The following is a 229,842-nucleotide window of genomic DNA, read 5'->3' on the forward strand; positions in this document are numbered from 1 at the left end:
AAGGATTACAAAACCAATAATAAATAAATCACAAAAGATTTGGTATAGTTGATGTTCTAGTGGAGTTGAAACATTGCCATTTTAAAAGCTGTTAGACTGATTATGTTGCATGTATTTTCACTCCTTTAAATGTGCACAGGTACGACTCAAAGTGCTCTTTGGAACTTTAAAGCTTCTCTGTTTCAAAGCCGACCTACTGGTGCTGACAGATCAATCAATAGATTGATTGATTGATTGATTTCCCCCCCCCCCTCCCCGACCTTACACACACAACACAGACATCACATGGGGATACAGGTCGGAGATTGGTAGCATTACAGAAAACAAACACTATACACTACAATGGGAAAGTACAAGAGGAAAAAGAGAGAGACCTCTACTCATGCTGGGGTCCTGGGAGGACAGCATGAGAACAGGAAACAAAAAAACTCCTCTGCATAAAAAAGCACATAAATGTCCACAGCACAACATTATGGAACACGTGACAAGCCACAGGGTTGGGTGGGGGGTGAGGAGTAATCCGGAGCAAACACAGCAGCCATCCTGCCCAGCGCTACTATTCCAGCGCCGGCTCAGACCCGCCGTGTTCCCAGGAGGGAACAAGCATCGAAGGCGTTTGGAAAGGGAGGGGGGATGAGTCTAAACGCAGTCGTTATCAGGGTGTTTTTGTTCGGCTCCAGCCTTGAGACTGCAGCTGGCGCCGAAAGGGTATCTGCATGAAGTGATGGTGCTAATATGAATTTCAAAGCTGTTCTAACAGTCCAACACTGGTCTCTCAATCTCCCATTGGAGAGCCATGAGCTTCTCCATGATGTTATCAAACTTGCGCTCTGTGATGTTGTCATTCTTGTGCTCAAAGAGCCGATTCTGAGAACTCACGACCACAATGAGCTTCTCCAAGATGTGATACAGTTTGCACTCAGAGATCTTACTCTGAGTATTCACGGCAGCCGTAAGCTTCTCCAAGATCTTATCCATGCTGCACTCAATGAGCCCATTTTGAGAAACTCACACCTCTTCCCATCGTTTCAATCCCAGCGGGCAGCCTTGTGGGGGTTTGAACAGCCGGTTCCACTTTCTTAATTCTTCGATAAGTCAGGGCCAAGCCAGCTCCGATCAGCAAGAACCCCGTTACCATGGTTCCGAATAGATATCTTCAGCACTCAGGCTCACCCAAGCCCAAACTTCTCATTGAGAAAAGGGTGTCAGTTGCATTTAGGGACCAGTTGATCAAATCCATAATTTCTCTTTTAGGTTTTAGAGAACAGACTGTGAGAGAGTGTTCCAGGGAAAAGTAATACAAAAAACACGAGACTAGACAAGGACATAAGAGGCTAAGCAGGGAAGCTAAGGGAGAGGAGAAAAGTGCGACTGACTTCGTCAAGAGCAAGAGATGTTTTCATCGATCAGCTTCAATGTGGTTTCATTTTCCTGGTAACAAAAATGTAATGAACAGTTTTAGTTATTATAGTTCTACAATTGCATGAATTCAGAACAAATATGATATTACTGGAATGAAAATGCAGCGCTGACATATGAAATCATAAATGGCACACTGTAGAAAAAATTAATAAAAGATCCATTAAAAAAGATACAGTGTATTGTTTTAAAATTTCTGTATCTATTTACAGAAACCTCTGTTGAAAAATGTACTGACATAAAATTACCAGGACATTTTCCTTTTTTTTTTCAGTGTAAAAAAATGAATGAAATAAATTACTAACACTCATTCAGGCTCATTTATATAAATATTAGGATAATATAGATTTTCTTTCCTGTATCCCAGAAAAGACTTTTTTTTTCTTACAGCTGATAAAAAACACAAGTTAAAGACAAAAAACAAGCAGACATTAAACAGCTTACATGCAGATTTGGGGGTTCTAGAAATCCTTTAAATCACTCTTTTTATAGTCAAGGTTGTAATGCTCAGAGTGCTCACACACATCATGCTGTCACGTCTCTTCACACAGGTTGTGGGACACTTTTGTGAAGTCTTACCTTGGAAAGGTGTATAACTCAGAAGAAAGTAAGTATGGTTCCCATAAAAGTTCCCAAATTGTTTTTAAAGCAACCTGCTGAAGATTTCTGCTGATTTTTTGTCAGTACGAGAACCACAAAAGTACTACCATTTTGTTCTATTATAATCAGGAGTAATCAGACGTTACTACAACTGATGTCTCCAAAACCGGACATACCAGAACAATCAGGGTAAATACCAAAAAACATGCCCGAGGTTTAAGCTCAGCCTCTTCTGTGCAATCTCTGAGGAGGAATAAGGAGGAATGTCACACTTGCAGCACTTGAAAACATCTGAAAGTAAGTTTAATTCACATAGGGTTCCTGTGGTGCAGTGATTGATGCCTTGTTAGTCACTACACCCTGTACTTTGATTACACCACTCACGCATCTACTGGCCTGGCCTGTGACACAGATATGTATGTCCCTGTTTTAGAAAGCTATTAGGTAAGCACTGACCTAAAGCAGGTCACCTCGTTTATTGGCTATCTGAAGCGTAGTACATCTGAAAATGTGATTTACTACACCGATGCATGCCACTTTCTGTCATTGTGTTATTGAATCTTGGGTATTGATTTAAGTCCACTGCTCTCCAAAATCTAGACTCATGTATAGATAGCATTTACACTTGCACTTAACAGGCTCCTATTAATCTCTGTAGGGAGAGTTCCTGCCTGAAGGTGGGAGGGGTGGGCGGTGCGATGAGAAACTGCACGATCCAAAATACTTTGTTGAAACTGCAATTTTCATTTCTTTGATCGCTGGGCATGTCCAAAATACAAGCCACTCTGAGCCTATTCAGTATTCCATGCAAGTCGAAGCACAAACAGACCACTCAAAACTCATCACAATTTACAAATATGAATTCTCAGAGGTACACCTCGTACTCTTAAATATCCAGCCACAGAATGAAATGATGGTGAGTGAGAGTGACAGTCTGAGTTTAAACCAATGAAGCAGTAGCTAATGAGCCAGCAATTGCCGGAGAAATACAGCAGGAGGTTAATAGAAGCCTTTCTCCTTGCTGTACCTGTGGAGCTGAGATGGTGATTATAGTTTTCAGAAAGGGTGTAATGATGAACTGCTCCTCATCCTGTGGGAAAGCAAAGTGCCTTCACGTCTCAGTGAGATTAATGAGAACAATGCAGGAACCACGGCTTACTTACAAAACACCTGCTGAGAGGCGTGGCTCAGAAAGCTGACTAAAAGAGGAGATAACTACTCTTTGAATTCAGAACTAACCAGTTCTTTATTCAGCAAAATTCTGTGTCCTGCATTAATATTTTTAATAAACTACATACAACACCCACTTATTGTCATTATGGTGGATACATTTTGGCATTGAAACACCTATTTGGTAAGCGCTTACTATTCCTGGAAGACCTTAAAACATCAAACAGAGACACTGTAGTAGATGGACCTTACCAAAAGGGTTGACGACTGTCCTGTTTTAGCCAGGACATCCCATGAAATTAGCAAAATTGGTTTGTCCTTTATTGTACCTTAAAGGTCCCGTATAGTCACCGTCACCTGCAATGCCACATTCTGACCAACAGATGGCCCTCTTACAAATACCAAATCTAATTTGACCACAATTGTATCAGATGAGTGCTCGTGTCCAGTTACAGACCTCAGTGACGTCCTGTCACTTTCGCCAGATGTGAGGAGTAATGGGTGAATAAAAATAATAAGGCTGCATAGCATAATAAACTGGATAATTGAAGGCCCTGTTTACAGTATTTTATTTGAACTTTTTTTATTTTTCGGTTATTTTCCCAAAGGAAATATCCATGTGATTTCTGTTATTATTTACTGTGTTTTTCTTTATTGTTTTTGATGGTGCATTTATTATACTGAATACTAACATTTTACTGCATTTTTATTATTAGAATATTAACCTACAGTGCATATTTCCACTGCTGGCTGCATTGTGCTCCTGGCATGCCAGAGTGTCCCTTATATCAGTGTTTCCCAACCACTATGTGAAGATTATCTGGTTCCACTGATTAGTACTCTAAGCGATCGGCGTGAGTAACGGGCAGAACAGTTACATTATCTTCCACTAGAAGTCAGTACAAATACCTGCTCTAATTAAATGGGTTGCCAACGGGCAGTAAAACAGAACAAAATAAAGAAGAAATTACGTAATAGTCAATCTGATCTGAGTCCTAGCTTTTTAGAGGCCTTGAACAATCTGACCCCTTGTTGAATAAAAACAAGACATAGGAGGGAAAAACTATTTCTTCACAAGGCTAAACCTTTTCTTGTCAGTATTTCAACAGAGAATATTAGTGTTCTGCATTAAGGGCCACCACTGGCACAAATGCCACATTTCTCTTGGTTTTTAAACCAAGTTTCCCAGTTTTTCCTAGCTGGAATAATTCATTGTTTTAGCACAGATGACTAAAGGGCAGCAGCAGAAATGTCTGAAAAGATTGAGCATATCAGTATCCATGAAGTTATACAGATTTTGACATGAGGCTGGTTATCGTCTCGTTCAAGGACACTTTGATTCAGCTAAGCACATTCACAGTTTCAGCGAATCAAACTGTGACCTTCCTTGGGAGTCCCTCTGCCACCTGCTCCCCGCGCTTTCCAAATGGTCCGAACTGTCCAAATCTATGAGACCTGAGACTTTTGGGTTAGTGAACTGTACATGGGGTTAGAGAACATAACGATCCGGGAACAACCCCAACTGTCATACACCATAAATGGTGTTGTCATTTAAGGCCAGTGTAAAGTTACGTCCTACACAGAGCAAAGACAGAAGTTTCTCAAAGGTAAAACAAAAGAGACATTGGAAAAGGAAAAAAGGGACCATTTCATTAAACCTGCAGTCAGTCAGTATTTTTTTGGTAATAGGGGAACTCACGGAGGAGCATTGGAGTGTTTTTTTTAGCTTTGAAACACATACAAATACAGATGTGCTGAAAATTCATGCCTAAAGATTTTTCAGCATCAGCAACCTGTGCATAGGTCTTGTATTTGCAGCCTTTCTTTCTCGTAGTTGTTGGAATGTGGGTTTATCAGCCTTGACTCTATTGTGTCATCATCTCCAAATTTAAAGTGCACATCCAATTAAGGTTTTCATTCATCTAGTGAACGTGACTTGTGCTATGGCTGAAAGCGCCATTTCAATTCTCAAAACAATATATGCTAAAAAATGAGCTCTTACAAAACACAATTAGGCCAATTTAGGTTAAGTGAAAACAAAGTGGATACTGTCAGAAGAGAAAAATGCTTTTTGAATTGTGACATATTGAAACTAATCATTTTATAATGAAATAGTTGATGGCATACTTTTTTTTTATTTTATTATCATCAATGTTCCTATTTGCATTGCATTAAAAACAAATTAAAAATAAACTTGGTTGGACAGACTTTCTTAGCTGGATAGAAAACTATAAAGCCACAATGGCGTCAGGCTAATTTGATTTAAATTCAGGCACAACTTGCAGATTAACTCAACCAAGATAGGTTGTATGGTGAACAATCTGACACAATTAAGGACATATTATTGTCCACACCTGCCAACAAACATATATGTACATGAAAATAAAATATATGTAAAAGCTCACTGGACATTGAAATACAAGAATGTTTAAAATGCTACTGATAAAATTCCCACAGGGACCAAAGAAGAAGATACAAATAATGTATTAGCAAGAGGTGCTTAGGCAAAAAAGGCATACTCTCTTCATTTGCTCGCATCTCTTCCTCTGGTCCCAACTTCTCTCAGCGAGGATGTGAGAGAGCGAGAGATCTGATACTCAGAAATTTAGAAGTTGAAACCTGCATATAGTAAAATCTTTTCTTCCATAACTCTAAGTGAACTTCTCGTTTAGGCCTATATGATGCAAGGAGTATGGAGTAATATGTAACATGAGCATATTTAGCTCAGTAAATTGATTAACATAGCCAATTATTAGTTGTAGTGTTACTGATATAGTTGTAATACAATATTTTTAAACCTTGATTAGGATTTTGCATATCTTGTATTTTATATGTTTATTTACACAATTTAAAAAATATCACACAGCTGCAAAAGAATATGTGTATGTTGACAGTAAAATGCATCATTCTATCCCCCGAGAACCCAGAAAATCCTCTATAATGAGAATGAATGATTTCTGAGTCATAGGAAAAGAGAGGAGGTCACGAAGCGTTTGTTAGCCTAATGAAAAGTACCCTTTGTTGAACTACAGAGGCTGGCTTAAAATAGCCCCCTAGATACTGCATGCGTGTGCTGTGAAACAAATTGTCAGTGGTTGAAAAAGTTGGTGATAATCTGGATGCTTTCATTTGCTTCTGAAATTTTTGCCATTGGTCCTTATGTATTCCTCCAGGGCTTCCTGTCAGCAGCCGGTGGGCACCGTGTGGTTTGCGTCGGCATCTGACTTTGTAGATTTGTTTTTTGGTGTGATTGCTTAGTTTGGGTGAGTGCTGAATTAAATATATTGCCACATGCTGTGCTGCAACCTGTGACTGTCTCCTCCTTCCAGTCCTCTGCTTTTGCAAGACCGGTGAATTATTTTACCCTACTGGTTCAAAAGCAGTTTTCAAATAGATAAAATTGCTTGTAATAGCATTTTGAATGCCGTGCTTACATAAATGACATACGGCAGAAAACCCTGTCTTAACATCTGAGGTATAATTTAAAGTCCACTGAGATTCTAAATACACGTAGACAGCTTTTGAGGCCTATTTTATCCCCTGTCGATGATTTCTTTTAATGTTTCTTGTACTACATGTCATGGCTTAGATTGGCTGTCCCAAATGTGCACTTCTTTGTAGTCCTTACTTTTAAATTGTCCTTCTTAAACTGAGTTATTGAGACATTTGAACCCTTTCACTGCTCTGAGCGTCAGTCACATCAATGTATTCTCGTTTGTGGGACTGTCAAAGATAGAATGAGGCTCTTTCAATCTGAGTATGAATAATGAGCTCATACTGCCTCTAAATGGTCAACTTAACCCTGACACGCTAAAATTATACAAATTAAAACTCATATATACACATTTATAATTAATTTGCTTGGTTTATTTTTGTCAGAAGGTTCAATATACACATGAATTTCAAAAATTAGAATTTCCTGGCAATTATTTCAATGTGCAGGCTTTACAAGGTTAATTACAATAATTGCACTCTCTCTCTCATACACTCACACTGAAAAGATGGAGACACTTAGCTGCTGCTAACTGAGGCGATAATAACCATGGAGGAGCCAGGAATGAAGAGAAGGTGGTCTGCTGTTGCGATGTGTTTCTTTTTCTTTCTTGTTTCTTTTTATTAGACGAACTTGCCATTTAAACTATGAGCTACATTTTTTAGTTTAGAACACAATCTGCTAAGTTAGCTGCTAATTCTAACAAGCTTTGTTAGCAAGCTGCATCCAAAACTGTAATGGTATGTACTTATAAAAGAGATAACTGATTATTATAGTAATGCACTAATAAAATTGGAGAACTTCACTCATTAAAACTGGAGCATGGGCTGTTTTCCAGAAACGTCCAGTCCCGTGACTGGAATTAGCTCACGCGAGGCGCAGCAGATAACTATCAGCTACAGCTGCCTAGTTACATTTTTAATCAAAACAGAAGTTAGAGCATGGTGCATATAAATATATGGCTTTGTCAGAAATTGTTAAGATTTTATTTCTCTTGACTCACCGTCATCTTAAGGCATTCAGCAATTTCTTGTTCCACCACTTCTACAGTGTCAGGATTGTGCTAGTAGAAGCGGTATGATTGGACCACATGCACCATCAAAGTGCATTATAAAATAAACCACAAGTAGTCAGCAATTCATTACTATTTACACAGTGATATGTTCTGTTGGAACTGTAGCCATTCTCTCGGCCGCTTTGCACAGTCACAGTTTTTTTCTGGTGGTATATACCGCTGAGCATATTTCAAGTCTTCATTATTATCATGGGTTTTTTTTTTAGTTAACTTGTAGTTCAGTGTTATGCATACAATTTGTAATTTTTAAACTGAGAACATGTAGTGTCTGCTTAAGTAACTCCAAAATAAGAAAAGTCTAATATTGCTCACTGATTGTCCATATCATCGATATTGGATATGAGATCCTTAACATTAGCAAGAAGTTTTCATTCCAATCAAAATATCTTCTTCCTGAGCTGATTCACATTTAACCCAAGATGCAAGATCGTAGGAAAGAACGTCAGCTGCTTAGGTAGGATGGACAAACACATCAGTTACTACAGTCACACTAGTGAAAACAGTCTTGATGCTTCTACAACAAGCCACATTACCACTCACACCACTTTAGAGCATTGAGATCAAATAATAAAGCGCAGTTAGCAATGTCAGCCGATCAACTTGAATGGGTCAGGATTTTTTCTTATTTTCACATGTTTTCTTATGGGTTATAGTATAACATTTACAGTATAACTGAATTTGTGACATAATGTGATCTCCAGAAAAAAACATTCTACCAGTTTTTATTAACTCAGTATTTGACACAAAACAAGACCTGTTATATGCTTGCACAGAAGCAGTAAATGTTTTTAAATGAACTATAAATTGGAAATTAGTTCTTTTCGCTGCCTTAAGACCTGGATTGGATAAAGATGACAGCTAAACCCAAGGGCTTCCCAACAAGGAGGACTGACATCTGTTAACAGTAGTATTGCTCATAAGAAGAGTCAGGGTCTTTAATTAAAATGTTAATGATATTTCAATGAACAGATGGCGCAAAGGGCAAACAGCCAGAGTGAACAAACACAAGGAGGCAAACGATTGGGTCACATTCCAACCAAGTGTGTTGTTCTACATGTTAATCATCAGAAGATTACAAATCATTATGCTGTTCATGGAGGATACAAAAACTGATTTAGCCAGGAAAACTGTCAGTGAGAGGATTTAAGACCCAGACTGCACGGGAAAAGCTGAATGTCAGTAATAAAATGCAGCCAAGGACTTGATATTTTTGTCCCAGGAATTGAGTGGTTTGGGATGAGGATCAAAACTTCCAAATCTGAGGCCAATGTGCTAATTCAGGTAATGGAGTGTGGGAGAAGTAGGTGGATATGCACTGCATCCAAAACAACTAATCCACAAAAACAGGAGCTTTTGCTTAACTCAGACTAAACATGTTTGAGTTCCTTAACTTTAAAGTTGTAAGACTGCAGTACTGGAACTTTGTTGGCAGACACTGAGACAGTAAGCAGCTTTGTTTTTTAGAAACAGCCAATGAGCCCCTAGTGGGTTTCAGTTTCCAGGCATCTAAACAACTTGTATTGTTTTCATGAAGATATCAATCAATATGTTCACACTGTAATCTTTTTTTTTTTCATAGGCTAATGAACATGATGCAGGTGGTTCTGTACATATCAGCAGAGCATCCCAGGCATGCAAGCTGTTGTCTTGATCTCATTATTTACTTGCTCCCTGTAATGTATTTTTTCATTACTCAATATTAAATATAAACAATAAATAATATAAAATCTTGATCTGTTGTCAGAAGTGACCATTTTCTTCACCTTTTCGATAAATAACCACACTGAGAAATGCCCTGGCTGCTTCACAGTTCTCCACTTAAACACTGATACCTCATTCCCACCGAGGATAGCTGTGCAATGTTCTGGCTGTGATGTGGCCTCCGAAATTTATCACGCCAACCCAAGTTAATGCTTGTAATTCCAACAGATGCAACACAGCATGTTTCACAAATGTCCCTCAAGCAGCTGTCTGTGTTGCTAAAATATGTGCCATTGATATTTTTGACAAATTTAAAATTAAAAGACTCCAGTATGATTGTAGGGTACTATCTGTAATATTATAGGGACTTTACCTTTCAATAGGAAACTGTTGTTGTGATTTGGCGCTAGATAAATAAAACTGAATTGAATTGAAACTGTATGAAACTGCATGTAGCAGATGAGATGGCCACACAGGAAAGACACAGTTTTCAAATTAAAAGGCCCTATGTGGATCAATTGCCCTCCTTGTTAAAAGCTTTAAAGCCATTTAAAACCACGTGAAAGGATAAACAATACCATGTTGGAGGTGCAACATCACAGGCAGGTGTGGTATATTCCCTGGGTTATTGTTTGCTGTTTCTCACCACTTTGAATTTTTCTCTTTGTTTTCTCCTCTCTCCTCCTTCAAGGCCACTGGTCATCCTCTCTGAGCATCGTTCTGCTAGAGCTTTTTTCCTGTTAGGGGGACTTTTTTTTTGTCCCACTGTTGCTAAGTGCTTTGTCAAAAGGACAATGCGCCCCAAGAGCTGTTGCAGGTACATAAATAAAACTGAACTGAAACTGAATTGAATTATAATGTGAATCAGCGGGTGACTTATTATAGCTTTCACACAGAACAAAAAGTAAACTTTCAGGCTATTATACTGACAACAAGGTGGCCTTACAATCGCTTACATGCTTATATTGACTGCTGTGAATTCCCACCACCTCAGAATTAAAATGAATGCTAAGTTTCAGGTAATATATTCATTGAACAGTGGTAGACGGGCAGTCATGCTAAAAAGAAAGTTTACGTCTTTCAATTCTGAAGTTTTACATAGCAAGATATTTAAACACAACATTAGGCTAACAACAACAACATTTGACATATTACACCACGTAATCATTTAACACAAGCTAAGCCAAAACACAGAAGCAGTGTGTGAAAAACTAAGTACAGCTTATGTTTCAGTAGCTTGTAGAAACACCTTCAGCAGCAATGACTTGAATCAACCATTTGTTTTCTGTGTGACTATTTCAGTCTCTCACATCAATATGAAGGGATTTTGGCCCATGCTTCTTTACAACATTACCTAATTTTATTAAGGTTTGTGTGAATTTGCACTACTCTGTTAAAGTCCCACTACATCATTTCGGTCAGATTGAGGTCTGGACTTTGACTGGGCCATTGCAATGCCTTGATTTTTTTCTTTTCTAGACATTATTATTTCTAGACTTCCAGACGGCCTTGCATTGAACAAGAGGTGACAAAAGTATTTGTCACTAAAGCAGAACTACAGTTACTTGTCTTAAAAAATGCATGCTAAAACCTGAAGTACAGGTTTTATAATTTCATTAGATTCAAGATTCAAGGTCTTTATTGTCAATACAACAATATACACAGTGTACAGCATGCCAAAATGCCGTTTCACCCCAAGCCCCCCATGGTGCATTTAAAGAACATAAAAAATATATCTCCAAGAGATATAAAACTAGAAATTACAAATAAATAATAACTAGCTAAATTTGGGTAAACTTAAGAGATAAAAGGTACTATTACTAACTATATCTATGTACAATAAACAAAGACGGGACAGAGAAGTGGATTGAGCAGTAGGTATTGAATACCAGTTATACAAATTATACATGTACAATGATAATAGCAGGCTATTCTATTCTAACATTGGTGGATGAAGGATGTTTTCTGCCAACTGACCTCATGTTGTATTAATATAATGGCAAAAATAATATTATTAGCCACTCCGCCATTCCCACCGCATTTTTTTTTTTTTTGCACCTTCGTCCATCTCTGAGAGTGAAATCGCACATTAACCTTTATTTTCTCTCCCTACGACTGTACCTTCACTTAGCAGACACAGTGTCAGATACACTGCACTGGAATAGTTTGTGTGTTTGATATTTGTTTGGTATTTGAGATATTGCATTTAAAATTACCTGCTAAAAGACTTTGTTTGCCCTCACTCCTCTTCAGTAGCTCTAGCTACATTCTGAAGTACTGAAATTCCAGTTGATGGACATCTGCTCCTTTAAGTCAATTCCAGACCATTCTGGCCCACTTTAACCCCAGACAGTATAAAAGATGGACGTAGGTACCATGATAAGGTTGGGTAGCTGGATGAATATATCAACTATCGACAGTAGGCTGAGTTTTAACAAGAACAATTTATTTATTTTCCGATTAGTAAGTTTGCTAATAATGTTGGTTGAAACTAAGAGAAGCAGTCAACAGAAAAAACAATTGGGCTGTTTTTCAGCACCCTCTTCCAGCTGCGAACAAATGTATGGGCTCAAATTGTGGTCATAAAAATTTTGTACTTGTAAATCAGTTTTGTACTTGTAAATCAGGATTTGTATGTGTAGAAAGAATTTGTGTGTGTAAAAAGAATTTGTGTGTGTAAAAAGAATTTGTATGTGTAAAAAGAATTTGTGTGTGCATAAAAAAGATTTGTATGTGTAAAAAGAATTTGTGTGTGTGTCCCCTCCGACAGTCAAACCCATCTATTCTCTGATTGGATAGTTAAATTTGTGATTGACATGACATTGACCAATCAGATGAAAGGAAGTCAAAATTCGTACTTGTAACTTGAAACTTGGGTGCAGAGTTTCATACGTATTTTTTGGCTAAGTCCACACACAAATCTTTTTTTACGTACACACAAATTCTTTTTACACATACAAATCTTTTTTTACACACACAACTGGCTTCTTTTTTCCACTATAACCATGTTTACAGGCCGTTCCAGTGTTTATTTACACACTCGAAGAGTAAGTTAAAAACAAAATGTCTCTTCCAGCGAACATTTAAAAAAAAAATCTCTGACCTAAAGTTAAGTTTTTTGTGCATTTTGGCCCATCTCAAATGAATAAATAAATGAATAATCCAAAAGGTAGGTATATTAATACTGAAACAAACAAGAAAAGAAAGTAAAATATTCCCTCCATACAAAACATATAAATTCTAAACACGCAAATCAGTCCGTGCATGACTACATTGTTCCGCCCATCAAAAAGTCACCTGCACAAATATATTGCCTATTGTCAGTTATTGGACTGACGAATGTCGGTTGGAAAAATTTTACATATCGCCCAACCTTATACCATGACATCACACTTTGGTTTCTAAAGTCCTGTTCACAAGCCTTGCGATTAGCTTTTCCACTTTTGCCACCTTAGTCGCAAAAAAAACGTAAGGAAGTTAAGATCTGTCTGTGAAACCTCACAGTCACTGGCTAACAACTGATGATTGCTAGCTCGTTGGTCAGCAAACATAAGGCTTCATCACACAGATAATTCTCTGTTTGAAAGATAGTATACAAAATACCCTTATTTTATGTTCAGTATGACCCAGTATGAATTCAGCAAGGAAATGTTGACAAAGGTCATCTAAGAAAGCTAGGTTTCCATAGATTTCTGTAGGACAAGATATCTTTTTGCAACACCTATCGCCATCTAGTGGCCTTCAGATAAAATGCAGGTTTTTAGACACTTATGCGCTGGCTTAATTTTTTCCGACCAAGAAGCTACGTCCATGGTTTATACAATGCAATATGAGACTTAAATTTCTTTGCCTCTTCAAAGGCAGAGTAACTAAATATGCGCATCATATTCATTAAACCTAAAGTAATAAGTCTGTCATGAAACAGTAGCGATATCAAGTACTGATACTTGAAAATTGTATCTAAGTATAGTAACAAAGTATTTGTACTTTTTTTATTCCTACCTCTGCATTTGGCTCTAAAATACTAATATATAGTGGGGAGAGAAGACTCATATGTTGCACTGGGTTTTCACCAAATGCCGTGCTCTGCATTACGGCCAAACATGGTCTCGTCTGTCCAAAGCACATTGGCCCAGGAGTCTTGTGGTTAGTTTAAATAACACTGAAAGATTGCACTGGTCACTTTTGGCTCCGTAACTTCCGCACGGACATCTAATTAACAAATTAAGTTTTGACATAAAGATCGCTGCCGTGCTCATCCAAAAAAAGCACAACAGTTTAAAAAAAGTCACTCGCTGAAGGTTCAGAAAGCACTAATTAAAATAAATGCTACAGTAAAGTATGTCGCAGAGCTTTAGAGACTGGCCTTTAACAGTGGTACTGCAGGGACGTGTTTCTCTCTGTAATGTGTCTTTTATCGATCTCCACTCTCAAACTGCCAGCGGGACAAGTCAAAAGCTTGCCCTACTCACAGCACAAGAGGCCACTCCTTGAGAAGCAGCTGTGGAGAAGATTAACAATCGGTTGTTTTTCTTTTTTTCTTTTTGCATTGAACAATCACTACACTGTGCTCCAAACCACAATCCTTGCAAAACAAACTTGTAAGTCAAAATCCTTGACAGCTGATGACTCACTAAAGCAAATTAAATCCCATATTTTTCTGTTTTCTGTTCCATTTGTGTGCTTCTCTTTGTCCAAACAAGAATAATTCTTGTGAGTCCTTACATAAGCAAGGACTAAAATTAAAGATACTTGACAAAAATGTCATTTTTTTTATACAGCTCGTTTATATGTGGAACTCATTGAGGAAAAAGGGTACAACTATTTACAAAGCTGTCTATAAACTACAGAGAAAGCTGCCAGAACATCAAGAGCAAACTTTTAATAACCCACCTTGGCACGACAACCATGCACCACACCCAAAACAAAAAGCTTATGAAACACTACTGTGGGTATTGATAGGTTGACAGGTGCAGTCACATTGAGTCCATGAAATCAAATACCACTAATTTTTCCCAAACAACCGGTGTTGCACACAAGATTTCCTTTGGCACTGATGCCTCCACACATCAGCAAGTGCAATCCTGGGTCCTGACGTGAAACTGTCAAGAGTAGTCTGTTTTTAAGAAGTGAAACTCTCCATATAGGATTTAGGAGAGGCTCCCAAATCTATAATCTAAAAGTAGAATGGGAGGCTGAGGCTGAGGCTTCAGTGATCACACTCCTCTCCTGAGGAAGCAGCTCCCAGTGTTGATTTCAGAGACAGACAACCTCTCTACTTTTAGGATTAGCTTTCCTTTTTGTGAAGCTTACAGTCAGGGCTGCACCAAGTGACCATTCCTTAGTTTTGCTGCTCTTCTCCACTCCCTTCAGTTCACTCAACATATTTATCTAACACTACTGCATGTCAATAAATTGTCTCCCTTTCATTCTCTTTTCTTTCCCTTCACCCCCAAGCTGGTCAAGGCAGGTGGCTGCACCTCCTGAAGTTTATTCTGCTGGATCAGGCTTCCTGTTAAAAGGTAGTTCATCCTTCCACCATTGCCAAGTGCTTCCTCATTGGGTTGTTGAGTTTTTTCCAATAATATTGTAGTCTTCACCTTGAGGTAAGTTATGCTGTGAACTGGCTCTATATAAATAAACATTTATATATATTTATATGTTAATATATAAAGAAAACCAAACAGATTATGTTTAGGAAAAGACTATATCTTAAATTAAAATACTCAATTAAACGTAGGGCTGCTCGATTATGGCAAAAATGATAATCACGATTATTTTCACTGAAATTGAGATCACGATTATTTGACGATATTTATTTAACCCTTTAAGACCTACTATAGAACCAAGTCCACCAGAGCTTTTTTTTTTTTTTTTACATGCTGTAGTGCCATTTGTGGGAGCATTTCAAGTTGCTATACAACTATTATAGCCCATATTTTAATAATATGTATGCATTAAGTCCATAGTAATTACATAAATTGCAAAAAAGTGCAATAAACTACAAAAAAAATTGAAAATCGCTTTTGTTTTGTTTACATATATTTCTACTTGGAGAAATTTAAGAGGTTTATCCCTCAAAACTTTAAATACAATAAAGTTGCAAAAAATAGTTTACAACAACAGGAAATTTATTTTGAGTGTCTTCATAGTTTTATTTTGGAGATACACCAATTTTTATATACTGCAGGAAAAACAAAAAACAATCCTATGATGCAAATTTGCAAAGAAAACAGCAGGTGCATCATTTCACTGTGGGAAGTGTTACGAACAGCTGATAGGAACGGCAAAGCGTGTTTCTGGAATATTATGTTTTTGTTCCTGCAAGCGCTTTTTATGCAATTTTTGCAAAGCTATATGTGGAACGAAACCGTGACCGAGGACAAGCTGATGGCATCAGATGTAAGTACAACTCCTCCGGTTTCATATGCAAAACAAATTATTGCGCTAGCTTACACGGTTCAGGTTCTACAGGGATTTAAAAATAGTTACGCAAAACGGAGCGTGCTGCTCTGACCGGCTTTAAAGGGTTAACAATGACTTTAAAAAAATAATATAAAATAGTGTGCAACACCACTGAAGTTTTTTTTTTAAACTCTCTTTTCAACCAACGGCAGTCACTCTCCAAATAACTTCTGCTTAGCTTTCCGAGCTTCCCTCGGGTCCTCTTAATCAGCGGTCTCCAACCTTTTTTGCGCCACGGACCGGTTTATGCCCGACAATATTTTCACGGACCGGCCTTTAAGGTGTCGCGGATAAATTAGGGAGGGGCTAATAATCGGCTCAGTCATTTTTAATGATCGTTGAAAGCCCAGATCGTAATCGTGATTAAAATTCGATTAATTGAGCAGCCCTAATTAATTAAACGTGTGTGTTCTAATATGACACTTACGGATGATTCCTGAAGCAACCTTCCCCATTTATCCAGGTTTGGGATCGACACTAGGATGATGAGGATTTGTGACAGAAGGATAGCAGCAAAGGTTTACAAGATGGTAGCGAGACATGTTGTGATGTATGCAAGCTGCAAGCTTCCTGAACTAGCCAAGAGGCTGAGGGTGTAGGGAGAAACTACCTACAGAGCTTATAAATCACCACTGCTGGGGGGGCAGCAAAAATCGGCCACTGAAGCGTGTTTGAAAAGAAATGTTTATTTTTGAAATGCTGGTAAGGTGTCCATTAATTTAGAGAAACAAAACAAACACACAGTAATTACTGAAGCAAATCTCTATGATTATCGGAGCCCTTTCATTTCCATCACAGAAATACACAGCTCATAGACTTATTCTTCTACTGACGAAGAAAAGAAAACTGACAGGTACAATTTCCTAAAGATACCTCGACACTTTGATTTAACTAGAGACGTATTTTACAAAATAACAACACAGATGGCATGTGCATTCCTTCAGAAAATTGTTCAGAAAAGTTTTATACACATTGGCCAGCACAAACATTGTTATATGACAGGTCGAAACTACACATACAGACACGTTTGTAACAAAGATACTTACAATAGTTTAAAAACTGAATGACAATATGCAAAATTAAACACAAATCTTCCCCTGGAGTAGGTTGAGTACTTGTGTTTTTGTGTTTATTTTAACCTGTTTGAACTACTACATGAGTGGGGAGTCACTACATGAGGAAAGTACAGAAGATGTTTTTGTTTCTGCAGTGGTGAGGATGGATAGCGAGAGGGCTTAACGCACAGTGCTATGGTGTAGAAATCCCAGAGAGTAGGTACTTGGACACAATCAACTCCTGACCAACAAAGTTGAGTTTGTGTCCAAACACAGGTATGCTACAATCAAAAAAGGTCATAAGCCTAAGGCATGCTAATTAAACCTTTAGCCACACTGGCTTCAAGACTGGTTACCAATCCTCTGGCAACTAGTGGTAGAGTGTTCCCAAACTGGTTGGCAAGTGGTTGCTGGAGTTCGCTGGCTTTCACTAGGTGAAACAGTTTCCTAAGGGGGTGCTGCACCAAAAACTTCCTCCAATCACCTCCTTGTGATTGCTTTGGTCACTCAGATTGCAGAAGTTGTCCGTAGTTTGCGTGAAAGGGACCAACTTGTCTGCAAACACTCTCCAACTACTCACCAGGCTAGAGTTAAACTCAAAGAAGTTTAACACAAAACAGAAAACGTTTGCCTTCAGCCTAAAAGTGTTGTTTTAAGCTGCATCAACACTGGAAGAATTGGAGGCACCGGTTACCTAGGTAATACTATACTGTATTTACTCTCAACTCATATCTCGAACAGCAGCATCCTTAATCTCGGCACCACCGGCTTCACATTTCCAGCACTTCTTTTCAGACATAGCATTTTGAAAAGACTTTCTATGATCTCTAATCGCTATGTTGCTTTGTGTGAAATACTTTTTGTCAGCATGTCTCCTGGGTGCATGATTTACTCCGAGGACAGTCTCCATCACTGGGTTGCAACAGACTTTTCACATTTTCACTAACGCTCAGCGAGTAGTTGGCAAGTGTTTGGAGGCATGTCAACGTCTCCCATGGCAACTATGTGTGATGATGGCCATCTCCTGCGATTACAGGTTTTTAATGCAGTGCTGCATTCCTCTTTACAATCATTCTAACCTAGTAACTGTCAGCAACCTCTCACCAGATTGATTTTTCCTAGTAGCCAGTGGTTGCCAGGGGGTCACCACCCAGTTTCAAGGCCTGTATGACTGAGGCGTAAGGTAACTGATAATATGTGATGCTTGACAGTAACAAACTGCAACACTCAACACACATATTCATACAAACCTTGAAGTTAGACAGTAAAATTGCGATTCAAAGCTGTATTCATTTATTTGTATATTAAAGTTACTTTGTGATGGCTTTTTTCTTTTACCTGCACTGATTAATTGCCTGACCTAAGACGTCCTTAAATACTTAGCTCAACTTAGTTTCTGTATGTTGCGCACATATATTATAGCACGCCTGTGTAACATTTGAATATTGAACTGGAAGTGATGCATATTTTTTAGCAAGAAAAAGCCATTTTCAGCATCATTACCACATTTGTGTCAGAGTGTGTTGTCAAACCCCCATGAAATATTCTTAACACCTTGTAGCTGTGAATTCCTGCCTTCTATACAGGCCACTGCTACTGTGTCAGGTTATCACAAAATAGTGTAACCTTAAATCGGAAGGTTGTGTAATGCAGGAATGCAGAAGGGCTCCCTCACAGTGACAAACATCTGGAGATTTCTGACTAGACTGTGGGTGTTTTAGCTCAGTAATTGGGTTTTTATAATCTGGACAGAGAGTCTGGAGATATGGCTGCAGGGTAACGCTACTTGCATTGTTCTCCATTTCAAACCTGACAGGACCAAATCAACCTGCCTGACAGATCCAGGAGACACATTGTTGAGATTTGCGCACATTGGGCCACCAGTATTGTACAACACAATATGGTATAAACAGTTTTATTAATCCCAATAGAAGCAATTTGTTTGGAGATGTTTCTGGTACAGTAATAAACAGATTAAATCAAATGTGGAATAAACTCTGCAAAAACCAAAAATAAACACCATGAATAGGCAAAATAAATGAATGAAGACAGTATTTTTAAATCACCATTAAGGACTAAAGAAATAAAAATAATAATCTACAGACCATTTAATTTCTGAGTTGCAAAGTGTGAATAAACAGTAAGTCTTTTTACAAACAGATAAAACGGCTCTAATCGCGTGTTCAGAACATGCCTAATGTTTTGCAGTTTGGGGGATTTATTGGCTGCAGACAGAATATACTCTGGTGATGCTGTTCAGGCTGTTTCTGGTCCCTCAACACCAGCTCCCTGCACAAGAAAGCCCAACAGCGTCTCTTCTTTCTGAGAAGACTGAGAAAGGCCCGGCTTCCACCACCGATCCTGACCACCTTCTATAGAGGAACTATTGAGAGCATCCTGAGCGGCTGCATCACTGTCTGGTTTGGGAGCTGTGCCATATCAGACCGCAAGACCCTACAGCGGATAGTGGGAACAGCAGAGAAGATCATCGGGGTCTCTCTACCCTCTATTGAGGACATCTACACCACACGCTGCATTCGCAAAGCCACCAGCATTGTGGCTGATCGGACACACCCCTCTCACACACTCTTTACACTCCTGCCATCTGGAAAAAGGTACCGAAGCATTCGGGCACGCACATCCAGACTGTGCAACAGCTTTTTTCCACAAGCCATCCGTCTCCTCAGCAAAAAGGGACTGACTGATAAACACGCACACACACACATACACTAACATTATCACTCAGCTTAACTCAAATACCTCAAAACATTGAGACTGGACTGACTAACCAACACAAGCGCAAACACACTGACCTACACCACCAAACCATCGCACACACCAACCTGTAAATGCTCTTTTGCACAATATTATTACTAGATATATATTATTATTTTTTTTGCACTAACTTGTCTTGTAGCACCTTGGTTCCTGGAGGAACGTTGTTTCGCCTCACTGTGTATTTTTAAACTGTATATGGTTGAAGTGACAATAAAGTTGAACTTGAACTTGAACTTGAACTTCTGCCTCTTTACCGTGAGGCTGTGAAGCCAGCAGATAAAAGCAAAACTCATGAGACTCTCAATAAAAGATTGATAAAAGCAACACAAGAGGATGACAAACTGACAGAAAAGGAATTTAGTTTTCAGTGAATTCTCTGATGTCCCCGATCCATGATAAACTTATCCTTCAGACTTAATTTAATAATGGAAATAAGGCATCACCTTATCATTCACACAACTGGACATGTTGTACTCATTAGCTGTAGCCGCTGTGTCTAAACCCAATCATCAGTTATTTAGTTTTAGATGCATTTAAGTGACAGAAGTTCCCATGGCATGATTCTTAAGGGACAAGGCAGCAAAGCATTGCTATCAGAATATTTGACCAAATATCTGCCCCATGATCCATCACTGATCTTGATTGCACAAAAGGACACATTCTTGTAAAGAATCACAAACTGAAGATATTAAATGGGTCTCTGTAAGTTACACCTTTATCTGCATAGTTTCCTGAAGACAATGACATAGTATTTTCAGATGAGAATAATTCCAGATTAAGGATTCAGTTCCACTTTACTGTTCTTATAAAACCCTTTGGAGCAAAACACTAAGTTAGGAAAGGTCATTTTGCATCAGCATTACAGTTCATGTCAGTTAATGAAAGAACTGAATTTATTAATCCACATTAATGTACACAAATCTTTAATTATTTTGTGTGTAAATGTGCAAAAAAGGCTGGCAGCAGTTTGTAAAATGAATCTGCAGGTAAATTATGAAGACTATGTAAATGAACAGGAACTGAATTATGTCCATTTTGAATGGGTGAAGAACTAGAGTTCTGGGTATATTTGTTATTATTTTTGAATTTAATTCACTGGCTGAAAAAGATCAACGTTTGGGATAAAATCATGGGTCGTAAATAGAAGATGGACGTGGCTGCTGTGACATCGGTGGACTACAATTTTGAAACCATGGGTTTGACATCTGGGGTGTTATAGCAATAGAGATTAGCTTATCAATAAGAAATTTTCTATGTGTTGCTTTAGTGATCAGTCTGATTACAGCATAGTCTGGGAAATTTAAGAGGTGCACAAATGAAACATACTTCCAATTAAGATCCACTGAAAATTTGTATCCATGTACACTGCAAAATAAATTGCATTATGTCGCATCATGGACTGCTGAGACCAGGCAGCTAAAATACAAACAGATGCAACATAGAGTGTGCGTAAAGATCTTTTTGCATTTTCTGTATGTTGCCTATAATATAAAAAGATAAGTGTTTGTTATCAACCTGTGAAAATCCAAAAGTCATTGGGATCGGAGAAACTAGGTTCATATTTTGAGATGTATGATGCGCTGTAGTGTGCTAATTTTGTTTTTATTTCACTTCCTTACATAATAAAGAACTTGGATCAGAGCCTTTCACCTTCTTTGACATTAAACCTAGACCAGAAAGGATTAAGTCTTCTACAGAAAAAACATATCAGAGCTGTAAGTGCATGGCAGGCTTTCCTAGTCTTTAACATGACATGATGCTTCATGAAGTAAAAAAATTATTATTTCCTGGGCCAACAGTTTGATGTGTAAAGGTTTTTTGAAGGCAGGGCCGGTGTTCTGGGAATCCATCCTACCTGACAAACCATCCTACCTGTTGTTTCTGTGCATGCGCACAACACGAAATTAAGTGCCAAACCATGCTACCTTTGTGAATGTGACCTACAAGCATACTTTAACGGGTAAAATGAAGTGGCAAACCGTCCTGGCTTTATGAATATGAGCTACAAGCATACTCTGATGGGCAAAGTTAAGTGGCAAACTGTCATACCTACTTACATTTGTGCTGGAATTACTCTGTGAGAGTAGAAATGTGCATAAACTACTTATGGACGTTTTGCCAAATTAGTATGGTTTGTCAGAACACCGTTATGCGTGTGCAATACAAACTGAATTTTAACATCTCGATCGTGTTCATATATTAGCAGGAGTCTCACAAAATACCCTTCACCTTGACAGAGTGACACAAAGAACATAAATCAGTCGATACAAAGTAACTGGGAGACACTGTAGCCCTCCTCATTCGTCTCAGTCCAAATTCAATCACATGGAGGATCGACACCAGGGAACGATCATTCATCTCTCCACTCTGGATCTATTACTCCTTGTGTATTTGTGACTTTCAGCAGCATTTTGCTCACTTTGTGCTCTCATTGCTGCCTTGTTTGGTTGGGGGCTTTAACAATTTACGTATATTACATAAAACCAAAGCAAATGTTTGGGAATAATGTAAAATACATCATTTATGGGCAGCTCAGTATTTTCTATTATAGACACCCAATGATTATGATGTGCTTGAAAACATAAATGATGATGTGTTGCAACAGCTTTTTAGTCATTCTGAACATAACCAAACATTTACTCACACACACACACACACACACACACACACACACACACACACACACACACACACACACACACAATCACACACACACACACTACACCTCCTGAGTCACCAGGCCTGTTAGAGAACCGTGCTGATGGTGTCAAAGTCCTTGCTGATCTGTGAGCTGCTTGGCAGTGACTTGAGGTACTCCAGGTGCCTCCTGGCATCCTCCTGATTGTGCCTCACGTAATAGATGACGTACGCGATCACCATCGTGAACCACCCGAACATGGTCACAAACATGGCTACATCAGTTGTCTTGTGGTGAAAGTTGCAGAAGTTGATCCCTGAGTCCAGCACCTGGATTAGTGGTTTGCCGGCATATTCCTCCTTCACGGCCGTGTGGCACATCACCTCGTTCACCGTCTCCGGGTCCAGCTGCAGCTCCCTCAGCACCTCCTGCAGCGTGCACTCACAGTGCCACGGGTTGTTCGAGAGGCTGATTTTTGCTCGTAGGCGGGCAAATGCCTCTTTGGGGACACTTTTGATGCGATTGTTTGATAAATCCAGTACAAGGAGGCTGTCAAAAACACCCTGAAATGCTCCAGCGTCCACAGTCTTTATTTCATTGTTAGACAGATCCAGCTCCTGAAGGTAGTGTAGTTCCTTGAAGGCATGATGGGGGATGTGGGTGATGTGGTTGGACGCCAAAAGCAGGATAACAGTATCTCTTGGAAGATCCGCAGGGATCTTCTCCAGGTTACGAGACATACACTGGACCACGGTTAAGCCATTCTTCTCCACGCAGTGACAGCTTGTGGGACAAGCTACCACTGGTACACTTGTGAAAAATATTCCAAACAGCAAGCCCCATAAGAGGGCAAAGCCGCTGAAGATCAGGGATTTCCTGTGCATATCAGGCCCTGCTAAGTCCTGCATATTCAGCAGTGACCTCCTGCAAGTTCTGTCAGGCAAAAGCAAACATAGTATCACCTGTTTCTCAGCATTTAATGAGGATAATCACAGCTTCATTAGCGCTTAAAAAATACCAAAATGATCAGTTTATTCACAGAAGCATCTGGGCTTATCTCCAGATAATCCTTTAAAATTGATTTGAAAGAGTTTTATATAACCTTTTGAAATATATTTCGAAGGTGCTCATCCAAAAATTGAGCTGTTTGCTGAACATATTCCAGCAGAGATCTGTATTTTCAGGTTTTATTGTGAGGATGTTAAAAGCTTCAGAGAGCTAGGAGCCAACCAAGCAACGCTGGAATCCTCTCACCATGTTGTGCACTGAAAAAAGCAAAGAAATAACAAGTTATTCTTCATAATAATAAAAAAGAATTACTACTATGTAAAAGGAGCAGTTACGTGTGCACAGAGTTTATACACAAAGAACTAACAGAGCCAGTAATTCCTGCTAAATAAGTTCTTTTCTGAGTGCACAGCCAGCTGCCTTTGTCTTGCCAAAATGAGCGGAGAAAATGATATGCCCACAATGTTTGCTATAGGTGTGATGCAATTATTAGCAGAAAAAAAAAATCCATTTCACTTCAGCAAATCTCATAAATCTGAGAGCACCGTGCAGATCGATCTTAATTACATTACATTTAATATCTAAGCAAAGAAAAGCAAACAATATTACCAAAAGACCCAGGAAAAGCATTTTTTCTGCAGAACTCTTGCATCTCAAGGACTGCTGCCACTCATTCACAGCCTCACGGTAGATATAGCTGTGCGCTCTAAAATTGCTCCCATCTGTCCTGCAGGACGATCATCACTTTAGGACTGCGCACCCTCTGGTGGGCTGAACTGAGCACACAATGAGCCCCCCTCGCTGTGTTCGAGGTCATCCGCCCCATGGAGCTGCGGTGTCTTCTTCTCATTTGTCATTTTTTGTGCACCCATCACTTTGGCAGGCGCCTCATAGCTTAAGGCCACACACACCATTTCTTAAAAAGACAAAAAAGGGCCCCTCATATCCTCATCAGCCTGCGCTCAGCAGGAGGTGTGGACAAGATGAGGCGTCTTGTCCACCTAAAGCATTCTGCAGCTGTGTTATGACACCCCTGCATTTGTAAGTAAAATAGTACACCATAGGATTTACACACTGTGCTGTGGTTTTCAATGTATTTTTGCAGGAATGTAATAAAATTATGTAAAAGTATTAAGGTTTATAACAAGGCGTTTCAGCCTGGCACAAGAATAAAGGAATTTAACATTTATGTATCTTTAATAGCTGAGGATATTATTAGGTGCCTACAGCGGCAAGAAAACACAGAAGAGAGATTTAAATTTATTATGGGAAGGCAGCACGAGAGCGTTTGGTAATATTGCGGATTTTAATCATGATGTGGTTCTGTGGGCAGCAGAAAAGCAAAGACATACAGGCTAATAAGTCCTTTTTTTATAGCAGGTTTACTACTTATAAAGGTACTTACCTGGAAATTGGTTTTTACCCACTTTTTTCCACCCAGCCTCGGCAGAAAGGCAACCCAACAAAACACTCGCGTACGGGTCTTTAGATAGAAAGAAGGTCTTTGAAAACAAACAGAAAAAGCCCATTATTTTTAAAAAGTACTACTTCAGTGTGTCCGTATATGAAGGGGCTGGAAACGCGAGAAAGTTCCTCAGCGGTGCGCGTGGAACCAAATCTCGAGCCGAATCCAGATGCGGCTGATGTTGGTTCTTCTAATTAAACTCAACGCGACGGCCGCACTTGTTGACTATCACTGCGAAGAAGGAGGAGGTGGTGTCCCAGCGAGGGTCTCGAGGAGCCACACCGCTCCGACTCGTCACGCGCCTCTCCCTCTCTCGCTCTGAATCTCAGTGATCAGCGCGCGCCTGGCGCCAGAAGGAGGATTGGACTGCTGTTCTGTTGGCAGCTCCCCTCGCTCGCTCCCCAGCTCCCCCACCTCCTCCTTGTCTCCCTGCCCGCCTGCACCTCCCCTCAGCTATGCCTCCCCCGTCTCCCCTTTAAGCAAATTAGCCAAAAAAGAAACAGGAACCAGTCCGTCTGAAAATGGCACCAATAGTAACCGTTCTTTGGCGATGCACTATCTGCGGTAACTTAAGCCATCACAATCACTTTAATCATGCTTGTCTTGTTGAAGTCCGTGATTTTTTTTCTTAAAGTCATAATTAGTCAAAGACATAAAATTGATCCCGTAACCCCCCGCCCCGCCACCACCTCGAGGCCGATTGCTCATGTCTGACTGAGAGGTGCTGTATTGATTATTTCCAACACCCCAAGGGATTTTAGGCTGCACAGCAGTGGATCAAGATGTCAGCTTTGAGGTCTGCACACTCCGCTGGTAAGTGCTTTATTCAAGCGGCGGAGGCTTATTCCTCATTCACAAACTGCATAGAAAGTACAGTGTGCAGGTTTTGTCTTCTTTTCATGCATTTAATGCAACCCCACTTTCTGTTTCACTCACGCACCATGCATCTCTGCATCAGCACAGTAAATATGAACACTTGCCTTATATTAGCTCATAACTATGCGTTTAGTAATGTTGGAAAGATGGAAAGTAAGTAATGGAATAAGAATTTTCCACCAGTGTATCTCTTTTACAGTATGTGGAATGTGTTTCTCTTTTTTCTTATGGTTCACATTTGTTTCATACAGTTATGCTGCATGAGAAAAATGTATAAAGGGGCAACTTCCTAACTATATTAAAGCATAATTTATACAAGACATTTAAACATTTGCTATCAGTTTTATCATGGCTGTTTTCCATATGTGTGACATTCAGCATTTGTTAGTAATTTTATGTGTATAACTAACAGGCATCAATATCAGTCATAAGATCAGCTCTCATGTGACCTTAACAGATCGATGAACACACGTGCAGACATAAAATGAAGGCTTGGGCGTTATACGTGTGTGTGTGTGTGTGTGTGTGTGTGTGTGTGTGTGTGTGTGTGTGTGTTTTCTCCATAGCACAGCAGTTTTAAATTGTCTTTGACAGCTGCTCGTGAAATGTGCGAATGTTACAATTTAGTGCAGGTTATAAAAAAAACAAAGTGCTATGTAAATCTTCCAGATAACCTTGGCAAGAAGGAGAATAATCTGCAAATATGTGCAGAGAGGCAGCCAAACGAAGCGCTTCAATTCCAATTGTACTCCCCATCATGTAATTCAAATGTAGGTCAGCCTGTCCCAATGTTCCAGGTGTCATTTGAACTACGAAGAAGTGCAAGTTTCTCATGGAGCCCAGTCCCGTCACAGTCTCAGACCTCATGCTGTGGCAGCTGGTATAATGAACTGTGCTATATGTGGTGCTTATGTACTGAACGAATCCAATCTCACGTGGGACCATATGGATGCTACAGAGAAGTCCAGGATTTCCTTGGAGAATTTCTAAGTTTTCAGTTTACAAGATAATTGCCTCTGTGGTTGTCGCATTAAGACCTCACAGTGAGTTACAAGAGATTCATGGCAATTAACAACACTAAATAGTAACATGTAGAAGCTGCACTAATCCATACTTCTGTATTAGCAATAGGTTATTATGTGCAATGTGAAAACGGTCAACTCAGTAAGAAGCTCACAGAGAATTATCAACAGTTTCTGAAGTTCCTCTCAGCATGTGTAGAGAGCTTTCTTTCTTTTCACTTTGTGAAGCTTTAGTGGATTATTTTTGCTAAAAAATGATCTTTTTTTATTGTGTCTCTGACAGCAGTGACAGCGGGTTCTCTCCGGGTACTCCAACTTTCTCTCACAGTCCAAAAACAAGCTTGTTAGGTTACTTGGTGGTTCTACATTGGCCCTATGTGTGAATGTGAATTTGCTCCAGGCCCAAAAAACTCTAAACTGGATAAGTTAATAAGTGGATGGATGATAAACAGTGATATCATTACGACATTATGCATATGTACTGAGATTTTGGAGAAATTAACTGGAAAAGTTGCATGTTAGAAGGAAAATCCCTGAATTAGTCAGACATTGGGTATAAAATCAGTGTTAACATAGAATCGGTGTAATTGAGCCTGGATGTGAGTACAGGTAGTATTGGTTCTAGAGTGTGCTGGTGTCCTAAGCAAAATTTCACAGGGGGCTTCTCCAAAAAGTATTCATCACCATATTTAAAATTATTTAGCATCATTATCTGCTCCACTTAACGATGCTTTGCTTTTTTTCACCTTCCCATTCTCTTTTTTCATTCACATAAGGATAACTCTTCTTCATTTTTACCAAGTGCTTTTCATTGGTGTCATCGGTTTGTTTAAACAGATTCATACGGTGGCATCAGGCGGTGGCCTTTTAGTGGGGTTTTGGTTTCTTCTAGTGTCACTGCTGATTTTGATACCTTGGGGAACCTCCACTGGCAGGACGTCCCAAGCAGTTGCCCGGCTTGCCTAGTGGAAAGCAGTGCCTCTGAATACAGCACATAATCTACCACAGAATTCACAGCTAGCAAGTGTCCATGCAGATCCAGCCTTGTCCCCTGAAATGGAATTCCTCTACACCTAAACTTTATTTGCAGTGTCTGGGGGGAGGAAATGTATTTTCTTGTGTGCGCTTAGCTCTGTTGCACAGAAAGAAGGTTTCAGAGTTCAATTCCACCATCAGGCCGGGGTCATTCTGTGGTTGAGTTTGCATGTTGACCCGTGTTTGTGTGGGTTCTCTCCAGGTACTCCGGCTTCCTCCCACAGTCCAAAGACGTGCAGTTAGTGGGGACAGGTTAACTTCCCATAGGTGTGAATGTGAATGGTTGTCTGTGTCTATGTGTTAGAGCGACAAACGACCTGTCCAGGGTGTACCCTGCCTCTCGAACTAAGACAGCTGCCACTAACCCTGCCTCTCGCAGGGTTATTTTTTTCTGTGAAATATATTTCTAATCAGTAAATCTTTGCTCAAGTAACCACGAAAAAGCAGGACATGCTTTAAGCACATTGATTTTCCATGCAATGGTTTATTTTACGCAAAATATGATCCTTTGCTAAATCTTATTTTTAAAAAAATCAAAAATAGTTTTAGTGTCTCAACATCACCGATTGTTGACTGAAAACAAAGAGTCTAAAATGAAAGAAAATTCAAGTCTCAAAATAATGGTCCCACACAGGAAGCAACCCACAAGACTCTTTTATGGAACTCCAGACTTTGACTTCAGTGTTTGTCTTGCCAGTTGGAAGGTTTGGTGTTGATGATGGAAATGTTGATGTGTTGGCTACAGAAAGAAGAAAAATAAAATAAACTGCTCTGCAGCCAACACAACCAATTTAGAATTTAGAAAGCTTTCCTTTAACTTTTGTACATACTTAAGTAAAAGAAGACTCCTGAACACTTTTTCCTTGAAACCTCCAGAAGCTCTCCCCAAGTAGCCAAACTTTAGATTGCACGAGCAACACAAAAGAAAAAGCGCCTCTTAACAGATGCTTTCCAACTCATTGCTAACATTTTATGGGGCCAATTCTGTAAGGTAGGCCAGTATTCAATGTCTCTATTTCAAATTGTTGCATTGCCCCCACGAGGTAGGAAAAGCAAATAAATAAATAAATAAATAATAATAATAGATTGAAAGTTGTGGGCTTATCATCACAAGGATCTGCCTGCCTTTACAGTAGTTCATTTGTACTGGCCTTCAAATGTTCCTAGCAATCACTATAAATTCATTCATCTGAGAGAAATCTCTTAATTAGAAAAATTAAACTTTTAATAACCAATTTGATTAATATCCTTGACCTCTGAGCAAGTAACAGAAAAACAGAACCACAAAAAAAATCAGGCACCATTAATACGATACACACAGGACAAAGAATAGTTATGTGCAATACTCCCTAAATCTATACCAACCTGGTACATGCAAATACTGAATATACATAAATGTGCATATATTTTTTTCTCAGCATGTTTGGTTTATGAATCCCTGTAAAGATACAAGATCTAATAAAAAAAAAAAAACTCCTCTTGTAGCCAGATTTGAGATTTCTGTTTTTTCCCCAATTATCAGACACGGATCATGTAAATGAACCAGCGGGCTATCGCGCAGATTGAGGCTATGGCTGTATCAGCTGACTGAGCTGGTGATAGTTGATAGAAGATGCTATCTCCTTCTCATTCTTTGTATTTTGTAGTGGTGCTCGTGTTGTTAGAATGAGAATGCAAGCATTTAGATAAGGAGGTGTGCATTTTTTAAATTTACCTATCTGCTCTACACAGCCGAGGTAAGTCCTGATTGTCATGCAGTGAGCAAAATGAATTTCTCTGCTTGTATAATGAAGTTTCTCCAGATTCATGTGATGTTCAAGCTATGTTAAATTGGCTCCCTTACAAACGGAAAAGGCAGAGGCTCTCTGGCAGCAGAGCAGGACTTTGAGCACACGTTATATTTTAACAAGTGATGCATCACAACCAAAGGTTCATGAGGTTAAAGGGGCTAAAACCCTTAAAAACTAGGCACTGCTTTAACACCCACACACTGGTGGAGAGCTAAATTTGGAGTCCTCATGCTGGGAGGCATGGTGGCTCCACTTACATTCAAAGTTTACTTCCACTGACTGTCACGGAGCATCATCGTTACCTGCCCCCTACTTTATGCACCACACACAACCGCTAACGATCATCACTGATTTAGTCCCAACAAAGGAACACTCCAGCAGCTTTAAATATGCTAAATTAGAAGAAAAAAGGCAGAACAATACTTAACGTGAATAGAAAAACATGGCTCGGAGACAACACAACCAGCTGGAGGGGGCATTTTTATCTCTGCAGATCTGCTGAGCTTGACAGTTCTCACACAGACACTTCCACACACAGATTTTATGCTTTGTCTGAGTATATAAAAGGTCATAAAAGGGATCACCGGTAGTTTCATTCTGCCAAAACACACACTGACTGAGTCAGAAAATAGAGGGACTGTGGCAGGCAGATTAAAAAGAAGCCAAGGTCAAGAATTCAGAGCACAGCTGGAGCAGGAGAAACACCACACATTTGCTGGCAGAGAGGAGCGGGGTTTCAATGTCAGCGACTTGTGCTAACCTTCCTCAATCAATTTAAGAGGCTTGGATGGAGAAACTGAGGGTTTGGAGGGGATGCAAGGAGGCAGCTATTCATTTTGAGGAACACCCCCACCATCCCCACCACCCACTCTGCATAGATATATCATCATTATTAAAGCAACAGAAGAAATCCCCCTAACGTCAGGATTGTTTTCCTGCCAAAACATGTTTTGTCCTAAATGCTCAAGTGTGTGAAGCTCGTCGGTAGGAATGCTGTAAATAGGTTGAAATAAGATGAGATAAATCCATATTTACCCTATGATTGTCAACCTGGTGTTGCTAATGATCATCATCCATTTAAATTATACCCTGCTTAGAACAAATTTGACTAGTCCTTGCCTGTAATTGCCCCTGGAACAACCAATAACAGGTCCAAACACAAAACACATTTATCCAACTCTGCCAGGAGCGATGGCCTGCTGATCTATGACCAGTTGGTTGTGACACTCACGATAAAGGGCTGAGGTCTATTTTGGTATCTGTGTGTGTTAGTACGGCAGCATTTACCTTGCAGGTGTAAACCATGGGTTCAGTTGTCACCAGCGGACCTTTCCCCTCATCTTCCTGTTCAGCTTTCCCTTAATGAATGCTCCAGCCCTTCGGGATGAACAAATTACCCACGTCACCTTCTTCCAGTCAATTCAGCCTCCTGCCACCTACTTGCCTACCCAAGTGTGTCACCCTGGATTTCTTTTGACAAAGTAAATTCATCTCTTTTGAGGAGGGTCGAGATACTGATGAGTGAAACCTTTAGTTTGAAGCAATTCATCACAATTACATTTATTTGCCGTTGAAGTGTCCAAGGGAGCAGAGCATTAGCAGCTAATAGCATCCACAGAGGAAGAGGTGGGGTGTGACTGTCTGATTAGCTGCTGTAATACATTTACAGCTGTTTGTGTGTGACATGATGACTTGTAATAGCACAGATGGAAGGGAAGAAGTAAATGACCGGGATGATTTATCACCACCCTTTTTACCACCTCATTTTTAAAAGATATATAGCTTAAAGGATTACATAACCATATGTGATCATCATAGCATGCATGCTACCCTGTGCAACCTCACTTCAATACATCAGATGGCATTTTATAATTTTATAAGAGTTTGCATGTTCTCCCCGTGTTTGCATGGGTTCCCTCCAGGTACTCCAGCTTCCACCGTCCAAAGACATGCAGTTAGTGGGGATAGGTTAATTGGTTAATCCAAATTGCCACTAGGTATGAATGCGGGAGTGAATGTGAGCGCGAATGGTTGTCTGTCCCTGTGTGTTAGCCCTGCGACAGACTGGCGACCTGTCCAGGATGTACCCCACCTCTCGCCCTATGACAGCTGGGATAGGCTCCAGCGCCCCCCGCGACCCTGAAAAGGATAAGCGGAAGCGAATGGATGGATGGCATTTTATTGACTTTTGTTGACTTATTTTCATAGTTTTGTCCGTGGTGCAACTTTTTTCAAGTCCAATGAAGGGCTGTTCTCAGATGTTATTGCTACCATGTATATGCCTATAACGTGTCCTCCCCCACATACTGGGAAGTTGTCATCACCTCTTTCAATGGAAGTCATCCAACCTGCTGAACAGATAGTCTTCAAGTTAAAAGAGCAACAAAAGTGAACAATTGAGGTTTAGAGGTGTGGCAGACTCTCAATGATAACATGAGTGTGAGACTTGTCTTTCTTCTGATTGGGTGCCCCTCGGGGGGGGGGGGGGGGGTATCTGTGCTCATGGTAAAAGTTGTGTGTCTTCGTTCACTCTCATAGATCTCGTAGAGAGTATGGAGAAAGCGCTCTCTGTGTGAGAGCTAGGCTTTTAAGTATAATAGGGTCACTTTCATTACTTAACTGTGTTTCTTTTATTTAGACTAGCTATTTGGTTCAGTTTACACATCTCAAGGAGGAAAGGCTCAAACATGGAATGGGTTTAAACTGACTCTTTCTGAATGTGAAATCACAATTTGCTCAGATTAAAATAACATTTGATTCAACAGATCAAAGACGTGTTCACATAAGTCTGTCATAAAGACCAACCTTACTGATTTTGATCTCTTTATAATCATTCTATTAAATATTTCTTCCTTTACACACCTAAGTTTTAATAGTCTGAGTCAAAAGTAAAATCTTTTCACTAGAAAATTCACTGCTCCATTTCTGCAGTGGTTCCCTTTGAAACTGCAGTCAATAAATATTAATTTAATTAAAAAGGCTGATTTTGAATCATACCCTCATACTTTGATTAACTCAAACAGTTGCAGTCATATATTGACTTCAGGAGAACACCAAAATAGATTTTCTTTCACAGAATAAGGACTATGGATTCTGTCCTATGAAGATTTCACTGAAGTTACATTTAAAAACGATTTTTCTTAATAGTCATACTGACCTCCAGCATGAGCAGGAGCTGTCACAGTGGCTGTGTATGTATAACCTTTTCACTCCTGGTCACTGTCCAGCCCAGTTACATTCCCAGGGCACAAGTATGTACAAGGTGTCCGGATTTCACTATAGAGATACAAGTCTAGCCCTGCAGTGAATTAGAGACCTGTCCAGGATATATCCGACTCTCTCCCTGTGACAGCCTGTATTTTAACCAAAACTGAATTCTTGAATAGTTTTTGGTTTCTGAACTTTAACAGTAAGACATTGACTGTGATGTCCTTACTGAGAAAATGAGCAATCTGGCATTTAATCCACTCACTAGCCTCCAACTAGTACAGTGCTTTGAAAAAAAGGAATTTGCCAGATCATTTGCATATCTGTCACTTAAATGTTTTAGATTAAAAAAAAAATAGAAAAACAAAATTCAATATTCTAAATATCAGCATTTGTGATAACTGTGTTTTTCACATTGCTGTGGAGGTATTTTGGTGCATTCTTTGAAGAATTATTTTAATTCAGCCACAAAGGAGGGTTTTTGACAATGAAAGGTCTATTTAAGATCCTTGGGTTATCTTATAAAAAGTTATAATATAATCTCAATATAAAGCCTTTTTAAATAGAAAGGTTTTCACCTGCTTTTGAACGGCGTCCACAGAGTCACCTAAACATAGCATGAGTTCTAGATTATTCCAAAGCCTCGGTGCCACTGACTGAAAAGCCTCTGTCCCTGTTAGTTTGGTTTTGTATTACTATTTAAAAGGTGATTGTTTGGCCAGAGGACTCTGTGTGTGTATATTTACAATGCTGACGGCGCCTGTCATATCAGCAGTATTTCCTTCGATGACACTCGCCTTCTGTTTAGAGACAGCTGACTCCCACTCTCACATCATCTGTTTCAAATTCCCCAACATCTCCAGTCTACACAAATGTCTTCAGCTACCCCTCATTTCTGCGTATTCTAAGAAAATAGGTGCAAAAGCAAGGTTTGTGCAATTCTAATGGACTTGAAGGTCAATATTTGGCATAACCACCTTCATTCTTCAACAAAGTGAACTCTTTCCCTGAAGTTTTTCTTGTAATTTCTTTAAGTAATAGTTCTCCGGGAATATTTCTCCAGGCTTCTTGAAGGACGTTCAAAGCTCTTCTTTGTAAGATGGCTATTTTCCCCCTTCCTTTCTCTGTCAAGGTGATCCCACACTGCCTTAATACTATTGAGACCCAGTTATGGACAGGTTAACCTATAACTGAATCCAGAAGCAGCTGTGCTTTTACACTAGTGGCAGTGTCTTTTTCGTAAATTGCTGTAAAATGAAGCCACAACCAATCAGATGCTTCCCAGATGGTTTTGTAAAGTGGATCACATCCTGAACCTACTTTTCTGATCTCATATTTCCATCAATTCTGACAAGGCCTCCAACACCACTGGCTGAAATGTAGCCCAAAATCATGACAGAGCCTCCAACATGTTTTACAGATGGCCATAGTCTCTTGTTGTTGTACTTCTCCCCCTTTATGTACAGTACTGTATACTGTATAGGTCCCATCCTTTCTTAGTATCATAGCCTTGGATTTCCCATCTATTATTTTAGTTTGTGTTTTTCTAGTCTTTGTCTTTTCTTGTCTTTGTCCCTGTGTCATCGATGTGTTCGTTTCTCAAGCTTCCCAGCCAGGTCAACTTTGACATAAGAGTGCCAAACTCAAAAAGAGTGCAAGAGGTGATGAAAGCAGCCAGAGCCAGCTCAGGCTTAACTAACTGGAGTACCTTACAGTCGTACCTTACAATCGGTGCTCATAACACCAACTCCTCCTGAAGTAATTACATACAATCTGGGGGATTGTTACCAATCAGTGGAGGAAATTTCAACAAGCACTGAGTAGTTTAGCACTATATCACTGCTCACTGTCAAAGGCAAGATTTTTTTTTTTACCATCTTGTCAAGTCAAGTGACAGACTTCTTGCTCAAGTGCAAGTAGAATGACATTGTAAAGTGGTGGGACTCCAGGATGCCTTAAACGTTCAGGCGTAGAGATCCAGCCCATCGGACAAAATAAAAAAGCAAATCTGGTTGAGCCTTCCTGCCCTCTCTGTCCTGGGATGGGCATGGTCAACAAGTTGCCCGAAGGCCCAAAGGGATAGTCACTATTGGTGTAGTGCCATGACCAGGTGCTAAAGGCGGTGGCTGAGAGCACCTCATTAATAACAAGCAGACATCAGCCCTACCACAAAGCATCTTTTGTTCACTGAGGCAGGAGAGCAGCTGAAACAACAGAATAGAGCAGAATAGAGGCCTGCTCTTCAGCTCACATGACTGGCAGCTAATGGTCGATCTCACCAAGCAACTCATCAATCAGATGTTGTCATTCTGCCAGAGGCCTTAAAACAATTTGCCCTGAATTGACTGTACCCTGGCAGGAGGAGGAGACCTTTAAACGGAAGGTGGCCAAGTACCAGGGACGCCTGGAGGATTGCCAGAAAACATTCAATTCAATTCAGTTTTATTTATATAAAGCCAAATGTGCTTTATATTGTAAGGTAAGCCCCCTGCGATAATGCAAAGAAAATCCCAACAATCAGACGACCCCCTGTGAGCAAGCACTTGGTGATGATGGGAAGAAAAAACTCCCTTTTAACAGGAAGAAACCTCCAAGAGAACAAGGCTCAGGGAGGGAGAGTCATCTGACATGAGGTGTTGGGACAAAGACAGGACAAAAGACATGCTGTGGAGTTTGATAATAACTAATGATTGAATGCAGAGTGGTGTACACACAGAGAGTGAAAAGAGATAAGAAGAAATGCTCAATGCGTAGTTGAGTTGCTCCCAGCAGCCTATTGAGGCAAGAGAGGGTTCAGGGTCACCTGATCCAGCCCTAACTATGAGCTTAGCAGGGTTGGTGAGCAGGATCAATCCTGTTGAGGTAGACTGCAGAAGCTCTGCTGGATACTACAGAGTCCCTATCCTGCTGGGCATGAGGGGCTTCTCAGAAGTACAGCCATCAAGACTGCAATAAAAGCAGCAGCAGAGAGCTTTCCGGTGCTGCTTTGGATCAAGAGAGATGATCTATCGCTAAAAGCTGTTGGGACGCAGATTGAGACTTGATCAACCCTCGCTAGGTTGCCTAGGCAAAGGTGTAAGATCCCACTGATTCCACTGAACCTAGGAAACATAGGTAATGATGTGTTTCCATGCATCTGTAGGATATATTTTTCACGTGTTTCCTAAATTCAGATGGGCTAAATAAATTTATATTTAATAAAGTTTAGCCAGCAATTCATCCTTTTCCATTTACGGGATTATGTATAGTCTGCCAAACTTTAGAGGTGATCCAATGGATCCAATCCAATGAACCTGCTAGTTTTCACACATCAGAAATGTTAGAATGGATCCCATTTAGCCTTGCTATGTTTTCTTTTTTTTTTCTTGCGTAGACTATTGTGAAACATTGTCATGAGCCAGGCAGTCTGTTTCCCCCCCTTTGCTCTCTTTCGCTCAAGTAGAGTTGATGGCTGGCCCTACCTTCCCAGCCCACTTGCTGGTGGATCCTCTGTTTTCCCAGGCTTCAGCAGCCACACCTGTCTCTCATCTCCTCATCTGTGAAGTAGTATTTAAAGACCAGCTTGTGCCTCCAGCCTCTAACAGATTGTTGTTGCTGCTGTGGTTGTAATTGACTCCATGCTGAGTACTAGTTCTTATTTCATGTCCCGTGTAACCTTGCTCTCTTATCTGTCTCCAATGAAAGGATGGCTGAAGTTATTCCCAAATTTCTCAATATCCTAACTTAGAAAGCAATTAATACCATTTCCTTAAAAAAATACAGTCAACTTTGGAATAAAAACCGCTATATTATCAGCTTTGCTTCTTGTTTTCACTCCTTGTGTTGTTAAATTCCCAGTTGCCGTATATAAATCTCTTAAAACTGCTGCAAGTCTCTGGCTCCAGCTCTTTGAGTATATTCATGTGGTAATTATGAAATTTATACAACTTTTCATTGAAGCAAACCCACATAAGCAAGGTGCTTTTAGAGATGATGGGCAATTTTAATGATGGTGAATTTCTTTTGTTTTGTTTTGGGGGGGGGTTGTTTTTTCACTAAATGTTTCTGCAGTTTTAACCAAACCATTTTGACCAGAGAAAATGACCTCAGTTTCAACTCTTGTTTTTCAGCAGTTTTCAGCTTGAGCAGAGATGAATGCTGTTGAAAATAAGCAGAGGGTCTAATGAAGGACAAACTGTTTACAGCTGTCTACAATTTAAGGAGAGGGCGAGCATTTGTGACGTCATTAAAATAAAAAAATAAGAAAGGGGCATAGTCTTGTTAGAATGCCAGTATGCTGAATTACTAATTTGCTGCTTTAATGCAGCACTTTAGCTTCAGTGTGACGCAGAACTGAACTAAGAGAAGGGGTTGGGATGTGATCTGTACCAGTTGGTTGGAAGCAACTGGAACTGGTGTTTAAGTAATTAAAAGCACTGATTCCCTTTACCTGTGCGTGTTTATCATCATTATTATATGAAGGAATATGATGCCATTTGCAAAATGGAGAGTACGAGAAAATCACTGACGAGTGTGTAATTTGATTGCAGTAATGGTAGCAGCACTGAAGGTAGCTGCAGGAGTTGAATCTGACAATGTTCCCCACAGCAGAGGGCAGTGGGTAAGTACAGAGTCAGGTAACAAGATTTTGCCTTGGCTATGTTCAGATTTGATCAATTGTCACTCAACCTAGTTAATAAAAATGTATTTCTAAAAACATGTTTCATATGAACTAAACACGTAGGCTTGCATATTCACCACTGCTGTAAAGAAACTATTGTAATTGCACTGTATCCTTAGTGTGATGAGGGAGAAATGTCCAGAGCTTCAAAACACATATATGTAAAAGAAAAACAGTGTTTATTCAGCATAAAAGAGAAAAAGCAAATGTAACACACCATCAAATTGGCATCATTGGCAGGACTATCTGTGATACTATTGGTATGTTTGTATTGATTGTGTGAATTTCTTTGCATACATAAAAAGTTTCCAGTGATGTGGCTTATTCAAGTAGCAGTGGGAAAAGGGACAAAGTGGCAAAAAATGCTCCTTCTCAAATTGATACTTTTGGGTTTGTTACAAGTGAAGGCATCCTTATAAACTCTGTTGCCAAAATTCGCAGTATTTAACCATTGCCCTTAAAAAAAAAAAAACTATCCTATGAACTGTTTGCATTGCCGTGAAGCTGATAGCTTGCTTCTGTATGACAAAGTATCTCAAAACTCCATGTCCAGACTCTTTACTGTACCTTTCAAATTAGACTTTTAAATTTTTGTAGTTCTCTGGGTTTGTCCTTCACTGGTGTTACAGCAGATTTTAACTTGAGTGTATTTTCTAAAGAAGCACCAGGATTATTTAACTTTGCAAAACTTAGAAAACAAACTGGAAACAACTCACATGTTATATAAATGGCAGATGCTTTACATGAGAGCAAATAGCATATTGGTGCAAACTCTGCATGAATCAGTTCCTTACAAGAACTCAGCTTGTTATACACCTGTAACATAACCGCTGGTTACTAGGGAAAAGTATATTTCCAGACTGGTTGGTGGTGATTCCTGGAGGTTGCTGGCTCTTACTGGTGAAATCTGTTGTAAAGAAGAGGCTGTACAAAAGTAATTGTTTTGTTTGTGCAACGCTCACAGAGTCTACAGAGCCGGTACAACAGACACGCAGTTCAGATTTTGCTTTGTGCACTTTTATTTACAGTGCAGCTTTCCAGTCAGTCCTGACCAGTCCTTGTCACACTTCCACATACATCCAGTACTGCGTAGTGCAGCTCCTGTCTCTGTCCATCCTCTCCCAGTCCCGGCATCCTACTGAAATAGGAGAAGTATGACTACCAGCAGTGCCAACTAACCCCCCCCAACACCACACCCTAAACCCACTGCTCCATCCCTCCCCCTGCAGCTGAGCCTATCCACATTCTGCCACAGTTTCCTGTAGTTTTTTGTCTTGCTAACTAATAGCTGAGCAGTAGCACAAACTGAAAGTGCGACACAAACCAGAAATGGAGAAGCATTGCCTCCAATGTAAGAGCCGTGCTCTTTGAAACACGTTGACCGCAGCACTGATTTACAACTTTTACTCTGAAAGCAAGCTATGACCTGCTGAAGCCATCTCCACTCTTACAGAGTGAGCAGCAGTTCTCTGCGTTAAAATGCTTTGATGTCAGAGGAGAATGGTCAGGGTACTCCAGTCTGGTAGATAGACAACAGTAACTCTGTAAAAATTCATAACAACCAAGGCATCCAGAAGAGCATCTCTTAATGCACAACACATTGAGCCTTGACACAGACTGTCTACAGCTGCAGAACACCACACTGGCTGTCACTTGTGCAAGAACAGGAAACTGAAGCTGCAGCTTACTAGAGAATTTTCTCTTGTTTCATTGGCAGATTTTTTTCAAATAAGTGAAAAAATCTGCCAATGAAACAAGAGAAAATTCTCTAGTTTTTCTCTAGTTTCAAGTTTCACTGTCTCGAAACAAGTTCTTATATCTTACTGGAATGTTGCTTTGTAGCTGATTTTGTATTATTTTAATTGTAACGAGATCATTTTGACTAGAAATAAGACAAATATACTTGGTAAGATTTTGACTTTTTGCATACAACCAAGCATCATTTAATTGCCACGGTCGCTGAGTATTTTCACTTCTTTGCGGCAGTTCTTTTAATGTCTGCTGTTTCTTTCTTGCCCTACTTTGCCCTGTTTTGGACATGAAGTCGTAACAGGTGTGTTTTCAAATTCTGATCAGAGGAATTTAAACAACTTTTTAAACACGGGAATGTAAGTACATTGTTAAGCATCTCCTGTTACTTTGTTGCAAGTGACAAAAATCTCTAGTTACCTTGGGGTTGTTTTTTTATTTTTGGTTTTTGTTTAAAAATATATATTTTTATGTATCTGTCCATGCTCCAATTCCAATGTGTTTCAAAATTGTCCAGAAAGACTACAAACTACTGTGGCAGAAGCTGCAGGAATCCAAGCAAATTTTTTTAAAAAATCCGCAAATAACTGTTTTTGTGCCAGTGAAAGAGTTTTCTTTTAAAGCCTTTAAAAAAATACCCATCAGAGTCAAATCTTTTGCTTTTGAAGGTACAAAGACTGCTCGTGATTATAGACATTTCTGTTTATTTCTTAGGAAAGTTACAGTTCCATACAGAGATGAAATGATGTCGTCAGATAGCAGTCTCGCTAAAAATATATTTAAAAAAATACATATATAATAAATAATAACTGAGTAACAGATGCTCGGACTGACGCAGGCACCAAGATGCCCGGTCTGTCAGTCGCTCCACTTGCGTGGGATGACAGTGTCGCCATTCAAAGTGGCTCCCACATGGATGTCAAGGTTATTTCAGTGTCTTTGAACATAGAATAGAAGCTTCATGACTGCAAATCACTTGTGCCAAATAAACTACCTCACTGAGACTGAACACCGTGGGTGAGCGTCACTTGTTACCTTTCTGCCACACAGATACGACATGAAAGTCTGGCCTCATTTAACCTTTTACTTTACAAGCCATTATTTGAATTTGTTCAGAATCCTATATCTAATAAATATTTGACATTTTTACTAATTACTTCACAGGATTTTAACACTGCTGTGAGAATATGGTTGTTGTGGTTAAAATAAAGATAATTAGTTTGAGGGCTCAGTGTCGTCACCTTTGCACTGCAGAAAATCTCTTTAAACAGATGTTTGTGACCCTACAGCTAATTTTAAGACCATGAATGATTCATGAGGTAAATTACCTAATTGCTTTCCATTCTCACAGTTCTATGAAACACAAATCCCAAAACTTCTGCAAAGAACTAATCTAAACCCAAGGGTGGATTCATTTCCTTCCCAGCATGCCTTGCAATTTGTTCTGAGACTGGGAGAGCCGAGTGTCTTTTAAGAGACAGAAGGAAAATGCCAGAGGAAAAAAAAAAAGAGGATAAAAGAAATTCTCTGTAGAGTCATGTCACAGTTTGACCCTGATATTTTCTTAATATCAGCTGCTAACTGCTTTCACTCTCTTAATGAACCATGATAGATTTACGGCACCAGAGCTTCCTTCCTTTGTAGTTTGCATTGCAAAAAATAATCTCTTCTTATCTCTGGCCTGTTGCTGCATCGGCACCTGGCACTAAGAACTGTGCCAGCAGAGTTGCCAGTTTAAGACCCTTAAATATAGCATGGAGGGACATTGATTATAGTGTGGTTTTTAATTCTAAACAGATAAAAAAGAAGCCCACACTTGAATGAAAATCAGCGCCATGTTCAAATAATCACAGGGAAGTCATATGACGAGTGCAGACGGTGTTTCTTGCTTTAAGAAACATTGAATAAGATGGGGAAAAAAATCTTAAAATTCTCCTGTTCTGGTTTTATGGCCCAAACTACAATCAAACTAAAATTCCTGAGTGCACACAAAAAAAAGCCGAGCAATGATGCCACCAATAACAACCAGACTTTCTGATATTTACAGTGGTTATTTATAACTGTCTAGAATATCTCTCAAAAGTCTGTCTGGAAATGCAGTCTGCACATTCTGATGCAAAAAACACAAATAAATGGTGCACTGTTTGCCCAAATCCTTCTCATGCAAACATGTCAGCAACAAGTGGAAGCCATTTAGCAACCTGGCCAGTGCACTGGGACCACTGCTTCCTTCACCCTCCACATCTTCTCAAGCTCTTTGCTCAGTCCTCGGTACTCCTTGAGCTTTTCTTTTTCCTGTGTACATCTAGTGAAATTTAATCACTTACAATGCTAGAAGTGAGTATTTTATCAATTTGTATCAATAGTAAGCTACAATAATGTAAATGGTAAATGGACTGGTTCTTATATAGCGCTTTTCTACTCTTCTGAGCACTCAAAGCGCTTACACAACTTGTGCATTCACCCAAGCACATTTTTCTAGGTGCTTTCTAAGTAACAGTCACACACACATACTCCGATGGATGCATCGGAGAGCAATTTGGGGTTAGTATCTTGCCCAAGGATACTTGACATGCAGACTAGGGGAAGCCAGGAATCGAACCACCAACCTTGCGATCAGTAGATGACCTGCTCTAGCGCCCGAGCTACAGCATGTAAGGAACAGACTCATTCTGACATCTTCAATTTAAAAATTCAACAGTGACCTTGTGGTTAGTACTGTTGCCTCAAGAAGCTCTTGTGTTCAGATCCTCCATCTGGCAGGGCCTTCCTGTGTGGAGTTTGCATGTTCTTCTCATGTTTGTGTGGGTTCTCTCCGGGTCCAAAGACATGCAGTTAGTGGGATTAGATTTTTTAACCCCACAGTTGGATTTTAAATTGACCGTATGTGCGAACGTGAGTAAGAATTGTCTGTCTCTCTGTTAACCCTGTGATAGACTGACACCCTGTCCAGGGTGTACCAGAAAATTGATGGATGTTAAAAATCCATATAAAGCATGGCAAGAAAAATATTTCAAATCTGTTTTTCACATGTTAATCTATCAGTGTTTTTTTTTTTTTTTTTTTTTATTCTAAGAAACATAAAAAGTAAAGAGTGAACATTTTGGCTTCAGACTAATTTTCCAGTGCTGTGTCGTCACATGTAGAGTTGTTAGTCCACAGGATGAACCATCAATATCAACTTTTTTTTAAAAAGTCAGACCCTGGATTGTTGGAAATGCAGGGTCTGAAATGTTAATGAATCTGAAATGTTATTCACCTTGAGATTCATTAACGTAACTGCAATAAGTCTGCACTGCGATTTAACTCGATTCCAAACAAACTTTTTCCTTGATGGACTCCTTACTGCTCACGGCTGAGACAGACATGACGCCAGACTTTGATGGTCTTGCAAAGAGAGGTGACCGTCTCTAATGTTCCCATTAGGCTAAATGACACCATTTCACGACATGTCATTAAAGGATCTAACAGTTATAGTTCATTCTAAACCTTATGTTTTCTTTGAAAATATTGCAAACAGCACTTGTGAAATGTTGCATCTAAAAAATGTTCTTTTTCTGAAATATGAGCTCATTTCAAAACTTTTTAGAAATGCGTTGCTGGCACTAAAGAGTTTTTTGTTGACTGGCGTATAAAACATTCTCTATCAAAGCAACATAAAAAAGAATATTTAAAAAATGAAGTTAGAAGTATTTATCTGTAGCCACTCATCAGTGATTAAATGAGTTGGCCTTAAATAATATGCGGCACAGAGCCAAGGGTTTCCATTCCAGCTAAACAGTGCACCATCTGATATTACTAAGCTGCAAAACTTCAACCAGAGACTGTTTTATCATACACCGAGTGCCAGATGGATGGGCCTGACCAAAGCAAGGAAGGTTTTGGTGCAAGCTGTTAATTATAGAATACATTAAAGTTTCAAGTAATTTTCCCTAAATACTTTCTAATACCCCCCCATGTTGTCCGTTATTTGGATTTTTAGAAGTGTCCAATAAATTTGGGGTTTTGCTGCAGCACACTTCTTTTACCATCACAGTGCCAAAAGAAGAAAATCAAAAATTGAAACAGCCAGCCTTATTTATTTTTAGTTCCTTTAGACATATTTTCCAGTTTTCTGATTTCTGTATGGGAATAAAATGCTGAATAGAACTGGGAAATGAGTCTGGTGCATGTCTCTTTAATGTCAATGAAGCATCTGACAGTTCCCTAAGCGCATAACAGGCCAATGTCCAGTCAGACATTAGCAACGGTAACTAGGCGAGAGACCTGTTAGCACATGGGAGAAGTTTGCCTCCAGGATTTTCTGCCAGGCAGGCTTTATAAGACGTGGCTGACATTGTTAAAAGAGCACAGTTAAACCCAAACTATGATCTGATTCAGTCATATTTGTATATATATGATTGTACAATCACTACAGCCACCTGTGCCAGAATCCACCTGTCAGAAAAAGCAACGGTGTCCTGAATCATCAAGTTATTAAAAAAAATACCACCCATGTAGTTGTCATGGAAGGGGTAATTAGCTCTATCTGAACCAGATTGCAAACATGTTTAGTTCTTCTAAGCATTTTAATATAGGAGTCTGAGAAGCAGGGGTGCCTCCAGAATTTTTCATAGGGGTGGCCATATGGGGGTTACTAAAAATATTCTGTTGGCACACCAAAAACAGAATTTCCAGTTTCATTATGCTGTGGTCAAATAAAGGTTGTTTGGTACATACAAAAATCAAATAGCATTTTGAAATCCATAATAATGTGTTTTGAATAACACATGAATGTAGATTCAGGGGAGGAAATATGAAGCCAATGCAGTAGTGTGTTAAACCTGTCTTCTAGCTTAAGACCACTAGATGGCGATATCTGTGGTTGCAGAAGGCATCAGAAGTGTTTTAGAAACGAGTTTTCCGACATGATGTCTGTAAACACTTTCCTCCTGATTTCTTTGGCTCAGCCTCTCATTTCAGGTGATACTGAATAAATATTTTGGCCAATTTTGTAAAGCTCGGTTTCAAAGTGGATTATTAGTCATTCTGCGCTTACTTTTGAAGGTCATGTAAGTGGGGTGGTAAAATCAGCTTTTTATCACCTCAGACGCCTGTCGAAGGTTAAGCCTTTCCTTTCCAAACCCAATTTGGAAACTCTTATTCATGCTTTTATCACCTCACGTCTGGACTATTGTAATTCCCTTTTAATAGGGGTCGGGTCGGGCACCTTGTCACGCCTGCAGTTAGTGCAAAACGCGGCAGCGCGATTTTTAACCGGTAGTAGGAAATTCGATCACATCACTCCGGTTCTGGCTTCCTTGCATTGGCTTCCCATTGGTTTTAGGGTTCGTTTTAAGGTCCTTTTATTGGTTTTTAAATCTTTAAATGGTCTGGCTCCTGTGTACTTAACTGACTTGCTGAAGTCACATGTTCCTCCTCGCTCGCTCCGTTCAGCTGAGCAGCTGCTGCTGTCGGTCCCTAAGTCGCGGCTGAAATGCAGAGGAGACCGTGCCTTTTCAATTGCGGCTCCGATGCTCTGGAATAACCTTCCCCTCCAAATTAGACAAGCGTCATCAGTGCAGGTCTTTAAGTCCAGATTGAAAACCTATTTTTATTCCCTGGCTTTTAACTCTGTAGGAAACTGACACCTTCTTATTTATTTTATTGTTTGTAATGATTTTATGGTATTTTTAATTTGGTTGTTGTTTTGATCTGTGTTGTTCAGCACTTTGGTCTGCCTGGTGTGTTCTTAAAGTGCTATACAAATAAACGATGATGATGATGATGATGATGATGATACAGATTGGCTATTTCTTTGATCCCGTAGTTGAACATTCCTGGTGATGCTCTTTACTTCAATGGAGTCAAGTGAAAATATTCATCTTGATGCTTCAGAACAGTTTGGAAACCAATGGTGATGATATTGCCTCAATCAAACCTTCAGGAAAATTCTCTGCATTACAGGACTGCATTTCTTTTAAGCTATATAAAATCACCTTGAAGTAGTAAAAAATGAATTTTTGTCAACTGCACTAAATAGACATGATGTCTCTCATGAAACCTGACCTCTACTGGCTGAGCATGTAGACAGTAAAAATAATGGATGATGCTACCAGAAACGAGTGTTTTTCATTATTGCCATCTTGGTGTTTTGGGTACCTCTGAAACTGCATGTTCATAAAAGCTGACCAGGGCTATTTTCTGAACCTTAGAATAACCAAAATTTATCAAAAATGACTTAATGTATTTATTTTTAAATATCACCTAAGCTTCACTGCTCTGCAAACTTAGTAGAGGAGTTTTATATCACACGTTAATGTAAAAAGATTATCTTTTATATAACAAACCACAAGGAAAATTCATCATTTATTCATCATCAAACACCATATTTGAGTACGTTGAAAACTTTATGGGGGGCTTTAAGTAAAAGAAGTGTTTTGTGGTTATGATGTCAATTTGGAATTTAACAATTTTACATACAACTTTTGAAAACCAAACTTCAACGTTGATTATTTTATCAATAATATTTCTTTAGGAACAAAATAAAAATTGTCCATTCATCTACTTGCCAACTGTGTGGAAAGACCATGCATGACTTTGTGTATTATAGACCTGGCATGTCATATCTTACCTGTCTTGAGAGACGTTTGCACAGAAGTTTGTGTCTTGGTTCTTTGAGTGGAAATGACAATGGTGTCATGATGAAGCTATTGAACCAGGCAAAATCACAATTTGTAGCTTGCTCTTTACTTGGCAAGGTTGTCAATTGTTTAGTGTGGGGATTATCTCTCCTTATTTAGACTTGGTGAATGTTCTACTAAATGCAATAAGGGACTTTGGGAGCGTAATCAAGAGCTGCTTGAAACCGGGCATATTTAACACCCATGAAAGATTGGTGACGACTGATGGTGGAGCTGTATACAAGGTGACCTCTTGTCGCCCCAGAAGAGGGACACTGTTAATTTGCAACATGCCTGTGGACAAAGGCGTCCCCTGTGGCTCAGTGTCTTGCACTCACACTCCAGCTGAATGTCAGACCTACATCCAATTAACAGCAGTGACTCTTTTAGAAGGAGCTAACACAGTGAGAGACGATAAGAGGGCTTTTTTCTTGCTCACATTTTGCTCTCGGGCTAAATTCTTACCATCTACGACAGCCCGGCTGGTCTTGTCACGTCACCTGATGAATCTGCATGTCTGTGTCAACAAGGCAAAATGGGCCATGCCAAAAAGGGAGTTTGAAGTAGTTTGGCGCATGTTCATACACCTGCCTGTGGACACAGGTTGTCAATGCTGTAATCATGTAAATTATAGTCGGGAACATTTATATGTGTGTAGATGGGATTATAATGGAGGTCATGTACACAGATGGGGGGGGGGGGGGCAGTGGCCCCATGGCTCCTTGCAATTTATGCACTTAAACATTATGTTTTTCCTTATGATCCGTCACATACACTCATGTGGAAAACTGAATATATATAATCCCTTCTAAATAAACACTGCTTTCAATAGAATGAAGAGGGTAAGTAGAAGCTAGGTGCTGCTAATCAGATGCACTTTATTAATTGGTCATCAGCAAGTGAGACCAACTACATGCAAGTAGAAGTTTTAGCAGTTTGATATTCCTCCACAATGGGAACTCGTACTTTAAGTCATGTGTACTTGTGTACTTTTCAAATGTTGCATGCTGATATTAAACACGATTAAAGTTTCTCAATTTACCCTCAGCATATATGCAATTAATGACTGTGAACCAAGAGCTCCGTTTTCTCCCATCTGTGTGATTTCTACGAGAGTGTATATCCCTAATATGGTCATCACAGGCACACAGATCTGGCTGGGAGAATTGAAGCCCCTCCCACCTGCTGTTCAAACCTTCTGTTTCTGATGGGCAAAGAAAGATGTTGGCTTAAAGGAAGGTTGGAAAGAGCTAAAACGGTTTGTTTCACACAGATTCAAGTGAGGGGCTGCACCAGCCCCAGCATAATATTAACCTACTTAAAAAGAGTTCAAGAACAAAAATATGGAGCTGGAAACGAATACAATAGGTGACCTATTTTTTTTATCATTATTTTTTAAGCCTCGATCATGGATGTGACCATAGAACTGGCACTGAGACTGGTCCCATCACAACATATTTTCTTATGGGTGCACTCTAGAACTATTAATAATTGTTTCGTTGATGGTGTTTTAAGATGGGAAAATAATTAACACTGCTACCTGTTACAGTCTGAAAAGGTCTGCATGTAAAAAGAACATGTTTTTATTTATTTTTTTAATGCACAGAGTTGAAGCAGCACTTCACTGACAGCTTGAAGAGAACATCATTAACTGCACATGTTTTTTTTTTCTTGGATATTTCTATTGCATCACATTGCAAGGCATTCCTGGTATTTTGTCCACCCTCTTTACATCCCTATCTGTTGTTATACATTCAGACATTATAAAAACAACAGATCTATATATGCTGTTAGCCAGAACACAGTGGCCGATTTACTTTGCACACAACAAAAATCTCGAAAGGCCTGACAGTACAGTGCCTTATGTGATAACAAGAAAACTACTTCTCCAGTTAGTTTGAAACCAGGGTTCATTGTGAGAATGGATGGAAATTTTTGACACAGTGGGAGACCGCTGCCCTTAGGTACACGAGTCAGTCACACGGATGTCTGGAACCGTCTTAATCATCAAACAGCTTGGCTGCAGTTTGCAGATTTCCTGTTGTGACTGGCTCCACTTTGAGGTCTTTAACTTGTACATTAGTATTAACTAACTGACCTCATGCAGGGTTATCTCCGCTTTATTGATTAAGTAGCTGTACAGAGTATTCAAATCTACTCAGTTTGGGATAATTACAGGTATTCTGCCCATGTTATGTCCTAAAAAGAGAGGATTCTGAATGGATCTCAAATCACTGTATTACATAAGTGTAGCTTGAATGGAAAAACTTTAATGATAACCAAAATGCCCTTTTCATCCACGCCCGTGTTGATCTCCTGTTTATTTCAGTTCTATTCATGTAGTGCCATTTACGACAAAATCATCAGCTCAAGGCAAAATTTCTGTTTCAAAATGGTTTAATGGTTTCTTTGGTGTAGTATGAAAGTCCATAGCTAACATGTTTGTCAGTGAAAAAGCTGTCAAACTGACATTTATCTCGACCTTTGGCTCAGGTATAATTAACAGTTGGGATGTGATCCATTCTTTCATTGTCCAGTGCAAAATCTATGCCCTCCTTGTATGCAGATTTTCATTTTGCAAAACCACCCAGTGGGCTTTGTTTGCTGGGTATGTTAGATATCCATGCCCTGTGGTATTATACTTACTACCGATGCCAATATTTTTTTTTCAGGGCAGGAAAAAGGTTGCATCATATTTTACTTGCACTGATGCTTTTGCATTAGCTTCCCATACACAGTCATCTTCCTGTCTTAGATGCTTTGCCTCCATACACATGACTTCATTTAACAACCTTCACCTCAGTCTCTCGAGGCTGCTTATTTAATCGTTCTGAAATCGCTCAAGTTATTTTAAGAGCTTTGAGTTCAGAGGGCCAACCATTGAACTGTATGAGATCAGTCTGTTTTTTTTCTGACTAATTTTACTGGCCGGGTTAATGATCACTCATGTTATTACTGATGTGTGAAAACATTTAACTGCAATGGAGCTCTGCCTGTGTGTATCCATATCTATGTGAGTGATGGATGTTTGACTGAAATGGACTTTCTGAAATACAAATTAGACAGACGTCAAGGGAAAAAAACACAAACTTTATTATCATCTTTTTACAAAACATTTCAGAATCAACCCCAACAAATAATAGATCCAATACTGACCTTCATGGTGCAAATGATCAACTTTAAACATGATCTGACACATTTCCTCAAACAGCACCAAACTACGTACATCATATATTACCTCAGTGCTAACCTTTAACTTTTTGCTGCTCTAGCACAGAAAAAAAGGTGTTGACTCGGTTTATCAACAAAAGCAACAAAACAATAGGTGGACGACATACAGAGCATTTTAGGGTGAAGAGAACATGAATGATGCCATGAGCATAAATGAGAAAAGTATGGCAATCAAAAAGGCAACTGAGTTGTTTGCAAAGTTGTAAGGGGCTGCATCTTGGTTGACCTCTGTGCACACAACCAGCAGATACCCTGAACCTACAAGCACAACCATTATTGTGCAACATGAAAAAATAAACACATTAATGGCTAGATTATAGAGAAGTGGAATAGGTGGTTAGCCTCCGTGTGCCACATAAACTGTTCACATTAGCTTCTTTTGTTTTGTTGAACATTTGAGGCAGATGGTTGCCATGTAATATTTTAGACATTGTGTGGTCTGTAACATCTGCTGCATTGGTCTTTTTAGTGCTAGTGCAAAATATTTCTGCAAGTCTTTTTTGACAACAGGCAGCTATATACCTGATATCAAAATCTCATAGTAATGTGAACAATTTTTACCCACTCTGCTCAAGTAATTACAGTTAGAACAGTTTTACATGAACACAATGTTTAAAACGCATCAGCCTTCAATCAGTGAGTGCTCCATTTGTTCATCTGAATGCAGCCAGATGAGTGATAATGTACAATGTAGAGAGATACATTCACAATGTAAGTGTGTAAAGATGTGAAATGTAACAAAACAATATCACTGACTCTATACTCAAAAGTAATAACCCATATATAATCCATTCTATCCAAATACTCAGGACCTGGGCCAAATTTGTAATGGCCCGACCAATAGTTCATATAAGATTTATGCATACATGTATGAACACTTTGTAAGTAAATTGTGTAATTATTGTAATATAGTCAGAATTTTTGAAAGAGTGGGATTGAGAAAAAAATATAATAGTTGCACGTCCTATCTTTTTCAGCATTTCTTGCCTATATCTACCTCAGCTATCAAAAAAGGTAAAAATATCCCCCCAAAACAATCTTCAGTCACATGACACATGAAGGTATCCCCTAGTTTTGATCTTATAGCCTACACAAGCTGAAACAAGCGCTGCACTTGCTAAATAAATTTTTTTCTTGCAGAAAATACAGGAACATTTAGGCTTACATTTTTTATTTACCATAATGAAAAATAATTTCAGCATGTAATATTGTATGTATCTAGTGTAATAATATGGTAATTATTTAATACATCATTTGAAACCGACTTCATTTGAGGGTGACCTTCTTAACCTTGTAACGTTCAAAAACGTTTGCTAAATAATTGTTTACATCATTTAGCTTTGATGCACCTGATTGAAAATATACCCGTGTAATTACTATAGCCCAGTGTGACATGTAAATATTAGTTAAAAACACATATTTGAAGTACATTCAGCTTCAGATTGAGCAACAGGGCCAAAAGTTGTGTGTCCATTTAGAGATAATGGTACATGTTCACAGGATCTTTCATTTCTGGTAGCATCAATATTCCCGTTGATGCTACCAGACCTTGGATTCTCAAACCTTTTGGGCCAGGTCCTCTTCATCATCCTAACAACAATTAAGCATATCTTTATTACCACCAGGGATCATGTATGGAGCTGAAAGTATTTCTATTCTGAAAAATATTTTAGCCTGATGTGCTGTGATGTGTCATACCAGTCAAAAGATATTGTAGGTGGGAGTAATGGAAACACTGTAGACATTTTGTTGGAGTAATTTGGACCCAATGTGTAGGGATGCACTTATACATATAACGCCACAGTGGCATGACTCATCAGCCCTGGAAACTCATGCCAGAATTCATAATCATTGTCAAATAATAATTGCTGATGACTGCCCCTCCATAAGTTTGGATCTGAGGTTTCCTCCTTTCAAAAAGGGAGTTTTTCCTCCCCACCAGCGCTAAGTGCTTGCTTATAGCAATTTTTCAGATTGTTGTGGCTATTTTCTACTATCCTGTGTTTACCTTTCAACAGAAAGAACTGGTGCGAAACTAAATATATGATATACTTGGCTTATTTCTTGGGTCCCACTGTTTCTATAATGTTGGTCAAATTAAGCAAGTTGGCATATGGGTCATAATTAAAATCCAGTAGGAGATTGTCAGATGTTCATATGGACACTGACACTACCTAGTGGCAAGTTCTGAGTGCAGCTGCTTACTTCCAGAAACGCCCCTGTGAACACATACCATAAAATCAGTACAGTCACCCACAGTACTCTCTGTATTAGATGGCAGCTGCAGAGAGTTATACATACATGTATGTAAGCACGGCTATCAACTGAATCATGTGTAAATACTTAAATTGAAAAATATGCTTTCAGTGTTTTCAATATCCCAACGTTTCATGCATGCTTACCAGTAATACTCTACACTTTCTGTTTCTAAAATGGCTTGCTTCCTACCACTTTGTAACAAGTGTCTTCAAGGACACTACCCATGAGCTTTTCAGCTCTTGTGATTTACAATGAAATCTTTACATGAGCTACATGTGAGCGCAAATATACACTAGAGAATTCTGAAATCGCTCCATATGGCCCATGCTGCTTGTACACAGTAGCTATGACATGACGACATGAATAATGTAAATATGGTGGTGGAGTATAGGTGAATAAAACGGGCTTTATTCATCGCATGCATTTGCATTTCACTTGTTGCTCCAGTCATTTTCTTGATATATTTTCATTTTTCTATCCCAGCTTTCTGTCAGGTCTCACGAGAAACTCAGAAAGGCTAATATTTATGCATTAGCACGGTTTCCTTTTTTTTTTTTTTTTTTTTTTGTTCTGGCTCACACCCTCGGTCATTTCAGACTGGAGTCAGAGTGATACACCCATCCCTTTCACTCTTCCATTTCCGTTTGGTTCCACCTGTTTGATTTGAAAATGAATGTGAAATGTAGTCTGGTTTGTGCGTCATGCAGATCATTCTATAGTGTACATACAATGCTAGGACGAACAGGCAAATGTCTACAGGCACAAAGTAGAGCACTAATTTCATCAATCATGAAATCAGTGTGAAATGATTTGGAATAAAGTAAATGATATAGCTGCTGAACTTTTATGTTGATTAATGTATTGTCCCAGCTAGCAGTCTAAAAAATGGGTCAGTGTAAAAGGATGTGGGGCTGGAGGAGGGACAACCTCATTGTAAATTGTTAAACCAATACTTAGGTTTACTTTGTGTTTACTTTCAGGTGCCTGCATTACAAAAGAACGAGTATGGTGATGTCTTATAAAACGCGAAATACAACACAGTGATGTAGTGCATGAGATGGCATGGAAGATGCTAGAGTGGAGTAAAACCTTTCAAAAACGTAAAACGAGGTGTGAGGAGTCCTAGCAACAGTGCAGATACACATGTTTACACTATATACTATAAATAATCAAAGTTAAAGTCACTTAAAAAATACCAAACACAGAGAAACCAATAAATTAGGTACAATGCCATTCATTCGCTCAAGGGTCATGTGATGCACTGAGGAAAGATGGGTTGAAACTAGAGTGTGCCCATTCCAGTGACTTCAGACGTCAGCCTAAAACAGTACAGGGAAGAAGGGGGAGGAGGGGGGAGGGGGGGCGGGGGTAGACAGAAAATAAAACAACTGTGAAAGAAGAACTTTCGCTTGGCAGTGAAAGTTATGCTGCAATGGTTGCCTTTGTGCTTGAATTTTCTTGCTTGGTGCATTTTCTTCACAGAGACTTGACACCATATTCTCATTGCACCCATTCACATAAAACAGATGTGGATACATAACCATGCAGTACTAAAGCCTCTCATGAAGCCATGCAGTGGACTAAAAAAACAAAAACACACAAAAAAACATAAAAACATTAAAAGAAAAACGGTGTTATGAAATAGTGAGTTGCATTACAGAGGCATCACATCACTCTTCTTACTAACAGCATTGCTCAGTAGCACTCACGTTTCCTGCCTTTTTTTTTACTTTATTTTTTTATTTTCCCTTTTTTTTTTAAATATTATTTTTACTCCTTGTAGACAATGACACAAGAGGACTTTATAGGCAAATTTATATAACGATACCAAAAAGAAACACGATATTCTTGAAATGAGGCATGCTAAATAAATAGTTGAAGAAGCTGTTTGCTTGTTTTTTGGGGACAATATGCTTATTCGCTGCATTGCAGGAAGTAAAAGGAGAAGATCAATGGTATTCTGATGTGGGTTCTTTAAATGTGAAGCTGGAGGAAGGGAGGACAGGTGAACACAAGTTACCTGGCTCTGCTGGAAGCTAACATAATCTACCTATTTAGACATGTAAAGTAAAGCTTCCCTCAGGTCATCTGGATCCGGTCTTTTATCAGTTCCCAGAGTCAGAACCAGACACGGAGAAGCTGCATTCAGCTTTTATGCTCCTTATATCTGGAACAAACTCCCAGAAAGCCTCAGATCAGCTGAAACACTCAGTTTATTTAAATCCAGGTTGAAGACTCACCTGTTCTCAGCTGCATTTGAATAAAGCACCAAATCCACACTTTAAGCTTAAATTTCAAAACTTACATTTAACTACTGATTTTATCTACTGTTCTGATTTTATCTGTTTTGATTTTATATACTGTTTTGTTTGTTTGTTTGTTTGTTTGTTTGTTTGTTTGTTTGTTTGTTTGTTAATTAGTTAGTTAGTTTATTTGCTTGTTTTAATCAATTTTAAATCATGCTTTTTATTTGTTCTTGTTTCTAATGTCTCTGTAAAGCACTTTGAATCACCTTGTTGTTGAATTGTGCTATACAAATAAACTTGCCTTGCCTTGCCTTGCCTTCTTTGTAATTATCAAACTGTGCATTACTCTTTTTTTCATCTTTGGTCTGAAGAGAAGTGGGGATTTGATTTCCCTGTAACCAATCACCAGAGACCAAAGTATCCATCTGAATCAAATGTTGCTTTAAGCTTGATACCAAGCGTCGACCTCCAGAGTTTCAATATGAAGTCTACTTTGAAGTGACAAAAAATGATGAAAAAAACAACCTCAGGCTCGCTCTAAAAGCTGGATTTCTAACTCCAAAACTCAGTTTCCATAGACTCAGATGTTGAAATGCTCAAATCTAGAGCATGTAAACATGTTTACAGCTTGACACAAAACAATTTTCTCCCTCCTGAACCCCTGTATAGGAGGGTTATATACTCAATTTAAACTGCATTTGGCCATAATTCATGCAGTGTAGTGGCACGACTGTTCTGACCAAGGTACAAAGTAACAGTGCTCAACTCCAAATTTTTAAAGAATAAAGTATCCAGTCTCAGCCTTTAAATAACTGTCCACTGTAGTGACCACTATGCGTGAAAGGGCTGTTTTCTTGTATTTGTGTCAGTGTTGATGGTATACTTGCACATAAACCACTACATTGGACACTGATGTGTGACTCCATACCCTGCCACCCACACCAAAGGTGATGTTGTCCACCTAAGTGGACATGTAAGAAAAATCTTTTAAAAGTACATGTTATTGTTACCACTGGTATTCCATATTATATATTCTGTATTTATATATGTGTATATATGTATATATGGTATATTTATGCTTTTATCCTTACTCTCATTCCCCTTTATTGTATCTGTAACATGCAACTTCTGTCGGTGCTGTGCTACTGGAAACTGAATTTCCCAGAAGAACCCACCCGAGGGATTAATAAAGTTTCATCTCATCTCATCTAATCTCAAAAAAAAGAAATTTAAAATTCTTTTTTCATGCCTAAAGATGAATAAAAATACTTGAGAAAAAAATCCTGATTAAGGTTGTCATAATTCATGCGTGAAAAGGTTAAAGAAATTAAAAAAGAGAAGAGAGAGAAAGTAAAAGTATTCTCTCATTAATATATATTTATTTCACAACATTGTCAGTGTAATTTAGGATAAAAAACTGTGACAATATATAAGCAAGGCGAGGTCCAAATGCCGATGGAACTGACTGATCTGATAAGATGGATGGAGGTGGTACAAGTGGTGGTTCAAGTCGCCGAAATGGACTTCTCACCCATGTTGGTTTTTGGTTCCTTTTGAAGGATTTTTAATGCAGATACCTCATGTGTGTTTAGACATGTTTGATTGTACTAATAGACCATCGAAAAAAGTTGACTCCAAATATTAGTTTTTGAAATTCAACAAAAGAAATCTTTGTTTGTTGCTTAGCACTAATTATCACTAGTATCTGTGTTTCTGGGTTTTACCTGTAAAGTCTAGGGAAAAATCCACGACAACAGCTTGCCATTAATAGCCTTGATTAGCTAATGAGTCACTCGCTTTTAGATGTGTTTCTGGGTGGATTTGTTTCCTTTACGTAACAGCTGCTTCCCATTTAAGACACAGAAATTGTAATTAATTTTCTTGTCGACATTTCTGCAAAAAACAGTGAATAAGCATATTTTCCAAAGTAAAAACTATTTTTTTAATCTATACACTGGCTACATCGATTGTTAAACAGACCCCGGTGTCAATACAGGCCTCTTACAGGCTAGAGCTGAAGTTATATGCACAACTAGCAAAGCAAAAGTCCCACAGGATAACACATAGAGGTTTATCGTGAAGTTGTGGTTTTGATGTTAGCTTCTGAAAACAGAACCAGATTTGTGGCGACTTCAGGATGTTGTCATGGATGAAGGGTCATTCCACATGGCGGCCACGTCCCTGAACCTGCCATTGGAATTGCGGGAAAGCAGTAGCCATTAGTTTCTTTGTGGGCTGTTCTCTAAAATCCCCTTTAGAAGTCAGAAACAAAAAATCGCTTTGTGTTGAGCATGTGGGTTCCCCTGCACTAATGCTGATAACATATGACTTTGAGGTGCAGGTAGCCTGTGGACATCAGTGCTGTTCTGTTTTCTCAGAGCTGCGGATTTTACATTTATTTTACCTGGTGATAATGAATTAGGTTTCGCTGGATAGAGGAGAAACAGGGGTAGTGGAGCATGCCAAGAAAACTTAAAAACTGTTTCACACTATCTACTGGTATGTATACTATCTTACTACACAGCCACTGCTCTTTAGTCCTGCATGGGATTTAGATGTAACTGTCTTGGAGTCATTTTCTTTTTATTTAATTACACTGACAGCTTATGTGCAAAAACACAGTCTTACAGCAGTTATATCTCTAAATTAAGCTCGCAGAGATTGTATACCTTCTTGTGTCGGCCAACTTTGTGAACTGAAGTAAGCATTGAACATTTGATGATTCATTTATTGATCATCCAATTTACTAATCTGCAGATTCTGTTCAAAGGCACAGCTTACTCGTTCCAGTAGTTGGCCTTGCTCCCATGAGACACTTACTTGCAAAGAGTGTTCTCCCAGAAACTTACTGCATTTTAATGTCTACACTTGGTTGGATGTAAAGAACAAAAGTCAAAAGGAACAAACAAAGGGAAATAGGGGGGGGGACCCAGCATGGCTCACATTATTCATGGGCTTATCTGTTGCTTGTGTAAATCTGACAGATTTTTTTTTTTTGCATTTTCTAGAGTCTCATCAAAGTCTCAGTGTCAAAAGTAAACTTGTCAGCGACCTCCTTTTATTCCAAAAAGCCCAATCAGAGAGAGAAGCTTTCTTGGATCTTCACTATGAGCATGCTCATTCAGATGTTACTTTTATCTTTAATGTTGTGCTTGAGCCCAGCAGAGTTGAAAGGTTACCTGGCATTGATGAGATACTGGGCCAGGCTGATGTTAGCGGGGGTCCCTGTGATGGTAATCTGACGCTCTGATGAGCCCTCCATGGCATTTGCAATTTTGATCTGCGCCCCAGACATCTGTCGAATCTCATTTATTTTGGTGCCCTGGCGTCCAATAATGCACCCTATTAACTGTGGGGAAAAAGCAAAAGTCTTTGAATCTGAACAAGGCTTCACGTCTGGTAATGACAATCATTTCTTCTTTATAACACTTACATTTTTAAAAAGATGGCATCTCAGTGCAATCATTATTTCTATATATTTACAAATAGACAGTAATCCTTTCTATTAAATTTACATAAAATAGTTAGATCAATTTATCTCTCCGGCTTATAAAAAATCCCCTACATAATATATTTAAACATATATATTATTATTTAAAAAAAGTTTCCATAGGTTTGAAAAGTTACATCTGAACAAACCACAAGACTTTTGGAACAGTTTCATTAGAACAGATGAGACCAAATTGGAGATTTTTGAAATTTCATCTGGCGGAAACAGCAATACATGACTGTATTCTTGAAATTGATGTCTCGTGAAACCTTTCCAGCATTACTTACATCATTAGGAATGGTGAGTTCATGGGTGCTGGCTGGTGGACTGGCATCCAAACCTGCACCGCGGACATTATAAGAAAAGACATTGCAATTTCAATACTTTAGCAGAGTTCATCTCTAAAAGGAACTTTTTCTTTTTTTTTTATCAAAGGTAGCACATCCACCTAGCAGCAGGTCAGCTGAGTTAAAATAAACTACCCTGTTTTTTCTGGCTTTATATTAATCAAGGCACTACGAGTAATGCCTAGTAAAGTGCAGCCACTAGAATTTTTTTTTAGCTGCAGTTGATTATTTAATTTATATTTATTAAGTGAAAGAAATTAAAAACATATTTCCCAAATTACACAGCAAAATCTTACAGTGGGGCAAAAAAGTATTTAGTCAGCCACCGATTGTGCAAGTTCCCCCACTTAAAATGATGACAGAGGTCAGTAATTTGCACCAGAGGTACACTTCAACTGTGAGAGACAGAATGTGAAAAAAAAATCCATGAATCCACATGGTAGGATTTGTAAAGAATTTATTCGTAAATCAGGGTGGAAAATAAGTATTTGGTCAATAACAAAAATACAACTCAATACTTTGTAACATAACCTTTGTTGGCAATAACAGAGGTCAAACGTTTACTATAGGTCTTTACCAGGTTTGCACACACAGTAGCTGGTATTTTGGTCCATTCCTCCATGCAGATCTTCTCGAGAGCAGTGATGCTTTGGGGCTGTCGCCGAGCAACACGGACTTTCAACTCCCGCCACAGATTTTCTATGGGGTTGAGGTCTGGAGACTGGCTAGGCCACTCCAGGACTTTCAAATGCTTCTTACGGAGCCACTCCTTTGTTGCCCGGGCGGTGTGTTTTGGATCATTGTCATGTTGGAAGACCCAGCCTCGTTTCATCTTCAAAGTTCTCACTGATGGAAGGAGGTTTTGGCTCAAAATCTCACGATACATGGCCCCATTGATTCTGTCCTTAACACGGATCAGTCGTCCTGTCCCCTTGGCAGAAAAACAGCCCCATAGCATGATGTTTCCACCCCCATGCTTCACAGTAGGTATGGTGTTCTTGGGATGCAACTCGGTATTCTTCTTCCTCCAAACACGACGAGTTGAGTTTATACCAAAAAGTTCTACTTTGGTTTCATCTGACCACATGACATTCTCCCAATCCTCTGCTGTATCATCCATGTGCTCTCTGGCAAACTTCAGACGGGCCTGGACATGCACTGGCTTCAGCAGCGGAACACGTCTGGCACTGCGGGATTTGATTCCCTGCCGTTGTAGTGTGTTACTGATGGTGACCTTTGTTACTTTGGTCCCAGCTCTCTGCAGGTCATTCACCAGGTCCCCCCGTGTGGTTCTGGGATCTTTGCTCACCGTTCTCATGATCATTTTGACCCCACGGGATGAGATCTTGCGTGGAGCCCCAGATCGTGAGAGATTATCAGTGGTCTTGTATGTCTTCCATTTTCTGATGATTGCTCCCACAGTTGATTTTTCCACACCAAGCTGCTTGCCTATTGTAGATTCACTCTTCCCAGTCTGGTGCAGGTCTACAATACTTTTCCTGGTGTCCTTCGAAAGCTCTTTGGTCTTGGCCATGGCGGAGTTTGGAGTCTGACTGTTTGAGGCTGTGGACAGGTGTCTTTTATACAGATGATGAGTTCAAACAGGTGCCATTCATACAGGTAACGAGTGGGGGACAGAAAAGCGTCTTACAGAAGACGTTACAGGTCTGTGAGAGCCAGAGATTTTCCATGTTTGAGGTGACCAAATACTTGTTTTCCACCCTGATTTACAAATAAATTCTTTACAAATCCTACCATGTGGATTCATGGATTTTTTTTTCACATTCTGTCTCTCACAGTTGAAGTGTACCTCTGGTGCAAATTACTGACCTCTGTCATCATTTTAAGTGGGGGAACTTGCACAATCGGTGGCTGACTAAATACTTTTTTGCCCCACTGTAAATTAAATTTCCTGCTTGGAGAGAAAAGGAAACACATTCAGAAGGGGGATCATGAACTTTGTTTAATCAGTTACTCATTCCATGTACAGCTATGCAGACAGGCACAGTAAGGGTTAAAAAAAGAAAAAGAGAGAGAACGCTGTGTGGCTGCTCAGGTAACAAAATTAAAAGATATACAGCTGCCATGAAATGAAATCTAACAACCACCATGGGATAGATGACCCTACGTAAAACACACGAGGAATCAGTAGAAGTGTGAATCGAATGCACCTATAAGTCAAACAGCATATAATGGAAATCAGGTTATAGCTGCTTATTTACTAATGCTGTTCCGGTATATCAGCCGTGTAATTGGTTTCTTACATCATTGTTTTGTTATTTACAGTCTGACTAGCTTGACTCCTTTGCTCTCTGTTTCACCCATTAGGTTTATTTCACTTTTTGAGGTTAGACGATGAGGGGAGACAACGTTATTTGAGTTGTCAAAAAATCCAGAACTTGATATGTGGATATAAATGGAATAAAAGTAGCATGGTGGCTTAAATGTGATTAATCATAACTCCAAACCTTTGTGAAACCCTTCACCGTAACTTGACATGCATCTCACAAGAAATGCAACGTTGACTCAACACAATGAATGTGATTAGCCCATTCAGTACTGTTGATTCACGGTACTGTCCACGTCTTCTTTCGCCGCTAGGTCAAAGAGAGAAACTCCACCACCAACTAGTGTTTTGGTGTTGAAACTGCAACAAACCAGCACATGGCCTTTTTGCGTGGCGCCTGCATGCTCTCCCTGTGCTTTGGGTCACCAGGCCTCATAAAATATCCTGATATTCTGTTTTATCTCAGCCCAGCATACTTGTCTCACAAGTTACACTCAATTTCAAGAGTTTTGCCGTCCTGTTTATTTATTTTCCCAACAAGTTAGAATTTGAAAAAATAAAATAAAATATGGAAGAAAGGAAAAGCCAAACCAATAACCTACAACCTTGCTAGACTGAAATATGCATTCCACAGAGGTGAACTACAGATGTTTCTTATCCACCCGGACTACTCCCGAAAGCCTTGAATCCACATAAATCTCATAGGTGACCTTTTTTGATCTCAAAATGCTAAGTTTGCATTTCTGCATTCATTATAGCTAAGGCTTTTGGATAAAAACGTACTCACGAGACCTTCATTTGATCAACTGCACAGATGCAGAGGTTGCGATGCACATAGGCTAATATAAACACCAAGAGCTATAAAAGAGCTAGAGGCACAATTATTATTGTAGAATCGGGCCTGTGGCATTAGAGTCTCCCTCCTTAATGGAAAGTCAACAGCATAAACAATTTGCCCTGTTTCCAAGAGATAATGCAGTTTGGAATACATCATTTTAAAGTGAAGCCCGAAGGCATTTTTTTACCTTTCAGTGGCAAAATATCAGACATATCCAAGAAAAAAAAACCCATATATGGACAAATCAAAGAAAGATAGAAACTACAGGGGCCAAGACATGCTGTGCCAAAATAGAGATAGGGTGCAAGGTAGGGAAAGAGAAAAATGTTTCTCTGGATGCAAAGAGAAGGAAGTATCTATCGGGCCTCGTGGGTACGTACCAGGGAAAGCAGGGGTGGTCTGTCCGAGAGGGGTAAAGGGGGTTTGCTGCATAGCCAACTGGTGGAGCTTGGTCAACTGCTGAAGGGTTAGGAGGGAAAGTAGAACTAAGAGGTTACTGTTACACAGGTCACACCAAGAAATGAAGCCAACCAAAACTAGAGTGAAGAAACGGTGAGGAAAAGGAGGCCATGGCACGGGGTGGTGGAGGATAAAAAGTAAGAGAAAAAGAGATACAGAGAGAGGATGATTGTCTGTCGTGGAGATGGACTCTATTAGATAATTTGATATTTTCCTTTCTGTTCTGCCTGTTTCTTTATCATTTTAGCATAGTGATTTTGAAAATGTGGACCCACTGGTGAGCACATTAACATTAACTGCAGGAAATAATTTTTATTGCCCTCTTAATTACCACGTCTTTCTAAATGGCAGTTTTGACTCACACTCAGAGAACCCATATGACTGCAAGAGCACCTGCTCTCCCAGCCAGTATGGTCACAGGATGTCCATCCGCTGCTGTATATCATTTCCATCAGGAATAAGGGAAGGCCGATACTTTAAAGGCTTCCTCTCCTTTTAAGAGGAGTTTTAATGAGGGAGGAAGAGGGTGTCAGGCCCGTACTTGAGTGATTGTACTGTCAACCACCACCTCCACTGGCATCAATCATTGCCCAACTTTGAATTAGTGGATCTGACACAAGGTAGCTCTTGAGATGCTCTTATGACAAGGACAGATGAAGGCAGATTATTAATGGAGACTATATGGTCCAAGGGAATTAAAGAGCTGTCTACATCAAAACTGCCATTACTGTCTTTGCCTTGATCGTTAACACCAGGAGCCACTGGCTTGTTATCGACCAGATCTTTCTGGTAGTTCAGCCACAATAAAACCTTAAACTATAGACAGCCAGTGGTTCTGAAAGTGGAAGGGCTTTATAGCTTATCTCATAAGAGCTGATGTGTGCATCTAATCAAATGTCTGCTCTTTATATACGAAACAACGCAGGTTTGTTTCAAAATTAAATTTTTAAAAAGAGACTAAGAACTTACATCTGGGTGTGGTATGGCGTACTGTCCCTGAATTGTGTAGGCCTGGAAAGGTAAAACATAGAAGAAAAATCAGACTTCAGTATCAGAGGGGGTAAAAATCAAATAAAGAACAAATCAGCTTGTACACTTTCAAACACTTTCAAAAAGCCTTTCAGTCACTTACAAACACTCATCTTGGGCATGAATCACTTTGGGCTTTAATCAATTCTTTGAAGTGTTCTTTTTTCCGGAGTGGAATGATTGTACCGCATACATCTTTAATTACTTTAAAAATACAAGTATTGCGTGCACAAGCTTGAATTTATTGTCGATTTTCCTTCGATCACACAGGGTCAAAAGTTTGTGTACAAGCTTTCATTTATACCTACACTCACTTAAATCTTTTAATAAGTGGTTCTACAATGCCTTTTAACTTGTTAATGAGTTGCTGCCTACAACTCATAGTTTCTTTTTGCCAGAATAAAAATGATTTGATTGACAGGTGAAGGTCTTTTAAAGCCAGTCCTTAAAGACCTACAGATTCCAAGATCAAGGATGTTCCAAGCTGACCAAGCAACAATCCCCTGCTCAAAAACCAACACATTTAAGCTCAATTGAACCCATATGGGTAAGTCAAATACCATCTGGAGAAAAGTTTTATGTTTGGAGGAGTAAAGGTGAGGCTTTCAAATCTATGATGGGATCATGCTCTGGAACAGTTTTTCTACTTTTGGTAGTGGTGCATTCCATAAAGTGGATGAAACAATAAAGGAGGACTACCTTCACCGTAAACGTTACCTCAGTTTAACATTATGTCAGAAACTTGCTCATGGCTTCCAAAAGTGTCTAGCTGATGTGCAACTTCCACTAATATTTAACCAAATATTAGTTAGTGGTGTAGTTATATATTTGACCCAGTGTAAATATTTTTGACCCTGTTTCAAACTTACATTCAATTAAAACGTCATTAAAGTTGTATACTGTGCAATCATTCCACAACGGATGAAAAACAGTTTAAAAAAAAAATCATGAAAAACACAAAATAACCTTGACCTTCATGCCCAGGATGAATATATGTAAACCTCTGACCACAACTGAATATTCCTTTTTCTTATTATGTGTCTATGTACTATATATAATGTATATATTACATATAATACTGATTATAAATTTTGGTATGTGTTTCTAGTGGGGCGAAGTGGGAGTTCGCCTTGGTTGCCGGTTGCCGGTTCAAGCCCCGGCTCGGACAGTCTCGGTCGTTGTGTCCTTGGGCAACACACTTCACCTACCGCCTACTGATGTTGGCCAGAAGGGCCAATGGCGCGATATGGCAGCCTCACTTCTGTCAGTCTGCCCCAGGGCAGCTGTGGCTACAACTGTAGCTTGCCTCCACCAGTGTGTGAATGTGTGTGTGAATGGGTGGATGACTGGGTGTGTAAAGCGCTTTGGGGTCCCTAGGCGGGACTAGTAAAAGCGCTATACAAATACAGGCCATTTACCATTTATTTACCATTTAGTGGTAATGACATTAAAGTGATGGTTCACTTAATCTTATGCATCATTAGCAATGACATTAACTAACATTAATTGATGATCCACTTAAGTGTTAGCATATTCAAAGCAGTATCAGAAAAGGCTTATTATATGTAGATGAAGTACAATGACATCCAAGTCTTGGAAGTCCAAAAATACAATAAAATATATCCGATGACTGGCAGAAAATGTTTCATAATGTCCATAAAGCGCATTTGCTGATGGCTGCCAATGCAACTTAGTGCTGCTTTATGACTCCTCATTTTTGGTTCTCCTGTTTCATCTTTAATTCATGGATTCAACTGTATAAACAAAATAGCTGCCTCGGTCTCAGGTGAGTAATCATTCAAATCCCAGTCTAGACTGTGTATGTATATGCTAACGTTAAACATAGCATATTAGTCAACTGAATTACCTTATTTTGGACAGATGTTTTTGCATTTCTGTCTGTGCATGTTTTTTTTGTTTTGTTTTTTCTAAATCAGACCCGTGTAAGTTGTTTTCTAAAGGCTTCAGATGTGGGTTTTTTTTTTCCATTTAACACCCAGTGATGATGATTATTCCCAGACAAAAGGAAAATTGGAGTCATTACAAGTTCTTATGTGCTCTGGTCCTCCAGCGCATCTCTTGTTTGCTAAGTTTTCAAATTCATTCAACAGCTTTTAGTCCAAATCTGCAATTAACTTATGGATATGGCTGGACAGACATTAGTATGCACCCAGCATTCTTGTTGACATTAATGCCATTGTTACTGATTCACACATTATGGTTCTGCTACCGTCCCTGCTTCCCTCTTTCACTATCCGGTGCACTCAAACAACAATGACTGTCCAGCCAAAATGCACTCACCAGCCACTTTTTTTAGGTACACCTGTTAGGTACACCAGCTGCTTGTTAATACATATATTAAATCGGAAAATTCACATGGCAACAACTCAATGCACTTAGGCATGTAAACATGGTCAAGACCAGTGAATCTGAATGTGGAATGGTTGTTGGTGCCAGGCAGGCTGGTCTGAGTATTTCAGAAACTGCTGATTGGCTAGGGCTTTCCCACAGAACTATCTCTAAGGGTTTCCAGAGTCCAAAAAAGAGAAAGTATCCAGAGAGCAGCAGTTAGATGAGTGAAAATGGATGAGAAAAGACTGGCCAGATTACTTTAAAGTTAACAGTAAAGTCACAGTAGCTTAAATAACTACTTGTAACAACCAAGGTATGGAGAGGATCATCTCTGAATACATAGCATGAACCTTAAAGCAGATGGGTTACAGCAGCAGACAGCGTGCCATTCCTGTCAACTAAAAAACAGGAAGCCGAGGCTACAATTCACATAGATTTATCAAAACTGAACAACATAAGATTGGGAAAACATTGCTGGGCTCAACAAGTCCAGATTTCTGCTTTGACTTTCAGTTGGTGGGGTCAGAATTTGAGATTAGCAAAATGGAAACATGGTTCCATCCTGCACTGTATCAACACTTCTTTTGCTGTTCGTGGTATAATGGTGCGGAGGACATTTCTGGCACACTTTAGGCCCCTTAGTAGCCAGTAAGGCTTGTTTTAATTCTTATTTTTATGTCTATTTAAGCGTTATATGACAGCATGTTTGCACTAAGTACCGCAGCAATTTCCTAATGTTGTAAACCTGCTCAACATTTGGCAATAAAACCCTTTCTGATTCCGATTCTAAACACCCCAGCCTGCTTTCAGCAGGATACCACACCATGTGATAAAACTCAAGCCAACTCAAAATGTTTTCTGAATATGTCAGTGAATTGGCTATGCAATTGACATCCACAGTCCCGATGCAATTGAGCACATGTGGGATGTGATGGAACAGGAGGTTCACATCATAGATGTGTTGGAGAAGAATCTGCAATAATTGATGCTATCGTGTCAATGTCGACCAGAATCTCTGAGGAATGTCTCCAGTAACCTTGTTGAATCCAAGACATTAAATAAGGCAGTTCTGACACCAACAAGTGGTCCAACTGGGTACCAGCTAGGTGCACCTAATCAAACTAATAAAATTGAGCATTTATCATTTGCACAAATGCAAGATCGTTTAAATATAAGTCAGTCAAATATAAGCCACATTCATTTCATGGTAACAGTGCTAGTTCTGACAGAGAGGTTCCTACTGCTACAAAAGCCAAGCAACCAGATAGAAATTACTACAGGTATAAAACTTCTATTTTTACTGAAGCCACTCCCCCAATATAAAACAACTAAAGCTGTAATTTTTGTGACAATCATCCTTGTCAGAACCAATTTCTCTCTTTTCTATGCAAAAGGAACAATGATTAGGTAGTTTCACACAGTAGTAGTTGATCAATATAAAAGTACTTCATTGTGTCTTATGACACAGTAGGTTTAATTACATTTAAGAAGTGCTCTCTCATCTACTGCTTTCCATTTATTCCAGCCTAAAACGTGAAAATTGAACGATTTGTACATCAGTCATTCACCCCAACCACATCCTTACAAGTTTCTAAATGTCATTTAAAAAATACGATACAACCAGCTAATATGCTGCACCTAAATCTGCTAAATAATATAGTTTAGTCTTATATAAAATTTATTTTTAGGCGACAGAGTTGCAGAAATTGCAAGTGTGCGAATAAAAGTTAACAGAAGCTTGCACTAAAGAGGCAGTGATGCTGATGCTGCAGCAAAAGCCTCAAGTTGGCTGTAGGCACAAACTAACAAGCTAAAGCTAGTTCAGCACTTACCTGGCCACCAGAAAAAATGACAGGGGTGGAGGTGGGCTTTGGGCGGTAAGGGATAGTGGCACCTTTTGGTGGGGACTAGGAAAAACAAAAGTCAGAGTTAGTCTAAAGCAAGATAATTGCAAATGTAAGTGCGTCAAACTCACATCTGCACAAGAATTGTTTTACTTTTTTTATACTCAACAATGAACGGAAACTAGTTTAAAGATGAGCAAATTATAAAGCTAAAGATGCCAATTAGCTGAGCAGGATGCTTGCCACAATTTGTTTGAAGGTAACAGAGCATGCTAAGTGAAAATATCAAAATCAGTTCATTATTGTACCAAGGAAATTTTCCCAAAGCCTAGTCCCACATATAGCAAGTAAACTCCATTATTTTAGCAAAAGTGGCTACAAGGTGATGCTAGTTTCTGTTTTGTTACCTCTTTTTAGCTTTTGTTCCCTGTCTTTAGAGTTGTTATGCTAAGACACACTAGCTAAATGGTTGTTATGCTAAGATACACTAGCTAAATATACACATAAAATAGCTTCTTATTTAATGTGTATATTTAATGGTACTGATGTGCTCTTTTTTTTTTTTGTTAATAAAACCTAGAAAAGAAAAAACAGAGAGTGAACAGTTCTTTAAAATACTGTAATATTTTTTGACTTGGTGTATCACTGTGTGCAGTGTAATGCATATGAAGCGGGATAGCATCCACCCACTTATCAATTCACATATATAATCATATTTTCCAAAGTGCTTTACTGCAGAAAAGCAGAGGAATTATTCTGAGGCAATAAAGTGTCTTGCTGAGAGAAACGTTATAGTTTTCACAAAGAAAATGTCTTTAGTCTTCATGCGCTGCTGTGTAAATGCATCACCTTATTTTTTCTGAGCCATGACGAATGAGAAGGAAGGGGATTTCCAGTTTGCGAACTTACTATAATGACACCAAGTTATTGATTCATGCCGTGCATCAGCAACAAGACTATTCAAGACGGGGGGAAAGGCTTAATCAAATTTCCACTGTAGCTGCTGTGCTGCAGCAGCAGGAGTATCCACTTCAGATACAATATCCAGACAAAGTAATGGTGTTACTCTTTCCGTGACAGTTCAGTTGGATACTAATGCACAAAAATGATCGATAATTACAGATTTCTCCCTCTAAATTGCATCAGAATGATTTAAATTGCAGTCTGTTTTGCTATGCTGCAAACAATTTCTCACTTTCAGCATAATAGAAAATGTACGCATGTAGACCCTTCTTGGCACGAGCCGGTTGCCTGTCAAGTTGACATTTATGGACAACAATTGCCAGGTGGTTCTGACCATTCAAAAATCAATTTCTTAGAAAATGTGCTTTACGACCACAAGCACTAAATATAAATTCTTAAAGAGGCACGCTATAGGTCTAGCCAGAAGTGCAATGCGACACACACTCTGTCTGTTCAATACATTTCTCTGAGACTGTATAGTAAGTCATATTGGCACTTAAACTAGAGTCGTTTTGCTAAATCTGTACATACTTTACCTCCAGCATAACCACACAGATCTGTCTGACACACTGGATGATGGCTTCTGGGGTCCCAGAGATTGTCACTGCACGTTCTGTGGAGTTGGGCAGCATGTCGCCTGCTACCTGGACCTGGGCCCCTGTGGACTGGAGCAGAGGAAGGGACTCTGAGGGGCTTGATGATGTTGAAAGAAATTCATTTGTAACACATTCAGGCTGTGCTTTGCATTTCTCTCAAGAGTACAGGCACTTACTTTGGCAGGGAAATTAAAATTGAAAGGTACTTCAAGTACTCAAGGTGCAGGCTATATGATAGACTCCGTTTCAGCCTCTATAAGAGCACCATGGCAATTTGGATGTTTAGTTTGTCCTTTACTATTTCCTTCAATTGCCACATATCCACCTGGGGTCAAAACATGTTGCCTTCATGGCTGTATTTTGTCTCCACGTCTTCTTTTTTTCAGCTTCCATCAAAAAGACAATAATGATGCATCCTCCCACACTTCACCCACTCACTCATTCAGCCACTGTGTAGTGTCTGCTACATCACTGGGAAACAAGCATAGACTACAGCTGATGCATTTCGGAGACTTTTTGGATGCACTGCTCCACCATTAGTGTCCACCAGCTATTCATAATTATCTCTAATTGCACCACTTTTAAAACCACTGCCAAAAAAGTTGCTATTTTTGGATAATTGGATGTTAAAATTTACATCTCTCTCCACAAATTATTTCTAACACAAATCTGTACAGAGATAACTTTATGTACAACAGCTGTAATCTACCCACCTATAAAATCATGACTGGGAATGTAGCTTTGATATGCTATTAAATGCTAGTGTTCATGATACTGACTGTGAATTAATGACACTTGCACTTCCAAAACTGTAAAATACATAAAATGGTTCAAACTTTTATAATAGCTTTTTTTGTCATATATAAACTAATCTGAGTATCAATCACTGGATCAAAGTAAGCTCAGGCTTCACAGTTTTTCAGTGTTTTCCATTCTTTGATATGTAAGACGTCTCAGCGAGCAGAAGTCCCTAAAATAGCCTGGCTGTGAGCACAGAAGCCCCGCCCACCTGATTTTTAAGGAAGCCAATCAGAAGAAATTTTGCTTAAAAGCAGGGAGAGGCGCTAAAACAGTGCTTTTTCAGACAGTGGATAAACTGAGGAGTGTCACTACGGCAGTTGACTGTAATTAAAATCCTGCTGCTCAGACAGAGCAGACGAGCCACAGCACAATTAAGACGTCTGAGTTTAAAATCACATTAGTTTTGTATCTAAAGACTCGTGACAGTTTTTGTAATGCAATAGAGAATCCATTAAACACAGTTAAAAGTTAGACCTGCACAAAACGTCTGGCTTGTACATAGGGAACTGTATAGCACACAGACAATTCAAATGAGTTAACAGCAAATGTCATATGCTTCCCTGTACTGTCACCTGGCATTTTTAAAGGGTTGTTGATATTTTATTTATTATTTACTTATTTTTTAGACACACTAGTAGTGTGGCTCTAGCGATAGCAGTGGTATTTGGTCGGTCCAACACTTTGATCCAGACTGAAGTAGCTCAACAATTATCGGACTGCTTCGCATCAAATTTTGAAATAAATGTTCCTGCCACCCAGAATACAAAATGCACTGACTTTGCCTCAAGCACCAGCAACAGGGGGTGGGCAATTTTCTGGTTTAGTGACATGTCTTAACAAATTTTTATAGCGATACTGTGCAGATGGTGCTATGATGGCCTTGTGAAGGTATATACCGCAAGATGGCATCATCCAAACTTTGAGTCCTGCTCAGCTGCCTGTCATACTGTATCTCCTCTTCTGAGGCCTTCTAGCATTAAGGCCTGAAATGTTGTCCTGATTTAAAAAAAAAAAAAAAAAAACTGCACTCGCTAAATGTCCTGTGGCTGCAGGGTCATAACTGCTGCTGAACGTTCCAGATATTTCATTAATAATTTATTAAGTAACACATAATCAAGTAAAAACAAGCCTACAGTTAATTATTTAGGAAAAATGACACAGTTTAGTTAAACTATTCATTAATTTTCAAATATCTAATATTTATTTACTCATGAAGAATGTAAGCTCGTAAAATAAAACTATTTGTCTGTAAATGTTCTGTTTGTCTTTAAAAAAACAGGATAAACATTATTAACATAATTAGGTCGTTCAGAAAAATGTTTCACACACCTCTCTCATTTCTTTGATTTTGGAGCCTCCTTTCCCTATGAGGGAGCCACACTGGCTGGCTGGCACAACAAGCCTTAAGGTGACAGGAGGCTTGCTAGTTGCTGGACTGTTGCTCATGGAATTGATTATGTCCTGGAAAACAACAACAAAAGTAGCAAGTATTTTATCTTGTAAGGGTAATGTTTTCTTGATGTGACATCGAGACATTCGTGATGTTAACTGTCTCAGTAATGAATGTCCAAATAAATTTCCAGACTTCAAAGGTGGTGCAAAATGACCTGCAAAAACACACTTGTTTTAAATTTTCCTTGAGTATTTTCATCTCCTCCGCTCGCTGAATGCACCCTCCTGTAAACACCCAGCCTATTGGCACGGCACATTTTACACAGATCACCGAGAACTCAGCAGTCAGTCTCCTCTTACAAGTTCCAGTCACAGTACTTACACAGCACTAGCAAGAGGAGACACATCAAAGACAACATCAGCAGAAAGATAGCTGAAAATTCACCTCATACTGTTCAGTGATACAGGTTCCCTTTGCAGGTGTACTGTATATATGTATGTATATGAGTCTGGCTTGGTTTTATCTAAATACAAACACTGAGATTGTGTTTGCAGACAGATCTTTATCTCAAAGCGAGAAACCCACGCTTGCAGGAAAACTGTGTGTACATAAAGAAAGCTGAATGTCTGGAACTACCACAGGAGCAAAAGGTGAATTGAAATACAAAATGAGTACATTTTGATTGTGTACAGACTGATCATACCTCTTCAAATTTGTAGGCAATCATAGCAAAAGCCTTGAAGATGGTGTCCGTTGGTCCGGTGATGGTAACAATCCTCTCTGGACAGTTGCCCTCAGAAATATTGATTCGCGCTCCACTCTGGAAGACCAGCAACTACTTTTCATTTTCAGTGGCGGTGATAAGAAACCTTAATTATTCAAACAGATCCTGAGCAAATTTGAATCATGCATTACAAAGTTAACTTCGCCTGGTATTTCATTGTGATCTTTAGTGACTTGCTGGGGGGGGTGCAATGGGCGGGAGGGTAATAAATATTTTTGCTAATTTTTTCTATATTCAAACTCACCTCTTCTCGCATCTTTTTTACTGTTTCTCCTTTCTGAAAAAAAAGTACATTTGTACATCAAAGTGAATCAGAATCTTTCCATAATCATGAAAATGAGTATGAAAATACATACCTTTCCAATTATACTTCCAACCTCCTGTAACATGAAAACACAACAAGAAAAAGTGAAGAAAATAAACATATTTATTTGTTTAAATGTGTACTTTTTAATTGTTTGCTTCTCTTTTTACTGAACAGGGTGTAAAAACTGTGCCAAGACATGAAGACAGGCATGTTCAGGGTCAGACTTTCCATGCTTGTTGAATCACTCTTTATGGGTTTGGTGTGGCGCAGCTGGTAAAGGGCACAGAGGCAGCGCTGGCTGCAAGCGTCAACACTCCCCGACCTCTCCTCAGAAAGTGTGAGGGTTACGTCTACTGTGACGTTAAAGCTGCAGGTAGTTGCAGTTCACAGCGCCAGGTTCTACCCTATAAGAATCATTTATATTTATCAAGTGCTACATTAAATTACACTCCAAAACTAACTTTCTGACAATATACTCATAAACATAACAAGTTTCAGTTGTAATGGTCAGTGCCAGCTCTAAACCAAATGAACCAATGAGCTGCTGTCTGTGCTTGTAGGGCCGTTGCATTGACTCATTGTCCCAGAAGTGCAGTAGATTACCCATCCAGCCCTGTTTCATTAACTATATTGTTTTTTCTTCTTAAAGTAAATCAAATTACAATTGCATTCATTCATGTGGTTGTAATGAAGTGGAACTTTTCCTACATTTAATACAAGTATAACCTGCAGGGGAAAAAGGTTTAAACCATATTTTCAGGCTAAGTCACCTGCTCATCATCAAAGCCTTTTTTTAATCATATTTGAGGGGTGATTCTTTATCTGTCTTCCTGTATTGTCCCACTAACAACTGAAATACATTTGATGTCTCTTCCAATTCTTTTAGATGTGTGTTTGGTCACGTTATCTCGTAATAACTGCCTGGAATTGCAAACATGGCTGAGGTGCAAGCTTCTTGAATGACTTATACTCATATAAACTTCTTCTCAGAGGGAGAAAGGAGAATGGCACCTGTGCCACTCCACTCCAGCTTCAGGGACACAGAGATGAGCCTACCAAAAACTCTTTTCTGGGCATCACAAAAGGGGAAAAAAGTCATTTGAAAGTGTAACAGGATGCTGGAGGGTTGCCTGCCCTCAATAGATAATGATGAAAATGCTCCAATACCCAATGTAACCCAATGGTTTCTCAATTTGAGGGCTTCACTGCTGTGGAGAAAGGACGTGGGTAATCCTGCCAAAATCCTCCCTTGTGGCTGCTGTGGTTATGTCCCTGCCAGGATGTGGGGTTATTCAAACAGTCACAGGGTCACTGGCTTTTAAAGCGATTACATGAGCAGTCATGCAGGCTGACCTGCACGGCCATTCACAGGCTGCTTGGCACACCAGGCAAGGAGAAGATGTGAGCTTCATTCTTTGTCCTGCAGAATCTACCAGCATTATCAGCTACGCATGTGTGCTGCGGGTTTTCTAGCTGCCTAGCTTGAAGCAAACTTGTAACTGAGCTGCTGTTATGTAACGTTCATACAGTTCTAGACAAGAAGAAATCTGCTTTTTTACAAACTCTACACTGACAAGAAAGTAATGGTCGTTGCATACAGATATTATTTACAAAGTAAAGCACAAGAGGTGGGGGATGGAAAGCAAGAGCCATGATAATACAGCATTCTTTATAAAACCAGGTGAACACAAACTAATTCTGATGGCCACTTAAAGAGTAGAAAGGAGTGAGGATGGTACACATGTGTCTAAAAAAAATAAGAACTGCTAAAAAGTTGGTGCCCATTAATACATTATACACCATGCCCTGGGAAATCTGAAAATACTAAGGGCGAACAAGAACACGCTGAGCTGAGTCAGCAGCAGAGAAACACACAGCAGGAGATTTTCAGTCTTAAAGGCCTGAAGTCTCCAAAGGCCTTTGAACCTCAGTGAAGCTTGCTTACATAACCCCACAGTAAAGAAAGGTAAAAGTAGAGCAAAGCTGGACTTTGGTGTGGGAAGGCAAAATACATCTGCTGCCATTAGCTTATTTTGTTGATCTTACATAATATGAGTTAATGCTGTGTACAGTAAGTGGAAACAGCATATGCTGCTGCTGTACTTTCATTCAAGCTGATCTAGACTGTTGTCAAAGCAAAGCTATTGTTGGCTCTAACGGTTTCCATAATGGGACAAATTGCAGATTTTATTGGCACTTCCTAAGCATCTTTCAAACTCAATGCCCACCAGTCATTTTTCAAGCACTTTGGGCCTTTATTAGACAAGTAGATGGATGGACGGAACTGAGGGAGGAAGGAGACTGGTAATTACAAACAACAAAGATGGCTATCTGGACTTGAATGTTGATGCTACTCAATACCTTCAACCCCTAGGCCTCCAGGATGCTAATATACAATAGTTCTCTACTTTTTAACATTTAAAGTACTTTTTTGTTTACCATTTAGTGGCTTTCGGTAGTTCACGTTAGCAGGATTCTTTTTAGCCCCTTTTGGTTAGTAGGCGGAGTTTAGTAGGAGTTAGTAGGAGCTTTTTAAACCCACGTCTACATGTTAGCAGTATCAATAGTATATGGAACCGCTTGTCTGTGGGCTACAATTGTTTATTTTTGTACTGTTGTTGGTACTTTATGGAGAATATTAGTCACAAAGAACTAATAGTAAATGTCAAGGCACTGGGTCTGGTGATCCAGTGTTTGTGTTTTTTGGGTTAAGTTATACTCTTTGAATGATGGTTTTCTGTTTTGTATTATATTTACAGTTCCTGGTTTCTAGGTTTCTGTTCTGTTTCTGTTCTCTGTGTGTTATATGCTTAGTCTTAGTTTTCTGTCTTTATGTCTTTCCTGTGTCCCACGTCTTGTTACTTTTGTCTCTGTGCTTCATGTTCCCGCTGTTCCAGAGTCTGTCATGTTTCTATGTCTCAGTGTCAAGTCTGTATCTCTGTGTCATGCTTCCTGTTTTACTTTGACAGTCTGTGTCCTTTGCCAATGTACTCTGCTTTGCTTCATTCGTCTCGTTATGTCTCATTTGTCCCAGATGTGTTCCCATCCGTTCCCCATCCTCTCGTTGTCTTGACTGTGCATTTAAGCCCTGTGTTCCATTTGTGCTTTGTTATGTCGTGCCCTCACAGTGTTGTGTTTCTGCCTTTGTGTTCCTGCAGAAGCTCTAGTTCTCAGTCCGTGGTTTGTTTCTTATTTTCTAGAGTCCAGTTTAGTTTTCTTATTTGAGGATTTGGTTTGTTTGTTGTGAAATTTATTTTTGTGGAAAGTTTTCTCATTCCATGTACAAGTCCTGCGTTTGGGTCCTACATCCTGCCTGCCACAGCACACACCTTGACAGTAAAGTGGAACTAAGTGTGGTAAACAATTAAAAATATTTTGTAATTTCTCTCTTTTTCATCACCTATCCTGAATATTGTGACATATAGATGTTTTGGTATACGTCTACAGATGTCTCCACAAACCAACTTACTTAATTTAATTATTTAAAATTTAAGGCACCACTATGATGCAAGTCCTATGAATTACAGCAGGTTGTGACATATAATTAAATTTTTTAATTTACAGATGTCCTGCTACTAGGACAGTCAAATCTAAGGTCAGAGTTGAGGTTAACAGGACAAATAGAGAAACAATTTGAAAGTTGATTTCATTGCACAATTTGTACAATTCCAATTTATCTGAATACAACTTCATTAAAATCAGATGAAAGGTTTAGGAAGAGAGGCCATGTAAAAACTGGCACCTGATTCATCACTGAAAGGATCTTGAAATGAAGAAATAAATCCCTCTGCATGTCTCTCACTTTTCAGGCTTCCTAACAGTCAATATAGCACTCAATCACTGTGCTCACTTACTTTTCCATGCATGAGGAGGCGGATGGTCAGGGTGACATTGAGGCCACCCTCTGACTGGACTTTTGTTGGCTCCATGCTGGGGGAGGAAAAACTGGTGGTCCAGCAGTAGGATGTCCTCAGAAGGAGAAGGAGTGCGGTGGTATTCCAGCCAGCCAGTCACCTACAAAACACAACATCACACATAAGCAAACACAGTCGGTGTGTTCACAACCAGCAGATGATATCAACGTCCAGTTGCATTAAATTATTATAAGAAGGCAGTTTGGTGCTTCTGCAGATGCGGTAACGGAATCATATTTCTGCTGTATGACACATAAAATAGTTTCTAAAGCCATTAATCTACAGACTGCTTTGACACAACATAAAGCTTTCAGCGATTTTAACTAATGTTCAGTGGTTCATTAGTTTGTGACACTGCACACTCCTCATATCTTCAGCACCAAATAACACACTTGTTTTCTGGGGTATACTAACCACAAATGCCTAAATTAAAAATAAGTGATGACTTTAGGCTTAAAATCCAAAGTGCAGAGCCCATTCGACTACAGCGTGGCTAAGCAACACATTTATGAGCTGCCTGCTCAATATTTGTTTCATGAATGACACGTAATTGTGTTGAGAAGATCGAGAGATAACCGAATGTAATCACATTCCGCTCCCCCCTAGGTATTTTTTTCCCCCGTCTATTTGCTCTGTTAAAAATTCAAACGCAAAAACAAAGCAATCACTTGTTTTGTTTTTAATTGCAGGCCAGATCAGAAGAGAGAGAGAAAATTCTTCTGAGCTCTTATTCACGAACTGTCTAGGAATATACTGGAAATACCAGACTGACCAATACAGGAATAAAATAATTTGCAACATTTGTGACGGAGGACCGTGCCATTGAGATGAAACTAGGTGAATAAATGAATACATGGACTACAGGAATGCCTTATCTGTATATATGTAATGTTGCTTTGAAGGTGCAGCACGATGACTTGCAGAATCCTCCGAGTCTTCACTGCTAAAAAGCTTTTTCCTCTGACTCAGACATTAAAGTCTTCCTCCTGTGCCCTTATTACAGTTAGTCAAATTACTTTGCTCTCCTCTGCCTTTGCTGTTAAGGCAAAGGCAAACAGACCAGTCTGTATGCTTGGATGGCTGTGCCAAAAAGTCATAGCTGCTTTTTGTGTTTTAAAAAGTTATAAGAAATGACTTGGTGTTCTGGTTAAGTCTATGTAAAGTCTATAACAAAGAAATCTTTAATGAGTAAAGGAAAAGTTTCTGTACTGTTGCCAAGTTTAGAATGACCTTTGTTACACGAATGTCAATATATCATGTGTGATGTGATGCAGAGCCTGAATCCAGTCTGTTTCACATTTCCTACTGTCCCGTGGTTAGTGTGGTGCTCTGTAACCCTTTGGCTATTGTCATTTCACTCAGACAATACCATCTAAATGTCAATATTAAGTTTTCTGTAGATACAGTTTGCAATCTGATGTAATCACCCATCCTGTTGAGTTACTGCTGTTATCATTACCTGCAAGTTTGAGGTTTAAATTTTTATCAAGCAGCCCCAGGGGATTCTTCTCCAATCTCTATTTTCTGCGTTTTTGTGGAGACTCATTTGGCTACAGCTTCTAATTTCCAGCCAGACACAACCTTAGGCTACTGTTTACTTTTTGTGCTCATATAAGAAAATGGAACAATATTATCCTATGAAAACAAAGACGAAGAGGAGATATATAAAAATTAGCACAGCAGCCCTCCCCACCCATTTTGGTTAGTGAGGTTGGTTTGAGTATTGTGAGAAAAGGAATATAAATCATGCTAACTGCACTGAAGTGAGGGCAAAACCCACAGATACTGATATCCACACTGGATATATGTAAGTTACATTTTAGAGGTCAACTTAAATATACCTGCAGGGGACAACTTTAAATGCAGATTCCTGTCTATCACTCTGCATCACCAGGAAGGCATAAGATTGGTTCTAAATTCATTCTGCAGCATGAAAGTAACCCCACACATACAGTCAGCCACAAAGAGCGGTTTGTCTGGTCACCAGGAAGCCCTGATGTCAGTGCAATGAACAGGCCCACAGCTGCGGGTCAGACAAGCCACCTGGGCTTAAATTGAGCTTTATGTGGTTCAAAGGTAAAAGTTTAGTTTATTACAAGAAGAAGCAGTAAGACTGTGGACCTTGAAGTGATCACATCCACGAACCAAAAATATGTCTAGCTTAGAACCCACTGAAACAATCAGATGTGTTGTGTTTCCCACGAGAAACACTCATCCCTAAACTTTACTGCTTTTAAACAAAGGGCTGAGGGATGATTGGTAGGCACAGACATGAGACAGGAATATAATTTGATTGATATAAACATGGTCCAGAGTTACCTCATCATTTTACACCTCATATGTAAGCAAAAACATTTTAAATGGAATTTAATTATTTAACAGGGATCCAATAAAGACAAGTCCCTAGCAGTCCAAAAACATGCTCATTAGAGTGTGTTAGCCCGATGACTGACTGGTGATGTGGGTGCACCCTGCCTTTCCTTGCACAGTGGCAGCTGGGATAAGCTTCAGGCCACCCCAGGTCAGATCATCAGTTAAGAATGGATATTTCATTATATCCAAAAAATAGCACTGATGACCATCTGGTACACTGAAAACAAAGTTCATATTTTAATAAACAAAAATACTCTTTATGGTTAATCAATTAAAATATTATTTTAATGCAAAATTTGTTTTTATGCAACACACTTACACCAGTCAGTTATTTTTGTTTTTTGTTATACATCTTTGGAAATAAAGATTGCTTTGTTGTAGCCTACCAATATTTGTGCCTACTTGTGCTACAGAAAAGTGGGATTTATCATTAATTTTTGCATAACTATGGAATGCAGGTGTAAGTGTGGCACATCTATAGATACTCCTGTGATATGCAATGAATTAAACTGCTGTGGCTAAAGGTGGTCTAATTTCAGATTAATATATATTCATAAAAAAACAGGAGTTCAGCACAGCACAAGATTAATGAGATGTAATAGAAGTGGAGGCACAAGAACCTGGGGGGGGAGGTGGCAGGTTCTGCAAGACAGGTGGAAGAAACTACCTGCCAAGCACCTTGGGAACCTCTGAGCACCAATTAACAAGTAATGATTTGCACTTTTAGAAAGGGAAAGGATAACTTCACCAAATTTAGAGATTATATATCAGATTCATAAGAAAAAAGTTGAAATAATGGGGTCTTTCTCTTAATGTTTATTAGCCAGCATGGCCCTCTGGGAAAAGAGTTGCCCACAGGTGTGCTGAGGTTGTGCTGGAGCTGTAGCAGCTTTGCAAAACCAAGGAAGGTGTTCAAAAAGGTTTGCGTGGAGACAGCCAGATTGTAAGATTCAGTCCTTTAATAATAAACTTCTAAATGTACGTGAAGCCATTGTGAAGCTGTAGTAAACCCCGACAAAGTGAACTAAAGGCAACAACTTCAACGTCACACTGACTCACACTACTATCAAGTGTGCTGCTAATGCTGTCAGCTAGCTAACCACGCTAACGGCACAGAGTGAAGGCCGAGACGAGCCCAGACAGATCCAACAGGAAAATGAACTAATATGGGCTTCAAGTAATTCTCCCGGACAAAGAGAATGACCTTCATCTGAATGCCGTGAGTAAAACAATCCACCTCTGCTGTTTTCAGTTTGGTAATTACATTCTCCGTGTTATATACAACCTCGTGTGTGTTGACTGGCTGTTTGCCGCTAAAGTTTTACTTGTAAACACAGCAAAGCACTTTTTAAATTGTGTTTTCTCTTATAGTTTACAATCATTCCTCTATAAAAGCAAACCCCCCTACCTGCCTTTATGTATACATTGTACATTTCTTGTCTTTGTGCGGGTTATTTCTTTCATTTTAAAGGTGTAAATGTCTTTCTTGCATAGGTAGAAAGGACTTTATATATTTACAAACATGGTTTGGTTTTGAGATGTTGTATAATGTATTATACAACCACAAATGTCTACAAAGTTATTTTACTAGGTATTTTGTATTCTTGTACAGCACTTTGGTCAACGTACTGTTGTAATTAAATGTGCTATATAAATAAATAAACTAGAACTATAAACTATAGATATATAGCGTTTTCGGGTTTTTTTGGTTGACAAATGTAAGTCCGTTTGTTGGCACTTCCTTGTAAACATAACTTTTAAGTGTTTCAGTAGTTGTAGTTTTAGTTGTGTGTTAAATTTTATTCTGAGTTTATCAGATATTTTTGATCACATTCAAGGTGTTTGTGGTACCCTTCCTCTCCTTGCATGGGAGATGTTATGATTTGCTTTGGGTTCTTTAAAACCTCCAGTCACACATCTTAAAATAAAAATCAAAGTAGATGAGATCACTTCTTGTACAGGACAGGTAACAGATGTTTCAGTTAAAATGTTCTGGTAAGTTCATAATTTTACAGCATTTTGAAACTAGAATTAGTTTATTATGAATATTTCACAAAGTTGTGAAATAAGTGGTAAGAGCCAGGCCCAGCCATTGCACTGGCATGGTTAGTTTTTCTGTCCTACAGCCTTGCCTCTTGTCCTAACAGGGACCTTGTCTGAGACAGGTTCCCCTGCATTTCCCCCCTGGGTTGTTACTGCTTGGTAGTGAGATGCCTCATCTATCCTAAGTGACGTCACAGAGTATTAGTCATTACTATTATACCTCTTTCAAGGCTTCTTGAGGCCCACCTAATGTAAAATGCAGGTGCAGTTTTTGATGCGTTATAAATGGGCAGTTATGTGAACACCTGCTCAGAACCTTGTAGGCTTGTCTGTTAGTTTTCCTGCAATACAGTCCCATTGCAGGATTTTGGGTTACCCTGCTTCCGTGCAGTCAGAGGAACCTTCAGCAAACATGTGTTTATCAGTAGGGTGTCCAGGTCTGTCTCCTCATACTGCATTTCTTGCTTTGCCCTTTCCTGACTCAAGTAACTACTAATGTGGGTCTTGCCTGGGGTTTCACAGCCAGAGAGCTGCACAAAGGGCTACCTGCTAGTAGCATGTGCCTCTATATGCATGTGGCTGGTACAGTAATTTGAAATGTGGTATTTCTCATTAAAAACGACTTAATGTTTTTGGATTTTCTTTTTAAAAACAGAAGTTGCAAATTCTTTTAAAGCTCTGTTTTGCTGTTTGCCAGAGTGATGTGTCCCTGCTGATGATAATAAAATGTAGCAACACAAATAAATTTGCTTAACAGGTGTGCTGACTACTGAGAGGATTCATATCCATGAGCACAAACACTTAGACGACGTTATCATGACTGTTTCACGTGTTGCTATGAGAAACAGGGTCAACTGCAGAGTGATATTTTGTGGTGTTAGAACAAATGAGTCAGACAAAACTGCCAACATGGTGCGTTGGGCTTTGTGCTTTTTGCACCTCGTAGTGATGCTGTTTTTTTGTTTTTTTTTTTTTTGTTTTTTTTTTCCCCCTAACCAGTTGGCAACACCTAGAGAGCTGTGAACAAAAAAACATACCGTGTTGACGTGTAAATAAAGGTACAAAAAGAAAAATGCTCACAAATGTGTTCATCTTGCTCCGGGTCTAATGATCACTGTGCCTTTGTCAAGAGGTGTCAGACAGCGTGTGGCAGCAAAGGTGTTAACAAGCATCATGTGTCACATAATTGTCCACATGTGAATCGGACCCCATAGTAAACTCGGAATCAGAATCAGAATCAGAAACTTTATTGTCATTGTCACGAGAACAACGAAATGAAGAATGGTCCCCGATCATTGCATCATCCCTAGCAATATCAAAATATAAATTAAACAATAAAATTCAATAAATAAAATAGATAGAATACTTAAAATACTAATAAGATGTAACAGTAAAACATTCACATACATTCCCACACACATGCTTCAGGCCGTGCATATGTTATTCGCTTGGCTGGTAGAACACAAAAACAAACATAAGGCGTACAAAATTATCTCAAACATAGCATCGATCGGTAGAACACTGAGCTGCTGCAACTACGTGCGCCGCCAACTGTTCACATATCAGTCTTGCTGTTTTTAAAACATCAGTTTCTCCTGCTTCCTCTGCGCCTGTTGTCTTCTTCTTTCTAAACTGCTATAGCACAGTTTGTTCGAGGGATGTTCTTGGGGATTGGCTTACCTGTCAATTTAAATTTTGACTAAACCAGCCTCTCAGTTAGGACTATAGAAACTTTTTCTTTTAACTTCTTTGAGCATCTCTACTAGGGCTGAACGATTATGGAAAATAATCTAATTGCGATTTTTTTTGCCCCAATATTGCGATTGCGATGCGATATGCGATTATTTTTTAAGGTCTTTGTCTTCTGTATTATTAAACAAAGACAAGCAATACATCATATAGTATGGCCAATACTATATTACATTAATTTTAAACTGTTCTTTCCTGGAAGACAGACCTCTGTTATGATGACATGAGGTGATGCATGAATTGATGACTGACATTTTTATTTAACTTCTTCAATCACAACAGTATATTTGAACATACACAATAGTTTATTTTTAGCTTACAAACATCTGAGCATAAAGTGCTGACAAGGAACCCTGGTGTAAACATTAAAATGAAAGTCAGTACAATGTGCAGATTGCAGAAATATATATAAAAAAAATCAGTGGCTTTACCACACCCAGTTTTTCGACATCTGTGAACTACTAGACAGTCATTCAATTGAAAAATAATATTAAATAAATAAAACTAATAAATAAAAAATACACACATCTTACTGATCTCTGCAGTCAGTAACATTACACATAAAGTGCAAACATAATAGCAATTGTATAAACACACACACAAACACGCCTTTAAAGTTTACAGGCGTGAAATTGGACGGTCTAGTTCTGATTAGCGTCACCGCTGTCTCGGTGGAGTTTAATAAACTCGGCCGTCTGCTTCTTGCTATCTAAAATATAACCAGACACTGGTGTAAATTCTCGACTGTCTCATACTTCTGTTTTAATAAGTTTTCTGTTTGACGTTTAGTCAGCTGTGTGAAAACCAAGGAGGAACCCACCCGGGGGATTAATAAAGTTTTATTTTATCTAATCTAATAACTTTAATCTCAGCCAAACCGATTTACTCACGAACAAACAAAACACTGAAAAAAGCCCAACAATAAAATTTTTAGGTTGTCTAAGTGACTTATATATTACGTTTAACCCGAGCAGCGAAACTCCGCGGTGATCTGAAAATGATGTGCCGGGAGTTGTGCCGTTCTCGGCCGCATCAGTAACCCTCGAGCTCCCGGCTAGCTGTCGAGCTGGTGGGTAGCAGACGCCTCTGAAAACGTCGAAGCACTTTTGCAAATATGGGATATCTTGATAAACCGAGCAGATATTTGATGTTTACACAGCTACTTTCTCGCCTGAAAATATGTTAAAAGTTTATTTTGTGACCCAGAAAGATTAGTATGAGTAATTTTAAAACTTAGTAGCGGCCGCCATTGCTGGAAACTGGAGTTTGGCTGGGCCGCGCTATGAATTCTGGGATATGGTAGTAATTTGGACAGCCTTCGGCGCGTCGCTGTGACGTAATCGGTCTACAAATGCGGCCTCAGGAGGATGCAGCCCATGAATTTGGACATGTCCAGAGTATAATCGCAGCCTTTGCGGTTAGAAAATTGCACTTGATCATGTCGCGATATTATCGCAGATGCGATATATCGTTCAGCCCTAATCTCTACTAAATGTAATTTCATTCTGTCGCCTGACTTCTATTCATGGCTGTCACTGTGTGCATATGTGTGAAGGGGAAAGTGGTGGAACAGAGCATGTGGCACAGTTGCAGAAGGGAAGGCAAAATTAACTGAGTTAATAACACCCCAGTTTCAAGTTTTCCAGCAAGGGTTAATTAGTCTAAAATCTAAAAGATGGACTGGTGGTGAACAACCTCAAACATCTGTACATCCGATGACAGGGAAGCTAGTCTTGGCTAGAGCAAAAACAGCTCTGCTGCTCATTTACAGCACAGCCACGCAGCAAACACAGATGAACACAGGCTTTAACCCTTGTGGCATTTCTGCTGCAGAGATGGAGTAACACTTGAGGAAAAAAACTAGCTGCTGTTGAAATGAAACTCTGCAAAAAATAAAGCAGTAACATCTCTCACCCAAAGCAGTAAGCTGTAGGGCAAGCACTGCATTATCAAAACAAAGAGTATTTGGCAGCTATGGGAAACTGTTCATTCAGCGCAGTCTCATAACAAAGAATGAAGTAATGTACAGGCTGACTGATTTACTGGCAGGGCAGTGTTATTGGCTGCTATTACCTATTTGGCAATCTATCAGTATCAGCATTTATAAACGATAATGATTAATGAAAATGAAGGAAAGAAAAGCAGAGATGAGAGAAACACCATACATATGTTGGGTTTTGACATTGCGTAGTTTGTCCACTAGGAGGCTGCACACATGTTAGGAACACTATAAACAGAAAACACGTGATCTGAACAGAGTCAAGCAGAATGTAAACTTAGGATGGGTGAAAATGGGGGGAAAGATCTTTTCATGCCAATTTTCTGTATTTATTTCTGTCAAACCTAAAGACTAGTTTTTACGGTTTATTATAAGGTTAATTCTAGTTTGAACCTAAACCATAAACTTTTCCCAAACTTAAGCCAGTAGTTTACCTGCTGCTCTGTGTATGGCTTTTTGACAGACTGTTTTTTGTGTAGCCATTTCCCTTATTGCCGAGTTTAAAAACTAGCGGTTTGGATTTTCATGAAGAAGACGCCATCATGGCTCACTGAGTGACCCACTGACTAGCCAATTGGTAGCATGCAATCTGTTGATGCCACATTTTCAGATTGCCTCAGATTCACTTGTAATCCTGGCCAAGTAGGTACTAAAAAAGTATCTGGCACCATGTACTACTACCTAGAAAACCCTATAAGCTGAGCAGTGCCAAACCCGAGTAGGTACCAGTGGAAGAGGGCAAAGAGAGACAATGACAGAACAGAAACTAGAGAGTGACGAGACCAAATTTAGTAACTTACTAAACAAATTTGAAGTGTAAAAATATGTGACTGGGGTCTGTAGTGCGAGACTCCGTTTCAAGAATCAGTACATAGGACGGATGAAGACTAATGTTCACGGAGTAAGCGTAGCTGCTGTATCTTAGCTAGCATTAAAAAAGAGTTAATAATTTTATGAGCCCAGTAGACTTCCTTCATAAAATAGTGACAAAAATCCACTGGAAACACCTTGAATGTTTTTGTATACATTATTCAACTCAATCCAGTGCATTAAGGCACCATTCTACTCCTGTTTGGTGTAATGACTCCTCCCTCCCAAACACTGCTCAGATGTCAGGAAGGAAAGGGTTCCTGACAATTTCCCTGACTTCCTGAAAATATGACATGCTATGACATTGGCATTACTGAATTCAAGTCATGATTCCCTAAGTGTACAGAAGAGACAGCTTGAACTCTTCTGTAAGCAAGTAATATACACTCTACAATGCTAGGAATATGTTTCTGCAGAGCGTCTGCAAATATGTGCATTTTTAAAACAATATCACTTCTCCCTAGGCTATGATGGCACATGTTTCACTTTTCAGTTGAGGGGGAAGGTGAAATCCTGCTCTTGTCCTTGCAGCTCAGAGGCAGCTAGTGTAGGAACAGTTGTAATCAAGATATCTGAGAGAAAACCAAAGTGATGTGCAGGTTCTAATAGATTTTTGTCATTGCATTCTGATGTTTCGTGTTATTATAGTATTAATATTGTTTTTGGATAAGTGGGCTCTTAGAATGAGTTTATAATACCTCATTCTTCTCTCAGGAGTATATATAATACAAATAAATTTGCTGTCATTGGAAAAAAATTAAATAGACCACACACCCAAAACGGCAAATTGTGTGGTCTTAATATTTACCATGGGCCTGTGGAACAGTGTTTAACATTGTTTTTTATGCTTTTTATTTAGACGTTGACATTATTTTCAAACAAAATCAACTTATGACTCATTTGATTAGTCACTATTAAGACTGGCCTGCACAGAGCTGCAAAAACACTTACAGTTTGACAGCTAGTTTTAGCTTTCGTGTCTGAAAAGAGAAGCCAGTATGAAAGTGCCTTGATTGATTGATTGGTAATTTATTTCAACATGTGAACAATATACAAGTACATTTAGAAAAGAAATGAGAGAAAAAAAATATACTATACAAATTACATACAAAAAAACATTCTGATTAATTTACATGTTGAAAGGGAGTGGGAAGAAGTATACACTTATTTAATCCCACCCCTGTCCCATAAATTATCAGTGAATATTTAGTCAGCTTCCTTACTGATATAATTTGTAATAAAAATAGTGAACAGATTTCTGATATACTATATACTATAATATCACATCATGAATTTTTTGTTTGTTTGTTTTTAAATAGAGACATTCACTTAATTTAAATATTTTCCTTTTCTTTATAGATCGAGAAGATCATATTTTTATAACTCTTTTTGAACAGTTTTATGTTTGGACATTGCTTTAATTCCATATTCAGTTTGTTCCATAGTTTCACTCCTTGAACAGAAACACAAAAGCCTTTTCTTGTAGTACGTACCTTCATTGTTTTGAAGTTACAAAAACCCCTTAAATGATAACTTCCTTCTTTCAAAAAAAACATACTCTGAATATTACCTGGCAGTTCTTTATTTTTTGCTTTGAATAGAATTTGTGCTGTTTGGAATTTCACTATATCGTCAATTTTCAATATTTCAGACTGCAAAAATAGTGAGTTTGTATGTTCCCTATAACCTGCATTGTGGATGATTCGAATTGCTTTCTTTTGAAGAGTAAAAAGTGAATGTAATGTGGTTTTATAGTTATTGCCCCAGACCTCTGCACAATAGCTTAAGTATGGTGAAACCAGTGAACAGTAGAGAATATGAAGTGATGTTCTGTCGAATACCTGTTTTGCCTTGTTTAGTACTGCAATGCTTCGTGATACTTTGGAATGAATATATCTTACGTGAGCTCTCCAGTTAAGTTTTTCATCTATTATTACCCCCAGAAATTTATTTTCACTGACTCTTTCAATATCAACACCATTTATTTGAATCTTTGCATTTGTATTTAAACTACTATTTCCAAATAACATAAGTTTAGATTTATTCAAATTTAATGATAATTTGTTTTTATCAAGCCAGAACTTCACTTTACTTATTTCATTAGTCATATCCTCCAATAAATTCTGCAGATCATCACCAGAGCAAAAAATGTTTGTATCGTCAGCAAAGAGAACCATTTTTAATACTTTGGACACTTTACAGATGTCGTTAATGTACAAGTTGAAGAATTTTGGACCCAAAACTGACCCTTGGGGTACACCACAAGCAATGTCCATACATAAGGAGCAACCACCATTTATTTTCACAAACTGCTTTCTGTCACTTAAATAACTCCGGACCCAATCTAAAACTACCCCTCTGACACCATAACGTTCCAGTTTTCTTATTAATATATCATGATCTATAGTGTCAAATGCCTTTTGTCAAGTCTATGAATAACCCAGCCACATATTGCTTTTTGTCTATGGAATTTGTGATGTATTCTATTGAATCTAATAGTGCCGATGATGTTGATCTGCTTGATCTGAATCCGTACTGACTCTCAGTGAGTAGTTTATGTTTATCTATAAATTTTTCCAGTCTGTTTTTAAACAGTTTTTCAAGAACTTTTGAGAATTGAGGTAGTAAAGAGACAGGCCTGTAGTTTGTGAAATGGTGTTTGTTTCCAGATTTGTATAGAGGTATAACTTTTGCTATTTTCATTCTGTCTGGAAATCGACCAGTTTGAAATGATAAATTACAGATGTATGTAAATGGTTTTATAATAGCCTCAATGACTCTTTTAACCACTATCATATCAATATCATTACAATCCAAAGATTTGTGATTTTTACATTTTTTGACAATTTCAAGAACTTCATTTTCATCAACGGCTGTGAGAAACATAGAATATGGATTTCTGTCAATCAGTGTATCGGGTTTTTCCTGTGCTTTCCCAGGATGAGTGATTGTTCTTGCTAAATTTGGTCCAGCAGTTACAAAGAATTCATTGAGACTATTTGCCACAACATCCATATTGTATTCTTCATGGTCATTACAAATGAAATACTTGGGATAGTTCTTTTGTCCAGTCCCACATTTTATAACACTGTTCAGGATTTCCCATAATCTTTTATTATTATTTCTATTTATATCTAATTGCTTCTTATAGTATTCCTTTTTACTAAATCTAAGTATATTAGTTAACCTATTTTTATATCTTTTGTATCTGATTTCAGCATCTTTAGTTCTCGTTCTTAAGAACTCTCTGTATAGAGCATTTTTCTTTATACATGCATTTTGCCAGGATTTATTTGATTGGCTATGATGGGGAAACGTCTGTGCTCCTATAGAGGCCTCTGGGAAAACAGACCTTTGCCCTAGCTCAGTAAATGGTTTCCTCATGGGTTTATGGCCTAGGTCTTTCATTTTTTTTTCATACTTTCATGCATGTAAAATCCCTCTACACAGCTCTCACTTGGTCACTTTATTTAGTTTATTCTGGTCCATCTCTGCTCTCTTTTCTTCAGCTTCTGTCTCTTGTTATTGTGAAAGGTAGTCACAGGTTGTGCACAGTTTTAACAGACTGTCATGCTATATGGATAGCTAGCTTTACTCAGCATAATGTCTGTTAAAGAAAGCCAGTTGAGGTTGTCTTTTACACGTTTTGCATAATATATTTAGAATTAAAAGTAAGAAGGCTATATGTTTTATAGTGTTTTTTGTTTATTTTGCTCCACAGTGTCCACAGTTTGTAACTTTGTGCATTTCTTTGTAAGTGAGCATTCTTTAGTTTTTATCCAAGATACATGGTTACATCTATACATTATACAGCCCCTAACATCCTCTCTGACAGTTGCACCAATCTCGCTCCAAGAGCTTGCAGACATTTATGCAGAAATTGATGCTATGATTGTTATTCATTATATTAAGGAAACGATTGCAAGTGCCTCGCTCATAAATTCAAAAACTCGGGTGAAAAAGTAGTAAAAAATGCACAGGAGGAATCAGGTGAAACAGGACAACCACAATAGCTGCGGGCTGCGTTCATTTCTCTGGAGGTGTACGTCAGTTTAGTCGTAGATTTCCCGATGAAACATACTCAGGCACGAGCATAACAAGTGCCTTTTTTTTTTTTTTAATACGTACCAAACATGCTTTCAGTACACACACCTATTAGACCGCTTGGGTCACCTGGTAATTCTACATGTTCTAGGGCAGGGTAGGCAACTACAGGCCTCAAGTGCCGGTGTCCTGCAGGTTTTAGACATCACCCTATGTCATCACATCTGAATCAAATCATTAGTTCATTCCCAGGCCTCGGGAGAACTTCAAGACACGTTGAGGAGGTAATTTAGCCATTTGAGTCGGCTGTGTTGGATCAAGGACACATCTAAAACCTGCAGGACACCGGCACTTGAGGCCTGGAGTTGCCTACCCCTGTTCTAGGGTTTTTCAAAGTGAAGTGAGATAGCATTTATCATCAGTGCACCAATCACAGTCTTTTTAAAAAGCAAAGTAAATAGACCTTGTGTTAATTTTTAAGGACTGCAAGAACACACCTTGAACCACCTCTTTATGAAATGATGCTTTACGAATAAATTTAGATTAGATTTAACACAAAGGAACAATCAACCCATCATCCAGTTAAAGCAAGTGCACCATTTTCAATGACGCTAACAGGCAGGCTTTTGGAGCTGCTTTCATAATATGAATCATAGTTCAGTTGAAAGACAAATGACGTCCAAATCAAAAATGATAACCTCTCAAATGAAAAACCACAAAGTAAATCATGAGTTGTGAGACCTTAAATAGGCATAAACCTTTAACATATTGTTTTGTTTTTGTGTTTTGTTCAGTTTATTGCTCTTTTTATAGTTTTAACTTCAAAGTAACTGCACAGCTAAAAGCCTCTTTTCAGATGACACTGAGTTATTAATCCACAACTACTGTAATTAACAAAATACAAGCTTGAATGCTGCAGATTTTTAAAGTGGAAGCTTTTTGAAAGTAAATGAAGGAATGTGTAGAGGACGTCATGGGGGGAAAAAAGAAATTACTCAAGATTTTATAAACAACATGTCGGATGGAAAAATGATAGCTTGACAGAAAAACTCTAAAGGCCTAATTTATTTATTTACATGTGCACACAGACACTTGCATGCAGAAATATATATGATACTGTAGAATTGTACTAATTAAAATGTTTCGTAATCTCAGATACTTTAAAGTTATATTAGTCATAATATAACTTTTTGTGGTGTTTAAATGGTGTTTCTTAGAATTTGCACTCTATAAGCTTGATTAAATCCGTATAGCAAATGGGTTTTGTATTCAGTGTATATTTATAATAAAGCCCTGATCGTTTCTGTCCTGTTTTAACAATCATGGAGCATGTTCAACCGAAAACAGAGACTGAACTGTAAGCTATATAAAAAGGTTAAAAAACTATTTTGGTAAAGGCTATTGATGGTATTATATAACCATAAATAGTCCTATAAATAAATATGCTGCTCAATTCCTTGATATTTCCAGTTACTTTAAATTAAATTTGTATCTTTATTTTCCAGCGTCGAACATCCAACACAAATGATAGTTGTCTTTGGTGATAAACGAGTGTGAGTTGAATGCCATCTGATCTTTGTTGATGTCTGTTTATTGTGTCTACAAGGACAGACGGAATTGGGAACAAAAATAACTCAGGACTATAACAGGAAAAGTTACAGTAAAATGTTTAACCAAATTGGTGAGATACACTTTTTTGTATTAAAATAAATGTGATGCCTGTTTTATAAGCATTTACTAAAACGAAAGCAGAAGTTTCTGATTATCCAGTTTCATGAAAATACTCTCTATAAATCACATGCAGTAATCTTATAATCACATTCACCCAAACAGTTTGGTCAGTAACTATACTAAAAGGCTCTTTGAAAAGCGACCCTTAGTATTTTAGAAATCACTTAGTGTTTTTGCCTCCTGTGGTTCAAACATACCCATATGGAAAAGAAATAGTAAAAACGTATATGACTTAACTCATGAAAGTGGCCACTTTCACATTACTTTCATATAGAGCTGGGCGATATGAGATTTTTTCATATCACGATATGTTTTTTTCATTTCAGGCGATAACGATATCTATCACGATATAAGCCAAATGACTATATTTGTAAGATTTAAATGTGCCGTTGCTCACAAGTAAAATGTGAAAGAATCAGCAGCTTGTTTTTATTTAAATATTTATTTCCCATAATAAGTTCAACAGGGTAGATGTACTTAAGGAACATGAGACTTTTTCAGATAAATAAAGGCAAATATTACTACACAAAAGGCAGCCGCTAAAGCGTTTAAGTTTCAAAATAGAACAAACAAAACAGACTAAATTGTCAATTCCACTTAGAAACAAAATATTAATTCTAAAAATAAATCTTAGTTTGTTTTACAGAAGAACAGACAAAACTGACTAACTTTTGTCAATATCAAATAAACTGAGAACTAAAAGGAAATTCTCAATCTCTCCTTGTTGTATAGCTTAGCTTTTCAAACAGTTTTAACAGTTACTTTAGTCTGACAAAAGCCGAATGACGAATTAGCGCTTCCAGTCAGAGACTGAGGCTACGTCCACACGTACACGGGTATTTTTGAAAACGGAGATTTTCCGTTTTCGTTTTAAAAAATAATCCCGTCCACACATAAAGGCAGAAATGAAGGAAAACGCTGCTATGAACATGCCAAAGCAGCAGGTGGCGCTAGATTCCTAACTGTGCAGAAATGTTGGCCAATCAGAAGTCTAAAAGCCTCGGTGGGAAAAAGTAAACAAAGCTGGGGCATAGAAGCAGAACCGAGTCGTATGTGTGGACGGACAGTAACTGTGTGTATATGTAAGCATTTAAACACTGCAGAGAGTAGAATTAACAGTAACAGTATTGTAGAAATTCATTTCACCGAAACAATAACGTGGCGCACAGTGTGACGCATGCACCAGTTCATTGTATTTCCAGACTTGCTTTCGGCACAATTTACAGTGCACGCTACTCTGTTTTTTGTCAGACTTGAAATAGCCGAAATACCTTCACACTACGGAACTTCTATGGCTCTTCCGTTCGACAATCTCTCCGGCATTGGAACCATCATCTGTTTTCTCTTCAGTCACGCTCGGTTGATTTTTCTAGTCGGCACACTCATTTCCTCCATTACGCGCTGGCTCCATTACCCGCTGGCTGCTTCCCAAACAAACACACGTGCGGCTTGGCACTTGTGCTGTACGTAACAAGTCACGCGATGTGACGCTGCGGCTGTGATTGGTTCGGCTCTGCGCTACTTAATTTGGATTGGCTGACCTTTTTTTCTTTTTTCTTTTTTTTTTTCTTTTTGAGGACAAGAGCGGCGAGGTCTATCGCGATAGCTTAATTTCTCTATCGAGTAAAAGTTATATCGCGATACATATCGTTATCGTTCTATCGCCCAGCTCTACTTTCATATATTGTTTTAGTAAGTATCCAAAACATACAAGTTTCATTATATAATTTTTCAAGGGATCAGATACAAACTTTATAAGATTTATATATATCTTTTCCATATGGGTAAAGAGTGTGATGTGTTTAAAAAAAAAAAAAAAAAAAAAAAAAAATATATATATATATATATATATATATATATATATATATATATATATATATATATATATATATATATATATATATATATCAGTGGAACAATTTTGTGCATTTTGCTTACCGGGGACATCTTTTGCAAGAATAACCTCAAAGAACAATTGTCATCATTTTGTTTGGATTAATTATCATCTGCTAGCTTCTGTGGCCTATTAGCACCTTCGCTCCACAGAAGAGCCCTTTCTAAAAAATCAAAATGGTCTCTCAGAAAACAACAGCCTTGATGCATTTAGGGTATTGAGTTATATTAGAGCAGAAAGAGAATAATATATTTGAATTTACATATGCCGAGGAGAATTTTGTTGCTGCACCTCTGTCTGTAAGCAACCATCCAGCCAGTCCCCCCCATTTGCCCCCAAAAGCTGGCTGTAGCCTGTCATCTCCAATCAGTCGGCCTGGTTAAGATCTCAGCTTAAATTAGACTCACAGGCCGGCGGCCGCTTGCATTGTTCCTCTGCCTCTTAGGATTAGCTTGGATGGCTAACATGTGTTGTCGTTGTGATTAGCTGTCAGTTTTCCCAAGAATATATAGAGAAATTATTTATTTTGTACATCGTGTCAGTAATCGTTAATGGAGAGCATGCCTCTCTTACAGGGTCGTTGGTTGATTAAGTAGACACTGCTACCAGTGAAACCATGTCTCCCCTGCTTATGTAAAAATTGTAGTATTCAGGTTTTCCGGTTCACCATGAACTGAAATTATATTTGTAACCAACAGTGCAAGATTGGCACAGTCACCTTGAAAGACATTCTGCACCAAGAAGTCACATTTAAGCATTCAACATGAAAAGCTGCCATCTAAGAGTTGAGTTTAGCCTTAATCATGACCCCAAATTTCTACTAACTATCGGATAAATTAACATGATAAAACATCTCAACTCATCAATTTAAAGCAATTCAGAGTCTGATCTTAATGTGTTTCTCCAGAAAAGCCATCCTAAATAAGACGTTTACTCTTAACCTTTGGCCAGAAAAATTTAATCAAAACGCATGGGACATCATCTTTAAATAGAATAATAAATTTACCTGATCGCAGTTCCAAAGAGATGACCCCCGCCTCAGCTGTTAACAAAAGATGAATCAATCGGAATCGAAATAATATATCTTCCTACCACCAAGACGAGACAAAAAGCCGCCAAGCCATTGGCCAAGACGTTGGGTCATGTGGGCGAATCAAAAATGGTGAGGTCACATTTGTAGTGTAACCCGAAAATAGTCCCCGATTCAGATGAGTTTCGCAGCAGACCTGTCCATTTCGTCATGGACAAGCGTCCTCTTTTATATGGACAGAAGACACGAGTGCCCCAGATTAGGGTCCCCCTCAGGGTCTGGGGGGAGGTTGGAGGTGGCAAACAACTGCAGTGGGCGCCAGGATATTCTCAGTGACATGTTGGTAAATCCATCGAACATGGATGCTAAATCTTTCTGTCAGCCTATTGCTAAAATCAACTTCTGTACCACATCTCGGATTTTGTGATTTTACCTTTTAATAATGACATAATTGGAAAAAAACAAAACAAATAAAAACATGCGATTGACCTTTAATCTGCATTTAACCAAGTATTTGGTTTGCCTGCATTGTGGGTTGACTTGCACATATTGTTGAACCACACACTAAAGCTGCATTTGCTGTTTGATAAAGTAATTCCTTGCTGCATACACTGTCACTGTATTGCTACAAGCAAAAGGAGCATTAAGAGTCTGAAATTGAATGGTTCCAGTTCACTACCCACTTTAGTAGGACTCTGTTGAACTCATAGAATATGTTTTGATTGACCGAGCATTTGCCAATTACTATTCGGGACAACAATGACACTTGCAAGCTTTCCTCTTATCTTATTGTTTTCCCATGTTTGTTTTTTTTATTAATTTCTCCCCATTCTGATAATGCTGCTGTCATTGTCTGTAAATCATAGATACGTCTGGTGCTGTAAGCATCCCGAGGGGGACCCTGCATGCAAAGTAGCCAGTGTTCTGTGTAATTTATCCACTATGGTAGAACCATGAACAAAAAAAGTACATTTGGTCTTTCTACTATCTTGTTCATTAACCAGCATCCTCCACGTCCACATTTTGCCTTTTGGTTTTTTTTTTACTACCTCTAAATGGGCCTTGCAATTGAAATAAAGCAACAAAGCAATTGAATACAGTCAAGACAATGAAGCTCTCCTGACCTTGTTTGATAGAATTTTATGCATTTTTTTTTCTTTCTCTTATTTTAAAAATTTTTCTGACATTTCTTTTAATAAAGTCTTTCAAGTCAAGTACAGCAAGGCTACATGTAAGGAGACACTCGCAGCTGGCGATATATGACTTCAGTGTAAACAAATGACCTCACTGGAACACTTGTTAGTTGCACTTCATATGACAGGAAGAGCAAAAGTTTTATAATAAGCAGTATTAAAAGAAAGCCTTGAGCACGTGGTTAACAGGCCAAACCCAAAATACAACATTTCTGGTAGAAAATATTTTTCAGTTTCAATTGTATTATGTTGTGCAGACTCCTGGGGAGTTACAAAGTTATGTTACTTTAGTTACTGCTAGAGTAAATGCATTTTTGTTTGAAAACGCATCTTTTTCTCTCCGTTTTGGCCTTCGTCCACACTGAGATGGCGTTTTTGGTCAAGGAAAACTGAGTTTTTTGAAAACGCTCTCCAAAGTGGATAAATTTGAAAATGCCGTTTTTGCGTCGCAGTGTGGACTGCAAAAATGGAGGCTTTCAAAAACTGTGATGCATTTTAGTCATGTGATGCAGTCATGTGACCAATTCAACTAAGATGGAGGACAGAATTGTACAGCAGTTCTTTTGCTTGCTCTCAATTTGGACAGCATTATTAAAGATTAATATCAGTTTGTACATGCTCCAGATAAAACTCGGCACTTTCCCTCAACATTTTGCCGCAACGTTTCAAGAGCCGGAAAGTAAATAAACGGCAGACGGAAATGACACAGGTCGAATCGTCTTACGTTTCACACATTCGTAGTACAGGGACGTGGCGTTTTCCGTGTGGATGAAAACGATAATGTGGACGCGGAGCGTTTTTAGAAGAAAATGCCATCTTTAAAGTTATCCGGATTAGTGTAGACGTAGCCTTATTTTACAAACCCACTTTTCTACCCTAGGCTACTTTTGTGCTTACATTTGACTATTGAATATTTGTTATATCACTGTGTCACTACTATTCCACTATAATGTTACCGCTGGGGGCAGTTGATTCGCATCTTGCATTAGGTAGTCTGTATATTGCTCATTAAAAAAGTTAGCACAGCAGGAATGAAAAGGGCATTATGGGTAGTTTATGGTGAAGCTTGCAGCTCTGCACACACACAGAACAGACTGTGAAGAGTCGGCAACACAGCAAAGACAGTGATCCCATGTGGAGAGAAAGGAAATGTTTTTAACCCTCAGCCATAAAAGCCAGATGGGGTATTGTTGTCACCCTGAAGGGTGGGCGGCATAGACACTAAAGTTTGTAACTCGAGAATGAGGTAACATAGGATTTAGAAAATTCGTATCACTGCATCTACTAAAATATCTTTAGTTTGAATCCCAGGGACCAGAGGGTCAGTGGTCACGTTTTCTGAAAATCTTGTGAACGTGGTAACTCTAGAAGGACTTAACCGGGTACTTCCAAATTAATCTGCTAGGAGTCTGAGAGGTACTTGTAGCACTGGTGGGTGCCAGTATTTTTTTTTTTTTTTTTTTTTTTTTTAGAGTTGACAAAACTCGTGATTGTTACTGTAACTGCTTTCAAAACCTGATACCTGCAGCATTCAGATGTGTGTCTAAAGCAGGGCATGAGGTGCAAGTCATTATTTTGCAGTTTTGCTCTGGGGGAGGGGCTATAGGACACTTTTGTCAGTCTTAAACCATTTCCCCCCTAATGATGCTTTAGGTAAAAAAAAAAAAAAAGTTATATTAACATATTTTGAACCAATACACCATCCCTCATAGCAACCTGCTTCTAACATGGTGTAAGTTGCATGGTCCCCACCCCAAGGACCTCCCAGGTTCAAGCTATTATCTTTCCTAATATGGTGACAGTATCAAACTGAACCTTGACCTTTTCTGAAGAGAATGAAAAGGTCAAATGAGGTAATAGTCACTGTGAGATATATATTGTTTTTCACATGTTCACACAAAACATCCATCTTCACTAGGAACTCTTGTGAAAGCCTGTCAGAAAGGTAGAGTAACAGAAGAGAAGCCACAGTGAGGTCATCTTAATCTTGAGTATATCATTTCCTCTTGCACATTAGATTATTCTTGCTTAACTGCAGGTTAAGCAAAGAACAAGTCCAAGCAAAAAATACTTTCTCCAAATGTTTATCCACCACAGTATCCATTACCAGAGAAAAAATAATTAAACTCTATTAAAAATTAAACAATTTCATTTATTAAATGTAAAATGGGTTTACAATTAAGTAAACTCAACAGGTGGGATATATATTTCAGTAGATAACAAATGACTTGGCATGGTCTGTAATTTCATTTCCAGTAAAACATTTTTCTTCATGACCGTGAGATGAATTGCAGAAATCAAGCGGTTTAGTTTACAAATTAAAACACGATGATGGATAACACCAGTTCCCGAGATCAAACTAAAATGACTTCCCACAGAGTTTTTCAGTAAAAATGCCCACAGCATTGTTTGAACACTCACATCCTGCCTACACAAACCAGATATCCATTAAATATTACATCAGGATGTATCGAATACTGTATAACAGTTGGGGATGAAAACCTGCTTGGTGGCACTTTTAAACAAGAATAAACAAGAATAAGATGAAACTTTTCGTAATTACCTTGTTTTTTTTTGCTGATTTTTATTTATTTTTTGTTCATTAAAGTACCACAGTCTGATCTTATCTTAATCTAAATCACAAGCACAAACAAGCATAATCTAAATTTATCAAGACATAAGCGAGCAAGCACATGTTGCCGGTGCTGGTGGGAGAGAACCTCTTGGATTTATTAACAGCAGCGACTTTGACTATTTCAGTAGCTGCAGATCAGACCTAAACAACATCCAGGATACATTTTGAACTGACTGTTCTTTCTCCCAGAACAGCTTCATCAGATTTATATTCTTAAGTTTAGGTCACTCATCACCCCTCACTTTTTAGCTAACAGTTTATCGCCAGTGGAGATTCCAGGCTCCATCATTGAGCGTAATCCTTTTCTCCCACTCGTAGCTGTTTCAGCCTCTTATCTCAGAGTCTCGTTGCTAATAATAATTTAGCCTGTCATTGCTACCAACTGGCAAATCCCACCGTCTGTGGTCACCACATCAGTGCTGGTCTCGTCCCATCTGTCTTGCCTCTTTACATACATTAGTGTTTCTCCAAAACAAAAAAGTTTGATCAGCCAAAAAAACCAAACCTCAAAAGCAGTGATTAAAAATTGTTTTACATAATTATTATTAGTGTTATAATTTATCTGTTGTTCTTTTTATTTTGAGAGAGGAGTGGCTTCCTTTGTGGTATTCTGCAACTGTCTGGCCAGTTTAACATATAACCATAATCATGTCTCCTGATGTTCCTTAGGTATGGGTGGATTTCTATTTGGCACTGGAGTCACCTTGCCTGGCCTCAGTGCTCCATTTCTAGACTCTTTAAGTTTTTAATGTGAAAACTTTAAAAAATCTAATGTGCAGCAGCACATTCAGCAGCTCTTTCAATAGTCACATGGTTTGATCCACAGATCTTAATGTAATATGTCTAAGTTTGTTGCTATGATCAGTGGAAGTAAGCTGACATAGACGTTCTTGTGCCACGGCGTTCTCGGATATATCACTTAAATAATATTTATCCCTCAAATCTCATACTGCAAGCTGCAGTGTGAGCTTTGCAGCTTGGGTTACTTTAGTATGAAATAAACAAGCGGTGACTCGATTCGTTTGGCTTCACTTCCGCTCAAATCAATCAATGAGAACAAATGACAAGTTCCCTAAAGCTATGGCTGAACTTCCTAAGCTCTCCATTCAGAAAGAAATTCTGTGTCCTTCATCCTTCAGCAATTCAAAGGTTACAGATGGCATCTGCTTTTTTGTGTGTGTGTGTTTGTTATTTTCTTCAGTGTACTAATGACACATTCCTTAACTGATGGCATGTTTGTTTATTGCTCATGGGAATACACTAATGAGCTTTAACTAGCGTTTATTGCTTCTCTCACTTTCACTGGTTCATAACGGCACATGTTTAGTTTTTTAGTGGGTTTGCATTTTTGCTGTTGCACTTATTAAAAGTCATGCAGTGTTTTTTAATAAGCACTGCATGACTGAAAGCTGCTGTCTAAATAGCTTTCACTTTTATACTGTCAGGCCATCAGAAGCAGAGACCTTCTTGTGATACAAAAAAATGTTGCTTTTGGTGTGTGTACAGAGCTTCCCCTGCCTCTTTTCAATATGCATTTTAAAGATATGTTGGCAGCTGCTGCTTGCAGGCAGTGAGTAAATGTTTGAAAATGACTAACTTTGAGAAACATGTCACATTTGGTTTCCCAGTCTGACTACTCTCTGCTGCCTTATATCAAAGGAACTGACCACAATGACGAAGAAAATGAGAAATATAGTTTTCTCTGGATGCAGTACAGGGTGGCAGTGATTGATGCATATTTAAATACTTGTTTTTATTTCATTAAGTTGCTAAGGCATATGTAACCCTGGCATCAGAATTTGATCTGGGGAACTGAGTGATAATGGGTGGGTCATCATGAGGATGGCATCCTTTCATTAAAACACATTTTGATGTTCACTCAGATGTGGCCATGGCATGCAGCTGTGAAGCTGTAAATAGTCAGGAAAAAGGTGAATGGAAACCGCCTGCCCGTGAGCTTTTTGTTTAATTAAAACAGGCCATGACGTAGAGTCTGCAGATATACTCTCTGATATGAAGTCCAAATGAGATGTTTCTGGCTTTAGAGACACAAGTGATTATAAATGCTTGATAAGAAATAGCTATACTGGTCAGACAGCACTCTAAAATCTCAGCCCCTATCCCGATGCTTCTGCTTGTTATTTAAATTGGCAAAGAATTAAGAGCAGCACACAAATACACAGTATGACTGATGTTCATCACAACACCCATATCCATTGTTTTCCACATAGGCCCACACTGGCAGCGTTTTGATGCACGTCAGCTGTCATGAAAAGGCTGCATTTTTTTTTTCCTACTCCCAAATTGTCATATCTTGCACCTTTAAATACTTTTGTGTTTGACACACCCAGTCTGAGCTGTGTGCGTCATTTACTGACGCACAAGCTTATTATGTGGGCTGAACTTTAGTCTAATTGGAATCAAAAGCAGTCTGTAAGCACAAGTAAACAAATCAGTTTATGAACATATTAAATTTAAAATGAAGAGATATTCATTAAAAAGGATGCTAAATTATAAAGTATCACAACCACATCAGTAATATTTGTTCTGTTAACAGATCCCTAGAGAACTACTTTTTCGAAATTTAAATAAATACCCTTTTAATCTGTGAACTAGGCTTATTTCTGACTGAAACTATCGCCCTGTGTTGATCTCTTCAGTGTAGAGCTGGGCGATAGAACGATAACGATATGTATCGCGATATAACTTTTACTCGATAGAGAAATTAAGCTATCGCGATAGACCTCGCCGCTCTTGTCCTCAAAAAAAAAAAAAAAAAAGGTCAGCCAATCCAAATTAAGTAGCGCAGAGCCGAACCAATCACAGCCGCAGCGTCACGTCGCGTGACTTGTTACGTACAGCACAAGTGCCAAGCCGCACGTGTGTTTGTTTGGGAAGCAGCCAGCGGGTAATGGAGCCAGCGCGTAATGGAGGAAATGAGTGTGCCGACTAGAAAAATCAACCGAGCCTGACCGAAGAGAAAACAGATGATGGTTCCAATGCCGGAGAGATTGTCAAACGGAAGAGCCATAGAAGTTCCGTAGTGTGAAGGTATTTCGGCTATTTCAAGTCTGACAAAAAACAGAGTAGCGCGCACTGTAAATTGTGCCGAAAGCAAGTCTGGAAATACAATAAACTGGTGCATGCGTCACACTGCGCCACGTTATTGTTTCGGTGAAATGAATTTCTACAATACTGTTACTGTTAATTCTACTCTCTGCAGTGTTTAAATGCTTACATATACACACAGTTACTGTCCGTCCACACATACGACTCGGTTCTGCTTCTATGCCCCAGCTTTGTTTACTTTTTCCCACCGAGGCTTCTAGACTTCTGATTGGCCAACATTTCTGCACAGTTAGGAATCTAGCGCCACCTGCTGCTTTGGCATGTTCATAGCAGCGTTTTCCTTCATTTCTGCCTTTATGTGTGGACGGGATTATTTTTTAAAACGAAAACGGAAAATCTCCGTTTTCAAAAATACCCGTGTACGTGTGGACGTAGCCTCAGTCTCTGACTGGAAGCGCTAATTCGTCATTCGGCTTTTGTCAGACTAAAGTAACTGTTAAAACTGTTTGAAAAGCTAAGCTATACAACAAGGAGAGATTGAGAATTTCCTTTTAGTTCTCAGTTTATTTGATATTGACAAAAGTTAGTCAGTTTTGTCTGTTCTTCTGTAAAACAAACTAAGATTTATTTTTAGAATTAATATTTTGTTTCTAAGTGGAATTGACAATTTAGTCTGTTTTGTTTGTTCTATTTTGAAACTTAAACGCTTTAGCGGCTGCCTTTTGTGTAGTAATATTTGCCTTTATTTATCTGAAAAAGTCTCATGTTCCTTAAGTACATCTACCCTGTTGAACTTATTATGGGAAATAAATATTTAAATAAAAACAAGCTGCTGATTCTTTCACATTTTACTTGTGAGCAACGGCACATTTAAATCTTACAAATATAGTTATTTGGCTTATATCGTGATAGATATCGTTATCGCCTGAAATGAAAAAAACATATCGTGATATGAAAAAATCTCATATCGCCCAGCTCTACTTCAGTGGGAATTTGACTGAATTAAAAGCCTTAAAAGTGGGTAGGGTTTATCAGCATGTTTCTCCTCTTTTGAACTGAAGACATGCAAAACCTTAGTAGTCCTGTGAAAAAATTTTTTCACACCTATAGTTCCTTTATTCTGGTCAAAATCAGTTGATGAGTTTACAAACTTGTAGGTTTGCCTTCACATAGAAAAACAAATCCAAGTGAACTCCAAGAAAACCAGAATGCATCATTACAAACTGTGTGAGAATGTTCAGTCTGCTCATTGGGCAGATGTGTGTGGGGCGGGAGCAACAAAAGTAAGTACAGAAGAAGGTGCTGCGTTCTGGATTATTTGTGAACACAGAGAATTTACATTCATTTCACAGCTAGTTCCTGGCCTGTACTCACTTGTGCAGATCTACAGTACATTCCTGCATTGAGAATATAAAGCATACGTGGCTACATAATGTTTTGGGGTTGTTTTTTTTTTTTTTTTAGCTCAAACTGATAACATACATCTGGTAGTTGGTTTGAATCACGCTCACACCATAAACAAAGCATTTTGGCTGCACCGAGGGGAGAAAAGAAACCACAGTTTAATTTAAATAGACTAAAGACAACTTTGAAAACCCCATCATTTAGTAGTTTGTAGAATCAACTTTGACCTGCTCTTGCTTTGCTTATTTGTTCGTTAATGCATGGCTCAGTTAAGGTCCAGCTACAGCATCTTTATCAGGCTGATGACTGACTGGGTCATTTTTGTTTTAGTCGTTCTGTGGTACACCAGACAACTCCACCTTGCTCTCGTTTGGCCAAAGCACATTGTTCCAGACATCTTGCAGTTTGTTCAGATGCAACCATGCAGCGATGGTGCCATGTTCTTTTTAGCAGGAAGAGGCTTCCTCTCCTTCACAAGCAGTTTAAAAATGAGAATTGTTTTAGAATACAAAAAATTAAGTCAGATTAAATAACACAGAAGAGGTCATTAAGTACAAAGCTAAATAGCATACAATAAAAAGTAAAAAGTTGAATGTAATGGAATAAGGATGCTTCATAAAGTAAAATATTATAGTAAATTAAAAAAAAAAAAAAAATATATATATATATATACTAAAGGTAATTAAAATCTCTGATATACTCTTTTCAGTTAAATGTAGTGTAACTGAGTAATTAATTCAGTTTTTGTTTACATTTTAAAGAACATCCCAGCATTTTTAGAAATGGTGTGTATAACTCGCTGCAAGCCTTAGTGTTTCAGTTTGATGTGCTGCACTTATTGGAATGAACTCTTTCTATCGCTGTTAGTCATGAGATAGCCTTTTGTCAGAATTACTCAGCATACCATCAGTTCCAACAGAGATCCTACTGTACTCAGTATAGTGCTCTTTTTTTGAGACAAGCCTCTAATTATCCTCATTATTGACAAAGTCAACACTGCAGCAATTATTGAAAGAACAGAACGTAACATGCACATAAAGTCAGTTTTAGTTAGTTTGTTAATGCTTGATCATTAGGGCCACAAAATAACACAAGGTACTGTCTGCATTAGGCAAAGTAGTTGCATTCACAAAAGCTAAACAGCATCTAATGTACTTTATGTTTTTCAATTTTTCCACACAGGATTTTTTAGTTATGATTTTTACATTGATTACTGTATGAATAGTTTAGCCTGTTCAGTTTAGTTTGTGAAAGAGAAATTGTCTGAACTATATGTATATGTATGAATACCCTAGCGTGTTTTTGTGTATTTATGAATTATGCTATGGTTAGAAATAGCAGTTTTCTTCCCCTACAGAGTTATGAAAAGAATGCCGGTATCTCCTGACTTAGTCCTATCAGTACAGAGCAGTTCTCTGTAGAGGGAGCCGGCTTAGATATTTTTTCTTGAAGCTTTGCTGCCAGTATTAAAGTGTCAAAACACACATACATGTGTATGCAGTGACATGTATAAAAAGCTCAAAGGACTTGAATACAGACAGGCAGACGGTCAGACAAATATAAAATATATCAGTGAAGGAAAAACCTGAAAGGAATTGCACACATTTATTCCTTTTCCTCCTTGTTGCTTTCAAAACAGCTGAAGGTGGCCATTATCAGTCACAGCAACTATAATATGTGGCCATTATGGTCTGCCGCATTTAGTTGGTGCCTCAGTATTGTTTACATTCGCCACACAATAGCTTTGTATTTTTATATTGACTGTATGTATTGGAAAAGCAGCTGAGAAGGAACAATGAGGGAAATGTTTCGATAACATAACATTCAATAACTCTACCACATGGGTGTTTGAACTGTAAATTTACTTCAGTTATATAGGATTACGTGTAGAAATGCATTGAATAGCTTTAGGAAATAAACAATCGCCGGAAGCGCATCAGGGTAGTTTGTAAGATGAAGTCAAATGCAGGAAGACCAATATCAGCTAATTGGGAATAAGGGGTATTCTGCATCTGTACCATCAAAGTAAATGAATTTGTAGTTATTGTTGTTGGGGCAGATTTAATTAACTCTACATTGGAGTCACGTGGATAAGTGGCTTTTATGTGTCTGCCTCTTTGAAAGTCCACATTTCAAGACTGAATGTCTCAAAACTAATTAGACTGTTTGGTTACTGACTTCACCAAATACTGCTGCAATACTCCGGTGCCTTAAGCCAAGACCTAGCAGGTGTATCCTTGACAGTTCATGGATTCACTGAACCATGAAGACTACATGACTCTATACAGTCTACGCAGCTGTGATGCCTACGCAGCTGTGATGCCTACTCAGCTACATGTAAATGGACTGATTCTTATATAGTGCTTTGAGTACTCCAGGAGAGTAGAAAAGCGCTTAAGACAACATGTCCCATTCACCAATTCACACAAGCACTTCTATAATTATTCTATGTGTGATAATCCATTGTTGACCAATGCATTATTGCCACTCTACTACAACTACATTTTTGTCACCAGTTAGCGGCAAATTCACCTCATAAACTAGACAATCAAGAATCTATTGTAGAGTTTGATTTAGGGCTAATGATTTCTGTAATTTAAACCATTTCTACACTGTTTGTCTATTAGGACATTATAGCTAATATTGCAAATTCCAAATGTATTACCATATTGATGCTGCTGGAGTGTATTTTGTCTTAATGTTGGGTCATTCGAATAAGGGAAGCTGTTTAAGTGAAAAAAAAAAAAACCTGTTAGCAAGTTTCAGTTTAACAAGTTGGCCAAAATAAAACAAATGTACTTCTAATTTTGCTTTCTGTGAGTGTAGACCATCTCATTTAGGTAAAATGTGAAAGCTGAGATAATCTGCCTTTAGGCCATTAACTACAAATCTTAATTAAATCAGTTAGATAAAAACATCTAAACTCTGAACTTTCCCTGTAAACTTTAAGCACTATGTTTTTCCTTATGGCTGTTCTTGTGGCTTTGTATTAGTGTCGACTTGTCGTTGTTGTGCCGTTTTCAAAAATGTCGGTCATTCCTTTCTTTGGCAGCCACTGACCACTTCTATGTTGGAAAGTGTTAAAGCATTAGAGGCTAAATTTCCCCTTCAGGAATTCTACCTCACACTAAACACTAAATAAAATCTAGACAAAGAACGTTTACTTGTAGTAGACATAAGTAAATAGATGTTACATTGACTGCTTGCTACACATGAGCTATTCGCTTCGCAACCCTACCTGTACTAATCACATTCTTCAATAATCAAGTAACATGTTGCTGAATTGCACTGTGCAGAAGGTTACGCAAAAACAAGGTCAGTTTAGGCTAATGTTAGCTGCAGAGACAGTACAAAAGATGCACAAAGTCACCTTGGCTTCACCCACTGGTTTATGAAGTTTTGTCTTTGAAGCCTTGATATGACTGTTTTAAACTGAATGTGATGAGCAAGGGGTGTAACTCCCAGTGCAACTGCAGGCTCAAGTCATTAGCCAGTAAGCATACCCCTGATGATCGTCCTTCCTGTTAGAATGACCAAATATCACAAAAATAGGCTTCATGTTTTATTCAGTGTGGCATGAAATGACTGAGTGAACCTATAACCTCATCAGGAAAGTGTCTGATGAGGTTATGACTGAGGTCCCGTTTGCAGTAGACTTTGATAGAAGTAGGAATCTTTTTTGCATCCACAGGTATCGCCCCTTGTGGCCAGTGAAAAGAACGCAGGTTTAAGGCAGTTTGATGTTGGCTTCACTTCTCAAACTGTGTCCATCTTTTATTCTGTCTGTGGATAGCAGTGGCACAACAACACCCTTCCTTCCTAGCAGGTTAGGATCTACACATTTGTGCATTGTTCTGGTTGAGAGCTAATTTACGTTTATACGGTCTATACACAAACAGATTGAAGTACTGCAGAGCTGCCCTGCGCCACACAGCTTTTTTTCTTCTCTTCCCATTATGTAGAGAGAGGGGAAACCAACAGTGAACTGGCAATTAAAATGTGTATATTATGAATTATTAGTTAAACTGGAGAGTATGTCTGGTTCTAGTTAGTTAGGGTTATGTTTTAATTGTTTAGTTGACCAGTGCTTTTGCTTATTGCTCTTGATTTCAAATAAACAAAATCATGTCATTGGAAGATGAGACTATTTAAAAATCATTGACACCATCGGCGTCCTCTTCATCATCAGCCTTCCTTCATCAACTGTTGTCCTTTCCAAAACTTCAAAGCAAGGACGCCTGCTTACTAAAATGTTTCAGTAATGAAATGGAGTAAATCCCATCAGTTTAACCTTGAATGATCAAATGAGTGGTGTTACTCACCAGAGTTGCCCTGCGTGGTGTGTTCGCAGTGCATATAGGACACCAGAGCAATGTGGTCTCACACAGACACGGATCAGTTCATCAGCCTTTGGATTTCCCTTCAGGTTGATAACCAGTCCATGCTAAAACACAATAAAATTAATTAAAAAAAAAGCTTTATCAGCTTTTCTTTGTAGCTGTGCTTTAAACAGTTTGAATACATTTTAATGCACGAGACATAGCAGCACTAATCTGCTCTTTTCACATATTTTTATAATTACGTACTTTAAATTGGTAGCTCGCTTCAAATCGCGTTTGTTATTGCATTGCAGTATAGATTATCAATAAATGAGCAGATTTTCTTGATAAAACCTGTGCTTCTGCACTGGATCAATTCCTTTTGAAGCAAACTAAGCCTCTCCCACCACAGATTTTCAATCAGAATAGACAAGCCCATCAGTCAAGTTACTCATAGTGTGTGCAAGAAATAACAATGAGAAGGTGTGTCTGACCAAAGAGGGATCCCAAAAGTCTCCAAGGCTTTTTCTTCCAGGTCATGTGACCTGTGGCTATCAGCCTTTCAGCAGAATGAGGTGACTGGACGTCTGGCTGATGGACCTAAACAGATCATATGAGAGCGTGGCCATGTTTAAATTATTGCATGTTGGCTGAATTATGAGGCTTTTACTAGTTTTAAGATTTTATAAACTTGTCGGAACATGCAAATTAGATATAGACACATAAATATAGATCCTTTATTTAACAGTTTTCCTGCAGCTACTGTTCACACTGATTTTGTAGGGTAATTTTTGTGGTGCTTAATTTTGATCATATAGTTGTTAGTAGTCTCTTTCTTTAAGAATAGAAGTCTGCTAATAATTGGCCTGTAAGGGGCAATTGATGAATATAGCCACAAGGTGGTGCCTTGTTCCTCTGCTGCACACTCACCCATCTGCAAATATCAGATGCAAATATCAGCAATCAATGGTTGTCTGATGGTCTTACTTACTAAGTTTATCATCTGTAATCTGCAAAAAAGATATTGTTTATTAGGTCTACAATAATCCAACGGGATAAGTTTCCCCTTCCTTCTTCCTGCTTTTAAAAAATCATTAGTTGTATTAACAACTGATGATTTTATGTCAATGCCTATCAATTTGTAATCAGCAGTGGGGATTTTCATTTGAAAATGTATATTTGCCCAGCTGTGCTACTATCATATTTTTTTATTGTGCTGTCACTGTCACAAATATAACTTCTGCTAACTCTGTGAGATCGATCCTCTTTCTAACACCAGTCAACACATCTAGGAGAGAATAGAAGCTCTCCAGCCTGGAAATAAAAGTTGTCAGACACTTTCAAATGCATACCTACACTTTTCTCGTACTGAGGCGTAATCATCTTTGACAATGTATTACTTATGGCTGCATGGCTGGATGTGTGAAAGACATTCTCATAGTAACCATTTGAACTGAAAAACCTTTAAATTAAAATGACTGACATGCTTCCCATGGCCTCTGTAAATCTGTGGCTAAGGCTAATATGACCTCCATAACCAAGGGTCCTTGTTCAGGAAGGTCCTTTCAGCCATGTAAGCATGATTGGTGGCCACATAATTAAAGACATTTCTATGTGTTACTTTACAGTTAGTTCAATAAGCAAACATTTATTTTATGCTCGAGTAAATTAAGTTTCAAAATTGAGCTTGTGGAGGAAGGCCGAAAACTCTTTGTGGATGTTTTTTTTCCCCCAAAGCAAAGGTTACTCCTTTGGTTTTCCAAAAATGCAAGTCAGGTGCAAAGAGGAGAAAAGTGATTCATTAGGAGGGGATTGTGATTGAGGCCGTGGAAAAGATGTGAATTTGCTCTGTGTGTTTAGATAAATCAAATTTGGTACAAGCACTTACTTTGCTGCGCCTGGTCAGCAGAAGCTTATTTAGATCAAATTAAGCGTGGCAGCTGGGTTAAGTGGATCTGTGGAAGAAAGAAAAATACTGCTGTAAGGGTGATGTGTAATATCTAAAAGCACATCGTTCACTCCATGATGATTTCTATGTTATCAAACTGCATGAACTGCAAGCTTTAAAGGGTTTCAACTTTAAAAATGAAAATGTGCTTAATGTTTCTTACATTGTGCGGTTGAGATGTTCACAGACAGCACTCCGAGAGAGGAGAGGACCCGAGTGGAATCCCTGGGGGGGAAAAAGGATTCATTTATTAATTGCAGTATCAGTGTGTCTTGGGTTTTGTACGATAACAGCTCCTTGTGTCACCATCTGCCCACATCCCACTTAGCAGAGTGGGCACATGGGCTCATTCAGGCGCAGCCACACCCAGCTGAACCACACACACACACACACACACACACACACACACACACACACACACACACACACACACACACACACACACACACACACACAGGGCAAAGGAGCTCCTGTATTGATGGCCAAGCCTCTTCTCTTTAGAAGGGAGTCACCGCCCTCTGCTGGCGCTCCATGTGCCATACACCACCCATTTTAAAGATATTTAGAACAATAGAAAAGGAGCCATAAAGAGGACAATTGGATAATTGTTTCCATAATTGATTGTTATATAATGCATATCTCTCACACACACACACACACACACACACACACACACACACACACACACACACACACACACACAAACATTGTACAGTCCAAAATGCACATTTGTAACCTGTGCTTAGATTAAAAAATTAGTTAATGTTAAATTAATTAAAATTGATAATTAATTAATTTTTATTAATCTAAAAGGTTCTAGCTAAAAAGAAGGCAAGGGCACGCACTCAGGTGGACAAGGTGAATGCACAGAACACCTGCCATGCTCGACACACACTTCCACACTGGCGAAGAAAACTCAGAAATCTTCTTGAGGAATGTTAAGACGACTAATCCCGTGTCAGGGAGCTATAGAAAGCGTGCTAACTGGAAAAATCACAAATTGGTATGGGAATATGCGCCGCCCAGTATGGGAAGGCTTTGCCTCAGGTGGTTAAAACCATCCAGTACATCACCAGCACCCATTTGCTTTTACATGATTTGATTCACATGAAATTCCAAACGTCCAGACTATGTTTGTTTAAGTTAAAAAAACATATTTCAAAGTAATCTGGTCAGTTTTAAATGTGACTCATGCACATTTCCATTTGAATATTTATATTCTTGGACTTTGGTCTGTGACTCATGCAAAGCTACTGTAGTATCTGGTGATTTGCGATCTTCATTTGCCTTATAATGATGCTAGAGATACACCAATCCAGCCATTACCATTTCTGAGCTGATACAGACACAGGGGTTAACGGATCTGCCGACGCAGAGTACTGATCCTGTACCAGTGCTAAATTAATCTGTAATGTACACTGCGAGGACGAGACTCGCATATACTATCACATCCAGTTTTTTGAATCAGGACCTGACAGAAATCTGATCCAAATATTGGACTGGTACATCTCTACTTGATGCAGCCCCTCATTTTATTGACTGTCTGAAATGTCCCCCTATAAGTCCACCCTAAGCTTTAAGTCGATGTTCCTCTTGTTGGTTGTCTCTCATTAAAAAAAAAATGAAAAATGAAAGATTGTAAATGCCAGTGAGTTAAACGTCAGTGCTGACACCCATAGCTGTATGGCTGACATGGCTATATTAGGGATATCACCTGAACATGACATCACACAGATCCAAGGCTGGAAAGAAGCTGTTTTGAAATAGAGCGTTTATAGCAGTCTCTGATATAAACCACAGAAGAACCTGAACTTTATTATAGATTATCCCACAAACGTGCAGGTGAAAATGCAAATATCTTAAACAGTCATTCAGATTGAACCCCTGAACAACAGAGCAGGTAACGTCAATTTGCTTAATACTGTAAGAATAACATGCCATAGGAGACAATGTTAGGCACCCAGATTAAGTATTATGGTAACATATGCAAGTCCATTAGAATTTTAATAGTTTTTAATGGCTATATTTAATGTATGCTACGCTTGCATGTATATGTGAGCAAAAGATAGAAAGGGTGCAAAAGAGAGTACGAAATCTTACAATATACAGCGAATACACACTCACACACACTCACGTACACACACCCACTAATCTCATCCTCAGAAGCGGGATGGCGATCTGATCTTCCATTAGCTTTAGCTCTGCACTTAGGGGTGGGTGAGGGGTGCTGAGGTCCCCAGAGGTGAAACTCTATTAGCACGCAGCATGAAAGTCAATGAAAAGGACCCCAGTGTGCTCCAGTCCCCCGAGAATATTAATGTTTAATGATATCTAAAAAGGCTAATTCCCCCACCTCTCGCTTCTGCTCTTATCCTCTCATTAAATATCCTCACAATATCATCACCTCCTCAGATTAGAGCACTGACCCTGTCTACTGAAGGACTCACCCTTCACTGATGGTAAATGCATCCTTCTCTCATACACACACATGACATGAATGAAATTAATGTGCCGTTTAAGATGTGTTTAAGGGGAGACCATATGAAATATGGAGGTGTTAAAAAGTGACTCATATGCAGGAAAAGCTGTGAGTGTTTAAATCAAAAGAGTAGGAAGGAAACTACATCTTGTGTCTCAGCGCTATCTGTGACATGTGTTATGTAAAACCAGCAAACTTAGACAGGCTTTTTGCTTAATTTGTTAATTGTTTAATAAAATCCCCATTAGCTGTGTCTTAAAGCAAAGTTGTTGTTCCCGTGATACATGTGTATAAATACTATTACTAAATACTGAATAGCTGAGCTCAGAGAGCTGTTAAACAAGGTGACCCAACGTAGTCAGCGAACGAGTGAATTGTTTCAGACTATTTTGGGTTACAAGTTTGAGATTAGGCCAGGTTATATGAAGTATTTGTAACAAGGAAGTTGTGAATAAAGAGTGTAAAATTCACAGTGGATCTCTGTTCAGTCCCCTGATGTTTCATCTGGTCTTCTAGGAATAAAAGAAACAAGAAAGAAAGTACTTACTAATTTTGTGATTCAATTAAAAGCTAATTTACTTTTAGACTAATCATTTAGTTTAAAAGTAAGGTCACTCAGAGCATGGCTACTGTTAACACTGAGGCAGCAGCATCTGTCTATGTTTGTAGGTTAGCAGCCACTTAGCTGTAGTGAATGAGTTTGTAGTGAATGGTCTTGTTGAATGCTTATATGTCAGTTCATTCGGACACAGCCTGAATGCTGATTTTCATTTCCTTGATCAAAACACTGCTGGAGCTAACTGGTTTTACTTTAAACTTTTCTCAGCTAATACATATATAGGGTAAGGTAAGGGGAGCTATTGATTGTGACGGATAGCTACTGAACCAGTGTGTAGTAGTAATAATAATAATACTTATTACTTGTATGATAAACCAGTAAGTATTTCTAATGCCATAACATTATATTTTAGCAGCATTATCCTTTGTAATCAATAACTAAACAATTACTTGAATGCTGGCAATCACATATTACCTGATAATGCTGTGCCAGGCCTATAATACAGCTGTTTACACTTCTGATAATCTGTCAGGCACTACGGCAGTCAGCCCAGTTGTCAGTAAGTGATGCTCAAAAGCTGCATTGAGATTAATAGAATAGAATAGAATTCAACTTTATTGTCATTGCACATGCACAGGTACAGGGCAACGAAATGCAGTTTGCATCCATCCAGAAGTGCTTTAGTGATATAGATATATTACAATATATATTAGCAATAATATAGATATTAGAGATGGACCGATCCGATATTACGTATCGGTATCGGTCCGATACTGACCTAAATGACTGGATCGGATATCGGAGAAAAATAAAAAATGTAATCCGATCCATTAAATATCACGAAAGCACCTCGCAAAACTTGCAACACGCCGTAACTCACCTCAGAACGTTAGCAGTCGGAGCAGTATGCATCACGTGATAGAGCAGCTGTGGCATGCCGGACCTGTCGGTGGTCTGGGTAGCATGTGGAGTTTCGCTAGCAACCTGGCATTTCATCTCCGACAAAGTTATCCCCGAGAGAAGTAAAGCAAGTGTGTAAGTCCATCTCTGAATGTTTGTAAAGCATTCCCACGTTAAGCTTAACAAGCGACTGCCTCTTCTTGCTGCTACTTCAATCGTGAAACTGCTTAAATGATCAGCTGATCGGCTTTTCTGTCGGGAGTCCGTCTCTCTTGTTTGTTTTTGGCCCACTTTGCACCAGAAAGAGGAAACCAGCGGCTGAACAACAGCAGAACGTTTAAGCTTGATAAGCTGTTGTTAGAATTTATTTAATATTTCTTTCTACACCAGGATCTTTTTCTATGTAGCTGACGCTGGTAACTGTGCAGGGGCGGATCTAGCAAAGTTTAGCCAGGGGGGCCGATAGGGCATGAACAGGGAAAAGGGGGCACAAAGACATACTTTTCTTTCTTATTCTCATTTAAAATGTCGAGCTTTTAATAAATAATTATCTGACACCCAAAGTTTTAATTTGATGTAAAATGAATAGAAGTCAATTACTGTATATAGTGACTATTAAGTCTAATATATACCCTAGTAAGCTATAGTACTTTTTACTTTGGGAAGGTACCATCTGTGCAGTCTGCAATTTTGTTGAAGAAAGATGTTGAATCTATTTAATATTTCTTGAAAAATAATTGATTTCTGTGCATTTTTTTTCACACTGCATCAAATTAAGGTTGATTACGTCGATTAAGCATCATGAGGTGGCACGTGAGGGGTGGTTCCCTATTTTTTATTTATTTATTTTTGTTGTTGCTGGGAGTTGGAACCCTATTAGTTAGGTTGCTTAATATTTACGCTAAGTACTCTTTAAAATACCAGAATAGGGAGGATGGTGTAGGTCTAAGTTTATTAGATTGATCAGTATTGCTGAACTATGAAATATTTTTTTTGTATACAGGTATAACAGAATAGCTTTAGTGTAGTTGTTGTTTTAAACTTGAGTATGAACTTGCAGACTTGCAAAATGCAGCAAGATATTTTAAAAAACAGTTTTGTTGATTAAAAAACACTATATCGGATTCATATCGGTATCGGCAGATATCCAAATTTATGATATCGGTATCGGTATCGGACATAAAAAAGTGGTATCGCGCCATCTCTAATAGATATGTGAGTATATTACAGAAATGGGTCTATTATGGTATGTTATAATGTACACGGTATGAAGTATGTTGTGAATATTCTATAACTATAAGTATGTACAGGCTGTAGTGAGTACAAGCTATGTACAGGATATGAACAGGATATAAATATGAAAAGGGTTGTGGTGGCTTTTGAAAACCTTGCCAGTACTTGGCCATAAACAATTCCTCACTTGGCTAGTTGCCTTGTCTGCTGCATTTTTTTTTTTTTAAATGGACCACGAGCATAAAACGTTCTTCTAAAGTCATGTGCTGTATAGTATGAATGTGAACAGTGTGCAGTAAGTAGAACTTAAAAAAACTAAAGTTCACATTAAAGCACCAGCATGTCAAACCAAAGCAAAGCCCACATTGGCCAAACATTAGCCCTGCCAGGGTACATTAACTGGCCTTGATCCAGACCACTGGTGTTGAGCCCCGCCACTTTAATGAGAATTTTAAGCTATGCCAAATAGCTTAACCCCCCAAAACTGACATCTATAATTTTCAGATGTCAATTTTGAGCTAGCTAGACTACAGCTATGTCTGATTTCGTTCAGCCTTATGATTCTCTCTTTGCTTGATTGTGACACTTTGAAGAACAGCCACACTGATCACTTGATTGTAGTTAAAAGACCATTTTAGCCCTGAAAGATGCCCTGGTTAGGTACTTTCTTTCAGGGAACTGAGTTAGCATTTGCACCTGGACATGTTGTCACACTTAACAAGTGGATAGATGCTTTTAACTTAAACATATATCATCCAGCTGAATGTCAACAAATGAAATGAAAACATTTCAAATTACATCAGTGTTGTAATGATTATATCACCTTTTAAGTAATGTTTGGGGGCATAAAAATTACGCTAAAGAAAAAAAAATAAATTTCAATGATGACAAATAATATTTTAACTGAGGAAAATTCCATGTGACTCTGTGAATGCTGAAAAATGAGCATATTACCATAAGCTTGTTTAAATTGTTACGGCACCACAACAAATAAAGGCATTTAAAAACACAGATGGCTCTCTTGCACACATGCGCACACAGCAGATCAACCCCAAATGCACCAGCGAGCAGGAACTCACACCAATACGTTCCCAAGGACACACACAAATGCACAGTGCAAGCAGGCAAAAAGTCAGAGGAAATGCTTATGCCTACAAACACACTCAGGAGAGGCTGCACAGCACTTAAGTGGTCACTTTTACACACAAAGGCCAATCACAGGAGCTTAGCTGGCCCCATCAAGCTTTTTAGTAAATGCTGCCGCACTGAAATTGCTTGTTTAGTTAACCCTATATGCTACGGAGAGAAATGAAGCTCCATCACTCCGGTCTGAATCGTGGCAAATGCCTAGCTTTGAAGTCATTGTGTGTGAGATGACTAGGCCTTGTCATTTGTGAGGAGGGATTAGTCATGCTATTTTTATTGGAGAGTGTGCATCAGCTTTCTTGAGTGCTGCGTTTTAAGGATTTTTGCTTCCGAGGTGTTTTCGCCCGTCACTGACACTCTGTGAGCAACACACACGGAAACATTTTTACATTGTCGTGAATTTCCATTATGACTTCACAGAGAATTAAAGTTTGCTGAACTTTGATGTGCACTTGCTGCGTCACTGGCCTACATAATATAACTTTTATAACTAAATCTTTAGTTATAAAAGTGATATTATCCATACCTCACATGTTGTATATTATTTATTAAAGCCAATGATATGCTGTGGATGAAATCTATCACTTTGCAGCTGCACTAAATTCTGATACAGCTGACTTATAAAAATAGCTTTGTTCACATTGCCAAGTCTAAAGTTCTTTGTAAACTAGAAGCTATAAATTATGAACTATATAAGCTATATATACCTTATAGTATTTAGCAGGATTTTAGAGCATAGAGGTGCTATGCTCTAACATTCAGACATACTCATATAATTTTTTCTTTTACTTGAACACTTAGACTTGCTCAAGTAGAATAGAAGGGAACCAGTCAATTTACAGATTAAGCCAGTGTTCTCTCTCTCTCTCTCTCTCGCTCTCTCTCTCTCTCTCACGTTAACTCGCAATCACTTTCAAGCTGCTGTTTTTCCACTGCTTAAATTTTGATGTCATAATTTAACTTATGACAGTGGCTTTGCTATGATTTTTGTTAAGCCCGGCTCATTCAGGACACAACAACGAAAGGAGATTCACACAGCAGCTACTAAGAAAAGGTATTAATAATAATATTAATACTACTACTACTACTACTACTACTACTACTACTACTACTAATAATAATAATAATAATAATAATAATAATAATAATAATAATAATAATAATAATAAAAAAAAGAACTATAAGCCAAATAGCTGCCAGCGCAAAACTGCAACAGTATCCAACTGATACAAATGACAGCCAGTTTGGGGCCTTTGTGAAAGAGAGGGAAAGCTTTCTTGGTAAGAAATCGGCTTATGTGCCCAAGCAGGAGAAATACTTTAGTTTCTCCTGAGGTTTGAGAAGCTGTAGATTAGGATGATGCAAAGGCAAGCCCAGCTGCCACTAATGACATAAGATATATGGTTCATTATTTCCATGTAAAATGAGCACTCAGATGTTAGAGGTTATGGTCTTAACTTCAGTTTCAAATGTGGACATAAAGTAAAATACCAGAGAACATATATCAATGTAAGTAGACCTGACTTGAGCTAGTAAAATAAATGGGTACAGTGAAGGAGCCGAGGCTAGATGGCCAGTTAATTGACCACTAATGGCTTCGTAATCACAAATGGATGGAAAATATGAATAAATAATGCTAATAGGGGTTTTCCGTTAGCATACCTAGATGCCCAATCAAAATAAGGCCTGTAAATGGGAAGCACTGGAGACATTGGACTAAAACATTTTATTTATTGGGACAATTTATAAATTTCAATTTTTGTCCAAAAGTAACATTTAAGCAAAGCACTTTTTAAAGTCCTCAGTCCGAGAGTATCGATCCTCGAATATTGCTAGTTATCATGAATAAGACTCTGTGTTCTTGGATTTCTACTTGACTGCGCAGAGCTTCCACATCCCATTGATGGATTTGTTAGTGTGACCTCCATTTAAACGCAGGCATCGTTTTCATTTTGTTTTAAATATCCATTCTCTCACACTGCCACGGTGTGATTATGAGCCTGTGCAGCACCTGCACGTGGGCAAGGCCGTGTTTTTGTCTTGTGGATTATACGCCTGCATGAGTTGTAGGGAAGGGGCAAAAAGCAATTGGTGAGACTTCGACTGGAGATGGAATTGCCAGTTGTATATCTTAAAGCTGGACATATTTATGTCCGGAGAGGCTCGCCTTTCTGCCTGCTCATCACACAAACTGTCTGGTAGTCAACCGTGTGGTGTGTGGGGTTTCTGCTCGTTTCATGTGCAGTCTTGATAAGACGAGACCCACTGCATGCGCATACTTTTTACTGTATGCGATTACACATTTATTTGTTTGTGTTTGATGTAAATAAATTACAAATCCCCTAAATTCTAATGTAAGGTGGGAGAAGTTATTTCCTATCATTTATTTGCTAAATATTAAGTTTACATGTGTTTTACTGTGATGATAGAAGTATTGCCAGAATTGGTGAACATGAACTATAACCTTTTATTTTGTGATTTAAAAATAGATGCATAGTTTATACAATCTAACTATAGATGGTGTAAAAGATGGAAGTAGCCACTGTGAAATCCTGTTTTGAGACCTTGAGGTGAGAAGTTTGATGATTTCTTGGTGTTTTAAATTAGATGTGACAAGACTCAGCAAGACTCATGTCTGAGAGTCAAACTGTTAGAAGTGATTAGCAAAGGAGCATTCTCTGATTAATCCTCCTTACTGACACTTAAAGTTTACAAAATTATGTTTTATTCATTGTGATGTAAAATGAGAGTGTGGCTATAAAATCATCAGGAATGTGATCACTGAAGCCAGGACAGAGGACTGTGTTCCATTAAACTTCAACAGGACTGGAAGTCTTTTAGCAACCGCAGGCATCGCCCCCTGGTGGCTTTTAAAAATAATAAGTAATAAAGGTTTAAACCCTAAAGCATTTGCTCTACTTTTCCAACTTTAGAAGCTATGTCCATCTTTTGTACTGTCTGTGATTCTAACAAACACATTTAACAATGGTTACTGAGCTCATTTAGGCCAATTCCATTTTTAGATTGGAGAGAAAACGGTGCACAAAACCAGTATAAACATTCTACTTACTATCTCAACTGGTTATTCAGTTAAATAGAGAATGGTCCCACTGAAATCTCGTTAATCAGTCTAAAATAAGTGCAAATTAGGAAAACAACAACCGCTGGACAACAAGAATCGGAGGCAAACTAAGAAAGACATACAAAATAAAGAATAGTGCACTTAGTCGAAACGGGCTATTATCAATATGAGGCAAAAATATTAACCTGGAGAAAGAGCAAACATGATAAATTCTGTCTTTGAAAAGATACAACACATGAAAACTTGCTACACAATTTTCAGAATTAGCATTTTTACATGTTAATACAGTTGCATCGTGCGTATGAAAATTTCAGTAAGGATGTTTTTTTTTGTTCTAAAGTATTTAAAAAAAGATTTAATTGTGTGAGAGCGTATCAGACCATGAGGCCAACACATGAAACTAACTGCACCTCACTTTTAAAAAAACCCTGTCTTTATTAACTTCTTTTCATCTTTCCACAAAACGACAGTATTCATACGACTTGAATTAAAATCATATTTTTAAAAAAAGGATACAAAAAGGGAAGTTTGTGACAAAACCATATCGATCCTAGAAAAGCACAGCTCCTTCTAACTATTCTATCACAATAGTGGCTTTGCTACAATAACCCAAATCCTTCAGTCACTCAGGTACGGTGTAACCCAGCAGTTCCACCTCTGTTGAAAAATGGCCAGTTTCAGTTGCAGATTTGTCGTCATTCGCTCCATTGTGTTGGACCTTTTTCAGTCTCTGTACCCACTGAGTTATGGATGGTGGTTCTGTTTTTTTCTAGTTTACAGTTATCATTTTCTTAGCAATCAGTATCAGTAGACTGTGCCTTTGGTCTGAGCTGTATGTCTCTGTTGGTGTAGCTCCCAAAAAAAGATCAGTGGCTCTAATGGAGAATTCACTGGTAAGATTTGATCAGTTTCTTCTTTGACCCGTAGCCAAAATCCTTGGATTACTGGGCAGTCCCAAAGATATGTGAGTGCTCCTGTTTTTCCACATTTTCTCCAACAGTTGGGTTCTTTCACATATGAAGAGATTGTGAGAGATTTTTTAGTTTCCAGTCAAATTCTTTCCATAGTTAGCTTTCAATTCCTTTATGGCAAACTGTACACGACTCCTCCCGCACTTTATCAGCAGTTATAATATTTACTTTCCTATTTTTTTCCTTAATATTTGCAGTGTTCTGCATGTTTTCATTTGTAAGCCTTTTATATGTAAATGAGAAATATTTTTTTAATTGGGTATTTTTCCACTATATTAATAAAGTAATCTTCTATACTGTTTATAATTTTATAAGCCTCACGTTTTAATATCTGTCTCGCATCCTGTCCTATTATATATTATATTTTCACCAAATTTGTTTTATTCCATAAATTTGCTGCAGTTCTTTCTGATGTGTGCAGCAAAACAGAATCTTGATATATATAAAAGGGGAAGCCTGACCCTGAGATGTGAAAATGTGACTTGAGCGTCCACTTAATGAAGTCAAACTGCATAAAGGACAAATGCAGAGAGCAAACTGAGGCCTGTCAGGTTAATTTTATGGGCTGTTACGTTACTGTCTGATGAATTACGTTTCACAGCGGTTATTAGAATCAGTTCATCCTGTGTGACATCTGCATGAATGAGCACTGAGACACGGAGCTGGGAATACTAATGGCACATTTCTAAAAATGTTTTTGTTTGTTTTCTTCTGACACTTCCCTTGTCACTTTTGAAGACTAAGTTAAAAGGCATTTACCCACATATTTGTGCAGTGTGAAAGGTTTTTATCATGTGAAACAAATCACTGATTGTTTCATTTCAGATTTAAGCTTAGGACTGATGTGATGGAAGTATCTCTCTACAAAATGAAGGGGTCTCTTATCTGCAACGCATTTGGCGTACAATGTCTGCCATAAGCTGCTTTATTGTCTGCATGCAGATTAGTTATACACAGCTCCACCCACCTCTACAGGTAAATTCACAACCTGTGTGAGTGAATTTTGAGCACACTGATAGTTGTATACACGTGTATATAACTGCCCATGTGAAAAATGCTGCCATTTTTGTGTCAAAGCAAGTAAACAATCTATGTTCTGAACAGCCATGTTTTAATCTGACAATATGCACAAATTGAAAAGTTAATGTTTTCAAACCTCAAGTCCTGTTTTAAAAGTGAGTGTAGTGCCTCCAGCCAGCAGTTGGTGGTCACCCACAGATTGTTTCTTTTTTTGCAAGCTGCATAGAGGAATTGGGTCTTATCTGCTGCGACATGCAACTTGTTCAATAAATAAGTCTTGCCATCAATTAGTTCCTTGATCAGCAGTGAGTCAGGACCTGCTAGGTCAGTTTTATGAGTATTCCTTTGATTTACAGCCACGTCTGTTTTCTGCCTGACGGGATAGGTACCCTGCAAGCATCAGATCAAGTACCCTTGATCAGATTCTGCCACTGGTGTTTATTAATCTCTTGCCGTCTGTTTCTGAATGCTGATATTAGAACAGATAATTGTTGCTCATCCATCCAAGAAACTTTCATTTGAAAGTATATGGCTCAAGCAAGATATCTTTACTCATTTCCACTGAAGACTTAAACCCAATTTAATGTAAATCTTTTAAAGACATTATCAATATTTTTCTTCCTTTTTATCACTCTAATTATAGTTTAGCTTATTCCTCTGTGCTTTAGGAGTAATGTATTTCCCTGAGTAGAGGATATGAGCCTTATTAATCCTGCACACATCTTCAGGAGGAACGAAGCTAACCACCTCTTTGCTCCACTTATGTCCAGCTCAAGTATTCATATATTTCTTTCAAATATTTCTAATGAAAGAGAAATTAAAGTCTATAATTAGCCCTTTTAAGCTGTACAATGTATTCCACTCGTCCTGGCGTTTGACGTATCCAAGAAAAAAAGTTAGGTCTTATGGCTCTATTATGTTGGGGGGTGTCTGAACAAGGTTTGGTCCAGTTGTTCCCCTTTAGGTCCAGCATAGTCGTGTCATGTTGGGGGTGTCTGTTGTGACCAGGGGGCAGTATCAGAATAAAATTGAGTAAATGAAAATATGCACTGTTCTTCTTTGCTTCTAAAAGCAAGTCTCTCCACTCTGTAACTATCTTGAAACACACCAATTTTTCTCTGTTTCTCCTTTAATTTACCCCCTGCTATGGAAAAGACAAAAAGGCAACTTATTTATTATTTATTTCTTCACCTAAGACTGATTGACATTGCAGCTCTTCACCATGAGTGTAGACAGAGATTTTGCCAAAACAAACCACAGAGACACCAGAAAAACTGAGACATTTAAAATACCTCCATCCAGGTAAACATGGATATATTTAAAGAAACTAACAAAGGCTAAGCTTAACCAGCTACAAGCCACCAGCCCCAGCATGAGCGCTGGTATGAACACGGGTTCAAAGCAGTTTCAAGTAGGGCTGAACGATATATCGCATTTGCGATAATATCGCGACATGATCAAGTGCAATTTTCTAACCGCAAAGGCTGCGATTATACTGCGATTATAAGGCTGTCCAAATTACTACCATATCCCAGAATTCATAGCGCGGCCCAGCCAAACTCCAGTTTCCAACAATGGCGGCCGCTACTAAGTTTTAAAATTACTCATACTAATCTTTCTGGGTCACAAAATAAACTTTTAACATATTTTCAGGCGAGAAAGTAGTTGTGTAAACATCAAATATCTGCTCGGTTTATCAAGATATCCCATATTTGCAAAAGTGCTTCGACGTTTTCAGAGGCGTCTGCTACCCACCAGCTCGACAGCTAGCCGGGAGCTCGAGGATTACTGATGCGGCCGAGAACGGCACAACTCCCGGCACATCATTTTCAGATCACCGCGGAGTTTCGCTGCTCGGGTTAAACGTAATATATAAGTCACTTAGACAACCTAAAAATGTTATTGTTGGGCTTTTTTCAGTGTTTTGTTTGTTCGTGAGTAAATCGGTTTGGCTGAGATTAAAGTTATTAGATTAGATAAAATAAAACTTTATTAATCCCCCGGGTGGGTTCCTCCTTGGTTTTCACACAGCTGACTAAACGTCAAACAGAAAACTTATTAAACAGACGTATGAGACAGTCGAGAATTTACGCCAGTGTCTGGTTATATTTTAGATAGCAAGAAGCAGACGGCCGAGTTTATTAAACTCCACCGAGACAGCGGTGACGCTAATCAGAACTAGCCTTCTGATTAGCTAATCAGAAGGCTAGACCGTCCAATTTCACGCCTTTAAACTTTAAAGGCGTGTTTGTGTGTGTGTTTATACAATTGCTATTATGTTTGCACTTTATGTGTAATGTTACTGACTGCAGAGATCAGTAAGATGTGTGTATTTTTTATTTATTAGTTTTATTTATTTAATATTATTTTTTAATTGAATGACTGACTAGTAGTTCACAGATGTCGAAAAACTGAGTGTGGTAAAGCCACTGATTTTGTTTATGTATATTTCTGCAATCTGCACATTGTACTGACTTTCATTTTAATGTTTACACCAGGGTTCCTTGTCAGCACTTTATGCTCAGATGTTTGTAAGCTAAAAATAAACTATTGTGTATGTTCAAATATACTGTTGTGATTGAAGAAGTTAAATAAAAATGTCAGTCATCAATTCATGCATCACCTCATGTCATCATAACAGAGGTCTGTCTTCCAGGAAAGAACAGTTTAAAATTAATGTAATATAGTATTGGCCATACTATATGATGTATTGCTTGTCTTTGTTTAATAATACAGAAGACAAAGACCTTAAAAAATAATCGCATATCGCATCGCAATCGCAATATTGGGGCAAAAAATCGCAATTAGATTATTTTCCATAATCGTTCAGCCCTAGTTTCAAGGAAAATTATGGAATTGATTAAAAAAGAGAAAAGAGTTGACATCCAGTTATCTTTAAAAATTATATGCACATTATTTTGAGTTGTTTAAGTGAGAGAAGCTGTTGCAACTTAGTGTAGTTTGTGGGATTTGTAATGTGTAATAGTTTGTTTTATTATGGATATAAAAAATAGAATTTAGTTGCCATCAATTATAGTTCACAGAAAGAACTGTTGTCTCTTATCGTCCTGTTCATGCCAACTTTATAACCAGTGAGCTTTCCCCTAGATTGTGCAGTCTCCCCTGGACAAAAAGCTGTTGCCTTTTTGGAGCACTGCCCACAAGTGCATCTCCATAGCCTTTAGACTCCCTAAAGTCTCACAGTACCTCCTACAGAAACAAATACAAATGAGGGGCCACGTCTCACATTAGTCATGGAGAGTCTGTAGTTTTTCAGAGTGACCTTTATCCTTTGATAAAATGGTCTCTTCCAGCATGAGCCACCATCCTTAGGGCACTGAAAATGTATCCAGAACTCAACTCAACCGAACACCTGCGAGAGATTTTGGACTCCTGCGGGAATAACTTTTGGAAGAACTGTGTCCATCCCTTCAGCATAGTTCCAAAGATGAGGCTTTTTGAAGCTGGTGTGGTGGCACTTGGTGTCACAACGCCTACTAAGATGTGTTATACAGATTTTCCTTTAATTTGTCACCTGTTTGTACACAAAGACGTAGTCAGCCAAATATGTTTCGTGCATCATGAGACACACCCCCTTTTGTGTGTGGAAATTGTGCAGCTGTTTTTTTCCCTTACTAGTACAATTTTTTTTTGAGCAGATGAAAACTGCCAGCGTTAATAAATCTGATAAATTACCAGTTGCAAACTGTTGACCAGTCACTTTCTCTGACAGGGTGTATTACCTGAGTTTCTCCTTTCCATAAAGATGGATTGCATATGGTGCTTGATTGCTCCCTACGGTGGTAAATTACAGATTTAATAATGCTGAACTAACTGAGCATTCTCATCTCAATTGAATTTTCTCAGTTAGGAGCCAGTTACTCAGTTTCTCAGCTGTTCAGTTTCTCCTTTGCTCAAACACAAGCAAAGATATAAGCAGATGTACACAAAGGAGCTATTATTTTTGGAATAAAATTACTATCATTACTATAATTGCTTCCTTGAATAATAAATAGAGCCTGACTGACATGTTGTTGTGCTGAATACAGTATGATGTTTACCCCTATGGGTAATGATCAAAGGAATGCCCTATTATGATCCCTCCTTTTTTTCAAAACCTCGAAATGTAGCCTGATAAGAAGTGAACTCTAGTTCTGAATTATTTCATTTAGTCCATCCAACGATTTACAGTCAACTGTGTTTTTGCCTTCGACGACAGTGTTTTGTTCTGAAATCCAGCAGGACTTTTGTTTCTGCTGCTTTTCTCCTGATCGAATGTACAACTCGTGCGATGTAACCATTGTTTCCACTCCAAACTAGCCTATAGAGAGTTTAGCGTGAAAACTGTCTCCACGATCGATTTGCATTTTCACGTATTTGAACTAGCACGTATTTATATAGATGGCTTTCTGACTGAGAGCACAATTGTTGTTTTCTAAGCTTCCTGCTTCCTTTATGTTAAAAAAATGTCTGTTTACAGGAGCATGAATTAGACTAAGATGTAAAACATTTCATGGAGCTTTGTTGCAGACTGAGATGGGCTGATTGAAATATTGATTTGTTTTTATGTTGTTGTTCAAAAGTAAATTAAACAACTTTCAAATCAAATCAGTGTGTGGCTTTTGCAAAGAAAAGATAAAAGGACAAATATTCAGACTTTCTCTGTGAAACTAAACCAGCGCTCTGTTCCAACCACACCGCCATTGTGTGTGTGTGTAACAAAAGTTGATTAAAACAAGACACTAAAGTGACACTGTACACACTATGCAGATATATTAAACGGCAATATTTCATTATATGCAATCACTCACTGCTGTGCACATCACGTCAGGCTACAAGATAAGTGAGACCAGTTGTGGTTGGAGTTGCCATGCAGTCGAAGTGAAAGAGAAATAAAAAGAGCAGGAAAGACAGATAGCTGAAGGGTTTTTTTTTGTTTTTTGTTTGTTTTTTTTACAGTGGAGCATGATTATTATGAGAGCATCAATCCACATTATGACACACTGCAGTTCCACTCATTTTCAACACTTTGCCTCAATGGAAAACTAAAGTACTGCATTTTATATTCACTGTTTGTTATTATTCCAACTACAGCTGGAAATTACTGTTTTTTTTTTTTTGTTTGTTTTTTTTTTTTATTATGATCCCTCTTCATGAGATGCATACAGTATCATCCTAGCATTGAAAAGAAAAATCTCTAACATGTTATTTTCGGCCTTATTTTACTTAGGTTTTTTTTTTTTTTTTTATTTCTACAAGGCCTGGTAGTCCATGTAGGCTCAAAGCCACAAGGACATTCAGTTTCTAACCTATATCAGACCTTTGATTTTTGAAAATGTAAAACATTCATACCAGCATTGATCACATATTTTACTAATTGCATATCAAATTGCACAAGGTGTGCAGGATTGTTGTGACCAACCATTGCCCTGACTCAAAAGGTTAGCATCATAAGTCATCATCGTACATTCCAACAATCCATATAACAAAAGATTCCATAGTTAAAAGGTAAAACAGTATATAAATTATATAGGCAGATAAAAATGTGTTTACATATTTTATCCAAAGTATATCAAAAAATGTCTTAATAAGCTGCACTACCTTATTTGAGGTGCCCCTGTATATTTAGCAATTATTATAGGGGATGAAAGTACTCCTGGTGACCCATAAATAAAGACTCAGTGAAGTAAAATTGACTTTTGACCCCCTGTGGTGTTCTGACCCTGCAGCTGAGAACCCTGTTGCTAAATGGTTGCTAGAATCAGATACAAGTCTGTTTGATCCAACCACATTAATGAGGTCACTGGCTAACAAGACCTTTTGATGGCACTTGGAACTCTGAGGAAAACACAAATTAATGGAGCCAGACATCAAATGTAAAAATCATCCAGTCTTATTTCTGTTTTTTGTACCAGTGAGCTGATGTTACAAGTTTGGATGTGCAGATTTGCAGTGATTAAAATACTGTAGTTGTCCTATTTGTGGTCTAGGGAGATTTCAATATGTGACTGCCCCTGTGCTTATACACATCTCAATATCCTTTGCAGCCTAGTGTAGACCAATTCTGTACTGCTGAAAGAGGCAGTCATGTGTGTGCTAATAATGTGTGTTTATATCTGGAATAAAAACAATTCTATTTATATTGTACCACTGAGAACTAAGTTTTAGAATCCTTTGATACCGGTGCAAATGCTAAATGCTAAGTTCAATCAAATGCACATTAGGGATAAAAAAACAAAACAGGACAAATCTAAAGTTGTGTAAGGCCATACGTTTTACAAAACCTAATACAAAAAAGCAACAATATTGTCAACTTAATAAATGACAAGCAATTAAAAAAAACAAAAAACAACAAACACACATACATAATTGCAATAATTTGAGAAAATGTTGCACAGGGATATAAAATTGTCTTAAAATTACAGTTAAAAAAAAAAAAAAATTGAGCCAGACAGGTCATTTGAAAACCGAGGGATCCTGATGTCAAACCATAGCTACCTTAGATTTGACACTTTGAAACAGACAGGAGTGCCTTGGAGGATTTAAAGCTTCAAATGTTTCACACAGGGTCCACATTTCTACCATGTTGTTTAGGACAAGCGCTAGAAGAGCTCTAAACTGATCAGTAAAACCAATAACACACCTCGATGCTGCATTTTGAACTACCATTTCATTTATTCCAGAAAGTTAGAAATGGCACATCAGTTCAATTCTGGTCATTAATCTTATTAAAACGAAGGACTGGACAACTTTTCTAAGGTCAGGTTCAAAGTTTAGTGCTAGATCTAATTCGGTCGGTGTGTATGAATAAAACAAGGCGATTTTGAATTTCAAGGTATTAGGTTAAAGAAAATTTTGTTATATCCAACTGTCAGCATCATTAAGACAAGCAGTAAAGCCTTTAGGGTTGTGTATATGTCCTCTTTATATTATGGGTGTGCTATCTGTGCAAGCAAGGCAGGCACTGCTTGCCCAGTAAAGTCTAAACATACACAACAATCACAACATATCAAACACATCAATCTCTCTCCTTGCATTTCCAAATGATGGTATCTCCATTAAAGGAACTCATATTGTTTGTTTGCATCAGTCTTGTAAATTAGTGACATGTGACTGTATTTGGCTATTGATTCTAGAAGGTTGAGCACCAGTCGCTGAATCTATAATTGATGCAATTTTCCTGTACATGGCCCCTCCTGTGTCCCACTCACAAGCATTTTTTTAGCTGTGCAACATGATTAAACCTGTGAAAAGCCTTCAGAAAGAGAGAGAAAATTTGGGTCATGAATGACAGCACGAAGGAGTATAGAAAGGTGCAAGATGCAGGAGACTGCACAAAAAAGACAAGCAGCACAAAATCATGAAATGGTGTGTTTGGCTCATTGGTGTGTTAAACAGGCACTGACTGTGCTTGTCTTTCCGTTTGTGTGTCAGGGGAATATCCTGTGTTGTTAAGCAGCATTTGACATCCTCACACCTTCATCACAGAGCCTTCCCTTAATATCGAGATGGCACCAAAGCTCTTTGATGTCCCAGTATGTAACCACTTAATCCCAAAGAGGGAGGGAGGAAATTTATGTTTCTGAACTTGTACACACAAAGACAAGTAGTTTTATAGTGGTAGCTTGGGATTTCACACTGATAATTTAAAAAAGTTTACAGAGAAATTACAGAGTGTGTGCTTGTCATTGCATGGGCTATCAATGACGTCACACAGCTCCGTTTTACAGGACGACAAAAGCAAATTAGCCAGTGGATCAAGTTTTGTTAAATCTGGGCGCACGGAGATCACACCCTGCTGTTTAAATAATCTGCTTCCGCTTTGGATTTCCCTGCAGGGAAGAAGACTGTAGCTCCACTCATATCAAGCTGTGCAAAATTTAAAAAGAACATCAAGAGGATGTTCTTATAGTTTTTGTGCCAGATTTGGCGTCACACTGTCAACCAACAGAGAGGTAAATGTAGTAGAAGAGCTGTGTCTGTTAGTTAAAGAAAAGCTGACTGAAGCGTTAAGACAGTGAACGACAAGTCTCCCTTATTGCCGCTGTTATTATGTGCCGTGCTAAAACAGATGCCGTGTGTCTCAAAGAGCATTGTGAAATGTCATGTCTCTTCTGTCATGAGGTGACATAGCAAACGGGAGATTAGAGTTAGTGAGCATAGAAGAAAGCAAAGAGAACAAGGCAGGAGAGGGAGTGCTGGTTCAGTGTATGAGTAGTTGCAGTTTCAGTATTCCATTGAATGAATAATAGAGGAAGAAGGGAGGGTTAAGAGCATTTCCTCTTAATGTGGAAAGAAGGGAAAGACAGAAGGGAAAGCATCTACACTAAGGCATGTATGTTTGTTAGGTTTTGCAGGAGTTACTGCACACTTAAAGCATTATTTCAGAGCAACAAAGCATTCAAATGTCAACCCTGATCGTACATGATCGAATTCTTAAATGTGTCTCCTGGAGGATGTCTGGAATTTTTACTGATTAATGAATTAGGTTGTACACGTAGAGAGGTGGAAAATCGCGGCCTTGGCTAATAAGATTTGAAGCTTTCCTCTTTCAGACCTACCCCTATTTCATCATTCCTCCTCTTCCCATCAAACCCACTAGCTAAGATGCTGAGTATACGCCAGTGGCAGCAACCCGGAGAACAGTTTTTCAAGCTCCTGAAGCGGTCTTGCTTCCTTTTTTTTTTTTTTTTTTTTTTCTTTTTCCCCCCTCTGCTTAAGCTCACTTGGCTGAGTTCTCGCTGACTTAGCAGCTTCTTCTGCGGATGCTTCTGGAGCTGCACACAGAAGTGTGTATGTGTGTTTTTATATATATATATATATACACCTATGTATTAAAAAAGAATAAATAAAGACAGCATTGGGAAAAAGTGTGTCAGGGAAACGGAAAACACTGCTATACCATTATTTTCCCCTTGCAGGTCAAGGATAAGAGACAAACATGAAACACCATGCTCAATCATCTTTATGTTAGTGTTGTTTCTGAGTCCTAGGTCTCTGAGTTATACTTGTATTACTTTTCTATGTGGTTTTAATTTTATCAGCAATACTCTTACTCTAGTTGATTTTACTCGATTTTGACAGTTGTCCTATATTTAATCTTATTTTAAATGTTGTTGATAGCACACCTACAATACACTTTGTAATGGCTGTTAAAAGTAGTATGCGAATAGGATGCCACACACACTCACACACCATTTTATTAACTATTAGTTCTATTGAAATGCTTGTTGATGCACTCAGGCTTCAGACTCCTAAACTCTAAATGGTCGGTGTCCAAGGATTTTCTTCTTTCTTTTTCTTGTATGTGTAAGACTTCAAACAGGGAGGATATTTAGTGTGATTTAAACTGTTGTTTATGATCCTGTGTATACTACATCATTACCTGAGAGTGACTTGTTAATAAGACCCCTGCTGTTTATAATTAAGTTTTAAGCAATTAGCTTTTTTTTTCTTATTAATTAATTTTTTTCAATGCTGTGCCACCTCAGGTTAATGATTCAATGTTAACAGTATGTCGAACATAACACTGTCGAATCCCCCCTTCAGCTCCCTGACCACTTACTCTGAGGGGTGGAGCTTCAGCTGGGTGCAGACAAAGTGCATGCTACAAGATTTCCGTCCACTGAAGCGAGAATTTGCAGAATCAGGGAGTCCAATATTTAGACAGTCTTACCAACTTCCAACAAGTTTGCTTGGAGAAATGCTTCCTTGCTTTAAAAAGCTTTAGATGAAGCATCTCTGGTAATTCCAGTCTACAGTGTAGCAGTCAAGTGCATTCTCAGCCTTCACAACAAATAAATAAGACGGGAAAAGTTGACTGTCTGAGCCATGGACGCCAATCCGAATGACAGTCTCTTCTGCAGCAGTCTCCCTTAAAGTGTTATGCTCAAACAAGTACCCAGTTGAGCCCATTTAGTTCATATTTGCCTCTTTAGAAACAGGCAAAAACATCTGCCCGCCACTGTGACTATGGGGGAAAATATGAATTGCTTATTTGCTGTGAGAGGGGCTTGAAATGAAAATAGCCACTCAGTCAATGTCTCTCTTATTTTTGTCCTTCAAACTCACACGGTGAGAAAATCTAGTGTAACCACTGAACAAATCATGCTGCAGTTTATTTTGTACTCCATCCTAGTTTTGGTTTTAGCTTCCAACAGTTATGAAAACAAGATATGCAAAGATTACATGTCTTGTCTTGTGCTATAAAACAAATGCATCCCATTTTTATACAGTGATGTGCCTTTGCCCCTTGCATAAAACCCAGAGTCACCTAGCACCTAGGCCAGCTGGAGCTGAGATGACTGAAAGACTGTATCTGTAGGGGAGCGTGTGGAAGAATCATTAATGGTTGCCTGCTGCTACTTTTGTCTCTGGATTGCAGAGGGTCACACTAGGAATATACCCAGCATGTGCCTTTGACGTTGCCTTTGCGTTACAATTAGTTTCATCTTTCAAGTCACACCAAGAGTGTGTTAGAAGTGGAGCGTTCATTCTCCACTTGGTCTTTTATTTTGAAATTGGTCTTGATTCTCTGTGCTGTTCTCGTGTCTGACTTCCTGCCTCTTCATCTGCTCTGGGCAGCTTCTGTAAAAAAAAACAAAAAACCAAAAAAACCCCACCCCAAACTATTTTGATCAGCTTGAGAGGATGTGTCAGATCCTCATTATTCCTGGGTGGTGGAGATTGAGCAGTTAAAGTTGATTTCTATTTCCCATCATTGCCCTTTACCACCTAAGTTTCTCTTTCACCCCCACCCCCCATCTGCCACCCTGAGGTGGGACAGGTGTCAAAAATACTCCATAATAAAGGCCATCCCTTTTTTCTCATTTATTTATTTTTCTTTCATTAGAATTTTATTTAAAGTTCAGGAAAATATCCTATAAGTTGAGAAGCAACAACATAATGAAATTTGTTTAATAATAATCAAGATTACTAATACAAAAAAAAAAAAATCAAAGATTATTAATCAGCAGCTCTGCTACCCAGGATTTATGCACAGCTCTTGAAGTTGTTTTTTTACACCTGTACAAGTCCACGACATCGGCTGAATCACTGGCCTCCACAGTGTCTGTTCAGGCCTCGGCCTCCAGCTGGGGCCAATCTGTTGGTCAGGTGTGGCTCAGCGGTAGCAGCCATGGCCTTGCCAGCAAGCTGAGAGTGCACACAGCACAAATACAGAAAGGAACACTGCTTACACTGCAGTGCAACACACAGGATAAAATCCACACTGTATTCTGGTGGCAATTCATTGTTCTTCAAATGTTTCTTTTTAATCTTGAAGGGCATCTAAATAGAAACAGGAACATTATTCTCTGAGTTGACAGAAATCAGAGTGTTTCCCATCACTGTAACTGAACTGGGGCAGTGATGTGGAAAGTACAATTCATCTACAAAAACAAAACAGAAATGATCAAAGACGTACATTGGACGACTGATCTTTTTTGTTTTTAACTGATGTCTTAACCTCACAATGTTGCCATAGACAAGCTCTGATAATGTGTTAAACCCCACAGGAGAAACACTCGAGCCTGGCTCCTGTTAGCCAGTTGCACATAAAAAGTAGTGAGCGGACCCAACATTGGCTGGATTATGTCTAAATAAAGCCTTGCACTGTATGAATCACTGTGTCACTGATCCCCTCTGCTTCCCAGACAACAGGTTTGCCTTCTGCAAGCTGTCACTGGCTTTCCACTCTTTCAACTGAAGAATAAAAGAGAGGAGAAACCGAGACTGTGTGAGGGAGAGAGGGGAGTTGACGTTCATCAGTCGAGTGCCGTGGCTTAGCCTAAGAGGCTTGAATAATCAGTATGTTAAGCTGTCAGGGTGTGCGCTCGCACCTACCACACGCTTACTAACTCCTGGGTGCTTTTTAATCAAGCAAAAATGCTGAGAGGCAGTGGCGAGTGCCAGGAGCCCAGGCTAAGAGATGAGCTTTAGAATATCTGTTACACTTTCTCCTGACATTACCAGACGTGCATTTTCACTGTAAGCTGCAGACACGTCTGTTTTTTTTTCTTTCCTTTTTTCTTTAAAGAGGACACAGTCATTTTCTCCAGTCCTTTACTCCATGTGAGTCATCATATTCAGTGTAGCTGCCTTGTAGCGCGATTCATGTGTGCGTTCTACAAATGGCTTTCACATTTACTGTGAATGAAGGCAATCTGTGTAGTTTCTAGTCTATTGTTCTCATTTTTTTCATGACCTACTGCACTACAGGAGACCCTGGTGCAGAGCGCAGTTACAGCATTGCTCAACTGTGACAGTCTAATTTAGATTATGAACCCAGACGTTATCTACTGCCTTGGATTGGACAAAATCAAAGGGCAACTGTGGAAAAACTAAAATACACCCTTACTGCCACAGGAAATAAGGGGGTGGGTAGAATGTAGGTGATGCTTGGGCTTGATTAATTGATCATCAACACGTGTGAGCACCTTCATAAAAGCTCAAGTTTTGGCAATTGTGTGTTAACACAATGGCAAGGTCTTAAAGGTAAAGGTCTTAAAGAAGCAATTGTTGCTTCCAGAACAGTTGTAAAGCCATTTCCAAACAATTTGAGGTCCGTCATTCTACAGTGAGAAAGGTTCTTCACAAGTTGAAAACATTAAAGATGGCAATTTCACCCCAAGATGTGAAATGCTCAGGGAAATTTAAAAAAAGGCTGAGGGCTACATCTCCGACTCTATGGGCCTCAGCTAGCATGTTAAATGTTAAACTTATTGACTGTACAATTAGAAACAGACTGAACAAGTATCCCTTGTTTGGACGGAAGCCTCTCGTCTCTACAAAAGAATATGGCAGCACTGTTTAGGTTTTAGCAGCTGCATCTAAACGATCACAGGACTTTTGGAGCATTATCCTTTGGACAGACAAGAACAAAGTAGAGATGTTTGGCCATAATGCACAGAGGTACATTTGGAGAAAGCCAAACATAGCATATCAGCTCACAGACCCATCAGGAACATATTCTGTTAAATCTGTTCCTCTTGGGCAGAAACGCATAACAAATCTAAGGTATGTATACGTTTTCTGCCCACAACATGCTACCTAAGCATTAAAGAAAATTCCTAACATGTCTACTTGGATTGGAAACCACCTTTCCTCTCAAATGGCCAATACAAACACAGACTTGTGTTGTGTAATTCAGGAAGTTCAGACACATAATTTCAGCTTTTAGTTGATGTTAGCTTCGATGTCTGAATGCTTTGTTTCTGCGGTTCACTGACAGTCCAGTGTGCAGCAACTAATTTAGACCTGAACGCTGTATAAGAGCTCTTGAGCTGTGTGACAAACTGTTATTGCATAGCACAAACCATGAAGAATAATAGTGCTGTTGTTGCAAGACCATTTATAAGATCGAGACTTTAGCTTTGCAGAGCAGTGACTAACATACAACTATGTTGGCCACTGTTTGATCAGTTTCGTGCCTTTTGGAAAAGTATCTTTAAAAAAGCTAAATTATATACAACATATTTTTATGTTGCAGGGATAAAAAAAAATGTGTGTGTATATATATATATATATATATATATATATATATATATATAAATAACGTGTGTGTGCATAATACTGATTGTTGTTTCTTATAGCAAACAACAGAATGTTTAGTGTCTTGCTTGCTTCTGACACATTTCAGACTTGGATGAAGCAAGAAATGGCAGACTGCAAGCCAGCTGCTCATTCAGAAGAACAGTGAGGGGTTGGGGTTACACAAACTTTTTAACCAACCATTGATTATTTATTTCCATCCATCCATATTCTTAACTGCCTATCTTACTTATTGGTGCCTGAAGGGCTGGATTCTATTCCAGCTGGCATAGTGTGACTCATAGGAAGAGTTTTGACAATTTTCTTTGTCAAAAGTGGATAAAATCTGACTGATTTGAAAAGCTGTAAGACTGTTAATTGTAGAGGAGTTTTGAAAAATTTAGGATCTTAGAGTCTTTACACTAATTTATTATAGAGTTGGGTAAAAAGACTGCAATTCATCATTTAGTCTGTGCTGTTTAGGTCATTAGAAGAACAATTATGATAATAATAATAATGATACTAGTAGATGAATAAATAGTAGCTTAATTAAATTCACACACAATGACCTAGGTGCATACCATATAGCAGTGAGGTGAATTTTGAGGTCAAACGCCAAAAATAAAATTAATAGCACCGGTTTTGGGCTGTTGTCATGAGGCTGATGATTCTCTGGAGGGTGGGGCAGGAGTGGTTGGAAATTCTGAGTCAGTGGGTGGGTGTGTGGATTTAAAAAAGTCCTCTGAATAATTGATTGTTACATGTGAGAGACACCAATAAGGTATGCACAGTGTTCCTCTGTCACAATCTGGGTCACAGTATGTGACTGCATCAGCAGGTGTAAACTGTCGATGTTGAAATGGTGAGAGCAGCTGATATTGGTATGACATGGATGGAATTACAGGAAAATTGGACACTCAATTTCTTCTTTAGCACTACTCAAACTCTATCAATCTTATATTCCATTGTGCTTGTTTCTTCCAGGTCATTTTTTTAAATTTCCCGTGAGAAATCTTAATATCAGTGTTCCCATGAGCAATTGGAATATTTAATTCATTTGAAGCTGTCACAGCTTTGCTGTTGTTTTAACTGAGAAAACAATAAATCTGCATAGAAGTGCTTGTTCTTTTAAATAGAAAAGTAATGAGTAACTGCACTCGTATTCAAAGCATAAAATGGACCTTTCAACACATGTCAGACACGGTAATAAATGAACACAGTGGAGCTCTAATCTAATTAAGAAAAAACCTAAAAACAGAGGAGCACAAGGCTAATTCTGACACAACCCTCCACTCTGGGTTTGTGCATAGCTCTTTAATCACTACAGTCCGCTTTACTCCAAGCCAACAATAATATTTTCTTGTCACTTCACCACTGCCCGTATTAGCGAGTATAAAAATAGTACACGGGGCAGAGGGGTTGCCTATTTATGACCATACTTCACCACCCATAGCGATGCAAGGAAAGCAGCGGGGAAGGCTAAAGCTCTGTTCCTGCCTCACCTTTTGCTTCTTAACCCTCAGCAGCCTCTTCCATTTCGCCCCCTCCCTACTCTCCATCCTCCCTGATTGATCTCAAAAACCTTCGCTATCTTAAATTACATCAGCCAGTGGCTTTTGCGCGGAGACAGAACAGCCCTCGGGTTTCATAGATCATAATTCTCTCCAATAGCTTCAACTTTTAAGAGATGCCATGTTCAATTTCAGCAGTGCCTCACACCCATCCATTGCTTTGAATTATGACACCTGATAGATTGTTTAAGTTTATGGCCCAGCTCAGTGACAGAGAAATGCTTACAAATCAACTGGTCTAAAGGCAGGAGTGAAATGTAAAAAAACAGACGGTGGCCTCAGGAGTGCCCACTGGTTTGTTTGCACAGTTCCTATGCAAGTGTTTTATCAACTACCCAGGGTATAATTTCTCTAAATGCCCATTGGTTGCTGTACCGCTTGATGCTCTCAACCACTCGAGCTAGAATGAAAAAATATATATACTTTCATGTTTTGGTATGGCTATACCTAATAGCATCTGACCAACTGCTAAATTGAATTAAGTGCAAGGGTCTTTTCAATGTGGTTGAAGTTGTTTTATTCATTTTTAGTTGTCTGATGTATGAAAGCACTGTAATGTATCTTAAAAAATATGGCATGCCTAAGCACAGCTGCCTCAAAGAGCCTGTTAAGTTCTGACTGCCTCAGTCGCTGTTTTTTGCTCCCAACATCATCAACAGTGATGAATGGTAGCTTAGAAATGTATTCCACTAATCACTGATATCAACAAAGAACTGATTTCAGTATTTTGCTAACGGTAACGTTGGCAAGGAAGCAAGCTAGCTAAAGTTAGCCATCTAGCAGCTTCACTAAGTATCACAGAGTTTTTGCAACACCCTATAATTATGGCGGGTACACCCCAAATTAAAGGTGTATTGGTTAATTATACAGTATGGAAAATGGTTTTAAATTTTCTGTCCTGCTCATGTGAGTGGCATTGATGCACAGTGGCTTTAAATGTTTGTGACACCAAGACCATTAGTTGTTCATTACAAAATGTCATTTTTTTTCCTGTAAACATGCAACACAGGTGACTAGATGATTGGTTTGGTTTGTCTAATAGTGTGACTGTAGTAGTGAAGCACATTTTAATTTCATTTTCATTACTGTTGCTCAAACCACATGAACCTCGTCTGCTGTACTTGGAGTCAGTTGGTTTGTATAATACATGGAAAATTAACCTTTTTTCAAATTAAATTTTGGGTTCCTCCAATTATGAAAACAAGATAATTGAAATAGCTGCCACAAATTGTTTCATGATAATTTCCTTGTGTGTTCTATAAAACCGACACCCCCATTCCTTTTACAACAGTACCCATTCCTAAAAGTCCAAAATCACTCCCACCAGCCTGCGTCAGGCTCAGTTCAGTCTGCACTGAATGATTGACTGTTGAGTCACAGTTGCAGGAAATCATGGTTCCAGGAAATCCATTGTTAAAAGAATATATACAGTAAATGCAACGTGTTCTTAAAGTTAATGAGCACCCCTGTTAAATATCATGATCATTTTTGCCGTAGATGAGCAGCTTTAGGCTTTTTTTTATTGTAGGTCATCTGATTTGGTATATGTACCAGTTTGACAGTTGATTTAGGAGAACTAAACCACTTTGGCTTCAGTCCATACGTACACACCAGGTTTGTGTTGGCAAGAGAAAAATTTAAAGACACACTTGTATTTATATGTATGCCAAATATCATGTGCAGAGTATGGACATGGCATTATACCTGCAGCTATTTTATATTTTTATTTTATTTCATTTTATTTTTCTGTGTCATCATTCCACAAACACCTAGGTTCCCTCCACTGCTAGAAGAAATTCTACGATTTTCTAGGAATTTTCTGGATTATTTGTTTGTTTTTTTACCCAGTTTTTTTAAATTTACCTACACATTGAATTTATTATTTACGGAACGCTTCATTAAAATACCAAACAAACAACCAAGAACCCTGATGATTTTTCTGGGGTTTTTTTTTTTTGGTTTTTAATAGTGTGGATTTATCCTGAAAGTGTAGTTTACAGAACAAGACCTTAATCTTATGCTATTAGATGATTGAATGTAAACAGCATGCCACATGTGTACACATTTTAATCCTTAAGGCTGTCATTTTATGGTGTTAAATCACATCCACAAAAAGGGAGGGTTCAGGGTTTGAGAGGTGGGGTTGAAATGCCACTTGAAAAGCAAAGATGAAGTAAAAATGACTTTCCATGTTATTCATATGCTGTAATCAATCTTTATTATGGAAATATATACACTAGTCCTCAGTTAGTTTATCATTTATTAGCTCAAAGGGAAGAACTCCACAGTGTAAAGACAGGAATTCTTTGTCAGGCCTTTTGTTCGTGTCCGTTTGCTCTCCTTTACTGCATGACAGCATCCAGTGAGTGTCACAGGTCTTTTTCACACTGAGCCAGTCCCCACACAGGCAGCTCCCACCACACTGTGCACTGGGCCAGGCCAGTGGGAGATCCGGAATGGCTCAAAAGGGCCAAGCCACAAAGGGCCAGCTGCTTGCATTGCATTGGCTTTACATAGGAGGAAGTACTGGATACATGTGATGCATCTTTTTCCAGTGCAGTTATTAGATTTGGAAAATTAGGGGAAATGAACAAGCTCTATTAACACATTTTGCACCCCTTTAATAGATCTCTGCTCAGCTTTAATCAGTCTTTATTTTGTAAAAACAATTCCTGCCTGTTCACATTTCATTTGCTGCTCTTTCAGCACTTCATTTGTGTGTTTTGCTCAAGTCAAACCTCCACAAACACCTAGTGCCCTAAACTGACAGCTGTGGCATTCTGTGAAGTGAAGGTATAAAACTGCCATGACACGGTGAGCAACACTCGTTGTCTGCATTAAATACACGCAGCTCAGCTTAAGCATAAAGTGGTGGCTTATAAAGCCACGCAAGTGCGCAAGCAGGCGTGTGCAAACACATCACAGGGGTTCATAAATATCTCATTCTTCTAGGGATGTTGCATATGCATTCTTATGAGAGCTTATGGTGCAAGAGCGCAGTAAGTGCATTAAATATAGCTGCACGGGAGCTCCTGGGCTCATGAGAGAGTTGTGTCCTTAAGAAGGAAAACAAGGCCACTTTTATTTCATGTACCTATAGTCCTTTTAGGTTTGCTTTGAGGTGTATGTTTTTTACTTACAGTAGAATTACTGTCTGAATTCATGAATATAAGTTGTGATTCACTAAATGCAGCTGACTATTTGATGAAAACGGTGCATTCACAATGATGGCGTTTACTGGTCAGACCTACATCTTTTATTCCAACTTTTGCCATTTTGTTTCATTTCCGTTTAGGCCGTCGTCTTTTTTTCAGATGCTCCTTTGAGCAGTCACCACAGCCTCCCTGTCACCCTGTCCCTTGCATCCTCTTGTGTCTTTCATTTAATTGTCTGTCAATGATTTGGAAAACAATAAATCACTTTTTTTTGCTGCTATACTCTTTTGCTGGTTTTGCACCCCTTTCCTTTACAGAGGTCTGTTTTTTAAGCCTCTCTAAATCTCCAAACTCACTAAGAATTGTCTTTATCTTTATATAGAAGAGAAGCTTTCGTCAATGGGATTCATCTAACCGACGTCAAGTAGCGTCTGTAGGTGACCCCGTGGAAGCATTAACGTCTGCACCTGCAAGGGTCTGCCATCAACTCCACTTTATGGTGCTCAACTGAGGTATTGGTTGATTGTCAGCGTGGCCTTTTGGTATGGTGCAGGTATCCTCAGGCGCATGAATCTGCTGCTACCTGAGCCCATAATTGCCTCTGTCATTGCCACCTGGAGATGTCCCACAGTAGAGGATGCGGGGCAGCAGTTTGCCCTAGCGATGTCAAAAGCACCCGCTAGCCTGGTCCCAACTCGGTACTGGATGACCATGTCCCCACCCCCACCATAGCGTTTTTTTGCCCCCATAATGTCTTTAGGAATGTCTCCATATAAAAGGCACATTTTAAGTTTAATAAATGGATGTTTATCAAGTTAAGGACTAATTGAGTTAATCAAGATTACACTTATTGATTAGAACTTTCACCATAGTAGCTCTACAACATTATTAAGCCTAAGATTTCGTTACTGAATAACAATTAATTGTTTGGATTAATGAAAGACAGAAGAGAGTCAGCATCTTGGCCACAGCCAGCTGAGCTTCTGCTGTGCACTGGTGCAAACACACACCAGCACGTTCCTTCATTCTTAATTTACACTTCCTAATAAACTAACAGCCTGACACTTGAAGAAATGAGTATGAGCATGCAGTCGGCAGCATCATAAATCCTCTCTACACTGACATATTTGTAGTCAAAAACACCGTAAAGATGCCAAATCAAAGTACTGCTCACAGTTACAGATTTCTGTGTTTTCTTTCTGTTCTTGTTTGTCACTAACGATGCTGCTCTCCCCTGAGGCGGCCCTATTGGGACGACTGACGCTCCCACAAGGCTTTGTCACAGATGCTCTTTTTGTCTAAATTAGAAAATGATTATCACAGAGAGAAAGGTCAAACTGTCTGCAAGACACAATGAGCTCTTTTTAAGTTAAAAGTCACAGGCAGGCTTAGTATGATTGCATTATGGAAATATAATGTGAATATACATGCAAATGATGGTGTTTTTAACTTCTCACATAGGAAAATGTGAACATGTAAATAAACTATGCAAAGTTGAAAGTGGTGTGTAAGAAACGGGCATTTTTAATTGCCGTGTTGCATTTAGCAGAGAGATTGATAATAAAAATCGTTTCAGCTCTTCACACCTGTAACTCTGCATATAAGAGGAGGTTTTTCGGTGGAGTGAAAACACAAGTTAAATTAGTATTATGCATTCTACCTGCGCCTCAAAAACCACCCTCAAAACCCCACATGGGAAGCAGCAGCTGATGTTGTTGTAAGGTCCAATTTTCAGAAATGATTGAGTGGCTTTAAAATCTCTTGGCTGGCAGTATTGATGTCTAAAGCACTTTAGCTGTATCTCTGTCTCAGTCACAAATACACACACACACAGACATATACACACTCCACTTCCCCTTCCTGGTGAAGTACAGGATGTGCGGCTCAAGAACTAAGCAGTTTTTTTCTCCTCCTCTGCTGTTGCCAGGAATGCTTTATGGGCCATGTTAATATTGGACTTCTCTGGGTAGAAAGATTACTTGATTCAATCAAGCAAGTCGCTGCCTTGTAAAGTCATTACACTTTGTGCAATGTCATGTGTTCTGGAGCCAGCGGACGGACCCGTGTTCTGCTAGGAAGTGGCCTAGCGAAAGCATGTGTGCCTTGCACGTCAGCAGCTATAAATAGCCATCACCAACTAACATAAACACTTTTCAGAAATCAATTAGAGATGCCTTTTCCGCTACCAAAATACAGCATGCTGTCCTTGTCAATTTGTGCTCCGGGGCAGACTTCAAAATAAAAGAAAAAAAGAAAAGACTTCTCAGTGAATTTGCACGTGGTTAAAGCTGGAGGGTATGAGATTGCAAAAGACAAAAGGGGAGGAGATGCAGTGATTGCAGGGTAGAGAAGGAGGAGGAAGTTGATATCAAAGCAGAATATCAGTGCAAGAACAAAAATATGGTGACCTCACTGATAGCATCTCCGTGTCACTTTTCTAAGGGGAAAGAAGTGCTGCAGGGAAAACTTGTAATATGCGTATAGATAAGGCAAAGAAGACAGAAAAAGGTGAGAAGAGAACAGAAAAGAGCGGCAGTTTTAGAGGTGCTTTAGGTGAGTGAAGAAGAAAAAGAAGAGGAGAGGGCAGCAAGTACTTTTTCCAGCTCAGTGCAGACTGAGAAAAGCAGACTCTTACCTGCTCAGAGGTTGTGGCTGGTGGGACGGAGAAGTGAGGAGAGTCAAAGGGTCCCGGGGTGGTCTGGGTGGTAGGGGGTCTCGGTCCGGCTCGAAGCGGGGCTGGAGGGTGGTCCAGGAGAGGGGAGGAAGGATGGAGTGACAGGGAGCAGGGAGACGGGGAGGCTAAAGGGGGGAGAATAAACGCCGCTTGCCTCTCCCTCCCTTTCTCTCTCTCTCTTTATCTCTTTTCTCCTTCCAACATACACACACACACAAACACACACGCGCTCGGAGGCAGACTCCAAAAGCCCGAGTCACTCAGATAATAGACAGAGAAAGAGTCTTTACATTTACAAGCTCTGCCACAGGGGGAGGATGGGGTGAGCTCCCCTCCCACTCTCCTCCAGGCAGCCAATGGCAGGTGGCAGAGAGGTGTCCAGCCAGCCAATGAAAGCAGAGGCAGACGGTGCCTTACCCCAGCCAATAAGTGCAGTAGCTCATATCCAGTTGGAATAATTACAATATGGAAGGAGTCATGAAAGGCTTCCCTTCTGAAGGACAGAACAGGCGTCACACTCCTGCCACAGAGTGTGATTTAGGGCTGCCACAGACATTAGAGTGATTAGATTCTGAGCCAATCATCCCAGCACCATACCACTGCTGCTTGACAGTAAAAACTAAAGAGGGTTCTAGTTCACTGGAGTTTGAGAATTAGTCATTCACACACACACAAAAAAGCATAAGCACTCATGTGTTTATATTCACAGGCTGTCACATGCAAACCTTATGAATTGTCATGTGTCACGCTCTGTACCTTTAACGCTGAACATCTACAGGCTCGTCAACTATGAGCGGAGAATAAGAACCGAGTGTGAAATTTCATCAGGCACCTTTGCTCTCACGCTCACTGAGGACCATACCTCACTTCCACAAGTCTTATTTTATTTCCTCCCTCTCAATCGATGGCTCCGGCAGGCAGCGGGCATAATAAATGATCAATGGTGAGCGGTCAGGTTGAGGAATGAGAGGCACATCACCAATTCAGGAAACAAAGGAAACACCAGTTATACTATTACATCAAAAAAACAGAAAAGTGGTTGTTCTTTTAGTCAGCACATTTTGATGACTTGCTGAAAAGTAGATTTTTTTTTTTAAGAATTCTCAAGGGCCGCCAGCTGTGGAGGATGCAGGGTTTGAAACGGCGCTATGAAACCCAGCACTTTCCTCACTTGGTTCACAATTAACAATACCCTGATATCCTTTTGAAAAAAGAACATTCCTCAAGGAAAATGATACTCCCATTTTCTTAACTGCTGTTCTGAGTTCTGCTACAGTCTATCCCAGCATCCATTGGATAAGAAGTGAGTATAGAGTGGAGAGACCGGCAGTTGATCAGACAGACGCCTTAAATCACACTCGCACCGTGTAAATGTTTCCAGTAACCAAACGTGTGCATGCCTGTCATGACGAACAGCCCACAACTTTCTAGCACAAAGGAAAACATAGGGATGATACGTGAAATAGAAACATGAATAGTGATAAATAAACCCATAAATACCATAAATGATCTGCATAGCTACTGGGTCTGAAAAGTGAACCTGCATTCTTTCTCCTAGCCAGCAGGAGGCAAATTCTTTGGTTGCCAAAATACTTACACTGTGTTCCTTTAGTAAATTTTAGATCCACAGGCTGATATTATATTAGATGTTTGAATATTTATCTGTATCAGCTTTTAGAAGAGTTGGTAAATGCAAAATGTAAAGGTAAAGAAGAGATGGGAGAAACACCCTTCAGCCATGAAGTGTTGACATTGTGTAGTAGCCACAAACGCAACAACTAGTTGGTCAGAGTGTAGTCAGGTGGAGCGTAAGCACATAAATAATTAACTGCACATAAAAAATGTTAGGAAAATGCTGAAATATCAGAAAATTAGATTTTTAAATCACCAAATATTGTTATAGGTCTAAAAGTCCTATATTGGTTGGGCTCGAGTAATTTCTGCTGAAAATTAGTCAGAAAATAAGAGTATCTATGATATTCTCATTGGCTGTCTTGTCTTTCATCATATTTGATTCCAAAACAACACGATGCGCACAAAAGCTTTAGGCTTATAAAGTGTCCTCACAAACCAGTGGCTGAGAGCATGGTGGATAAACCAGTTTTCATACATATATATGGAATTACTGATTATTTTCATCACACTAAACTGAAATTGCGGAACTCAACTCAGAGAACCTCTTTATGAGACTTGCACAACAATGAGATGGTAATTTGGACCATTCCTTCATTCTCTTCATCAGTATTTTTGGGATGTCTTGATTCAGTGGTTCTTTTTAGGTCATATGACAAGATCTCAGGCAAAATCCTTCTGGAAGAAAGTTGTGCTGGAGCTGTATGATTCAACTTTCCTTTAATATGGAGAAATTTGGTGAAACTGCTGAAGATTTGACTGCTTGTCCTGTAAAATTCCTTCAGCCGCATTTTAAGTAAGATTCCAGTCTGTCTCATAAACACCCTTATCTTCTTTTGGTGTTGTTCCTGGTGAAAACTATTTGCATACTGTTTAAAGATCCACATCAGAGTCGCCTTTAGTAGAAATTTTTGTTATTTATAGGTCAAAGCTGCCCAGTCCCCGAGGCAGTGAAGCAGCCGCAAACCAGAAGTTGATTTCCGTTTGTTCTCCTGAAAAGCTGGCTTTGGTTCACGCTTTATTTACAGTTACCAACCGGTGCTGTCTTTGTATCTCCTTTCCAAAGCACATTAATGCCTGGGGCACGGTTTACCCTAGGTTTCCATGCGTAGAATTAATCAGTGATCTTATATGTTGCAATGTGTATGTATTTTTAGATGGTACCCTGACCTTGTGCATGCATATTCCCCTCCGGGAGAAGGTAAATTACGAATACATTTACAAAACACACTCTCAGTCCAATTAGCATAATTGTTCAAAAACAGTGGCGACCAGATAAAGTTGATAAATTAGACGTGCTTTGGGCCAGTTTACCCACCATGTTCTCAGTATTAGAGCGGCTAAGTGTGTGATCAAAGTGCCATGAAAGAAAGTGCAGTCAGATATGGCAAAGAACAAGTTGCATTTTTCTATTGTGTAGTGTTCTTTTACATTATTGCTACTATTTTAAATAATTGTAATTTAAACACACATGACATTTTGATCAATTTCAGTTCAAGCTGATATTTTGTCAGGTGTGAAGTGAGTTTTGCATTTTCTTCTTTCTAACCGCGGGAAATGGGGACTTGGTGTTAATACCAATGTTTGCAATGTGTTTTGTGCCTTTTGCAATTTTGCAAAAAGATAATAATTACTTATGAGAAGAAAAGTTAAGAAACGTTGCACCTTTTTTCCATTGGAAAATTTCATCCTGTAAGCTGTCGTGCTTGGAAGATGGAAGCTCGCTGAAAGAACAATGAACAAAGCATGATTATTAAAGGCACACTGATTGTTAGAAATAATACCACCTGAGTTTGCCTTACTCCAGGATTAAGCAGCTGGTGAGTGCAGTTAGTGCAGTGATCTTTCACAAAAGTGCCAGCAACTTGTTCGTGTTTGGAAAAGGCCAACAAGATTCAGACAAGCCATCTCAGTGCACACAAATCTTTTCATGCTCTGGGTTTTTTGGTACCTTTTATTTAATTTTCTTCAGCTCTGTGAGCATGACTGAAGCTGTTCACCAATCACCAGATGCCAATCTGCTTCCTGTGCAACGATCCACCCCTGTGGAGAACCACCATGGTGCTCAGTTTCACCTTCAGGGATGGTTCCTGTGAGGAATAGCTCAATAATTACTCAAGCATTGTTTTTAATTGATTCTTACGTGGCTGAAATTTCTTTTCCTCCTCTGTTTTAGTCGTTCCTTTTTGTGTTCCATTTCTTATATAAAAGTTATGTTTTCATCCTTTTTTTAAAATGTCTGAAACGTAACTCACTTAAATGCCTGGGCTTTGTCTTTGTGGTTTTTCCAAATGTTAAAATGCGTCATGTAAAAAAAGAAAAATGTTATTTGGTTAATCATGACCTTCACCTCACTGTTCTTTCATTAATTTTTTTAAACACATGATTTGATAAATCAAGTATTTTTCTTTTTTAGTATTTTGAGATCAACACTTTTGCATTTGTAGCAAATGGCGTGCTCCAAGGCTGATTTTGTCTTTTTTTTCTCCTGAGGACGGGGGGTCATCATGGACCAATCTGAGTTTTACACCACTTGTAGATATATTTGGAAATCTATTTAAATCCCTTGGCAAGCTCTTGGATACTCTCAACCTTTTTTCTGAAGGCCTTACAGAGCTCTTTAGCTCTTAGCATGATGATGCCACACACTAAAGGAAAGAGAAGAGCAGACGCTAAATGCCAGACTTTTTAACTCATGAATACCTCTATAAAGAAGCATTATTCAAATGGCTCTCATTCAGTTATCTTTGGCCGCAACATGACATCCTGGAAAATGTGTTTGCATCCTATCCAGGTCTGCAAGAAAAGGTATGCAAACATATTGCTCCTAATCTTAGAGGAATACGTGTGCATCACTTTAAAAAGTTCTCATTGATGGTCTTAGACTGCAGGTTGTAGGTCATTTCTTTGCTCTGTAGGATCAATCTTTGGTTACACAAACCAGTTCTCCAGTTGCTGCAGGTTCTAGTTACACTTACCTATGCAGTGCATCTCCAGAGAAGGAGAAGTACTACTATTACCAACTTCAGTCACACCCAGTGGATTTAGAGTCTGTCTGTCTGACTGTGGTGTGAGTAACTAGTGAGACTGCTGCATTTTGGATCACTGCATTACCAACCTAGCCAGAGAGCCACAGATGGTTAGCGGAGAACCAGCTGCTTCTTATTTTTGCAGTCAGGCTGAACGTCTTAGGTACTAGTTACCTGGTCCTCTTTCAGCTCTGCAGCCTCAGTGAGACACTGGAGTTGGATTATGTCCACAGGACGGGAAGCACACTGGAGAGACAGCTGAATGGTTTAGAGGATCTCCACAGAATTAATCTAGTCAGATGGTAGGGAAACCTGGGGAGGGAAGGGTTGGAGCTGGTGGTCAGCAGTGACTGAACTTTCAAAAATAAGAGCATGACTCCACACCATTTCTGTGGGGTTAGGTTTGCAGCTGATTAAATTTCCCATAGGTGATAATATGAGTGTGAATTGTTGTATGTCTCTCTCTGGTATCCCTGGAATAGACTGGTGAAACCTGAATTGGATAAGCAGGAGAAGATGGATGGAGATGCCACTAGTTAATTGATTGATTGGGTCTGTGTTATTCTTTCATTTATTTAAAATAAATAAATAAATAAACTCTGTTTGGACAGACAATTTCCCAGTGGTTATGTTGTTAGCTTTTCACTTGGTTTTAGATTTTGTATATCCTTCAGAGGGTTTTGGAGGACATGTAAAGAAGAGCATCAAATCTGAATGACTCGGACACCTGAATAACCCTTTCAACTGTAATTAGTTGACAAATTTATCACTACACCTTTAATAGTGTTTCTGCAAAGCATTTAATTAGACTCGGAGAGGTCACCGAACTGTCATTGGGGTCAACCTGGTACGATTACTGTTTTGTAAGATTAATGGAACTATATTAGGATAACACGAGTCAGTGACTTACTTTATAAAAAATGATCCACAGCTCTTTGGAGAATTGGAGAAAAGGCATCACCAGGGTCAGACTCTGTGCATGTCTAGGGGCTGCAGGTTTCCAGTAGCACTGAAAATCAGTGGGGGCTGTCAATGCACTCACAAGTGCATTATAGTTTGTTTATATGTGCACAGCAAAAACATGACATCAAACACTCAGTTTAGTGGTGAATGAAACCCCAGAGTTTAACTTTCTCTGAAATGATTTCAAACAGGGATAGACTTTCTTAAAATAGTAATAATAATAATCATCTGTGTTGGCCTTTTGCTTGTGAAATGGCCGTTAGGCTTGGATATAAATGCATAAGTGTGTATCTGAAAAAAATAACCTCACGGTTATTTATCCCATCGACTGGGTTTTTTTCCACTCCTTTCATGACCACGACTATCCCTGTTAACAGCACATCCTGTAAAGGATCTCATGTATGCATGAATGTCTCTGAACATATACAATCAGTTTGGAACCATACTGAAATCTATAGCAGTGACAGAGCAGAAGGGTTATGGACAGAGGCAACATTGTCATTTACAGTGGCATAGTTCTTCAGAACAGGCCTGAAACGAAGCCTGTGTGTGTGTGTGTGTGTGTGTGTGTGTGTGTGTGTGTGTGTGTGTGTGTGTGTGTGTGTCTGTGAGAGAGCGTGAGAGGAAGAGACATAAAAAATTCATTAGAAGATGGAAAGAGATGTCACATCGAATATGTACCCAGCTGCACCGACGACCACGGGCAGTGAGCTGTGTAAGGTTGGCGTGGTAGCAGCGAACACGGCGCCGCAGACCTGACCTGAGTGAATTCTAAATTATGCCATCACGGAAGTACAAAATTGGAAGCTTGATAAACCGAGCAAAATGTTTATTTTTATCTATAGTAGCTACACCATCGTTTATTTAAAGGAGAAGTCTGAAAAGCTTTACGGCTCTTCGGAAATTAACAAAGAGTAATTATATTATCCGTGAGCTGCTACAGTTTGGCTGAGAGTTTTTGGCATGAGCTGAAGTCTTCTCTTCCCTCGCTGCTGCCAAGCGACATTTTCATTTAGAGGAAAGAAAAAGGAAAACATAAAAAATGCATTAAAGCAAGAGCACGGGCACAAATTGCATTAATTAAAATGCATCAACTCAATATAGGCAATCACTAATAAAAAGTCAGTACAAGGCAGTGTGACATATCAATCTGCTTTGCTTAAAAAACATCCAGGCTGTTGAGACTGATTGATTGATGGGCCCTACTTTGATGCTGAACTATACTTCCTAGTGACAAAAGTCATCAGAGCAACATACCTGGATCAGTGTAAAAGACAGCAAAGGTATGATGATGTGGTCAAAGCCTTCATCTCCACAATGCCAGGAATATCCACTGGAGATAACATCATCCTCATCAAATATTTAAAGACGAGATGTAAAAAAAAAAAAAAAGACTTAAATGCCAGAAGATTCACAAGGGGATTTAAAGACAGGAAGAGTGTTACTCATTATCTATCTAAATGTCAGTGAGATGTGAAAGCCTCATAGAACGCTTTAAGTACTGAGATGCAACACAAATGTAACGTCACATCTCCTTATTACCCTTTAAATATGTTGATCGAGAATGCATTAAAACTAATAAAAGTAAAGTCACACATTTACTGATAGTGTATAAGTACAATAGTCTTTTTATACATATTTATTTCCTGTGTGCTGCTGAGGTTGTTACACCACCAAACAAAGGCATCTCTTCTCTGAGAACACACTGGAAGAAACTAAGTGGCTATGGCACTGCGCTGTTTAGATATTGTTAGATTTGGGTTAAAGTGACAGTGAGTCACCGCCAATGGATAAACACCACCCAGAGATCTGACAACTGTGGCTTTTCGCTTCCTCCGCCAATGTAATTAAGTCCCCCAATATCTGGTTGTCACCTTGTTGTATCATTACTGTTGCTGGATCATTTCACTGTACTTACTTATTACTTAGTGCCCACTAAATATAGCTGTCCTCAGGCAGCTGGTGCGATAGCACATTGCAGCTGTGGGTTATTACATCCTAACCACCCCCTCCCACTCTAACCTTACTTAGACTTCAATAATATGCCACTCTGTGAGTTTTGTTGGGGGGGTTTTTTCCTCAAGATTTACTCTGTCAAGGACATTGTGGACAGGAGTTATGATGCTAGTTTATTTTTCTTTCATCTGGGGACACTGCTGTGACACTGAGCCCCCCAGTCAATTAATATAAGCCTTATAGCACTCTTAAAGCTTCAATGCTTAAGATTTGATGGAATTGAGTGGGAAGTTGCTGCATTTACTGATTATTTTTAGGATATCCCTAACATCTTATTATGGGGTGGGCGAATGGATAAGTTTGGGCCTTGATTCTTCAATGACACGCTGTGACAGATGATGCCTTCCAGCTCCTACTATTTAATCCTGACTTCTGTGAGAGTTTCTAAAAAATATAAAACTTGACAGAAACTGACCCCAAAGTTTGTGCAATGCACACTGGCTTGTCTGTCCAAAAAACTGTCTTGTTTTGTGTGAATCACCACAGGAAGTGATTCACTATAACACATTTATCAGTCTGAAAATGTAGCCGATACCAAAGTGTTGCTAAAGTACATAGTGATGAGCTCAGAGAACTGAGCCCAACGCCTGCAGTAGTTCAGTAAATGATGCATAGCTTCTTTCTTTAATTAAATGGAGGTCTTTCAGTTAACTGTTAGTTTAGTTGCTGGTAGTTGGTTTAAGGCAGGGGTGGGGGAATGCCAGGCCTCAAGGGTCGATGTCCTGCAGGTTTTAGATGTGTCCTTGATCCAATACAGATGATTTAAATGGCTAACTTAACATGTCTTGAAGTACTCCAGAGACCTGGTAATGAACTAATCATTTGATTCAGGTGTTGTTGACCCAGGATGAGATCTAAAACCTGCAGGACATCGGCCCTTGAGGCCTGGAGTCCTTGGAAGTTACATGGAACACTATTGTGTTCCATGTAACTTCAGGCTGTGTGTGTGTACGCGTGCATGTATGTATGTATTGGTTGCATTAGGAGATTTGACTGGGCAACACAGTGTCAATAATGATAATGAGCAAATGGCCTGTTGCCATCACTTGCACGGCTAGTGCGTGGTGGCTATTCAATCGACCCATCGGCTCAAAAGTGTATTGGGTACCTGTGTATAGAACTTTGAAGAGTTCGGATGTGTTATCTGAGTCTGTTAAGCTCATTAAACAAGTTGCTGTAGGGTTTCCAGGATCTCGTGCATAAATATGCACACCACATTAAATATGTTTGAGGCAAACCCACCATCTTCACTGCAGGTTTTTATCATGACATGTAAGGAAAGATTTTGACAAATAACTGTTTCTTGAAATTTGGTGCGTGACTTTGACAGCATCAAATGTAGTAGCTTACTTTTGGAAATCTTTGTGGTCCTAGGCAGGAGAGCTCTAGTTCTAAGCCAGTGCTTTTGTCAAGGGCACTTTGAAGGAGAATTAATCCCTAACCTATCGTTCCTAGAGATGACCTGTACACAGCAGTGAGAAGACATGCTGCCCATATGTTTTAGCCGAATCTTTTACTTTTGCCATGCCACGTGATCTAGGTTTGTAGGTGTTTTACCTTAAACTTCTCATTTTAAAGTAACTACCAATTTAGGTCAACTCTGAGTAATTTGAATAATCTTCTTAATCAAATATTATCTTTAACACCTCCTAACTTTGAGGAAGAGCTTTAAGAGAATTTCATAAGCCATCACAAATGACTGGTGACCTACTTCAGTCCTTTAAAATCTCCCTTTCTCATAAAACTACAGCCAATGTCTCCATGACTGAGTGGCAGTTTTATTTGGAAACAAGTCAGGCTTGTCATGCTGAAGCAAGTTTGTACCACCAGTGCTTGAGCTGGTTAAGACCAGTCTGTGGTATTAGTATTAGTCTTAGTATTGCAGTACACCCACACTAGCCACTTTAAGTATAGCTTGTTACCTACTTTCACTGCCTGAATTTTTCAAGGCACAGACTTTAGTCCATACTGACATGACAACATCACACAGTTCCAGCAGATACATACATCCTTGATGTGACTCTTCCTTTTCATCACATCCCAAAGGTACTCTATTATCTTGAGATCTAGTGACTATGGAGGACATTTGAGTACAAAGAAGAAGCTGTTCAAGAAACCACTTTGAGATGATTGGAGTTTTGGGACATGACATCAGAAGTTAGGGACATTCTAGCCATAAAAAGATGGAAATAATCAGCAACAATACTAAAGTATGCTGTGCTATAATTCTCAGTTAGGGTACTAAGGGCCCAAAATGTGCAGTGAAAGTAGCATCCATACTATCACACCACCAGCAGCACTCTGAACAGTTTAATTAAGGAAGAATTTATTTAGTTTTTCTTCAGTGATGGTTACTCCAAATTCTGACCCTACCATCCAAATGTCGAAGCAGAAATTAAGAGTCATCAGGCCAGGCAACATTTTTCCAGTCGTCTGTTGTTCCATTAGGTGAGTGTGTGCAAGCTGGTACCTCAATTTCCTATTTTTAACTGATGGGAATGGTACCTTGTGTGGACTTCTACTGATGTAGCCCATCTGCTTCAAGGTTTAACCTGTTGTGTGTCCAGAGATGCTCTTCTACATATGTTGGTTATTTAAGTTGCTGACAGTCTACACATCAACAATGCATTGTCTTATCTGAAGAACTGCTGTTCACTGGACATTTTGTGTTTCCCTGTTATGGACCTGTCCAGAGTGTAGCATGCCTCTTACCCTATGACAGCTGGGATAGGCTCGAGTCTTTTTTTTTTTTTTTTTTTTTTTTTTAGTTAAGTAAAATATTTCTCTATAAATTTTCAAGTTTTACTAGATGGCGTATGATCAAAGTGTTAAAAGGGCATTAATTGTTGCTGGATAATCTGATTTGTGGTAATGTTGAGGGCTCAAGGTCATGGCTCTGACTTCCAGAGAAGAATTCAACACGGTGTACAGATTTGTGTACAATACATGACATTACTGGTTGAAAAAAAAGACTTTAATTCAGTGCCTGGGAGAAACAGTACAGCACAGTTATAATAATAAAACAATCCCCCCCACTGATATCCACAGGTTTGTTTCAGACAGCGGTAGCATTAATGCCGTTACTCTCTGCAATTTAAGACAAGGCCAAAAAAAAAAAAGTTATTCCGGTTTTCCGCTTCCTGAGACAGCAATCACTCCAACAAAGATTAGCAGCAAGCTAATCATTTCCAGCTTAATCGCTGATAGGCTTTTATAAGGTGGAAAGACGAAAAGGGGGAAATAATCACTTTAGAATCATCAGGCTCAATTTCTATGAGAAGGAATCTTGCCCTCTGGATTCATGATTATTCATAACAGGAGTGTCGTGACCTGGGCAAAAACTGTTCTAATGCTCGGCTATCACCAGAACAAGTAAAAAAGAAGTATGCGCTTATTGTGTAAAGCTTTTCCGTGTGTGTAGTAAGGCACAGGCTCTTTACAGAAATTTTTTTTTTAAATGTTCCATATTTTGTAGATTATAAATGAGGGTATTTAGCATTTTTTAATTTTCCATTCTTTTATACTTATATAACTTCATTTAAAAATAAATATCTATTATCTTATTTCAATTTAAAATAGTCCTTAAAAGTTTGCTGTACCCCATCACAACCCACAATTCCAAACAAGAATTCAGAGGAAAAGAAATGTTGAAATCATCAATACCTATGTTATGGAGAAAAAAAATGGATATAGCAATTTTAACAAAAGGTAAGACACTGATAACATTAAAAAACAAATTAAAAACATGTAATATACAGAATTTTTAAAAAGGGCTAAAATTTGAGAAGGCTTTTAGCTTCTCTGTTGTTCTGCCCCTTGAAGAAAATATGTGCCAATGCCCCCGAGAAAAGGGACCAACACCCCTCGGTTTAACCCATCTCTTTGGCGTGTATGGAGGGGAGGAGCAGACAATGCAAAGTCTCCCTGCCGGGCGAAGTGCCGCTGGGCCAGTTCATTGGACGCCACATGTTCACAAGCTGTGTTATCAGGGAATTAAGAACAAAACATGTCTGTTTGGATGTAAAATGGATGTTTAGCTAGGGCCCAGAATTATGACAAAAAAATTTTTAAAAAGCAGGAGAATGGACATTTATTTTTTGGAGGGTGATGTGAAGGCGTTCTCAATGCAAAGGACGATGTAGGAGCCGGAGCAGCTGCTAGGGCTTTGCTGCAAGAGGTGGCCGCTATGTAGTGATGATGCCAGACCAGTCAGAGCGTGGTCGCCAGTTCGCCACGTTTCGCAGTACTGGTCTGTTTGCCGGTGGCCTTTCTTGCTTGATCCGTGCCAGACCATTTTTTCAGGCCTAGAGGTGATTAAGAACAAAAGATTGCAAATAAGCAAAAGAAACGAAAGCTGGTTAACAACCGCATGCTGGTGTTAAATATATTTATTTTTTGGGGGGTACAAAGACTCACCAAGCGCTATCCCTGAGGATGTCTCTACCATCAAAGGAGTAGATTGGTACGTTTTCCCTCATTTTGCTGGCATTGTCACCAAAGAGAGAGTCCCAACTGCTAAACAACACTTGGTTCTGCAAGGAAAAAGAAAAATAACATTTAACATAGTGACTTTATTCAGTTTTTCAGAAAGATGGTGTCAGTCATGCAGCTGTCCTTGTTGGAATGTTGGGTCTTACCTTGAGGTTTACTATGGGGACGCTGTCCCTGTCCGACCTGCGGACGATGGTGTAGAGGTCTTGAAGCTTAGAGGACAGGAAGGCTCTAAATGTTCCCTTCAGGCCGATAGCACGAGCCTGCTGGAAGCACAGGAAGTCTGCCCCACGAATCCCTCGCATGTTACCGGTGTGAGGGCTGTTCAAGGCGATGAGATGCAGCTGATAAAGACAGATTCACAAGAAGAAAATCACACAAATTTTCATTTTACTTCAACTGTGGAACAACTTAAGATGTTTTACAAAGGTCAGGGCTTTACATGATTAATGGTTTATATCAGTATCTAAGTAACGTAACGTCTCCTGGGCTGGGTTTCACAGCCTATGGAAGTGGCAGCTAGAATCCTCTATCAGATAATAATGGGATAACATTCCTCTCCCAAAAGTCAAGCAATTAAGCTCCTCAGTTCCCAAATGTCTGCCGACTGTTGTTAAAAGAAGAAGGGATTCTACATAATATTGTTTTGTTTTTATGATTTTAATTTTAGGCAAGCTAGCTAGTTTTCATCCCTATGTAAGGTAAATTAATATTTATTATATTTTTGAGCTTTTGAGTATCCACTTTACTCACTCCTGATCCCTGTATGTCGAAATGGCCAGCAGGCTCCAGCACAGGAGGGACGGGTTGTCTTTGAGGAGTGACAGGGAATCTGCTTTCCGTCTGCTGGTTGGCAAATCTTCCATCGGTATGGCCTGTGTGTGTCTGGTCTGGGAATCTGGGATCATACTTTGGAAAGTAACGGGGGTCTGCGGGTGTGGGTGCTGGAGGTTCAATGGGTTTTATCAAAGTGAAACCCTCAGAGTAATGGCCTGCTCCGTTGTTTTGGGACTGGTCCTGCGACTGCGGGTACAGAATCACAGGTGGAGGTTGGACTTCTGCCACCTCATTCTCCTTTGTGTGAAAATAGAAGAAATAATTAAGTCATATGAACGTTACAACATTTTATTTCATGGTTCTGTGAAACTTACCAGATCTCTGAAGAAAGGATTGTACTCTCCAAGCTGAAAGGAGAGGAATCAACCATTTAGTGTCGCTTTACATTAAGTTTTTCATATGTTATAAACTAGTGATACATTATGATAGTGTAAACTGGTTTTAAAGTTGATTTTATCAAATTCAAAGCACTGCACTGAAAAGTAGATAAAAGTACCATGACTTGCCGCACTCCATCGCGTACTCTCAAATAAAGGTCTGCTCTGTCTATGATGTAGATGAGGCTGCCCTCTTCCTGACGTCTGGCCGTAGCAATCATTGTGTCATATGATCTCAAAGCTGTCACCTGCACATACACACAAAAAAGACCACCATACATCAGACATATATATTTAAGAAAAATTACAAACGGTACAGTGCGTGCTGGCGGGCAGGGGCAGAGACCGTGGCGGACTGATCTCTACTAAAACTAGCAAGTGCTAGTGCTTGAGGTTGAGAGGTACTGGCTAGATATAGTTGGGCTCATGTCAACACACGACTTAGGCAGAGATTTGACAGCATTCCAGGGACACTGAGGACATTGAGTCCGAATGGACCATGTTCAGCACCTCCATTGCTGAAGCTGCTGCACTGAGCTGTGGCTGAAGTGGTTGGTGCCTGTTGTCTTAGTGGTAAACCCAAACCAGACAGTGGACACCGGAAGTCAAATTAACCATCAGGCTGAAGGCCTGACTAAGCTTATCTGGCCTGTGGGACTTCGGAGGCAGCCAATAGGTACTAACAGGCAAAGTGGAACGCGGCTCGGGCAGTGGCTGAAGCAAAACTGGGGTGTGGGAGGAGTTCAGAGAGGCCATGGAAAAAGGCTTTTGGACTGCCTCAGAGATTCTGCTGAACCATCAGGTGACTCAGAAGGGGAAAGCAGTGCTCTACCTGCACTGTATGTAGTGCAGGTGGAGTAGTGCTGACTTTAACTAAAGATATTTCTGCTTGGTGGAAGGAATTGTTCGAAGATCTCCTTAATCCCAGTGACACGTCTTCGGTAGAGGAGCAGAGTCCCGGGATGAGGGGGACGGCTCACACTGGGGGTGAAGTCACTGGGGCAGTTAAACAACTCCTTAGTGGCAGGTTCCTGGAGGTTGATGAGCTTCACACTGAGTTCCTGAATGTTTTAAATGTTGCAGTGCTGTCTTGGTTGACACGCCTCTACAATGTTGTGTGGAGATCAGGGGTGGTACCTTTGGATTGGCAGACTGGGGTGGTGTTTCCCATCTTTACGAAAGGGGACCGGAGGTTGTTCTCCAGCTATGGGGGGATCACACTCCTCAGCCTACCTGGGAAAGTCTATGCCAGGGTGCTGAAAAGGTGAGTCTGTCCATTAGTGAACCTCAGATACAGGAGAAACAATAGGGTTTTCATTCGGGCAATAAGTCGGACTTGTTCCCAGTGGGTAATGGACTCTGCCAGGGAGGAGGTGGCTAGGGAGAGGGAGGTCTGGGCTTCTCTGCTTAGGTTGCTGCCCCCGCAACCCAACCCTTGGATAAGCGGAAGACGATGGATGGATATATGAATGGGTGGGTACAAAAAATAAATCAAAAACTGCCATTCTACAGATAAATGAATTTTGTGAATTCAGAGTCTTGTGATGGAGCCATGATTAAAATTCAGTGATAGTACTCACTCCAGAGGATGGTCCAGGAGCTCCAGGTGGCCCAGGTGGGCCAGGAGGACCAGGGACACTGACAGCTTACATATATTAAAAAAAAAATAGAAACAGAAGTGCAATTTATCTCCAGTATTCAACCAGTAAAGTGCATTCAGTAAGATTAAGATGTGGCTACCTGTAAACAATTCAGATTTACAGGTTAAAACCTGTAAATCTGAATTGTTTTTTTCCCCAATAAAGAAGTGTCTTTTTTTTCTTTTTTTGTGGAAAAAGACACTTACGATAATTGGGACGATATGATCCTGAAAGGGTCCCCGGGGGTCCAGGTGGTCCTGGAGGACCTGGACGACCATCATAACCAATTCCTGGTGGCCCTGTTGGTCCAGATGGTCCAGGTGGCCCAATTATAGAATCTCCCTTTGGACCCTAATGTGGAAAAGAAAATCAGAAATTTCTGGAATATCACATCTAGATCGGGGCCAAATGTTTTTTGGTTGTATTAACAAATAAGGTCTCAGAACTCACTGGGAGGCCAGGTGGTCCTGGAGGTCCTTGGACTCCTCCAAATCGAGGGTCATAATATCCACCACCGGGCTCTCCTTTTTCTCCCTTGACACCTGATTCTCCACGCTCTCCCTTCAGTTCATTCTGTCAGAAGAAGTTCAACTTTGTTGATGAAGAAGAAATAAACTAAAAAAAAATGACTGGAGTAACAATGAGCTAGCTTACCCTCAATGTGTAGATATCAACATTAGGGGATGCTCCTGGGGAAAAAAAAAAGATGCTTTAGTGAAGCAGTTGTGTAGCGTGCTGGATATGCAGCATTATAGTTGTGCTGACAGTTCATGATCTCGGGGATCAACAATGGTCAGTGTGATCACAAAGACATGTAATTCACATGTACGAATTTCAGGCTTTAGCACTATAGTTCAACTTTTCAGGTGCTAGTAGATCAGCTGGTAAATCAAATCAAACTGTTTCACTGCCCCACGCCATTGTAATCCTCAGAGAGCAGGGTAGTTGTTTAAGAATCAAAATGAAGGAGAAGGTAATCATTGCAGTGAGTAATCACAGTGTTTTACACGAGCAGTCTGTGTCATACTAAGGGCCAATCAAACAGCTGGTTAGCATGTCAACGTTTAGCTGTCATCCCTGTGAGATTTTGCCAACAAATATACCCCCGCAAATGTCACACATGCCCACCTTCAAGTGTTGAAACAATGACCACGTGTGAGTCTTTCCTTATAAAATTTATTTTTCCATTAATGCATTCAGTCAATACTACCAGTATATTTGGATCCAGATTAGGGAGGTCAACAAGTCGACTAATCATCGCTGTTGTCACTAGTTGATACCAGACGTACTAGTCATTAATCTAATTGTTAAAATATTAATTGATGCCCAAAGCCAGAAAATTAATGTCTCCTAAAAAAAATTTTGTAGCCATCTGCCATCAGATTGTTGTTGAGAAAAGCCATAAATCTGTTAGCAGAGTTTTTGTTAAAACTATTATTGCAGGTTCAATTGGCAGAAATGAGCTTTCTCCAAAAGGTGGATGGGCTCTCTCCCACCTGTGATAGGGTGAGGAGTTCAGTTAACTGGGAGCTGTTCAAAGTAGAGGACGCAATAAATGGTTTAAAATGCCTTTGTTAGTTTTTGATATTTTCAATTAAACAGTTCTCAAATTTAACCTAAATCTGAGTGTTTCTTAGTCTTAGACTAGTCGGTTAGTCGACTAAGAAATTAGTCACCAGGAACAACTCTAATCCAGATTATTTGTGTTGCACTTATTCAGATTTTACTATTGCTGGGTTAGTAGTAAACGCGCATTTACAGACAACAGCTGCAATCTGCTAGCGACCAAAGCAATCACTAGGAGGTTTTTGGTGTAGCACCTTCTTTGTATGTGATTTCACTTATTGAGAGCCAGAAACTTCCGGGAACTATTCCCAACCAATCGCAGATTACACACTTCCCTCGCAGTATAGCACATAACTCTTTAAGCAGTATATGCACGACTTTACGTGAGAAACGTCAACAGAAAAGATTGCACAACCCTTTAAAATCATAAAGGAATGAAATTTCATTTATTCTTAATTCAAAAATGAGGATTTACCTGGGATCCCTGGAAGTCCAGTCTCACCACGCTCCCCTTTTTCTCCTTTAATTGCTACAACACAAAATACAAAGTTTTTCACATTACAAAATTACTCATAGCTCTCTGCAGGTTTAAATATCATTGAACCCTTGAAAGCCATGTGCTCTACTGCCAGTGACTTCTTCATTCTTTTTTTTCAAATCTAGACTTGAAAGCTTAATCTCCTGACAGTGGAGTGTATATCCTTTGCAGGCTGAAGGAGCAGAACTGAAATTAAATTCATAGATTGCACTGTTTATCTCTGCAGACACTTTGAACCCTTTAAAAATCCTTCCTCCTTTCCCCTCCCATATTTACTGAACCTCTCTACTGTGATCCTTCTTTTTGATTAATTTAATCTGACCATATATTTTTGTAATGTATTTATTTTTACACACTAAAACAATAAAACAAGTGAAGATGACATACCTGGATAATTCCTTTCATCATAGCGCTGTTAACAGAAGGGAAACAATCAACAACAACAACAGAGGAAAATAATCGGTAGGGAAGATGAGACATGACCAGATTTTTGGGAAGCTGTGTACTCACATTGAAACGGTCTAAAGGACTGGCTGGGCTAGGGGGTCCTGGTGGCCCAGGTGGTCCTGGAGGGCCAGGCACTCCCTAATGAAAACAAAGATATTCAATATTTTTGGAGGACTCAATAATTTTGTGAGTTTAATATAACTGACTGTAAAGCTTTGGCTGGGATTAAATGTGGCCACTCTTGGAGAAATGTGTTTGGCAACATAACATTTGGCATTTAAAAACAAAAGAAGAGTAGAGTAGGTTGTTTTGTGTGAGGAAAGAAGTGCAGCTCTTTTTTAATGAATCACAAGTTGCTTTAGTAATGCTTAGCTAAATGAAAGTTCACTTGAATGCAGTATTTAGAACCTAAGGTGTCATTGTTGAATTTAGTTTCATTAAAAGATTAAAAAACAGAGCTAACAAATTAATGATGCTCAGTATATGTTTAGTTATGAAAGCTAAAACCAAAAAAATAGAAAAGGGGGAAAAAAGACTTACATATTTGTTGGGGTTAAAAAAAACTTTTATAATGTGCTAAAATTAACCTTTTAAGTTGAAAGTGACTCTGTATTTACACTCAGTGTCAAGAGTTCTGTGTGATTGCCAGTTGTGTTTTAAAGTGACCTTTAACATGGGAGCAGGGAAGTCACACAATGCCTGTAAAATACAGGCTTGAGGGATGTAAAGTAAGCCAATGTCATCAAACCATCTTTGTTGCTAAGCCTCCCAAGCTAAGGTATTGATAATAGTATTAATACTTACAGGGTAGCCAAAGCCAGATCCAACCCCTGGCTCTCCTTTCTCACCCTTATATCCATTTATCCCAGGACGACCCTGAAGGGAGAAAGTTATTGATTTATTTGTCTTTTGTTGAACTTGGACAATAGAAACAAAAAGATAAAAACCACACTAAGGTCAAAAGTAAAAAATGGTATAGAATACACTTCACTATGGTCAGTATTTAGTAAAACAATAAGAAAGAAGCACTTACAGGTCTTCCAGGCATTCCAATTTCACCTTTCAGTCCAGGAGGCCCATATGGTCCCTGCACATATAAATTATATAATTAAACGCGCTGTCAATTGACTGGTGATTGAATAAGGTAATTGAAACAGTTTCAGTACATTAACCAAAAAAAGTCTTAGAAATGGAAAACCTTACAGGGGGCCCAACAGGTCCTGGAAGTCCTCTGTCTCCCTGCATGCATGGTTTGGGGGGATGATTAGTTTCAAGAACAAAATGATCATCACAAAATACACCAAAGACCATGAGTACATTAATGCATAATAGATAGAAATCCAGATAGTCAAATTCACTGAGACTCACCTTTGGACCAGCTAGCTGTGCCAAATTCAGAAAATTTCCATCAGGGCCAATAACCAAGCCTGGCTCCCCTTTTTCACCCTGAACACAGAGCACCAAGACAACAAATACTCAATGACAGAAATGATCAGAGCAGCCAAATTAAGAGTCTAACATATAATGTAGACTTTACCTTCTCACCATAGCCTGGAGGACCAGGATCTCCTCGGTCACCTTTTGGCCCCATTGGACCCTGCAATATATTAAAAAAATACAATAAAATACATGAAAACATTAGATGAGTTAGATTTGACAGCACCCAACATTTTGTTACCATGAAGCAAATAAGCCAATATAATGGGCCTTATCATTGACATTCGTATAAAGAATCATTTGTTGATGGCTAAATTAATAAATACAGATATTGGTACGTCACCTGCCTACACACCCTATCCTCCTGATTTACATACAAGCTAGCGCTCCAAACGTGTTTATCTCAAAGTAATCCCTGACTAATACAGCATTACAGTATTGTTTCAAAAGAATAAAATGATATCATCTGATGTCCCACATTCATGTAATTACATATTACATTTTTAATATTGTGCATATAGTTATGCAAGAAAACACAATTATGTAACAGAGGCAAACTCACAGGAAATCCAGCTCGACCAGGTAAACCAGGCCCACCCTGTAGAGGAAAACAAAACCACACACCTCTGTTTAACTTGATTAGATCAGTTTTATTCATTTTCCTTAATACCAGCCAAACATTTGTTTACCACTAACTATGAGCAAATCCACACACAGTTTATGGCTAACACAAATTAAGGCTAAAAATGCAGGTTGTGAAGTTAAGTGCTGCTTTTGCTTGGTGTAGGTGAATGAAAACCAGTGTTTGTTTCTTGGCTGTCACTTTTCCACAGTTGTTACAACACTGTAAATTTGTAATGAGCAGTGAGGTTTCTTTTGAACACCATAATTGTATACTCTGCTGTGCGGTATAAATCTTGGTAGAAGCTGTTTGTCATGTTTCAGTTGACAGCCCATTTTATAAGGGAACTATTCCTTATAGTCACAAATGCAAACATTTAAAAATATGGCAGAAGAAGTTGTAAAATATTCCCCTGGATGTTTCTTTTGAGTACGACTTACTTTTCCAGTGGGACCCTGCTGCCAACATCAACTTCAAAATGGGCTTTGGCCCTTATTTGCCAGTATCAGCAAATATCGAGGCTGGTATGGATCTACAGGTCCATGCTCACCGTGATACCAGTGTTAGAGCTGTTTTGTAACATGTTGATATTGGTATTATTGTGCAATATTGTGTAAGTCCAGGTTTTTCCACTGTGTGATTACAGAGCCTATGCATATTTCATGCAGTATGCATAAAGGCGAATAAGCATTAGTTGGTTGAAATTGTTTTTGGTTTTTTTTTTTCTTTTCAAAGGCCATCGGCTGAGATTCTCCCACAGATTGTGGATTCGCCTGATGATTAGAAATGAAGGAATAACTTACTGGTACCCTTTGAGGGTAACCAAAGCTGCATGATTCAACATTAGGAAACAAAATTGTAGGACGTCCTGGTAAATTGTATAAAAAAATGTTAGTGTTAATACCAATTGTAACATTTCTGGGTTGTGACATGGACCACAAGCATGCTTGAATCTGTGCAAGTAACATGAAGTGAAACTCCTCTTTGTCTTTAGTCCAAAAACACCTTCAGAGTTCAAACATACCTGAGAGCCAGCTCTGCCAACGACTTCATCAATCTGTGGAAAAGGCAGACATTACCATCAGGTTTGGATTTTAGCTTCATACAGACTCAAACAGCAGTGCTCATCTCTTGTTACTTACATTGCCTGATGTCTGGTAGACGATTTGTCCTGGTGGTCCAGGTGGACCTGGTGGACCGGGTAGTCCAGTTCCATCTCGACCTGGTTCACCCTAAAACCAGAAAGAAAGAGGAAAAAAAATTTATTAGCATCCAGTAGTGAAAGCTTATCACATAATCAACATGACAGAAGGTTAAGGAAGGCTACTGTGGTAGGAGATATCATTCGTGTTATATCTTAGTAATGAGTGCTTTGTAGTAAAACAAGTGCAATCATAATTACAAATGATATTCACCATCTGTCCTTTGTCTCCTCTGTCACCCTTTGATCCCTGTAAAATTCAAAGAGTGAGATACTTTAGCAACAGAGAAACCTGTATGTCAAATGACCGGTCTGCAGACTAACCTAATTACATGAAACGTTCAAACAACAAACGTTGTTTTGTTTTTTTTCTTTCATATATCAGTTTTAATATAATATCAGTCCATGAATGCCAACATGAAAAATTCTATTCCAAAGATAAAGATAAAAACTTGGAGAAATTATATCATATGTAAATATTCTTCAACTAATCTGTCTAATTCAGAGATTTAATTTAATCTTTATTTATTAAGTTGTTTTTGTTGGGGGGTTTTTACCGGAGGTCCAGGGAAGCCATCCAGGCCTGGTTGCCCATCTCTTCCAGCAGGACCTCCATCACCCTTCTCACCTGGTCTGCCGGGCAAGCCGGGGTTACCCTGCAGAAGAACACTCAATTTGAGTTGGTGGCAAACAAAATTATAAACGAAGAAGAAGAAAATGGCAGCAAACAGGAAACAGAGCAGGAACTTGAACTTCTAAATCTTGCTTCCTTGACTTAATGTGGAACACATCAAGCTAGATTTGATGTTTCAAACTCAGCGTAGGACTATGTTTTGCAAGCAGGAGGGCAAAACCTAATGCAAAGGACAATGATAATCAGTGTCGACTGTTGGCTGGATGGATGTTGGTCAACAACTAATTACATTTAAGGACATGTTGTTGTTATTTGTGATCATACTCCAAGCTTTCCACCTCAACATAAATTATAATTTACTTACTGGAAGTCCAGGTAATCCAGGAGGACCCTGAAAGCACATATTTGTTTGGGTTATTTGGTAGTTCATGTATAGCTTCTTCATCCTTCATCATGTATTTGCAGTTTCCTCGTAAAAATTGTTTGAACAGTTCTAAAAACATTCTTACAGAAATCTGCAAGCGAGAGATCATGTTGGTCAGAAACCTTTTAATCAGGTGGCTTAATAGACTCTTGATAAACCCTTGATGGAACCATATTTGATCATTTAAATGGACATCAAAACTGGCCATCCCATAACTCACTGTAAGGTTGAGTTTCTTCTAGCCAATCAGGAAAGATCGGGTTATGTGACAGCTAGTGACATTAGTGTATCTGACCTATCAGCAATGGCCCAGAACCATGTCAGAATTTGGAAAATTGAGTTTTTCATCCTTACCTACGCCAAAATTTATGGTTATAATATCAGAACTAACTGTGGTAAGTTGATGAAACCCTTGGATTATATATAGTTCAATAGGTATTGTTAGGGTTGGATTTCTAGAAATTTGGTGATACCATATTGGATCACATGACTTGGTCATTTAAAACTAACACAAGTGGTGGTAGGTCAGTTATTCACGAATGCACCAAAAGCATTTACCAAGCCATACTTGTTATTTCTAAAAAGAAAAAAAAGAAAAAGTACCTTATCATAAACTCACTGTAGGACAGTAGTGGTCAACAGTATATTGGATGTTGCCATGACTACACAGTGATCGAATACAAGGTTTACCCCATTTTAAGGGCTTTTTAGGCTTCATATACAGGAATATGTAAATTTGTTTGTTTGGTAAATGGCCTGTATTTGTATAGTGCTTTACTTAGTCCCTATGGACCCCAAAGCACTTTACACTACATTCAGTCATCCACCCATTCACACACACATTCACACACTGGTAATGGCAAGCTACATTGTAGCCACAGCTGCCCTGGGGCGCACTGGCAGAGGCGAGGCTGCCGTACACTGGCACCACCGGGCCCTCTGACCACCACCAGTAGGCAATGGGTGAAGTGTCTTGCCCAAGGACACAACGACCGAGACTGTCCGAGCGGGGCTCGAACCAGCAACCTTCCGATTACAAGACGAACTGCCAACTCTTGAGCCACGATCGCCTCGTTTTTAATCCAAGTACCGTTAAAATGATTTAGTCAGTCAATATTTGTAATTTGTTTTGATTTATGAATGAAAAAAGGGCTGCAACATAATGTTATTTTAACTTACTTTGTTATATTTTCAGTTTCTATGGTAATATATTTTGTTTTCACTAATTCTAAACTTCCTTGTTATTGTTCCTTCAAAGTTGCCTGGATTTTGCTTTAAAATGCTTCCTGCTTGTCTCTTTTATGGAAGCCAGCCCATCAAGTACCATACTGTAGAACAGCACAACCTATATAAGGGTGTATACACGTGCTCAGTTCGGTGAATGAACATTTCCATGTATTATAAAGGGTTAAGCAAGTACTATTGCTTATTCAAATTTTTACTCTGAATTTAAGCCTTATATAAAATTATCTTCCAAAGTCGATAAGAACACGTGTACCTGTATTCCATCTGGTCCTCCGATGCCAGGACGTCCATTGAAACCACCAGCAGAGCCCTCCATGTCATCCTTCAAATGAAATATTTTAAATTGCATTTTTGGAGATTAAATGTTTTTTGCAAAAGAAACATAGTAAAGCTAGCATGTCACTAGTCTGTCACATTTTGGATCGTGGGAGGGGAAAACTCTGGAAACTGATTGAAACATTTCCAGTAAATATTTTAACTTATAAGCCAATCACTATATATACGTAACTAAATATGTCTACTTTCACCCAACCATTCATCCATTTTCTGCAGCTTATCCCGGTTGGAATGATGGGCGCAGCAGTCTAAGCAGAGAAACCAGACCTCCCTCTGCTTGCCCACCTCCTCTACCTCTTCAAAGATCAGGTCATGCCTCAGTGTGGAGGTTGCCCCTCCCTGAACCCGTATCTGCCTGAGGTTTCTTCCCTTAAAAGGGAGTTTTCCCTTCCACTGTTGCCAACTGCTTGCTCATAGCGGGTTGTCTGATTGCTGGGGTTTCCTCTGTATTATTGTAGTGCACTGCAAAAACTCAAAATCTTGCCAAGTATATTTGTCTTATTTCTAGTAGAAATATCTCATTACACTTAAAATAAGACAAAATCAGCTACAAAGCAACATTCTAATAAGATATAGGAACTTGTTAGAATGTAATGCACCTTGAGGTAATGGTTGCTAGGATTCAGTGCTATACAAGTAAAATGTACCTTATCATGATAACTTACAAATCCAACTCGATAACTTGGTCCAGGAGGCCCGGGAGGTCCAGGAGATCCAACTGGTCCCCTGGGTCCAGGCAGACCAGCTAATCCTGGCTCTCCTTGAGTTCCTGGTAAACCACGTTCTCCTTGAGCACCCTGTAGGGCAAAAATTAAATAAATTAATCAAAGCAAATAAGAGATTTAATACTTAGTAGACTGCATAATAAACAACAGTCGCCTCACAAGTGTCTTGAGGTGACTGTTTTTGTGATTTGGCACTGTATATATATATATATAAAACTGAATTGAATAAATAAAGCTACAATGTGTTTTTAATTAATTGGCATCATGTATCATCCAAAACTAAACATGCAGCCATCAGAGTACTTGGAAGGAGTTTTCAAAGCACACACTGTTTTGCACAAAACCCATGCTCACTGTCCTGGGACTAAATTTAGATGTCAGAATATGTGAAATAAAACACATCCAATTCTCAGATTAGACTTAAAGTCAAGTCTGCAACTGACAGTATTTGACAGACATTTGCATATTGTTAGAAGACACAAATCCTCTTTGATGACTGACACGCTGGAGCCCAGTTACCTGCAGATGGGAAGGCTTAGGAGAGGAGGAGGAGGATAAATAGTGAGGCAGCAGATTGGTGAGAAAAGAAAAGTAGGAACTTGGCTGAGGAAGAGAAAGGGATAGGAAAAGTTTTAGAAGTATTACATGACATACTGGTTATCCTGTGGGTGCCTCTACATAGTTGGAGATCCCAAAAGTGTGCCATAAACTTTGAAATGTACTTACCTTCTTCTCAGGATTGTCTAAACAATTTTTAATTACTAAAACAAGTTACATCAAGAGCACTTTATGACACTAACTTTGAGATAAAATCTTTAAAAAGGAAAGGAGAGAGAAAAAAAACAGGTCATCAATTCACACCTTTTCTCCAATTGCTCCTGGAAGACCCAGCTCGCCAGCATCACCCTATTTTAGGAAACACAGTGACAACACTTATCAACACCATTTAAAGTTGAATAGAAACTTGAAATAAGAACTATGAACAATTTTCTTACTTTCAGAAAATCTAAAAGCGGCTGTGGACATGTTGTGTCTAATGCCTGTCCAAAGACTGAGCAATTTACTCATCAGCATTCGCTTAGTAGCTTATAGTTGGTAGCCAGTAGACATTTAAGGATATAGTTGCATAGAAAACTCTTGCTACTGTATTTCCCACCCCTAATATTTCTGGTTGAAATGAGTAGCGTTTGTGTCATGTGTCACAGTATCCTTTGCTCCCAGTGGTACTCAGCTTAGATGAATCTTTTTTGGAATTTAGATTCGTTTAATCCAGTACCAAGTACTTTGGATCGCCAACACTTAGCTTACCTGTCACACCACCAAATCACTGAAATTTCTCGGAGACTTCCTGTAGAGGCTTCCAGTGTCTTTCAGGATTCACACTCGCATTTACATCTATGGAAAATTTAGGACTACCAGTTGTCCAGTCCGGAGGGGAAACTAGAAAGCCCGGAGATCCACACATTCCTTTCTATCCAACACTTGGAAGGTCAAAGCTAGTTAGCATAGCTTGAAAACGTTTTTTATTGCAGTTCTCTCTGGATTTTAATTTTTGCTCTTGATATCTGAACCCCAGCAGCTACTGCACACTTTAATAAACTAGCGTTTATTACACATTAGACGAAATGTCATTTTAGATCAGATTTATTTAGTTCTTAGAGAAGAAACCGTTATCTTCATAGTCTTTACCTTCTCCCCATTAGGACCAGGAGCTCCTGGTTTGCCATCAGTACCTGGTATGCCAGGCAAGCCCTAGAGGCCAAAAGATTAGGATCAGATAGACATTCTTAGCTGATTATTGATATTTGGTTAGACTGAGAAGTTACTTCAGAGAGTTTGAGTGTTGATATATGTATTAATTAGTCATGTTGTGAGCCTGACACTTACAGGTTTACCAGGTGCTCCATCTTTTCCTGGTGGTCCAAATGCTGCAGAACTCGATGCTGTTTCAGCTGTAGAGGCGCCGGGAAGACCAGGTGGTCCGGGGGGGCCTGGTGGACCTGGTAGCCCAGGTAGACCCTGCATTTAAAAACAAAACAAAAACATTCATTACATTTAGACTTTCACCTCAATATAAACATATATAAACAAAACCCTGGATAATTAAAGAAGTAATGTTTTTTTTCTCACCCGAATAGATTCCAGATCAGGGAATCCTGAGGCCTCCATATCCTCAAAGGTCTGAAATATATTTGAAATTAGGATAATCTCTTAAAAACAATCATTAAGTACTAAAATCAGCTGAAACTCACAGATCTGAATCCTGGTCCTGGGGGTCCTGGAGGACCTGGAGGCCCCCTCGGGCCTGCATGACCTTCTCCACGGTCTCCCTGTAGGTACAACATTTGTTAAGACAAGGTAGGTCTGCTCAGCACATGTGCACATTAAATGATTCTTTTTACAGCTTCTGTTTTTTTTCCTTTCCTGTTACCCTGTCAGTGTATCTTACCTTCTCTCCTTTGGCTCCAGGGTCTCCTGGGGTTCCAGGGAAGCCTGGAGGTCCTTGAGCACCCTGTATTGAGAAAATCATCATGTTAGGGCAGTTGAGATGTTGTGAGATGCCTATTCTGTATTTAAAGTCATACATTATTAAAAACAACTTACAGTTTTTCCATCCTCACCAGGATCACCCTGCAGGATGAATAAAGAATGACATGAGTTAGAAGTCAGACTAGTATGTAAATAAATCAGGTTGGCCACAGATTTTAAATTCAGGGCCCTGTGAGTAGGATGTAGAAGTATCTCACAACAGGAACTACTGACATTCAAGCAAACTGATGTGTTGTCAGATTAATTAGCTTCCTTAGTTTTCTTGTATTTTATCAGTTTGTGTTTTCTCAAGTTTCGGTGCTTTGCACTCTCTCAGCACTATGTGAAAACAATCAGAATAATATATGTAAACATGCAAACCGTGACAGATACAGTAACGTTGGTTCAACAGTAACAGAACATTTGTTGTGTTTGGTGTTTTCTAGTAAGCAAATAATTTTCAGTCCACTAACTGGCTCTCCATCAGCTCCTGGAGTTCCCTGGGGTCCTGGTGCTCCGGGTGGTCCTCTGGGCCCGGGAACTCTCGAAACAACTGAGCCGTCACTGCCGACTGTATACTCGGGTGCAGGTCCTGGAGAACCAGGGGGCCCCGGGGGTCCAGGTGGGCCTGGCTCGCCCTTTACACCTTTATATCCAAAGCCTGCGCTGCCCTAGAAATGGAAAGCATTGTTGCAGGAAAAACGTTGAAATGTAATATTCTCACTGTTTGTCTTTCTAAAGTGCATCTGTAACATTCTTCTCAGTGATAACAACTAGAGAAACGATACAAACAGTTAAACTGGATTTGTAAGGCACTATTTTTGGAGTGTGGCTAACATTTAACAGCTAAATGTTAGCTACTTAAGAGCCCAAATGCATCACTGGAAATCTGATGCACGTTAAGAGGTTTGAAGCAGAGTTGTTCACCCAAGGAACCATGAAGAGCAGGCACACCCATTTAATTTTAGTAGTTTATTACATTTGTGTTATTCAGCGACCAAAATCATAGAGCTACAAGTGAGCCAGAGGGAAATCTCTTACTTACCTTTTCTCCCTTTGTCCCAGATTCTCCCTGAAAATAGAAGAGACAGTAAAGTCAATGATGAAACAATTTCTCTATTTAGACCTGAAAAAATAGCAGGCATGAAGCACATCCCCAGTGTCTCATACTGTGGCTGAGGTGGCATCAATAGAAATCAAATCCAGAATCAAAACCACATTCACTTAAAAAAAATGCTACACATGATCATATTTCACTTGTTGCATGTCAGTTTCACAATTTTGCCTGTGCATAAATTTAGATCACCTCACTTTATGCATGTGTGTCATGGCAGAAGATAATGAGGTCAGTATAGATTCATTTTGATTTTCTCGTTTTCCGTGATCATTGTGCATTTTGACTTTCACAATTACGAAATAAGAACACAAATGTAGTTTTCTTTCAGAATAAAATAAAAACTATGACGCATGAAGCTGTCTGTCAGAGTGTTTGTTTCTTTGCCTAAAAAAACTTTCTAGACTATCAGAAGTTAAGCAACCAAACTTGGGACACACGTCCATCTCTGAAGCCCCTGAAGGTTCTCATCTATGTTGGACATTATTATATCACCATGATGCTTGGCAACCACTTAGATGCTAAAAACAGCCCATTTTATCCAACAGCACCTTATAAAAGCATCCTGTCATTCTATTTATAGCCACAAATGTTTAATTATATTATATATTATGTTCCCTTGCAAACACAGAGCAATGTGCTAAATTAATTATTTTCAGCATATCAACAACATCTAGCACCCCCCAATGTGATAAAGTACATTAGTTTGCCAGTAGCACAAATAGGCCAATCAACAAAATACAAGACTGTCAGTAATGTGTTGATATTCCATTAGAAATTTGCTGCACCCTCTAGTGTTCCTTCAGGGTATTTTTACCACATCTTCTTCACTGCTACTCTTATCTTTTCCAACCAATGGTAAGGCTCTTGAAGTGTGGCTCTTAGTAACAACTTATGTTAAGATAAGGAAAGGATACACTAATGTATGCTTCATTCATCAACGATCGTTTAATGATATAGCACATAGAGTGAGGCCGTGAAAGCGTTTTCATTTAATTTGAGCCCTTAAAACGTGGACAAACATTATTATAACTAACAAAGCTGACATAACTTCATAACCCAATATAAAAATAACAATTTTAAGCCAAAACTCACTATTCTACAGACAAACGGTTGTGCTGTCCAAACATGCATCCTTCAGGAAGCCTTAAATAAGAAACTGTTTCAAGCATCACCAGGTAACTACATTTATTTTATCCACCATAAAGGCTGAAACGTGTCTTTGAGTCCAAACCTTGTCTCCACGGGATCCACTCCTTGAGCTGGAGCCAGAGCCTGCTTCTCCCTTCGGCCCAGCTGGACCCCTCTCTCCCTTCTCTCCTCTGTCCCCTTTGTCGCCCTTTTGTCCTTTAGCCTCGACTGGCCCGAGAAAAACAACAGCAGAGGGGAGAGTCGTTAATATCCTCATGAAAACCTCTCAAAAATGAGTAACGACTGTATCCCACATCCCAAACAATAAACAGGATATTTCCTGCTCCCAAAAGAAGAGGAAGGGGTAAAAGAAAATTACTTTTTGCCTGATGGCGCATGAATCTGTGTGTGTGCACAGCCATAATTTTCAGCCACGCAAAGGTTTAACGGTGGTCACACCCACATGCACAGATACCATGATGATATTCACGTGTGACCGGGTTTGACCTCCAACTGTTCTCAGTTTGAACATGAAGCACAGCAAAATGATGCCCACTGCAAGAACATCTTTAGTATTCCAGGTTTAAGAAAAAAAAAATAGCTGGAATAAAATAATGCCACAAGAAACAGCATCAGCAGCCCAAGCCAACAGGAAACTATTCCTGCACACGTCTTCAGTTCTCTAATTTGTTTAAGAAATTTAATATTTCTTAAATATTAACTTTTTCCACTTCCTTGCTCATTCACTCTTAGTTCTTCTAAATTTCTCTGTGAATGTAGTTTTTCAGGGCATTACAGCCATCAATGCCCAAACTTTAACATTTCACCACCGTTAATGAATTCAGAAGCATTTGCGTATATGCATGCACTCCTGTACCTGTTTGCATGTTTAATCCATGTGAAGTCGTGCTTGATAGCTACACATGCCATAAGCAGAGCATCTCGACAGACAGCAGAAGAGATGCAGGATTTGGATGCTTTGTCTGTGTTTTTAAAACTCCCCTCAACCCACCTTGTGGCCCACGAAGGAAGGGGCTGGACTCCACAGAAAGTGAAACGTACTGGGAGTCCCTTGCTGAACACAATATAAAAATACAGTGTAAATGACGTTTCCAGAATTCCTCGAGTCAGCTACAAAGTAGTTTTGGGACACAAGCCAAACATTTTGTTCATTAAGCTCTAATAGTAAACAGTTTTTTTTTCTCCTGTGTCAAAAGTTTTGTTACTGTTTTGTCATCATCAAGCGTGGGTGCAAACCAGAGCCATTAGCAACATAATGCTTGGACATGATCTGCAGCCTACCTGAAAATGCAACGATAGTTAGGCTTGGGCAGTACTACAGTGAGAGTACACAGAGTGCTTAGTAATCCAAACATATTTTGGCTGAATTGAAGTAATGTATTATAGCACACTACATAAAAACACCATCAGAGGGCAGTATGTACTAGTAAACAGCTGAGCTAAGTAAACTGAACGACTTTAAGATTAGATGAAGCATAACTAGGAAAGTGTTGATAAACTGGTGATTAAGGTAAGCCAGACAATACAGAAAGCCTGTAGCTTAAGAGGGCAGCACTTTAAAATGGCGAAGTGGCCAACATCACTAACTCCTGGGCAGGTGTCCAGATGCAGGCAGCTGTAACAACTTGTAGTCTACTAGGTTTCATATCTGTTAATTCCAGTCACAAAGTGGACCTTAAGACTTTGTTTATGCCATTTGTGCCTTTTAGAGCAGTTTGAAAATGATATAGTTTGCTGTGAGATATAGACCTTTCAAGCAGTTTGTGCTTCAGGCTTGATGACTGAACATGTCGCATTTTATTCGTCTCTTACTCTGCACTACTTTGAGTATGTAAGTGTGTTTTTGGACTGTGCACATACAGTCTAAGCCAGCGGTCCCCAACCCCCGGGCCTCGGCCCGGTACCGGTCCGTGAGTCGTTTGGTACCGGGGCCGCGAGAGTTGAGGCTCAAGTGTGAAATGTATAGTTTTCAGGGTTTTTATAGGTTTTCAGATTTATTTTGTTATCGTTTTTATCGTTTACTCGGTTTTCCTGGGTCTTTTCACGTGTGTTATGAATAAATTTTCTTTTTTCGGTAGCGGTACTAGTTTTATTTTGTTGTATTTATCCGCGACACCTTAAAGGCCGGTCCATGAAAATATTGTCGGGCATAAACCGGTCCGTGGCGCAAAAAAGGTTGGGGACCGCTAGTCTAAGCCCTTGATTATACTTTCTACAGCTCAGAGTCGGATCAACTGGGGCCAGAGTGACGTAAATTCTGTCATGAGATGGTGAGCACATGGGTCCATCGACTGACACTGTATCCTTAATGGTGTATAATCAAAGTTTAGCTAACAGATTAGCACGTGCTTCTCTCAAATAACATTTCTCCTGACTCTTAAAAAAGAGAAGAAAAAAATCATCATGAGGTTGGCTTTTTCCATCTTTTACATACAAAATTATCAATACTGTGATTTTTGATGGTTTCCACTTTCCCCTTTATTAATTAGTACACATACCACTAATGGTGTAGATTAAGTCTTTAACATACAGAAGTTAAATTATTATTTATACTAGCAGTATGTGAGATACTGCTAGTATATGAGGATACATCGTTCTGAATACATTCTTGTATAAATTCATCATGAAAGCAAAAAAAAAACCCGCGAAATGACATTTTTGTTGTTCAATGAGAAATAATTCAGCTTCCATAGTGCATTACTGTTGACCACTAGATGGAGACATTTGTCAGCAAATCTGTTCCTAACGAGCCTGGACTGGTTCAGCTATGCACTTTAAACGAATATGACCTCAGTGGCAACATGTGGCGCCATTAAACTCCTCTAGTTATACCCGGCAGGTGAGCCTGTGTCAGCATGTGGAAGTGTAGAGCTTATTTTCTATCTTTGAAAGTAAAATAAATTTATTAAAGACACTGACATTCGCTAGGGGCTGATTCAAAAGAACCTGTAAAAACACGGGGGTTGCATGAAATGATGAACTGAAAATGAATAAATCCAAGTCTGGTGTCACATAAACTCACCAGTCTCATCATTCCTGGTCATCGGTGGGCGCGGAATGGGCCTCAAAGTTGGACGAGCCGTCTGCAGAAAAATAACAACATGACAGACAGAGATGCATATTTAAAAAGGGCAGGAGGCGACATTTGCTGGAAGCTGCACTGATCTTGCTCTAGATTTTATGGCTCAGTTTCCCTCCATCCACTCCGCAGAAGAGCCCTGGAAATAATCCTGCAGCCTGGGAAAAAGTTATCCTTGTTAACATTGATGCCAAACAACGGCAACCAAAATGAGTCATGTTTCGGTACTGCTGTGCCATTCATCTGCATTAATCTTTACAGACTATGCAGCCAAAGCTCTCTTAATAACTAACAAAACTGTTTCCCAGCTCTACACCAAACCTTTTGAAAAACATGATTGAGTCAACATGTGCTTTCCAAGTTAGAGAACCAGTACCAGATTTTCCTTCATTTACTGGCAAACTGCTTTTGTTGTCAAGTCGACTGTAATTGCCATTTTTGTGTTAATCGCTGTCAGACGTCTCATGCCTGGGTTCTGTAGCAGACCTCCTCTGCTGACGAGGAACACAATCCACGGTGCGTTCAGTCATGCTGTTGCTGCTGCCTTATCGGTTTGGTATTAATAGAAAAATGTTGTGCGAACACTGTTTGATTAGCAAGCGAATTACACAGTTAGGTCCATAGACCTGACTGTGTAATAGACAAAAATACAACTTGTGTAATTTTACTTCTGTACACCACCACAGTGGATTTTAAGTCAGTTAAAGTGCAGATGTTCAGCTTTAATTCAAGGCGGTTAAAGGTGTTGTTTGATATGTTGAGATATTGCAGACAGACGGAGGCAGTGGCCAAATCAACAATCTGCTACTTCAGTTCAGTAACACCAAAAGGACTGAAAGACCAGAACAGAATTATTTCCATAATTAAGAAAAACAACTCCAACTAAAATGCACATATCTAATAGAAATAGAAATACAGAGAATGTACAACCAGGGACAAACCCGTGGTTACCAGTGATTAGGCTTTGAAAACAATCTCTTACCATAATGATAAGAAGAGAAAAACATGAAGAACAAGAGAAACAGCTCGTGATCCATGATTTTCTGTCAGAAAGGCTGGAGGTAGGTGTTATGGCATGGTCCATATGTCTATGAAGGATGAATTGTGAAGTGTACAGAGCTATACTCTCTGCTTAGCTGAAACAGAGGTTCACACTGCAAACGGATAACGATCTAAAGCTTACTGCAAAAGCAACCCAAGAGTTTCTCAAGACAAAGAAATCTGATATTTTGGATGGCCAAGTCAGTCACCCGATCTCAACCCCAGAAAGAGCAGACTTTTCAGTTAATAAAGAGCAACCTGAAGGCAGAGAGACCCCACAATTAAGCTATGTGAGCAATAAAGGCTTAGAATTTGGTGTTGTCCATGAATTCTACATTTCAGGCAGTCATTAAATTCAAAGGATTGACAAGGGCAAAGTGCTCGCATACAAGCGTAATTAGACTCATGTCTTTGTTTTTGTCCCTTCAATAGAAAAGTTCTGAGCAGGTTCTTTGGACCTAGAAAAGACAGCATGCAGTCTGCTGACAATCCTGTGTTACTAAAATCAGCGGGCCTTAGAGACGCAACAGGAACAATTAAAGGTCAGCTGAGGCGAGGTCAGTAACGTTCCCAAAGCAACAGGAAATAATGCAAATACTCCCTCTCTTTGGCTCATTCTTCACCGGTGACACACCTCAGATGGTCACCTGAGGAATTCGAGCGGGGAGTGGGCTGAAGAATGTAAGAGAGAGGAGCTGAAGGGCCAGAGTGATGCCACTGTTGATAATTAACCAGTTTCCTCTGCGGGACAAACTCCTTCCCACTGCGTTTCACAGCACTGACTATGCCAAGAATCTGGCATTATTGACTCCTCTAAATTGCATCAATGTGATGGAGAATACCATACTTGTTCACTTCTTCACCGATCCATCATAGTGGGGGATGTCGGGTGGGAGGCTCATTTAGAACATAGTGTTGATGGATTTGAACCACACGACCCCCTGAATCTAAGAGCAGGTATGCAGCTCCCTCAGCAACGAGCATATCCCACCTCCACAGCAGTTTAGCCTCTTTTTTTTTCTCCCCTCTTTTTTTTCTGCGCTCTAAAGAATCACAGAGAAACTTCTTGAAATCTGCACATATTTGTGGTTGGCCTGAGGACGAAGGGAAAACAGCCCGTGTGTTTAGAAAATGCAACAAACAGGGTTTTGGGTAACTGAAGAATTAGAATTAGAAAGAAAAAGAAGAAGAAATGATCTAAATAGAAACAATTCACCAAAACAATGCTACGTCTCATTAAAAACCCCTCTGCAAACAAAATGTGAGACACGGTTACAGGTACGATGAAAAAGGAGATTTCTTCAGCAGTTATCTAGAAAGGCAACACATTGGAGTTACAGGTCATTTCACAACAGCGATCTCTGCAGATTTTTATCTTCGCCATTTAATCTAATTACATGATTTGGGTTCATTCAGTGTATCAGTCTGAATGTTCACCGTCTTCTCCCTTCTAAATATGAAATTGTGTTTTCACGGGTTCACGGTTTCATTGCTGAACAATTGAACCGTTATTTGCATGCTTTCATATCTAAGATAGTTGAAATGGGAGAAACATGTAGAGATAAACCCAGGAATCAAGTCCTCCCGTGAACTTTAGAGAGAAGTGTGCACTTGTTCACATTTAGAATTGATAAAATCCACCGAACTCTTGGCTAACGAAGAACTGTTTCAAGCATTAAACTCTTCTATACTCACTCCCAGCTGTGACAGCGTTAAGGATGACTGACTCGCTCTCCCATCTATCACCGTGAATTCCAGGATGACAAAATGGAAAGTCTCACTTATACAACTCTCCCTGTCTAACTTGTCCTTGCCCAGACTTGCCTAAATTGCACCAGTTGGACAATTGTGCAGAGTGTAAGTTATACTTTGTGTGAACAGATCATCATCATCAGATGGAAAACACTAACATGTGGGCATTAAATGCCAGCTGTTGTCTTTTAAATTGCGTTGTATATTATATGATGCTAGTAAAAGTCTGCGAAGGTGGAAAAAAAAACCCCTTTGTAAATGCTGCGAGGCACTAAGGCAGTGAATGTAGGCCTGTAATGATGGAGATACTTCCGACTGGAGGTACCTGCCCTCTCCAACTTTCTTTCCACCCCTGTCAGTTCCTGTACACACGTTTGATTGAGAAACCAGTCAGAATAACAAAGCCTTGAGGCCGGGGGCCTCTAACTTGGATCAGATTTAGTCCAAATTGACATCTGGTTTTTCTAACGCTTCACTATAATTGTGAGTGGGAGTGCATGCGTGCAAGCACAGCGCATGGCAGTGCAGGGTGGAGGACTGTGCTAGCTTCTCAGCCTGCGTGGCTATCTGTGAGGGTGGGAAGATGTGAGTGGGTGACTGTGGAATCTATGAGAGTGAGAGAGACAGAAACCAGAGAGAGGAAGACAGAAAGACAAAGAGGTTACAGATAGAGTGACAAAAAGGGAGGTGATGGAAGTCACTAAAAGATAGTCGTAGATGATGCATGCGCAAAACAACATGAGCATGTAAGTGAACCCAGCAATGTTTGTGGGCCATGTTTGATCCATGTTACAAGTTGAACCAGCGATAGCTCCACATACACAGAACGTAACAGCTCAGAAAGCAATTATTGCTTTTTATTAGGGCACCAATAAACAAAAACAAGATCATTTAGAGTAGATTGTCTCTAACCTCAGACTAATGGTTCTGAAGCCTCAGCTCCGTTCACGTTAAATTGGACAGACCAGAGGAGGTGTGCTGCTTTGATCTGTGTGTTGATCTTTGTGGTTACACATGCATGCTTTCTCAAAAAAAGTTTTAAATAATACATTTATAAGACACTCCAGTCCAAAAACATAAGATGATGGATTAATAGAATGAGCTGCCTTAACAGGGACTCTCATCACATGGATGGACCCCAGCTGCATGGTCTTGGATTGCAGTTTGTAGCCCGTGTTCTGCTCTGCTGTGTTGCAGCAGATCTCAAGAGGACAACAGGGATTCTTGTGTCTTGGCCAGCTGTCATCTAAGACACTAGAGTTGGAGTTCATCTGACCACAAGACCAGAATGAATGTGCACCAAAGCAACAGTGGCAAGCTAGCCGGCCTGACATGACAGGAAGAGCCGAGCTACCCGGTTAGCTGTGAGTGAATGTTTGGGGGGAGAAAAAAAAAAAAAGGTCAAGACAACTGTCCACTAGTAAATCAGTAAAGCGTCAGTGATAAAGAGATGATTTCCAAATCTAGTTTGCTAACAGCTGACTTACCTGCATGGCAAGTTAAAGTTTATATGTGGAAAACATACCTGGTCATTGTCAACCACCATGTAGCAATGCCTTAAATGACGCTCTCCTAAAATTTGCTTTGTAAAAGCTCTTTGTCCCTAAATGTATACGACAGAAGCAGCTCGTGTTCCAGACATCAACTCAGCAGTTTTTAATCTCCCACGGGGGGATGAGTGGTCACTCACTTATATCGAGTAATCTGAGACATCAGTGGTATATTTAACACTGAGTTTACAGAAGCACAGTCTGCTGCACACACTCCGTGTCTTACTTGATCACCGGCTTGAATCCTTATGATGTATTAATGCATTCTTGTGCACGTTTGATCCACAACTTTAAAGCAAACTCATTAGCATGTTTACAACAGTGCATCGAGAGGAACAAGCAAAATAGCAGTGCAGTCGATCAAGCAGAATGCAAAGTGACAAAGATAAACCTTCATAGGAACTAAAGAAACTTGAGAATACACAAAAGATGTTGCATACCGTCCATGTGTGTTTTTCCGTGCCTGGTCTTGGGGGTCTGGTTTCCACATAACCGCTTCCTTCCCCTGAAGCCTGAGGAGACCCATCATACATTTTTACACTTCATTTTATTGTTAACAAGACCACGCTCTTGGTTTTATTCAGTGCTCTGACCATTATAAACCTGAAAATGTCCTTTTTAACTGTGTGCAAAGAAATGTTCTGATCTGTGGGAGAGTTTTAATAAAATATGTGTGCATATATAGTTTAAGACCAGAAGCTCTTTCCTTCCTGCGCTCTCAGTCACAGCGTATGTGGCCTCTTTTGCTCGACCGTGTTGTGTTTATTGTCGTAAATCTAGTATTCGTGTTACCTTCTTGGCTAGGTTCCATGTTACACAGAATTTCAAATCAAATCAAATCACTTTTTATTGTCACATCACATGTGCAGGCACACTGGCACAGCACATGCAAGTGAAATTTTTGTGTGCGAGCCCCACAAGCAACAGAGATGTGCAAACACAACAACACAAATGTCTGCATTAACACCAGTAAGTCAAAGGCATACATATTTGCTATACTAATTTAGAGTAAGAAGCTTTCATACAATAAACTCCCATTACATTCAACCTTTCTTGATATATCAGCGTATTTGATGTGTTGACAAAACATGGAAACAGCTGTTAGGTTGCCATTGGAGATAAAAGGCACATCCTGAAATGGGAAACCTGTGATTTCCCTCATCTAATCCAAACAACATCTAAAAGATTTGATGACAACAAGCAGTAAAGTCACAAACTTTATTCTGTCAGTAAAGACATGGTTTTGGTGGTCTGGGTGAGCAGAACAGCTGTGAATGTTTTACTAAATAACAGTTAAGGCTGCTGGTGGGCTGCGGCGAGGCACCTGTGTTTGTGTCTGGGTGGTCAGGGTCAGCGGTGCAAAGGCTGCTCTCAGACTTACAGCCCTTACAGATTTACTGGTGATTTTAACCCTATGATGCCCTTTGTATCATATTTGATACATGATTAATACTTGCCATAATTTCAAAATGTTATGGACAAAACTTTTTTTGAATAAAATTAACATTGTTGTTAACAAAAGGTTGCCAAAAACACCCGATGTATCAAATGCGATACAAAAAATATATAATAAAAATAATAGGTAGTTATAAGGTTAATAAACATCTCAGTTCCAAAAAATGTGAATTTTCTGGCTATTTTTAATGGGTAGGGTCTTACTGGTTTAAGTGAAGTTGCATACTGAACTAAAGCATCAGTTTTAAGTAAAATGGCATCACTTGTGTTACTGTAGGATATCTCTTCCACGATTTGGCCGTTGTTATTTCCTTTAAAGTCATGATTAACTGATTCAAAACTGCAGAAATAAATCATTAGCTTTGGCTATGTCGATGATTAGCTGTCCATTCTTCTGCACACACATGCTGCTGGCTGTAACTAAAAAAAAAAGATATCATAGAACAAAATCCCTGATTTGAGACTGTGATAAACATAATGTAGCAACTTTTTGGAACTGGCCATCTTGCCAGTTCCAAAAACTACTCCAGAGACAGTTTTATCTAGCTAGATAGCTAGCTAGCTAATTATCCCTGATATTAGTGGTTAAAAGACACAAGTGGTCAAAAGCTGGGACATTTCATTTTTTAACTGGGATTCAGCACATCCTTTAAAAAATTCTAATGTGCAATTATCTGAATTTGAAGCCTTGAAAATTACTTAAAACTTTTTATTACAGATCTTAAACATGGATCGGATTGGATTACTTTTACAAAGTGGAATTATCGTCAGCTTAATTTTTTTTAAGCCATACTGTCCAAACTATAAAGGTAGCTGCAAAATGACAAAAAGCGCGAATGCAAACTGTGCAGCCTGTTTAAATTTTATCACATACACATAGCATACGTTTGTCTGCCTCTTTATTCACAACAGGTAGCAACGTATATTTGATTTGACAGATTTCTACACAAGGTGGACTTCGTGATCGAACACCAAAAAGATTTGGGTCTACTAAGTAAATGTGTAGACCACTGCAGTATGTAGCCACTATTGTGCACACATAGCTAATGCTGGTAGCATTGCATTTATCAGAGTTGAATGTGGTGTGAGCACAGCACCCTTTTTGTAAAAAAAATCAAACTACTAATACAGTTTTAGAGGAAAACTTCTGATCAAATAATATTATACTGATATTTGTGGCACTTTGCACCATGCATAACTTTGAGTGCATGATGCCAGATTAGTTTGCAGGCCAATGTTAACGTTGTCACCCAGAGTCACCTTTCCTTGGAGGTTAACATCCACACCTTACACAATGTTTAAACTGGCATTCTTTTGACTAGTCACCAACCTGGAAACTCTATGTGAAAACAGCACTGAAGCTTTACCTCTGTAAACACTTTCCTGACGAGTTTATGCCATATGTCCAGTGAGTTCAGTGTAGTGAGTCATCCAGTATGTATGTGATAAGTTGTTACTCACAATGTCTGAGTCATCTTCATCCTCCTCACAGTGCCTGCTGGCAGCAAAGGGATCTCCCATCACCCTCAGCTCACCGATCACGCCCTGTTGCAAAACATGAATGTGATATTTAAATGTTTGATGATAAAAGAACAGTACAGCTCTTCTTCTCACATATACAACATGTACAGCTGCCAGAACATGTATGCTTTTTCTTTTTCAGCAGTGCTTTGATTTAATTATATTTCTTAGGGAATTCCCCTTCCACAAAATCAGAAGGGCTATTGATGTCTCTGTCTGTGAAGTACCACTATCTGTGCCTCAAACACACCATCTGATACGTTCCCACACAGGACACTCACGCAGATAGCATTTTTACCGTCTTCCTGCCTATGAAAGGCTCATTAGCTGTGCATGTCGAGGTGGTCTCTCTGCTGTGGCATTATTTGAAGTCAACTCTTCTTCAGGACACATTTATGTCCCAAGAAAAAGAGTCAAATGGATTTTTTAAGAGAACTTTGAAGATAAAGAGCTCTTTGACATTTTAACCCAGTCTCTCCACAGACCTTTAAGGCCTATTCAGTAACATTTCCATACTGTGGATGTCCCTTTTAATCTTTACTGCTTCAGATCTTCACAATAAATCTTCGATTTTGTTCACATGAAGGTCAAAACTTGTCACTACAGCATGTGTTTTCTGATGAACTTAAAATACTTCTAAATCCCCCTTTAGAATGGAATGTCCATTTTCAAAATGCAAAATATAAATATTTAGATGTTTGCAAGAGCTTGCCAAGTCTTGATTTGATTAAGGAAATTAAATTCACAAGACCTCTGGAGCCCTAGGGCCATGCTCAGGTCAACACATAACACATGGGGGAAAAAAGTCCTCAGATTATTAAAAAAAAAATTGCTTTAGGATTATATATATGCTTTAGGTTTTCAGCAACATATGCAGCTATCGTCAGTCATCAAAAAAGACTGAAACTAGTGTTACAGCTGAGAGAGGAAGCGAGAGATGATTTTCCAACGGGGAGATGGCTCGAGATTTAAGGGGTTTTAACCAGATGGGACGTAGTAGTTTGAAAAAAATAAAAATAAAAAAAATACATATTTAACAAAATTCTATCTTGTGTTATCATTTATGTAACAATTTCATTAAATAGATGCTTTTAGCAAATGGATGTGTTAGACAAATTATGTTGAATATGGAGCAGTAGTTATCGTAGATGGTATATGTATGCACGATGCTGTCATGCTTTTCAGATATATTTCAAAGTCAGTTCAAAGTATCTAAGGTGGAAGACTTTTATTTCGTATTAACAACATTGAAAGTGTGATCCTTTTTAATGGGGTCCTGAAATGCATGTTACTATTTTCTTTGAGAAGACAAACTGATGAGAGCATTCTATAAATGTCTAAGCTAACTCGGCTAGACTACACACCTTTGGAGGAGGAGCTGCAAGTTCAATTCCCACCCGGTATCCAATAAGGGTCCTGGCTAGACCCCCCCATGCTAGAACCAAGGCCTGGATTGGCACGGCTATGTCTGCAGCCTTTCCGCAGCTCAGACACAAGCATTTCACTACATGTTGTACTATGTACTATATATGTGACGAATAAAATTTGAAATAAATTTGTGTTGGTGTTCATATACCTCGAACTTTTAAAGAAGTGGTGCAGCATCTACCAAAAAGAACCACGGCACAGATTGGGTATCAAGAATCATGTAAATCTGCTGATGTTGGTACGGACTATTACATTTCCGGTATTTTGATGTCCGTGCCCAAAGCACTGTTCAAACGTGATTGGTCAATACCACAACAGAGCGAAACCAGAAAGCTTCCAATATACAAGTCTGAGAGCAGTCTGGGACGAAGCTGAAAACAGTGCCCATATTAGGCAAATCATTTTTTCCCTTTTTCTACATTTCTTTTCCATTTCATTTTATTTTCTATCAGTTTCCAGGGGAACGTAGGAGATTCCGTCAGTCTTGATGGATGTAACCTTAAAAAAAGTGGAAACTGGGACAAAAATGATTCACTTATACTTATATTTGTCTATTAGTATAAGGTCATGCATGACTTTCATGAGTGTTGTCTATTAAGTGTTGAAATTCAAATCTAAAAAGCTTCCATTTTTTATTTTCCAAAAACAAAATTGCACAAATGAAAGATTGTTCCACACCCAAAAGGGTTTGGTTGAATTGTCAAGGCTCAAAGATATAAATCTTTTCAGCGATTTTAATCACAACTGTTACTAAAGAGTGCATAATTGCATTACATGGATATAAAACAATCACTCTGCAATGATTGATTGAGATCTCAAGTATGAAAAATAACTCAGTTCTTATATTGAGTTCTTCTCTTGTTTTTTGTGTTGATAAACTTAAAATAATTGCATGCTCAGAGGCAGAATGAAAAATGTGTAATTAGCCATGGTTGAACTACTGCAACCCCTGCAGCTAAGGCCGCCAGTTGTGGTGGCCAACCGCTGAGATGTACACCAGTCAAACGACTGGCACTAATTACATCACTACTGTGAGGTCTTCCAATTATTTGTAGAATCTACAGATGATGGTGATGCAATACAGACATTAATGTTTTGGTTTGGAGTAGGCAATTTGAGCAATTGGATCACATGAGAGTTATTCAGCCAAAATGTTTCACAGGATAATAACAACCGTGAAAAATCAAAACACTGATCTGCACCTTTCCAAGACTTCACGCAGCAGGAATCCGGTCTCTAAGTTAATGTTGGTTGTATGAAGCTTTAGTTTAGGAATGCAACAGCCTGATTTACTCGATGCACAATCGACAGATAGTTCTTTACCTGTTATGAAAGGCTATAAAATAAATGTATTGTATTTACTATATCAGTGTTTTGGTTAAAAAGGTGAAAGCCTGTTTACACACCAGGAACTTATCAGGATCAGCTCCTCCAGCCTGCCCAACAAAGACGCCAGCACCACTTTCCAGCTCCATGTTCTCCGCTGACCTCTCGATGTGCACCACCTGAGGGTCTGTGTCACAGTTGAAGTAGAATAGCACCTTGTCGTCCATCACTGCGAGAGAAAAACGGGTCCAGGTGTTCGTCATAGAGGGCACGAGGAACCTGGCTGCCTCAAAGGACTGAGCTGACTTGGGCTTGGTGTAGTACAGAATGACATTTTGGTTGTTGTCCTGCACGGCTGACAGTTTAACTCCCACATGCATGATACTCTGCCGAGCATCCGTGATGGAGAAGATGACCCCGCCCTGGTTAGTGGTGGGTTTCAGGTTGAACATGAGGGAAAACTCTCGATAAAATGGGTTTGGGAGGTGGGCGCGTGCCAGCTGGCCCGTATTAGCATCCGGTCCAAAGACAAAACTAGGGGTGTTGTCTGGTCCGTAGATTTGGGTGATCTCACTTGGAGGAGGATCTCCAATCAGTTGTAGCAGGGAGACTCCACTGTCTTCTAAAGGGAGAGAAACAAGATGTCAGGCCACAGTGAGCATAAAACAGCAGAGGTTTAAAGGGAGGGCAGCATGGCAGAGTAGGGGTTAGACCAGGAGGCTGTTGGTAGGTGACAAAATGTGGATGTTTGTGATGGAGGTAGGACGGGTACTTGCACTAACTGCAGCTGAATCAGTCACAATGCCCTTTGTAAAGAAATGTATGTGAGAATGTAAATGGTACCACATCTGCTTTTAGCGAACCATGTTTTTTTTTCCTAGAAGCCCGGGGAAAGCAGCTACTCTCAAGGGACCACAAACAAACAAGTGATTTTATTACTTGAAAATATGGAAAGCAAAACATCTGCAAAAAAGGGAAAACGCGAGAGTAAGAAAAGGAACACTTTCTCAGACGTTGGAAGTCCTGCACACCAAAAGCAAGAACTTCCTAAAGTAAGAAAGAAAGAAACCTTGTCAAGGTTTATCCTCTACTCATGCACAGTGGAAGTAGATGAAAAGCCTGATGCAGACTATGGAACAGATGAATATTTATGCATCATTCCTGAAGACACTGACAAAAAAAAAAAAAAAACACGCAAAACTTGCATGACATCTGCTAGATGTCATGACTTGGGGCACTGCAGGGACCAACAGCTGGGCCTCCGGCATGTCTGTGCTGACACTTCCATCACCCTGGGCGACGCTGGCAAAGTCAGTGCATAATTTAAAGTGTTTAAGAAAGGCAAAAAATAAACACAAAGAGCAATGTGTATTCATGCACATGCACTGTGGACACAGATTTTGATGTACTGACATCAAACCAAACCTCTGCTCTTTGATCCCCCCCCCCCCCAAAAAAAGAAAAAAATGTTTCCATGTGTTAAAAACAGAATGACCAAAATGACTGTTTTTGGACAACATGTGATGCATTTCTGATTCTTTGAAGAAATGCTTTGGTTTACCACCTGGTGACTAACAAGCGAGCTTTATCGCTCAGTTCAAAGCCTCTCCACTGCCTGAGTGCTGGAGATCAATTGGATCAGCAGTTGGCTGCGTCGAGAGCCTAAACACACGAGATATTTTATCTGAGCCGAAGATCCCGCTCTCTTCAGTACCATCATAAACACCAGTCTGAATATTCTGCTCACTATCGGAGGACTGCAGATGCATTTATTTGAATCTGCGCTAACAGAGAACCCAGTCAAGCTGTAACAGGATGGCAATAAAAATACCTTCCATTGTGCAGTTCCTCTCTGCACCAATCAGACTTCTAGAACAGATTTTATCAGTAAGCAGATGAGACCATTAATAGATGTACACTCACATACATATATGCATGTCAACAGACATATAAGTAAAGTCCAAAGACTGATAAATATTTTACTGGAGCCTGGGAAACACTTAGTCATAGCCAAAGTCGTTATATCATTTAGAAGGTTAGAGGCCATATTACAAGCCAACACATCAAAACTAATAATTAAATTTACAGTCCCAAAACAATCAAAACTTCAGTATAACCTATCTAAATTAAAAAAGAAAGGGAAACAAATCACCACAGGATGACACAACGGCCTCCAGGTTCAGAATAGCTCAGACGTAGGTCACTGACTGTGGTTTGCACCCGGCTGACCAGATGTTTACTCTGATAAAATCAGAATGAGGCACCTTGAGGGTCCCTTCAGTGGGCATGTGCTGACATGTCTGATCCTGGCTCGCTGTCTTGTGCATAATCGGCCAAAGGAGGTTTTAAAAAAGGTAAAAACCTTGTAATAATTCAAAGGGGAAATTCATCATTTGGGGAATTGTAAATCCTTCTGCTTTGGGGGCTGAAGCAGTTGGAAGTTGAAGTTTTAATGCAGCTACAGTGCATAACTGAACATGCAATGTATTTTTTCTGCAAGCAAAGTGGAGAGAATGATTTGATTTGTGTGCAAATTAAAATGAAAGGTCTGTAATAAGGTGGAATGCGTACACAGATCCTGGTTGTCCTTCAGCATGCAGCAATTCTCTGCAGTGCAAACTGAGGATATGACCTCACCGTCTACTCCTCGCAATTTCTCTTTCACCTGGATTTCAAGCATCTGATTTTGATTCCTTCAACAAATAAAAAGCCGACATGCTGTTGGAACACGGATGCACGGACTCGAGCTTTCCAAACCCCTAATTAGCAAAACATCTCACCTATTAGCAATGAGCTACACCGACCAGATGTGCACTGTTTTGAGCCATGCTTAGAATTGACCAAAAAAGGTATCTCCATTTACAGCCTGATGCAACTGTGATGCAACTGTGCTTAATGCCATTTTGAGACTTAAAATGTCATCTTCAGATCTAAAGCTGATTGAAAGGTTTGACCTGCTTTAGGATTTCGGAGGAATGCTTTTACTGAATCTGGTTTAGTGTGTCTGCATTGTCAGCAAAGAGCCAACCAGCCATTCCATCTCAGACATCAAAAGTTGTAGGGGGCCTCAGAGAGGTCACCATTAGCATTTTAAGTGCAATCTCAATTCAGGTTTTCTTAAATAGCTTTTGTTAAACGCTGACAGCTTCAAGGTCAGTTGGGAATAGAAAAGATCTGTGATGAATGGAGCACTGCAGGGTTTACGGTGCTAGTTTGTCTTGTCAGGAAGACCGCTTACTGACTCCTTTTCATTTCTTCACATTTCAAGACGGTGTAGCAGACTTTGTGGTACCCTGTTGATAAAGCTGTATATACACTGTCAGCTGTACGCACAGCTTTGGAGAGCACAAGATCCTGTATAAACCATAGGAAAACATTCAAACATCTGGACAGTGAGAAACTGTGCGGCTTTTCCCAACAAAATCTATCAGCATTTAAAACATCCCTTGAGGCCTGCTGAGACGAGGGCAACGATCTCTCCCCTCAGTGTACAGAAGGCGGGGCAGTGGTCTGACCCTGTGTTTGGAGGGTCAGAGTTCATCTCTGAAAGCTGAAATTACAGTCCCATGATTTTTTTTTCACCATAATCCTTGTGCATCTGCAGCATGAATCATATATGTGAAGCAATTCTCAGACAATTTAAAGTAAAGCAAATTCATTGTGCTCACATGATCACATGATTAGTGGAAGTTTAATATAAAGCTACACTGTTGCTTAAAACAGTATAATATTTGTTTTAATCTTCTTCTTGTCAAGGATGTGTGATACTCTGAGAACTTTGAAAAAAGTCTTAAGTTACATGAATATAGAAAAAAATGTAGTTTTAAGAAATAAAAACTAAACACTGATTTTTTTAGATAAATAAATAATAAAGTTCTTTCCGTTCTGCAGTCCACTTTTTGTTTTTTAAATCGAATGCTCAGAACAAACCCACATCACAGTCCAGGAAGGAGATTTTATCCTGACTCAACCTGAAGACTAAACTGTAATTCTTAAACCACAAAAAGGAGCACGAGTCTACCGCCAGCTGTGAAATTCACTCTTTGGAAAAGAGCTCAGTTCTCTACCTGTGAAGTAACATTTTTTTAGGCAATACACCCCCTTGCCCCATGCTGCTGTGTTCACAGATGTGTTTTTAACTACAGAAAGAAAAAATGCAAATGCGTCTATACAAATGGTAGAGACAGCACCTCAAACATGCACAGGATATAACAGCTGAACATCTGTATCCATGTCCGTGTCAGCTTGATGTTGATGGGACAGTTTAAGCCAACGTATTGGCCTTCTTGACTATGACATATGAGCCCATCAGAAGAAAAGACATTTATGGATATAATATTGAATTAGCTAAATGTTCAAATATGGCGTGATTAGGATCTAAATGGTTACCAGTACCAGAATTTCACAATTACATCACTCTGGTAAACCATTAAAAACTTTAAGAACTTAACCAGCTTAAAACATCCCGGTGCTTTTGTTCTTTTCTGTTTTTGCAACACAGCCTCATTCTCATTTTGTACTTCTGCAACACAAACCAGAGGGGGCAACGGGTTTCTGCCAGCAAAGAAGTCAGACCACACTGTGCCCATAATTGGCACCCTCCTGAGAGCCAAGTCAAAAGGATTCCCTGGCAAGCAGTGTAGTGAAGGACTGCAGCCAGCTTTGGGCCTTCCTCTTGTCATAAGATAAAACATCAGTCTCAGCTCAGTAGAACCATGGTGTTAAAAAAACATACAGAACACCAAAGAAAGTACACTAGCTAAAAAACATAAGCTAAAATGTTCACAGACATTTAAGTAGCATTAAAAAAAAGTAACATGTAGGTCTGTCAGCACAGCCCATATAGCTTGTAATTTCCAATAAAAACTCCAATCTGCTATAAATTAATATGGTTTAATATTAAATATTAACTAAGCTTGACCTCCAGAGCCTGACATGGTTGACTGCTCGTCTTTCAAGCTGGGAAGAGACAACCATGCAAATCATCACTAAAAAGGCCAAAAAGCAAAACAATCTCCCTTCCCACCACCCTCAAACAAACTCCCCACATGAATCTCCTGCTTGGATGCATCAACACTGCAGCCAGTAATTTTAGTGTATAAACTGTTCCTTTGTATTTTTCAACCCATGCCAGTGGGTCTGTCTTCAATTCACCCAAAATATCAACTGACCAAGATGGCAGCATGTCATGAAACATTTGCATTACAAGTTATATTTGCATGACGTAGGAGTGTGCTGGTTTAAGGTCAAAGACAAAATAGAGAGTATGACTGCCCTCCTCCCAAACTTGAAATAGTAAAGTGGGGTTGAGGCTTTTCAGATACTACATGTAAGGGCTCTGTTTAGAAGCTGAAAGGCTTGTAAGCGGGTGGGCACAGTCTTAGAGAAAGATACTGGGCAAATAAACTGAGAAATAAAGCACTTTTGGCTTTAAAATATTTTCTTGGCCATCTACAGTATGTGTAACCTTAAGCGTGAGCAGAGGTTGCTGCAGTGAGAAACAGGAAGAGACATATTTAGTTATTAGGAAGAATATAAAATCAGTAGGCAGTTGTTTACAGGCAGCATACAGTAGAATTTAAAGTTTATTAGATATCCTTAGTACTTGGGGCTGAGGAGACTTTATAGGTGCAGTAGTAACTCTACAGCAGAGCAATGCTTTTCATCACATCTATTCAGCCATCACTCTAACCAAGCCATGTGCTTCAGTGGATTGTTGTTTGAGTCATACCAGATGGTGTTGACTGCAGTGGATTTCAATCTATCCCAGAAAGATTTAGAGTAACTGAGAGCACTCCGGTTATACCTTGAGGCAACTTTCACAAGCAACGTGCATGCTTGGGTGATGAACTATCTTCTAGAGTTGCAACAAAACCTGCCCTCAGGATATAAAGAAGGCAACACGATTGATCCTTCCAGTGTGTTGCAGGCCTGTCTGCATTTTCCGCATTACTGTGTCTACAACATTTAAAAAAAAAAAAAAAACACAAAAAAACCCACAAAAAAAACGTGCATGCGGTTGTGGCAGAATAATGTTTTAAGTTTGACGACCAGTAAAGGTACCCTAATCCTCCATGACTTCATTTGCCAATAAACCAAAAGTAAAACAGTTCAAATTTATTTAGGCTCACGTGTGTCACTTAGTCCAGGAACCAGAAACATCTTGTTCACTCATGTCTGTCAGTGGAACAAGCTGCCACAGAGATACTGAAGCTGTAAAAAGACATAATCTTGAACTCCCAGAGATACAAACGGAGAGTGTTGGGAGACAGGGCAGAAGTGCAGCATCAGGGAACAGGCTTAAAAAAAGATTTTCTAGAAAAAGATCATCTAAAACAGAGTTAGACTTCTCTCATGAATCGGTGCCCACTGGCAATAAACAGATGAGTCATTTTTTCCAGCATTTCATGGTCACTAGGGGCATGTGCTGCACATATCAGTCTTTGAGAGGACAGCTGAGTGCACACTGGTCCTTATAATCTTTAAATATTTATCAGCAATTTGTAACTACTAGTTTATTTTGGAAATTTACACCTTAACACTTCTGAGTGACAGAACCATCCTATCATTTGTTATAAAATATTGATTATAAAGCACCTTTTTAAACTGTGCAACCACAGCAGGAGAGAAACAGCTGCTTTTAATTTCTTTTTATTTCCACCTTTAAATTCTTTACCTGTTGAAATATGTCATCCTAGTCCAGCTGTGAGAAATATTTTGTTCTAAAAATTAACACATATCTAAAAAGCACTGATGCAAATATGAGTGCTTCCCATGCATGCCAAGCTACTGTGTCCATTCCTAAACAGACAAACGCACATCAAGCCTGCAAACCACTCACTGTCAAAAGAGATATGCTGAAGTTATACATTTCATGCACATATCAGAGAAGATTGCCTTCTGCAGTTTCAGATGCATTCATTAGAGGCATCTACAATTTCTTTAGTCTTGCAATGCAATGCAAAAAAAAAAAACCAAACAAGAAAATTATATAAATATGATTAAATAATTATAATTACATTTGTATTTTATGCCAGATAATTGCAAAGCCAAAATAATCTTTTTGCAAACTTGTGTTTTCTTGTGTTACAGTCTGGCTTTAAGAGCTTTGTAGTTAAACTGGAAAGGTTGTTTGAATTGAAATTATTTCATCTGGCAAGACTGAGTATATAATTACATATAACATTACTGTAATAAAGCAAATAATTATCATCTGAGCAAAGTATTACCCTTTGAATATAATTACTCAAAAAGGAAATACATGCGTGTGTGTGTGTGCGTGTGTGTGTGTGTGTGTAGGGGGGTGCTGGTATACTATGACCTTCACAAGGTAAGTCACATACAGTACACAGCACATATACATGCAGCAGGTTAAACAAAGTACTGGCATCATGCTTGTTAGACTTCAAGTTAAAAATAAGTATGCATGCTCTTTTGGGATGGGAAATAATTAATTAATACATCTCATTCGGTGCTGACAGGGACAAATCTTGATTAATTGAGAGGGTATTTCATAGTGTGAAAAATACCAGACGGACTCGGGGGGGGGGGGGGGGTTTCAAAACTGGTTCAAAATGAATCCCAAAACAAGATTCATTTGAGCCAGTAATTACCTTTCTGGTTACTAACTGACAAGCACTGATACCCATCCTCCTCCTCATCAGGTAGAGTGTGGCACTCCACAGGGAGGCGTCCCTCATCCAGGAGCGTCCAGCAACTGTCCCGCAAGACTTCGCAGAAACTCTGGCAAGGTAACACAGGCAGCGGGGCCAAAGAGCCACACTTTGGTACCAAAAGGAGGCAGAAAAACCACTCCACGCTATGATGGCATTGAGAATTCAACAGCCAAGCCCACTCATTGAGGAGTGCTTGGATTTCCTCCACACTGCTCTGGTTGAAGTAATTGGGCACGACAAACCATTGCCCAGCCATGGAGGAGCAGAAAGGAAGAGCGGTGTCTAGCAACAAGCATTGTGGGGATTCAGCATCCAGTGCTGGCCTACCTACTTCTGGTTGTTTTATAGTTGTTGGCTCACTAACTGCAACTGTCTGGCTGAACAAGATTGCTTGGTTCAGTTTTTTCCCACTTATTGTTGACTGAGTAGCATCTGGGATGTGACCAGTTTTCTGGCTTATTATCAGTGATTTATTGGGTTGGAAATCTATAGATCTTAAGGTCGTGTCTGGGCTCTTGCTATCTATTTGTGGTTGTCTTTTAGAGATTTGGGGGGATTTAGTTGTAGAAAGTACCTGGCTGGCAAGTGGAGCTTTGCTACTCTGTAATGCTTGGTTAGATACAAGTTTCTGGTTAGCCATAAATTTACCACTTAGTAAATGAGTAACTTTCACTTGTTGATGATCCTTAGATACCTCAATAGTCGTTAGGGAGTTGTAGCTTACAGTTGGGGTTAATAAATCTTCTTGGCTTTCATGTGAATATATTGTTAATTTGAAGTCAATAGCATTCGAACTAGAACTACTGTTTCCATTTCCTCTCGTGTTGTTGGGGGACTCGAGACTTTGCCCTGATTTTGTGCTGCCAAGACTGTGGTCCTCATCTCCACTAACTCTACCATCTAACTCACTACGAGTGGTGTTCGTTACTGCACCTTTTTGAGCCTTGTGGGTTCCAAATCTTGATCGCCAGCTAGTTTCAGTTCCTGTTGCAGACCCATTGTCTGATGCAGATTCAGATCCAAAGTCAGATCTGAGTCTTGTTACATTTCCTGTAAAGGTTGAGTTTTCAGATCCTTCAGAACTTATTGGTGAAGATGTGGCATTACCAGGTTTACTTGTGTGTGATGACATCCCTGTAGCAAAGTTTTCTGACTCATGTTCATTCTCTGGTTCTGTTGTTGACACTACAGTGTTCAGTTTAAGAGCCTCAGGAGTCTGATCCAAGGTCTGCACAGCTTTTTCCATCTGATGTCCTTCATCAATGATCTCTTCTCCAATTTTCGCAATAGTTTCTGACGGCGGTTCTCCACTACCTGCTGGACTGCCAGATCCCTCGGGGTCTACCGCTGGGGCTGAAGTTGCCGTATCAGTCCAGGACCACAGCCAGGCATCAGAGTGGACTACCCACTGAGCCAACAAAATCACAAGTCCAAACTGGATCCTCATCATAACCATAATGTCAAGTCTTAACCACGTCCACCGGCTCGATTAGACTCACAGAGTGAACTATGACATGTCCACACAGTCACTCCACACACACTTTTCCTTCAGCTCTGTCTCTACACACACTTCACTAAACAGAGAGGAGAACTGAAGAGGAGTGCCCCATTCAAAAGAGTGCAGAGAGGGAAAGCAGGAGGAGGAGGTGGTCTCCGTATTGGCTGCTCTGGCAATATTTATTCCCCTAACTCCTCCTTCCCCCTTTGTCAGAGCAATGAAAAGCGAGCTCTCCCGCTGACTGATACCTTGAAATTACAGCAGCCTTTCTTTTCACAGCACAATACTGATGCTTTCTAGTGTTTTACAGACAGGAGCAATTTGCCCTTGATTTGTTTGCTTTGTTAATCTACAATAATATGAAAACCACAGACTTACAAAAAAATGTAAACTGTGGTCACATTCCAACAAAAAGATTCAATTATATACTGTTACAAGCTTGAAGCACAAGGAGCGGTGCTGAGATCCCTCAAAGACTGAATTAGTCTTGGTCCATTGCCACCAATTACTGAAAAGAAGTTGCCATTGCGGTGTGGTTATATTTAAATATAATCTAACAACAGTCATTTATTGGCGTAATCGTATTTTTGTATGGAATATCTCCAAATGACAGTCAAGACTCATGTAAAGAAAGAGAAATGTCCATTTTTTGATCATCAATATCATCTCTTAATGCAAATTCTTGGTCCCATTTTCTTTCACAAGCTTAAGCGCTCCAACATAACCCATTGTCTGTGCATTAGTTGTCCCTTGTCTACAGGGTGCCCTTTATTGTTCAGTCTAGTTTACACGCCTGTTTTCAGTGCTCTGTGGGTACACAGTAATCCAAGCCTCGCTTTCTTGTCCAGACTGGTTTCTCATATCGCCGTGGGGCTGGCTGACAGAGACCCTCGACGACTGCTAATGGGATCTTAGCGATAAAAGGAACAGGAGGTTCGCGTAAGTGTCTTTCTTATACGTTGGCATTTGCTTGCAGCTTCAGTTGCTGATAGAAGGGAACTCAGAAGGTCATCTCCATAAAGCTCCCACATGGATATAGGGAAATGTCTTGACACAAGCTTGACAACTTTACCCTGTAACACTCTCTCTCGGCCTGGGGTCACTAACGATGCAACTGACCCCTGCCTGCAGGATTATGTGTGTCTGGACTATAGAAACTGGGGCCTACACTAACTTTTTCACTGGTAACACTGGTGCTACAAAAGAACAAAATCCGCCTCGTGATCAATGTGGCTGATACGTGAGGCAGCAAAACTCAAATCAAACATTTCTATCATTATCTGATTTTATCATTTAGCAATTTCAACTATAACTATAAAACTCAATTTTCGCTCTACTTATGTGTAGCTGGTGTGGTGCAGTACTAAATGACAATGTGTAGATCAAGTGTAAACATTACACAACCCTAACCTTTGGTGGGGAAAATAAAGGTGGCTGCACTTTAAAATTAAAATTTTAAGGGAGTGCTAAAGACAAAATCCAGGAATTAAAAAAAAAAAAAAAAAGCAAAAGGTTACACAAACTTTGGCATCAACAGGGATTTATTTCTCAGAACTGATTACTTGAAGAAGAACATTTATCCATTTCAGCACCGCTCTTTCATTAGAGCTGGAGCTCAGGCTGGAACCCACTTTTCTGGGAACCAGTAAAATTTCCTGTCCCAAAAGTTTATTAATGGGCATCATTCACGAATATGGTTAATAGAATTTGATATACATTTTCTGTTCTGCACTTTCTCACATTTCCACTTCTTCCTCCCTTCACCTGCACTTCCTTTCATCATAAGTGTCTGAGCCGGGACCTTTCATTGGCAAACAGTAATCAGCTCCAGACTGCTTCATCTTTAAAACACTACAACAGCTTAAATGGAGTGTTTCACTCTTTCATCATCACCTGCTAAGCACATGAAAAAGAGATAAAGTACTACTTTCAACCACAGTGACGGTAGCTGGCTGTGCCAGCAGCGCACCGAAACAGACTAATGATCATCATGCACTTGCACAAATGCAACCATGTGAAATGATGACACTCACACCGCCACAGCCTGGAGCCCTGGTAGGGTGTCGCCAGGAGAGCAATGCAGTCTTCAACAACACACATTTAATGCAAAAGAGTTCATAAAAACTGCAGAAGATGGTTAGCTCTGTTAACTGGTTACCCTATGAAGGAAAGTATGGCTCATTTCACACAAGGCCAAGCTTTTTCACGCTCTCCATCCTGATGAAAGGAAACTGTTATCTTTAATCATATGATAAGAAGTTTGCTTTTGACTAAATAAGTCATTGTAATAATATCTCTTGGGGGAAATAACTCCCAAGAGTAAGTAATAAAGCACACAACAAGACAGAAAGACAAAAGAATACTCTAAAGCAAGTTTTAAAAAAATGAGATTTTATCTACTTTATAAAAAGATAACTGAGTTCTGAGATCCCAGGCTCAGCGAGAGAGTTCCAGAAGGGCTGAGAAGTTGAGTTTTAAGCATTGCTGTGCAACATAGTCCATCACAAAATGTTTGAGAAAGAACTGAAAGTCTGGAGCACTGGTCAGACAAGCTCGATAATCTTTGTCTTGCAGACCGAAACAAACCCAAAGTTTGTGGTAGCGACTTGGGTAATAAACTTTAGGATAACAGACTCGAGTCTTGTGATGGATAATGATTAGCCTAAAGCTTGTGAAATCCTCTGTCAGGCATTTGGTTGTGCATTTCATTATGGTGTAGCTTAGACTTTACAGAGGTTTTGCTGTTTTCCCCCCAGAAAAGTTCAAGTTAAATTTCACCTGATCTCAGCAGAATAGAAACATCATGTGGTACATTCCCTGCCTAATCCATCCATCCTTTACATGAACAAAAACCTAGCTGTTCTGCACGATCCACAGACTGTGGGGAGTCCCATCAGCAAGATTTGCTCTTTTAACTAAGCCCTTCATGTTTCCTTTACTAAATCAGATAGCAAACCTCCGTGACGTTCTAAATCCAGACAAAAAGAAGAAACTGCGTGAAAGAAAATGAATCACCAGGAGTGTTATTTTTCTAAAGATGACAATGAATTACCCCGGGGGTATATTCACGTGTGAGTCAAAGACACGCAATTTAAAATTTTCATTAGAACTTGCCAGACAGTGAAGCATGTCCAACGTGTAATGCATCCCCCCCTGTCAAGATTGTCACTACAACTAGAAAATGATTAGTTTATTTATTAAAAAATGCAGGACATTCATCAGTCTTTTAGACTAAGGCAATCTCCATATCATGAACATGTGAAAATGTGAAAAGTAATATGTGTCCTTAATATGTGTACAAACCATAAAAGAAGAAGACAACACAGCTGGAAGCTAGAAAATTACTGCAAGACTAGTTAAAGTCTTTTCATTGAATGCATCAGCCCTACATTTAAACAGCAAAGCCTTTAAGGTGCACTAGAATGTGCCAAGAATAGGCGTGCACGTTAAACAACCTGTTTTTATACATTTAAAAGGAACAGGTGCTTTTGACAAAATTGCTTATGTGTAGTTGAACCATGTCTTCTATAAGAGCCGCCCTTTAACTAAGGTCACGTGCTGGTCGCCTGCACACTAACAGAGGGTTATAATCTCAGCAGGGATTCCTACTTGTTCAAAGGACCAGTTCACCCATTAACAAAAACACATTAACGGAACAGTGGATATCCTAGCAAGACAAGAAATTAAAACGATGCACATTTCTCAATACTAAAATATGTTTTTGTTTTTAATTAACAGTTATGTGGACTCAGATTATAAATCTATCAGTTTTCACTGTTATGGTTTGGCCCTAAACGCTGTATCTGGATCCATCCAGAAAAGAATCTAAACAGAGGTACCCAGGGGAGCACTTCTGCACTACCCATGCATGTAATGGAAATATTAGCTAATTATTCATAAATGAACAAACAAGGGACTTAAACCAGTCTGAGCTGAGCAGTTACTAGTTAACTAAAACGAATGCATATGGATTACAAAATAGCAGCTGGTATGAATGCATGAAGGAATAAAATGTCCAAATAATGTTAAAAAAGGTTGAAATAAAAAAATAAAGAAACAGTTGATTAGCTTATTGTTGAGATAGCAATTGATTTTTATAGCAAAATGTTATTTTTTTAAATTAAAAAAAAAAAAAAGCATCAATAACAATTTAACTGTTAGCTGAAATTATTACCTAAAATGATGGCTAAAAATCTGAACTACACTTGCCAGGGGAAATTATGAATGAAGAATGTGAAACAAAAGGTGGTGCTTAGGAAGACCATGAGGTAGAAGTCTCGGGTCCTCCACAGGTAATGAAGGTACATCGGCTATGCATTATAGGATTATGAAGATCCTGCTTGGTGGTAGGCCTTTTTCTTTTGCATTTCTGTGATGCCTGATCTTTAAACTCCTCAGATGTTTAAGGAGGAGAAATTCCAGGCCTCCCCTGTGTCTGTCCTCACAATGCACAGACAAAAGCATGAAACCTAATACCAGGACCGCGTCTGAAGACTGAGACCATCAATGGGAAGTGAATGATCGACTAATTACAACACCAACAAAAAGCTTCTGAACATAATCCAGAAGAGGCCGAAGGCAGCCAATTATCCGTCACTTCGCATCGTTATTTTACGCCACTTTGACTGTCATTCAGATATTGCATTTCATGTGCAGACTCACAATTTGTATGATGTGCTAAATATAGCATTTATAAATAATTTAATAACAGTTAGAAACACAATAGCCTAGACTATTGACAGAGGAGAAAAGTATGCGTTCCACCATCGACTTTCTATGCAGTCTCTATTACCCTAAAGGAAAAAATAACCCCCAACCAGGCACAATCCAGGGTGACAACACAAGACCATGTGGGCAGTCCAGCTAAAGGGCCTTTTGGCAACAACCACACACACACGTTTACACATCCTTGTCTCCATATGCACCTATGTTATTTCAGCATGTGAGAGTTGTTAACCTCTCGCTATGAGTCATGGTGTAGTCACAGTGTTAGTGGTTATACAAGCATTACGTTCCACGGCAATGGGAGAGCTGGGAGTTTTAAATGACACACACTAATTAGGACATCCTAACATCCCCAGTACGAAGCCACATATGGTTGAAATACATCTGCTGGACAAAAACAGACAAAAACATATACAAACTATAGTGAATATATGGCTGAAACACACACCACACCCGTGTCTGAGCTGCAGCTGCGAGGGCATCAGTCCAGCATGTCACAGTCGAGCAGCAGTACATCTGAAAATGAATCAACTGGAGAAATTAAAAGCACGAGGAAGCGCCTGTTATACTATCATCTGATAATCTTCAGCACCATGCCTCCACTCTCTCTCTGCAGGCTGCAAGTCCCTGTTTGCAAACAGAAAAGCTCTCTCATGTAACCCTGAGCAACAGGTTTCAACACAGTGGTAAACAGCTGAGTCCAAAACAGAAAAAAGCTGCAAGCAGGATCTATTTTTACCCAGTTTCAAAGCACAATCAGTCGTCAGTGAAGTGGAGTAATCCACTGCCTAAGGTTAGGCCTGGGAAGCACTTGTTTCAGGACATGCGTGCTATAGGCTTGTAATTCAAGTTATCAGCTGTAGATGGACAGATAGTAGATAGTGTTCCTATACTGCCACTATGCTCTGGCTTTCAGTCAGAATGAAAGAACCTAATTCAAATCACATCCTCTTACATCTGCAGGATCGCCAACCGCTGAATGTATGTCAGTGTGTGTGTGTGAGAGACAGCCAGGAAATGAGAGGTGGGGGTTGGCTAATAAGAATGGAGGTCAGAAGGTCACAGCTATCACATTAGGAGGGAAGAGAGTCCTGTTTCCCACAGACACTTATCACAGTCCAGGAGTGACCTGTAGGAGCAGGGTACCATGTTAAATGCCTCCTGTAGCAACATCTGAACTGTTGTAAACTAGAAACTGTTAAAATGTCTTAAATTAATAATTAAACATACAGAATACATAGAAACTTCCACTCCAATGAACTTGAATCAGGAAGTGGAATATGGAGGTAGTATTTAAAGTTGGCAATTGGCTCAATAGCTCTACTACATGTGACTGGTCGATTTCGTGGTTGGTTTCTCATTCAAATTCATATGTAAAGTACCCGTTAATAGAAACATGCGGGTGGATCTTGTCCGTGTAATGCACGCTCTTCATGGATGTGTTTCTGGATTGGGGCAAATTCACGGCTGCACGTTTGGTTGCACAATAAGAGAGGGATTATGGAAATACAGCCAACACGTGAAGCAATGCACAGTGTGGTAATCCTTAGGTTGATTGCTGATTGGTTAAAAAGTTGACCATTAACAGAAAAGATAACCAGTGAAGTTCAACATGAAGAGGAAGAAACAAAAAAGTCAAGCATCAAAAATCTCTTGATGAAAAGCAAACATAACATTGGGTTTCATTTCAATATGAAGAAGGTTTCTTACGACTTATGTCTTCTAATTGCAGATGAATTAGCCATAAGTAGGAGTAGCTCACATTAACGGTTATTCCAGTAATATTATAATATAATACAACAAACAGATGTACTACAAATACCAAGAAAAGACACTGAGTTGAGACTCGCGCCCAGACACTGATGGATTGCTCTGTCAGAGATTCTCTTCACTTATGAGCTGGTGTTGGCTGTGCTGCTCATGTTTTGCTGTTCAAGTATGAGTAACACATGTATTGTTGTGAAACCAGGCATTTTCTGGAGCCATAATTATGTAAGCTAACAATGTGTTGTTAGCTCTTCACTGACACTGCCACAAACTGTAAGCTGTGATGTCTGATAGCTAAAGCATGCATTAACCCACACCCGTTTCCACGTTTAGATTCAGGTTCCTTTGCTGATGCGTTTAGGTAGGTTTGTTAATAGAGCGGGCAACTATTCTACCAGATGCAGAAAATAAGCATTGCTCCTGGCTTCACTAAAACCACAACTTCATAACCCTCAGGCTAAAATACAAAAAAGCTAAAAATACTACAATAAATAAATAGCTTCCCATTAAAAAAATGAATAAATGGAAAAGATATGTGCATAGTTTCCCATAGTTTAGTCAGATGGACAATTCAGATGAAGCTACTTCTGTGATGCTTTGTTTCACTGCAAATCTTCACCCAGATTGAAGAAGCTAAAATTCCCCATATAAGGGGTGGAGTCATCGTTTAAAATGGACATGGTCATCCTCTGCCACTGCCCGATATAAAGAGACCGCAGCATTACGAGAGTCAGCTTCCCCAACCATCAGTTTGTTCCTGTCCTTTAAAAGATTTACTCCTTCAAGACATGCAGGTTAACTGAATACAGGCCCAAACCCAAGACTAATCAGGGGTGTTTACCATTTCTATTATTCTAATCTTAAGCTTCTTTTCTTTTTTAAATCACTGACTAGTTGCTCCAACATTGTTTTTGTTAACTCGTCACTTATTCCATCTTCAAAGAGAGGAAGAAGACTTAGGAGCTCATCACATGGCGAGGTACAACCCCATGAAATCCCTGCAGATGCTGTGCGTAATCTATGTGCTGAAAAGCAGCAGAAAAGACCTACTGCTTTTTTCTTTCTTTTCTTTTTAAAGGGTGCATCTTTGCACTGAGCGACCCAGTATCCTGCAGAAAGAGACAGACAGGCAGACAGAGCCCTGCAGGGATCCACGCAGTCCTGCTCAGACAAGCAGAAACAGCTTGGCTGTCACTCTGAAAGAGACACATTCCACAAACACAGAGGAATATGTAGCCTGTGGTGCCTAAACAACTGTTACAGTATAGGAAGGAGGTAAAGGCGTGCACCGTATATGCGATAGAAGACAGACACCCATGCTTTACCATAATTATTGCATTAGAGAAATGTCATTTTCTCAGTAAACACTAGCATCAATCCAGGGCAGATCAAAGATGGATAACTGTTCCATACATGGGTTTAACCCTGAGAACATGTCAAGTATATGTACCATAAAATTCCCTGTTGGCTATTAAGAGTTTGGTTCTTTGTTTATTCTTGAGATTTAATCAAACCCCACAACACATGTATGTTTTGGGAACCTCTACTCATGCACCAGCAAGTCGAATTCTTTACAGTGACTGTGAGAGTTAACTACAAACAGTGTTTCTGTAACCCAAGTCTACTAAACCAGTAAGATCTAAGACCAACAAGCACCACTCTAAGCTCCACTCTGCTCAATCATCACTCAGGCAAATGATAAGAGTAATTAAAAGGAGGTGCAATGCAGGAAATTACCAAAGAGCTCAGAGCCTGCTGCCTGCTGGTGATCTTTAAAAAATTCCAGCTCCAAAGGGACTACTTCGAGGCCTCTTGTAATTGCGATGACTCCACTAATTAGCACACTGTCAAGTCAGAGCATCCGGAAATGTCTAAACTGTAATTGGCCTTCAACACCATGCCTGCCAGCCGTTATCGCAACTAATGACAGACAGAGAATTGAATCTTCTGCCTGAAACGAAAACCTGGCTGACTGAAGTACGTGGAGGGGAGATAAGCTGAAAGGGTTCTTCATTTAAATGTGTGCTCGGCTGAGTTTGAAATTTACAAGTTGTGTGGCCGGTTTGTGAATGTTTGCAGGGGAGAACCAGAACGTCAGCACAGCGTTTATAAGGTGCTAGGATGTGCATGTCTGCTATTTTCCTGACCTACTAATTTGAACCAGCTGGCTACAAATGAAAATCTGATTGTTGGTGTGAGCTCACACCCCCAGCGGTGATGTGTAGCTATGGGGAAATAGCTCCCTCTACTGTCCACAAAGTGGGCCACAACTTTCTGGAGAGGAATACAGAAGCCTGAGATCCTGCCTCAAACTAATCCTTTCTTAAGGTTTATACTATAAACAGGTTAATACTGAGGTGTATTTAAAACGAAACTTTCTTTAATGCAGTGGTTCTTAACCTGGGTTCGATCGAACCCTAGGGGTTCGGTGAGTCGGTCTCAGGGGTTCGGCAGAGCCTCCACCGTGACATGCAACGCTCATTTTGTGCACCAATAAAAAACATATCTATGTCTTGAATTTGAAAAAAATCATATTTTATTTTTCACTAAAGAGGGGTTCAGTGAATGCGCATATGAAACTGGTGGGGTTCGGTACCGCCAACAAGGTTAAGAACCACTGCTTTAATGCCTCAAAGATGAAAACATGTTTTTTTTTTCTTTAGTGGTTCTCAAACCATTTCTGATTTCCCTTAAGAAGCTAAAAAATTCCTCCACTCCTCCACACTTCAGTTTTTTATAAATCCATAAGGAATAAAAGTAATCCAAGTGCAATTTTAATGAACACGAGCAAGACAGCATCAGCCAACTTTGTACTTAATGTCTTTCATAAGGAGATCAACATGCGTCCCGGTCATGCACCTCTCCTGCTGACAACTACAGGTGTAAATGAATGAGTGCTAACATACGTTACATGTTTACAATGACATGTAAAATTTAGTTCCCCGCATGCTTACCGCTGCAGGCCTCACCAAATGACCAAAAGCAAACTTTACTGCTCGCCTAACAAAAACACACCTGTGGAAAACCAAACACAGCGTACACGAGGCCTGTCAAGTGCCAACAGCCACTCAAGTCAAAATATGCATGTTTGAAGAAGAAAAAAAAACTGCTACTAAAAGTGTATCTGAGTAGCAGAAAAGAAGGGGAACGATTATCTCTCCCACAGTCAACATTTCAATCGATGCTCAAAGAGCTACTAGAGTAATTACAAGGTTTTTATTTCCTTCTGCTACAATCTTGCGTCAGTCAAGCCTTCGGCACAACACTCAAACACACTTTGGCTGTTGATGGGACAGCCCAGAAAAACCCCACAAACATGTGTTTAGATGTTTTGGTTCCTACATGATGGGAATTGACGAGTTTAATGTGTCGACTGAAGCTCATACGATTACTTTTGAATCCCTGCCAAAAAGAAAGCCTGTTTTACACAGTGTGAAAAATTCAGATACACCGGGAAGCGTTTCATCTGCCATCTGCCATGTCCTCCAGTAGAGGGAGACCAAATCAGTGAGGGGTTAATTATGGGGCCTAACAGCACACGCATATGAAACAGGAAGCCGGTGCTGAAGGCAAGCAGGATGACACAGTCCATCCAGGTCGTCATGGGAAACAGACCCTAAATATTTAGTTTCGGTAACCCTCAGGAAAGAGCCACCCTGCACGCGGGAGTTTTAGATGAATAGCTTCCTCTAACCATTATTCAACATCACATTCCTTCATAGTTGCTATAATTCTCACTTCAGGGAACCTATGACGTCATTTTCAACACCATATTTTCTTCCCTGACTGTAGCAGAGGAACTCTGGATGACCTACAGGTTAAAATATTCTTTATCTAATTTTAGCTCCTCTCCCTTTAAGGCCATCCTCACATTAACCAAGCCTTCTTCTGATTGGCTGCCCCTCACAAACAGTGGGTGGGTAAGCTTTCTTTGCTGTGTGTGCCTGAGATAACCATATCAGGGATAGCCCCTCATCTATGACATCACAGAGCTGAGAGTATAAAAAAAAGCAGTCCGAGGCTTTGGGCTGTAAATGAGACTGAAATTATATGACAGAAAATTCAAGTTAATAATTTACTTATATTTATTTATGCATTTATTAAATAAATCTATTTATTTACAATTTATAAGCAAAAAACGACAAAGTTAAAAACTTTTTTTCTCTAAATCATAAATCCACTGTATATCCTAAAATGAATTCCCCACTCCCACCCACCCACTTTTTTCCCCCTCAAATCTACAGCAGAACAAGTCATTGCATGAACTTGAAGTGAAGGGTCATCCTGCTCTGACAAATCATTTACCTGGTTTGTGGGCATGAAAAGAATGGAGAGGGACTCTCCCACACCTGGAATCCAGACACTTCTTGTCTGGCATGGGCAGGGTTTGAGGGTCACCAGGTTTAAAATGTCTCACTGTGTAAAGCTACATATTTACCGTACTAAACTTGAGCGCGGAAATGAGAAAAATATTTACGAATGACTGGGCTTTTACCCAATAGCATTTTTGGTGGGGGAGGGGAAGTTTGATATCTGTAGACTATGCAAAAAAGAAGAAGAAGCTATTTGAGCAGTACTTCATGGGTCAGCAGGAGGCATCACCACAGGTTAAAACAAGAGCATTTCATGAATGCATACCTTCAGCAGAGCTGAAAATTCCCTCTACATTACACATGATCCGAACTGGAATATTCTGGGAGACTGTCATGACTTCATAAAGACAGCGTCTCCTCCCAGTTTTCTTATTTCTATAGGATATGCATTTGACAAAGCATGCAGTTTCCATGTTTGCCCTCATGATGGTAAAGAAGTCTTATAGGATGACTTCAAAAGTTAATGATTAGCAAGTTTGGCCCAAGACCTGCCTCAGGTAAAACTTTAATGGCAATCCATTCAGAACCTTGTGACTAATGCCGCTAACAGAAATCAAAACCTTTTAGATAGATGGAAAAAGATCCCCAAGGAGTCAAAAGGAAATCAGGAAAGTTGCATTCTCCTCTGATAAACTGGAACAAAACAGTCCTTAGACTTCTTACTAGAGCTACTGACCAGGTAAACACTGTGACTATGCACTTCAACTATAACTGTGGCTTTTTTTTTTCTTTAAATTCCATTTATGTATTAAATACCTGTCCCTGAAATCCTTCCTGTCCCCCCCCCCCCCACACACACACACACACACACACACACACTACACGCTGTAAATACAACCTGTGTGAAGTCTGATTAGTGTCTCTTCTTTAAATTTTTAATTCCCGCCCCAGAGACAGTCCACTGCTAAACACCAGTCGTGGTGTCTCTGGAGTTGGAGAGATGAGCAGATGGATTGCACATAGCAGCTGCTTCCCTTTTGTGACTGTCTAACAAACAACTCTGTCCACAGCGAGTCTGAACATTTCCTTTTCTGTGCATATGACTGCCATGAAAGAGGCCAATTTTGGGCAAAATTTTATCACCTCATAAGAAAAAGTCAAAAGACAAAAGACAAAAATGCATCAGCACTGAGCAGCGAACTGGTCTCGACCACAGCTCGGAAAAAGAATTCCAACCCATCACCAATCAGAGAGGGGAGGGGACCCCAATGCTTGCTACCTGATCAGCTGCATGTAAGGGAGGTTTGACCAGCTGGTGATGACAATGCTGTCATTCTTGCTTCCCACAAAGATGAAACAGCGCGGAGATCGGAAGTCTGGAATTGGCCGTGTTGACTCTGGGGATTAGGATCCATAACCGGATGGGCAGAAGAGAACAAATTATCCTGATACTTCTGAGAGGCATCTGAAGTGACTGCAGGGAAATGGAAATAATCCCTGACCTCTCCATCTTCTCTTAAAGAGGCTGCATTTGTGAAATGTCCGTGCTAACATATACAAAGTGACTGTCCTCTGGAGATTTGCCCTGGTACATATTTATTTGTGCGTGGGTGATTGTTGCCTTTACTATTATTACTCCCCACATGAGAACACACACAAAGACAGTGAGTTATGAGAATCCCGGTCAGTTTGTGTCGTCTCAGGGAAGTGGTGCGCAGAAGCAAACTTTGATCTTTGAAGCGAGAACCGCATAAAAACAAGAAAAAAAAATCTTGAAAAACCTTCAGTTTATGTCAGACTTGTGAAGGGGAAAAAAAAAGTTTTGGCAAAGTTGTTGTTTTTAAAGTAAAAACAGGTTTTTTGGAAGTGCCAGATTGTTTAAAGGTAAATTATCGCCCGTGATGGAAAACGGCGCCGTGGTGAAAGATCAAACCATCGATTTGAGAAGAAAAAAAAGAACTTTGGTGTTTGTTTGGCCTCGCTTTGTCCAATGTAGCATTAAAAAGAGCAATTTACACGAAAACTGCACAGAAATATTGTGGCTATTGTTCTTTTAGCTGGGATTTCACATCACGTTGAACTTCTGTGATGATTGTAGATACGGGTAATTAGCCGTCTATCTACACAATGGAAGTCTTTGGCTGTTTAACAGTGAATTCTTTAAAGTTTCTCACCCATCTAATCAAACAGGCACGGCAGACAGGCTGGCAGACTTGGCTTTAGCACAAACCAACTGTCGTCATTTTGCCAGGAACGGATTGAGACGGTGATATGCCGAGACATGAATTCACAGAAGATCTGAAGCATCTTTTGTGGCTAGTTATATTCACCTCAAAGGAGGCAAAGCTCTTTTGTGTAATTCACAAAGCTACCTAATGTAGACCCTTACTGAATTCTCCTCCACTGGAACAGGTTTAAATTAAAAGTCCATGTCGTGTGTCACAGATCCTACATCCTACATGGATTCATTAAAGATGTTATCTATTCTCAAAAAGCCTCACACAGTGTTTATTTCCACTCACTGACTCATTCCAAACTGAGTTTAAAAAAACAAAAACTTTGGTGTGCCGTGAAAGAGCATGAGTCAGGGTGAGCGGATGTAGATCGGAAATTTCTCCAACTTGCTAACAGATGGAGGGGAAATCCAGACGTCTCTCTGACCACACGGCCAATACACCGGCGACTGTCGTGCAAGAAGGATTTGCAAACGTTTATACCTTCACAAACATTTGTGCCTCTGCTAGACAAAGCGTTTTTTTTGCCACAATCCTTTCAGGTCTGAGGACAGAGACATCAGCATTATCCTTACACCTTCTTGCATTTTCACTGGAGATAGTCCCATATCTATAACTCCAGGAACAATGCCACCAAAAAGTGTGCTCACTTTTGAAACTATATAACCCAGAATATTTTTGCAGTTTTGCAAGTCATTGAGTGATTTCAACAATGCCAACTGCACAATTTCCTCAGCCTCTTAATCCCATAATGAGCGAAGCATGTGTTCAAACATCAAAAGGTCCTGAGATGGTGGCCGTTACAGGGGCACTCTTCTGTGACTTTCCCAGTGAAAGGGAGTCATTTCCAGAAGCTTTACTCAGCCAACCAAGCATGAAGTCCCTTCAAATGGTTTGTTGAAAACCTAAAAATTTATAAATTAACCCCTTTTTTAATGAATGTCAGAGTTTAGAGTCAGAGTTTCCAAAGTTTCTTCCAATGAACTTGTTATTTCACCATATATAGTCAATAGCATTTTAGATATTAAATAAATAAATAAAAAAGCAGCCCATCCACAGGGAACTGCTCTCTTAGCTCAGCAGATCTGTGCATAAGATGATGTTGTGTTGGGAAATCTGGGATAAAAAGGAGGAAATTCTCAGGGCTTGAGTTCTCATTGGAACTTCATCTACATAATCTGCCGTAAGCAAAGAAAAGCCTTCATGCAAGACAAGACGACACAGGCATGTAAAGGCTGTGCTATTAAACTTGGAAATGCTGCTGAGTCATCATCAGAATACGGCATCATATCTTAGACCACAGAAACCATAGATGAGGGCGGTCTTCTCATTTTACGACAACATATTTAAACATTTTTAGCCGCTTGTCTCAATAAATAAACCCTGCATTTCTCAGACCGTCTGAACGAAGGCTTTCCGTTATAAATTTCACATGATTGAGATTATTTTTTCAAATTTAATGATGTTTTTACAGACTGATGTAAACTAACCATGACTAATAGCCTGTAAAATTGGAGTTCGCCTTTAACTGCAATCAGGGCAGGCAGCGCATACTTGAAAGATCTGATACGAAGAGAGCAGAGAGCTGTTTAGATGCTGTGTCAGCATTGCATAAATATTCCAGGATGAAAAATGGTCCAACTCTGACTTTAATCAAAGAAATAAAGCATCGGAGGCTGGGCTGAAACAAACTGGGGAGGCCGCATCTTACCAACAAAACTCTTTTATTAATGTCCATCTTTTCATTCTTTACTAACAACCCAAAACATCCTCCCATCCCCAGAGCCTCAAGTGAAAACAATCCTAGTTAAATTAACCAATTAAAACAAAAAGAGTGTCTGTTCAAGAAAATGGGACAAAAGACGGATAAAAAGGCATTCCACTCATGTTGCTTCAGGCTTTGCAATACCAAAAAGCTGAAAGAGGAACGGCAGTCACCAAAAGTATCGCCCTGGGTGCTGATGTTTTTTGTGGTCAGTTAAAGAGGGTGGAGCTCCCCACCACCTACAGCTGCCTGGAATGAAGACAGTGTGACTCAGTCCGGCTGTCTGAGATTTGTCCCTACAATAACTTTATTTCTTTCAGTCTTAAAAACAGTGGTACATCTTACAACATCCCATCCCACAAATGTGAAAAACTACCCCCCCGAGGCATAAGATGAGCTTATAAGAAAGCAGTTTTACTCTTTGCGAATTCCTCCCTTTTCCTTTAAGAAAGCAACAAGCAAGCTGTAAATAATGAATCTTCTGTCTACGGTCCACATTTGCAAGCGGGGGAGTCACACAAAAAATCCAGCGTTTCTGGTTGTGCATGTCTAAATGATTTCTAAAGGGATGTGGCGTGGGGAAAAGATGGAGAGGTTTTTCAGTCCACATGTGATTTACTGTATACCCGTAACACTTTTGTGACGCATTAGGGGAAAAAAGTATAGCTGAGGGTGTAGGAGGACAGAGAAAGAAAGGGAAAGGTTATGGCTGAATTTGTATTACAATGACCCTCAATCTTTTAAACAGACGTACAGGGATTTCCTCCGGTGTTGCTTTGCATTAGTCATGTCACTGAATGGCTACAGATGGCTGCATAATCATTTTCATCATGCGAGGACTTGAAGATGGGGAAATTACTGTGGTCTCAATTATAGGTGATTCAGAATATCACTAAATCCTACCTGAAGTGATCATATGCATCTCTAAAGTGATGAACGTGGAAATTTTTCTACACTGTCAGCACTTTAAGAGCTTTCTCACCATTTCATTTCAATTCTCCAAGTACAAACATGTCAAAACTCATTAGCTGAACTTAAAAATATGATAAACTTAAAATTATGATGTGATATCTGATGTCCATCAACTCATTTGTCGGTCTGAAGCATTCAGCTGTGTCTTAATACAATGCCACAACTTTCCCAGCAAATTCATCCCCAGGGTCAGACGATGCAATGCTCAAAGAAACTGCAAAAAATACCCAAGAGCAACATTTCAAACTCTACGGGCTTCACTCAGCATGTTAAATGGTAAAGGTCATGACAGCACAATTAGAAAAAAACTGAACCATTGCTTATTTGAAAGGCTTGCCAGGAGAAATCCCCTTCTCCCTAAAAAAAGAACATGGCAGCACAGCTAAGGTTTGCAAACTTGCATCTGAACAAACCACATAGAAAAGCTACTTTCAGCTCTTCTCCTACTCACAAGGATATTACATTACATACATATTTACCTCAGATGCCCTTCCTAAAGCAAACCCCAGAGTATCTGTGCCTCCTCCTGGGATCAAATCAGGCCCGTTTCCTGGTTGCCCATTATCTGTCAACCACAACACTACAGAGCCATTTGAACAAACATCAAGACTTCTGGAACAATGTCCTTTAGACATATGAGACCAAAGTGCAGATGTGTGGTCATAGTAAAAACCAAACACTGTATCAGCACAAACACCTCTGCCAGCTGTAAAGCACGGTGGTGGAGGGGTAATGATTTCGGCTCAGTTTGCAGCCACAGGTCTTGGGAACCTTACATGTTATTTAGATGACCACGAACTATAAGAGTGAAATCGGAGGCCATTCTCCCTGAAAATGATGCCAAGCTCATCAGCAAATCTACCAAAAGAACAAATAAAAATCAATGTGCTGCCGAGTCACAGTCTAGACTTCAACCTGACAGACAAGCTGAGACTTTAAGCTTGGTTTAAGTTCAACCAAATTCCTCCACGGTGGTGTGAGGAACTGATAAAGTCGTGCAGAAAACAGCTTCTAGTTATTGCAGTAAAAGGTGGTTCTATAAGCTCTTGTATCACTGGATGTACTTAGTCTTTCACATAACTGTGTCAATTATTCTTCATACCTGAAAAAAACATTAGCACCTTCTCCCACTGAAAATGCTACGTCCAGATGAACAGAATCAACCTTTTGGGATTTACTTACCTGGATGACTGAGCATGCATCAAGACGCCTTCTCATTATCTCCTAACACATTTTCTACCTTCCTCCACAGTTTGCGTTATAATGTGTAGATAGTGTCACATTGCCAGCAAGCAAGGTTAAGATCAAACATCCTCCTACCACTTAAACCAGTCACAGAAGCTGCTTCCAACATCTTACCTGTCAGGAAACCTGTACAGGTGTTACTATGCTGGTGCACCAAATAGATTCAATGGAATTTTTTAATAGAAAAAGTGCATACAAACAAGGCCTGTGAAACACAGCTATGGAAAGTGTGTTTATATATCCTCTCTCTTTGTAAGAGTTCAAAAATTGAAAAAAATAAAATAAAAGTGAAAAGAACAAGTTTTACATCCAGTCATGCTTTTACTATTGACTTTATTTTAAAACTTTAATGACATGCTTCAAGGAAGGCAGGAAAACCAAACCAAACAAATGTCAACAAAAAGTTACAAGGCAGGGTCTGAGATCAATAAAACACAAAGTAAGAGAGGTCTGTAGGTTTGTGTCACCTACATACAACACTACCTTTTAAAGTCTGGGTGGGGTACGCAAGTTTCACAGTCTGACTACATCTGACTGCAAGCTCTCTTTACTTGTCTCTCTTTCTGTCTCCTCCACGGTAACTTTTATTACCTTGTCCAGGTGGAAAACATGATGGGTGTGGGGGACACTGATACAGACTTGAAGGCTACACGCTTTCAATCCAAGACCAAACAATCCGACAGGACGCAGTGAACCCGGGCTCAACAGTAAAGCCTTTCAGCTGCTACAAGAAAATAAAAGTGTATTTTTATTAAACAAGTCATGTTCTTACGGTATTTCCTTCCTCTACACCTGTTGTCTTTACAAAGTGACTGTCAATATTGCCATCTACTTCTTGGAATATTTTCAACTTTCTTTTTTTCTTGCTGCATTTGTGAAATGTTGGCACGGCAGAGGAAAAGTACATTAACGGTGAAACACCTGTAAAAATAATAACCAAGTTTCAGCTGTACAAACTGAAAATCAGCTCAGGGCAGTTATTAAAACAGGGAAACACAACCTGTAAAACATCTGCAGCCTGTGTTGACACTTACTTGTGAACATTTCTGCAGTTAAAAACAAAAAGAATCATTATGTCCAAGTCTAGTCACACACAGCTCTTATTTTTGAATTTCTTTAGTCTTGTTTTCCAACATCTCATACAAATATGGTCACCAGTGTTTACAATAATGGGTCAGTGATCACAAGAGCAAAAGATCAAATATTTTAAACAAACATCAATCCCACTGAGTACCAAAGTTAGTGCTGAACAAAGACACAGACACATAACGACTTGAATCTAAATGTAGTGTATTGAAAGTAAACGTCCAGAAAAATAAAAGCTGACACCCATGTAATGAATCCTAAAGTGATGCAATAAAAAAGGTTCTCAATTATGAAGAGTGTTGCACATGCTGGTGTCAGCATGTCATTCAGTCAAAGAGTTAACCATCAAACACTGGAAAACAGTGGTGCAAACACGTGTTGGGCACTGCATGCATAACAAAGTTATACTTCAAGAATACAAAATGTAGGTGTTTTTCAGAATCAGGGTGCATTGAGGTGTGAGTAGTTCTGTTCCACATGTGTGGACCTGACCTAAGTGCATGGATTAAAGCGTCGGATAGCAGTGGGAAGACAGACTCGGGCCTCCTGAGGAGGCTGATAAAACGTATAAAGCAGCCTGCTGCATACATTGAAGGATCTGAGCCTTCATAGAAAGTAAAGTGGGCTCAGACCCTTTTTGTAGACAGCGTCCGTGTTGGCAGACCACTCCAGCTGGTGATCCAGTTGAACTCCCAGATAGGATGTGACTATTTCGGCATCACTCCCACCAATGCACACAGCGCAAGGTCGGGATCTGATTCTGCCAAAGTTTTTAGTTACAGGTATAATATAAATAAAAATAATCATTCACATATGAATGAATATATTCACTGTTTAAAATCAGCAGATTACATGCTTTTTAATTTGGAATAATCAATTGAGAGCTACAATATTTTTCTATGCATCTTAGTTTACCCACATTGTGCATTGCTGATAAGATAAAAATCTCTCTTTTCTGGATTAATCTTCCTGCCCAAACTGTGTCATTCATGAAAAAAAATGAAAAGATGTTCAGAGAACAGTTTTATTTTCATCTTGTTACCATTTTAACTTCATGCTTTAGAAAACTGGGTCTTGGATATGTTTGACAGAGAACTAAAAGTGACTTCATCATCAGACTTTAGGCAGCAGTACTGTGTAAATGCCGCATACAGCCACATGCAATAAAATGTAAGACAGTTGTGCAGTAATCCTAAAGTATTTGTGCTTCTCACGCTGAGCAAACAGAATACGTTAATATCTGCTTTCAAACACGTGTTCTGTAATCTGCAGTGAAATACATTTACAAAGTTACCCTCCCAGCACAACAAAGACAATCAAGGTTGTTTCATGTGTTCATGTAAGAAACATTAACACTCATCTGCCCATGCAAAGCTAATCTGTCTCTTTCATCTGCACTGCTTTGTACTGCATTCAGTTTTATTGACAGAATATTCACTTTACTTGCACAAATTTACAGACTTTCTTGCAAAAGTGAATTTTCTAGTCAAATTTCCATCATTTCTGCTCCAGAAAAATGAGCCCAAACCCGGGACGTAAGAGATTTAAGATCGTTTTAAGCTTCGCAACATTTTTGTCTGGATCATTGTCACAAGCATTTAGCTGTTCTCACAGATTAAAAATCTGCAATGTCAGGCTACTTACACACTCAGTTATGTGTGTCAGACTGGGGCACTTTGAGCCAAGGGGGAAACACACAAAAGAGCTCAGATTCCTCAGAGTTTCAGTTGGATGGTGGGAGAAGTTAAGCAGGGATACTTGCTATTGTCTGCATTAAAGACAATAGCAAGTATTGTGTTTGTCTGAGGCATTCCCCACAAGTTGTGACTATTCACCAGGGAGATTTTTGTGTGCGTGTGTGTGTGTGTGTCTGTCAGAGAGGGCATGCTGACCCGACTTCAGCCACTGAGCTTATGGCTATTTGGACTCACTGAGGGGGAGCAGATGCAAAATGAAGTCTGGAAATAAAGATGGGGTGAAGGAGAGTAGTAAGGGACCATTTAATTGTAAGTGACAGAAAACTCTTTAGCTGATTTAACATGCACCATAATCTGAAAGTACACACACTTGCAGCTGAGTGGCATGGTATTTCTGGCAGTGGAGGAAGGTGAACTCCAGTGTTGTGTGTGTGTGTGTGTGTGTGGCCTGGTTTTCCTCTTTCTGACAAACAATGCACCATTCAACTGGAGAATAAATACAACAAAAACTACAAAAATATGCCGCTGCAGCTACAAATTGTTACAGGAAGGACATTCAGAGGTTGAATTTCACGAAGCCACCCACAAGAGATAAAGCAATTACGTGAGAGCCTTAATAGCTCTCGAATTCTTTTTGAAGCAGCATGCCAAGTTATAATTTTGTCCCATTACCAAGTGCTAAGTAAGAATTTTTTGCCAGAATTAAGTCATTCAGCAGATTTAGATTTATTCTGCCTTCTCTTGCTCCAAGAAAAACAGGGGGAAAAAAATCCACTTTCATTATAAAAATCCAGGAAACTATCAGTCATGGTTTGTTAGAAGTCGATTAACATTGAAAAAGCCTTTAACAACCCCTGGGAGAGTTGCTGATCTGCCACCAGTAGGTCAACTTTCATCTTTTAAGGGTTTTTTGGGAAGGAAATCATGCAGCTGTAGGGTCTTTAAGTATTGCAGTAGGTAGAAAGCTTCAGCTCTTATATCATAACTTCCTCTGCTTCCTTAGCTTAATAAAAGGAAGACAGTCTTGCAACTACGGCACTCTTTAGCTTAGACCTATTAGGTAGCTCTGCAGTAACTCAATAGTATTGTTCAGCTGTATGGGCTGAGTGGTGGTATGCGTGGCATGGCGGGATGAATAAGACATATGGAAGGTAAAGAGTAGGCAGTGGAGGGAAATGCACACTGCATGTGAGCCAACACATCCTTGGAGCTTTTTTCATCCTGACACTATTCAAACACAAAGCACAATACACTGATTCTGTTCAGTACCCTGAGTACACCTTTACAATCCTTTGAAAAATAGGCTGCCATTAGCTCAGCCTCGCACTGAGTTTATCAAGGAGTTATTTGTCACCCATGTACTTTTCACCCTATTGTGAATTTTCAGTGATGTACTGAACTTTTGGAAAACAGCCAAACTCTTAGAGGAACCCCCCTGCCCCCCACCCACGTACAGACAAACCTCATCAACCCAATGTTTTTTCTGTCCTGGCCTGAGACACAGTTACAGGCCTGAGGCAAGATCTTTAGAGGGGTGGAGACGTGGGAGGTTTGAATTGCCCTCAAGGCAAGTTTGGTGGTATTGGGGGTGGGGGGTTTGGGTGGGTAAAGAAAACCCATGCCTGAATATTCCCATGTCACATCCAAACATAAACTCCAACTGATCTTTACTGTCATAGATAAGGTAAATGATCTCTTTGATCCATATCAGTAAAACAGCATTTACACACAATAAAAACCATCATCATTACAATAACTATAATGTTAAATTATCTTGTAGCTGGAGGGAGACGTTTCAAACCTATAAGTTATTTCAGCGTGGAAGACTTTTGGTGGCTCTGTGAACGAGTTGAAGCCTGTACACTGAGCTGGGATGTGCCTCTCTGATCTGACACTGCAACAGGAATTGGCTGTGATGTTATTTTTCTTGTGCAAGGTTTGAAACACGGGGATCTAGATCAACCCGAGATCAAGTGTTAGAAATATATCAGGCCAACAACCATTGTGAGGTTTAACAACCAGTACATACAAGAGATTACAAGAGGCATGAGGCTTAGTTTCTTCCATGATGCACCCTGAGTAATGGCGATAAGAAATGTAATAAGCAACCAACAATCTTCTTGCTTGACTTTAAATCTGACATCTACTCTCAATCGAATGTGGTAAAATGTAATATTTACAAAGCTCTTACCGACCTTTTCATAAATCACACCTTTTTAAATAAAATAAAAAAAAAACACTAAACCTCAAATAGTGAGATTTTTTCAACATGCCTGAAACATCTTTTCCAAACTTGGATAAACAACATGAGCTAAATCAATACCCTGCCTGTCAGACTCCTTTCAGAGGCAGATTCTCTCTGACTTCATATATGATGTACCAGACAGCGAACTCGTAAGGGCATGCTAGATGTCATCGACTAAAACAACTCTCTTTGGAGGTGAAACCAAGAACGAAGCGCAGCTTTTCTAACAACGTGAATTGCGGAAAGAAAAGAATCTGCACACAGTGTAACCAGAGACTGCTGCTATAAGACAAATCCCCAAACATCATGGGCCTAAACCACAGACCACAGGGTTCACACGTTGTGTGCTTAACACTCTAATCTCCCCTCTTGACCCATTTTCAAAGCAGCTTGCTCAAACAGAAAAACCACCAGGAAGTTTGATTCTGTTCAGAACGCAATGGGTTTTTAAAAAAGCAATAATACAGCTGTTAAGAGAAATGTTAAAAAACATATTTATTCTAATTACTATAAATTAACACATTCATAAAGCTTTAAAAAAGTGGAAGATTTAATATTCTACAAATATTTGGGAGCACCCAATGCCTGACTGATTAGACGTTTGTAAAATTGGCTGATTGATCGATTTTCACCCAGACAATCGTGTTAATAATGATGATGATGATGATGATGATGATGATGATGATGATGATGATGATGAGTGTCTGCTGATGTTAATCAGATCAAATTAAACTGAAGCCGCAACCACTGACTCATTGATGTGATGTCAGAATACATGCCCTTGAGTGTAATTTAACAGCGCAGTTCACTTTAACAATATGTTACTGTGTTGTAGCACACGACTGAGTTTAATTTGCCCGATAGCTTTAAGCTATAGAAAGCACTGACTGACGAGTCACTCCGTCTGCTTTTTCTGCTAACAGGCGAGGGTACCAAACACTGGTTAAAAATGCTCATCTGACTATATCAATCAGTCCTTTCAGTTCAAGAGCTTAAAATGTGACAAAAGTGGGAAAAAATGAAAAAAAAATTCTCCATAAGTCAGTACTTTTAACAAACAGTGAGGCATTCAAAGGTCTCGAGGTTCTGTGAGTCAAAAGCTGCATTATGGTCACATTCCGAGACATGTTCATATCTAATAAAATAGAGGCCCACCTCTTTAGTGTTCAGACTGTCCACTGACAAATTTCCCAGGCTATCGACATTCTTAAGATTCTCCTGTCAGTCACAAAGGGCAACTTATTGACCGACCATCTAGCAACTGCTCCCAAACACAAAATTCAAGTTTTTTCACTTCCTTCATTACACAAGTAAACCATAACAATACTGTAAGCTGCACAACAACAGTGTTTTAAAACCCTAACATCTGCTCAACAAACACTGACACGTCAAGGTTTTGGCAGGAGCAGGTTCGTTTTCATCAGCCTGACACACTTAAGACTCCGAAAGATCAAACACCCAACAGAGAAGTCTGGATCAGTGGCTATGAACTGAAAGGAATATGTCCAGGCATGTGTCTAGGAAATGATTGTTTGAACAATATTCAAATGTTGTACTCTTAAATAAGAGAACAGCAGACAGTGTTTGCCTGCTTGATTTTAATCTTGCATTGTAATTATTTAAGACATGAAAAGGTTTGGCCAGAGAGATCAGGAATCATCCATAGCTAGGAGTGCTTCAGTGTTTGAGGCTCTCAGATTTTCAGTCATTTGTACAGTATTACCTAGCAAAACTTTAGATCACAGTATGTCAGAGAACTTGTATGGTGTCTTACATGTAACCAAGATTATAAAGTGTCATTTTGAGACCATTTTTAATTAAAACCTCAGGTTTTCACCCCTTTTGGTCATTTTGAGTATTCCCAGATTAGAGTCTATTCAGTGCAACAAGCTTAAAAATCTATGTGGTTCAGATTTGACTTCAACCTTTAAAACTCTGAATTATAAAGAAAAGTTTTTCTTTCAGCTTCAGTACGTTTTTTTCCCCATTTGAAGGCTTTAATCGCATCGTGCCATTTCAAATACTCCCTCACACAAACGGTATTCACCATGAATGCAACATTTCTACCTGCCTACACAGGTCTGTGATTTACTGAGCAGCTAAAAATGCTGGCAAAGGTGCAGATGCATGTGCACAACCTTTCAGCGTTCAGTATGCGCCAAAGATGAATCTCTTTCCATTCCTGTTGTTCTTTCTGAATGCATGAGTAAACAGCATCCTCTGCAGAAGTCATGGGCTTCAAGTGGAAAGAATGCACACACAGTTCTTGTTTCTGCACTAGCTCAGTCGTGTAAGGAATTAACTGTTAGCTCATTCTGTTGGCCGGTGCCGTCCCTTTGTTCTTTTCTGGTTCTTTGAGCCTGCTAGGCCTAACTCAAGTGTTGAGTTTCAGCTTTGTACAGCTTTTCAAGAACATGTCGATGCAGATCAACGCTTTGAGAGTAAATCCAAGGAGGCTAAAACGCTCGATTTTTGTCACAAAGAGAAGAAATTGATATCATTCCCTTCATATTTGCCCTTCACTGGCTAATGCAGACATACAGTAAGTAAGTAAATGAAACACCGACTTTAACTGGAGCCCAAAGATTGATTTTAATCCTTAATTTTCCTTAATTGTCATGAAATCAAGGAAGCCTTTTCCTTTATAGCAGTGCACTTTGATTCTTCCATAAAACTCAGAACTTACTCAATACTGAGTTCAGCTTAAACCGAGATGATGCCAAGAGACCTTTTGGTCAGTGAGGGACTTATTTAGGAAATAAAAGCTGTTCTGCAGCCTAGGCAGCTGCCTTCGCCTCAAGATCGCACTGTCTTGCAGTTTGTTTCAGTAGAGTGCAACCAAAATGGTGGTTTGCTGTCAGTTGTGGATTTCCATCAATCTCCCTCTGGCTATCTGGCTCAGGTCACTCAAGGTGTACAAGTCTGCTGCCATTACAGCCTCTCTCCGGTCGATTCTGTCCCCACAGATCTCCCACAGCAGGCACTGCAGGCCAAACTTCATGGTCAAAAACACCTGCGACGTTGGGTCCAACACACCAAGTGCCCATTTCCCAGCTCCTCCGCCTCCCTTTTTCCAGTTTATTTATATATTTAAAGCTAAAGATTTTTTTTTAGTTCAGTAAATGCATAATGCTTTAAACAATAAACAACAATGTTTGATATCAAAATATTGACCAAGACAACAGCCCCAGATGAGAATCACATATATTATTAAACCCTCTTGGAAGGGCATAAACATTTAGCTTACCAGGCAACACCTTCAAATGTCTGTCAGTGAATTATGTTGGCCAGCTTATACTCCACCTTCAACTGACACTTTAATCCCCTGTAATGAACAGAGACAGTGGCTGGACTTTATGCCTATAGCTATATCAGAGGCCTGGGGATACAGTAGATGAAGAGAAATAAGTGGTACAAAGAGGCCTTTCATCCACAAGACAATATCAGAGCTCTCAATTAGTGCAAGCCAGACTGGAGACTAGGGTGCCAGCATTGATTGTCCCCCCACCAGCCACTTAGCACAAAAAGTCCACAGGTTTTCCTGTACTACAGCTTAAGCTAAGCAAAGGCATGTTAAAATACACATGACTAGGATTTTACTTTGTTTGAGCTGGTGCACCAACCTGGTTTAAAACAAGTGAACTTTGTGAACCAACAAGGTAGGAACAAATATCCCCACAAAGAGGACTTGAAAAATGATAGTAGATATTACTGGTATTCCAAAGTAAACTTGGACTCTGCTCCACAAGCTTTTCAGAGGAGTAACAGGAAACATTTATTTTCAGGGCTGAACACAGACCAACAAATGACCAGAAAAACATCAAAAATAAACACAGACTGCAGAATTTAATACAGCCACTTTCCACAGGTCCCATCTATGTACGGTATGCCAAACCCAAAACAACAACACAGTTACTCTTACCTGAGGGCATTCATAGAGCAGTGACCTTAACATGCTGTCTGACTTTCACACAGGGAAAGAAAAGAAGGGAGGCAATAAGAGACTGGTTGAAAACCAGCACAAAACTAGCCAAAGCCTAAGGCGAACACAGGCCTGTTCAAGGGCCTGGACCGTATCATGCGGATACAGTCGGGTCACGTTTAACTGCCAAATACAGACTTGATTACTTCCTCTCACACAGGTGCAGAGAGTATGCATTTCTACAGCACACTCAACTGGAGTAGAAATGATGTGATAGGGGTGACTTGAAGGTGACATGAGGGACTAGATATTTGAAAGCTGATCTCATTCTTGTGTTATGAAGTGACCCAAACAGGCTGTGAAAATAATTGTTTTTGTCACTTCACATGAAACATGAAAGTCTGCTTGGCAATATAAGACCTATCATTAGAAAATGCATGTATTTTAATAAAAACACAAGGTAAACTACACACTGGATTTAGAAGATTTACCCTTTTGTAAGCACTGTAGTGCATTAGCAGTTCTATCCGAGATGTACATCTGAGAGGGGGTCAGTTTTAGGTTGGGTTGAATATATTGAACATACTTGAACTGTGAGAGTCAGATCTGTATGAAATTACAGGGTCTTTGAGGAGATTGAAACAGACATTCATATGAAATGAACGACTGAAACAGTTGCTGCGCAAACCATTCATTAATTTAGAGTTTAAAACAAGATAGCAAGATGTTCCAAAGGGAGGTAAATTTAGTCCACCACTGCATTCTTACCTTGTTCTTGTCTTGGTAAGACAGGATGCAAAAGGAAACTTAAGGTTACAAGGACTTTACATGACCACAACTACTTAGCAAGCCTAAATAACAAGGCTATAAACATGAGCTGTGAAACAAAAGGGCTCAGTTGACTCCAGCGCAGAGTCTCAATGGATGTTTCAGCCAATGAGGTGGTCAGTGTGGAAGAGAATTTGACTGCAGACCTTCCAGGCTGTCTCAGCAAACAAATAACCCTGCAAATCTTTCACTGGACCTCTAAATATTTAACATCCCCATGGTTGGCCTATGTTCCTCCTCTCTAAGTCTCTTATTAATGGATGGCGCTGTGCCACCTGGTCCGTAACAACCACAGAGTGAATGGAGGGCATCCTTTATTATCCGCGAGCTTATGATTCACACAACAATTAGCAGCTTCCAAGTTATGAGCAGCTGAGGCATTCACTTTGTAAAAGTCTAGGCTTAGCACATCATCAAACAAGACCGTAAGTCCTCCATCTCACTGTAGTGATAAGCAATGACATGAATGGAAAAGGATTGGATACTGGATGCTTTCCAAAGTTGATGATGAAAGGAAGTCACCTTCAGAGCAAACTGATGCATTTTTAAGGTCGGGCTGTCCACAAAACAGCAGTAGAGTCAATGGCTGATTTCAGTTGTCAGTTAATTTGTTCCTGTAATTCTTTTTCTATCTTATTAATTCAAACCAAGTGCACCTGGAAACCTCACCTCTTGGTTTCTGGCAGGTACAGTAAGGATAGGTCATCAAATCTCATACCTTGCTCAAAGTCCTACTTCCGGCAAACACATAGGAAAGTAAAGGATCGAGCTATAGGACTCGGCAAATCCCTCTTTTGTGAGAAGATCTCTCGGTTTGATGGTAATCTCCCTCTCCCAAGGGATTCTCTTCAGCCCACACCCCCACGTGAGATTTGTGACAGGGTAAAAAGAGAAGTGCCTACAGACACAGCAGATCTTGAGGGACGGGTGAATGAGTGGAATTCAAGGATGCCTTGAAAAGCAGTCTCTACATCATGAGAGTCAATCAGAAGATAAGACGACGTGGAGAGCGCAAAAAGAGGGATATAACGGCAACATGAGGTTCAAAACGCACAATGGCATTCCTGAGAGGGGCCTCGTGAAATGCTGAATGGTCTATTCATTCATTTTTTTTTTTAAAAACACATTGGGTGGTAGCTGGTGCCTGTGTTAACAGTGCTCACATCTGACAGTTAAAATAAGCTAATTTCAGATTGAAATCTCCAAAGTACCTTCTAAATAGTGTAAGAAGATCACATCATAACTAAAGACATAAAGCAGTCTATATGGTCCCTCTGAACCAGTCATAGATTGTGGAGAGTGAAAAGCCCACGGCTTCGATTTCTTAGGACAAGAGAATGTAAATGGGTGGAGTGGGGGTCTCTAGTTTCATGCCTCTGTGTTCAACAGGCTGTCAGTGAGGACAAGTGAACACTACCTAAAGCTGGAGACTGGGACAAAGTGCCAGTAGATAGATCCAGTTTCCCCTGCTACAGCCAAATACGGCTTTGTGGTGGAAAAATCTGCACCTGGTGGCCATGGAAACCAGTTTTCATCCAAACGAGAGCCAGCAGTGCTGATAAACTGAAAGTGAGCCCTGATGAAAATGTAATGCTTTCTAAAGGAGCTCAGCGGCTTTTGCAACTTTCGTTTGGGTGTCTAAAACTACAACACTGCCACTATGAGCTGTGTTCACCCTTCTTCAAGAGGCTTGGGAACATGCTCCAGTCTATACACTGTTACAAAGTTAATGTCTTCTAGAGCTGAATACTCCATGATTTAGATATTTGTCACTTAGGTTTTTTTTATTGACTGAAACTTTTAACTTTTAACCAAGAAATTGTCAATCTTCAGAAATCTCTTTTGCAGGAGTGTCCTGAACAGAGATGGGCAGTAACGCGTTACAAGTAACGCGTTACTGTAATCTGATTACTTTTTCAAGTAACGAGTAAAGTAAGGGATTACTATTACAAAAACTGTAATTAGATTACCGTTACTTTCCCGTAGGAACGCTGCGTTATTGCGCTACTAAAACCGTGATTTTTTTGCGAGAATGTCTCACGACAGTGACGTAAGCGAGTGCGACGTTCGTGACATCAGCTGTGTGCAGATCAACAATGGATAATATATCGAGTGCAGGAGAGAGTATGAGCGTGCAGCGTTTAAGGCGTGGAAGTACTGACCTTACTTTGAGTTTGATTCCATAAAAAGTGACAAAAACATTAGTGTCTGTTGTGCGTGGGAAGAAAACTTATTTTTACAGCGAAAAAAAACCCCTAAACTAGCACCGAGTGCGCAACGACATAATGGGAAATTCACAGAGAAACTCGCGGATTCTTCAACTGACCGCGGCACACCTGCACCAGGGTAAACCTCCGCCTACCCCAGTCTGGGTAGGCGGAGGTTTCACCTGTAAAGCAGTCCTGCTTTACAGGTGAAAATAGAGCAAAAGGACCGCTAGTCTTTGACTTTATTTATTTTCTGCTGTGTTTTACTTGCATGTATTTGAAAGACTGAGTGTAAACACAAAAAATATTTTATTTTATGTGCTGGAATGTGCAGAAAATAGGTTTAAATGTTAAACTAATTTATTCAACTCAGAGAATGTTGCATATAATTAAATTTTTGCTTGATGCATAAAGTTAAAAGATTAAAACTGATAAAACAAGTTAAAAAGAAGATACTTTTCCATTTGATTACATTTTGTATGATGGTTTATGTAGAAAAAGTAGAATTGGGCTGAAAGATATATCGCTTTATCACCTCTTCAGGTTGTAAATCGTGTTTTTAAAAAGTAACTAAGTAACTAAGTAATTAATTATTTATTTAATTAATTAATTACTTTTGAAAATAAGTAATCAGTAAAGTAATGGGATTACTTTTTTGGGGAAGTAATCAGTAATTAGTTACTGATTACTTTTTCAAGTAACTTGACCAACACTGGTCCTGAACAATCAGGCAGCAGCCTATTCAACAGTGTTTATTTTACTGAGCAAACAAAAGTATACAAAAACTGATATTACAAAGTCATTATTGCCATACACACAAAAAACATCAAAATCTGCAACAAGGGACACGTCTGCCTTTAAAGAACACTTTCACTTTCCATATGAAGCGCTTCAATTCGTGATTACATGCGTGTCTAAAGCAAACTTTGAACAATTTTTCAAACATAAGACACGTCAGTAAATAGTCCACTTCAAATGAGTTTGCACTACTGGAAATACAATCCTAGGTTTAGGCAGAAAATCTGTCTGGAAGGAACATGAAGGAAGCGGCACACATGATGCCCACTCACAGTTAATGAAGTGGATTATTTGCTGTGTAAATCGCACACTGGAGCAATCCAACATGACAAAGATTGAAAAAACTGGCTAATGTGTGATCTGGCGGCATTGGACTTCTCGCATCCTCCTCTGTCAAGCGAGTCCTGGAGAGGTTGAGGACTGTAGTGCATGTGTAAAAACGGCTTAAATTCAGATTATTCTGCCAATTCTTCCATGTATAATAACAAAAAAGGTACTGGGTTATTTTGCTTTGACTGCTGGATGAATTCTTGGATGAATTCTTCAAGAACTCTCAAGAACTGAGCTGCACTTGTGTCTTCTTCTTCTGCATCAACCAGCAACTTAACTATGCTCACACCTTTAATTAAAAAAAAACCAAAACATGCATATGCTGTAGTCTCCTGTAATTTCCGTACCTTCACACTTTAGATTTTACGTGGATTACAGCTCGGGGAGACCAGCAATGACGTGAGGGTTTTCACCACAAACAGGAAAGAGATGCTAAGTGGTAAGAGGGCACTCAGTGTGCCATTATTGCGGGAGATAGTTGGGCGTACAGAGCAAGTGGCCCGACAAATCCTCTTCTGTTGCAACATAAGCAGTAATTATGGTGTTCCTCTGTATTTTGCCACAGTCAACCCAGCATTTTGACATCAGGAACAGCATGAGACAACAGCTGAGTGCACCTGAAACACCAAGTGGTAGGAGAACATAAAATAACAAATAACAGCTGTGAGCAACATTCAAAAGGATGCCCTGTCCTCAAAAGCAAGATAACAGGGGGACGCTGCAAATAGTGAGGCAACACTGACCAAAGGCCTTTAAATGCCAGGAAATGTTTGTCAACATAATTAAAACAGATTTGATTTTTTTCAGTTATTTGAAATTTAACCTAAAACCATCAAAATGCTGCAAATATAAAGTTTGATCCATAAACTGTTTCCTAAAATGTAAGTTTCTAATACAACGCTTTCAATGTCACAAAGACAACTTAAAGACATAAAAGGTGAGCATTTAATGAATTTGCTCCCTTTCGTTTTGTCATTCAAATGCAACATCTTGTTTACGCTTAGACTCCAGTTTCGGTGCTGCTTCTGGTATAGCCAGGATTGATTCATAAATCCATTTTGTGCATGCATAAGCCGGGTTAACCTGCATGCAGCAGCCTTTTCTTTGTGTTGAAACTATAATCAAAATAGAAGAAAATGTGGCTAAAGGAGGATATAAGGGTGAGGTGAAACGGTCTACATGCATCCAAAAAGATGATCTACGCAGTAGATCCCAAACTACATGAAAAACAAAGGAAGGCCAGTCATTCTTCCTTTCTTGTGTGTACACACACCTAATTCAAACAGTGTTCTTTGTCATGCAGGAGTGATTCTTAAACTTTGCCGAGCTTTCGGGTGTCTAGGGTAGATGTAGATATACAACTCTTCCAGATTCACTTTATGATCCAGATGGGTTAGATTAAGCTTTCAAAGCAGGATGTGACCACCGTGGTTTTCTTACAAAAACATGCCGACTTTAAAGTAAACGACACCAAATGTAAATTTCCTCTTCAGGCTACTTGGGAAATGTGTTTCTAATGTAGACAATCTTTTCTTTTTTATATGCAGGTCTCTGACAAATGTGCAGTGTTAACATGAGTCGTAAGAGGCACGCGGTTCTCGTTGAAATAACTGCGTTTAGAAAGTTTCATGGGGGCGGGGAGTGTTCGGATTTGGCTTATTACTGGAGTATGCAAATTTTCGAACCCATTACCAGTAGCAAACTTAGACCCAACTTGAATTAGAATGGCTGGCAAACATGACTAAAAGACATACTGGTATATGCAAGGGCAGATACCATAAAATGCAGGTGCCAATCACCTGTGTCTCTTTTGAAACTGCTGGAGAAAGAGCAGACCAAGGCAGAAATCCAGATATCCTCTCTACCTCCTGAATGATTCCCACCGACAACGTCACACACAAATGTGTGTTTACACAGAGTCCAACCCACACACACTTTCCACAGACATAAACCTACTTAGCAGAGGTTTAATTAACTGTCTAAACGCTGGCGGTTAACACAATGTAGCAAAACAAATGCTAGAAGAAACCTCCGAACCTCATGCTTATGAGACACTTCCAGAGATGTTGATTGTGCATAAGCAGGTTTACTGACTAGAAAATCCAGGGATTAGACATCACAAGGTTCACTGAGTCAACTGAATCTGTGCACAGTCGCCCCATTTATTTCATTTAAGAGTTACACTGATCCTAACAGAGGCACCAATCCAACAGCCACCCACGTAAGACAACCTAACTTTAATTCTTGAAGGGTTTGTTGCTTTCCATTTAGAATATGTTGTGTCTGCTGCTTACAGCAAATTTACCTTCTTATGGTTTCCCTGTGCATATATCTGAATCGGTGCCATCTACATTTGTTCTTTTTCTTCAAGTTTTTGCACATTTCCCCTAAACTTTGTTACTGGTTCACCTGCAATGCCAATGCCTAAAATAAGTATTTAAACCAAAAGAAAAACATTTTGTATTTTTAAAATAAACCAAACTCAATTTTTTTCCAAAGCAACAAAAAGGAAAAATTCTGATTCTGAATCTCTGAGTCTCGAAGCAGATGTTTCCCTTCAAATACTGCAGCTGTACATTACTTGACACATCAACAGATGTTTGGGTGCTCTGCATAAGCTATGCTTTTCCACCATATATGCCTACAACAAGAGCATCAACGTGTAGGGAGTAAGATTATGACCGTCAGTTAGTCTCCAGAAAAACTTTAAACATGAGCAATTTTGATCAAAAAGCTTGTAAATTACAATTCATATTCATCAAATATGTCTGTTCTGTATTTTGTATTGTATTGTATTTTGAATGTATTACGTTTTGTTTCACATGGCTGTCCTGTCCTCATGGCCATCAGGCTTGTGCACAAAAATGGAGAAAACCCCAAGCCAGCTGTGATTTTCAATGTGGCATCTAATTCAGCCATTAAATGGCTCAGTGGGGTGTTCCCTTGCAGCCGTTCCCCTTCCCCCCACCTTGTCCCGTTTCCCTTAGGCAAGACCATGCTGGGTGCATGTCAAAGATCACATGACAATAGAGATTCCTGACCCAGCCGGGCGAATGGGAATGAACCTAATTCAACCATGTCGCAAGCTGCTGAAGCATTGCTCTTGAGACAGAGTGGCGGACCGGTGAACAGCATTCATGTGAAAATGTCACGTTGCTCACAACTAACTATTTGAACATTTTTACATATTAGTATTTAAGGAATGGCAAAATAAGAGAGAAATAAAAGGAGGTGAATGACATAAGGAACCAACTCCTTTATTAAATGGGCTGCATTACTTTTAAGAGGCGGTACATGTAGAGTTACAGTCATCTTGGCATCATATAGTTCCTCAAAGACCCTACAGTGCTGATCAAATATTAATTGTCAGCCTCTCAGTTTCCTCTCCCTATCATCTGACAGCCACACAGTTCTCCAACTTAACGTTTACCAAATTAAATGTAGGACATTCATGATTCTCAAAGATAAATAATTCAAGAACATGTGTGAGTTTTTTCATTGTGTGGCTCTTACAGCCCTTTAGCACCATCATAGAGGAAGAAATGCTCCACTGTCTTTTCATGCTGTTCAGCTGCTTTGGCACTGTAACGACTACAAGGATACAAGTTCTGCTGAGGTGGACACACAGGAGTGAAAGAAATAAAAAAGAGCCTCTTTTCAACTGACATGAAAACACTACAAGGACCAGACACAGAGCAAGACACAAGAGGGACAAAGAGACAATGAAACTGTGTTGAGGAAACACTGCACACCTTGGCCTTGGAAAAAAAATCTAAATGGCCCAGAGCCACTTCATGTTCTGTGTTTAATCTTGGAATCACAGCAATGTGTCATCACACAGAAACGCTAATGGACCAGTTAGTGGCACATAAAAACTTTCTGTAGATCAGACAATGCCACCCAAGCCAAACAGTGAGCTAACATCACTCTCAGCATACAGCAGCAGGTATCATGCAGGTGTCCCTGACGTTTCTGTAAGGCAGGCATTAAAAAAATATAATTTATTGTGGATAAAAGAATTTTTGTCCCAGCGAGTATATGTTAATTAAGCACGGAGATCACGTGATTCACTGATTGTCTCAAAAGTCTCTGAACTAATGATTTCTGCTGTGCATGCGCCACCAAAGCACAGATACTCTCGTCTCCAGCATAATTTCTTACCTGACCACTGCGATGCCACCGGACCGGCGAGAATAAGCGCGCAGCAGACCAGGCGCTCCACTAACGAAGAACACCTGCGGAGGCAGCAACACTCACTGTAACTTCAACGCTTCGCCCAAAGCTTTACAAAAAGTTTCAATCAAAACGTAAAGCGGTACCTCATCTTCAGCTCTTCGTACACCAGGCTTGATGGGGAAGCTACATGGACTGTTTTTGGGGGAGTGAAAGGTGCAAAAAGTGAGCTCAGCTTTCCCGGTCCAGAACACCGCTGCTGCGCGCTGCCCGAACAGCTGATGAGGACGCAGCGCTTCTGCTGGAAACAGGAGGAGGGAGAGACCTGCAGGACTCCACATCAGGGACTTCCGCCAGGTCCTAAAAGGGAACTACCGCACACTTCGACGACTGTATGCTTATGGAAATGTTAAATAACAATAAAAGTGTTTGGAGGGGATTGTCACCATTATTTTTTTTATTACTTTAATTCTCATTTCGCAGTAAAACTAAAACGCATATTTAAAATATTCCTCACATTTGATACTAAAAGGAGAGCAGACAGCACATCACAGCTGAGGTGAGGTGAGCAACTATCCCACTTTATGTGACCCTACAGAGTTTTCTGAAACAAGGTGCTTTCTACAATAAAGTCAGCCCCCTTCAATATAAGAGACAACATCCCAACAATCACAAGATGCCCCTTGCAGAGGCATCAGAAGGGAGGAAGAACTCCTTTTTAACAGGAAAAGACTTCAGGAAGATCCAGGCTCAGGGAGGATCAGCCATGTATGCAGCTGTTTGGGGCTTGAAGGAAGAGAGACACCAGAGGAGCATCAGAGACGCCACAAACAATAAACAGGACAAAGAACAAACTACAGATGAGATCAGATCAAAGTTAATGACATGAATTAGCAGCATATAAACACAAAGGGAGTGAAAACAGATGAGTGGGACAAAACAGATTTAAATCAAATCCCGCATTTAAAAAGGAGCCAACAAAGAGAAGTTAATATGGCAGAAATATGATCTCTCTTTCTAGTCCCTGTAAGTGCTCTCACTGTGGCTTATGAGATGAATAGAAGGAGCTTTAAAAAGCCTGATAATGGGGAATTTTATACTCAAACAACCAACGAATGGACTACTTTTTCACCCTGAGACCGGATGTTTCTGAGCACAAACACTGTTCTTGATTACAGAAGCCAACACGAGTCTCACATGAAGCATGCACCCCCAAAGTTATGTGCTGATCAGTGGATGCATTCATATTAAAGCCTGGTAATGATTGCCAGACAGAACAGCCATGATAGTACTGCAAGACTACAAAAGTAAACCTTAGCTTCCACTGACGCTTACATTTTAACCTGCATTACTTGTGTGTCTGTTTATTTAATATCAGACCCCTTCCCAGCATTAGTAAAGCACCCCACATTGTCCCAAACAAAGATAAGATGTGCTCTACATTAATTTATTGAGTAAAGCTTGTCTCTCACACCAGTCAAATCCAAGTTGCTGTTGGTTGTCCTCCACCTGTTGGTATTAGCTGACTGTGAATGGGTGAAGAACTACAGCATGACCTGAGTAAACCTCTGATTTCCACAGGAAAACCTTCAGTCATTCATATAAGTTTGCACTGTCACTATATTCTCGAGATGTGGTGGGTTCCCAAGCACAAACCTGACAACATAATGACCATTTGTAGCTTCAGAGGGCTTACCGTAATTTATCTTACACAGACATAATAAAAAGGTGAGACCTACCTGATGAAGATGGAGGTTTTGGGAGGAAAAATAAGAAGAAATTTAATTTCACTGAATTTAAGACTTAGAAATAATAATTCCTGCTTCATACTGGCTTCAAACATTGCATCAGCGGTACATTTACATTATCTGAGTTGGTCCCATATCTGTTATTGTATTATTGAGAGGCTACATTTGAAAGCATCAGACATCAACAGTACGATGTGAGCAAAACAAAACTGCAGGACAAGTGAGATGATTATGTGCAAATATACACACAAATTTACTGCTCTTACTGCACACACATGAACTCGCCTTCATATGCAGTGGTGTATAGATTGATGGATTACAAGTGGAAGTGTTGCTCATTGATTGGCTTAATTGGCTTACAAAAGAAGAACATCATACTCATCATGAGACACACTGGTATTTTTAAGAGAGAACTTTTATACCTTCTCTTACTTTTTATTTAAAAGTTTGTCATTAATTAAGCAACGTGGACGTAAAACATTCAGCACTGATTAGGACACACATGTAAAAATAGGCAGCACAGGACAATGGAAGCCAAAGCACACAGACTAAAAACAGCACGTATCCCAGGGTAGGTAAAATATTAAATAACAAACAATAACTGTATGTATGAAAACAAAATGAACACTGAAGGGTATGTCTCCTTTGATTGTGCAATATCCACCCTGTGCAATCATTGTTCTTCAGCTGTGAACAACTTTACAGTAAATAATGATACAAGCACACACTCACACATACACAAACACTGCAGGCCTTGTGTATGTGTATTAATCTGTTAGAAGACTTACATAGCGATTTTTCAACAATAGATTGAAAAATCGCTATGTAAGTCTTCTAACAGATTAAAAAATAATCGTAACGGAGTTATATTAAAAATCATGATAGTTGGGGACCTAGCCTTTGGATTGGCAGACTTAACATGTCACGGGTTTTACCTTGAAAGGTTTGTATGTTGTGAGCTGTGTTGAGTCATGTTGCACTTACACAAAATGACCAGCAGAGGATGAAATTGGTTTTCTTTTGAAAACCTGCAAATGCAACATTTGAACGTTGTCCATTATCATTTTATTGTGCACTGCACTGCTGGGTGTGTTGTGCTTATTATTTAAATGTGATATAACACAACACTGCACTGTCTGTGTCTCTGCTAGGTTCTTTGGTCTGAAGGAACAATAACAGCATCATTAAATATTTTGTTGCAATCTGAAAAATCCCCATAGATTTTATGAGGCTTAAGATCCAAAGCACACTGTTTATTGATGCATGTTAATGCTGCCAATATATGCAGAGGTAGCAAGATGCACAAATGCATGTCTTTTTTTTTTTTTTTTTTTTTACTAAATCATTAATTTATTGTTTCATTTTGTTTATTGTTTTGTTATTAAGTGAACGTGAAATCACAGGAAAGGCACTGGATTCAGCCCTGTAAGACCAACTATTAAAATCTGCTGCATTAGTCTGCAGACCTTCAGGCTGCTGTCTGGACATGTCCACAGCTCTGTGGGTGTCTCCTCATATTCCTGTTAAGGGAAAACAACACAAAATGATCTGTTAAATGCTGTCTTTTAGAAACACTTTACGGAAAGACGGGTGGTCCTTTTTCCACAAAACAATCATAAATAATATTACTTGCTTTTTTCAAGTTGTTTTGTTGGGGTTTTGTTTCTTTTATTAAGCCTTATACATAAAATAATAAAATGATCAAGCAGTCTGAACTATGCTTCTATCTCTATGCTACTTACACATTCAGCATCCCTCTCAGCGATTTGCCACCTTATTGTTTGGGAGGGGCTTGTGTGTTGGTGTCACCAGGAGGGGTGGAATAGGCTGCTCATATGAACCCAAGCAGTATTTTGTTGTTGAACTTCTATGTTAACCACAGCTTCTCCATAACATACATCCTATTTGAACATAAGGGAGTTCATAAGTGCACACGGCACCAGGACATCTTAGGCTGCAAGTTGATGATTGATTTTGTCAATCAACAGATCTGCAGCCGTATGTTCTGGAAACTGGGGAATGACACATCAAAAGGAGTGAGAGGTGTTCATCTGTTCTGGGCACCTCCTAGGGGGCATTCTGGGCACCCCCAAAGGTAATTATTACACCTAAAGGAAAGCATAGGTATCTTTTGGTAGCTAAAAAGATTCTATATTTTAAGTCTAAACTTTAAGGAGCAGGAGACTGTCTGTTTTAGGCCACATCCAACAAGAAACTGGGTAAAAAGTCAGTTTTCTTCTGTATTCATGTTGCATACTGGTAGTTTGGTGGTGCAAAGGTTCACACTGTGACTCCACAGTGAGACGTAAAAGACCAAAAAATGCTACACAACTGGGAGCCCATCTACCTGTCATTATATTTAAAATAATGGGTAGCCAGTTTTGCACCTTTTTAAAATTACATATTTTTAACATTACATTAAGGCACAAAAAAGACATCACCAGCTGAAGACTGGTCTCTGTAAGGGACAAAGGAGTACCCTCTGTCAAAAGTAAAACCGCATTACATTAGAGGTAATCTGTCATTACCATTCCAGTAACAATTTAGTATATTTTCTGAGTCTGCAATACAGGAACTGTCCTCACCATGCACAACCTTTAAAGGATTTAAGCTAAAACACAACAAACATTAGAGCTATGTATGTAAGAAAACATTACTTCACAGTTTTATTGATGTTGGACATTTCACTATTTTTATGTTAAATTAAATCATGATGTGCAAAATATCCTTTACATTTTATAATGTATTAATTTGAACTGTTACTCAATCGTGGGCGCAAATTGTTTCATAACTAGTTTCAGAGGTCTGAGTTATATCACATTACTCCCAACAGCTGAAATCTGGGAAGGAGGGAGTGTGAGCAGTGGAGCAGCTAAA

General features: G+C 39.3%; 3 protein-coding genes across 12 annotated transcripts; all 3 read right to left on the minus strand.

Moving 5' to 3' along the window:
* Positions 1-16,627: 16,627 nt before the first annotated feature.
* Positions 16,628-25,115, minus strand: lrrc3 (leucine rich repeat containing 3). 2 transcript variants are annotated; one of them, XM_085249995.1, is made up of 2 exons: positions 24,808-25,115; positions 16,628-23,659 (listed from the first exon to the last, which is right to left on the minus strand). In XM_085249995.1, exon 2 carries the CDS (start codon positions 23,300-23,302, stop codon positions 22,502-22,504), a length of 801 nt encoding a protein of 266 aa, XP_085106121.1. In that variant the 5' UTR covers positions 23,303-23,659; positions 24,808-25,115; the 3' UTR covers positions 16,628-22,501. The 2 variants fall into 2 exon arrangements, with proteins under 2 accessions (XP_085106121.1, XP_085106122.1); XM_085249996.1 differs by lacking the exon at positions 24,808-25,115 and adding an exon at positions 24,012-24,076.
* A 23,822-nt stretch (positions 25,116-48,937) lies between these two features.
* Positions 48,938-139,903, minus strand: pcbp3 (poly(rC) binding protein 3). Of its 6 annotated transcripts, none has more exons than XM_085249480.1 (17): positions 139,591-139,903; positions 107,473-107,534; positions 107,250-107,316; positions 105,856-105,961; positions 105,365-105,486; positions 74,949-75,108; positions 71,144-71,167; positions 71,032-71,064; positions 70,707-70,823; positions 69,940-70,071; positions 67,750-67,878; positions 66,239-66,313; positions 61,995-62,036; positions 60,947-61,022; positions 57,382-57,434; positions 56,784-56,953; positions 48,938-52,677 (listed from the first exon to the last, which is right to left on the minus strand). In XM_085249480.1, exons 6-17 carry the CDS (start codon positions 75,021-75,023, stop codon positions 52,641-52,643), a joined length of 963 nt encoding a protein of 320 aa, XP_085105606.1. In that variant the 5' UTR covers positions 75,024-75,108; positions 105,365-105,486; positions 105,856-105,961; positions 107,250-107,316; positions 107,473-107,534; positions 139,591-139,903; the 3' UTR covers positions 48,938-52,640. The 6 variants fall into 6 exon arrangements, with proteins under 6 accessions (XP_085105606.1, XP_085105605.1, XP_085105604.1 ...); XM_085249479.1 differs by having other exon boundaries at positions 60,947-61,025; XM_085249478.1 differs by lacking the exon at positions 48,938-52,677 and adding an exon at positions 52,708-55,791.
* Positions 139,904-150,221: 10,318 nt separating this feature from the next.
* Positions 150,222-191,006, minus strand: col18a1a (collagen type XVIII alpha 1 chain a). Of its 4 annotated transcripts, XM_085249471.1 has the most exons (43): positions 189,350-191,006; positions 181,817-182,358; positions 178,923-179,006; positions 176,447-176,518; positions 171,607-171,667; positions 169,576-169,638; positions 168,667-168,791; positions 167,364-167,390; positions 166,792-166,989; positions 166,394-166,420; positions 166,239-166,301; positions 166,042-166,119; positions 165,920-165,970; positions 165,677-165,808; positions 165,479-165,541; positions 164,651-164,695; positions 164,309-164,392; positions 163,730-163,861; positions 162,982-163,050; positions 161,424-161,450; positions 160,983-161,081; positions 160,640-160,675; positions 160,367-160,456; positions 160,249-160,281; positions 159,165-159,200; positions 158,703-158,762; positions 158,534-158,611; positions 158,369-158,404; positions 158,199-158,252; positions 157,970-158,041; positions 157,229-157,303; positions 157,106-157,130; positions 156,656-156,709; positions 155,269-155,303; positions 155,065-155,187; positions 154,821-154,965; positions 154,555-154,619; positions 153,094-153,222; positions 152,912-152,944; positions 152,514-152,834; positions 151,907-152,104; positions 151,686-151,801; positions 150,222-151,573 (listed from the first exon to the last, which is right to left on the minus strand). In XM_085249471.1, the coding sequence occupies exons 1-43, from the start codon at positions 190,866-190,868 to the stop codon at positions 151,360-151,362; spliced, it is 5,589 nt and encodes a 1,862-aa protein (XP_085105597.1). In that variant the 5' UTR covers positions 190,869-191,006; the 3' UTR covers positions 150,222-151,359. The 4 variants fall into 4 exon arrangements, with proteins under 4 accessions (XP_085105597.1, XP_085105598.1, XP_085105599.1 ...); XM_085249472.1 differs by lacking the exon at positions 169,576-169,638; XM_085249473.1 differs by lacking the exon at positions 164,309-164,392.
* Positions 191,007-229,842: the final 38,836 nt, after the last annotated feature.

This window comes from Mchenga conophoros, linkage group LG16 (assembly GCF_057382185.1).
Source record: "Mchenga conophoros isolate Kocher_MC1m ecotype Shallow Benthic linkage group LG16, M_conophoros_male_GT1.1, whole genome shotgun sequence".
In the NCBI taxonomy this organism is placed as follows: domain Eukaryota; kingdom Metazoa; phylum Chordata; class Actinopteri; order Cichliformes; family Cichlidae; genus Mchenga; species Mchenga conophoros.

Bases quoted from the DNA above. Each gene is read 5' to 3' on its own strand.
- pcbp3 (XM_085249476.1), bottom strand. From the start codon at position 75,023: ATGGAGCCAACAAAAGTCCAGTCAGAGGGTGGCCTCAATGTCACCCTG. The intron at 61,026-61,994 runs GTAAGTTCTTAG...CTAACCCTTCAG, and splicing joins ACGCCATACCACACCCAGAT to CAGTTGACCAAGCTCCACCA. The intron at 56,954-57,381 runs GTAAGTAATGCT...TTTTCCCCACAG, and splicing joins AACTCACCATTCCTAATGAT to TTAATAGGGTGCATTATTGG.
- col18a1a (XM_085249471.1), bottom strand. From the start codon at position 190,868: ATGGTTATGATGAGGATCCAGTTTGGACTTGTGATTTTGTTGGCTCAG. The intron at 165,542-165,676 runs GTAAGTGTCAGG...TTTGGCCTCTAG, and splicing joins ATGGAGCACCTGGTAAACCT to GGCTTGCCTGGCATACCAGG. The intron at 158,042-158,198 runs GTAAGTGCTTCT...TTCTCCCTTCAG, and splicing joins TTGGAATGCCTGGAAGACCT to GGTCGTCCTGGGATAAATGG.
- lrrc3 (XM_085249995.1), bottom strand. From the start codon at position 23,302: ATGCAGGACTTAGCAGGGCCTGATATGCACAGGAAATCCCTGATCTTC.